Below are 288,358 nucleotides of genomic sequence, written 5' to 3' on the forward strand. Positions count from 1 at the left end.
GACTACATCGATTGTCACTCTCATTGTTAATCACTAGAAATTAATGAGTTCTGGGTAGGGGCTCAGTGCTGAGAAGAGAGCAATTAGATACACTAATATTAGAATATTCGCTAAAAGCTTTTAAGTTACTAGTATATGAAGTGTATATACATAAGGTCATTATACCATGCACATCTGTTCCAAGTATAAATACATAAGTATAAATTGTCTATAGAAATGACACCATTTCATTGTCCTTGTTGAGGCCTTGAACAGTCGAATTGAATTTGCATATTAACCTAGCCACAGCTCGACGCAACTTTTTCTCTCTGTTTCCTCCTCTTCTGCCCATTGTAATTTTTTGTAAGCCTATGAATCTGATATCATCTGCTTTATTAGACATTTGATGTTCCTCTTGCCAATGGCTGGCTAGGGGCAGTCTCTGGTCTTGGCTTCCAATTTAGTTTGTGATGAACCCAACTGTTGGTTGTTCTGGTCGTTTGATACTAGATATCAGAGTTTGTTGTTAGGTTTATCAGATCACTGATGAGTACGTTATTGTTTTGCAATATGCAATGTCATAACTAAATCACATAATTGATGACAAGGCTCTCACTAAATTGGAGTTCACCTTCCCTACGAATGTTAACATTATACTCGCCATAACATTACAGTAATTTTGCCCGTAGAAGCAACCCATTACATGTTTAAAGACAGATTGGGCATACATAACCAATGAATGTGGCTTTAAGGCTATTTGCTTCCCAAAACATGGCGTCCGACACAGCACCGAGAAGGGAAACAATAGAAGGACTGCCGTCGCCATGACGATGACGACAACAACAAGCTCTAGTACATGGACGCCATCGGCGCCTCAGAGCTTAGAACGAAGCGCGAGCAGCGCATGGAAAGAATGGAGCGGGTAAGAGACCGTTTTGAAACTACCCTTTCTTAAGCAGTTGACTTTTGTTTTAAGACTCTAATGGACCGCGCATCAGCAATGTATCAGTTAATACCTGATACACGCTCGGATGCGCATCTAAAATTTAGACGCGTAGCACGCAATAATACTGTGTTAATCAATTTACCATGAAATCGAAACAATTAGCAGTGCTAGCAGCATTACATAAAACTCCCAGAGCTTCATATGAATTATTTATGCTTGTAACTAGAAAGATGAACGGTAACACTTCAAGCATAATTCGGCTTCACGTGTTAACCGCAAAACTAACTCTGCACTGATACTTCGTGGAACTCATATTACTAAGAATCCGAAGCCTCAAACTCGGGCTTACCTTCTCTAAAATAGACATGGAAAGGCAGATTCTAGTATTCCTAGTATCTAACCTTAATTAATAGCATACCTCGGAACCTATGAGGATGTATACTTATCAGATTGGATTTATTCATAAAAATACTCAGAACCGCTTATATACATACCTTTTATATTTTTTCCTTTAAGGGATTGAACCCATCTATTTGAGAACCTGATTTGATACCAATATTCGAGACTATACATTAATAAGGTAACAATAATCACAATACTTTTAGATTTGATCGAGAAACTCAAATTGAATTCTTATCAACATGTCACTAACGAAAAACCCTTTCTTTTTCTTTATGTTTCTTTATGTTTCTTTATTTGTTCTTTGAACATGTCTTATCAGATTGACTTTTCATCCTATGAATCCTTCCCTTTACCAACCCTTGTTTTTCTATGATTACTTTTTCCCTTACCCTTGTGTTGTTTTGGATGGTTCTTATTAATTTATGTAATTTTTACAATTTCTGTATTTGGATGATAAATTGTTGTACAAATTAATCTCACCTTCCCCTTCCCCCCCTTGCTTTCCACCTCCCTCTTATCACTGTTCCACTGTTTAATATTTTGTGTTTTTTTGGTATTGATATATTAAAGCCCTAATTTGAAAAAGGCTAGTGGAAATAGCCTAAACACGTGTCATATAAGGGCATGATCAATTAAAACCTTTTTTTTCTTTGCAAAACTGAATATTGGCGCTGTCTTTCATCTGAGTCCTTTGAATCATATATTGTTTTTTGTAAGTGTTTTATTTTTTAAGCGGTCTGCAATTCTTAGATATGTGTGAGTGTCTGTTTGAAATGTTGAGCATACTTCCCAACATTCTTCAAACCTGAAATGTGGTATTTTTAGTAGGAATTACAGTGCAAAGAATGGGTACAACTGTAGTGTTAAGATACAATGTTGTTGATTGAATCTGTTTGCCCCCAATCCCTGTGGCTTCTGGGGATAAGGGAGATCATTTCAATGGAAGCGACTTAAAGACACACCACATCAAGGGCCTGATTCATGGAACGTTTTCCCATTGGATTGCACCATTATAAAACACTTCCATGAATCAAGCTCCAAATGTGTGTTTTCCGATTATTCCCACAATAAAAACAGATACATAGATTAACTGATCATCAGTGCCCATTGTTATTTCAGCTACTGAGATCAGGAAAGGACCCTGCTTGCCTTAAGCATTTTTCAGCAATGAGGCTTGATGGACAAGACACACGAGAAACCCTGGCAGCAGAAACGAATTGTGAGTCAATGGGAACATGTGCATTTCTGTTGAACACCTGAAGGAGCATCTGTTGCAAGGGAGCAGTCCAACTTTCACATTACTTGGGAACATATTGAATAAGGTTTTCAGAACCAACTGCAATGAATGTGTTGTGGCAGAGCTGGCCTGTTATAAAGGGTTGCAGTGTCTTAATCCTTTGACAAACAACAGCTCTTGAGAGCAGTGCTCACAGATGGTCTTGTTAATGTTGTCCCTGCACTCTGTCCAATTGCCTGCTTCCCACAGCCTATTCCTATATCTGCCACTGTTACTCCTTGAAGCATACAGACAATGCATCCAAACTGTCTGTACCTAGATTGTCGTATGCTGACGGAGCACTCTCTCACTCGCCCTTTAACTGTATCTCTGTCTCTCTCTCTCTACCTCTCTCTCTCTCTCTCTCTCTCTATCTCTCTCTTTCTTTCTTTCTCTCTCTCGCTCCTTTGCTTTATCTCTCTCTCTCTCTCTCTCTCTCTCTCTACATTGTCAGGTGTGCCTTTACTAGATATTCAGCAACCATTAAAGACAGTAACAGAAATAGCAGAGATATGCTAAGTGGGGGATGGTTCTATACTATTTATGGTTAACAGTCTTTTGAGAGCAGGAGTGAAAAAGGCATCCACCGAGGCAATGACTGGCGTGGTATTTAGAGACACACGTCATCGTCTCTTGTATCCTCCAGGAATGCCACCATCACAATTAGGGTAAATAGTCAAAATCAGGGAGATTAGGGGTATTCAGAAACAAATTGCAGTGGGGTATGCATAATTTGTGTTTAAGGGTTAATTGTTTTTGTGAACACTTTAAAACATTGGCCCTCATTACGGCCCTGGCGTTGGACCATGGTGCTACTAGCACCTTGGTCCATGCCGGTCTCCGCCATGGTGGATGGCGGAATTACCGCCCCCATCACAAGGTTGGCAGGGGCGGTAATTCCCCATTCACCATTTGCTCTTCCCCATTCCCATTTTGCCCCATAGGGCATAATGGGAATGGGGAAGGCGATAATTACGGCACCGCTAATAGCGGTTGCCGTAATTATCGCCAAGGTCCCTTTGCAGCACCCACTTTAACGGCTGGTCTACACCAGCCGTTAAGTACGGGTCCCGCAAAGGGGCCTTGTAATCAGGCGGTAATGGTTTAACGGCGCCGCCGCCTTTTACGGCGCCGTTAAACCATTACCGCCTGGGTCGTAATGAGGGCCATTGTGTGGTTCCAGAAGCACTTCCAACAGATCAAGCGACCAACACACAGAATGAAGCATTGCCTTAAGCATTGATTTGTGCTCACAGTAGTATAGTTTTCAATGGACTGTGAACCTTTACAGGATTGAAGGACATTTTGAGACACAACATTGTATATATTCTCTGCAAAAGAGGCGGTTGAAAGATTATATTATGTAATTGTACTAACATTGTAAACAGGTTCTCTTTAAAATTGTACAATTTGTATTTCTAATGCTCACTTCCTGTATATAATTTAGTCAGTCATAATAAGAATGTTACAGTTGTAAGTAAAGAGAGTTACATAAAGTGGTCTTCCATAGGGCCCTTGCTCATTTGTTGATGACCTCGGTGCATGTGGTTCTGCAAGAAAAGAAGGAGGGGTTGATAGTGGGACAGTGCGAGAGAGAAATGAATACCAGTGGTTTTGATGGGTGCACATCCGAGGTACTGGGGCCCTGTGTGACGGTATGATACCATGGTTTTGGGGTAGAACCATGAGGATATGTTATCTGAAATGTAGGACGCAAGGTCTGAGAGATTAACACTCCTTTTGATTTGATTTAATGTTTGCATTTACATTGTGAAAGTCCATGAAGCCAAGGAAGAAATTGTGTCTGGGTGCAAATGATGTATTAGTATTAACCAGGGAGCCAGATTTATCAAGAACAATTATTCAACAAGATACGTTTTCAAAGTATTCCTGAATTCACAAAGGGATTGCATTTTCTGAAGATCATAGGGCAGAGAGTTCCAGGCTCAGGGACCTGCACAGGAGAAACATCTGTCCCCTCAGCAAGCAGATCTTGATAGTGGAGCCTCCGTAACGTACTGTCCTGTGGACTGTAGGCAATGGTCTGGGTGATAAGGAAGAATCTTTGAGGAAAGAAACATGGGTGCTGTCCCTTGGAGACGTTTATAAATTAGATAGAGGGTCTTAAACAAGACCCTTTGCTGCATCGGTAAACAATGAAGGATTCTATGAAATGGATAAATGGACAAATATCTGGGCAATGAATAAACCAGCATAGCGGCTGAATTTTTAGCAATCTGCAGACGCTGGATTTGGCTGTTTGGAATTCCCATCAGTAGGGCGTTACAATAATCTAATCTAGAATTTACTAGTGCACCAACTACCAGTGAGCAATCTTTATCTAAGATAAGCAGTAGTAGATATTTTAACAGTTTAAGATGGTAATATACAGATTTTACAATTTCATTTATCTGCAGTTTGCAGCTTAAATTTGCCTGCAAGATACATCCGAGGTTCTTTACCTTGGATGAAAATGACGGTGAGACCACCCTCAAAGGGCGCGGGACAGGACAGAGATTGAGAGAATTTAGTCCATTTTGTTTTAGATCCAAATAGTATGAGCTCAGTTTTAGTTGGATTTAGTTGGAGCTTATTAGCCAGCATTCAACGCTTTATTTTACTGGCACAAGATAGCACTCTATCCATTGCTTCCACTGGTTCTTTTGGCCAAACATAGATCTGTGTGTTGTCGGCGTAAAATTTGGTGTGCAGATCAAATTCTGAAACGATGTCCAGCAGGGGACGAATATACATGTTAAATAACAGTGGAGACAAGGAGGAACCCTGAGGCACTCCCTAAATCTGAGATAAATAGCCCCGGTTTAATTTGCTAGGTTTGATCAGCCAAAAAGGATGTAAACCATTGCAGTGACTCATTGGATACCTGAGCCACTGTGGAAGGTCTTGAGACAAGAATCTCAAAATGAACTGTCACCCTCACCATCAGCCTTCAAAATATTGTCCCAAACTGACACAAGTGCTGTCTCAGTCCCGTGTCCTGGCCTGAATCCTGATTGGTACATATCCACTATCCCATGATCTTCCAGGAAATGTAGCAGTTGCACCGTAATAATTTTTTTCCCCAGGATTTTAGATGGTCAGGATAAGCCTGCAATGGAACACTAATTAGAAAATACCTTGTGGTCCAATGTATGTTTCGGTAGAAGAGGTGTAAGAGATGACTTTTTCAGCTCCATTGGAAATAACCCTGAGTTAATGAAGCTTTTATGAAAGATAAGAGAGGCCCACTTAGGGCCGCCTCACGCCTCATAGCTAAGTAAGCAGGGATGTGATTGTTGCTATGATCACTGGGCTGTAATTTAGACAAGAGATTGGAAACTGTTTCCAAATCCACAGGTCTAAAAGTAAACTCGGAACACATCTGATTTTCCTTAACAGTCAACATTTACTTTAGCGTAATCATATGTTCAGTAGGTAACTGGAGATTGATTTTATTCCTGACCTGATACATTTTATCTGTAAAAAAGGTATTGAATTACTTTGCCATGGTACAAAGACGGAGAAAGAGGCAGGGTTCTGCATGAAGGAAATGCAAATTGTTTTACAGTTGTGAATAGAGCTTTTGGTCTATTCTGATCAAGATCGATCTGGTTTTGAAAACACGAGACTTCAGCTAAGACAATGCTCTTCTTATAGGCTTTCAATGTAATTTTTGCCTCTAAAAGATTTACAAGAGATCTGTTTTTTAACCATAGCTTTTCTTTTCAACAATAGTCTTTCTTTAAAATTCTCAATGATTCATTATACCAGTTGTTGTTCCTACTTCTGGGTTTGTTGGTGCTCATTATAGGGGCAAGAGTGTCACAATAGTTTTGAGGACAAGACATGAAAGTCTGATATAAATCAGAGCCTTTTAAGTCAATCGGAGGGACAGTTAGTCCTTTAAGTAATTGTTAACTTGTGATAGTATCCATTTTCTATTTACTGCGTGCCAATTGAACATTAGCAAATGTAATTTTTCCATGTTGCATCTGTCCCATTGGGATAGAAAACTTTACAACATAATGGTCTGACCATGTGACAGGTGTGGTCTCCTGATGGCACACAGTTTTCCCTCTGAACATTACTTTATCTAAATAGTGGCCGCCTACATTGGATGCCAGTTTCAGTCAATAGCCTAAGGTCATGGCAATACATGATGTCCTTGAGCTGGATATATTCCAAGCTCAGGTTCATTGCACCATGTGTTATAATCACCCAGGATGATTACATTTGAATGATGTAATGCTTCTGTTCCAAGGTGCCTATCAAGACCATGTAGGAAGGGGCCGGCATGGCTAGGGGGTCTTTAGCTCAATACGAAATTATAGAAGTTGTTATGAGATGTAAGTAAAATGCAAATGAGAAGTTGCAAGTTCATATCCCATGTTGGTATTTGAAAAATATAGGTAGCTCCAAGGAGGACCTTGCAATAATAGCAACTACCCCTGTCCCTCATGAGCTATTTACCCACTTGATTTGGAAATTCTCTGGAACCAATAAATGAAAGTATGCGACAGAAGTGGTTTAAAACCAGGATTCTGTTATGAAGAGAATGTCCAAATTTGATGCCATAATAAGATTGTTAAGGGCAACAGCATTCTTTATTGCCGGTCTATCCATGATTAGAGCTACCTGCAGAGATGGTGTAGAATGCACAACTGACGCATAGTGACTGTTCAAAATGCCCAGTTGCCTGATTTTATTCAAATCCCTCAAAGTAATTGTGCCACGCTTGTTTTGCTGTAATTTATGCAGAAAACCCAATGAGTACTGTAACATTACATACTTCCTCACGGCACAGATAAGTGTGCCCAACAGTAATACATGGTTTGCACAACGATGGATTAAAATTGTGCTGCATAGCAATAAATGACACGTCTTACCACTTATGCCTATGGGGAGATAGAATAAAAATACATGCCCATAAGGACAGCATCGGGCCAACAGTGCTCCACAGTGACTGGCATACTGTCCCGAAATGGCCCAAACAGGCTTTGAGTCTTTTAAGGCTACGGCCTGGGAAAATGGCAGAGCTTCAGGCGACTATCCCGGAAAACCGGTATTTTAAGTGAAATTACTTCTAACTATTGGGCAAATAAGCAGGACACAAAGTCAGAACAGCACACACAATATCAGATTATATAAGAGATAAAACTCGTAAAAATGGGTACATTATTTTTAAAATGTAAATGCTATAATCAAATGTTACTTGATGCGTCTAGCTTCCTGATAAAAAAAATTGCAGCTCTAAACATTGTGTTACAAAAGTAGAACCTCAACTTTTGGTTGTGTTACCAGCTGATTTGACGAAATGAAAATAGAGCTTGCACCCATCCACAACACGCACTTCTCAGAGACACATTGCACAACACTTCTGCCAATAGAATGCAGCTATCCCCTGTTAAAATGGATTTCTGAACTCTGTCCAGGAGGGGCAGAGGTTCAGAACGCCAGCCTAGTTTCTTGGAACGGGGTAACCTCTGGACAAGCCAGACCAATCAGGGTAGCGATGGCGGTGGTCAAGACTAGGTCTCAAGAGGGGTGAGGGTGACTGAAAGCCCGCAATGAGCACACAAAGCAAGGACACTTACAAATTACTCCAGACAGGTGTCATATTAAAAATATAGACACATTTATTACAAGGCCTTTGTAACATCGACCATAGTAAAGAATTACGGTAAAACTCCAATAAACCAACACATCACAAGCAATACAATATATATACAAGACCAAGGGGTCTAAAGAGTTAGAAGCACGAAATATGCAGACCACCTAGATGGGGAGGAAAACAGGCAGTGCAAGTAATCGTTAGACCCAGTTCGACATCAGAGGCCACATATCTAGAAGGAAGTTCGAGCCCTACGAAGAGTGGAGCCTTGTGCTAAAAAGTACCTGCACACGCGGGTGCCAACGGGCAAAGGAGAGTCTCTTTCGGGAGATCAGACAGTTCAGATAGGTGAACAAAACGATGATGAACAGTTCCCCGCTACTCAAGCGCGGCCTCCACTTGGGGGCAGAAGCAGGGTGCGAGTGCGGAAAAGGGTTGGTGTTTACGACAGCGATGGAAAGCCACAGGCTCCTGTGGGAGGGCGACCGATTAGGGTATTGATAACTCACCGGTCCCCAATGCAGGCAGACCCCGGCTTCTCCGGTTCCTTTTCGGTACTGGCAGGTTCAGATGCAATCAGCAGGATGTCTCGACGCCGTGTAGATTCTGTGACAGCAGTAGTCAGGGTCGAGTGTGTCCCAAATGCAGCAAACACGCACAGGTTTGTTACCACAGCAGGGCAACTCGGCAACCGCAGGTATTCCGGTCCCAAAGCACACGTCCCACTTCAGACCTGGGAATGCCAAGTGTACGAATCGTGTGAGCGTGCCGAGGACACGCGATTAGCAGTAAGCAAGATGGCAGTGACAGAGCAAGGTTCCTGTAGGCTGGTCAGTCCACTGGATGGCCCAGGGACGCTTCCGAAGGCTTACGTACAGGATTTGGTGAAGATGCCGAGAATAGTTTTTCCCACTATTCTAATGGGTCGAAGTGCCAGTACAGGCCTTCTCGTTTGATCAGAGGCAGAGGAGTCTCACAGGACAACAGCAGTGCAGGGTGCCAAACCTTCAGCGGGTCACCAGCGATTCCTCGACTCAGCTTCTTAGTTGCAGGATACTTGGTTCCTTATCCTTTGTTCGTCAGGAGATCGACATGGTAGTGGTGTTTCCAGCCTCCTCTTATCCAGAGTTCCCTTTGCGCCAAAACGGTGAGGACCCAAAGGGAGATCTGCTCACAAAACACTCACACCATACGTGGACCTATCACGGACCACAGTGGTCCCAGGCATTCAAGACACACTAGCCTCTCTGGCACCCAGGATGTGTATTGGGACCAGACATCCCAGCCCACATCCTGGAGGCACACACAAGGCATGCAGAAGCCCGTGAACGCGGTGTGTTTCGCGGGAAAGTGCATGACCAAATAAGGACTGCCCTGGGTTGGCTAGACCTGGGGGAAGGTGAAGGGGCAAGACGGTCAGCGGACAGGACAAAAAAACTCATGGCATGGCCATTTTGGAGGCCAGGCCACCCATTTGGGCCAAATGCGGGAAGTGCAGTTAACATGGCAAAAGGGGGTTCAAAACACAAAGAAACGATAGCTCCCACCAGTCCCATCCGTCACACACTTGCACATTTTATGATAAGTCCAGCGAGAGTTTCTAGGGCCATTGGAATGACTAGAGACCCAAGAGTGCGGTAATGTAAGTTACGGTGCACTCTTGTTTCATGTTGCTCAAAAGCTGCAACATGAGGAAAGGACTAAGGGAAACAAAGTCTCCTGGTACTGACTGTCTTAAGGGCATGTCAGTTTCCCCGTAAGAATGGAGCGAAAGCCCAGAGGCGTGCGGCGGAAGGCTGCGCTTCTCCGGCAAAGTCTAGATCATGGTGTAAAACAACTGCAAAACGTTTCGGGGTTGTCACATGGAAGGAAAAATTACCTACAATTATTGAATCTTTCCTAACACTCGTCCCTCCCAGACTAAGGACAGGGGGAACTAATCCACCCCTGGATGAGTTTTTTGTTCAGGTCAGTTAAACATTCTGGACAACCCATCAGCATTGCGATGTGGGACACCTGGCCTATGCTCAATAGTGAAGCAAAGCCTTGCAGACTTATGGACCTCCTGAGCATCTTTGGATTCTCTCCCTTCATGTTCATAAGCCACTTTAAGAACTTATGGTCAGTTTGCACAGTGAAGTGGGTCCCATAGAGGTAGGGCCTCAGCTTCCATAGGGCCCACACAACAGAGAAACATTCTTTCTCTACTGTGGACCATCTGATCACTCTGTCCTTAAGCTGGCGACTAATGAAACCAATAGGGTGTTCCTTACCGTTCTCATCTACTTGCGATAGTACAGCTCCTATCCCAGTGTCAGAGTCATCTGTCTGCACAATAAAAGGTCTTTGGTAATCAGGGGCCCTGAGAACAAGGGCCTGGCACAAGGAGTCTTTTAAGCCGTTGAAGGCCTTCTCACACTCGTCGGTCCAAGTTAACTTCTTGGGTTTCTTCGGAGGGGTGAGAGCAGTCAGAGGGGCAGCTATGGTACCATAGTCTGCCATGAAGTTGCGGTAATACCCCGTGAGTCTTAAGACGGCTCTCACTTGGGTCTGTGTAGTGGAGGTAGGCCAGTATTGTACTGCTTGTAATTTACTGGGTAGAGGCTGTATCGTCCCTCTGCCTACTTCAAGTCCAAGGTAAACCACAGAGCCTTGTCCAATCTTGCATTTACTAGCCTTTATGGTCAAGTGTGCTTTCTGAAGAGCCTGTAGCACAATTCACATGGTCTTCCCAGGTGGCGCTGAAAACTGCTATATCATCCAGATATGCAAGACAGAATTCATCCAACCCGTTTAACACATGATTCACAAGCCTCTGAAAAGTGGCAGGTGCATTCTTCAACCCAAACGGCATTACCTTGAACTGTTAAAGCCCGTCTGGAGTTGAGAACGCTGTCTTCTCCTTGGCATGTTCTGCTAGGGCTATTTGCCAATAGCATGCAGTGAGATCAAACGTGCTGAGATACTTGGAGGCACCCAAGGTATCCACCAGCTCATCTGTTCGAGGCAAGGGGTGTGCATCTGTCTTGGTGACAGCATTCAGAGCCCAGTAATCCATGCAGAACCTCAATTCAGAAGTACCTGCCTTTGGAACCAAAACCACGGGGCTGGACCAGGGACTACTAGAGGGTTCAATCACCCCAAGATCTAACATTTTGTTGATCTCCGTCTTAATGTAAGACTGTACTTTGTCTGACATTCTGTATCCTCTACTTTTGGTAGGCACACTTTCTCCTGTGTCTATGTTATGTTTGCACCAAGGTGTCAAACCAGGGGACTGCGAAAACAGGGGGCAACATTGCCTAAGCAAACTTTTCACCTCAGCCTGCTGATCAGAAGTCAGGTGAGGGGCCACTCGGACACCCTCAAAGGAGCTATCTGAAGGACCGCTTTGGAACAGGTTGGGGAGAGGTTCAGACTCCTCTTCCTCAACATCTGAAGCCAGTAGCAGTGCTGCGATTTCAACTCTTGGGACGAAAGCCTTCAGCCTATTTACATGGAACACTTTTGGAGCCTGTCAATGCCTTCCAAGGTTCACTAAATAGTTTCAACTCTTGGGACGAAAGCCTTCAGCCTATTTACATGGAACACTTTTGGAGCCTGTCAATGCCTTCCAAGGTTCACTAAATAGTTGACCTCACTCAGGAGCTCCACCACTGTGTAAGGGCCTGACCATTTATCCTGTAAAGCTCTAGGCCTTATGGGATTCATGATCAGGACTGGCTGACCAGGTAGGAAGTTGATGAGGGAAGCTTTCTGGTCATACCAATGTTTCACCAGGGCTTTTCCTCCCTTCAACTTGTCACTAGCCAGACCCATCAGGAGTACCATCCGTTTTCTGAGCCCTAACACATAGTCTACTACGTTGGTAGTAATAGTGGGAGTGGGCATCTCCCATCCCACCTTGACTATGGCTAAGGGCCCCCGCACAGGGTGACCAAACAGAAGTTCAAAGGGGCTGAAGCCAACACCCTCCTGTGGTACCTCTCGGTAGGCAAACAGTAAGCATGGTAAAAGAAGATCCCATTTTCTTCTTTGGGGTACTTCCAGAGCCCCAAATCATACTCTTTAACGTTCTGTTGAACAGTTCCACCAGACCATTGGTCTGGGGGGTATGCGGAAGAGAAGTTTTAGGTTTCCCCACATTCTTTCCACATAACCTGCATATACTTCGACATAAAGTTGCTGCCTCGATCAGACACAACTTCTTTAGGGAAGCTGACCCTAGTAAAGATGCCAAGTAACGCTTTTGCAACTGACTTGGCAGTTACAGTTTTTAATGGGATGGCCTCAGGATACCTGGTAGTATGGTCAACCAGCACCAGGATAAACTTATTGCCTGAGGATATTTGCGGGTCAAGGGAACCAACAATGTCGATCCCTACCCTTTCAAATGGTATTCCCACAACTGGGAGTGGTACCAATGGAGCTTGGATTGTTGAGCCACTCTTACCAGATAACTGGCAGGAGGCACAACTCCTGCAGTGACTTTCTACTTGCACCCCCATTTTGGGCCAGTAGAAGTGCATGGATAACCTTTGCTTGGTCCTCTTAATACCAAGGTGACCAGCAAGGGGCACTTCATGCACCAACTACAGGAGGAAGTTTCTTACAGCAAGGGGAACCACAAACCTCCTATGGTCTCCTTCTGTAGACTCTGTGGGCTCACTATACAGGAGTCCACCTTCCCAATAAATTTGATGCTTCACAGGAGGTTCACCCTCAACTGCGAGCAGGCCTGTCTCTTTAGGACTTCCAGAGATGGGCACTCATGTTGGCCTTTACTTAATTCTTCCCTGTCAGGACCACCTTCTACTAACAAGTCTTTTTGTTTGGGATGGTCATTGGGGTCAAATACTTCAGGCATCACTGCCTCCTTGTCAGGTCCGAGCGATTGACCAACTTCCTCCACCGCAGTGGTAGATGAGTTCGGGGGAATATTTTCTTTCCCTCGTTTTGGTTTTGTTACTCCTTTAGCCTTGGGTTTCCCCTTTGGCTGGGGAAGCGCATTGGTGTTGGCCAATGCTGCCCGTGTTAGAGACCTTGTGAAGGGTCTGACAGCAGTGTCTCCAACGAGCCCTAAAGCTCTGAGATCGTTGCCCAACAAGTCCTTTCCTGGGACGTTCCTCTGAATGCTCACTGGAATCCTGACTGCTGTACCATTGAGAGTAAGATTTAGAAGTATTACTGGAAACATGCAAGGTGGGCCATCAGCCAACTTAGTGGGCATCAGAGTAGCTCTGGCAACTTCCTCTGAGTCTACCAAGGTAGAATCCACTACAGTTCGACTGCACCCACTATCCCTAAGAGCCTGAGTATCTACTCTATTGATCAGTACACTGTCTTTAAAGTATTGCTTGGTATTATCTGGAATCCTTGCATAAGCCTCTGCGACTTTAGGCTCCCAGGAACCCAGGGAAACTAAAACTACCTCAGCTTCTATCCCACTGGAGAAGGAGTCTGAGGAGAAGTATGGTCCTGTAATCGCTTCTTCCTCGTAGGAGGAGAAGGCCAGATTAGCTGAGTGGACGCCCAAAGGTTTAACCTTACACCAGGGATCCCCCTTCACGTGGTCAGTTGCTCCACAAGCAAAACAAGATCCAGTGGGTCTTTTTACATAGGGAGGCTTATTATAACCAGAGTTCTGTTTCGGAGGCTGACCTTCACTACTCTGTGAGTTCTCTTGTGTCTTACCCTTATTTTTCTTTTTGTGGCCCTTTTGAGAAGAAGATTTATCAGATTCTCCACCCTCCTTATCTTTTGAATTTTTCCCTTCCTCCTGCTTACCAAGATGAGTTTTGTCCTTATGGGACACTCGATGTGACACCCACAAATATGCTGCAATGGAAAGCTTTTTTGGATCTACCTCCTTAGAATCTGCCAAATGCTGCTTTAGCTCAGGGGAAGAAGACGCAAAAATATGTTCAAGCATTACAAGACTTATATCATACCTTCAAAGGTAGAAACCTTATAACCTTCGACCCAGCCAGTCAAGTTTTTTTAAGGATACGGTTACATAAGATACCCAAGAACCACCTTCTTTTTTTCTTATACTCTCGGAATCATTTTAAATATTGGGCAGGAGTCTTTCCAAACTTTAAAATGAGAGTTTGCTTCAACATTGCAATCTGCTCGCTCAGCCTTTGACATTTCCATAATGGCACTGCAGCCAGAATGGGGCAGTCTGCTAAGTAACCAGGCAATTTTATCAGCATTGTCAACTTGTTGAACTTCACATGCATACTCAAATGTATTCAGCCAGTCCATAATGTCATTCTTTTCCTCATACACACTGAGCAGATCTTTTGGAAACCGTGGATGAGAGGAGGCCCCAGACCCATGTCCAGGACCCTTGGATCCATTGGCAACTTGGCCAGTTCCAACTGGTGATCCCGGTCTTTCTGTTTCTCTGCCTGTTCAAATCTTAGTTTGGTCATATTGAAATCAAGCTCCTTCTGCCTAAACAGCAGTTCTTGCTTCTTGAATTCAAGTGTGGCCTCCCCATCAGCACTGGCAGAGGAAACATTGGACATTTCATCCTCCCTGTCCTCATGGTCGCGGTGGACTAGTGCTGCGGCAGAACTGTCAGTTCTACCAGTGAGAGCAGCCCCACCTCCTTCTGCACTGTCCTCGGAAGCTATAGCGTCAAGCTGAGCTTCTTGCCACGCCATGATTCTTTGGATCATTTCCATTTTTGTGCCTTGCGAGGAGACACCTCTTTCAGCACACATCTTTTTCAATGTTTCGGGTTTAGAAGCATTTAAAGTTAACAAGGTACCTGTTTCCATACTGTTTGATACGACTACGGCTTTTAAAGAGTTACACTATGACAATTCACTACGTGTCCTGTTAGGAATAACTTGAAATGCCCTCGCTTGTGCGCAACACTGGATATCTTCAGTCGTATCCCACCGCTGTACACCAATTTGTTAAGATGGATTTCTGAAACTCTGTCCTGGAGGGGCAGAGGTTCAGAAGGCCAGCCTAGTTTCTTGGAACAGGGTAACCTCTGGACAAGCCAGACCAATCAGGGTAGCGATGGCGGCGGTCAAGACTAGGTCTCAAGAGGGGTGAGGGTGACTGAAAGCATGCAGTGAGCACACAAAGCAAGGACGCTTACAAATTACTCCAGACAGGTGTTATATTAAAAATATAGACACATTTATTACAAGGCCTTTGTAACATGGACCATAGTAAAGAATCACGGTAAAACTCCAATAAACCAACACATCACAAGCAATACAATATATATACAAGACCAAGGGGTATAAAGAGTTAGAAGCACGAAATATGCAGACCACCTAGATGGGGAGGAGAACAGGCAGTGCAAGTAATCATTAGACCAGTTCGACATCAGAGGCCACCTATCTAGAAGGAAGTCCGAGCCCTATGAAGAGTGGAGCCCTGCGCTCAAAAGTACCTTCACACGCGGGTGCTAACGGGCAAAGGAGAGTCTCTTCAGGGAGATCAGGCAGTTCAGATAGGTGAACAAAACGATAATGAACAGTTCCCCGCTACTGAAGCGCTGCCTCCACTTGGGGGCAGAAGCAGGGCGCGAGTACGGAAAAAAGTTGCTGTTTACGACAGCGATGGAAAGCCACAGGCTCCTGCGGGAGGGCGACCTGTTAGGGTATTGACTACTCAACGGTCCCCGATGAAGGCAGACCCAGGCTTCTCCGGTTCCGTTTCGGTACTGGCAGGTTCAGATGCGTTCAGCAGGATGTCTCGACGCCGTGTAGATTCCGCAACAGCAGGAGTCAGGGTCGAGGATGTCCCAAATGTGGCGAACACGCACAGGTTTGTTACCACAGCAGGGCAACTCGGCAACCGCAGGTATTCCGGTCCCAAAGCACACGTCTCACTTCAGACGTGGGAATGCCAAGTTTACGAATCGTGTGAGAGTGCCGAGGACAGGGGATTAGCACTAAGCCAGACGGCTGTGACAGAGCAAAGTTCCTGTGTAGGCTGGTCAGTCCACTGGATGGCCCATGGACGCTTCCAAAGGCTTGCGTTCAGGATTTGGTGAAGATGCCGAGAATAGTTGTTCCCACTATTCTAAAGAGTCGAAGCGCCAGTACAGGCCTTCTCGTTCGATCAGAGGCAGAGGGGTCTAACAGGACGACAGCAGTGCTGGGTGCCAAACCTTCAGCGGGTCACCAGCGATTCCTCGACTCAGCTTCTTAGTTGCAGGATACTTGGCTCCTTATCCTTTGTTCGTGAGAACTCAGGAGATCGACATGGTAGTGGTGTTTCCAGCCTCCTCTTATCCAGAGTTCCCTTTGCGCCAAAATGAAGAGGACCCAATGGGAGATCTGCTCACAAACACTCACACCATACGTGGACCTATCACGGACACGGACCACAGTGGTCCCAGGTATTCAAGACACACTAGACTCTCTGGCACCCAGGTTGTGTATTGGGACCAGACATCCCAGCCCACATCCTGGAGGCACACACAAGGCATGCAGAAGCCCGCGAAAGCAGTGTGTTTTTGTGGGAAAGTGCATGACCAAATAAGGACTGCCCCAGGTTGGCTAGACCTGGGGGAAGGTGAAGGGGTAAGACGGTCAGCGGACAGGACAAAGAACCTTGTGGCATGGCCATTTTGGAGGGCAGGCCACCCATTTGGGCCAAACGCGGGAAGTGCGGTTAACATGGCAAAAAGGGGTTCAAAACACAAAGAAACGATAGCTCCCACCAGTCACATCCGTGACACACTTGCACATTTCATGATAAGTCCAGCAAGAGTTTCTAGGGCCATTTGAATGACTAGAGACCCAAGAGCGCGGTAATGTAAATTATGGTGCACTCTGGTTTCATGTTGCTCAAAAGCTGCAACATGAGGAAAGGACTAAGGGAAACAAAGTCTCCCTGTACTGACTGTGTGAAGGGCATGTCAGTTTCCCTGTAAGAATGGAGCAAAAGCCCAGAGGCGTGCGGCGAAGGCTGCGCTTCTCCGGCAAAGTCTAGATCAGGGTTTAAAACGACAGCAAAAAGATTGGGGGTTGCCACATGGAAGGAAACATTACCTACAATTATTGAATCTTTCCTAACACTAGCCCCTCCCAGACTAAGGACAGGGGGAACTAATCCACCCCTGGATGAGTTTCTTGTTCAGGTAGTTAAACATTCTGGACAACCCATCAGCATTGCGATGTGGGACACCTGGCCTATGCTCAATAGTGAAGTTAAAGCCTTGCAGACTTATGGACCACCTAAGCAACTTTGGATTCTCTCCCTTAATGTTCATTAGCCACATTACGGGCTTATGGTCAGTTTGCACAGTGAAGTGGGTCCCATAGAGGTAGGGCCTCAGCTTCTGTAGGGCCCACACAACAGAGAAACATTCTTTCTCTACTGTGGACCATCTGTGCTCTCTGTCCTTAAGCTGGCGACTAATGAAACCAATAGGGTGTTCCTTACCGTTCTCATCTACTTGCGAGAGTACAGCTCCTATCCCAGTGTCAGAGTCATCTGTCTGCACAATAAAAGGTCTTTGGTAATCAGGGGCCCTGAGAACTGGGGCCTAGCACAAGGAGTCTTTTAAGCCGCTGAAGGCCTTCTCACACTCGTCGGTCCAAGTTACCTTATTGGGTTTCTTCGGAGGGGTGAGAGCAGTCAGAGGGGCAGCTATGGTACCATAGTCTGCCATGAAGTTGCAGTAATACCCTGTGAGTCCTAAGAAGGCTCTCACTTGGGTATGTGTAGTGGGGGTAGGCCAGTCTTGTACTGCTTGTAATTTACTGGGTAGAGGCTGTATCGTCCCTCCGCCTACTTCATGTCCAAGGTAAACCACGGAGCCTTGTCCAATCTGGCATTTACTAGCCTTTATGGTCAAGTGTGCTTTCTGAAGAGCCTGTAGCACAATTCACATGGTCTTCCCAGGTGGCACTGAAAACTGCTATATCATCCAGATATGCAAGACAGAATTCATCCAACCCGTTTAACACATGATTCACAAGCCTCTGAAAAGTGGCAAGTGCATTCTTCAACCCAAACAGCATTACCCTGAACTGTTAAAGACCGTCTGGAGTTGAGAACGCTGTCTTCTCCTTGGCAGGTGTTATATTAAAAATATAGACACATTTATTGCAAGGCCTTTGTAACATCTACCATAGTAAAGAATCACGATAAAACTCCAATAAACCAACACATCACAAGCAATACAATATATACACAAGACCAAGGGGTCTAAAGAGTTAGAAGCACGAAATATGCAGACCACCTAGATGGGGAGGAAAACATGCACTGCAAGTAATTGTTAGACCCAGTTCGACATTAGAGGCCACCTATCTAGAAGGAAGTCCGAGCCCTACGAAGAGTGGAGCCTTCTGCTCAAAGGTACCTGCACATGCGGGTGCCAACGGGCAAAGGAGAGTCTCTTCAGGGAGATCAGGCAGTTCAGAGAGGTGAACAAAACGATGATGAACAGTTCCCTGCTACTTAAGCGTGTTCTCCACTTGGGGGCAGAAGCAGGGTGTGAGTGCGGGAAAGGGTTGCTGTTTATGACAGCGATGGAAAGCCACAGGCTCCTGTGGGAGGGCGATCTGTTAGGGTATTGCCTACTCACCGGTCCCCGATGCAGGCAGACCCAGGCTTCTCCGGTTCCGTTTCAGTACTGGCAGGTTCAGATGCGATCAGCAGGATGTCTCGACGCTGTGTAGATTCCGCGACAGCAGGAGTCAGGGTCGAGGATGTCCCAAATGCAGCGAACACGCACAGGTTTGTTACCACAGCAGGGCAACTTGGCAACTGCAGGTATTCTGGTCCCAAAGCATGTGTCTCACTTCAGACGTGGGAATGCCAAGTGTACGAATCGTGTGAGATTGCCGAGGACAGGGGATTAGCAGTAAGCCAGACGGCGGTGACAGAGCAAGGTTCCTGTGTAGGCTGGTCAGTCCACTGGATGGCCCAGGGACGCTTCCAAAGGCTTACGTTCAGGATTTGGTGAAGTGCCGAGAATAGTTGGTCCCACTAATCTAAAGGGTCAAAGTGCCAGTACAGGCCTTCTCGTTCGATCAGAGGCAGAGGGGTCTCACAGGACGACAGCAGTGCATCGTGCCAAACCTTCAGCGGGTCACCAGCGAGCCCTTGACTCAGCTTCTTAGTTGCAGGATACTTGGTTCCTTATCCTTTATTCGTGAGAACTCAGGAGATCGACATGGTAGTGGTGTTTCCAGCCTCCTCTTATCCAGAGTTCCCTTTGCGCCAAAACGGAGAGGACCCAATGGGAGATCAGCTCACAAACACTCACACCATACGTGGACCTATCACGGACACGGACCACAGTGGTCCCAGGCATTCAAGACACACTGGACTCTCTGGTACCCAGGATGTGTATTGGGACCAGACATCCCAGCCCACATCCTGGAGGCACACACAAGGCATGCAGAAGCCGGCGAAAGCGGTGTGTTTCATGGGAAAGTGCATGACCAAATAAGGACTGCCCCGGGTCGGCTCGACCTGGGGGAAGTTGAAGGGGCAAGACGGTCAGCGGACAGGACAAAGAACCTCATGGCATGGCCATTTTGGAGGCCAGGCCACCCATTTGGGCCAAAGTGCGGTTAACATGGCAAAAAGGGTTCAAAACACAAAGAAAAGATAGCTCCCACCAGTCCCATCTGTGACACACTTGCACATTTTATGATAAGTCCAGCAAGAGTTTCTAGGGCCATTGGAATGACTAGAGACCCAAGAGCGCGGTAATGTAAGTTACGCTGCACTCTTGTTTCATGTTGCTCGAAAGCTGCAACATGAGGAAAGGACAAAGGGAAACAAAGTCTCCCGGTATTGACTGTGTTAAGGGCATGTCAGTTTCCCCATAAGAATGGAGCGAAAGCCCAGAGGCATGCGGCGGAACTTACTAAAAAACATGGTTATTATTCAACTCATTAAGGTAAACATAACACAAGTTGTGCCTGGACCAAATATATATATATATATATATATATATATATATATATATATATATATATATATATATATATATCTCTCTCTCTCTCTCTCTCTCTCTCTCTCTCTCTCTCTCTCTCTCTCACACACACACACACACACACACACACACACACACACACACACACACACACCCCACCCCCCCATATGCACAGACACCAGTTCTTCCTGGTTCTGCACACATCAACAACTGAGCGCATTCTCTATCCTATCCCTCTCTCTCCTGCACAATCCAACCCTACCCACTTTTCTTTCAGGGCCAAGTGAGTGCCTGGTGACCATGCAAATGGTAGCGTGCAACTTATAAATCAATACAACATAACACAATGACTCAATGATCTTCATGTGGTGGTATAGGCTTAGCCTTTGGACGTCATCTGTGGGGATATGCATTTGTAATGATGTGGCAAGATAATTTAGAAGGGAATTGATTAGTTCAGGGTAATAGATACATCGAGGTATGAGAAATGTGGAAAATAAGAACAAAACAACCCCTTCTATCCCATTGAAACCATTATCGACCACCCCAACAGATACTACTTAAAAAGTCTGTCACAAAAAGAACAAATTGCCATTTGCAACTATGGGCCACTTTTTCTGTCTGTCCTAGCCCATTTGTTGCCCCAGTCCATTTGTGATGGATAGTTCTTTGAAGTTAAAGTACAAGCAGGCTGCCCAGTTCTAGACAATGGGCCTCATTATGACCCGGGCCTCCGGAACCCTACCGATATCGCCATGGTGAATGGAGCAATTACCACCCCATTCCAAGGTTGGCGGGGCGGTAATTCCACATTCACCATAGCCCTTCCTCATTCCCATGTTTGCCCCCATAGGGCAAAGTGCGGTACCATTATTACCTCTAAAGTCCCTTTGCGGGTCCCGTCCTTAACGGCTGGTTTTACCAGTTAATGGAGGACCCGCAAAGGGAACTCGTAATAGGGCGGTAATCCCTTACCGCCTGGGTAGTAATGTGGCCCAATGTACAATTAAGCTATATGCCCCGAGCGGCAGGGGCATTACTGCCTCAGGTAATGCCCGGGACCCATAGTTATAGGCCCAGTAAAGCGAGGGCCTTAATGAAGGCCCTGGGTCATTACCAGAGTTGGCAATGCCCCCTCCGCAAGGTACATATAGCTATTATTACGCCGGCCTGCAAGATCTGTGTGACCGGGGCACTAATAGCATTTTTTTTGTCGCTGCAGCGTTTCGGGTCAGAAAAGAAAAATAGCAATCAAATGGCCACCGGGAAAGGGAAAACGGAGTCCATTTTCCCTTTCCATGGCGGCCATTGAGAGCGGACGCGCTGGGAACAGAAGTGTTCCCACCGGAACAAAGCAGGCTGAAGGTAGGTGGGGTGAGAGGGAGGGAGGGAGAAAAAAATGTACCTGATTTCCCGGCTGGGGACGATGGCAGCCTCCAGCCGTGTTGCGGCTCGCAGCGGGGTTGACCCCACTCTGAGTCTCCACACGGCTGGAGGCTGCCATCGTCCCCCACCGGGGACAAAGCAGGCTAAAGGTAAATGGGGTGGGATGGTGTGGGGTCGGGGAATGTACCCACTGATATCAAAGTAAGTGACATCACAGAACCTGGTACATGGAGAGAGAGATTTGGATCATATAGCGTATATAGGGCTTTTCAGAGTGTGTCTACAATCTGCTGCCTCCGGTGGTGTGCAGCTCACTGGTGATTGGCAGGAGATTGCGAGTGGTAGCAGGCACTACCACTGTCGAATTCAGAAATACTTCTCTATGTGCTTAATTGTACAGCAACACATTCCTTTAATGCACGTATAATTCCACATGGAAATGCAGGCATGTAAAGATCTTGCATTTTTGCATTTGCAATAACCAACATTTCACTCTAAAAAGCAAAGCTTTTGAGAGTGGCATTTGCAATCTGATTTCCGTATTATTGCTGACTTTAAAAAAAAATCCCTTGCCGAAATGAAACCGGAAATACAGCTCCTTAATTATGATTTTGAAAGCTACACATTCTCAGAAGTGGCTTTTCAACATCGATGCCGTGAGTGGAGTTCAGAAAGCATTACAGATGGGAATTCAAAGAGATTCCAAAACGGTTGTAATCGATTTAGCCTCTTCTCCCAGCTCGCGGCGCGAGCCCAGGTTCTCCCAGGCAGCGCTTGCCATTAGCCACGGCTGTGGAATGCACAACAAGCAAATGCTGTTTCTGGTTAACATTAGTTATGAATCAGAGGCTCTATGCGCTCCAGAAGGCATGGCTAATTACATTATTTTAGGCTAACAAATGACTTATTCACAAATTAGATTCTTGGGAAACAGCATTAAACAAGTTATCGTGCATTGGAATACATATGTCAGAAACTGTAGCTGGCAACCCCTGGCACACGGACCATCATTGTGTGTAACCTTGAATGGTTGCATGTGTTTATAACGAATACATAAAACATGTCCAATGTTTTCTCTTTTTTATGTTGCCCCCACAGGCCCCCCGTTTCTCTAGCTTTAATACCCCCAACCCCTCACCCTTTTTAATCCCTTAACCCACCCCCATATATACTTTCAACCACAAATTTGACATTTTTTTTGTTATTTATTTTCAGCTATAAAAGCTATGCTTTCTTTATTTTTTTCGTTATAATCACTATATACCATATTGAATGTGTGTAGCAACCACAAGTGTCATCTTTCCAGCAACGCAAGTTCCTTACTCGTTCTCCTTACCAAAAGACCTTAAATAGTTGGGAACAAACTAGCCTTCAGCAGTATAAGTCAAACATTTTGTTTACATTTCACGAGTCCTATTTGATGCATCAATACATGGCTCAATGAATGTTCTCCCTTTTAACTGGTCCATGTGTTAATATCCCAGCAAAAATATTGCCATACAAAAATATCTCGATATTTTTGCTGCAATATTAAGCCAAGGTACCTGCGGGGGACACCCCCGCATTCCCCATCCTTTTTTAATGGCGCGGGGACACCCCTGCAACCCCCGGTCCAATAACCCCATAAAGGATCCCACTAATAATATGGCCGATGACCTTACCCCGCAACCATATATATGGCAATATTATTGGTGGGGATAATATTACCTGATAAACATTTAACATGTGAACAAAGTACTTCTCAGGAAATGTTCACGTTTTGTAAATTCTCCCCATTTCTGACTTAAGCTTTTTTGGAGTTGATGCATTTTCATGCCTCTTCAGGACCCTAACACATTTATTTTATTGTTTAATATATTTACGTATCTATTTATTTGTATGCATTTCATTGCAATAAACATACCGCTGCAAAGCAGAAGAACGTCGGAAGGGAGATGCCAGCTAATGTCACAATCCCTACAATGTTCTTACTATTTTTCTCCAGCGTCAAACTTCCATGTGTGAGGGAATACGTCTTAAAGTATTTTTCACTTACAATAAAAAAAAATAAAAAATAAAGAGCATCACTGACTCTACACAAGATTTCCTTCTCCAAGTCAAGGCAATGCAACAGGGACACTGAATCTGAAATGAGTTTCCTCTGCCTAAAATGTGACTGTTGTTTTTGTGTTGTTTTCTTTCTTCGGTCATGCCTGCACACGAAGGCAGCTAGTGAACCTTTGCAGAGGTGGAGCACAAACACCTATTTCAACTGGCACTGTGTGAGCAAAGTGAGTTTGCTGCACAGCCTCACAGGAGCATGACAGGTTTTTCAAGCATTACAATGATGAGAAAAAGTGCATCAAAATGTGCACGTTATGGCACAATCCTTCAACGAAATGGGATAACCAACCATTGGATTTCCAGCAAATGGGTGAGATATTCCAATAATTCAACAGCTGAGTCTGCCACAGTACACAATAGCATGTTGCTAATAGAACATGGCTGCCTAACACAGACTCTCATTGTATGGTAGTTAAATAAATATGTGTTCTACATCATGTCACTTCTCCCTTGCCACCAATGCTTATCATATAGTTAATGTCATGGGTCGCCTCCCTCCTCCTGTGTGAGTTCATGCTGTTCAGTGACTGCAAAATCTTTAAAATATTGGTTAGTATGAGGGCTGGGCACGAATGATCCGTTCGACTAACTATCGTAACATTCCACCTTCTATATTATCAGCTGGATTTCCCTATTGGTTTTCCTTTAACTAGACTTTCCCACTGCACGCTGTGTTTTTATTAAGGACCTTGAAAATCCCCAACAATGGTTAATCATCTCTATTTTATTTCGGGAAATTGCATTTTCCATACAAGCAAAACGATCATAAGTACGAACGAAAATATGGGCCAATTTATAGATTTCAGCGCAGAAGTTACGCACGCACCTGGCGCAGAGAGGGAGCGTGCACCACACGTGCACTAGGCGCTGCGGAAAACAGCATTTTGGCGCACTGTGTATTCATGGATTTCCAGAGCCATTTGAAGCTGTGGCGCAGTGAAAATCCAGCAGTGCCAGTAATGCCCCCAAGAACGCCCCTTGCACCAGCAAAAGCAATACAAATCCCCAATATGGCGCAAAGGGCCGCGCAAACCCTGGACCAGCATACAGCCCCCCTACACCATAATCGTGTAAAAAACAGCGTGTACCCCGCATGACAATCTACCCGTGCACCCCCTTGAATACGCGTACCCTGCTCGTGCCATGCAAAATGTGTGAAAAAGGCTTACTGAAACCCTGTGAATACGCATACCCCACTCGTGCCAGCCAAATTGTGTGGAAAGGGCTGTGCGTGTGGTGACAAGTGTTGGGGGGGGCCCCCTGTGGAGTGGGCTGACTGCCGGGCATGGTCACGGGTGATGGGGTGTCCCCTGTGGTGTGGGCTGCCTGCAGGGCATGGTCACTGGTGACGCGGGGTCCCCTGTGGTGTGGGCTGCCTGCGGGGCATGGTCACAGGTGATGGGGTGTCCCCTGTGGTGTGGGCTGCCTGCGGGGCATGGTCACAGGTGATGGGGGGTTTCCTGTGGTGTGTGCTGCCTGCAGGGCATGGTCACGGGTGATGGGGGTTCCCTGTGTTGTGTGCTGCCTGCGGGGCATGGTCACGGGAGATGGGGGTCCCCTGTGGTGTGGGCTGCCTGCGGGGCATGGTCACTGCTGATGGGCGGTCCCCTGTGGTGTGGGTTGCCTGCAGGGCATGGACATGGGTGATGAGTGGTCCCCTGTGGTGTGGGATGCCTGCGGGGCATGGCCATGTGTGTAGGGGTGTCCTATGTGGTGTGGGCTGCCTGCGGGGCATGATCACTGGTGATGGGGGGATTCCCTGTGGTGTGGGCTGCCTGCGGAACATGGTCACTGGTGATGGGGTCCCCTGTGGCGTGGGCTGCCTGCGGGGCATGAACACGGGTGATGGGGTCCCCTGTGGTGTGGCAGCAGATGGCTCATAGGAGGCTGCTTCAGGCTCTGTGGGGCAGGTAAATGGCCTTCTGGGCAGGAGCGTGTTCTTCCGTGTGTTGTCGCATGGCCAGCTTGATGCAGAGTGAGTCTGCATGTGAACAAACAGCATGTGAGCGTGTAATTTGAGGAAAAGCCCTTCGCGTGTAAGCACGTTAGTGATGTGATGTACGCGGGCGGTGCCTTCGGCAGCGGTTAAAGGTCTGTGTGGCACAACAGTTTCTACTACTTGTGGGTTCACACACGATATCTTCACAGCGCTTAAAGTTTGTACTTCTTGTTTTGGTGGGAGTGTTGCCTACGCGCACATGCGCGTGTGATTTTCTTTTCCACTCAAGGCAGACGGTGAATCGCGCATGCTTTTTTCCCCACTGTGGATCCCCTTGTGTGTCGCGTACCCCATTTTCGAGGTCAGAGTAGCTTGTGTGTTCCACGTGAATGCTTTTTTTGTTTCCTTGGGTGCCACAGCATACTGCGGGAGGTTTATTCCAAGCACGTGGGCTACCAGGGGTTGTGTGCATGTTTATTATAATTTTTTGGGGTGCCTGAGCATTGAGTGACCCGCCTTTTCTCACCAGGGGTCACATATAGCCTTGCAAGAGCACAGGGGTGCATCTGACATCACATACCCGTTCCCCTTCACCCCAATTGCCCAGGACAATTATTGTGTGCCCCTCCCATTGGCAATAGTACATCTTTGCCATGGTTAGGAGGCCACCAAAAGGGAAGGGCAGCAAAGCTGGGCCACATCCCAGGGCTGGGCGTGATGGGGCATGTGGCCGGGGTGGCCAGGGAGTCCAGGGATTCCAGGGAGACCAAGGGGGACTCAGAGGGGGACTTTTCCAGGCTGTCCGCAGGGGCAGGATGTTCAGCCACATGCTGGGACAGCCATGCCACTCCCCCAAGCTGCTCAGGGAGATGCAGCTGCTGCAGTCATCCCCGGCGCACATCTGACCCCACAGCCAGTGTCATCTGCTGACACGGGCCACCAGGTGGTGGAATCTGCAGGTGCAGCTGTGGCAACCACCACCCATGCTCGTGGTCAGCCAGCGCAGGCTTCCTTGGAACAGGAGGACTGCCAGGCAGATTCTTTGGTGGGGAAGGCCAAGCCACATGTGCCTAAGGTAGCTGTGACCAAGGAACATGTATCTGGGGCAGTGTTGACATCTGCTGCCCCAACCAGCCAGGTGGTGGGAACTGCAGGGGCAGTTGCAGCCAAAACCACCCCAGCAGTGAGTCTGCCAGCCTGGACTGTGCGGGTCATAGCCCTTGGCACTGAGGCAGTTGTGCTGCTGGGTCCTAGCAACAGCATCCAGCAGCCAATAACATAATTCAGGCCTTCCGTCCTCATGCCTATTACTAATCCCATTGGCCAGTCCACCATTGCCACTGCCCCTACTGACTAGAGCGACATTAGCCACTCAGGGCCCACACAACCATCCAAGAGGAGGAAGTGTGCTTCTGCACAAGAGTCTGGGACCCCAGACACGGTTCCGGCCTCTGGCATGGCAAGGAAGAAGCCTTTCAATAAACAGGAATTGGACTTCCTTGTGGACTACGTGTCGGCACATCTATCCTGGCCATCTATTAAAATCCCATTTGGAGGACAGAACATGCAATCGGGGAGTAAACAAATGGAGAAAAAGTGTTTGCTAACTCTGTTGGAAGTATTATGATATTCTACAACTGTGAAATCTTTTCCTACTATGGAGTGTCTCTCTACAAATCAGCAAGCAGTGACTGCAAGCCTGGGTGGCCTTTGATCTGCATGCTGTTCCTATCTTCTAAAGACAATGTGAATCGTGTGATCGGCGCCTGGGGTGCTAGTGTGCAATGGCCCACAATGCATTTGGGAAACGCTTATCCCTTTGCCTGTGGCCCTAAAACCTGGACAAAATCAATACCCTCAAATGGGAAATCTACACTAAGCAGCGCCACAGTAAAAAAACCTACACATGAGTAAAAAAACAAGAACAAAGGAAAAAGAAGCCACACTTGTTGTCCCGGCACTGCAAAATCATCTAGAACCAGAAAATTACAGGTTTTTTAAAATTCAAATTCTAAGATCAATTGCTGCTCGATATCCTCCATTAAAACAATAGACCAGTCTTCATCTCACACAATAGACGGTGACAACTCCTTACTGAACATGGTGATACATTTCAAGGGGGCCTCACTTGGGATAAAGACCTACCCGGCCACTTCTGTGAGGAGGACATTATTGACATTAATTTATCAAATACACCTGATTTGGCTGTCTTTGCACCATCTTCAGATTCATCTGAACTTTTTGAAACCAGTTGCAACAGTGCAACCCCAAATTCAAATGATAAAGACATTAATTGGGTCCATTTGCGACCTGTGTTAAACGGAATGAATACAATCATATCAAAGGTTGATGCCTTAACATCCTTTTGGGCCATTATAGCTCACAAAAAGCAAGAGTCTGAACCAATGCTGACAAAAGTAATGGAAAAAATATCCAGTCTGACAAGAGAAATAAAATCGATTACCATCAGGGAAAAAAGTAGAAATAAGAATTTAAAAAAACAGCACAAAAAGCCATTCCCTTGCACTGGAAACGCTCAGTAGAGCTACAAATTTGACAGTTCCATGCCTATTTGTACATTTGACAGAGGCTCCGTACAACGACTGGGACTACGAGGAGATCCTCATACCACCTACTACTGAGTTGAAACTCGCCATGTCCTCAGCAAATTCAACCAGAAAAGTGCAATTAGACAAGTGTGCATCTTCTGCTTAAACATCGGGAAGTAGATATATTATACAATCTTCGGGCTCAAAGCGTCAAACCTGAAATACTAGCTAAAATTCATTAATCTTTACAAAAAAACTCCCAGATGGAACAGTTTGGCAAGCAAATGTACATGGTCTTTACATAAATGCACGAAATGGGCGGTCTGAATCTCTAAAACCTACACTAGAGAAGGCACAAAGCAAATTGACCAACACGTGCCCTTGCTCCGATATGGCTACAGAACACAAAGATACGACTACAGGAAAAAATTACATTGATTCTATTAAAAACATACATTGGTCTGAAACTAAGCAAGGAGGTGCCATTGGCAGTGTGCCTGGTGTGCCTGACCTTCCTACTGCGCATGACACCTTTGAGAAACAAAACAGAATTACTAATTTGAAATCTAAATAGAGAAATTGGCTCTAACTTCATAAATACTCTTTGAAAAACTCAAATTGGTTAAGATTATTCTGCTGGCATAATACATACGATGCTTATAGGTTTTGGTCATGCTACAACAATTTCCATAAAGCCATATCTCCTCTTGATCTGAATCCCATAACCCAATGATTATGGTTTAGACATATTCAGGGTTTATATCTCACCATGGGCCCCTCTGATATTGATACTGGTTACTTTAAACAAACTACGGAAAAGGGCTCAGAAAAGATGAAGGGACAGCCCTCAGTTTTTGACATAAGTGAGGAAAATCTGATAGGAATTATCAAAAAAATCAAACCCTCAAGTGCTCCTGGCCCTGACGGCATTCCGTCAGGGCCAGGAATTCCGTAAAAGATAAACCTGAATTGTGGGCAAAAATTCTAAATGTACTTTATGCACATATAGTAAAAACAGGCTGCATCCCAGAAAGCTGGCGCAAGTCTGTACTTGTCCCTGTCTTCAAAAGGGGCGACAGACTGGTCCCCTCCAACCATCGCCTCATGGCGATGATGGACTCATGCCAAAAGATTTTTGCAGGCATACTATTGCTTGAATTCACATTTTGTCTGGAAAGAAATCAAATACTCAGCACCTTTTGAGTTTTAGTAAATCCTTTAACACTCTGACCAGTAGCTGTACATTGCAATTCCTAATATCAGAGTAGGAACATAAGAAGGGCACCACATTATATTGTTGCTATGTGAACTTAACAAAGGCATTCAATCTTATCTCAAGACCAAGATTATGGTAAAAACTTGAGAAGTGGAGCATTGATCCAACTCAATTAGACGACATACAATTGCTGTACACGTATGCATCCATAACTATTCACTTAAATCTGGAAGGCACACACACAAATTATTACACACAATGTACCATCGCACTAATCAGGTCCTAAAACAACGTTGTGTTCTGGGCCCAGTATTGTATATCTTTTACACTGCCGATATCGAAAGCGAATTACAACATGCCGGTAATTTTCTGCCAAGATAAACAGTACCCACATAACCTCCTTGTCTTACATAGACAATCTAATACTGTTTGATTGTATCCCAATTGGCCTGCAGCGCACAATCACCGGGCTAGAAACATATGCAAAGATGAACCACATGACAAAAAATACTGACAAAACTAGGACAATGGGGCTCATTAAAATACAGGCGGTAGCCGTGCCGGTATAACAGGCATGTCTGCCGCCGGTAACATTTTTATTCTGGTGCCCACAAATGGGCAATTACCAGTTCATTACAGCCTGCCAGACCCGGTAATTGCCCATTCACGGGTGCCAGAAAGAAATGCTCCCGGGAATCGGAAGGTTGGATGAACCGGCACCATTCAGAATAGTACTGGTGCATCCGACATGCTCTGCTTGCGGGTGCCAGTATGCCCGCCAGGTCAGACCTGGCGGGCGGGAAGACACCTCCGAGCACAACTCGTAGTTTGCCCATCTGGTAACTATGGTACCGGCAAACTTGTAATGAGGCTCAATCTGCCTAAATAAGGCAGTTTAGAAAAAGATCCTTTCGTCTGTTACCTTGACGAAACAGAACTGGAAAGGACAAGAGAGTTCATATATTTGGGATTCCCCGTAAAACTTATACCACCTCCATCTTAAAATGAAGTACTGGTCAGGGGAAAAAACATGGAAAAAATGCTTGTCCTAAACAATTATATAGAGGGCCGAGGAGGACAAAATATCAAAGGCTTCCTTGAAGTTTACCGTTTAAGCACTGTCCCAGCTATTCTCTCTTCACCCGATGCACTCCCCAGTACATACGTACAATAATTAGAAAATATCGAGGGCAAATCGCTCTGTGCTGTTATTAATCTGCCTAAATCAGTACCGGTTGAAACATTAAGATTAGAGTACGGCCTGTGCTCACTAAAATCATTCTGGTATGTACGACACACATTGCTATATGCAAACCTGGTGAGCTCAGACCGTAACTTGAACACACTACTAAAATTACTCGGCGATGGCATGGATAATGATCGTAAAATCAGCTTTATCGAGGACACAAAAACAATGGACCAAAACCCATCTTGTAGCACTGGATATTGAGCCAGACATTTTTGTATCCTCGCCAAACTTTGAGGCAATAGGAAAACCAAAGACTAAACTGTGGCACAGGGCTTTGAATATAGATACTCTGCATAAAATGAAACCATATAAGGAATTCTCTTAACAGAGCTTCCCTTACTATAGACCCTGTAGTTACTTGACTAAGATTTGCCCCATCGAGCTCAAACGATTAATTATTTATTTAAGACTGAATATTCGTCCCACTAATGAATATGTGGGAATATAGCAGGGGAAAAAAATCTTCCATTGATCACGACAACCACTGCAGACTATGCCATCGTGAAACCAAAATATCCGTCACATTTTAACCTGACATTATGTAAGCAACATGGACTGTATCCTTTAAGACCAGTTCTGGTCAACATTATATGGACCTCAGTCAATAGTTGTGACCGCCACCGATTTTGGTATATGGAAAGAAATGAAAAAGAAAATGGAGATGAGACAAATATGATTATTGTAATAGAACATCTTTTCTAATTAATTTGAAGACTACTGAAGGAATTTTTACGTCTGACATTTTATGAAAAGTTTTATATATGCACATTTTTTTTATATGGAAATGTTTATATATAAGTGACATATTGTCTTTTTACCAATTTTTCTTCACATGTGCTTAACGTTTTGTAAATGAAACTAAAAATGAACAGTACAAAAAAAAAGTTGATGTCATGAGAAAACCACACACATGCACATATTGCGACCATTTATGCGAATGTACTGCTAATAACATGATGCTCAGTATGCTCTCCTGCATGGAGGACTGTTCAAATTCATCATCATTCCAGCCAGTCAATGTCATGCCATGTCAGGTTACACAATGTCAGGCCTTTTTAAATTGCCCCAGATAAGCCCAGTGACATGATTTATACCTTAGCCATTGTTGTTGAAACATGTTAATTGCAGATTCATATTTCAGATAGATATGTATGGTGGCATTTTTACTTTGCATCCTGCAAATTACCCTGCCTCTTCTTATGTTTCCCCAAAGAAAATGACTGAGATTTTTCTCACTGCCCCCCAAAATGGAAGAACACCAGTTTACATTGTCCCCAATAGATTGTCATGCATGTTTCCCATTTCAGAAGTAGGAAACTCATTCATTTGGTTTGTCTCGCTTTTATTTAAACTATGTTTCTCACGGGTCAAGGAGTTTATCAATCGCTGAAAATATTGATACATTGTATTCACAATCCACAAAACTATATGCTCTAATGAAAACCCAGGGAATTAATTAATAATTTGTTACTCACAGAGACATATATGCCCTGCGCACTTTTGGATTCTTGGACAGTAAACTTTAAAAATACTTCTGCAAGGTTTCTCGCTCGTTTACATTGCACCAGCTAAGCGTGGTGTCATTCGGTAGCATGGCCTCAGAAGGAAGGTACCTGAGTTTCAAATTGCTTTCAAACAAACGACCCGAACAATATCCCATTAGCCTTAGGAAGCATCTACAGACTAATAATTGTTTTGCAGAAGCTGCACAAAAAAAGACACACAATTTCACGGTGCTTGCAGAATATCATCCTTTGTCAGTTTGACATTTCCACACCTAAGCAAATATTCTTGCCCTGTCCTGTCCCAAGAAAACAGCCATTCCTGTTTCAATTGCCCCAGAATAACTGAGCATGCCTGCTTCCACTTGCCCTAATGAAATGGCAATGCAGCCTTTATATGCACCAAACATAATCGTGCCAGTTTCACATCTCTACCACTTCCAATAAAATGTCCACATACATGTTTCATATTGCCCCCCTTTAGAACAATTCCATTAACCCCTGAAAGGTACGATACGCATCATTTCCCTTCCTGTTACCAACTTTACATGTGATGTAACCACCACCACCACCAGTCTGGCATCAGAGCTGCCAGAAGCACGGAGACTGCCCTCATGAACACCTCTAAAGACCAGCTCTTTAATCTTGACTGTAATCTTCCTTCTGTCCTCATTCTCCTCCATCTATCCTTTGCTTCTGATACGGTCAACCATGTCATACTGCTCAATCGCCTCCGTGACAACCTCAGTATCACTGATCAGGCCCTGGCCTCGTTGACATCCTTTCTAAGCGACTGACCCTCCCAGGTCCAACTGGGGTCTTTCCTCTATTCTATCACTCTCTCTACTTGTGGTGTTCCCCAGGGGTCTACCCTTTCTCCCTGGCATTTCAACAAATACCTGGCACCTATTGCCCTCCTCATCGCTACTTTCTGCTCCAATTTTCAGTGTTATGTAGAGGACACCCAGCTCTTGTTCAGGCTCCTCTCAGCCTCCTCTGCTCCTTCTCTCATATCAGACTGTCTGGCCACAATTTAGGAATGGTGTACCACCAATGATCTCTGCCTTAATGCCAGTAAGACTGAGATCCTCACGAGGACACCTGATCCCTGCTTTCCTCTCTCCCTCTGGCCACCAACTCTGGTCCTTCTTCCTGCTCCTTCCTGTGAGGCGAAGAACCTTGGTGTCATCTTCGACTCCACCCTCTCCTTCTCTACTCACATCTCTGATGTCTCTAAGAAGTCAAACTATCAGCTGCACCTCCTCAGAGCTATTCTTCCTTTTCCCACTTTCACTCATAAACTCACTGTCTCCAGAGCTCTGGTCCTCTCTATGCTGGACTACTGCAACAGCCCCTTTTCTAATTCTGCCTCTCTGTACTCTTTGACCTTTACAACTTATCCAACAAAGGACTGCGATACTTGTCCTTGACCTCAAGACCAGGGATCGTAGCTCTACTTTGACATCTATTCACTGTCTCCCTGCGAGGATCATGTTTGGGGCTTGAGACCGCACTACCTCCAACTTTCTCTTCCTAAAATGTTTCCTTCTGAAGCTCTCCGCTCATCCACTTCCAACTCTCTGAATATCATACGCTTCTCCAAGCAGAGAGTGAGGGCAGATTACTCTCCTCGGCTGGGGCTTCCCTCTAGATAAGCCTCCCTGCATCTCTCAAACTTGAGCAGAACAACCTCCAATTCTGGAAGCAACTGAAGACCTTACTTTTCACTTCCACTTTCTCTCTTCCTCTCCCCTGCTGATGTCCCTGATTGCTCCTCACACTGGTCACCTGCCTATCTTCTGAACTCGTGCCCGGGCTCCTACATGTCCAGTTCCCACACACTGGGCCTCATTACGAGGTTGGAGGTAACCATGGCGCTATTAGTGCCATGGCTGCCTCCAAATCCTTACCGACTACGCCCTGGTGAATGGAGCTATTACCGCCCCATTCCAAGGTTGGCAAGGGCGGGAATTCCCCATTCACCACGGTCCTTTCCCATTCCCATTTGAGCCCCCATAGGGCTCAATGGGAATGGGGAAGGTGCTAATAACGGTACCGCAAATTGCGGTACCGTTATTAGCTCCAAAGTCCCTTTGCGGATCCCGTCCTTAACGCCTGGTAAAACCAGGCGTTAAGGGACGACCCGCAAAGGGAACTCGTAGTAGGGTGGTAAGGGATTACCGGTGCCGGTAATCCCTTACCGCCCACCTCGTAATGAGGCCCCCTGCCGCTGGGCTCCCCCAGCACGCAAGGGTCTGTATCTGCAACCCTAGAGTCCCTTCTCTCTGAACTTTTAAACCACCCACTGGCTGCACTTATTGAGTTAACTGCACTTCTCCCTTGCCCACGCCTGGAAATTCTCCTCTCCCTCTTCCCCGCACTTGCATGATCTGAATGACACAAGGCCTAGTAAGATCGTTTTTTTGTCCTCCCTCGTCACCTCCCTCCCCCTTGCCTTGTCGCGCCTAGAAACACTTGTGCACAGGCACATTATAAATGTTGCGTCATATCATAGCATATGGAAGTGGTAAGTAGAAGCCAAGATGTAAGATAATTACTTATCATCGCACCATGTCTATCACTTCGTGCTGGTGTCCTTTCTGACTTGGCCGCCTAGATCAATGTATTTTGCAATTTACTGAGCATGTTTGCTAAAGCGCTGAACAGAGTAAACAGTATTAAATATGTGATACATTCAATTTATGAAAGGATTAAAATATTAGCTTCTAAAAGAAATTACAAAGTTTACCAAATTAAAATAAAAAAAAAAGTGAAAAGTGGGGGCAGATCTACTATTGGGGTGTAGGCCATTGTAATGTTTGGGGGCTAAAAGGGTAAGAGAGCATGAAGAAGAGGGTGAAGACAGGTGTTTAAGGACAGTGAGTAAGACCAGACCTTGGAAATTAAAAGAGTGAAAAGTGAGCTAAGGAGCTGGGCCATGAAGGCATTTCAATGCGCATAAAGTGGATACGTAAACAAGCTCGAAAGAAGAGTGAGAGAGAAACACAAGCGCAGTGAGAAAGACAGGATAAAGTGCAAAGAGAAAAGTTAGCAAGCATTGGCAACGCCATCAGTTTGGGCTTTTCCTATCCACCAATAAAATGGTAAAGGCTGAAAAATCGGGAGTATGTGGGCATATGTACTGTACCTCTGGCAAAATGTTTATTTAGTACCTAAAGAAAAGGCAACACATTAACTAAGAGGCTTAAGGCACAACTTAAGACACTTTTTTATTACACATATAGCAGGTTTATAGCTGCATTTAAGGCGTTCTCTTTCTGAGGGCAGCATTCCAATAACGCTGACAGGCACTTTGTATTGGTAGATAAGGCTAGCTCGAAGAGATCCCAGGGGGATCTATTACCAACAGCACACGGGAGCATCTCCTCATGAGCCCCGATTCCCCATCTGAGATGTCACTGAAACCACACGGGCATCGGGTTTTCCATGGCACAGTAAGGCACGGTAATCTAGACTGTGATCTGCCGTAGCTGACCCACCTGCCCTCTTCTCAAACTCAATGCCAACTGCTGAAACAAGTTTGCAGTGTGTCACTATACAGACCTTAGGTTCTCCTCTTTGGAGAACACACTCAAGTGTCCATCACCTAGAACCATACCAGCACCTAAGACTTGAAGCTTGCGCACAACTTCTCAAGTTTTGCAATTGCTTCTCCCTCTATCTCCCCAGCCCATCTAACCTTACAAAGCAAAAGGCTGCTAACATGACAGGCGGTGCCCCATTCAAGGCAGCTTTACATTACGACAATGTGACTGCCCTAGGGGCCTTTATGTTTCATAGCAAGAGCCCAGACTAATACTCGCATGGCAAAAATACACTTTGCATAGTTCCATGAATCAGAAGGGTTTGTGTCTGCAGTGCAAAGTCACTTTGAACCGGGCAAACATTCCATAAATCGGGCCCTAAGACACAAAGTACGAATTCCTCCATAAAAAAAAAAAAAAAAAATGCTCCCCTGCTGTGACAGTCGTGTGCCTCAACTTTTGCGTATTCCCCAGAGCGATTGTATGGAGGTCAGGCTACTAGGACGCCATTTTCCAGAGCTGGGATTGCATGTGACTAGAGTGCATTCTGGGTGGGGATGTGGATTACAGGTTTCTGCTGAAGTACCTGCCGCTTTGCGCCGCTGCCGAAGCAGTTTACAAACACGTAGGGTGAAGAGCGGAATAGTAGTGAGTGACGGCCCCTACAACTTTTTCTCCAACTTGCTCATATAATGCGTTAAGCCACAATAAAGCGATTATACAGCAGTGAAAAGTTGAGAGCAAAGCAGAACGGGGTACAGTTTAAGTTACCGTTGAGTTGGTCGGCTATTCCATGCTGCAGTGAAACTGCCAAGAGTCCCCAGGGGCAACAACGCTGTAAAATCTACTTAGTCGAAGAGGACTCACTGCAACAATGAATTTGGTGTTGTCCGGTGACTGTGACGAGACAGCTGCACGTTAAAAAATTCAGCAGAAGGGGGGTGACATATCAGTGACCAGCAGTATCAAGCACTGTGAAAGTTTTGAAGAGTAACACAACTATTGCTAGAGGAGCCATGCGGAAACAGGTAGCTGGCCAACGTTTTTGATCATTTTACTGTGGACTCTGAGCGGGCATTTGCCATGTGTTAAACATAGATCAAGAAACCACACCACTGCTGCACTACCCCTGGACCCTGTTTCATATGGGCTTCTTCCTAGCCAATATGAAACAAGGGAGTGGTCTTAGCTCAATAAGCCACAGGGCATATGTAAAAGCTCACCCTGTCCTCCTATCCCCTGCTGGGTCGAAGATTACTGGCGGGAGTCCCCTCCCACCACAGAACCCCAACGCCCACTTGCACTGCTGACCACCTTGTCCAGAACAAGAGCCGTGCCATGATTGACCGCACTTGTGTGGCGTCACTATGTCGGGAACGGTAGCAATTCCTGCAGCTTGGCCCAGGATGTCTGGCTTCAAGCCCTGCCGAATGACCTAAATTCCAGGCCATTGTCACAGCTGGGAGTTTCTTGTGCTGTTGTTACACGTTACTGCTGTGGGTCATGCTTCTGTGGACGCCAAGCTGCTGCACTAACCTCAATATTATGATGTGCTGCTTTTCAAACCAACAGGTTGTCTTTTAAATACTTTGTTCCATAAGTATAAGTAAACGGTGAACATAGGATGCACAATTAATGTAACAAAAAGGAAGATATAGAAGCATAGAGAAGCATGTCTACTTTAGCTATTTTAAACAATGTCTAATTTAATCTGGAAGATACATGGTATCTTTCCCATTCAAAGATGTCTGCTAGTTTTGGCTTGTTTCCAAAGAGCTTCCTAATAGAAAGTCATCCAAGATGGCTGCCTCCATGGACAAGCTCAGATCTCAAAGAGTTAAGAGATGGGCAATAATGGGTCATATTAGCCATTTGGATTCGCATGATATGGGAAGGGAATGAGAGGGATTCAATAACCAAACAACACAAAATACACTGTGTATATCTACTCAAATGTCATCTTCATTAAACAAAAAATAGAGACCCTTATGCAAAGTCCACATTTGAAGCTCTCATGTTAAAGCTCCTATTTTAGTGACAATAGTTTCGGCTTAAGGGTAGCACATTCAGCGCCACCCAATATCCCAGACTAAAAATAGAGTTAAGAGTGCAAGTCGATAAGCAGGCAGACCAGTGACTGAGAAACAAGGCTAGAAATAATTACCTTAGAAGCAGGACAAGAGATCAACGGGCGAGCCTGCATATATTACAGAGATGATAATGACAAGAACTAGTAGTGTTAGAAATACGTGTAGTGAATGAGAGAGAAAGTAAAACAAAATGCATAACTTACAAACTGAAGCAGCTAAATGGAGATCAGACTGGGGAAAGTGCTAGAAAGAAGTTGATCTCAGCTGCTGGGATACGACACATCTGGACAGATCTGCTTAGTTTGGACTTTTTTTGTACAAATCAAATGTATTAGCTTTTTAATCTGTCCTTGCAATATTTCCTCTGCTGTCAATTCCATCTTGATTGTGAATAAAGTTGTAGCCATGTTTGCCTCTTCACCAATTTTAAGTGAACATGGAAAATTGTTGGAACAGTTTTTTCTCTACAAAGCATGGTTATGACATGGACCTGTTGTGGGCCTGAGACTATCTGCCCGTTGATGAGATTGTGCTATGGGGGGCAGGGGGTTGATGAGTAGGTCTATGGCAGAGGGCACTTGGAGAGTGTAATGGCTTATGTCAATGATGTATATTTACGATTTGATATCTGATTCATTTTCTAGAGAAATATAACTGGTCAAAGCCCCCACCACAAAAAAAAAACACCTCAATATCCGAGACAAGAAACAGGCTGTTTCTAGGCTGAAGATTTGGTTTAAAAAAATCACAACATTAAGGGTGGCCCCATAACATACAGCAGTGGGGAAGTGACCCACAATATTACATATACATCTATAAATCTATAAAAACAGGAATTTAGTCGAAAGAAAACCATATATATATATATATATATATGTTACATGGCCCACGGTAGTGGCCATGTAGTTATGATTAAGTTAAGTTGCTAAACCCATAGGAAGAACACTTGAACACTTTTTGGGCGGCTTATAACTTATCTCCCCCTGGACGAATCCACACCAAACTTTGCAACAAATGGATATGGCCCACTCATAATTTTTGTGAGGTTTGGTCCTGTTAATGACTCCAATCAAGCATTCCCACTAAGTCAGTGCCTTGTCTGGGATTGCTCAAGGGAAGCCCTTATTTATATATTTTTATGACAAGTTATAATCTGGATGATGAAACCTTGTATCACACCCCTCTCTGAGAATCCCCCTGACCCCACTGAGCCAAGAAGTAGGTTTGTTTTGCAAATTGAAAAGGTTTATTAGAAAAATTAAACAATAGATATATATCACACTTTTATAATAAATTAATATTAGATATCACACTTAGACATATGACAGTGAGTGATCAACAATGGATTATGTTATACTAGCACACTGGTTTAATTACTTAGGAGTAGTATAGAGGATAAGGTAGCTGAGAATGCTTTATATGGTACAAGGAAATGCAAGGTGGAAAAGAAGCAACACAGGAATAAACTTGATATGATTTCAGCAAAACATAATATAATCACGTTTCCCCTTTTGGCAATTCACCCCCCCTCTATGCAATTTAAGGAGGTGGAAGTAATACACACAGTCTTCAGGAATACAATCACAGTACAATACGAATTCAGTTGCCCCCTAGCAAGCTTAGAGAAACAGGGATGATTTTAAACACAGGCAAAGTACTTTAAAGTGGTGGCAATGAAGTGAAAAATATGCTAAAAATGATTTTAATTCCCTCTAGAGGTTCAGGGTGAGTGAGAAATACTTTAAATCAGTTCAGGCCAGCCCTATCAATGATTCAGGGATGGTTACCAGGTTGAAAACGGAATTCCGTAATGGAAGCAAAAGATAAATGTTTTTACACGTGGCTGGAATGAAGCAAAATGTCAAATCGCTGCAATTTAGTCACGTGCGTCGAACGCAATTACGGAGGAAGTATAAGGAGTAGCAAGTCGGTTTAGAGCTTGTTGGAAAGCTTAGAATCTCAGCTTTAAAATAAAAGTTAAATCACAAACGGTTCAAGAGATACGGACGATTTTGTGAAGGTAGATTCTCAAAATAAAAGTAAAGCTCAGAATGACAGATGACAGTTTTGCAGCTTTGAATCAACAGGAGGAACACGATTTCTATGATGCAGTTCTCAATAGGTTAAAATGTTTTGAATCAGATTCATTTAAGCTAAGAGATTGGTTTTGCACAGTTCTAGCTGGGTACTCACTCCTAATTTTGGAAGAAATGGGTCTCGTCACAGATCTGGTCAACAGTTTGGACTGGACTTCTGGGCGGTTTCTGGTACTGGTTCTCTGGTTCTGCTCACAGCGATCTGAGTCAGCTCTCAGCGATCTGGTCTGGGTCTGGTCTCTCTGGATCTCTGGTCTCTCTGGATACAGCACTGCTTTCTGGGTCTTTCTGGCAAAGGGTTCTAGGCCAGAATCCGACAGCTTGGCCCGGCTGTTTGAATAATTTGCAAATGACTTTGAGAACTGCTGAAAAAGGATTCAGCTTGTGGATTGAGGCCTCTCTGCTACAAGTTCTGGAGTCTGGATTCAAAGTTCTGGTCTCTGGAGATTGATGGATTTGAAGTCTGTAGTCTCCCGGCAAAGCGTCCTGCAAGAAAGTGGAAAGTGAATGCCCATGTCTGGCTTCCAGTGGTTCTTTTTATGTCTTTTGAAAATGGTTGTGGATGCTAACTTTCTTTGCCCAACCCACTCACGATTTGATAGGTCAAGGATTTCTCTTTGACCTGATTTGAGAAGGGAGCAGTGAGTCAGAGTGAGTCATCTTTATGGCATACAGAAAGAACACTCCCCTTTGCTTTTACCTTAGAAAATCGTTTTCATAACTAAACACATTTCCCAGATACACAGTGGTTGACATTACATGTACAGACTGCAGATGACTTAAGTTACATTCTTGTTCAACTCTGATCTTCCTAAGAGCTTGCATTCAAAAATGACAACTTATTTTCATTTTTAGTTGGTTTACCAATATCGGACGTTTACCAAAAATGGCACAAATGTACACCGCCTTTCTACACATATTCCAGTAAATTTCCATGTCCCAGAACATCGTACGGAATTGAGTTTAGACTCAAATTGTAGGTACATATTCCATTTTAAGGATCTCCAAATTGTACATTCCTGTCATCTGGTTACAATTAGTTATCAGTGTTTTTATAAAACATATATTTGCCTTCAATTCAATTCACAAAAAGTGTCTGACCCGCCTCTAGGAACTGGCTGAGTCAGGGATCACATGTCTCTTCTTCCAGGCAGAGCTCTGTTTACAGTCCACATCCAAAATTAACATAACCCATTCAATTGAAAGGGTCTATTGTCTCTCTCCTCCAGGCTGAAGGGGAAACCCCCTCCCTCCCAATCAACAGGGCCATGTGATATCCTGCCTCCTGGTGTGGGTCTCTGGGGTGTTAAGAGTTCTCAGGAAAGGCAACCCCTTTGAACTTTTAATTGAATCAGACTGCCTCCTGGGAACAAACCTTTGAAGTCCCAGCTAGCTCAGGATGCTGTTTAGCTTCTTCAATACAGGTCCCCAGTCAGAGTTTAGACCGCTAGCGGCGGTTTGTGGAAAATGCCGGGACTGCACCTATTTTTGGGATCTGTCTTGAATTAATACATTTCCAAAAGAAAGGATTTTACTTGATAGTATATGATCCTTGCTTGACATGGCATTGATGTGGATCTGTAGTAGAGTAAAGTAAAACACTCAACCATAGTTGGTTTTTTGTTTGGTGGTTCCGGGCCCATGATCTTAGCAATTTTTGACATTAATAAAAACGGGTTTTGAACAGAACCATCTTTCTTTGCACTGGTGGGTGGCAAGTCAAGGGACCATTTTGCTGTGCGCAAAACTGCACGGTTCTCCAGGATTCTGGCGCAAATGTGGGCTTTTCCGCACTCTTGTATTTCCTAAGCCCACAGCACCAATTGTTGCAGCATAATAGTCCAAACATGGGTCAGGACACCCAACAAGCCCCCCCGCCCAACTGCGCTTTGATTTAGCGTCGAGGGGGAGTCGGGTGCAAAGGATGTTTTGATCCACGCGCTGGTATGTCCACATCATCTTCTTCCAATTCCGCAGATGGCACAGTTCAGCATCTTTTCCTCCATCCGGTTGGATCGATCGGTTCTTCTCGCCTGTCCTGATGGGAATATTGGGCGGTACCCCGGGCCCCTCGGATCTTTGCTCCCGGTCCCCGGGTCGTTCTCCTTGGTCTCTCTTCATGGTTTCATCTCTCCTAGGATGATAAAGCAAAGCGGCAATGCACATTCCTAGACATTTTTCCACCACTATTAATGGTGTGGCGAACATATACATTTTATACATCTGGATACATTTTGCATTCTTATTTTAAAAACAAGATATAACAGGAAACATTTTCATACCAGAATCATGATATTTTAGAGACTATATGCGGGATATTTTAGAGTTGGAACTGAATTACTCTGGAGCGGCCCCCTCTGGGATTCCAGAGGATTCCTCCAGTTGCTGCAGAGTGTGCCTGGGATGGCAACACTTTAACTGATTTGTATGGACCCACTTGTTTTCCCCTTCTGCCAAACCACCTTTGGGTATGCGGATCTTATAAGCTACTGGGGAGATCTTGTCTATAATTTCAAACAGTCCTTTCCATGTAGGCAAATATTTTCGCTGTTTGGCCTGGTTTCTTTGGAAATTGTATAGATAGACCCGGTCTCCCACATTATATACTTTCCTGGAAGTTTTCAAATCGTAATAGGTCTTCATGCTATCAGCTGATCTTTCTAGATTCCGCTGAGCATAGGCAAAAGCATGTTGAAGGTGTTTCCTTAAATTCTCCACATACTCATGAGTTGTGGAGGCATTTATCAATGTCTGCTCTTGGGTCCTGTAGAGCAAATACTGGGGAAGCACCATCTTGCATCCAGTCATCAGCTCAAATGGTGACATTTTGGTTGCAGATGAAGGGGTAGATCTGATGGCCATTAGGACCAGAGGTAATCGGATATCCCAACTTGGCCCAGAATCTGCCACAAACTTTTTTAAGATGCTCACAATGGTTCAGTTATAGCGTTCTACTGCCCCAGAAGAAGCTGGTCGGTAAGCAATGTGTAGCTTCCTTTTGACCCCCAGTATCTCCCACATCTTAGTCATTACTTCGCTGGTAAAATGGCTACCTCTGTCTGACTCAATCCTTTGAGGTAGACCAAAACAGGAAAAGATGTGGTTAATCATCAGGGCAGCTGCTATTTCTGCCTTGCAGTTTGGGGCCGGGAGACATTCCACCCACTTGGTAAACAAGCATGTGACCGTCAACATGTACTTGTTTCCCCTAGACGAGCGAATCACAGGGCCTACAAAGTCGATTTGCAAATCTGACCATGGCAGTGTCATCCCCCTCTTTTGGAGAGGCGCACGGTGTGTGAGGGATGAGGGCTGAAATTGAGCACACACAAGACACCCCTTCAAGTATTGGTCGAGGTCCTGCCCCATGTGTGGCCAGTAAGCAACCTCTCTTAAGATGTCCAGTGTTGTGTGAAACCCCCTGTGACCGGCGGTGGCCGCATCATGGGCGTGACTTAACATCAGGCTTTGGAATGAGGTAGGAACCACCCACTGATCATGGCCAGCTTGAGATTTCCTTACCAACGAACCGTCTTGGATTCGGAACATTTTTGGACATTTCATCAACACTCTTAGGTCCTCTTTCCCAACATAGTCGGTATTCGTCAGTGGAAAGTTCTCAGGGTCCTCAATGTGTTGGTAAAACTTACCAATAATTGGATCCCCCTTCTGAGCCGTAATTAAATCAGCATCAGGGGTCTCCTTACTCCATTGTGCAGTTGAAAGATCATTGTGAGCATTTGTCTGGGACCTAGTGATAGCAGTGACCTGGATTTCCCCCAACAGAGACTCTATTTCTATTAGATCCCCTTTGATGGCCCCGGTTTTGGCCAGCTGATCAGCTAAGTCATTTCCAGTTTTGTCTGGTCCCTCTACTTTGGAATGATCCTTGATCTTTTTCCAGTAGATGGTCATCCCATTCGATGTGACCAGATCACCAATATTTTGGATTAACTTCCCATGTTTCAGGGGTTTGTTATTAGCACATAACATGCCTCTGGTTTTCCAATTGACCAGGTGCTCCACGAACCCTTTCCGTACATAATCCGAATCTGTGATTATGACCAGTTTGTGGAGTTGATGTTGGACAGCAGTGAGGATGGCTTGATGCACAGCCATCAACTCTGCTACTTGACTACTTCGGGGCTCGATTTTGTACCCAGCGGAGGGTTCTGGAGACTCATTCACCCATGCATTCCCTACGCCGGCCACCAGTTATTTTTCCCTGTTGTTGTCAACATGGTAAGAGCATCCCTCCACATAGACAGTGGGCATTCCCTCACACTTGTCCTCTTCAAAGACTTTGTGTGGGGAATTAAGGAATGCCTCCGTGTTGTCCTTGATTTTTAGACTTTCGTCCTCGAGACAGTTTTCTCTGGCACAATCATGCAAGTCAGCTAGACCTTGCGCGAGGGGACTCTTCTTGTTTTGGCCATATCTGACCTCCACAGGAAAGCCTTGCATTGATAGAATCCAGGAAGTAATTCGGGAATTACTCACATTTCCAGCCCAGATTCTGTCACTTTGGAGGTATTGCAGAGGCTGGTGTGGAGTCTCCACTATGATGTGTTACCCCTGGATGAACTGGCGGTAATTCTTCAATGCCCACACCGTTGCCAGGAGTGCCTTCTCACAATCGTTGAATTTTTCCTCCACAGAGGATAAAGTTTTGCTCGCATAGGAGATTACTTTATTTACCTTGTCATGCTTTTGGTATAATACTGCCGTCAAGCACGTATTAGAGAACCCTGTCTCCAGGAAGAACTCCTTGTTTCTGACAGGGTAAGCTAGGCAAGGCACTTGTGAGAGGCTCCTTTTGAGTTGTCTTACTGCCTCGGATTGTTCCGGACCCCATTCACAAAAGATGAATCAGGGGTCTAGTGATCTCTGCGTAGCCCTCAATGAACTTTCTGCTGTAATTAGTCAGTCGAATTAGTTCCCGCAGAGTTGTGGGATCCTTCAGTTTCTGAAGTGCTTCCACTTTCTTTTCTTGGGGACAGAGACCCTGAGGAGCAATCTCATGCCCCAATAAATTAACACGGGTTCTACACCACTGTGCTTTCTGAAAGAAAAGGTTTGCTCCGGCGGCCCTCAACTGTGTCAGAACATAACGGATCTCCGCTATATGTTCCTCCACAGATGAACTTTTGATGAGGACATCATCTACATAAACCAGATTACCCTTCGCACCCAGGTCGGGCATGGCCTTATGTAGGAAAATGTTGAATTCATTGCCGGAGTTGAGGTATCCCAAGGGAGTCCGGGTCCATGTTTACTGCTGGCCCCCAAAGGTAAAAGCCAGTTTGTATTGGTCCTCCCTACTGACAGGCACGGTCCAGTATCCATTGGTCAGGTCTATTGCAGTGAATACCTGTGACCCCTGAATCTGGGCCAGCCCTTGGTCAATGTAGGGCAGAGGCCATCGGGAAGTATGGACCCGTTTGTTGAGCTCCCTAAGGTCGGCACAGAATCTCCACTGGCCGTTTGGCTTCAATATTCCCAGCACCGGATTATTGAAGGTGCTGTGTACTGGATGGATTATTCCCCGGGACTCAAGGTTCTTAATTATTTCAGTAAGGGACTCCATTGATTCGAGAGGCAAGCGATATTGCTTCACAAACACTGGAGTCATGCCAGGGTCCGTGGGAATTGTTGTTGTGTGGATGTCGGTGCGACCACAGTCATATGAGTCTACCGCAAAGAGATCTTGGAAATCCAAGAAAACTTGTTTCAACTTTTGCTTCTGTTCCAGAGTCACACAGGCATCAGCCAGGTTGACTCTCTCTTCCACCATCTGCCTGAAGCCTGGAAAGACTTCTGGTTTTGCTATCTCAGCGGCCTCCTCCAGCTGGGTGGAGAAGTCCCTGGTCAGAGTGCTGATTTGGACCGGAGGCTTTAGGTGGGAAAGGCAGCCCTCATGGACCTGGAATCACCTCATCCCCTCTGAAGTCACAAGTCACATCTTCCTTACTATAAGGGCACAAAGTGTACACCAGGAAGTTCCCCCCATGCCGGGTAAAGATCCTGTCTGGTGTTGTATTGTCATCACTGTCAAAAAAGTCCTTGGGGATTGGTCCTAACAGTTCATTTCCTAAATCAATGGAGAAATGTCGGTCATCAACCGCCATTCCAATAATGGTGCCTGCGGCTAGAGTAATACTCTGTAAGTCGCTGTTATCCACCTCTATTGGAATGGTGTCATGTTCTATGTTAAATAATGGTGTTGGGTTTATCCCCAACCCTTGCTGTTGGAAAGAAGCATTTAGATGAATATAAGCATCAGGGTTTTTCAATTTTTGTCCCCTTTTAACTTGCACTTCCAGGGAGAATTGTCGGGTCCTTTCTGGGATGGTGACTTCCTCTTTAATCTGAATTTCAACTGCATAAGGTAGCAATTGAGATGACCTAAATGCTTTTTCTGGATCATCAAAGCCCATGGGATTATCCGCTAATCGGGACCAACCTTTGAAGTTTATTAGGTCCAAACTAATGGCAAAGCGATTGAGAATGTCACTGCCTAAGTAAAAGGCGGCAGTGACGTCTCGCACGACCCAACAATTATGGACTATGCTTTTGTTGCCAATGGAGATTTTGAACATACACCTGCTTGGCAAGAGATGTTTGGAATTAGGTGCTTCCAGGTCCATCTCCCATTCGTCTATCAGTTTGAATGCGGGAATGGCTGGATCTTTTGGGAGTTGGCGGAACATGGCTTCACTGATGAAGCTCTTACCGTTGTTCACACACACTCGGGCGAGAACAGAGTCCTTCCCATCATTTAACTGAACAGGGATGAACAACTGCTCTCCAATTTGCTGAATATCAGCCAGGCTCTGAGCTGATTTCACATCTTTCTGGACTATCGGAGTGGGAATGTCTGATTGTGGATTAGTAAAGAATTTCAGAGTGTTTCCTTCCAGTGTGGAATACCACCTTAAACTAGAAGGAAGGTTGATTTTCAGAAATAGAGAGGACCCCCCATCACCAGTCTGTTGTCCTACTGCTATTACGGTCACGTCAGGAATTTGGTTGTTCTGGAAGTGAAATTCTACTTGGTCAGATTTTTTTTCAACCATGTGGCAGGTGCCGTTTAAACTAACATGGTTGACGCTCTGTTTAAATTTTATTGGTCGGCTAGTCTGGGTCCAGAGGACCTTGTTTACGCAATCTATTAGGGGTGACAACCTTCACAGGAGGTCATTCCCTAGTAAACAAGGGGTGCCCTATGCAGTCACTACTATGACCGGGTGTTTCACCTTGTGTTGCCCAATTTTGATGTCCAAATCTGCAGTCCCCTCAATGGGAATTTTCTTCCCGTCAAAGTTCTGGAGTTGTCCAGGAAGAGAGGTGAAGGGAATTTGGTACTTCTCCCCCCTACCTGAATTGAGTTCATCAAAGGCCCTTCTGGACAGAAGGGTAGCTTGAGATCCAGTGTCCACCAGCGCCAAAATTGTACCCTGCCCCTGTACTTGTACCGGGGCATAGTATCTTCCCTCCTTCTCCTCAAGGGGGCACAGATAATGCACATTTTTGGACAACTGGTGGGCTAACTTTCTGATTTTGGACATTGAGAGAGAAGAAATTTGGGCAGAATTCTGTGGAGAGCCTTGGGAATCTGAAAGAAAAAGTTGGCAACTGGAAATGGTTTCGGGTTCCCCTGGTTCCGGTTCTGGGCCCCCCCCCCTTTTTGGAGGCAGTCATCAGGATGGTTTTGACCCATGGGATTTTGGTATTGTTGGTTCTGGGATAGAATGATGGGCGGCGACAGCTCAATCCCCACATCTACCCAGTCTGGGTTGGAATCCCTTGGGACCCATTTTTCCTTGGGAGGAGTTCCCCCATCTCTGAAGGAGAAGATCCTTTTCCCAGGATCCTCTGAGGATCCCTCTCCCTCAAATTGGAAGACCTGTACCTCCTCCACAAAATGGGTCTGTTTGGGTCCATTGTTTCTCCTACCTCCTCTTTGCTCCTTGGGTGGCAGACTTTCAGCGGTAGGAGATTTTGTTTCCGGTTCCTGGTTTTCCAGGGGCTGTTTACAAGTTGGGAAGGAAGCTTCCTCCAAGGCTTTACACCACCCTCCCCCTTGTGCCTCCTCCCTGGGAACCGTTGGGTTATCGGGGTGCTGCCCCCGTCATTGTTCTGGAGCACCAGGCCCAGAGTTTGGGGCATTCTGCGGTGGCATGCTCATCTGAGGGTTCTGTTGACCCCGCAGTATGTGACCCAGATCCCGTGCTATATTTTGAACCTGGCGCTCAAGTTGGGAAACCCGCTCAGGCTGATACGGGGATCTGTTTTCTCCCCTGGGCTGATCCCGGGAAGGGTAGTTATCCCTTCTCTGGTAATACCCTGGGTTGGGAAGATTTGGGTACCCCTCCACCCTTGGCCTCCCCCCTCCCGGATTAGGTTGTCTGGGCTCAGGGAAGTGGGGAAAGAAGGATGCATGATTTTGGGGCTGGAAGTTGGGTGGATACCTGAGGAACAAGTTCTGCCCAGTGTTTGGGGAATTTCTGCCCTCCTGTGGGAAGTTAGGAGGGAAGTTCCCTGGGTCAGGTGCTTGGCTGGATCCCCCCTCTTGGGCTGGAGGAGTCCACACATAACCCAGGATTGGTCCGTTTCCCTTGTAGCAGGGACTTACATAGTCAGGAGAGCGAGGGACCCCATTTGTGGGATTACCTCCTTGACTCCCTGTCTGTGACTGGCCCGAGGGCCTTCTGGGCTGTGAATTGTTCCATGCAGGCAGGTTTTTAGGCCCCCCCATCTCCAAATCTAAAACGGGGGCAACCTTTACCTCTGCCACCTTGGCAGCAGCAGGGGTGCTGTTGGTTTTGGGTTTTTTGAGCTGATTCTTATTTTCCACCGGTTTCTGCACCTCATAGATGCGGGTGGCTTGCTCAATGACCCAGTCTAAAGATATTTTCTCGTGAAAATCTCTCACGAGCTGGGTCATTATGTATTTGGGGAGAGCGTGGAAAAATGTGTTGATGAATTCTCTGCTGTCCGTGCACACCCTTCTGGTGGTCTGCGCAAAGGCACGCTTCAATTCTTGCATGAATTCTTGTGGGGCCTGATCCTCTCCACATTGCAAATTGTAGGCTGCCTTGCGAGCCTCTTGGGGATTCCGGTGAACAGAAAAATGTTTCAAGATGGCCGCCCTATATGTGGACCATCTTGAATGGTTTTGGTCCTCCAGCCCCGCAAAGAAAATGGAGTATTCTGGGGAGAATGGCCATTTGACATACTGAATGCAGCTACTGCTGTCCTTCAAATGGAAAGTCTCCATCATTTGCTCATAGAGCTCCAAGTGTCCCCAAACAGAATACTTGGCGTTCTTGTGATAAGGCGTGATGACACTCCTGATTGCCTTGATTTGCTTTAAGGGGTCCTTAAGCAAGGCCCTTTTTGCCTTTTGGCCTTTTTGGTTCGGGTAACCCTGGTCCACTCATCCTCTGACTCAGAGGCACTGCTCCCAGAGGTGCCCGTCTGATCTTCTAGGTTTTCCCGGATTCTACGAGCCTGGGAATGGCTGGCAGAATGTGGGACCTGGTCTCCTGTGTCCTGGGCCGCTCAGAGGAGTCTTCAGATCCCTCCTTGCTGCCAGGATTTGATGGGTAACCCCCACTGACCTAACTGGGCGGAGGTTTTCAGGATGCCCTTAGTGGGTCTACTTTCCTTGGGTTCCCCACTAAATTGCACTGTGCTTGGGTGCCCATACCCAGATGCCCGCCCATCCATTCCTGAGAGGTACTGGCCTATGAACCCCGTACTTTTGGCTGGATAGTAATCTGCCCTCCCTGTGGCCCTGTGCTCATGTGCGCCAATGGGACATGGGGGTGGCAGAGTTCAAGGACTGGAAGAGATGAAGGCCTCTGGCACTAGGGCTCCTGAGGTTATGCTCAGGTATTTCCCTTTCCCAGCGAACTTCATCTCTATTAGCCCCTGCTCCCTGTTGCAATGCAAGAGTCTGCGCTTTCAGTTCCTCAGTTAAGGCCTTACTAGACTCTATCAGTCTCTCCTGCATGGCTACCTGTTTCTGGAGCCTATCATTGTGCTGACAGAGAGCCTCATTCTCTCTCTGTGCCTCCTGATTGGTCCTGGTATACTGGGCCAGTCTTTGCTGCAGGAGGGTTACCTCCTGAGTCCCATCCCTACTGGCCTGCTCCTTTCTTGCCAGAGCATCTTCCACCCTCCTGGTGTGCTCTAACAAGTTCTAATGCTATTTTTGGAAGTCACCCAGCCCCTGGAGGGCCAGGTGATTTCCTTCAATTTTCTCTTTTAATTGGCAAACTTCCTGGCCTAAGGTGTCCCTTTCCTGACTAAGAGCCTGCATCTGTGCCGCCAGGTTGTCCCTCTGCCTTTGAAAGGCACCAGCTTTCTGGCGTTCTTGATTAAACACTGCCTGGGTATCCAGGTCTTTCAAAATCAATGTATTGCTTTCCTCTTTCTCTCTGTCTAGTCGGATTTGCAGGGTGGCTACCTGCTCTGTGCATGCCCTGTTAAAGTCTAGTTGTTGCTCCAGCTTTTTCTGGCTCTGCAGTAGGGAGTCCAAACCTTCTTGGTACTCCTTCTGCAAGGCCAGAAATCTGGTATCCTGGTCAGCCTTTTCCTGTTGCAGGATATCCATATCCTTCTTTATTTTACTAATATACTGCCTACTATCATTTTCTGACACCTGGCTCCTCTGCAGCCTCTGCTCAGAAGAGACCAGGTCAGATTGGGCCTTCTCTAATGCCATCAGTTGCCAATTTGCCAGATCTTGGCCTGCAGCACATTTGTCCTGTATGGCTCCCATATGTAAATATAAATATGCCGCTACCCTGGCAATCTTGTTGTGCTCATCCTTGGCCTTAGGGGCCATATATAGTTCACTCAGGGCCACATGTAAGGGACACTGATCTCTCCATATATCTGACCCTGTTTGAGTGATCTGGGTTGCGATTGCCTGCAACCAGACCGCCTGGTCCTGATGAGCCCACTCACCTCTCACAAATAGCTTATGTAAGAGGTGTTCCCTGGCTATTTTGATATCTACCAACATCGTCATTCTGGAACTTGATTTCCTTCCTGATTTACAGAAGTTTGTATTTTATTTTGCAAAACAGACCGTTTCCTTATTGCGTTCCTTTGAGGGGTGTTTTTACAGTGTAACACGGCGTGGTGATCCAACAGAATTTATATATTCTGTCAGTTAGCATACTCTATTAATCTGCACAAGTGATAGGTCTAATCCAGAATCCCTGCTACGAGCCCCCAATCTGTTAATGACTCCAATCAAGCATTCCCACTAAGTCAGTGCCTTGTCTGGGATTGCTCAAGTGAATCCCTTATTTATATATTTGTATGACAAGTTATATTCTGCATGATGAACCCTTGTATCATCCCCCTCTCTCAGAATCCTCCTGACCCCACTGACCCAAGAAGTAGGTTTGTTTTGCAAATTGAAAAGGTTTATTTGAAAAATTAAACAATAGATATATATCACACTTTTCTAATGAATTAATATTTGATATCACACTTAGACATATGACAGTGAGTGATCAACAATGGATGATGTTATACTAGCACACTAGTTTAATTACTTAGGAGTAGTATAGAGGATAAGGTAGCTGAGAATGCTTTATATGGTACAAGGAAATGTATGGTGGAAAAGAAGCAACACAGGAGTAAACTTGATATGATTTCAGCAAAATATAATATAATCACTTTTCCCCTTTTGGCAATTCACCCCCCCCCTCTTTGCAATGTAAGGAGGTGGAAGTAACACACACAGTCTTCAGGAATACAATCACAGTACAATACGAATTCAGTTCCCCCCTAGCAAGCTTAGAGAAACAGGGATGATTTTAAACACAGGCAAAGTACTTTAAAGTGGTGGCAATGAAGTGAATAATATGCTAAAAATTATTTTAATTCCCTCTAGAGGTTCAGGGTGAGTGAGAGATACTTTAAATCAGTTCAGGCCAGCCCTATCAATGATTCAGGGATGGTTACCAGGGTGAAAACGGAATTCCGTAATGGAAGCAAAAGACAAATGTGTCTACACGTGGCTGGAATGAAACAAAATGTCAAATCGCGGCAATTTAGTCACGTGCGTCGAGCGCAATTACGGAGGAAGTATAAGGAGTAGCAAGTTGGTTTAGAGCTTGTTGGAAAGCTTGGCATCTCAGCTTTAAAACAAAACGGTTCAAGAGATACGGACGATTTTGTGAAGGTAGATTCTCAAAATAAGAGTAAAGCTCAGAATGACAGATGACAGTTTTGCAGCTTCGAATCAACAGGAGGGAGACAATTTCTATGATGCAGTTCTCAATAGGTTAAAATGTTTTGAATCAGATTAATTTAAGCTAAGAGATTGGTTTTGCACAGTTCTAGCTGGGTACTCACGGATCTGGTCAACAGGTTGGACTGGACTTCTGGGCGGTTTCTGGTACTGGTTCTCTGGTTCTGCTCACAGCGATCTGAGTCAGCTCTCAGCGATCTGGTCTGGGTCTGGTCTCTCTGGATCTCTGGTCTCTCTGGATACAGCACTGCTTTCTGGGTCTTTCTGGCACAGGATTCTAGGCCAGAATCCGACAGCTCAGCCCGGCTGTTTGAATAATTTGCAAATGATTTTGAGACCTGCTGAAAAAGGATTCAGCTTGTGGATTCAGGCCTCTCTGCTACAAGTTCTGGAGTCTGGATTCAAAGTTCTGGTCTCTGGAGATTGATGGAATTGAAGTCTGGAGTCTCCCGGCAAAGCGTCCCGCAAGAAAGTGGAAAGTGAATGTCCCTGTCTGGCTTCCAGTGACTCTTTTTATGTCTTTTGAAAATGGGTGTGGATGCTAACTTTCTTTGCCCAACCCACTCACGATTTGATAGGTCAAGGATTTCTCTTAGACCTGATTTAAGAAGGGAGCAGTGAGTCAGAGTGAGTCATCTTTATGGCATACAGAAAGAAAACTCCCCTTTGCTTTTACCTTAGAAAATCATTTTCATAACTAAACACATTTCCCAGATACACAAGCGGTTGACATTAAATGTACAGATTGCAGATGACTTAAGTTACATTCTTGTTCAACTCTGATCTTCCTAAGAGCTTGCATTCAAAAATGACAACTTATTTTCGTTTTTAGTTGGTTTACCAATATCGGACGTTTACCAAAAATGGCACAAATGTACACCACCTTTCTACACATATTCCAGTAAATCTCCATGTCTCTAGCTTAAACCCAGTGTCTGCAACATGAATAAATTGTGGGGTTCGGTCCCAGAACATCGTACGGAATTGAGTTTAGACTCAAATTGTAGGTACATATTCCATTTTAAGGATCTCCAAAGTGTACATTCCTGTCATCTGGTTACAATTAGTTATCAGTGTTTTTATAAAACATATATTTGCCTTCAATTCAATTCACAAAAAGTGTCTGACTCGCAACTAGGAACTGGCTGAGTCAGGGATCACATGTCTCTTCTTCCAGGCAGAGCTCTTTTTACAGTCCACACCCAAAATTAACATACCCCATTCAATTGAAAGGGTCTATTGTCTCTCTCCTCCAGGCTGAAGGGGAAACCCTCTCCCTCCCAATCAACAGGGCCATGTGATATCCTGCCTCCTGCTGTAGGTCTCTGGGGTGTTAAGAGTTCTCAGGAAAGACAACCCCTTTGAACTTTTAATTGAATCAGACTGCCTCCTGGGAACAAACCTTTGAAGTCCCAGCTAGCTCAGGATGCTGTTTAGCTTCTGCAATACAGGTCCCAGTCAGAGATTAGACCGCTACCGCCGGTTTGTGGAAAATGCCGGTACTGCACCTATTTTTGGGATCTGTCTTGAATTAATACATTTCCAAAAGAAAGGATTTTACTTGATAGTATGTGATCCTTGCTTGACATGGCATTGATATGGATCTGTAGTAGAGTAAAGTAAAACACTCAACCATAGTTGGATTTTTGTTTGGTGGTTCCGGGCCCATGATCTTAGCAATTTTTGACATTAATAAAAACGGGTTTTGAACAGAACCACCTTTCTTTGCACTGGTGGGTGGCAGGTCAGGGGACCATTTTGCTGTGCGCAAAACTGCACGGTTCTCCAGGATTCTGGCGCAAATGTGGGCTTTTCCGCCCTCTTGGATTTCCTAAGCCCACAGCACCAATTGTTGCAGCTTAATAGTCCAAACATGGGTCAGGACACCCAACAGTCCGAGGGGGCAAAGTTATAGGGGGGGTTCCAAAATGTATTTTTTTCCCAAAGACTGAATGGGGAAAAAACTTCTCACGCCTACAGCCCAAACTGCTGGATGGATTTTCACCAAATTTGTGGCAGGAGCAGTGGCTTGGTCCCGAAAGCGTGCTTTTGTAAATTTGGTGAAAATCCGTTGAGTAGTTTTTTTTAAAAAGACCAAAAAAGTAGGTCACAAAAAATGTGTGATATCTATGTCCGCTCCGCGGACACACTTCCATGTTCGCTCCGCGGACAGGACACCGATTGGTTAATCAGCTTGTGTCATGTACGCGGCCATGGGATGTGTTCGCTGATTGGATGGTGAAGAGCGTGAAGTGCGTCAGATTTTTTGGGGGAAACGCCCGCCATCTTGGATTCTGCGGACAGTGGCCGGTGTCCGCAGACATCGCAGTAAAAACATATAAAAAAGCACAACATTGCACTTGTCAAACTTATCAAATAATCTCTGGGGAGGTACGGGGTGATGAGGATGGGATGGGATATGTCTTCAATAAGCAAAAAAAAAAAACAGGTGTTTTTTGACACAAAAGTCAGTGAACAGTCCGGATATTCGCAAACAGTCCAGAAAACTCCTCAGCATTACAGGGTTGGTGAAATGCAGTTCTTGGATGGCTTATAACTTTTGTGCCACTTAATGTAACTTCATGAAAGTTTGCATGTATATTTCTAACCTGATTCTGGGTAAGTATGCAAAGTTTGGTGGGATTCTGTCACGAGGGGGCAAAATTAGAAGGGGGTTACAAAACAATGTAAAGGCTTATAAATGAGTGCCATTTGATGAATCTACATTAAATTTGGCAAACTGATAATAGATCAAGATATAAATGTTTTTGCAAAGTTTGGTGGGATTCTGTCAAAAGGGAGCAAAATTAGATGGGGGTTTTCAAAATAATGTAAAGGCTTGTAAATGAGGTGCCATTTGACGAATCTACACTTCATTTGGCAAATTGATAATAGATCAAGATATACATGTTTTTGCAAAGTTTGGTGGGATTCTGTCAAGAGGGAGCAAAATTAGAGGGGAGTTCCCAAAATATTGTAAAGGCTTATAAATGTGGTGCCATTTGACAAATCTACACAAAGGTTTGCAAGAAGATTATAGATCTAGATATATATGTTTTCGTAAAGTCTGAATGGATTTTGTCAAGTGGGGGCTAGATTATAAGACGATTGTATGTGCATACATTTGACACTTTTGAAAAAATAAAACATGGGTGGTTTTCCAGCAAACTTGCGTAAGGAGCATTGGCAAGGACATACAAGCATGATTTTGCAAATGTGCCAGTCTTTTATTATTTGACAAGTGTCATAATGTAGCTACAAAAAATAGCGGTTTTCCTTAAGTGACTGAGGGGTAGCCTGTGGCCATGGGCAGTGGCCATATAGTCCGGGTCATGGAATAAGGTAATGATCCGGACAATCGGGCTACTGGCCATGACACACAAGGGACAAAACATAGCATTAAAGTGGCCATGTCCACCTGGGACTGGCTTTGTAGTAATGTTATTTGAAATTAGGATAGACCTGAAAGGGAAGAAAATGTGTTGGTGGTAATATTGTCATACGGTTCTCTTTTTGCCTTCTACAGGCTGCCATGGAAAGCAAAGCAGGGCCCTGTATGTAACCCTCGCCTTCACCTGCCATGGTGGCCATCTTGGAAAAGGATTTCCCTTCCTAAGGCGTCCCTGTGTAGGAATAAAAATCCTCTTTTTTACCACCCCGGGTTCCCGCTTTGGCAACCTAGGTTGCTAATGGCCTTCATCCTCCATTTCAGGGGCTGCAATGGGGAGATAATGGGGAGATAATGGTCCTGAAACTTGAGGAGAACCACCTCCGGTTCCGGAAGCACCTCAAAACCTTCCTCTTTGCCTCCGCTTTCTCTCCCCCTCTCCCCTGCTAATACTACTGAAACTGCACTGAATCTGCAACTGGGCCATTCACCGTTCTCGGCCCAGCCACTCTCCCCTGCACTGCCTCCACGGCAACCGCTGCACTACGGGACTGTGTCTGTATCCATACAGCCCCCCTTCCCAGCACTTGTCTGCACTTACCTCGCACTTGCCACCAGCTGGCCCTTGTTATTTATCCTGTATGCTGTATGCTAATAACCCTGTACTGCACTTTCCCCTCTCCCTTTCCCCCATGCACTTTTCCCTTCCCCTCTACCCTTGCACTTGCGTGATCTGAATGACACCTGGCCTAGTAAGATCGTTGTCTGTCTCCCCTTGTTTCCCCCCCTGCCTCGTCGCGCCTTGAAACACTTGTGTATAGGTGCGTTACAAATGCCTTATCATATCATATCATATCAGAGACCTTGTTATCCACCCTCGCTTCACTTGGGCTGATAACTTGGGCTGCTGGGCCGGTATCCACCGTTCCAGTCCCTGGAACGGAGGATGAATGCCACAATATTCCCATTAGCATAACACAAAATGCAAATGGACATGTTGGAAAATCTTATTGAGTCTATGTACTTTACTGAGAAATATAAAGTAGATGGAGTCTATACATGTTTTTTTTTTAAGTTCTATTTTTTAACTGTGAAAGGTGGTTCCTAAAGGAATATGTCTTTTGTTGTTTTTGGATGTATTTTTTTTGGCAGGAGAGCTGAGAACGAAAGGTGGAGAGGGAAATGAGGGAAGAAGAACCAAACACTAATATGGAGGGGTAGGTGGAAAAGGGAAAATATTGTGTGTGTGTTATTTCTAAGGTAGGCAGCAGTGTTTCTGAAGCTCCTTGATTACAGCAGTGGTGGTGGCTCTTGGGGAGGAGGGATGGCATTAGCTGATGCCATTTTAAGATAAATAGCAGTTTTGCTAAAAGTATGTACTGTGTACTAGATTGTGAATGGCTGAAGAGTAGGAATAGGTGTTGGAGCTGTGCAATGGAAATTTTGAAGTTGAAAGTTCCTAGATCAGTAGAAAATGCAGTTCTGAACTGTCCATGAAGCAGAGATCTTATTGTGAAGAGCGGACGGGTTCTCGGACACGTCATCATGCTGCACACCAGCATATGGTCATGTGGCACTGTCCGGAAGGTCCGCTATGAAGTCAGATGTTCGTAGACATCTACGGATGCAAAACTAGTTGAAATAGTTGCAATAAGTGTATGGAAGTGTTAAAAAGTATTCTATAAGATGGGAAATGGCAGAGTTTTAAGGTGATACTTTGTAAATTGGACACAAACATTGCTATATTGGGTAAGTATAATATTAGTAAGTTGCAGGAAAATAGCATGCACTGGTAAAAACCTATGAAATTCAATGAAAAAACTTTGTTAAAGGGACGTTATGGTTAAGTTGCACTAATAAAAACTTATGGAATTCAATGAAAAAACATTGTTAAAGGGACATTATGGGTAAGTTGCACTAATAAAAACCTATGAAATTCAATGAAACAACTTTGTTAAGGGGACATTATAGTTAAGTTGCAGTAATAAAAATCTTTGAAATTCACTGAAAAAATGTTGTTAAAGGGATGTTATGGTTATGTTGGAATAATAAAAACCTATGAAATTCAAAGAAAAAACTTTGTTAAAGGGATGTTATGGTTTATGGTTAAGTAAAATCGAAACCCCCCAGAAATGTGCTAGTTATGGTAAGCTAAAAAACCATAACTCGCGCCACCACCGTGCAGTGCTAAGACTAACACCCAGGACATCAAAAATACCATCACAAATGTCATTGATGTCATCACTGATCTGAATTGCAGGAAGTACATGATCTACCATGGTTTGCATTTTGTACAAGTTGCTGAAATGGAACGGATTCGCAATTAGGTATGGATACATACTCGAAGCGCTCATTAGGGATTTGTTCCTCTACCACATTGTTGCAGAGAGTGCATGTATGTTTCCACATGTATGAAATCTGGAAGATTTAATTTATAGGTATGTTTTTGTTTTCCAGTACTTGTAGTAAGTACATTAGAAATTCTTGTGGATCTTCTTGTGAGTTTATAGTGAATTTCACCATTCCAGCACAGTAGTTCAATTCATGACTTATTCCATGAACACTACATGTGTTGTCAGGATTATTGGTTGCGTTTCTATGAAGGACTAACATTTGCAAACACAATTGGTCTGTACTTTGTAAGTAAATGTTGTCAACAATTGGTGGCAATTGAAATAGAATATTGATTGCTACATTTGCATAGCAATTTACACCAGTTATATTAGAAAATTTGAATGGACCAGATAGTTCTGTTTTGTACTTTGTAAAGTTTACATCGGTGATAGTGCTTTCATTTGCTTTGAAAGCGTCTTCATTGGAGTCATAGTTTTCTGGTATCTCTTCTTATTTTCTCCATGGTTTAAACAAGTTGTAGTAGGGACATCTAATATAGTTCTTTTTGTTGTGGAGTTTTTAATGATAATTTGATATGATTAACTAAGCTTTGTTTGGTAAGTTTTACTAAGCTGCCTTCACAATTTGTCACTCTATATCTACCTTTTTCTTTCAAGGTTTTATATTATTTTTTTATGTGAAGTTTTGTGCTATGTGGTATAGACACATGCTTTCCAAAGTGGTACTTCTGTTTGGGTAGTATGTGTCCAGTAAATTATTTTTTAAAATGTTTTGGCTGTTGGGATCATTTTTGGCTATTGTTTCTTTGTCGTCGTATGATTTGAGAACTCTTTTTCTAGATTTAGCAGGACCAAGACTTAGCCATACTAAATTTTCAAATTTTCCATACAAAGCAGTACCGGTTAAACGATCTAAAACTTCATAGAGCCACAATCTCTATGAGAGAGCATTTTTATGCCTAAGTTGTACAATTTCTGAGATTGTGTTTTGTCCGATGATATGTCATTCCAGAGGTCTTGCAGCTATGTTTTTTCTGCTTTTGTTAAGTTGGCTGTAACATATCGTGCAACTGCAGTGGAATTGTCTGCAATGTACTGCACATTTATGTTTGCATTCCTTTGGCACCAGGCTCATCAGTAAGGAAAGACATCTGCTTGAGGAACTACTTTATTTAGGCTTTCAGCCAACATGGAGGCATCCACATAGCTTGATTCGTAGAACCAAGCTATGCTGTCTAGTGTTTCGGGTGTGGTGGCCTAGGGACTACTTTACCTGGACAACTTTACAGTGGCTATTTAAACCACACCTGAACAAGACAACACGCTTCATGTTACTTTGCTTCTAGCAACGTGACGCTCACCGTGTCCAGCTTTCTCACAAGCCTGGTAAATTCCGGACCTGCAGAAAAACCAAGAACATAGTTAGCAGCAGAATCTTACCTGCATTCATCATCCTTCACTGGTTGCAGCTCCTGAGCAGCTCTGTTGGTTGAGTTCACCGCCCAGAATGAAGGACCTGAGAAAAGGAGGAAGACATCATTAAATGAGGTAGTGGAGACATTACAACCACAAACGCTTAAGGCTTGCCTGGTTGGTTGTTTTTCGGCTGGCATAGCTCCGGAACTCCATCTGCGCTGGGAACTCACCGCGACCTACGAAAAGAGAAAAGCACAGATCAGTGAGGACAAGACATTGCTGCGCGACTCAAATCGCCTCCTTACCGCATCATAGCGCTATAGCTCGCAATCATCTTCCGGTGAGAACCAGCATATCCAGTTCTCCAAGCGGACACTCCGCGCTCCTAGGGAGATAAAAAAGAGACATTTAGAACAGAGAAAAGGCATGCAAGAATTACGATGCCTTCAATCACAATAAGGCCTACCTGAAAGACACTACAAGGGCAGCACTCAGTGAAGTAACTGGACCGCCCGTGCCCACAAAAGACAACGTGCCCCTGCCCAGAGAGCAGAACGGAGAGCCCACCGTTTCCGACAATCAGGCGAATCCCATCGACACCAAGACCACACCAGGGAATCATTGGGAAGGGCACCAACGACCAATTGGCTGGGTGGCGTCCCTGTGGATACCAGGTGAGCGTAACACTACACTGCAGTTCAGATGACAGGAATAACTGAGCAAGTGGTGAGGAGAAGCACTACTATTAAATTTAATGGTATACAATTAAAACAGTTCTTTGTTTTGTAATACTAACATTCTAGGGGTTGAGTTATGTTATTTGTGTTCCAAAAAACAGGGATTTGTGTGCCATTCTGCCTGCTAATCCCTGTTTAATAAATGGGATTTTGTGGGCAGAATGGTTCAGAAATATCAATTCTTTTGGTGTGCAAATTACATGAATGAACTACAAAGTGTATTTGAGTAACAGTAAGAATATTAAGGTAGTATTGTACTTACTCTTTTTTTGTGGAATGAGGAGGTTTCTTCGGATATGTTGTGTGTAGTTCAGATGCTGCTGATTTTCAGGAGTGTGGTCTTCACTGCAATTGTAAAAGAAAGAAGTTAGTAATTTTGTTTGTTTATAGCACTGATGTTAATTTAGACGTTGATTTTTATGTTTATGTAGTAGTATTCTTGTTTGATGTCTGAACATAGTGTATGCATGCTTTTCATTTGACTATGTGCAGCCTTTATATTTTATTTACAATATGTTAGTTGAACATGGTTTGCAAATGAGTAGAATTTTAAGTGTATGAAATTCACTTGTTTTTTTAAAGCTGTGTTGTAGATAGCAGACAGGCTTGGAAGTGACAGTTGATTATAGTAGATGGGGAACATTGCAATAAGTTAATTTTATAGTTTATGCAGGTTTAGTGGCATTACTCTGTTTATATGCATTCATAAGAGTTGTGCATGTACTGTGAATAAAATGTGCATACCTGTATATTGTATTCATGCATGTGGATATGCATGCAGCTGTAAGTAGAAATCTTTGAGACTTGGTGCTTTCCAATGATATGAGACTTGTACTCAGAGTGATCAACAGTACATTTGAAGTGCGGAACTCTGATGATGGAGTTAGATGTAGAGCTCTTGGATGTGATTGGTGGATGGTTTTGTGACTGCTTAGCTGTATCCAATGAGGAATGGCACTGAGAGTGATGTGGAAAGGGTAGAGGGGCTGGCTAAGAGTTACGCGCTCCGCGGACAACGCGGCTGTCTGTGGGCAGGGCGTGCCACATCTGGGGTTTTCCAGCAAATCCAGCATGGAAAGGGGACTGTAGGGATCAGCCAATCAGAGGTTGAGGTTGTGGATTTGTGTTGAAAGAGACTGTGTTTAGTGAAGATGGCAGAGGTGGAGAAAGTCAGTGTGTTGGAACTTGGAGATATGTTTGTGCATGCTTTATAGCAGTGTGCTCAATGCAGGCATGTGGCAAACAATTTCTATGTTAAAGGAGTGGAGGTAGTGTGGAGCACTGTGCCTGATTGCAATGTACAGGGAATTGTACAAGTTTGTGAAGATATGGGCAGGATGAACAGTCCGCATCTGGAAGTTTTGCACTATGGTGGTTTCCATTGGGGCTACATCAGTGCCCCTATTTGTTGGCAGATTTGTAACACTTGGTTTAAGCAGTAATGAACCTCCTTCCAAATGCCAAAGTCATTTTTTCTGGATTACTACCTAGGGCAATATGGGACAATAGTTCTGTTGTTTGTCCTCAGCAAAACATTGGTAGGTGTGCAATCAACCGAGGTATGTTTGCTTTCATGCTTAGAGCTGGTATGTTTTTCTGTAAAAATGAGAATATTGATTCCAGTAATGCTGTTTATTTTAAAGAAGATGGTATTTCCTTATCTTTTTTGGGAAATGCTATGCTGTTTTGGAATATAAGGGTTGCTTTGGAGAAGGTTATGTTACAAAATAACAGGTGTCTGTGAAGCATCTGCAAAAAAAACAAAAAAAACAAAAAAAAACGGCTCTTTTCAGAGTCAACCTCAAAGGGGAAGTAGGGTACACTATTTAATTTTACATTCACCACGCTCAGGTTTTCGATATGTCCGCGGATATGGCAATAGTCCGCGGACAGCACGTATCACATAACGGGGTTTTGGGGTGGCGAGGCATGCAAATGAGAATGAGCAGAGCTAGGGATTGGTCAGTTAAGTTTACTGGCTGTGTTGTGTAAGGAGAGTGTTTGTCAGAACGTCTTTTTCCTGAGAGAAGAACATATAGCTATGGCTGTGTGTTTCCGAAAACAGATTATCTGGATTTTTGGAGACTCATGGATACATTGGTTGGAGATGCATGCAGAACGTTGTGGAGTAGCTGCAGATCTTGAATTCCCTCATGTGGAAGTGCACACTGGCATGGAGGGCGTGGAATGCAGTGGCTGGACTTGGTACCTCTCTGTGCTACTTTACAGACAGATCATCATCCAGACATAATTATAATTCATTGTGGAGGGAATAGTATAGGACATGCGTCTGGAATTTCTTTGCAATTTGCAATGAAAGAAGGACTCAGGAAGGTCATGGACATGTTTCCAAATTCCCAAGTAATTTTTTCTCGTATTGCGCAAAGACAAATGTGGCTGCGTTCTTCTTCATTTGGTCCACAAATGGAGAAAGTGAGGCACAATGTCAATAAGGCTGTTTGTGCCTTTCTAAGAGATGTTGGCATGTCCTCTTTTCATGGCCTGGTGAAACTCCCCCATCAACGGGAGATTTTCTGGATTGAGACATTGCCCTCTTTGCGCCCAAAATGGAATCAATAAGGATTTTGTTTTAAATTGTTTTATTTGAGCTGTTTTGATTAGAACCCTGTAGGATATGCCGTGTCATGACAATCTATTGACATGCTTTTATGTAGTCTGAGTTGAGTATGAATATTTATTCTGTTGTACTTAATCTGGAGGGGAGTCTTACCGGATAGGACTTGCATTGCTATATCATTTGTAATATGGTGATCGTATATCTGTTTACATAGCATTGCGATGAGCCGTTGTTACTGGACCTGTTCCCATTAACATTTGGACTTCCTGAGTATCCGGTAGAATTGTTCACTTTATAAAGTTGTCTCTAAATGCTTCTGCTGAGGTACGGATTGGACATTACCATTTTTACATTCATGGAGCTTACTAGATTTGGAACAAGCAACCAAATACAACAGGTATAACCTATTGCATGAGGTGTTTGCACTTTATTTTCTTTTTGCAGAAGGGTTCTATTATGTCTCCAACTCCAACAAACATTTCTTTTTGTTTTCAGTGTCCATTGTTGTCCTGCACTAGTCAAGTTTCGTACATATCTGACAGGAGGTGGCAGGTATCTTCTTTACCATGGCATAGTTTCAAGAGTGGTGTTTTTGTTACTAAATGGATATTTACCCCTATACATTATTTTCCTTTGGCTGAACATTTATAGGGTCATATCTCTATGATGGCACATTTCCTTAGTATTTGAACTTGCCATTATTGGGGGGATATTGGGGGAATCATGTGGGAATGGGGAGAGAGAAAACAAAAAGTAGTTTTACACCTGCAGTGATCACATCTACTAGGCAGAGAGTAATGGATCTCTTCGCTCAATGGGGCCCCAAAGAAATATATTGGTGCAACATGAACATTGTCTTCGGCCGAAGGCCATGACTAGAGAGCCCCAAAGAAACCTATTGGTGCAACATGCACAGTGACCACACCCAAAGGCCATGTCTAGTGGGCCTGAAGAAACTATAGTGTGGCAAAACCCCTGAAAGTCAGTGAAAAAACATTAGTTAGTAGAGAGTTAAGGTTATCAGATTTGGGGTGAAAAATACATAGAACAAAACAATTATAATTCAGTGAACAATACCTGGTTAGAGTTTTAAGGTTGATTGGTTGATTGATTGATTTATTGATTTATTTATAGAGCGCTTTACACCAAGGCGCTCTATTAAAGGTAATCCGATTTTACGAAACAAAACCCATGAAATTCAGCAATAACATTTAGAGCATTTAGAGCAAGTCCACCTTAACTATGTGCCCTGCCTATGTTGCACCATGTATAACCACAATGATGACATCACGGATGACATCACTGGTGACATCACGTATTACCTCATACATGACACCAATAATGAGATCAATAATTACATCAAATGTGACATTACTGATTAAAAAGTTAGAATATTTGTTTTGACCTCCTTTTTTTAAATATTGTACTTTATTACACGTAAAGTAATAAGAACATGACTTGGAATAATACACTGTATAGAAGTATGATATGGACACATGTTCGACATACATTTGTAGTACTTATCAACTTATAACATTTAAAATAAACATATGTAACATATGCAAATGGTTTGACTTGCATGTATTAGTAAACACTTACAATACTTAATTGCAGGGAATGTACCTGATTCTTGTAAATCTAGTTCATTTATTTCAAAAATAGTCAAATACTTGGGCCTTCTCCATGACAATAAGCTGCAAGGTGTAGCTCATTTGGACCAAGTCTGCAGTAGAACAGCTACCCTAATTGGCACCATCAACTCATTTGCCAACAGGGAAAGGGGGGTTTCCAATTGATACACTGCTTAAACTTTTACCAAACAAAAGTGTCTTCCATCTTTATGGAGCTGAGACATGGACATGCACAAAAACTGCTCAATTTGATCAAAAGGCTGCTCAGACTTCCACAATGAGAGTCGCTAATATGAGTCACTAAGAGTTCAACGTGATACCTATAGCTGAAAAAATCCAGTTTAGTAGTATGATCACCGCCTGGAAATTGGCCAACGTGGCAGCTGATACCATAATGCATGTATTTTATACAGTAATGACAACACGCACCACAACCATGCCACAGAGCCATTTAGCAATTATGAATACTCTAATGAACCAGTTGTCACAGCAAGGTGTCTCAGCCTCCATTATGATGTTGGCCACCTTCAAAACTCATCTTAAGCTTCTACTGTCCGTGAGCACTCAATGGCCAAACTTAAGAATAAAAACCAGGCACTGGAATTTCTCCACTATATTCAGCATCGGGCGATAGCACCACCATATGTATGGCAATTAACTGGCAAATCCCTGGTTTGGGACAATATCAAAAACAAATGTAATACTATGAAAACCCGAGAGAGCGTGGGTGCCTGGGAAGGCGTACCAAGATGAAACAGGGAATGCTGGCTATGTGGGGTGGCAACCCTAGAAATAGTTAAACCTCCTGTTTGAGTGTGAGGCTTTGGGGTCTTTAATAACATCGACAAAGTTGGCCATAAATATGTCGGACAAAGATACACCGGATGAAGGATGGGACCTGTACTTGAGTGGAATCAACAACGCATGTATCGTTAATTTCATCCTATTGTATAGGAAGATTTTTAACATATTGGACATTTGTTGTTAAATTACTTACCTAGAGTAACATTAATCATTGCAATATGCTACAGTTTTAAGCATATGACATTATGATTTCCTGTTAGCTCATTATTTTAATCTTACTGATTATTCAAAACTATACCACAGCAAAGAAATGCATTTGTTTTAAAAAACTTAGTCAGTGGTCGAAGTGTACGAAAAGTAGTATTGTAACTATGTTCCCTGCTGGCCTGCATCCACTCCCCACAAAACCCGTTGCCACGCCCTCTCCCACAAACAATACAACCCCCCAATCACTAGCAACAGCTGTTTAAGGGAACGTTCAGTGCAGTGCAATGAAAGTGAAAGCTGCAACGTCTTCCTACACTTTTATTTTAAAACAAAACCATTCCGGAACGGTTTCTTTTTAAAATAAAAGTATAGGAGCGATAAAACATAATTTTAAAAAGTAGAGGAGCACCGCTCCCGACCGCTCCCGACCGCTCCCGACCGCTCCCGCTCACTTCGACCACTGAACATAGTATATAAAAATTATATGTTGTAGTAAAAAAATAAAAATAAGAATAGATAGAAGTAACAACATGTTAATAGCAAGTGTTAGAAAAATAGTCAATGTTCACATTTACATTTATAATTATCCTTACTGTCATAACCAATGTTCCCTCCAAGCTGTACGCATGTGCGATAGCCCTGCTTCCTTCTGAGTGCTGATCAGAAGATTTATAGCAGTGCACACAGACATTTCTCACCTGTGCAATAAGATTTAATAAGGCACAAGCCACAGCAATTATCTGACATTTGCTTTCACTTAAAATAATTAACTAGTCATGATATTCTGGTCTAACTCATTTACATTACCCTACTATGCAAGTGTGGCTGAATACAGCCACGAGAGGTAAAAACTAATATGAAAATGTGGTTCCATGAACAGAACAAACTTGTTAAGATATGTCTGCACACATTAACTAAATACTGCCCCCTCCCAACCCATGACTCCTGCGCTTTAGTCTACCACGCATTTACTCAGACCTCTAAACTCTACCCCAGAACCTATTCAGATATTACCAGACAACCAGGAATCTTCCTCTCTTGGCTCTGCAAAAGGTTACCAGACTTGTACTGACATCCACTTGTTTTATGTTTGTTGTAATTTAAATAACGTTCAGGCAACAGACCTTCTATTATTCATGGTGCCTTATCAAAAGTGCCCTTTTGACTACACTGGCACCCATGTGATGCGTTCTGCATGCTGCAGCACGACTCATCAAAGGAATCTGGAAATTCGACCCTGACCCTCCTCTAACTGCACTGGCTCCTGCTGCAAGTCTCTACTAGCCTGTCACCCTGAAGTCCCCAAGCTACCTCACTGAGAAACTCTGCTTCTCCAGAAGATCGCAATCCACCAGAAGTCAGGAAATGTACAGACTTGAACTCCGATGGGGCAGGAAGAAAAGAACGAGCTGGTCATCAGACTCACTGCTGCTACCATTCCGGAAATAGCTCAAGACATTCCATTTCAAGTAAAGGCTGCTCTGTAACACATAGTTCCACACAGCCTGCACTCCCCAACGATCTGCTGCTCACTGTCTCCTACCCTGCTTGCTTGTAGATGCTTTGCTGCAAATTGCCAACCTGTTAGCTCCCATACCCTTTTTCTCTGTTTCTCTTACTGTGATTTTAAAGCGCTTCATTTCTTTCTGAAGCTAGGTCTGCTCTCAATAAATGCCCTAATAATAATAATAATAATAATAATAATAATAATAATAATAATAATAATAATAATAATAGTGTCACCCACACTATGTAACCAATTATCATCTTAAATATCGGATACTAAATAAGCATGCTACTTGAATGTCTAACCTCATCCCATGTGTTCTTTTCTTGGAACATATGTCACGCAAGCGTCCCCTTGCAAGCTGATGCATTATAAAACTCAAATATTAATTTTCTCTCCATTGGTTTTGAGTAGACAATCGTCATGCTCATTGTCTCCTACTTCCAATATTTACTTGTACTGCAAGGGATAATGGGTATGAACTGACCCCGGTATTACTAAAAGATATTCAGACAGTAGAATGCTATTCACACAATCTGTATATATATATATATTTTTTTAAATGCTTTCCAAATTAAATTAAACTGCAATGGAGTTGTATGAAGGAGAATGAATGTCTCAAGTTTGTGTATTGAGAATGAGAACTGCTTTACTTCATTTTGTTTAGTGAATATAAAGTTCAACACTGAGACACATTCATGCAGAGCCGTAGTTACATTGTATTTTTTTTTTTTTTATTGGTTGAGGTTTTCACGTGATCTGAAGAAAAATTTCTTGATTCAGTGTTCTCTTCGTTGCGGTTTTCGAAGTATGGGATTTGTATAGAAGTTATAAAGTTGATTTTAGGGTTATTTAACATTTGATTTGTTTGAAGGGTGGGAGGGGTATAAAGGAGGTAGATTAGTGTTTCCAGTTCTGGGAAAGAGGCCGTGGGCAATATTTTACATGATTTTTAGATTTGTTAGATGTAACTGATGAAGAGTATTCAATATAAAAAGATGCTTCTCAATCCTGTGTTCTGTACGCAGTTGTTCTCAAAGTCGTGATTGGTACATTGTGAGACAGCCATGGTATCAAGAGATGACACAGACAACAAATCTATCCGTTTTAAAAACCTTTAGTAAAATGTCATGATTGGTGTAACACCTAACTTGCCCTATAGCTATGGTGAGGATTGCCCTGCATAAAGAAAGTAAGGAACGTCTATGTCAAGAAGTCCAAAACAAAATTCTGTCTGTGTAAAAACGTATGCTTGCCCTCATGTCTAATACATTAATTTAGTGCAGGGATATTCTAACTCAAAATAGAGTCCAAATTAAAGTCTGGAGCAATCTCTAGCTCCCTTGCTCAAGTTCAGGATACAGTTCCAAAGAAAATGCCCTCAGGAAACTCAGGCTTCCCTTCCCCAAGTTTCAAGTACCAATTTACAACGCAATGTAAAAAAATAGCTCAGGACTCTTCACCCAAGCTGCAGGTCCTGGCTTACCGAAACAAATTACCAAAAGAACTCAGTTTTCTGTTCCCCAAGCTTTAGTCATGGATTCACAGTGCAATGTTCCAAAAAAGGCTCAGGGCTCTTCCCCGAATCCGCGGGTACTGGTACATAATGAACAAAGTTCCAAAAGATAATGCTCCTAAGAAGTCTTCCTTCCCTCAGTTTACAATCTTGCTTCACCTATAATCTCACAGTTTTCAGTAGGAGCTTTACTGCCAAGCTGGTTGCACTGATTCAAAACCAATATTCTGCTCTTTCTCGGTTGTTTGTACAGTGCCTTTTCATTTTGTTGGGGAATCCTGGTCTAGGTGCAGTTGACAGGCCATCCACAGGCCATTCAAATAGTTGCCCTTACCCAAGCACTTTATACCCGTAATTTAGGATTGTTGAGTTATTCACATTTGGAAGATTAAAATTCAGCTTAAACTTTCAATTCAGCACTTTTCTCATAATTTGCTGCTCCCCTCGGCTGCTTACATGCAGAAAATTCCTTCTCATAATTTCACTAGCTCACGTTGCTTTAGAATTGTCCTTTAATTGTTCAGAGTGTTTTGAACAAGTATACTTCCTTAAACCTGACCACTCTGAAACATTGTTATTCATTAGCCAATTGTTGGCCTTGCATTTGTCTATTTCATCATTCGGTTTTCATCGGAGGCTTTTGAGAACGTGCTGCCTGCACACGACCACTCTGATACAGTGTAGCTTCCCTAACTTTAAAATGTGCACCAGGGGTCTCATTCATTGGCACTCACTGGTCGTGAAATGGTTCTTTCCCAGTTTCTTGGCTCATATGTTTAGGATCTCACTGCCTGCCCTGCAGACACCCCTAGAGTTTTGTTTCCAGTCCTGGAATGCGCACCTGTTAGCCACAGCGTAGGAACCACCTGTTTCCAGGGCTCCCTTCTCTCACACTCCCTGGCTCCTGGAGACAAGGCTCACTCGCCATGCAGTGACACTCTGTTATACTGCTCCTTTCTCCAATGTCTCAGTGTTCCGTTCCCCTCTGGGTTCTCGCGGGCTGTGCTAGCCTTCCTGCTCCTCTCTCACTCCACAGTCTTCTGCCTTCATTTGCTCTTTGTGAACTTCGCTTTTCATACCCTTTGAGTCTCCAGCAGGCTGCAGGTGTGAAGTCCCAGGTTCAATTGTCTGACCACAATTAATCAAATTAAAGGGACATGCCTGACCTTCAGCTCTATAGCCTTCAGGCTATGTCTTCTTTGTCGCAGTTCTATAGTTGTGTCTCCTATAGGTAATCTTCATTACTCCTGGAACTAGATTCTTCTTCTTAGTACTTGGTCTGACTTCAGGGGGAAAAGTAGGATTTGAGCAGAAATATCCTACAAAGGCTGAGGGAGGGTAAGGTGAATCACTGTCAGTAAATGGGGGATACTGTGTATCACCTTCAGGTACCCTCTTTGCAATCTCCAAGGACCCTCCGCCCAGATGATCCTCCCTCGCTAGTCCACCCCCAGGGTTGGGATCTGTCAGGAACTCATCACTTGCAGTTACGGCAAGTGTGAAGTGCCAGGTTGCTCATTCCAGTAATGTTGGGTATTGGTGTGGCAAGGGTAAAGGAAGATGTAAACACCCTTATTTTATGACCCTACTTTCTATTGTATGCAGGAAGAAGGATTGGAGCCAGTTCTATGGTCCTAAAAGCCCTCAGGAGCATAGAAGAGGACAAAAAACTCCATTTCCCAGAAGGCGTGCGTGCCTGCGAGCCTCTGGGAATCCTCAGGACGACGCCCATCCTACTGCGCATGCCCGCAGAACGCACGAGGATCCCCTCTTGTGCTATGGACCATCAGAGGGAGAAGACGTGTGTCAGCGGGCTCCTGCAGGATGCCAACCGTGGGGCCACTCCTTGCCTGCGAACACTGCAGGCCCCATTAAGTGCATTACTACTCTTATCCACCGCGCATACTAATAGTGCTGGGAAACTTGCATGTTGGGTGAAACTAATGAAACTCACGGAGTACTGAGCCTCGCGCTGGCGCTGGACTCCGAAGTCTGCAGCATTACAGTCAGGGCACCAGCACCATTAACCCTTGAGCCTCATACTAATGCTGGACTCCGAATCCAGCGGCGTAGAGTCGGGGCACCGGCACCATTAACCCTTGAGCCACACGCTAATGCTGGACTCCGAACCCTGCAACATAGAGTCGGGGCCCCGGCACCACTAACCCTCTACGTCGCATGTCGTAGACATCTGGAGTAGAGCTAGTGAAACTATGTAAAGCTGTACTATGATCCTCTGACATAAGCTCATTAATGTTTTGATTTCCTTCTAACGGCGTTCCGCCGATCACACGGGCCGGCTACAACATTGAACATTGGTCGGTTCAAGGCACGATCCAACGCCGCACAATACAAAGATAAGTGCATTCATCTTGTTTGTTTTTATTGCTAATGGTAATGTATGGTTGTGACTTTAACAACAGGTAATGTTTATGTTTGCCAGCCATTGGGTAATCTCTTAAGGTTCAGGATACTTGTAAGTTCAGTTAGTATTTAGAAAGCACAGTAAGGAGAACTTTGTTGTGCAGATAGTGGCAAGAACAGTCAGCGCCTACCACGCCAGAATCCAGAGAACATATCTGGGTCAATTAAACCACCATGGCCAGAGAGAGTGCTTGTGTGTAAAGAGTGTGGGCAGCACATCAGTGAAATCTGAAACCCCAGGATGGGCCTCATACTCAACTCCTTCCTAACAACCTCCTCCCCATCCACAACCTCTTCCTATCCCTCAACCCGGTTTCCCTAACTCCCCTTACCTATCCAAACCAGCGGACCCTAACCCTCTTTCCCCGGCGGGTTGCAGAGGCCTGTGTTGTAAATACTCCAGACACCAAGACCGAAGGGGGAGGCAGGTGTACATGCTTCCTCCGCGCAAGAACACGTTCCTGACAGGATCTGACAGCCTTTCCTTTTGTTTGATTAACACCCTCAGATTTCTCACAACATTAGCTTGAAAGGTTGCTTTTAGGATTGTTTTATGTTTGATGCGTTTGAAGGGTGGGTGTAAGGGGTATAAAGCAGCAAAAAGTAGTAGTGTTAATTTTGGGAAAGTGTCATTGGGCATGGAGATACATATTCACTGTTTCACATAATTCTCGATTCGTAAGACGTAACTTAGGAAATGTATACAATGTAAAGAAGATGAAGTTTAATTTCTGAAAGTAAAAGAATGTTGAATATTGGTTCTAGAAGTGTTATTCTCGATACATTTTGGACATTTGTATATTAGGAGTGATGGTTTTGCATTCACGGTGGAGCTGTGGAAACATTGTTTTTTGTTTTGATTGGGGTTTCAACGTGATCTGAAGGAATGTTTCTCAATTCAGTTTTCTGTTTGGTGAGGTCCACAACATGAGGATTTGTTTAGAAGTTATAAAATTTGATTTTAGGTTTGTTAAATATTTGACTCTTTTGAAGGTAGGGTGTGAGTGGTATAACAGAGGTAGTTTAGTGCTGTATGTTTTGGGAAGTGTCAGTGTGCATAAAGATAAATCTGCACTATTTTGCATGATTTCACCATTTGTTAGAAGTAACTAACAAAGAGTATACAATGTAACAAAGGTGCTTCTTGATTCAGTTTTGTGCACAGAGTGGTTTCTCAAAGTTGTGAATTATACAGACATTTGAAAAGTATCTCTTAGGATTGTTTAATGTTTGATTCGATTGAAGAGGGGATGTGAGGAGTTTAAGGGGTCTAAAGGATAGAGAGTAGTTTTGTTGGTTGTGGGAAAGGGGCAGTGGACACAAAGATAAATAATAATTAATAATGATAATTAAGATACATTGGCACTGTTTGTTTTGCATGATTGCTCACTTCATAAGATGTGACTAATGAAAATTACACAATGTAAACAAGGTGAAGTTCATTTTCCCAAAATAAAAGATATATGAGTATTGGTTCAAGAAGTGTAGTTCTTGATACCGATTGTACACTTCTCTATTATGAGTTGATTGTGTGAAGTTATATTTTTTATGTTTATATTTATATGAAAAAGAGTTGTGAAGCATTGGGCAGTGTTGTGGCCACTATGTTTGGTTACGCTTGTGGAAGGATGTGCTAGCCAATAAGGATGCTTGGAATATGGGCTGAATTCTCAGCATGGTGCAAAGCATTTTGAATAAAAAAATTGCCTTGCAGTGTGGCGTTGTGCAGTGCCGTGCTTTCTGAAGTCTGTTCATCTGTTGATGAGGCCACAGTCATCAACTGAGAAAATGGTATTCAGGAATTAGAGTGTGGTGATGAGTAGTGCCGTAAGGTCACTTTTTCCTCCCCCAATTAAAAACTATGGCACCTCATGAGTGTATAGTTAAACAAAGATATATTACCCTGTGCTGTGGTGTTGGACCATGCCATACTTTCTGAATTCAATTTTCATGATGGCACAGTCATTAACACAGTGAAAGGATTTGAGGAAGAAGTGAATGGCACTGAATGTTGCCACAAGGTAATTGTGTTTGTTTTTTGTCAAATAAAAAAATTTAAAAAAACGTATTACTTGCATGGTAATATGAGTGGTTAATTTAATAAAAACATGACCTTGTGTTGTGTTGTGGTGTGGTGTTGTGCTGTGCTGTACTTTCTGAAGTCAGCTTATGTGTTGATTATGTTATGGTCATAAATAGAGAACATAGATTTCAGGGTGTGGCACTGAAATGTGGTGCAAAGGATTTTTTTTTCTTTTTTTTTTTTTCAAATTAAACACTGTAAGCACCTGCATGGTCCTATGGATGTTAATTAAAATAAATAATAATACTATATGACATTGCAGTGTGGCATTGTGCCATGCCAAATCTTCTGTGGTCTGTTTTCCTGTTAATGATGACACAGTCATCAACAGAGAAGATAGATGTGAGGAAGTAGGGTATTATGCATGGTACTCAGGGTGTGTAATTAAACAATCCTTGTCAGTGGCCTAAGACAGTCGGCAAGAGTACCACTGACTGCATAAAGGGACCCTTGTTTCATTTGGGCCTTTAACATTCGCAGCAGGTGGTTACCAGTATGGTTAGTCTAGTGCTGTGGTGCTTAATATTAAACCCACTTCCCCCCAGTCTACTTCTTTCTTTGAACTTTCACGGTGGTTTGGAAAAGAACTATTGTGAGGTGATGAGGAGATGAGAGGAAGAGGGAATCGATGTAGAAAAGAAGGGTGGAAAGTAGAAAACATTTTTTAGAAGTTATAAATAAGGGCTATACTCTCATTACCACAGAGAACATTGGCTATCTATTTAATTGAACAATCTGAGCCACCATGTGATTATATGTGAGCAAGTGTACATAGGCTATGAAACGTGTAATATAATTTCTCTTTTAAACCTGGGACATGAATTAACTGGAATTGGTCCTTTCTTGGCTAATCAAGGTTTGATTTTCGCCTATTCAATGGACTCCAATGAGTGCAACCTCCAAGTGTAATAATTTGCGCTGCCAATCTCTGTCTAATATATATATATATATATATATATATATATATATATATATATATATATATATATATATATATATATTACACAGCGTGTAGTTATGGTTAAGTTGCTAAACTCATAGGAAGAACACTTTTTCGTCGGCTTATAACTTTGCTCCCCAGGGACGAATCGGAACCAAACTTTGCAAAAAAAGTATATGGGTGGCATTTAATTTTTTCTTCAAGTTTGGTGAGGTTTGGGGGGGGCAAAGGGAAAAAACTTTGCACACGGATACAGGCCAAATGTCTGCACAGCTTTCGGCAAATTTGCGGCTGGAGCGGGGACTTGGATCAGAAAGCGTGCTGTTGGTGTAAATCAGACCACTACTTTTTTGGAAAGTACTGAAATGTACGTCCAAAAAAATTGGTGATATATGCGCCCGCTCTGCAGTCCCATTTCCCTGTTTGTATTGTGGACCGCAGTGCAATTGGCAGTACACTGTGATGTTGGCAAACGTTGAATGCGGCCGGTGGTTGGCTGGAGTGAAGGGTGCTCTGCGTGAACTTTTTGGGAAATGCTGCCACGATGTATCAGAGGACAGTGCAGTGGCGTAAGGGTGTGGAAAATGGACTGTACGGAACGGGTGGGGGAGTGAAAAGTGGGTAGTGTAAAATATGTGTGTAGGTGGAAGAAGACAGAGGAGTGCCTGTAGTGTTTGTGCATACTGTGAGTACCGGCGGGTACCTACAGAGGCAAGTACTTTTTGTGGTGATTGAGACAGGTGCCGCAGCAGCCCCATTTATTGTGCCAACACTTGTTTGTGGAAACCTGTTTCTGTCGAGAGTGGTGGCAGGTACATTTTAGAAGGGGAACATTTTGTAAATGACATAGGTTGGGTGGTAGAACAGGTGGGTGTGCTACGCAGATGGAATGCGGTAGTTGGCCTCATGGTGGTATGCATGGGTTAACAGAACCTGCATTGGGTGTGTGCAAGGATTACAATATTGGCTGCATGGAGTGAGGACGTACACTTTAGGTAATGCAGTGAAGAGCGTAGTCTTTTACCATACCCACCGCACTAATGCAAGTGGGGGTGTACATCTACTGCAGGGTGGTGCTTGCATATTGCGGTGTGTGCAAATATATTGCAGTAGTTTAGTGTTGCAAATCGAATGTGGGTACTTTGACAGTGGCACTATAGTTTGGGAATGGAAGTGGGGATGCCCATAGTATATGAATGAAAGTGCACAGGGGTGTAGGAGAGAGTGTTTTCTTTCCACATTATGGTATGTGGTACAAATTGTTACTGTATAGGTCCATGGAGGTGCGCAGGTTGGGTAGTAGTGCTGGTGGTACTGCTGTGTATGTGGATAATAATAATAATAATTTGGCACTTATATAGCGCTACGAACCCTCAGGTATCTGAACGCTGTTTATTATTACCCACGGTGTGTGGTGCTCATTTATCAACCTCGGAAGGATGAAAGGCTGAGTTTGGCCTCGCCAGGATTCGAACCTGCGTTAGCAGACTCTGCAAAGATGTCAAAGCGAGCACTCTACTCGCTGTGCCACTTGACCAGCTAGGTGAAGTTGGTGAAATGGATGATGGTATTATATAGCAGTGAAAGTCTTGAAGGCATAGACTGTTGGGTACATGGCTGAAGGTCATAGGCAATGCACTGAAGAGGCTAGGACTTTAGGACACACACGGTAGTAAGGCATTTTAGAATCTGCAGCAGACAGAGGGTTGTGACCTGTAAAGAATGGGTGTGGAGCACATTTCAGATGCAATAGAGCAGGACAAGTGAGTTGCCATGACTGCTTGTGTGGTTTTGCTGGTGAGGACACTGTTACAACATGGTAAACTTTTTGATGTGTACTTGGAGATGGTGCTGTGTAACGTGATGCAGTGTGGGCACTGGGTACTGGGTTTGCATATCGTCACTATAGAGTTGCTGTGTATGTGTTGAATGTGTAGCCTATTGGGTATAGGGCCAAAGGTGGTACTCTGTAGGCCATGGATTGAAGAACGTTGGACTTTGGGAAGCCCACGCCACTAATGCAATGTTGACTGCGCATCTGGTAGACAGTGATGACCTGCAAAGAATGGTCGTGCAGTACGTTGCAGATGACATAGAGCAGTAGCTGGCAGGTGTGTAGGTTTGGTTCTGCAGTTGAGGTGATGGTAGAATATGTTCATGTTGTGGATGTGTGATTGGAGATGAAAAGTCACATAGTGTGCCCACTTGGTGCAGTGTGTGCATACTCGCAGTATAGCACAGGGTATGGTTGAAGTGCATCTTATATGGGTTCTTTATTATGATGTGTGCAGAATTGTTGAGAGAGGGCCAATGTTGTGACAATGTTGTGGTTAGGTTGCTAGTGAAACAATACTTTGTGAATGGTAGTGGGTAGGGATGATGGAGGCTATGGTATGCTTGTGGATCGTCATAATTGCAACCTGTTTTCATCATTGGGTGCTTTATGGAGTGAGGGAGTTGGGTTGAAGTGCTGCTATGTATGTTACGTTTGTTTACTATGTTAGCTGCCTACATGGTTGCACGCATGCATTCATAGTGTTATTGTGGGTGTGCACAAGGGTGGAGTGTTGTGTGCATGGCGAAAGTTGTGCTGGGTGCGCCGGCAGATTGTTATGGATGGTGAAATAGGGCATTTTGTAGGAAATGTTTGTGATGGAGGGGCTTTCGAAGCAAAGGGAACATGTTCTCAGAGTGTAAATGGGGATATATGGAGCTGGGTACAGAAATGGTAGTGTGCAATGCAGAGTTACATTATGTGGTTGGTGTAGGCATTTTTGAAAATTTGAGAGTTGTTAATTGGCGCCAGTAAGAGATTGTTGGAGAAATTGAGTGCCAAGGGAAGAAGTATTGTGTGTGCTTTACTGGGGCGTGGCCTTACCTGTAGCTGGGAAAGCGCACGTGCAACATCATGGCTTTTTTGGAAAAATCGATTGCAAAGGGAAGAAGAAGTTTGTGTGCTTTACTGGGGTGTGGCCCTAGCTATAGCTGGGAAAGTGCGTGTGCCACACCATGGCTTTATGAGCATGGAGCCTTAGAAAATGAAATTGTGGGGATTATCCAATGAGGATTGGAGGGTGTGGTTTAACTGAAGGGGCAGTGACATATTTGCCGAAAGGTAGATGTACTGAGGTTGGCGGACATGGAGAGACGGCAAGTGTTTATAGTTGGTGATAGCTTTGTGCACGATCTGCAAAGGTATACCATTGAAAGAGGCTTTGATACTTATTTTCAGTTGGAAGGAGTGCAGGCCTTTTGGGCCACAGTTTATGCGTGGGGTTTCGGTTGCTTGGATCTTCTTTGCAAATATGTGGTATCTTTTGACACTCTGGATGTGGTGGTCGTGCATTTTGGAGGACTACATTTGGGGCAAATGTCGTGTTTATTTTTGCTCTTTTATTTAAAGAGGTTGATGACAGCTGTGATGCAGATATTTCCTACAGCAAAGGTGATTTTCTCATTGATAACACCAAGACGAAAATGGGAGCATGCCGGTGTCAGTTGTAAATAGCTACAGGTAGAGAGACATTGGATAAACAGAAGCATGTGCAACGTTATGGCCAGTTTTGGGATGCTCTGCATGGACTATGACAGCATTAATAACCAACAAGCGTTCCAGTGGGTCCAGGGAAATGGCATTTCTCTGACTTCCATTAGCAATGCTGTTGTGTTTGCCACTGCACACAAAGATTTGCAGAGAATCCTGTAGAAATTTAAGATAACGGTTCATCTTCAGTGGAGAACAATGTCAGGAGGAGAAGCAAACAGACAGTGAGCAAAAGACAGAAAAATAAGGAAAAAAATGTATGAATGCACCTATATAATAAAAACATGACAAAAGGGAAAAAAGAAATATGTGTTTTTATACACCATCCTAAATATACAGTCCCCACTCCTTTATCTAATCCCCCCAACACCCCTAACATCTTCTCTACCCCCCCACGTCCCACCTCTAGTGTCTAGCATGGTAATGCTGCGCAATGTGCAGTACTGTGAGGATTCAACAAGGCACATCCGGTTGTTTTAGGATGGCAAAACAATTGGGCAATGTGCTTACTGGTTGTGGTGTGTACACAAAGACTGTGAGAGAAGGTTTGTTTGTACAGATAAATGTAGGAGACTATGGTGAAAGTGTGCAAGATAAGGAGCATGCATCATATTTGTATGCATGAACTGCACGCACTAGCGTGACTTTGCTACTATACATTGCCTGCTGCTTTTGTGGGATCACTTTTCCGACATTTGTAGTACTTGCATTACAATGAGAAGACCATACTGTGAAGTGTATAGACTACAAGGCAGCAATGATGTTGTTATGCATGCAGTGTGCGCATCATATCATATGATGTGATATGGTACTTTCTGCTGTTTGTATTGCACCTATATACAAGTGTGTGAAGGAGCACCAACGAAAGGGATGAAGATAAGGGCATGGTGGGAAGAGGATAGTGGAAAGGGAAGAAGGACTGTTCATGAATTGTTCGGATGTGGCTCTAACGGTACTTTGCGTGGCACATGTGCTATATTCTGTGCTTTTGAACTTCCTGGACAATGGAAATGTGATTGTTGCAATTGTCCAATGAGGTGGTTACAGTGTGTGTCACAGGAAAAGGCGGCCATATTTTCTTTCATTCCTGTGTGTAGTGAGGCAGGCAGAGATGGCGAAACGCAATCTTTTCATAGTGGGTGATCGATTTGTGCTCCAGTATGCCGTGGAAAGAGGCTTTACTGGCAATTTCAATTTGGATGAAGTGGAGACTTTGTGGTCCGGTGTCCCTGTAGGTAGTTTCCACCATTTGGTTGGAGAATGTCGATGAGTGGCCACTTTAGGTACTGCACACGTAGTGATACTGCACAAATAAATATGCATGTACTCATCCACCTCTGCATCCTCACACCTGTTCACCTCTGTAGGCCCTTGGGAGGTGGTAGTGGTGGATGGGTTGGGGGTGGTGCTGAGACAGAAGTAGCACCAGCAGTAGCCATGGATGCCATCAGGGCGGCTGTCAGGAATGTTCCAAAGGGAATTAACACAGTAGCAAAAGTAGGTCCACCAAGGATCGATGTCCAGTAATGCTCTGTCTTGCTTTGAAATCCAAAAGCAGAATGAGGATCAGCTCTGGGTTGTGGCCTTTTATAGGGATGCTGGGGCGCACTTCGGGGACACCCGCGCTGTCCGTGAACACTTTGAACACAAAAAAAAGTATCAAAAATTTCCAAAAAGTATGTAGATCACTAGGGACATTGTATGGGACATGTGCAAGGGTGAACTTTCACAGGAAAATACCTTGGATTGCTCAAGAAAGCACTGTGTTCACGGACAAGGACCCATGCTTAGCGTGGTTGCAGTCACATGATGGCATCGCAGACACGGTTCGCTAATGGGACAGGTGTCCATAGGACACCAAATGTGCAGGGTCGGGTGTACGCATGCGTGTGGTTGTTCTACCGACAGTGTTCAGGTCCCTGAACAAATTAAATGTGCATCACAACTTTGGGGACATGCAGACGTGCAATGTGTTCTACAGACATATTCATTGTTGTTGCAGACAATGTGAGCAGGGGTTATGTTCTTAGGACACCTTATTTTGAATAGTTGCAGACATGCGGACGGATTTAGTGTCCTGCGGACACCTCCATTTTCATTGCGGATAGTGCAAACAGGTATAATGTCCTTAGGACACCCACATTTTGGTTAATTGCGGACATTCCGGACATCTGCGCTGTCCACGGACACCCTAACAGCCTTTTTAAATAAAACAAGAAACAGAGGAATATAGTAACAGCACACATAATATTTTATTAATGTATGAAATATAAAAATTATGAAAGAGAGTGGGAAGCAGAAATTAATACAATTACAGGGGAATTAGGGGTTTGTACATGTAGGATGATACAGGAAGAAGGGATTGAATCTCATCATAACGTTTTTCATGATGGGGATTTTTTGGGGATGGTTGGCTGGGACATGGAGAAGGGGTACAGGGACATGTGGGACAGTGATATTTAATTTTGTCCTTTACATGGAAATTGGTTATTAATTCATCCATTTTTTGCTCTAAACATTGCAGATGATTTTCCAAGGTGTCAGTATTATTCTTATTGACTGTATGTTCTGTTAATATATATATTACATGGCCACGGTAGTGGCCATGTAGTTATGGTTAAGTTGCTGTTTCTATAGGAAGAGCACTTTTTGGGTGGCTTATAACTTCGCTCTCCCTGGACGGATCCTCACCAAACTTTGCAAAAAAAGTATTTGGGTCACTCTGAATTGTTTTTGCAAAGTTTGGTGATGATTCGTCCGGGGGGGCAAAGTTATAGGGGGGTCCCAAAACTTTTTTTTTCCCATAGACATAATGGGAAAAAACTTTGCTCACGCCTACAGCCCAAACCGCTGGACGGATTTACACCAAATTAGCAGCAGGAGCGGCGGCTTGGTCCCGAAAGCGTGCTTTGCTATATTTGGTGTAAATCCGTCCAGTAGTTTTTAAAAAAATGACAAAAATGTAAGTGAAAAAAATTAGTGATATCTGTGTTCGCTTCGCGAACACACTTCCCTGTTCGCTCCGCGGACAGGACGGTGATTGGGCAAGCAGCTTGCGTGATGTCCGGGGACATCTGACGTGCTCTCTCATTGGATGCGTGAAAGCGTGCAGTGCGTCTGGCTTCAGAGACGCCCGCCATCTTTGTTCCTCGCATGAGAGGCTTTGTATCCCGCCTGCACAGTAAGTCCCCCACCCCCGCTCATGCCCGCGTCTGTCTCCTGTTCCTCCCACCCCCCGCTCATGTCCGTGTGTCTTTCCCCCTCCCGCCCACCCCCCCGCTCATGTCCGTGTGTCTTTCTCCCTCCCGCCCACCCCCCGCTCATGTCCGTGTGTCTTACTCAATCCCACCCACCCCCCGCTCATGCCCCGCTCGTCTCTCCCAACCGCCCACCCCCTGCTCTTGCCCCATGTGTCTCTCCCACCCCCGTGTGTCTCTACCACCCGCTGCTCATGTCTGTGTGTTTCTCCCCACCCACCGCCCACCCCCCGCTCATGTCCGTATCTCTCTCACCACCTGACCCCAGCCCCAGCTCATGTCCGTGTGTCTCTCCCCATCCGCCGCCCACCCCCGCTCATGTCCGTATGTCTCTCACCACCTGCCGCCCACCCCCCGCTCATGTCCGTGTGTCTCTCCCCACCCCCGCTCATGTCCGGTGTCTCTCCCCACCCGCCGCCCACCCCCCGCTCATGCCCTGTGTGTCTCTCCCCACCCGCCGCCCACCCCCCACTCATGTCCCGTGTATCTCTCTCCCTCCCCCCACCCCCGCTCATGCCCCGTGTGTATCTCCCCCTCCCGCCCACCCATGCCCCGTGTGTCTCTCCCCCTCCCGCCCACCCCCCGCTCATGCCCCGTGTGTCTCTCCCCCTCCTGCCGCCCACCCCCCGCTCATGCCCCGCGTGTCTCTCCCCTTCCCCCACCCCCCGCTCATGCCTCGTGTGTCTGTCTCCCTACCCCCCACCCCCACTTTTGCCCCGTGTGTCTGTCTCCCTCCCCCCCACCCCCGCTCTTGCCCCGTGTGTCTTTCCCCCTCCTGCCCACCCCTGCTCTTGCCCCGTGTGTCTTTCCCCCTCCCGCCCACCCCCGCTCTTGCCCCGTGTGTCTTTCCCCCTCCCGCCCACCCCCGCTCTTGGCCTGTGTCTCTTTCCCCCTCCTGCGCACCCCCGCTCTTGCCCCGTGTCTCTTTCCCCCTCCCGCCCACCCCCGCTCTTGCCCCCTCCCGCCTACCCCCACTCTTGCCCGGTGTCTCTTTCCCCCTCCCGCCCACCCCCGCTCTTGCCCTGTGCCTCTTTCCCCCTCCCGCCCACCCCCGCTCTTGCCCCGTGTCTCTTTCCCCCTCCCGCCCACCCCCGCTCTTGCCCGTGTCTCTTTCCCCCTCCCGCCCACCCCCGCTCTTGCCCCGTGTCTTTCCCCCTCCCGCCCACCCCCACTCTTGCCCCCTCCCGCCCACCCCCACTCTTGCCCCGTGTCTTTCCCCCTCCCTCCCACCCCTGCTCTTGCCCCGTGTCTTTCCCCCTCCCTCCCATCCCCGCTCTTGCCCCGTGTCTTTCCCCCTGCCGCCCACCCACGCTCTTGCCCTGTGTCTTTCTCCCTCCCGCCCACCCCCGCTCTTGCCCCGTGTCTTTCTCCCTCCCGCCCCCGCTCTTGCCCTGTGTCTTTCTCCCTCTCATCCACCCCCGCTCTTGCCCCGTGTCTTTCATCCTCCCGCCCACCCCCGCTCTTGCCCTGTGTCTTTCACCCTCCCGCCCACCCCCGCTCTTGCCCCGTGTCTTTCTCCCTCCCGCCCATGCCCCGCTCATGCCCCGCTCGTGCCCCGCTCGTCTCTCCCAACCGCCCACCCCCCACACTTGCCCCGTGTGTCTCTCCGACCCCCGTGTGTCTCTACCACCCGCTGCTCATGTCTGTGTGTTTCTCCCCACCCGCTCATGTCTGTGTGTCTCTCCCCACCCGCCGCCCACCCCCCGCTCATACCCCGTGTGTCTCTCCCCCTCCCGCCCACCCCCGCTCATGTCCGTGTGTCTCTCCCCACCTGCCGCCCACTCCCCACTCATGTCCCGTGTGTCTCTCTCCCTCACCCCCGCTCATGCCCCGTGTGTCTCTCCCCCTCCCGCCCACCCCCCGCTCATGCCCCATGTGTCACTCTCTCCTTCCCCCCACCCCCCACTCATGCCCCGTGTGTCTCTCACCCTCTCCCCCACCCATGCCCCGTGTCTCTCTCCCCCTCCCGACCACCCCTCTCATGCCCCGTGTGTCTCTCCCCCTCCAGCCCACCCCCCGCTCATGCCCCGCATGTCTCTCCCCTTTCCCCACCCCCGCTCTTGCCCTGTGTGTCTGTCTCCCTCCCCCCCACCCCCGCTCTTGCCCCATGTGTCTGTCTCCTTACCCCCCACCCCCGCTCTTGCCCCGTGTCTCTTTCCCCCTCCCGCCCACCCCCGCTCTTGCCCCGTGTCTCTTTCCCCCTCCCGCCCACCCCCGCTCTTGCCCCGTGTCTCTTTCCCCCTCCCGCCCACCCCCGCTCTTGGCCCGTGTCTCTTTCCCCCTCCCGCCCCCCCCGCTCTTGCCCCGTGTCTCTTTCCCCCTCCCGCCCACCCCCGCTCTTGCCCCGTGTCTCTTTCCCCCTCCCACCCACCCCCGCTCTTGCCCCGTGTCTCTTTCCCCCTCCCGCCCACCCCCGCTCTTGCCCCGTGTCTCTTTCCCCCTCCCACCCACCCCCGCTCTTGCCCCGTGTCTCTTTCCCCCTCCCGCCCACCCTGCTCTTGCCCCGTGTCTTTTCCCCTCCCTCCCACCCCCCGCTCATGCCCCGTGTCTGTCTCCTGTTGCCCCCACCCATGCCCCGTGTCTGTCTCCTGCATTCCCCCACTCCACGCTCATGCCCCGTGTCTCTCTCCTGTTGCCCCCCACCGGCCCGGCTCATGCCCCGTGTCTGTCTCCTGTTGCCCCCCACCCCCCGCTCATTCCCTGTGTCTGTCTCCTGTTCTCCCCACCCCCGCTCATGCCCCTTATCTGTCTCCTGTTCCCTCCCATCCCCTGCTCATGCCCCGTATCTGTCTCCTGTTCTCCCCACCCCCCCGCTCATGCCCCGTGTCTGTCTCCTGTTCTCCCCACCCCCTCTCATGCCCCGTGTCTCTCTCCTGTTGACCCCACCCCCTGCTCATGCCCCGTGTCTGTCTCCTGTTGCCCCCACCCCCTGCTCATGCCCTGTGTCTCCCTCGTGTTCCCCCACCCCCCGTCATGCCCCGTGTTTCCCTCGTGTTACCCCCCGCCCCCGCTCATGCTCCGTGTCTCCCTCGTGTTCCCCCCACCCCCCGCTCATACCCCTTGTCTCTCTCCTTTCCTCCCCACCCCCGCTCATGTCCCGTATGTGCCCTGTACCCCCCGCTCATGCCCTGTGTCTCCCTCGTGTTCCTCCCCACCCCCTGCTCATACCCCGTGTCTCCCTCATGTTCCTCCCCACCCGCTGCTCATGCCCCGTGTCTCTCTCGTGTTCCCCCCACCACCGCTCATGCCCTGTGTTTCCTTCCTTTTCCCCCCCCACCCCCTGCTCATGCCCCGTTTGTACCCTGTTCCCTCTCACCCCCCGCTCATGCCCATGTGTCTCCCCTGTGCCCCCCCAACCCCGCTCATGTGCCGTTGTGTTCTTTATACACCCCGCCTTCCCTTTCCATGGTGGCCATCTTGGTAAAAGATTTTCCTTCCTACACCGAGACGCTGCAGGCGTCCCGGCGTAGGAAGGAACATCTTTTTGGTTTTTTTACCACCCGGCCTTCCCACTTTGAGGACATAAGATGTTAGTGGTCTTCATCTATTGAAAAGGATGTTATGGTCACGTTGTACTAATAAAAACCTTTAAAATTTAGTAAAAAAAAATGTTACAGGGACGTTATGGTTAAGTTGCACTAATAAAAATCTATGAAATTCAATGAAAAAAGTTTGTTAAAGGGACGTTATGGTTAAGTTGCGCTACTAAAAACCTATGAAATTCAGTGAAAAAACTTTGTTAAAGGGACGTTATGGTAAAGTTGCGCTACTAAAAACCTATGAAATTCAGTGAAAAAACTTTGGCAAAGGAACGTTATGGTTCCAAGTAAAACCGAAAAACCCTTGAAATTCGCCAGTTATGGTAAGCTAAGCAACCATAACTCGCGCCACCACTGTGCACTGCTAAGACTAACACCCAGGACATCAAAGATGACATCACAAATGTCATTGATGACATCACATGTCTGGCTCACTCTTGTTTCTTTTGCTGACATATCTAGGCCACATGGTTTTCTTCAGTAACAGTCAGAAACTAAACATTTTATTTGTAGACGTATCCTTCAAGTAGGTTCTTACAGTAATTCTGTTAGAGTCCAGTCACATCATATGAAACATATACATACGGGAAGACACAAGCTTGAAAGACAGCAATCCTTTTTGTGCATAAAGATAATCAATAGACTTATGAGCACTTTCTGATAGTTCTGTTGTTTTTTTTTTATGGCTGTACTTTCCCTGTGGTTCCAATCACATCAAGTGATACATATACATAGGGTGAATAGCAGCTTTGAAACAGAGCAATCATTTATTTGCATGAAAATAATCAGTTAAGTTATGAATTGTTTCTGCTACTACTTGTGCTTTTTTGCTAACTTCACTTTCCCTGTATATACCCATATTGGTATGTGTTCTTGTGTCTTTGGCCCTCATTACGACCCTGGCGGAAATCGAAATACGATGGCGGAAATGTAATACCGCCATCGAATACCGCTCGGTGCGATTATGACCCGTCACCGCAAAGTACGATGCCATTAGCGACACCGTAGTGAACGCCAACGCTAACAGCACCAAGTACGCTCACGCGCGCCATGCAAAACCGTAATTACCACCATGGCGCAACGGTACGCGAATTCTGACCCTAGCGGACATTTACTTAACGCCATCAAGCATGGCGGAAAGTACCATTCCGCCATGGTGAGAATTACGGCATCGTGAACCAACCGTAAATGGCCCTACTGAGTGCCTGTACACCACTCCCTGCCCACATTGCACAACTCCTCGTAGGTGCAATGAAGTCACACAATGCAACCAGTGAAATGTACAAGTCACCCATGCATGCCAACGAACAAATGAATGTAGGGGCTCCAAGTGCCTTGTGAGTGGCCATCCATATTTGGCATGTCACCATTGCCGTACCGATGCAGCACAGGCATGTGAAGGTTCAAGTACAGCAATATGAACTGAAATATGAGACAAAACAACAACAGGCCCCCATCGCTTGACACCAGTGTAAGGCAACATTCAAAGCAGTATCCTGAGGGAGACTGCACCAGCCCTGTACTCTTGCCAGTAAACAAACCAACCATCAGCATAAGCATGTACCACACAAGTTGGCAGAGTGACTGAGCAGCCAGGCTCATCCCAAGAGGGGCCAATGGGAGCTGCAGGGCACAGATGGCACGAATACAGAAGCTATTCCAATGGACATGACCTCAGTCTCCCTCCAAGAAATGCACGCAAACACAGGCACCTGTGACCAGCCATATTCTGATAATCACATCAATCCACCAATCCACCTGGCTGACCGGCATCTGTTACACAAAAGCTAATCCCCCGCCCCTGAGCATGACATCATTAAAACAGTCAAAATGGCTGCCCCTATCCCTGACCTTACTGGGCTTCGTAGGCAAACGCGGCCAGTACAGTACCACGCAACTATACTCAGAAGCCGGAACCCAATGCAGATCTTCTCACAATACATTGCTCCACAAATAGGAATATGCTACATTACTTGCAAAGAATAACGCTACACGGTTAATATCTGAATAAAATATTAATGCACATCAAATTCACCAAGCCCATACAGCTATTAGGTCATAAACTCCAAAATATTTTTCATTACTGTGGGCTGCATCCGCAATAAATGACCAGCTTCTTCTTGTGTGACGCCCTGTTCCTTCATGGTATACAGGGGCTACATCCACGTTCAAAAAGGCAACATGGAAGCGCCTAGAACCGCAGGGCCGTCCCATTAGGTAGGCACTAGTCCAGCTGAAAGGTTGATATGTTGCTCCTAGCCACTAGTACTGCGTAAGGGCATGTGGCCCATTGGCGATCGTCCCATAAGATCGTAATGGTGCTCCACTGATTAACTCGAAGCAGCAGGTGTCGGGAGTAAAAGCCATCTGCAGGAGTGGCATACAGATGGCAGCGGCAAAAGGGGAGGAGATACCTGTCACCCAAATGAAATGAAAAAGAATAGTATGGGCATCAGAACTTCATTTGTATTACTCACTTCAATGATCACACTAAATCTACAGGCATATGCATGCTACCCCACTCAAAAGGATTATTTCCACCCAAAAATCACTTGCGAATCATAACCATATAAATCGAGGTGAAAACATTATTACAAACGAGTGTTTGTGTGCATGCGTCTGTTAAAACAGAATCCATTAGATGGGATTAGTAACGTGCATAGACACAAGTGTTTGAAGGCGCGTTGAGACAGGGAGGGTTCAACAAGGGCAGATAGACGATGGTCCCACTATGGCAGCTCTGCATCACATAGCGCAGGGGAAGGGGATAGATTCCAAAAAGCCATGTACATGGCAAACTCTCAATTAAATCATCTGTCCATGCATCCATACATCATTCCCTCATCCCGGTATAAAAATGCCTGATTATTTACTCACATAACATTTGAAACTTCCATTGAGTCTGTGCGTAATGCAGTCTGCGAAATCCACTGTGCTCCAGCCCGGAATTCTAGTGATGTGAAGTAACATGTATTTGGGAACGTCCTGCCTTATCGTCCACTACGCTATTGCGCATCCCATACTATTCATATCAATCATTGCATTCTCGCCATGGCCCCTCTCCCAAGGACATTAAACAATAGAACGTTATATTTGCAGTCAGACCTGTGGGCGTCTCCTCGCCGCTAGCTGAAAACCGAAAGCGCTGTCCTTCGAATTCCTCATTTGCAACATCACGTCGAAAAGGCATCTGTGACCGCTCGAAATCACAAATTCATCCATGTAGTGGGGCAGTGTGTGAAAATGGCAACTGGCTTCACTCACAAATGGGACGCCCCGCCCGTCGGTGAACCTCGGTACAGTGCTGCATGAGGGTCCACCGTTAATCGAGTACTACATTCCACTGACCCTTCACAAGTTTGTTCGCGACTGCAAAGATTGTATGTGAAACAATGGGATCATAGCAGAATGAACATATAAACCAATATTATACTGCCATCGGGATTAAATACATGATTGTAATAGCAAGATGCCATGCGTCACATTGCAGCGTTGTGTGCGGGACGTGCTCGCCCAAAGGGGATTGCAGCTGGCACAGGTGGAATGAATCACCACAGGTGGAGGCTATACAGCCTGAAAACACATAAATTGCACACCCAACCCCCTCCCACAACCACACCCACTCCAAAATGCTACCGGCAGGACTAGCGATGTTGGCCCTGGGGGACCTGATAGCACTGCAAGTACTCCAACTCCAAGAAGAAGACGAACACCAACTACTACAACAACCGGCCGCACAGAGGAGACGCAGGAGGAGGAGGAGGGCAAGGCAGGGCCAGCAAGGCCCACCAGCACAGCCACTACCACCACGCAGGCAGCCCGCAATCCCACGCCTCCGAGCTCATCCGTTCAACTTCACTGCTGAGCAGATCCACACCCTCTACCGTTTGGACCGGGACACCATAATCGCCATTGTGAACATGACACACGCTGACCTTGTCAGCATGATAGATAGCCCAACCGCCATCCCACCCCTACTGAAGGTGGTGTCTGTACTCCACTTCCTGGCCACAGGCACCTACCAGCACACAGTCGGACAGTTGCATGGCATTTCACAGCCACTGTTGTTACGGACACTATTGCAAGTGCTCGATGCCCTCCTGAAGCACGCAGACGACTACATCTCTTTACCACGCTCGGAGCAGGAGATCACAAACACAAAAGTGGGATTCCATGCACTTGCCGGCATACCGGGTTGCATTGGTGCCATCGACTGCACCCATGTGGAATTGGTTGTCCCACATGCCATGGAGGTCCAGTACCGCAACCGGAAACAATATCATTCTCTTAATGTACAAATGGTGTGTGACTCCAACAGGATCTTTACACATTGTTGTGCCCGATTTCCTGGATCAACCCATGATTCTATGGTCTTGAGGAACTCTATAATACCACGCTACATGGAGCGACACGCAGGGAACAGATCCTGGCTACTCGGTGAGTCTCATTTCATGCATGATAATGTGGGGTATGTGATGTGGCAATGACCTGGCAGGAAGGGGGGGGGGATGCGTACGTAGCAATGTCATTCCACAAACATCCTTTATTGTCCACATACAGGTGATGCCGGGTATCCACTGAAGAGATGGCTCCTTACACCACTCCGGAACCCACAGAACCAGCATGAGGAGGACTACAACCATGCCCACTCACGTACCTGTGTAGTCATAGAACAGGCATTCGGCCTACTGAAGGCTCGTTTCCGCTGCCTCAGCAGGTCTGGCGGGGCACTCCTGTACCGCCATGAGAAGGTTGCAAAGATGGTCATGGCATGTGTCATGCTACACAACATGTGCGTACGTAGAAATGTGCCCATGCCCCCTGACGCAGAACTGCAAGCACCTGAAGATGGTCATGATGAGGGTGGGGATGTGGCAGCACCTCAAGGAGTCCGCGAGGCACAGGAGGCCCGTGAAATTCGTCAGGATATCATAGATTCATGCTTCTAGCACTCACGCCTGGTGGCTGATACATGGACACGGGACTTGTGGCACTGTGTGTGTCTGGAACATGCACAATGTGGACTGTACGCCTATAAAGGCCTCGTACACTAAGATCAATGTCCACACATCTCATTGGATGATTATGAAATGTTCATTGCATATGTGAAATTATATTACACACCCCATCGACCCACCACCCAAGAAGGCCCAACACCCCCCCTCCACCCTTCTACCTCCCCCCCGAACACCAGTGTCCAAAGATGCTCATTGTCAGTGGGCAGACGCTATTTTAAGCCCCCTCTCCGGGTATCAGGGGCACCCCTGCCTGTGGAGCGCAGGTTCCTCCCAGATCTACGTTGGGGGCTGCCCTGGACGGAATTTGCAACGGATGATGTCTCTGCCTGCTCACGTCTATGCATGTCCCTAAGGGTTTGTGAGAGCTCAGTGAGCACACGGCGCACAGCGGCAAGTTCACCACATACGTCTTTGGACATCGCATGCAGTTCCCCCCTCAGGCTCTCGGTGCTTCTCTCCATTTGTACCCTTAGTGTCTCTGTACTTCGCTCCATTTGTACCCTTAGTGTCTCTGTACTTCGCTCCATTTGTGCCCTAAGTGTCTCAGTAGATGTTTCTATGGCTGCCTTAGAACCCCCACATTCATCAGCATGCTCCTTGAGGAGCGTGGCCAGTTGCTGCTGTTGCACGATCACCTGGTCGAGGGACTGTTGCCTCTGCTGGGCCATGCCCATTTGCGGTGGTGTCACAGAGGGGCTGATCACCTCATGTTGCCTTGCCACAGGGCTTGTGGGGGATGGCCAGTCGTCGTCTTGTGGGTGCCCCTGCGTGGTATCCTCATGGTGTACGGGATGAAACAAACAGGGGGATTGAGACAGGTCATGGATGGGTCCTACATCGACAGCACCGTTTTCTGTGTCGGAGCATGCTGCCATTAATGCAGTGTCACCTATGGTGCTGCTGCCACCAGAAGCAGTGCCTTCTGTGGCATCCATTGGGGGGACCTGTGGTGCTGCTGTTGTGGGCATGCTGGATGCTGGGGTGCCTGTTGAAGTCCCCTCCTGTGTGCTGCCACTTGATTTGTGCTGCTGCCGTGTCTTGGTCCGTGCAGCTGAGGTGGAGGGTCTTTGGCCGTTGGTCTTGGCCCTCTTTGCAGGTGTGCTGGTATGGGTGTCCTGAAGCTCATCGTTTGAATCGGACCCTGTGGTGGAGTAAAGGAGGGCGAGCGTTATTTATGGGTCTGTGGAAATTGGAATGGCAATGTATCACATGCATTGGGGTGGTACCTGAGGGTGATTTGGGTCAGGGCCTTGGAGGTGGTTTCATTTTTGTGTGGATTGAGGATGCAGTTGTTTTGCAGCCTGCAGTTAGGGTGTGCATGCTGCACGTGTAGAGGGTGTTTTTAGGATTTTTAATTATTTATGTATTTTATGTGACTTTTAGAGTGCGCTATCAGGCCAATGTATGTGGACGTTCTCCTGGACATGTGTTTCTGTTGCACTATGTGGACACATGGTACTTCACATGATTGGACATTGTGGATTTAGCATTGATTTATTTGGCCCACCTACCTGATTCTTCGGTTGTCTGCACTCCTTTCTCCATCCCTCCGACTCCCTCTATACTCTCCATTCCAATGGTGGAGGCACAGATTTCTTCCCAGCGGGTCAACTTGATGGGTGATTCCGATCCTCCCCCGGTTGCTGTGGCAATGTTACGGTTGGCTGATAGTATGCTCCGTACGCGTATCCGCAAGTCGTCCCATTGCTTTTTGCATTGCTGTGGGTTGCGGGGTGCGGTCCCCACCGCACTTACCCGCTGTGCCACCAGGGCCCATATGGCCTTCTTGTTCGCAAGTGCCGTCCTGGTCATTTGCGTCGAGAAGACGACGGCAGCATTCTCCTGGAGGGTCTCTGTGAGCATGGTGAGTTCCTCATGGGAGAAGTGGACCTGCCGCTTGCGGTCGCACGCTTTTTTAGCAACTTTTCCCATTTTGTTTGTTTAACTAGGGTGGCTAACGGGTTGGGATGTGTCTCAGGTCGGATTTTTGATGGTTGTGTTGGGATTCTGATTTTATAGGTGTACGGCGTGCTGTTTCCCGTTCCGGCCCCATGTTTTTTCTTCCGTTTCCGTATATTTACGGTCACCGTATTTTGCGATTACCGCTCATTACGGTGACCGCTATGATGGGTGGCGGAATTGCACCTAGGGCGCCGTACGACGGCGGTGAGGGGCGTTTTGGGGACATTTCCGCCATCGCGGACTTTGCACTTCCACCATGGCGTAATGCTCGTGCCCGATGGGTCAGAATTAGCCGCACTTTACTCCATCGTGCAATGGCGGAAACGCTATTTACGCTATGGCGGTCAGGTCAGTTACTTTCCGCCAAGGTCGTAATGAGGGCCTTTGTGTTTTGTCTATAGTAATGTTTTATTAGCTACGTATTACATATTTCACAGTACACAAAAATCTATTAAGAAAACAATTATCATTTCATTATTCAACATATTAACATTACGATTATTATACCTTCATCTTGTACACTGCACACCATGTTATGTTTCTGTATCAGTAGCTTAGTATACTAGATAGAACCCCATAATAGAATGCTATTTATATCAATGCATCGTTCAATGCACTAATTAGGGTATGATATTTATTGCAATGATCCTTGACACTTGTTTCGCAACATTATAATAAGAATCCCTTGTACACATATTTCATGAAAAGTATATATATATATATATATTTATGTTAATTACACATAAAATAATGGTTGTTAATTGCTTTATTTAGAGAAGTGTAGTGTCTACCATTAGTATCACTGTTTTCACTCATTTCGTCCTAAGGAAAATTTTCTTCTAGCCATTTCTGTGTAAAAGAATAAAAAAATATTTTTCAGTGTACCCTACTACAGAACGTTTATAAATATAGGAATTAATGTAGTAAGTACTAATTATGTATTAATGTACTTAACAGTTTGTTTTTTAGTTTTGGCTGTTACTGCTTCGTAGGTGTGCTGTTGATTTTTTGCTGTGCAGTTTCTTTTAGGTAATTCTGCTGGAGGCATGTGTTATTTTTTTTTTGTATGTTCCATTATGTTCCATATCCTATTTAATTGGACTGTTGGTGTCTTACATATACAGTTTGCACTTCTTATTTATTTTTTAATGTAATTTATGTATATGCTGCTCTTTGAACATGTTCAGTGTTTTTATTGCATGATACAACAATGTAAGATACCCCGTGAGTTTTTGGATAGTGTTGATGTTGGCTGAGTCCATCCACGGACATGTGCACGGTCCGCGGACATCAGAACCACTAGCGTGGGACAGGGAGTTCAGTATGTTCTATGGTACATGTATATAAACTATGGGAATCCTACTAAAAACCTATCAAATTCATGCCATCTATATCTATATTCAGTGAAAAAATCTTTTTTAAGAGGATGTTATGGTTAATTTGTGCTCCAATAATCCTATGAAATTCAGTGAAAAAACTGTGTTAAAGGGATGCTATGTTTAAGTTGTGCTCCTGAAAACCTATGAAATTTAGTGAAATTTAGTGAAACACCTTGTTAATGGGACGTTATGGTTAAGTTGCGCTACTAAAAACCTATGGAATTCAGTGAAAAAACATTGTTAAAGGAACGTTATGGTTACAAGTAAAACCGAAAAACCCCTGAAATTTGCCAGGTATGGTAAACTAAGCAACTATAACTCGCGCCACCAGCGTGCACTGCTAAGACTAACACCCTGGACATCAAAGATGATATCACAAATGTAATTGAAAAACGCATATAAAACAAACAAACAGAAAACAATATAATGCAAAGGGAAAAGGTTTGGAATAGAAATAAGTGCCAATGAGCACATTTGGTATACAAAGTGTTGATTGTGTCTACCTGATTTTGGATCCAAACCAATTAGGAAATTTAAGGATTTCTGCTGTACATTTTGCAGTATATATCTGTATCTCTATGAAGCAATCATCTCACTAATTTTGTACCATGCACGTGCCAATCCATTTGTAGAATTTCTGTACCCCGTAATCACGAACCGGAGGGAAAATATTATGTATTTTTCTCTGTTTTTATTGAGGTCTTTTCAAAATGAAAGTTCAACCATCAATGTTTCTGTAGTGTTTGCATGCTCTGTTAACATTAAGTAAAGTAATTGGAAGATTAAGATGCAGTTTTTATTTTATTGGGTGTATATGTGGTTCTGCATAGTTCAATGTACTGTTCCGTACTGTTCCTCTAAGTATCGATTGAATAATTCATAGCATTAGGACTTCTCGATTCACATAGTGTCTTTATGAATTCCCTTTTGTTCTTGATCACAATATTCATCGTCCCAGTACTTTAGCAGTTATTTACCTGAGTATTGTTTTTGAAAAAAAAGGTACTTATTTATAGGCAGTCGTTCTAAGGAATTCTGCATTTTTGTAAGGTGTAAGGTATATGTGTCTACCAACTCAGTCTTCCTCGTGACCGCACACCTCAATCATGCCTTGATATTTCTCATTACAGGTCTCAACAACCCCACCTCGTCATTCCTTGTCAGTGTAACTAACTACCCAACTCATTCTTCTTTGTCACAGTACCCAACTAAAGTAGTCTTCATCACAGTACACCACTAACCCCAAATCGCTATCCTTTGTCACAGTACAACAATACTAATCCCATCTTATCTAGTAGACACAAAAAAGAATGAATAATTGATAAACCTGATATTGTGTGGCTCAAGAACAGATATTCATTACAAATGATATGACATGAGGTAATTTATCAGAGAAAAAGACAGAATTACTAGTGGTGGGAGGTATAGCATAGCGATACACTTGAAATTCATTTAAAATATTTTAGTTAAGGCACAGTTAAGGTGAATAGGTGGACTGCAACAAAAGCCTTAAAATTCTGTGAAAAACCGTATGCTGAGGCGATGTGTGGGATGTTTGAACACACGCATCGAAGCCCTGCAACATCATTGTGCATTACTGGCAGCGGAAACATCATAATGGCCGCCGGAAAGCATGCTGCGGGCCAGAAATCACCAGAAGGTGCACAGTGAAAACCTGACTGAGAGGCCACCATCCACTTTTGCCTCTGTCAGTGTTAATACAGGAGACCATTGTCAGACCCCATCCTTTCGCTCCACACAGAGCAAAATCAGTGCAAAGGCATACAGATCTGGTCAAAAATCCACTTTTATTTTGTGTCAAAAATGGCAAAAATCACGGCTCACAAAACCACTAAAAAGATCCCACCTCCTTGTTGAGGGGTCAACATCATTCTCCCACAAGAATCTACATGAATCTGAGGTCCACAGAAGTGCATCTATATAAGGTAAGGCAGCTGTCAAAAATGGGTGCAATACCAGTGCTTGACACTGACCGGCGCTAGCGATCTAATTTCTGACAGGAGACCTGTATTTCTGAAGCTAAACTGTACCCTGAGTTAGCTGAGACTTCAAAGGGCGGGCTGTCCCCGGGAAGTCTTCACACCTAGTCTTCTCAGCAAGAAGGCAGGAAATCACATGGTTCTGTTAATCAGATGGAGAGTGGCACCCTGGACTGATGCCCTGCTAGCAGGAAAAATAGGACAAAGGATTCCTACAGCTGAATAGGGTATGCTGATTTTGGGTGTGAACTGTCAACACTGCTCTGGGGGAAGGCAAGACATTTGACCTCTGAGTCAAGCAAAGTTTCTAGGGGTGGGGACACACCAATGGGTGTACTGCAGTGGAGGCAAATGTATGTTTTATTAAATTGCTTATAAAATATTGTATCAAGCTGACAAAAATGTACAATTTGGGGATTCTTAATATGAAAAATGTACCCACAATTTGAGACTAAGCTGGACGCTGTGGGATGTTCTGAGGCCAAACCCCAAAATTATTAATATTGTCACTGCTGTGTTTATGCTAGAAACCTAAGAACTTCCAGTAATATGCGCACAGAGGGTGTGTACCTCCGTGTAAGATTTGATGCAAAATTAATATGGCAAAACCCACTAAAAGCGCAAAATGTTGTCATTTCTGAACCCAAGCTCGTAGAAACATGTGACTTGAACCAAACTGTACCTTAAGCAATCTGTCATGTAATTTAGGTAATATTAGCAATTGGTGTATATTGTAAATATGTGTTTTATGAAAAAGAAGATATGCTGTATGGACAAAAAGGGGAGTGTCCTTTCCTTGAGCCATAAAGATGATACCTGATGGCTCATTCTGACTCACAACTCCGTTCTCCAGTCAGCCTTCCCACCCACTTTCAAAAGACATAAAAAGAGTCACTGAGACCCAGATAGGGACATTCATTTTCCACTCTTCAATCAATTTCTGTGCCGCACTTTGCCGGACGACTTCAATCCCAGATAGATCCAGAGACCAGACTCTAGAACCCAGCTCTAGAACCTTAAGCAGGGGCCTAACACAAAAGCTGAACTCTTCTCAGCAGGCCTCAGAATCCAGCAACCTAACCAAACTATTCAACAGCCGGGCAAGCTGTTTGATTCTGGCTAGAACCCAGTGCCAGAACCATATCCAGATCCAGAAAGCAGAGCTGTATCCAGACCAGACCGCCGTGCAGTGCCGATAGCAGACCAGAGGCCCCGTTGTGAGCAGAACCAGTGCCAGAGACCTTCCCATGGCGAGAGAACCACAGCCCAAACCTGACCAAATCTGTGACGAGGTCCATTCCCTGCAATAGTGTCATCTGTCATTCTGAAATCTTGACTTAATTTCTGAAAATCTACCTCCACAAAAACGTCTGCATCTCTTGAACCGTATGTCGTAGAAGCGAGATTTAACTGTCATTTTAAAGCTATGAACCTATGCTTATAAACAAAAAGACATTCCCACTCCTTATAGTTTTTCCGTAACCGCACTTTACGCACTCGGAAAAGTGCAGTGAATTGCAAGTTGGCTCAATTTCACCACTTGTAAAAATAGCTGCTTCCTGCTTTCCACTGCTGAAATTCGTTTTCACTCCGATAATCATTCATGAATCATTGCTAGTGTTGACCGGAACTAATTCAAAGTAGCTATCACCTACCCTGAATCTCCTATAGCGAATTAAAATCATTTTTAGCATATTTTTCACTTCATTGCAAATCACAATTAAAATTATTTTTGCCTGTTTAAATCATCCCTGTTTTCTCTAAGCTTGCTGGGGGGAACGGGAACTGAAATGCTTCTGATTGTGTTCCTGAAAACCTGTGTGCCCTCATTTCCATCTCTTCATATTGCATAGGGGGGAGTGAGTTGTCACAAGGGAAACAGTGATCATATTATCTCTTGTTGAATCCATATCGAGTTTTATTTCTGTGCCTGCATTCTTTCCATCTTGCATTTCCTTGACCCGTAAAAGTATTCTCTGCTACTTTATCCTTCCTATTCCTACTTCTTTCTGATTAAAGAGTTGTCGCTATTGTAATATTACCCAATACTGATCACTGTTCATATTCATAAGTGTGCTATCAAATATTAATTTATTCATAAAAGTGTGATATATATATATATATACATATATATATATACATATATATATATATATATATATATATATATATATATATAGCTTAATTTTTCTAATAAACCTTTTAATTTGCAAAACAAACCTACTTATTGGCTCAGTGTGGTCAGGGGGATTGAAAGAGAACATTTATAGAAAAATCATTCATCGAAGTGACATTAAAGTGCTGATTTAATGCCACAAACGCTCATGATGTACAGCAGAATATGCATGCAAGAAAGAGAGATGGACCATTTAAACAAAAAAAAAAACATGTTTCTGCATATAAGGCTGGATTCAGCTTTTTTGGAGATTGTACTTAAAAATAAAATCCTGTTGCTGTGACATGGTGAAGTATCTGGGCAAGCTTCCCACACATGTACATTTCCCAGTATGTTGAACATGTGCATTGACATTGCACTGTGCCTGTCATCATGTGACTTTCACTGATAGGCCACATTTTCATGCACACTTACCCAGACATGTGCATTTACGTTAAGTCCAACCAAGCACAGAATGTAGGCAAAGGTGTGTCCACACTCGATAAATACTTGAACCATGTACAACCCTTCAGTTTAACCATACTCCCTAGTCAGTCAGGACATTTCAGATGCCACCAGTGAAGACATCTTGTGTACATTTAGGCAGGACATCACCTGCAACCTTCTCAATGACCTCACTGATAAGTACCAGCCATGGGGAGACATTTTTGACTATATCTGAATATATAGCTCAGATGCAATATGCCCTGTCTTTTATGAATGTCTGAAAACATGTATCAAGAATTGTAAATAGCTGTTGGGGAATGGCAGAGAGTTGTTTTGCACATAGTGATTGACAATTTAGATGTAATATGGGAGAAGTCTGCACTCTTTGGATCTCCAGAGGTTTTACATTACAAATTCCTCGACTGGCCCTAATAGTCCCAGAAAATGCTGCAGAATGATGGCTTTAAACCCTTGAACTAAAACAATGACAACATTTGTTCTTCCAATTTATTAGCTATTCTAGTCCTGATTACTATGTGTCCTACCAACTTGAACATGTTTTTAACATTGTTGACTCATGCTTGCCAGCTGCACAATGCAGGTCCCATAGTCAAGATGTTGTAGCTTCCATCACCTGCTCAATTTCCGGGGTTTGTGACATTAAATCTGCACCTAACGTCACTTCAAATAATGGGTTTTTACTGAATTTAAAAAGTTTTGCTGCATCATATTGTTTCAAGTTAACATGCATCTAGGAAACTTTTTTCACTGACTTTCAAGGGATTTGTTGCAGTGAACATATGCACCTTAATTGTCCATTAACTAACGCAATGGTTTGTCTATACTATACCCCTAAACACCTTCAAGTCTGTCTTTTATTTCTTCATCATAGCTGATGTCATATCATTTGAGTTTATTATCTGTTATAGAGCTAGACAGCATCAGGTTTATCTAGTATTTCATCTGTTTTTTGTCCTCTAGATAAGACATTATTAGCAATGCATAACTGTACAGTGCTGCATAGATGAAGTGACTCACTTGGCGTTCACAACAGAGCTCCTTTAACAATCCTCACTTGTCCCATCCAAATGCACCGAACTACCTCACTGTGCATCTGAGCCATGAACACATATCTTTATTCGACCTTCCTGTGAGTATCAACCACTGATTGTATCACAATGGCCAGAAGAGAGCAGCTACTGTAATGTATGTCATATATGCCATACGCCACATCATGTACACAGCTCTCAACTATTGTGCTCATATGCTAGCTTACTAATGGCGAGAGACATGACAAATTGCTAGATAGCTACCGCTATAACTTACACCGACTTTAGTGCTGTTGGCCCTCCTAGGTAATTGTTAGATTCATTGCTGTATTAGCCTAGCACTATACCCTACCTTATCTAACCTGCACTGTTTACTCTCCAGTTCTATTTATGTGGACCAGCCCATGTCGTCCATACCGTCATTGTGCATCCTGCTGTAGCTGTGCCCTTATATGTCAAATTAAACCTATATACCTTGAAGTGTTGACCATCTTTACGGCATACTTGTGTATCTAGGTTACTGGTTTGATGAAATAGCCCACTTTACCTGGTGCCTCTGCTGATGGTACAACTATATGTGTGTCCCACCCCTGTTGCGTACACCATTGTTTATGCGCTGTGTTGAAATTGTATTTCTACTTTAACTACTGATGACGAAACAGCCCACTTCACCTGGTGCCTCTGCTGGTCGTACTACTATATGTGTATCCCACCCCTGTTGCTTGCATTGTTTATGCGCTGTGTTGAAATTACACTTCTACTTTAACTACTGATGTGTCCTAAAATGTACCTGCAAACAAAGGTTCAGCTCCCTCTTATATTACTCATAGCCCAAGGCACAACTCTATCCTATAGTCATAGTATCATTGCCTCAACCTCTATTATGGCACAATACTCACCTCAATCAATCAACTTGAATTAATGTTCAATGCTAGATATCCTAGATAACCTCAATAACCTTGGGCATCAATTGCCCACATATAATTACCAACCCTGCAATACTCTCATAAGAAATTAAAGGCTCCGTTCCAGACTTGATAAGCTTTTTGAACCCCCAGAAAACACTCTTACCACTCCTAATAAAAGGAGTATTAACCGACCTACGGAAAACTTTAACAAAAAAGGAACTGCCTCCATGCCCCCCTCCCCCTTTGCACCCAAGTGAAACATTACCATGTCACCTCTAAAACCCAAAGTATGGAAGGACTCACTACTACACCCACTAATACAGTTCTCAAGGGTGCATTGTTAAATGCTAGATCTCTAGTTGCACATGTAAACAGGATCTCTGAGATCATACAATCATAAAACCTTGACTTCCTAGCAGTGTCCGAATCATGGCTACATGCTGCTGTAGGCCCAGCACTTTCGCTAGCCATTCCCAAAGGCTATACTAGCCTTAGAACAGATAGAAATGAAGCGCGAGAAGGAGGTTTGGCACTCATTGCTAAATCAACGTTATCCATCAGACTTGCTCCTGCCCATGATATTAAATCATGCGAAAACCTCACAGCTAAACTCACCATCAATAATATCCAGACGCTTACTATCCACCTCATATATAGACCTCCAGGAGACATCAGAACCTTTGAAGAAGACATCTCCAATATACTCTCCAACAATCTAAAAAAATCCTCTCAAATCCTCCTATTAGGGGACATGAACTTAGGTTTCAATGACGTAAAAGATACACATGCAATAAGAGTTTCCAATATACTCACCGAATTAGGCCAACTCACAACAAAGGGAAAATACTGGACTGGGTAGCAGATCACAACTGCAATGCCACTATTCTATTCATAGATCATCCGATTTGGGCAGATCAACACCTTGTAACCTTTTCTTTAGCCACTGAAAATCTAAATTCCTTGCCGACAGTGTTAGCACCACTTGTACCCACAAGGAGTAAAAATGATATCACCTGTGAGAACTTACTCCCCCTCATCCTCCCTACGCTCAATGCACTCCCTGATAATATAGGGCCTGACGCATTGGTTAAAGAGTCTAATAAAATGATGTCCTCATCTCTTGACTTAATAGTGCCTCTTAAAATGAGAAAAAGCAAGCCGAAAGCCCATCTCAACACAAGGTATACTCCTCACCTGAAAACACTAAGAATAAAAAAAGACAATGTGAGGTCTCTTGGAGACTGTCACCATGGGATGAAAACAAGAATAACCTCAGGACCATAACGGCCCTTTACAAAAATGAGATAATTCTGGCCAAACGTGAAACCTACAATGCCAGAAAATCACAGGCCAAATCTAACACAAAAGAGCTTTTTGTTATCTTGAAATAGTTAGAAGTTCCCATCCCAGTGCTGGACAACTGCCTAAAAGACGAAGTTTGGTGCTCTAACATACAGCAAGCACTTGCCAATAAAGTAACTGCACTCCAGTCTAAAATTGCCATGAAAAAAGCCTCTTTAACTGGCACGTCACCACCCATTGCTATGCCTGAGCCCCTCAATAACACAGCCGACCCATTACATTTCAAGTTCTCTAAGGTGACCATACTTGAAACAGAAAAAACTATACTATCACTCAAACCTTCCAATTGCCAGGGCGATCAATGCCCTGCCCAATTTATAAAGGATGCAGCCAGAGACCTGGCCCCTTTCATTTCTAAACTTATCAATGCCTCCTTCCCTTCCGGCATGATGCCAACTAAACTCAAAGAATCGTGGGTTATACCACTACTAAAAAAACAGACCCTTGATCCAGCCATACCCACTAATTACCGACCGATTACGACAGTGCTTTTTCTTTTGAAAATCATTGACAAGATGGCCTACTCACAAATACAAAAGAAACCTTGAATCCAACTTACCACTAGGAGCACAACAGTCAGGTTTCCGGCCCCAACATGGGACAGAAACAGCCTTAATAGATTTGAAAGCTCAGATAGACGAGCTCAGGGACAATGGAAAATCGGCCCTCCTTCTCCTCTTGGACCTCTTGGCTGCATTCAACCTTGTGGATCACAAGGTCTTATGCAGCCATTTGGACTCTGCCGCTCTCTTCTCGGCAGAAGCTATAGCATCGATACAATCTTTTCTAAGTAATTGGACTATGAGAGTCTTCTCTCCAACAATAGCTGCAGATCCCATCCCCATCACCTGCAGAGTGCCCTAGGGCTCTTGTGTCTCACCCACCCTATACAACATTTTCACTAAGCCCCTATTTGATGATCTGGATCATCTTGGTATCACCTACACTAACTATGCAGATGATACTCAGACCCTCGTACCACTTACTGGGGATTATGACAAGGATTGGGCCTTAGTGAATAGGGTGTATCTCATCATCCAGGCATGGATGGCTACCCATGGACTATGCCTGAATGATGACAAGACTGAGATCATCATCTTGGGCATGACCTCCTCCCTCAAAAAACTGGGCACGGACTACATGGCCTTCAACATCGATAATAACATCATTACTGTCACTAAGGAGGTAAAAACCTTGGGGTTTTACCTTGACTCCACTATGTCCTTCAGCAAGCAAGTAAACGTCATGGCCTCGGCCATGGCTTATACTTGAACATTGATCAGAGCAGGTAAACCCTTCTTATCCAATAACAGTTGTCTAACCTTGGCTAAAGCGTTATACTATCCAGCTTGACTACTGTAATGCGTTGTTCATAGGAGCCAACAAACAAACCATAAAGAAAATCCAATTCCTCCAGAATAATGGCTCGAGAGCAGCACTAGGAATTGCCAGGAGAGAACATATCTCCCAGATTAGAAGGGCTAATAACTAGCTCTCCACCCAGGACACAATCAATTTAAAAATAGCCTCAGTCACACACAAATGTCTGAATAATGCTGCACCTTGCTAACTGACTGAAAGACTCATTAGAAAATCCTCCATAAGAACCACCAGGCTATCTAATACCAACTGCCTTCAAGTCGCAAGATACAAGTTATCCAGAGTCGGAGGCAATAGCTGAACAGTTAAGGCAGCCCAATTTTGGAACGCCCTACCACCACCATTAAGAGCAGACCAACCTTACCTGATCTTCCGCCATAACCTAATAACATGGTTCAAAGACCGTGATAGATAAAGCCTGCGTATGACATAATTTAATTCATCTTCTCTCTGCTACCTTGTATATAACTGTATAAAATTAGGTAATAGTTATTGAATGGTTACCTTTGACTAGCCCTTGTATATAATCATTCCTCTATGTATGGCATATTGTTCTGCGGCCTGTTTGTAAACCACATGCACTGCCTGATATTTACTGTATTGCCTCCTTGAGTAACTAAGCTGTAAGTTATTTTATGCTCTGCGCCCTGATACCCACGGGTCTGGCGCGCAATACAAATAATAAAACAAACAACAAACAAACAAACTAACAAACTCTGATGAGGAATAAAGATGTTGGGTTAGTAGGGGCTGTAATGAGGAAACGGCAGTTCTGTTATTGGGGGCTGTGATGAGGAAGAGTGAGGTGTGGTAGTTGCAGACTGTGATGAGGAAGTATGAGGCAGAGGTAGTGTGGTATTGTCATGAGGAAGAGTGAGTTAGTGGTAGAAGTGTACTGCAATGAGAAAGAATGGTGTGGTGCCAGTGGGGGACTGTGATGAGAAAGAGTGAGATTGTCGTGGTGGGGGACTGTGATGAGGAAGAGTGATGTGGTGGTAGTGGAGGGCTGTGAAGAGGAAGAGCGAGGCGGGGTAGTTGGGAACTGTGAGGAGGAAGAGAGAAGTGGTGGTAGTTGAGTACTATGAAGAGGAAGAGTGAGTTTGGGTAATTGGGGGCTGTGAGGAGGAGGAGGAGTGTGATGAGGTAGCTGGGACTGTGACGAGGAAGAGTGAAGTGGGATAGTTGGAGACTTTAATAAGGAAGAGTTCGGTGAGGTAGATGGGGACTGTGATAAGGACGAGTAAGTTGGTGGTATTGGAGTACTGTGATGAGAAACACTGATGTGGAATTAGGGACTGTGGTGAAGAAGTGTGAGGTGGTGGTAGGGGGGTGCTGCGAGGAAGACAAATGAAGTGGAGCTAGTGGGGTCTGTGAGGATGAAGACTGAGGTGGGGTTAGTGGGGAACTGTGTTGAAGAAGAGCGAGTTGGGGTTAGTAAGGGTCTGTGGGAAGGAAGAGTGAGATTGGGTAGTTGGGGGTCTGTGACAAAGAAGAATGAGGTGGCGTAGTGGGTGGTGGCTGTGAAAAAGAAGAGTGAGGTGGAGTTAGTGAGGTACTGTGATGAGGAAGAGTGAGGTGTGGTATGGGGTACTGAGATGAGCCAGAGTGAGATGGGGCAGTTGTGTTCTTTAAAGAGGAAGATTTAGGTGGAGTTGGTGACGGACTGTATTGAGGAAGACTGAGGTGGAGTTAGTGGGGTACTCAATGAGGAAGAGTGAGGTGGAATTAGTGGGGGTACTATGATGAAGAAGAGTGAGGTAGAGTTATTGGTGTACTGCAATGAGAAAGCGTGACAAGGAATAGTCGGGTACTATGATGAGGAAGAGAGAGGAGGGGTAGTGAGTGACTGTGATGCGGAACAGTGAGATGGAGTTAGTGGTGAACTGTTATGAGGAAGAGTGAGGTGAGGTCGTGGTGGGTTTTGGTGAGGGAAAGTGAGGCAGAGTTAGTGGATTACTTTGGCAAGGAAGATTTAGGTGGGGTACTGGGGACTGTGACGAGTAAGAGTGATGTGGAGTTAGTGGGGCATTGCAACAAATAAGAGCAGTTGGAGCTAGTGTGGTACTGTGAAGATGAAGACTGAGGTTGAGTTAGTGTGGTACTGTGAAGATGAAGACTGAGATGGAGTTAGAGGGGTACTTTGACAAGGAAGAGAGAGGTACAATCATGTATGTGTCTTTCTGCCTGACTTCAGGCATGTTTTGAGATCTTCAGCACTTGAAATGCATGACAAATCACAACAGAGTATATTGTAAATAAGCATAGGCATCCTCTGGTGTTTCATTGCACACTTTTTATTCCGCTAATTAAACAAATGTCAGCTTAATTATAAGTTAAGAACCCCAAAACACTTCCACTCATTATATCCCACTCTCACACATGTTCATTTCATTCAGGAACAATTCTGATATTAAAAAAATGCTTCTGAAATTAACTTAAAATATTCATCTTCCCTAACTAGCAATCACAGTGATTGCCACATCTCAATATGTTACAATTTTGAAGTAATGACACTTTTTTTGCCCTTAGTGAGTGATGATTCTCGATCTCTGAAGCGGATCATAAAAAGAAAAATGAAATTACAGCTTCCCCAAGCCTCAAATATTCACAAACCATCCTTTCTTGACCTGACTACATGCTCCCTGGCCTCAAACCGGACTTACGTACACCCCTTATACCATTTTAGGGCACTGTCCAAAATTGATTAGATAACTTGATAATCTAATCGTGTAATGGTGTATTTCAGAAATGGAAAAAACTTTGCACCAGCAATGCATTATGGGGGAATAGGCTAACTATTGTTTACAGGGGCACCCTACTCAAAGCCAAACAAAAATAAATAAACTGCTGGTCGAATGTGCGCCAAATCAGCTAAGGAATTACTTTCAGCGCTTTGTGCCCGACTTGTTTCTTATTTGCTGGAAATGTATCAATGGCTTTGGGCTGTGTGCGTGAGCCAACTTTGGAAGTGTTTCCCTACGGGAAAACGAATGGAAAAGTGAAAAACAAATCCCTTATTTGACCCTTTATATCTTTTGAACCTTAACACAGATGTGTATGACATTTTCCTATTCTGGAGGGTCCAGGCCCTAAAATAGGAATCTCAAACGCTGGGCTGATATGTCCTAAGTATCAGAAGTTGTTAACTATAGAATGTTTGCGTTTCCTATGGATGATCGGTTTCAATAATGATACAACAGGCAACCTAGTACAGTTGACAAAGCATATATATTGCTCAGGGTCTGCTTGGATATTGATGACTTCTCAGATGACAATAAAAAGCAATGGGCAATTTCCCCATGCATTCGACATGCTTATTTTCTCTCTGTGTAGAGTTGTTGTTTGTCCTGAAGTCATGTTTGATGTGTGAACAAGTTTCCAGCTGAGTACATGGCATCCGCACAATCAGCTCAGCTGTGGGCCATACCAGGTGTATAATGTCCCAAACACTCATTAACGCCCCACGCTTTGGCTGTCTGGACATTGAACAGCTGTAATTGCAATAGGTTGTTTATAAGTCACTTAATACCAGAGGCTTCTAAGCGCGGATCCGGGGATCAAAACTGTGTTGCTCGGCGTCATTTTGCTTCCAAGACGAGTGCGTTTCTCCTGAACTGTACTCCTGAGACAAAACGCAGTGCATTAGATCACTCTGCGTCTATACTGGCAGCTCATCTTCATATGATTGAACCAAATACCTTGTTGTGAAATAAACTAAATGGTCCATTGTCAAATAAATAACCACAAGATAGACCATTATTTTTTCAGCAAAATTAATTGATATGACTTGCTCACTCACTCACTCACTCACTCACTCACTCACTCACTCACTCACTCACTCATTCTCGAGCTCTTTGCTCATCTGCCTCCAGTTCTCTCAGGGTCAGTCACTTCTCCAAGCAACGAGTTGGTGGTAGATCTCTTTCTTCGGCTGGGGCCTCCCTCTGGAACAGCCTCCCTACCTCTCTGAAACTTGAGGAGAATCATCTTCGGTTCCGTAAGCACCTCAAAACCTTTCTCTTTGCTTCTGCTTTTTCGCCTCCTCTCCCCTGCTGATTTCCTGGCTGACACTGAAACTGCACTAGTTACCTGGTCACCCTCTGCTCTAGGGCTCAGGTCCACTCCCTCACCAGTCGCACTCCTACACTGCCCTCCTGGTAACCCCCGCACTTGGTGACTGTGTTCTGTATCCCTACGGTCCCACTTCCAACACTTGACACCGGACGTCTGCACTTACCCTCTCACTTGCCACCTGCTGGCCGTACTTTTACTTATTGTTTATTTATTGTATTATCCCATGTACTGCACTGTCCTCTCCCCCATGCCCCCTGCACTTCTCCTCCTTCCCCTTCCCATGCACTTGCGTGATCTCAATGACACCTGGCCTAGTAAGATCGTTGTCTCTGACTTCCCTCTGTTCCCCCTCCCTTGCCTCGTCGTGCCTTGAAGCACTTGTGTATAGGCACGTTATAAATGCCATATCATATAATATCATTCACTAATTCACTCACTCACAATAAATAGACTTGTTATGGTTCACTCAGTCACAATTCCTTGCTTAAAAGCATCAGGCATACTAAGACCTCAACTAGAAGCAAAACATGGAAAACCGCTGCCACATCCCTGATCTAAGGACATACGTTGTACGATATCCAATCATATGCAAAATCAGAATTAGTAAGGCATTAAAGTTTTGATAGATCATGAGCCTGGTTACAAGTCGGGTGGTAGGATATAACACCTGATATATAAAGATAGTGGATGTTTTAGCTCTCCGTCAAATCCGAATTACACAACTGAATCCTTTTTTGCTTGTTTTTGGGTAGATATTACTGCATGCAGTATTGCCCACACAGTATGTCGTGATGCGGCAATACCGCATGCAACCAATTGATTCTAATGGACTGGACAATGGGGAAAGACAACGGGCCTGATTCATGGGACTTTTATCACGGTGCAAAGTGACTTTGCACTGCAAACACCCTCATTCACAGATTTGTGCAAAGTCTATTTTTGCAGATAAAGTGACTTTGCACTGGTACAAAAGTGGTGTAAAGTCACTTTGCACTGCAAAAATACACTTTGCACTGCTCTGTGTATCAGGTGCAAAGCACTTTACACTGCAACAATATACTTTGCACCGATCTTTGAATTAGGCCTGGTGGTAGATCACTGCCCCCACTGGCAAACACGTTCTTCCAGGGTCTTGAAAGAATGCCAGTGCCGGAATGACCAGCATATTTTCCGGTAATTATTCTGGACTGGATTTCAGTATTTCACCATGCAAAGCCTTCTAACATTTTCTCCTTCATTAAGAAGAAGGTGATTTCCCTCAGTGCAAATCATTTTTGAATCCTAAGGGCTTAATTCTGAAATGCATGCGTCCGACTCACAAGACATACATTGGAGCAAATTCCCAGGTGCCTAAGGCATCTTTGAGATGCTCCCTCCAAATATGATTTGCATCGTTTGGCGCCATGTATCTCGAGATTTGCTCGTTTTAGGCCTTGTAATCCAGGTATGAAGATTTAGTTTCACATCTAAGAGGTTCAAAGGAATCACCATGCTTGCTGCAGTGAAATCCTTACAGAAACTGCTTTTTGTGGTTTAATGAGAGGTTGGTAGTCGGGAGGATAATGGAGGGGCAACCCGCTCACCTTGCAAGCAAGATGACGCAGAGCAACACAGGTTCGATCCCCGGTCTGCTTACAAATTACCACTATGGCCCAGCATTGTGCAAGTGATCACAATTGTATAGAAGTGTCAGAAAGTGAGGTAGTCTACACACAAGCACAGTGCTGCATCCAAGTGCAGAGAGAGAACTTACACACCCCTGAATACAAACGAAAGACTCTATTCGCAAGGGCAAGAAAGTGGCTTCCAAAGTCCTATCACGTCTGGCGTGACCCACTAAAATAAGAGCCAATCCTGCTCGCAAACAATAAACCATTCTGCAAAACAAAGACATTACTTCACTAAAGAAAACTTCTGGCCACAGCTCCCTTCAACAAAGCGTCTTTGTCATTGGGATAAACAATTAGTGCTCGCATTGAGCAATGCAATGTTTCTGGAGCATAATGGGGCGGTGCGCCTGCCCATGCCAGCTCGCATTCTGATGCCGTCGCAGGAACATGGATGTTTAATTTATTTCGTCTCATTATTTTTCCTTGTTGGGATAAGCTCTTGGGTCCCTCCCAATCTGTCAGTCACTCTCCAACCCTTGTAAATTCCCTGCTCTATATATAACTCGATGGCCTGGCGTTGTCTGAGTGCTGGAACTGGTTGTTCTGTTCGGGAAACCTATGCACTCGCGACATCATGAACTAGGTTTTGGGAACGGGGGTCCGATTGTTTAATAAGGTTTGACTCAGCAGTTTCGTGATAAATTCAGGGTATACCAAAAAAAGAAAAAATGATGGCATTTAAATTACACTTGAGAATAGACCTTCTGTGGTCTCCGACTTTCCTTCCACCCCTCTTCTGCTGAGTACCCTATTTTACATGTCAATTGTACCTTCTTTGTTCATGCTTATGCTGACAGGTTGGTGCCTTGGACAAGCAGAAGAACAGAGACTGTTGCTTTTGGTTCACGCTTTTGATCCACAGTGTCAGTGATCATTTGGGTTTGGATGTCTGATTTTCAGGGGTGATAGCGTGTGTCTGTGATTGAAAGTGCCACAAAGCCTCTTTGGCCGGGTTAGGGATTTTGGACAACACTTAGACGAGTTTCTAGATTTGTTTGGGATTTTGAATTGGTTGACTTAGCTGTAGATGGTAATTTGATGGTTTCATCAAAGTAAGTCACCGGCCGCCTTTCAAGTGTTAGCGTGTGCATTACTGTGAAAAGCATTGTGCTATCATTTGATCTTATGGTGTGACTTTGTGACTTTCTTAGAGTATACGTGCATGTGGGGGCGAAGCAGATGCTTCTCTACACCATGATGCCTTTGATGGCAGAGCACTGATTTCAGGGTCAATAGGATATGGTCACATGCCTTATTTTAAGGGACCAGACTTGTTGCAGCATTGTGAATTCGGAAACGTACCATAACTGCGACTACAAAATGCTGACTGTGCATTTACTGTGCAATCAGCATTTTCCCAGAATTCTGACTTCCAATACTGCAACCAAGCAGAGCAGGCATTGCGGGGTTGTCTCCCGTTCACCTTGGTTGCTATAATAGGAATTCTTGTACCCAACGTCCCCTCTGTCTGTATGGGATATTGTCAACAAGTCCCATCCTGCCTTGACCTTTTCCCATATCAAAAAGAAGGCAAAAACATCAGGTAAAACCAAGATCATCCCTAAATTCCAAAATTAGTTTTATCCCTCCTTCCTCGAAACCCACTTTTCACCAATATTACATTCAAATCCACTGTGCTGAAAAAAATCGACAACCTCTTTATCTCGTCTACACCTGCAGCGCATTAGCTTCTCACAGTTGTTCAAAAGGAGCTTGCCAAGTAAGAGAAGTCGTTTGCTCTTGGGAATCAAGAAGGGAGGCTGCAGGGCTGAGTCTGGCAAAGGTTCCTTCCGTAAGGCCTAAGCACTCAGTGAGCGAGGCAAAGCACATGAGGTAATAGCAGGTTCGAGATGGCAGCTGAACGAGAGAAGAAAGACACCAGAACAACAGGGGATCGCAAGGAGGGAAATTCCATTGGCCCTTTCGACAAGGAACTGTTACTTTCCAGAACCCTCAAGAATAGAAAGTGTAAGACCAGGAAACCAGGCTGAAGAATTCTGCATTGTGTGTCTGAGATACCCGGGCTATCCCGCGTCAATAATGAAGGTGGGGAGAAGCAGCAGCTGCCGTGGTACCATCCTTGGCTCCAAGAACAAAGCAGTGTCACTGAAATTAACACAGCCAGTGAGTTGGGGAGTGCGATCCAAGACCGGTCTGTTTTGAACCAAGGTTCCAAGCAGCAACGTTGACCGACGAGCATTGAAACGAGCATTGTTAAAACACATGTGATAAGAGATGCAAGTAAAGTTTAACTGCTGAGTGATTGAACTTTAAAAGTAAGACACAATACCTTTGACAGAGTGGTCCAGCTCCAGGTGGGTGCTCAATCAAAGGTCTGTGAAAGGTAGCCAGTGGCAAAAGTGAAAGTGAGAAAAGGGTTATATCAAGAAGAGAATTAGCAATTGCGAAATCGAAGTGGTCCTGCAACACGGTCGAAAGTCTTCAATTTTTATGAAGTAGAGAACGTTTGGAAAAGTAGATACATTTTTTCCAAGCCCAGCGGAGGGAAGCCAAATGAAGGTTTTGTGTAAAAGTGGGTCTGAACCCGGCAGAGGGGGACCTGGGGTGAACAGAAAATCACCCGAGAAGTTTTGTATGTGAAATCCTAAGAAGAAAGGAACTTTAATCTTTGTCGTGTTGCATCAGGCCCTCTGAAATAAGAGACTTTGAATGGTTACGCAATTTTGGCAGAGAAGGCCCTAATGTTGAGGTTTTAAACTGCATCCTTGAGGTAGAGAAGTCAGAGAGTGTGCTAAGCCTGAGTGTGCAACTTTGTTCTGTGCTGAAAAAGTGGGGTAGGGAAGCCAACGGCTTGAATATCCTGACATATAATTTCTTGAACACTTTTCTTCTGCATAACATTATTTACCACACTACTTGTATTTAGAAGTAAGGATTGGCATTAGGTTTATTAGTGTAGGCCATTTCATTTTGTCAAGGCTCTACTCGGGCTGAATTATTATTATTTGATGGTCGTAGCCAGCTATCATCTTTAGATTTAGGATTAGATCAGTGTTTTACAAACTCAATTGAAGTTCAATAAACACACTTGAACTGTGATCACTTGTGTCTGTCTTACTGTTTGATACCATGCCTTCCTTACATACCACAGTACTGTTGTTGTTTGCACTGTTTCTATGCTAGCTCACATCCCCACTGATGTGTATAGCTTTCTCTCGGCACAGGTTACCAAAAGAAGTGCCAGAGGTATACCTGGCGGGCTATTCTTGCTTCACGTTTATGATTGAGAATACTGTTGGTCAAGTAGTAGTGTGGGGTATCCACTACTCATCAACATCCTCTTGCACAGCAGTAGTAATTTCCTCACCGTCCTGTCCGCGGGTGGGATGGCAGAATATTGCATGGAGCTCATTATCCATGCTATCGGGAGGGGACCATGGAGATGGGATAGCATCCTGTCTGTAGTCGTCTCACTGCACCTCCCCCAGCCCTGACAACCTTGTTCACGAACATCCGTCCGATGAAATGAGTGTCAGCTGCTGCCTTCATTTCTACCTTCATCCCCCTCATCCCATACTGCAGATTTTACTTCTGACTCCGATCTCAGCAACCTCTATCTTGCCATCACTAATACTCTTGACATTCCTGACCCAGTCATGAGGATCCACCAAACATGCCTCCAAGCATAACACCTGGTACGACTCTGAGCTTGCAGCCATGAAACGCAAGTACAGAGCTGCGGAATGGAAGTGGCAGAGCTCAAGCTCACCCTCTGACAAACTGGCCTGCCATGTGCTGCAAATGCAATACCAACTTTCCAATCGCTCCAAGAAAAGGGCCCACATCCAGGCTTGCATCCCTGGTGCATCCAACAACACAGCTGAATTCTTTAAAAAGTACAAAGAACTAGCCAACCCTTCCGCAGTTCCACGTCACCTCTTCCCTTCCTTGCCCTCTGCAATGCACTGGCCACACACCTCACTACAAAAACCAGGACATCCTGAGCACCCTCACTTCTCTCCACCTACCTTCCCCCATACCCCTGCCAAATGTGGCATCCCATTCCCCAAATGCCTTACTCTCCTCCTTCCCTCCTATCACATTTGATGTGAACACTAGAGTTGTACGCTCTATGATGGTCTCCTACAAACAGGTCTCCCACTGTTCTTCCAGAACTATGTAGGACACTATTGGCTCTCTTGCCCCTGGGCTTGCTGATTTCTGCAATCACTCTTTTGCTACTCTGCCTTTCCCCTTTTCCCTCAAGCAGTCTCTTGTGTGCTCGCTCCTGAAAAAACCTCCTATCTACCGCTCTTGTCTGGCTAACTACCGCCCCATATCCATCACCCCCTTTCTTGGGAAACTCTTGGAGAAGCTGGTCTTCCCCCAACTGATCCAGCATACTGAGCTTGTTGGTTGCCTACACCACAATCAATCTAGATTCCGAGCATCGGGAGGCATGGAAACTGCTCTTCTGAACACCAGTGAAGAACTGCTCACATTTCTTGATTCTAACTCCCCTGCCGTCTCATTCTACTTGATCTCTCCTCTGCATTTGCCACATTCAACCACTCCATCCTCTATAAAATGGCTCCATAATACCCTATGTATCCCGGAGCAGGAACTGAACTGGCTGACTTCCTTCCTCAATGACCATCCCACCCAGGTTAAAGTGGGCTGCTTTTCCTCTCCCACCTCTGTCTAGACCTGTGGTATCCCCCAAGGCTCCAACATCTCTCCCTGGCACTTTAAAATGTATCTTGCCCCACTTGCATACCATTTTTTCACTTTCTCCCCTTACTTCCAGTGTTATGCTGATGACAGACAACTCTCCTTCAAACTTCCCTCTGATCCTCTCCTTACTTCCTCCATCATTCATGACTACCTATCTGCCATCCACTCCTGGTGTACCTCCAATGATCTCTGCCTCAATGCCAGCAAGACTGACATCCTTTCCATTGGTACTCCTGCTCCCTCTTTCTTCCCTCACTCTAGCCACCATCAATGGGTTCTCCTCCTGCTCTTTCATCTGAAGTCAAAAACCTTGGTGTCATCTGACCTCATACACCCCACACCATCGTCTGCACTCCAATCCACACTCAACCACCGTAGCAATACGATCGGACATCACCCACTCCACCTCAGGCTCTGTAGACTAAGAACACACACCAAACCCCTCCTATCTCTCTGCAGCACTCCACCCTCCACACTCCTCAGGAACACCAGACTCAGCTCTTGCACCCATACATCAGTCGCCCAGCTTCACCTCTCTGACCATGGTCATTACCCTAGCACCCATCACGCTGCATCTTTCATGTCCCAGCCCCAGCCTCCCACACCCAAACATGCACCTTCCACCTCCAGTACCCCCAAAACCAACACACACACTCCACTACCAGATTTCAGATGTGCACTCATCAATGCGCACTCTGTCCATGCCCATGCCATAGAAATCAATGACCTTATCACCACCCTCAATCTTGACCTACTTGCCATATCCGAAACCTGGCTCCATGAATCCTCCAGTCCATCCATCCACCTCGCCCTTCCACAAAACTATACCATCCTCAGACAGAACCGTAAAAACTCTAAAGATGGTGGTGGCGTCGCCCTCATCTTTAAAGACACCCTTGCCATGAGAATGTGTAATCAACAGTGGGACAATAACGCTGATCTCCTTACTGATAAATTAGCCCTCACCCCTAACTGCACCATAAACTTCTTTATCACCTACAGACCACCAGGTTCTCCCCCCTGACTACCAAAAGCAACTTCTCCAAAACATAGGCAACAACCTCAAAAGCACCACCAAAAGCATCCTTCTAGGGGATATTAACCTTGGCTTATCTGACCCGAAGGACAAAGCAGAAGCAAATTTAGCCAAAGAACTATCCCACATGGGTTTCAAACACAAAATTACTGCACCCACTCATAACAAAGGCAGATCCATTGACTGGCTAGCTGATCATAACTGCTCATCTGCAATCACCTCCATTTCGGCCCTCCCATGGACGGACCACTACCTCATTCACTTTTCCATTCCTACCACGTCCACCCATAAAACATTAACTCATGCCCCCCAGCTAAAGTAAGAAGCTCCAAAAAGTTCACTGCTTCCAACCTCGCCCCTCTCCTTGATATCCCTGAACTCAAGCCTCCATTTACATATGATCCTACCTCTCTCGCCAACATCTACTCCAGTGCACTCACTCAAGCCATCAAACTCATTGCCCCTCTAGAAGATAACAAAGGGAAAAAAATCAATGCACTGCAACTCTTGGTTCACTGAAGAACTATCTGACCTTCGCACCAAGAAACTCAAAGCTCTATCCAGATGGCAATCAGCGCCTAACAAATCTTCTCTTCACGATTTTAAAGAGATCTTATGGACCTACAAAAAATACATATTTCACGCCAAATCCGAATCCTATAACCACAGACTCACTAATGCCAGCGCCAAATAAAGAGATGGCCCTCATTACGACCCAGGCGGTAAGTTACCGCCTGGGCCGTACCCTTACCACCATGGCGTGAACTATGTTTACGCCATGGTGGTTGGCGGATTTACCGCCCCATTCCAAGGTGGGTGGGGCGGTAAATCCCCATTTCCCATTTTACCCTTCCCCATTCCCATTTTTGCCCCATAGGGCATAATGGGAATGGGGAAAGGCGCTAATTACGCCACCGTAAATTACGGTGGCGTAATTAGCACCAAGTTCCCTTTGCGGCATGGCTTTTAACGCCTGCAAAAAGCAGACGTTAAAATCACCATCCCGCAAAGGGACCTTGGAATCAGGCGTTAAGGGTCGGCGCCGTTTACGGCGCCATAAACCCCTTAACGCCTGGGTCCTAATGAGGGCCATATTCTCCATATTCAAAGAACTCACCACACCTGCCTCCAACCCAGACGAAATCATCAAGGATGAAACATGGTGTACAGACATTCAGTCTGCCCTCCTCAATAAAGTCAACACACTCCAAAACAAAATAGCCTCCCAATGCAAAGCTCTCAACACCCCCACCTGCTCGCCCACACCTCCCACTAACAACTCTCTCTCAGAAACACCCCTTTTCGCTTTCAGAGAAGTCTCAGAGACGGAAGTCAAGGACCTCCTCAAAAAATTCAAACCTTCCACCTGCAAAGGGGATATCTGCCCACCCTCCTTAATCAAAGAGTGCTCAGAATCCCTCACCCCCATCATCACGGCTTTCATCAATGCTTCATTTGCATCTGGAACCGTAAGACAATGCCTAAAAGAAGCCTGGGTTTGCTTGCTCCTGAAAAAACCCTCTCTCGATCCTTCCTCCCCTAATAACTATCGCCCCATCACCACCGTCCCCTTCCTCCTCAAAATCCTAGACAAAGCTGCACACAACCAAATCCAACACTACCTGGAAACCAACACCATCCTAGGCAAAAGACAATTAGGTTTCTGCAAAGGCCATGGGACTGAAACTGCCCTTCTAGATCTAAAGAATCAAATTACCAAGATAATGAACACAGGCAAACCTGCTCTCCTCCTACTGCTCGACCTCTCTGCAGAATTGGACCTGGTCGACCACAGCATTCTCACATCTCACCTCTTCAATGCTGCACACTTCTCTCACAAAGCAACCACTTGGATCACATCCTTCCTTGAAGGTAGGGCCATGAAAGTGTACTCAGACCAGGCCAGTGCTCCCCCACCACTATAAATTGTGGCGTCCTACAAGGATCTTGCACTGACCCGACCCTCTACAACCTATTCACCAAACCCCTCTTTGACTTACTGGACTCGCAAGTTATCCTCCCCCTCTCTGGATACTATGACCTTGACTCAGAAGCCCTCCTCAAAATCTACTCCACTATCCAAACCTGGATGGCCATCAATGGTCTCTGCTTAAACAGAGATAAAACCGGATTCATCATCCTAGCCCCCAACGATACACTATCTAAACTCAGCCCCGATTACTCTCACATGATTATCAACAGTATCTGCTCTGACCACCAAACTGATTTATGCCATAAAACCCTACCTTACCATGCCCAACTGCCTCTCCATAGCCAGAGGTACTATAGGAGTCAGATTGGACTACTGCAACGCCCTCCTTGCAGGCACATCGACTAAAAACCTAAGCAGGCTCCAAATAGTTCAAAATAATGCCTTCCGCACTGCACTACACATCTCCAAAACTGACCATATTTCACAGGCCAGAAGACTTGTCCATTGGCTCCCAGTCAAGGAAAGAATCAACTTTAAAATTCTCACTCTCACACACAAGTGCATAAATCACACAGCACCCCCTACTTATCAGAAACTATAACAAAGAACTCCTCCATCCGTCCTAGAAAAAGCCATCATGCGAACCAACTCCGAGTACCCACTGTAAGAAGAGCCAAAGCTGGCAGCATTGGCTTCCCACATATAGCACCTAAGCTCTGGAATGCCCTACCAACTCACTCAGAGCAGAACCTTCACTGTAGTCATTTCACAAATCCCTCAAAACTAAACTATTCAACTAACATCCTCCCCCTTCACCAACACTTGCTCGCATACGTATGCTACGAAATGTGTCCTGTAATAAAAATTGCTTTGTAACCATCTTCCTTCCATTGTAACCAGATTATGTCTTCATGTAACAGTGCCACGATGCCCCCGGGCTGACATGCGCTTTAAATAAATTTGAATAAATAAATACATAAATAAATAAATAAATACATCTTCGACTCCTCTCTTTCCTTACTCCCTCTCTCACATCCAGGACCTTATCAAGAAGGCCCACTTTCAACTCCACCTCCTCAAAGGAATCCTTCCTTTCCTCACTTTCCCCCAGAAGCTCAATGTCTCTAGAGCTCTGGTACTCTCTAGGCTTGTATGTTGCAAGAGCATCTTCCTTAATCTACCCTCTTCCTCTTTATGCCCCCTCCAGCTGACCCAGAATGGAGCTACAAGACTTATCCTTCTCCTCAAGCCCAGTGACCACATTGTTTTATCCCTAAAAACTCTCCACTGGTGCCTGGTTTTTGCAAGGATCCAATACAAATCCCTCTGCATCATCAATAAGGTTGTCTGGGGCCACGGGCATGCTATCTACAACTGGCTCTCAATAAATACTCTCCCTCCAGATCTTTACAATCCTCCAGCACCAACTTTCTGTGTGTCAAGTGATACACTAAACAGCAAGCAGGTGGCCGATTTCTTTCCTAGCTGGCTCCCTCCTTTGGAACAGCCTCACTCTTCCTCTTCATCCTGAGTCGGATCTCCTCAAATTCGGGAAACTCCTCAAGACTTTCCTTTTCACCCCCTCCTTCCCCTTCAGTCCTTTGATAAACCCAACAGTTGCTGAGATTGGTGACCAGCATCCTTATGTGTCCACCTGGGTCCTGGCCTCCCACTTCCATGGGCGTAATTGTAGGGGGGGACAAGGGTGTTTGTCCTTCCCAACTTTCATGGCACACCATTGTGTCCCCATTCATTTGGCTTGGGCACCTTTTCTTATGATGTCATGTCCCCCCCCAACTTTTTCAGCAAAGTTACTCCACTGCCACTTCCAATCACCCTCAACCTCTGCTGACTTCCAGCACTTGCCTGGGGATCCTATTAGACTGTGCTATCACTGGTCTGCACGTATTTAGTGGCAATTGACCACTCTTACCTAGTGATCACTGCCAGTCACTTAACGGCTGCTTGCAACATACTCCCTAGCACGTCCCTCCATGTTACTCCTAGCATTTCCCCCCTCCCTCATCCCTTTTCTCCCCGCCACACACTTCCTGGTCGGTTCACCTGCATAATCTGAATGTATCATGCCCATTAAGATCATTGGCCCTCATTAGGACCCTGGCGCTAAGGGGTTTGCGCCAGCGTTAGCTGCGCTGACCCCTTACCGCCAACTACGAGTTCCCATAGCGCCATGATCATTTTTCCGCCCGCTTTTTGCGGGCGTAAAAATCCATGGCGCTATGGGACCTCGGTGTTAATTACGCCACCATAGTGTACGGTGGCGTAATTAACACCTTCCCCACTCCCATTGAGCCCTATGGGGCCGAAATGGGAATGGGGAAGGGTAAATGGGTCAATGGGGACTTACCGCCCCGCCGACCTCGGAATGGGGCGGTAAGTCCGCCATCCGCCATGGCGTAAAGGGACTTTGCGCCATGGCGGAAAAGTCCGCCGATGGCGGAAAAAATCCGCCAGGGTCGTAATGAGGGCCATTGTCTATTTTCCCTATGTCTTCCCCTCCCATGCATGGCTGCACTTTGAAACAATTGTCTATAACTGCATAATAAATAAACAATCAATCAATCAATACATCTCTGCACTTGCATTCTCTGAATGCTCACATGGCCTAATAGGGCTGCCATTCTCTTTCATTGTTATATTTTCCTTTGATTCTCATGTTCCCGGCCTGTTGCCCTGTGGTTGCATTGAAACACTATTTACTTGATGACTAAGCGCCTTACAAATGCAAAATAAATAAATAAATACATAAATAAATAAATAGATAGATACATCGTTTTGATGTAGTTGCACTCTACCTGGCCCTTCTGACAGCCGCCAGGAGGCACAAGTCCATTATTTCTACCCTGATCGCTTCTCCGAAACTCTCCTCACCAACTGCACATTCTCTAAGTCAAGGCTATCACTTATAAGCTTGTCTACTCACTAAACTGCCACCTAGTGTAGCCAGGTGCTCGTCACAGACCTATCATAAAAAGGATGTCGAGCACACAACACTTTCAGACACAATTGGTTCAATTCAGCCTACAAAATGTTCTCTTAAGACACAAGCATTCCAATGACCCTCCTTCTAAGGCTTTATACTAAAACACAGTAATGTCATGGGAAACTGAACACCATCCCTTAGATGATTACATATTTGTGTTAGAAATAATGTTATTATTATTCTTGTCAAAGATGAGGCTTTGCATCAATGCCAGTGCGGCCAGACGCTCATGACGTGATCTCTTCTGCCCCGAATTGCAAATCGTTGGATACTTCAGTACTTAGAAGTTGAATGTTTTCTCCTTCCTTGCACCCCTGAGCTTGCAGATCTTTGTATCCTCTACTCTCTGCTAGACAATTATTCTTCCTCAGCTCTCCCTCTGACATATCTAGTAAACTATGTCATTTCAGTGATAGCCTACACTTGGTGTACCTCATCTGTGGTCCTACATTTGTTCTTCAGTTCTCTTCCCATCTTCCTTTTCCTGTGTTCATCAGAACTGATAGTTATATTTTGTGGGCATGGCATGAATGAAGGTGTTTACTAAATGAAACATGAGAGAAACAGCAGCAATGCACATAGGACTGTGGGTGTCTTTGTAACATAGTGGTGATTGCGGACTCTGAAATTGAAGCATTGAGCACTGAAATTGAATATTACTTTGGGAATACAAGTATATTGGGTAGAGTCTTTAGTCGATAGAGCATGCAGCAACATTAGAGACAGTTCAAGTGTTACGATAATAAGACATCAGTAAACTTGTCAGTGCTCAGTACTTTGATTACTTTGCTGGACGGGTATGACGTGATCACGTTAGCAACCAACAGTGCAATAATGCAAAGGTTAAATAAATGAATGCCCAGTCGAGGTTTTGTAAAGATACATAGCATTCAATGAAACAATCAAATATGCAAATAATTAACGAGAAAGCACAAGCAGAACTGATACCCGTGGAGAGAAAACAGAAATGCGGAACGGGTATGGAATATCATTCTGGGTACTTGAGCAGACATGCAAACAATTAAAGAAATGCCACTAATCACAAGGATATGTTTTGTTGTTGTTGATGAAACCATGGAGCAGGGAGCTTAAAAGTCACTATGGTACCATAAAGTGGACTATGGGCATAGGGCCAGTTACCAGGTGGCCTTTGATGGTTTTACTGTGTTGAACTTGGATTCTTGGTATTTTCCTAATGCAGGGGCAGACACCTAATTATCTCAGCCCAAAGCGGGGTCCACTACCTGCGGAACGAGTGCAAGTTTTGTGCATAATGCAAGATTTATTGTACAACAATCTGTGGAGCAGCTGGTTAGTGCCATAGGAACAAATCAACTCAAGTTCAAATAACTACATAAATTGTTATATTTGTATACATTTTAGCAACAGTTAAAACAATTTCAGAAATGGTATTACCACCCACATCTCAAACATGATGGGACAATACATTTACAAAGAACTTCTATCTTTTATATATTAATTCTTTCTCATTGGTCATCGATCATTTTTACAACCATATTCAGATCATATTCGAATTCTAGCTTTGCTGGGGATTTGGTCTGTGGTAGGTTGTGACATCATGGTACAATGAAACATTCACATACAACATAATTCATTACTTAGTAACAACTGGCCTAGATCCTTTAACCTTAAGCGTAATGTGCACATGGTCCACTTAGATATTGTAAGAAAATACGAGGAAGGTCTGAGCAAAGAGGTATTCTTTGAAATATAGATTGTGATCTCATCCACCCCAGACTCTTGACTTCTCTTGAGGCATACTAATTTATTTGACCATACCTGCAGCACGTACAGACAATTGTTTCAACCTGTGAAAACAATTCAGCGCCGGACAACCTGGCCTCAGGAACCATCTTTATTGCTGACCCAAGCAAATGGTGAACCTCCCCACACGGCTTCAATGCAATGAGCAATGTTGCATTTGTTCCCTGAAGAACTGTTAAATCATAAACCTTCAGCCTGCTTGACAGGAAACACGGGTGGAAATTATGGAACCGATGGAGGTACTAGCAGCGTTGGGCTACGCTCTAGTCCTCATTCAATATGGCTAACTCCTCTATAAATGCTGACTCTGTTCCCAAATTCTCTGCATTGTATCTGTGTGCTTTACACTAACGCTCCGTTACTCTTTGTGTGTTTCGTTCCAGCTTCTGGCTTTTAGCCACCTTCTTAACCGCCTGGGTTATCGCCTTCTACGTCCGTTTTGGACTGCCGCTACCACTCCTTGTCTTTCCTCGTTATCTGCCATTCCATTCCTTCCACCAGCAGCCTTCTTTGGTGCGTGGTTCAAACTACTCGCCTCATCTGCTGTCCGCGTTCCGGGTTGCCTTTCGGCTCCGCCGGCGGTCAGAATGCGGCACCTTTGTTCTTTCACTCTAAGGCTATTATCTCTGCAACACAGTATCTGGCATTTCCCTATTCCACCTGGTTGCAACTAGCTAATTTCTTTCTTCGGTTATCAATCTAGTTATTCCTATTTTCCTTGCAGTTTCTCTTCCTTTTCTTTCTTTCTGAGAGTCCTTTCTATAATTTCCTGTTAGTGTCCGCTGAGAGACTGTCTGTACTTACAGATCCCTATTTTTATCAGGGTGTTTCCTTCGGATTTCCAATACCAACACCCTTCTACAACATCAACCACTTTCAGTGCCAACTTCGAGCTGTTGAACTATTGAGAAGTGTTTCCTACTACGTGCCTGGGTTCCCAAGACTGTCCACCTCGTCTCCTCAATTAAGATCTACAGGGTTTTTTCTGCCTTTGGCTTTTTCCCTGGTTGTGAGGCTGGCCCCCCTGGAGGCATCCAAGACAGGTTCCATCAGCTGTCACGGTGGCCTCCGGAGGGGATAGACCTTATCTACACGAGAAGAAGGTCCGGATCTCCAAGGACAAGACATCCAGTAAGAAAAAGAAGCTACCAAGGAACAAGTTTCCACTCCAACGGCCCTCCTCAGAAGAATCAGGTGAGGAGCAAGGGGAGGTGGAACCGGTGTCTGACACTGCTTGCTAGCTGACCTTTTACTGGATGATTCATTCTTCCCCATTCAATGGCTGAGGCCTGAAAACCAGAATGTCACAGCTGTCTAAAAATGCATTGTGTAATTGCTAAGTCCGAGTAAACCCACAATACCCCACTACATGCAGATGTATATAAACTCCTTATTAAACTTCTTCTATGTATTTCTCTAATCAAAAAACTCTCTATATACATGGATATGTATTCAATAAAGAAACTTTGTTAAAGGGACGTTATGGTTAAGTTACAGTGATAAAAACCTATAAAATTCAGTGACAAAACTGTGTTAAAGGGAAATTACGGTTAAGTTGCACTAATAAAAATCTATCACATTTGTGAAAAACCATTGTTAAAGGGACGTTATGGCAGTGGTCGAAGTGTAAGAAAAGAAGTAGTGGAACTATGTTCCCTGCTAGCCTGCCCCACCCCTCACAAACCCCATCGCCCTGCCCCCTCCCACACACAATACAAACCCTCAACCACATTTGCCTGCAGTTTAAGGGAATGTTCAGTGCAGTGCACTGAAAGTGCAAGTTTCAACCTCTTCCTGCACTGTTATTTTAAAACAAAACCGTTCCAGAACGGTTTCTTTTTTAAATATGAGTATAGGAGCTGTAAAACTTAATTAAAAAAAGTATAGGAGCACCGCTCCCGTCCGCTCCCGCTCACTTCGACCACTGCGTTATGGATACAAGAAAAACTGAAAAACCATTGAAATTCACCAGTTATCGTAAGCTAAGCAACCATAACTCGTGCTACCACCGTGCACAGCTAAAAATAAGACCCAGAATTTTAAAGATGACATAACAAATGTCATTGATGACATCACTGATGACATCACATATGTAGTCCACTTGTATTTGTTCACTGACAAATCTAGGCCTGGCGATTTTCTTTACTGGCAATAAGAATTTTAGAATTGAAAAGATGCTTCATATCTAGACGTTAACCTTGTCCTATGTTGTTAAATTACTTTCCGTAGGGTTTGGCCTCAGCTCATGTTGCACATACATGGGGAAATAAGCACACCTCAAACACACAATACATTTTTATACATAACAATAAAATATAATTGTATTCCAATTTCCTAGTGGTACTCTTTCTCTCCTTATTACTGAAGTGTCACTGTATGTGACTCAAATTCTAATGCATTGTGTCTCTTTATCAGTATTCTTTGTACTAACACAAGTGTGTAATAAGTCTTGTATTGTTCGCTATTAATTTCAAGTTTAACAGTAGACACAATTCTGATAGCCTTGCATTCATTATTTTACTGACAAATATGACCAGATTCAAAATACTGTACTTCTTTGGTGCATGCTGCACCCATTTCCTATGTGTATGTATTATTAGGCTATTTTGTCAACAAGAATACTCCAATATAACATTTTCTTTAAATGAGTAAAGTTCATAGGAGATCCCGTAATCATCCGTAATATGTTGTTATCAACATTGTACAAGCAACCCCTTCTACTGACTTTTCATCAGAATTAATTTGATATGTGATGGCATCAGTGATGTCATCAATGACATTTGTCATGCTATCTTTCATGTCCTGGGGGTTGGTTTTAGCAGAGCACAGTGGTGGTGCGAGTTATGGTTGCTTAGCTTAACATAACTGGTGAATTTCAATGATTCTTTAGTTTTATTTGTAACCATAACGTCGGTTTAACAATGATTTTTCACTGAATTTGCTAGGTTTTTATTGATGCAACTTAACCTTAACGTCCCTTTAACAAAGTGTTTTCATTGAATTTCATAGGTTTTTACTAGTGCATCCTTAATCTGTTACAAGTTCCTTATCCTCTCGGGAGGATAGCTCAGGGGCAACATGCTCGTCTTGGAAGCAAGACAACGCTGAGAAACACAGAGAATGATCCCTGTGTCCGCGCTTTGAAACCTATGGGTATTAAGCATGTTATAAATAACCAATTACAATTACAATATTATACTTACCTCCAATGTAGCAGCTGTACAGTCTGCGGACAATACGCATGTCCGCGGACAGGAGGTATCACTCACAAAACTTAGAAGCACATGGGGGAACAGAATATGTACTACCCATCATCCAACAAACACAAATATATAAAGCAATATTACTTATATTTACTGCACCCAACTGGCCTTCACCAACCTCAGTAAAGGGGGTACAAAGTTTCCTAGGCTTTGCAAACTTTTATCGTCGCTTCATTCCCGATTTCTCCTTGATTGTGCATCCCATCACAACCCTGAGAACCAGCGCTTTGTTTGGACCAGTGAAGCTGAAAAGGTCTTCCAGGACCTCAAGCTATTGTTTACGTTAGCACCAGTTCTACAACATCCCAGGCCTGACCTTCCCTACATAGTAGAAACAGATGCTTCTAATGTTTCTATGGGGGCTGTTCTCTCGCAAAGGAACCCTGAAACCGGGCATTTATATCCCGTAGCCTTCTGGTCTAAGAAATTATCTCCAGCCGAAAGAAACTATGCCATCACAGACAAGGAGCTTTTGGCAATAAAGGCAGCGTTCAAAGAATTGAGATACTACCTCCTAGGGGCCAGACACACAGTTACAGTAATCACAGACTATCTTAACTTACAATACCTTTGTTTGGCCAAGGCCCAGTCATCACGTCAATTACGGTGGGCCTTGTTTTTCGCCAAATATGATTATGTAATTACCTTCAGACCAGGGGTCCGGAATGGCAAAGCAGATACACTGTCTCGCCTGGGAGAAGGAGACAATGCATACATCGCTCCAGAACCAATCCCCATTATAGCCACCGATAAGATCCTGGGTGTGGTGACCACATCTCCGTCAAACGAATTTAGGAATCGTATAAGAGACCAGTTAGGCCCTAAAGATTGACAGGAGTGGGTCTCGACCAGTGCCCGTCATACAGTGGTGGATGGGTTACCGTTCTATATGGGTCATCTTTACTTGCCACAGAAGGTCCAACAGGAACTAATCATTGTTAATGACCATGATTCTACTCTGGAAGGGCATCCAGGGTTAACCAAGACAATGGCTAAGATGAAACAGGGTTATTGGTGGACAATTTAGCGGAAGAACGTCATCCAATACGTAATGACTTGTGGGGTCTGCGCGCAAAATAAAAGCACTAAGCAGAAACCTGCAGGACTTCTACGTCCCTTATCGATACCTCCAAGTCCCTGGCATACACTGAGTTTGGATTTTTTCACTGACTTGCCTCCTTGTTGTTGGTATAATACCATTCTTGTGGTGGTCGACATGTTCTCAAAGATGGCGCATTTCATCGCCCTGAAGGGACTGCCTACGGCAAACACCTTGGCAAAAGTTCTTCTGGAACAGATCGTGAAATTACATGGGTTGCCACCGGTACTGGTATCAGATCGTGGAAGTCAATTTATTTCTAATTTTTGGAGACATTGTTGTTCCGCTCTACAAATAGATGCACGATTATCCACTAGCCACCACCCCCAAACAGATGGCCAGACCGAGCGGACCAACCAGACGCTTGAACAGTACTTAAGATGTCTGCTCCACCAATCAGAAGACACATGGAAGGATCTGTTGTGGGTTGCAGAATATGCATACAACAACTCACATCACACATCAATCGGGCAAACCCCATTTTACATTCTCTCTGGCCAACACCCACGAACTTCCGACTTTGATGTTTCAAAGGAATTAGGAATGCCCGCTGTCAAGGCCCTGCATACCAGAATCTATACAGCATTTAAGGAAGCATGCAAACCTCTTCTCCTTGCAAAGGAAAGGTAGAAGAAATTTGCGAACCAGGACCGTCAGGAGGCCCCTACGGTCACGGGTCTGGATTCCGGGGGACTGGTCTCTTCCCCCAGTCTTAGTGCCCCAAAACACCATCTGAAGCACTGTGAGTGGTCTCGGGTCAGGTTGCAGGCAGGGGCAAGGTGGGTTAAGGCATGGCGGGTTTGGGGGCATACCAGAAACACTTGAGTACATTGCGTAAATGGGGTATTTCACTGACTGGCATTTCTGGGCATGCATGGACTAATACTGGAATCTGAAACACCTCCTGGGATTAAGCAATCACGGATCTTGTGTATGCTGTTCCTGTTTGCCCCTCTAAGATAGGCACTACTTTGCTGTAGCAGTCCAGTCTCCTGGGCGTGGCTGCTGACTTACTATAAAAGCCATGCCCAAACCACGATCCCTGCTTCGCGTCGGTCTGCTTCTGCAGCGTGACTCTCCCGGCACCGTTCCCTGCAAAAGAAAGAAGAAAAGCATTACAGTCTGCTCACGCGCGGCCTCTGGTTCTTGTCAGCTGCTACCTGCACTCTGTCTTTGCCGCGACACCTTTCCGGACCTTCGTTTTCAATATCCAGGAATCCTTCTGGCTCTTCACGCATCGCTCGCTCATCAGCTGTTTTCTCCCGCGGGCCCCGTTCCGCTTCGTGAATGGCTTCTGCACGACGAATAACAGCAGACAGCGCTGAACCTGTCATAAGGGAAAAAACACAAGAAGGTTAGTTAAAGACTCAGATCTCTTGTGCTCACACCATAAGCGCAAAGGAAGCACAATAAGGCGCCTACTTGTGTGATTGTTTTTAATAGAGGCGCTATACCAGGAAAGGGTATATTTGGACATGCATAAAGCAAGACTCCAACATTGGAACTGAATCAAGACTCCAACATTGGGATTGGAACTCAATAGACTCCGAAAACATACTGCATCATCATAGCAGTGCAAGACTGAACAAAGACACTAGTCTCATAACTACAAGGACCAGTCGCAAGAGGAACAGTTACGTGAGCATTTGTACCAAACCACCGGGGAAAATCCCATTTAAAGAACTTTACGCCACAGCAGGTCTGGGCGGAACCCAGCAGCCAGTGAAGTAACTGATCAAGTCTACAAGCACCCCTGTTGAGATATAACAGGACGGAGAGCTTCCTGAAACATTTAAACAGGTGAGAGAGGAGCCCAGAGGTTGGGCATAGGGTGGTACCGGGTGGTGGTTATTTCCTGAACAAAGCATTAGCTGACATTTGTGCACATTCCTTTCCAGATACACGCTTCACTATCCAGTGCCCCAGTGCATACCAGAGTTGTAGCGGAGGTTTCCAGGTGCCCCTGCAGAGCCAAGGTGAGCGTTACAAGGACTACCTCTCTAATGTCAATGATGTTCAATCTCACTCTCAACAAAAGATCTCTAAATTGGTGAGGGATTTTTTTTTTCAGGTATAAAGGCAGCTCATTTAGGCCTTTTGTATCCTTTTCTTGAGCAGGTCTTCTCATATTGAGATTTCTCATATGCAATGTTTCAACCCAATCTTGCTCTACTAGCTTCTTTTTTATTTTCATGGGGTTAGTGTGGGGAGGTGTCGGATGTGCATGAATGTGTGTTTTTGAATGTTCGTTTTGTGTATGTTGAGATGCATGTATGGGTGCATGCTTCAGAGTTTGTGTGCTGAGTTGGGGGGTTTGGGGCTGTATGGGTGCATGCTTGAGAGTGTGTGTGCTGAGTTGGGGGGTGGGGGGTTCGGGTCTGTATGGGTTCATGGTGTATGCTTGAGTGTGTGTGTGCTGAGTTGGGGGGGTGGTGAGTCATCGGGTCTGTATGGGTGCATGTTTGAGAGTGTGTGTGTTGAGTTGGGGGGTGGGGGGTGCGGGTCTGTATGGGTGCATGTTTGAGAGTGTGCTGATTTGGGGGTGGGGGGTTCGGGTCTGAATGGGTGCATGTTTGAGAGTGTGTGTGCTGAGTTGGGGGGTGGGGGGTTCGGGTCTGTATGGGTGCATGGTGTATGCTTGAGAGTGTGTGCTGAGTTGGGCGGTGGGGGCTTCGGGTCTGTATGGGTGCATGTTTGAGAGTGTGCTGATTTGGGGGGTGGGGAGTTTGTGTCTGTATGGGTGCATATTTGAGAGTGTGCTGATTTGGGGGGTGGGGGGTTCGGGTCTGTATGGGTGCATGTTTGAGAGTGTGCTGACTTGGGGGGTGGGGGGTTCGGGTCTGTATGGGTGCATGTTTGAGAGTGTGTGTGCTGACTTGGGGGGTGGGGGATTCAGGTTTGTATGGGTGCATGGTGTATGCTTGAGAGTGTGTATGCTGAGTTGGGGTTGTGGGGGGTTCGGGTGTGCATGAATGTTTGTTTTTGTATGTTTGTGTTGTGTATGTTGAGATGCATGTATGGGTGCATGTTTGAGAGTGTGTGTGCTGAGTTGGGGGTTCGGGTCTGCATGGGTGCATGTCTGAGAGTGTGCTGATTTGGGGGGTTCAGGCCTGTATGGGTGCATTCTTGAGTGTGTTTGGGGCATAGTGTTTGGCTGGGGGTGAGGGGGCCATGGGGCATAGTGTTTGGTTGGGGGGTGAGGGGCAGGGGGCATAGTGTTTGTTTGGGGGGTGAGGGACAGGGGGAATAGTGTTTGGTTGGGGGTGGGAGCCATGGGGCATAGTGTTTGGTTGGGGTTGAGGGAGCCATGGGGCATAGTGTTTGGTTGGGGGTGAGGGGGCCATGGGGCATAGTGTTTGGTTGGGGGTGGGGGCCATGGGGCATAGTGTTTGGTTGGTGGTGAGGGTCAGGGGGCATAGTGTTTGCTTGAGGCGTGGGGCCATGGGGCATAGTGTTTGGTTGGGGGTGGGAGCCATGGGGCACAGTGTTTGGTTGGGGGTGAGGGGGGCATGGGGCATAGTGTTTGCTTGGGGGGTGAGGGACAGGGGGCATAGTGTTTGGTTGGGGGTGGGAGCCATGGGGCATAGTGTTTGGTTGGGGGGTGAGGGGCAGGGGGCATAGTGTTTGGTTGGGGGTGGGAGCCATGGGGCATAGTGTTTGGTTGGGGGTGAGGGAGCCATGGGTCATAGTGTTTGGTTGGGGGTGAGGGGACCATGGGGCATAGTGTTTGGTTGGAGGTGGGAGCCATGGGGCATAGTGTTTGGTTGGGCGTGAGGGGGACATGGGGCATAGTGTTTGGTTGGGGGTGACGGGGCCATGGGGCATAGTGTTTGGTTGGGGGTGAGAGGGCCATGGGGCATAGTGTTTGGTTGGGGGTGGGAGCCATTTGGGCATAGTGTTTGGTTGGGGGTGAGGGGGCCATGGAGCATATTGTTTGGTTGTGGGTGAGGGACAGGGGGCATAGTGTTTGCTTGGGGGTGAGGGACAGGGGGCATAGTGTTTGGTTGGGGGTTGAGGGAGCCATGGGGCATAGTGTTTGGTTGGGGGTGAGGGGGCCATGGGGCATAGTGTTTGGTTGAGGGTGGCAGCCATGGGGCTAAGTGTTTGGTTGGGGGTGAGGGGGCCATGGGGCATAGTGTTTGGTTGGGGTGACGGGGCCATGGGGCATAGTGTTTGGTTGGGGGTGAGAGGGCCATGGGGCATAGTGTTTGGTTGGGGGTGGGAGCCATTTGGGCATAGTGTTTGGTTGGGGGTGAGGGGGCCATGGAGCATATTGTTTGGTTGGGGGTGAGGGACAGGGGGCATAGTGTTTGCTTGGGGGTGAGGGACAGGGGGCATAGTGTTTGGTTGGGGGTTGAGGGAGCCATGGGGCATAGTGTTTGGTTGGGGTGAGGGGGCCATGGGGCATAGTGTTTGGTTGGGGGTGGCAGCCATGGGGCTAAGTGTTTGGTTGGGGGTGAGGGGGCCATGGGGCATATTGGTTGGTTGGGGTTTGAGGGAGCCATGGGGCATAGTGTTTGGTTGGGCATGAGGGGGCCATGGGGCATAGTGTTTGGTTGGGCGTGAGGGGGCCATGGGGCATAGTGTTTGGTTGGGGGTGCAAGCCATGGGGCATAGTGTTTGGTTGGGATGAGGGACATGGGGCATAGTGTTTGCTTGAGGGGTAGGGGCCATGGGGCATAGTGTTTGGTTGGGGGTTGAGGGAGCCATGGGGTATAGTGTTTGGTTGGGCGTGAGGGGGCCATGGGGCATAGTGTTTGGTTGGGAGTGGGAGCCATGGGGCATAGTGTTTGGTTGGGAAGAGGGACATGGGGCATAGTGTTTGGTTGAGGAGTAGGGGCCATGGGGCATAGTGTTTGGTTGGGGGTGGGAGACATGGGGCATAGTGTTTGGTTGGGATGAGGGACATGGGGCATAGTGTTTGCTTGAGGGGTAGGGGCCATGGGGCATAGTGTTTGGTTGGGGGTGGGAGCCATGGGGCATAGTGTTGCACTCCAAGAGTGAACTCAATAATAAAGCTAAAACAGGCACAGTTAGGGGATGTACATCCTTTGCTTTTTTGAGGAAACATGACTCAACAAAGGCCATACTCCTCTTGGGCAACCCAAACAGCAAACTATAGCAGTCCAAAATAACGGAATGTCCAATCAAGGGTCAATAAAATATATATAATTTAATTAAACAGACGATATACAATAACTACTTTGAAATAAATAATAACAATGGAAAATGTGTAGTACAAAATGTACGTTTGAAATGCAATAAACATCCTTCCCCCTCAAAAACATATTCTTTTTCCATGTGTTTAATACAAATTGGGGGTTGAAAAAGCCTCCTGACATGTCCCGCCTACCGCCCCGCCCACTTTTACTTTTCGGCCCACTATAGTCCTCATGTAAGGTACTTTCGGTCCTCTGTCAAAATCAGTTGTGCACCCCTGGGTGTGTTCTTTTTCACATAGGTCGCAATCTTTCATTATTTTTGATATCTTTGCCCACCATTTCTGCAGCGTTAGATCTTCGTTTTCTTCTTGACAATTGAAGATTTCCAAAGGAGATTCCAATTCTGCTAGTTCGGTTTTTCTATAGAGTTTGATAGACTTGCACAGCACAATGCTCTCCATTGATTGTAGTCTAAGTTCCTGGCGAATTACCGCCATTCGGAGGGCATTAGGTAAACACAAACATTTCTGCCTGAATAGACCTTCTAAAAGGGCCCAGATTTTCCAGGTTAGACATAACATTCCCTCTGAGCCGTATGTCAAGATGGGTGCATGGTGTATGCTTGAGAGTGTGTGTGCTGAGTTGCGGGCGTAGGGGGTTCGGGTGTGCATGAATGTGTGTTTTTGTATGTTTGTGTTGTGTATGTTGAGATGCATGTATGGGTGCATGCTTCAGATTTTGTGTGCTGAGTTGGGAGTTTGGGTCTGTATGGGTGCATGTTTGAGAGTGTGTGTGCTGAGTTGGGGGGTTCGGGTCTGTATGGGTGCATGTTTGAGAGTCTGCTGATTTGGGGGGTTCAGGCCTGTATGGGTGCATTCTTGAGTGTGTTTGGGGCATAGTGTTTGGCTGGGGGTGAGGGGGCCATGGGGCATAGTGTTTGGTTGGGGGGTGAGGGGCATGGGGCATGGTGTTTGTTTGGGGGGTGAGGGACAGGGGGCATAGTGTTTGGTTGGGGGTGGGAGCCATGGGGCATAGTGTTTGGTTGGGGGTGAGGGAGCCATGGGGCATAGTGTTTGGTTGGGGGTGAGGGGGCCATGGGGCATAGTGTTTGGTTGGGGGGGGAGCCATGGGGCATAGTGTTTGGTTGGTGGTGAGGGAGCCATGGGGCATAGTGTTTGGTTGGGGGTGAGGAGACCATGGGGCATAGTGTTTGGTTGGAGGTGGGAGCCATGGGGCATAGTGTTTGGTTGGGGGTGAGGAGACCATGGGGCATAGTGTTTGGTTGGAGGTGGGAGCCATGGGGCATAGTGTTTGGTTGGGGGTGAGGGGGCCATGGAGCATATTGTTTGGTTGGGGGTGAGGGACAGGGGGCATAGTGTTTGCTTGGGGGTGAGGGACAGGGGGCAGAGTGTTTGGTTGGGGGTTGAGGGAGCCATGGGGCATAGTGTTTGGTTGGGGGTGAGGGGGCCATGGGGCATAGTGTTTGGTTGGGGGTGAGGCGAATTACCGCCATTCGGAGGGCATTAGGTAAACGCAAACATTTCTGCCTGAATAGACCTTCTAAAAGGGCCCAGATTTTCCAGGTTAGACATAACATTCCCTCTGAGCCATATGTCAAGATGGCTGCAACCTTCTGGCGATAGATTGTAGCAAGAGGTATAAGGGAATACCTTCCATATTTTTGCAGTATTCTTGTACCTTGGGCTGCTAAGTGTTTGGTTTTGGAGCATAATAGTGAGCACTTTCGTCGCAGTTCTTGTTTATCAATACTCCCAAATACATCATTGTATTTACAAAGTCAATCTTCACATAATTTTTGCACCAGATTTGGTCCTTTCGCTTCAGCCTTTGAGATTTTGGATTCATGAACGTTAATTTTCATGTAATTTATTCTGAGATATTGTTGGAAACAATTAAGTCTCCTTTGTAGGCCTACTGGGGTTAAGTCCATAAAGACAATGGGCCTCATTAGGACCCTGGCGGAGTGGGTTTACGCCAGCGTTATTCGCGGCGGACCCGTCCGCCCTACTACGAGTTCCGGTAGCGCCATGGAGCGTTTTCCGCCTGGTTTTTCCGGGCGGAGAAATCCATGGCGCTACGGGACCTTGTTGTTAATTACGCCACCGTATTTTACGGTGGCGTAATTAACGCCTTCCCCACTCCCATTATACCCTATGGGGCAAAAATGGGAATGGGGAAGGGTAAAATGGGGAATGGGGATTTACCGCCCCGCCAAGGTCGGAATGGGGCGGAAAATCCGCCATCCCCCATGGCGCTATCGGCAGCTTTCCGCCGTGCTCCATGGTGCATTTTGCACCGCGATTTCCGCCAGGGTCGTAATGAGGCCCAATGTCATCTGCATAAAGTATCCATGGTGTTAATTTTCCATGTATTTAAGGAGGGAGAGCTCTTACTTCTTCCTGTGATACTCCTAAATCTGTGATACATAGGCTGAATAGGAACGCAGCAAGCGCAAAGCCTTGTTGCAGACCTATATATGTTGGAATTTTCGCTGAAAGCACACCTGAGCCTGATAGCCTGATTTGTAGTGAAGTATTGGTGTAGAGTGCACAAATTGCTGCTATCAGGTCTCGGGGGCAGTTCCATTTCTTTAATTGTGGCCATAGTTTTGCTCGATTTACACAATCAAAAGCTTTTTCCAGATTCAGGAAAGCCATATAGATTCCCGATATGGACTCCAATGCCCTTGATTTTAATATCCCAATTATGAAGATTTTTATTGATGTACCAACAGCTTTCATGAAGCCTGTTTGATGCAAGTCATGAATTCAAGATTTTAAGCTCCATTTAGTCAAGTCTCTTAATTGTATTGTGGCAAAACCTTTTCCCATTCAATCTAACAGGGCTATAGGTCGATAGTTGTGTGGATCTGTTCTGTCCCTTTTTTTGTATATCGGGACTACTATAGCTTCACACCACCACAATGTCGGCACTTGTCTTATGCTCATGACTTGTTTAAAGATTTTGCACCAGGACTCTACTCTATTCTTTTGGTTTTCTTTTAGTAGATAATTCAATATCCCATCTGGGCCTGCTGCTCTTAATGAGCTAAATTTCTTGATTCTTACCTCAACATCTTCTCTATGTCGATAGCCCACTCTAATTGTGAGTTGGATGTTTCTTCTGGTGAGTTATTACCAGGATCAGAGAACAGATTTGCATAGTGATCACGCAATCTTACTTCACCGACTTGCGCAATAATGTTATCCGCTCTGAATGATCCTCCATTGTTTAAGAGTTCTAAGAGATCTCTGGTATTTTTTTTGACAAATCACCTTTAGCATATGTTCTGCCTCAAATTGTACTCACTGAAATTTGGTAGCAATCAGCCAGTTTTTAAACTTTTGATTCCGTTGCCGGATAACTTCTTTCCATTCTGGAGGTTTTTGTTTTTTTATTCTTCTTATGTCAGCGCAAAGTTGTGTTTTTGCGCTGTGCACTTGTGGTTCATAGGGATTCTTTGGAGTTGCACCATTAAGTTTACATGGTTTAGAAAAATCTCTCGGGATCTACGTCGTGTACAGCCAATCTTCACAATATCTTTCTTTCCAATTCTCAATCTATTTTTGTCCACATTAGCTCTATTGGTTCCATAAACTAACAGGTCTTCTGTACTTTATTTACTTCTAGGTCCATTGCTATTAGATCACAGTCACTTGTAGTCTGGATGTTTACTTCCAAGTTCTTAATTCTTCTTTTTCGGTTCCCTGACACAAAATAGTAGTCTAAGCAAAATCTCTTGTTTCAGTACCCCATGTGCTTCTCCCTGGTATATCGCCAAGTGTTTGTCCATTAAGCATAGGAGGTCTCTTAGATTCAGTTCTTGGTACCAATGTAGTGCCTTGCCTAGAAGCTCTTTTTCATTTTTTGGAATTCCTTTTTCATCTAATAGATGTATGTTGAAGAAGTCACTGCAGATTATCACGGGGGCTTCTTTCCATCCGGCTGTGGCTAGGTCTATTTCTTTACATAGTTATTGGATAAAATTCATTTCTGGGGCTGAGTTTACTCGCCAGTATACGTTTACTAATATCACAGTTTCCTGTTTGTTCTTATTTTTCCTTTGTAGCTGTAGAGTCTGCATATATGGATTGGGACTATTGTGCGTGTCTATTTGATATTCTGAGTCAGTTTTCACCAACGTCTGTAGCCCCGAGTAGGGTCTTCCCATGAGGCCCTTGCATGCTTGATTTAAATATGCCTCATAGCCATCACATGATGTAACATTCCTCAACCAGGTTTCTTGCATGCATATAACATCGTATTTTGTTATGGCCTTCACTTACTCCATAAGTAGTGGTTTAAATCCTCTAGTGTTCCAGGTGGCAAACCTGGTCAACGAGGCAACTTCCTTGTCATTATTCTATTTCTTCTTTCTGGTTGCTAATGCCTCAGCCACCCATTTCAAAGAGTCCTGCTCCCCCACTGCACTTCTCTCTTCCTGCTGATTGTTTCTCACTGTGAAACGCACTTTGTGTAGATCATGCATGCTTACCATGGCAGAACGCTCAAGGTATTTGATTGAGGAGCGGTTCTTAGACAGACAAGTTTCTTTCCCTAGTATCCAGGAGCTGATTTTTATCCTTTTCGCTATGTCCTTTTCGCTTTATCTCTCATTTTCTTGGTCACGTGGGGGGGGGGGTCTTTATATGATTATTATGATGTTGCTTATTTGAAATGAAATTAAGATCCTTGGAAGGTTTCCATCTTTGCAAATCTTTAAGCTCATCTTTTTTTTTTCGTTAACAAATCGAGATCTTTGTTCAGGTCAACTGCTGGTCATCTGGTAGTCTTATAGATCCTAATCTAATCATAATGGAGTCACATTTTGGTCTAAGAAGATTGCGGTCTTAATTTTCCATGATGTCAGTTGTAAGACTACCTGGTCAATGAACTTCTCAGAAACAAACTCTACTATCTTGATGTCATGTGTAGATATGAATCTCAAACTGGGTATATGCTAAAGTAATTTCATTACAGTCAATCTGTTTAGAATTGGAGCTTAACACCCTTTATCAATCTGTTCTAGGTATATTTACGGGGTTACCTTCATCTGCCTACTGCTGTTCACATATGGGCTTTTCACTCTTGCTCTCCGAACTTGAATGGGTTGTTGCTTTTTCTGTAGATTCAATTTTGTTCTCTTCTGTTCCATAGTGAGCAATTCACTCATCTCTTCTTGCTTCTTTGAGGGCAGGGCAGCTCTATTTTTTTTTTTTGTCCACCTTTTTACTTGGTTCATCCGATAACTTAGCAGCTAGGCGTTCTATTTCTACCCATTCTGCTTCTGAGAGGTTATTCCAATGGGCAAGTTCTTCATCTCACTCAATGATTTCCACCAGAATGCAGAGGCATGTTCCATCTTCTATTTCACAGTGGTCCTCTTTAGTGGGAGTCTGATCTTCAGGAAACATAGTTAATTTGTTTTCCACTGTAGCTTTTTCAAGTTCCATTATAGCTAGTTCTTTTCTAGCTCTTTTAGGAGTTTGATCGACTTCAAACTTTGGTGGAGTTCTTAGGTTTCTAAGAAAGGAACTCGAGCCATTGGATTTGTTTTTCTTTTTCGAGACTAGTTGGTTTTTTGTTTTTCTTTTTTCCTTTGTCAGTGATTTTTTGGGTAATGTTTCCCAATCTCCTTTCAGTTTCACTAGATCTTTTTCTGTGAAAATCGAAAAGATATTTCCTGCAGATTCGTTTCCTTGATCTAGTTGAGTTAGATCTACTGATGTTGCAGGGATCTCAGGGTTCTTTATAACAGGGGCTGGCATATTTACTTGGGCAGACTGTCATGGTCATGAAGTCACGGCACAGGCATGCAGGGGTCGCATGCACAGGAGACCTGGGTGGACACTGTCCTGGCACCTTTGGTGCCAGGCTCATGAACAAAAGTAACAAGAACATCCATTTAACACCAAAAAGCTTTTATTATGGACATAGCACTTCAGATGTATTAACCTTGAACATTCCATCCATTAAGCAGCCCCAAGTGTATTCTTGGGTGTGGTTGCTAATGGATTGCCTTTGCACGTGCTCACTCTCTAGGAGTGGCAGGGTGTGGCTGGTAAGCTGGCCCTAATGGGCGTGCCCACGATCTCAGCTATATAAACTGCCCCCATCCTCAAGACAGACGCTTTGCATTATTCTGCACTTGCAAGCAGCATGACGCTCACCGTCGCCTGAGGTCAGACTTACCTTTGAAGATCCTGCTTCCTGGACATCCTGCTTCTTGCCAGCATACTTAAAAACTGGGGGAAGCTGTTCTTACCTGTACATCTCTTTGGCGAACCAAGTATTCATCTTTACACTATCCAGAACACCGAAATCTTCTTCTTGGCACCGCAGCATGACATGCTCCATCGTCGACAGCAGCACCTGCATGAAAAACAGAAGACAAGAGCCCTCATTACAACTCAGGCGGTGGACCATGGTGCTATTAGCATCATGGTCCATGCCGGATTCCGCCATGATGGATGGCGGAATTACCGCCCCATTCCAAGGTGAGTGGGGCGGTAATTCCCCATTCACCATTTGCCCTTCCCCATTCCCATTTTTGCCCCATAGGGCATAATGGGGATGGGCAAGTCGCTAATTATGGCACCGTAAATTACGGTGCCGTAATTAGCACCAAGGTCGCTTAGCGCCTTGGACTTTAACGCCTGCAAAAAGCAGGCGTTAAAGTGTGAATCAGGTGTTAAGGGTTAACGGCGTTGACTGCGCCGTTAAACCCTTAACGCCTGACTTGTAATGAGGGCCAAGGTGTTATGCTAGAGCTTAAACATGGCGCTGGATCGCAGTCCATTCTGGGGGCACTCAGAGCCATAATGGAAATTTATTCCATGCCTCAGTGAAAAGCTGTACTTACTTTGCTGAGAGCTGAATTTGCTTTGCTGAAAAAACATGCTTTCCAAACCTGGTATGCAGCCAGTCAAGGACATTCTGCTGGGAAAGCTGGTTTTGTTATGTCTTGCTATGAGTTATGGAACTGTTTTCTGTGGTGTTTGTTCTTAGGAGAGGAGGGAAGCACTTTTCTCCTTGAGGTTACTGTCGGTTGACCCAGCGGGCAACCAATGGTCACTTATGAATGCGCAAGCGCATTGCTAGAAGGTTCGAGAAATTGCCACCCCTGTTTGAGGAGTGCATATATGCGGAACCCCTCAGCGATCAGACGAGATAAGCACAAAGACCTCACTCGGAAGGGGGACGCCTTTGTCCGACATACCTGTGGGCTGTTGTGCTCTCGGCCTGGATGTTACCGGGGTCTTCCAGCCGCTTCTGGCGAGATGAGGGATTCAGTTACGCCCACAGTGATGTATTTTCTTTTGAATTATCTGTCTTTTCTGTGATTTATTTATGTGTTATCACTTGCTGCCTATGAATAAATAGATGTATAAGTGCTCATTATTTCACTAACTGCGTATTTGGCTATGAGTTATTGCTTTGTCTACCTGCGTTCAAATTATTTTTCTTTGCTCTACACATGTACTGGTGATGAAGTGTCCATGCACATTTGGAGAGCAAAACACAAGGTTAGACATTGAAAAAACAGTCAGTTCAAGGTTGCGCTTCGCCATACTTTGTGCTTTTCCTTAAACCATCACTTACCTGCTGTCTAACATTGTGGTAGCATCCATCTTCCATCCGGCCGTGTCTCGCATCTCACAGCTGCATTGAGGCTGCATTTCCATCTAAGGGAAGAAAACAGAAGAGATATATTATTGCGGACATAAATAGGAGCAACATATAAAGACATTAAACAGAACGAACAGCATCACAAGAGCTCAAGAAAGACTTACCAATCATAAGGAGAAGCATAGTCGCAGCTGGACTGGACTAATCCTTATCAGGGATCACTGAAGTAACTAGATCCCATTCGACGAGCCCCTGCCCGAAATAGCAGGACGGAGAGCTTATCTTCCATAATTCACAGGTCAGCTTTATGAACCGGTGTATGCTCACAGAAACCGTACATTGGGGTGAAGGGTTTGAGAGGTACAACGATCACAGATTGGCGCACTCACACAATCTTATCTCCACGCAGGAGCAGTATCACCACGTACCACCGCTCGCAGCTTTTCTACTGAGGGAGAGACCTGAAGGAGGTGATTCAAGTTCAGGAGGGCTGCAACAGTGCCCCAACGCCACCGCAGAGACCAGGTGAGCGTAACACAGACAGTTCTTTATATTCCAGGCCTTTCCACATTGATCGCATCCATCTGCAGTCTTCCAATATTGCTTCCATGAGAGTGGATTTGTCATTGGATTCTCTGTGTGATAGATCACTAAGCTGATTTTGCCAGAGTACCAATTTTTCTGATTCTTTTTCTAAACGAGATTCTACTTTCATCGCTAAGTTCTCCACTGTTATTAGTTTGGTCTGAAACATGGCGATCAGGGTGCTTTGATCTCTCATAGCATCAATAATTGTTTTGTATAGTTTTAGGAATGGTGATAGCGAGAGTGCGATGGAGGCCAGGATAGTTCTCTCTAGTTCTGACGCGTCTTTGTTTGTTATTGAGGAATTAAGATTCTCATGCTGTGATTCCCAATCCCTCTCTTCTTGGCTTGTGTCTGAGGTACTGCTTAATTCATTTAATTTAGGATTCTTTCGATGGTATGTCCTCAAATTATTATAGACTCATATTAGGTGATTTACTTGGTGGTGGGGTCGAGTTGTTGTTCTCTTGTAGTCCCATTTCCTCTTTTTGTTTATTATGATCAACTTTTGACTCATTTGTTTTAGTTTCTCTGGGAGAGTTTCTAGCTGATTCCTCTGCTGACATATTAAATTCAATCTCTGACAGCCTATTTTGAACTGAGGCTCTTTCTCTTTTGTGTTGAGATTCTTTCTGCTATAATTGAGAGATCGTTAGCCAGTTGCACGGCTAGATCAGAGTTCTTATATGAAATCGGGAGATCTGAAGATTCACTTCTGTTTTCGCATATCAAAGCCCCATGCTTTATCTGGTGTTGTGACAAGAGAGGGCGGTCTCAAATATCTTCTGTTAAATCACCTTCTCTATATGGCACAGTATCGGCCAACTTTGCAGGAGTACTAGAGAGACCGGGAAACTCTGCCTCAGTAAATACCTCATCTAAAATAGATCCTTTTGTTTCTATGTTAGTTTCTATCAACGTCAGAGTTCCTTTTAGTCCTTTGTCTGATGTTAGTTGGCTTCGGTCTTTCTCTATGTGCTGAGTGGGCTCGAATTGCACAAAAAAGCACACAAAGAAAAAGCACAAAAAAGATATCCTTGGTGCAAATCCTGGACTTCCCATTGCATACACTTATGTCAGTGCATCCTCCAGAGAAATCTTCACTGATATCCTCTTCTCTGTCCCCTCACCAGACCAATGGACTCCTCATCTCATCTCTACTCTCTACCCTTTCTCATCCTCTCTCATTAATGGTGGCACCAAGTGGGATGTCCTCTTGGCGGGCTTCTTCTAATTAGGCTGCATCATTAATGTCTACTACACTGGTACTATCTTGCTTCACTTTGACGTCCTTCTCTTTGACCAGATCCTGCCCTCCCTCATTAACATTCTTCCTTCTCCTGCCTCTCCGCCCATTTCCCCCTCTACCCCCCACCCCTGACTGACGTAGCTGTCATGGCCACAGGACAAGGGCCACTATCTTTGCCATCTAAAGGGTCCAAATGGACCCAGTCCTGGCGCCTGGCACCAGGCTCATGAGAAAGTGTGCTTTGCACACTTTGTGTCCCGGGCACGTGTATCCAGGCCGGACGTGGCCCTTAGAGAACATTGGGGAGCACGTGCAGGAGTCTCTGGGAGTGGTAAGGTGGAGTCACAAGGCAGGGCCAAAGGGAGGGGCCGGGACCAGCGTAACGCTTACCGCCGCCTGCAGAGTCCTTACCTGTTTTCCAGCTCATCATCCCGACGCACATCTCTCCTGGTTCCAGTGCATCTTCTTTGGCACGCACCTTACCTACTTCCAGCAATATCACTGCTCGACGCGCAGCTTACCTGGATTCAGCAACATCATCGCTGAGTGTGCATCTTACCTGTCTCCTGCAATTCCATTGCCAGCAGCGCATCGCATCTTACCTGATTCCCATTGCCATTGGAGTCAGAGCGCATCTTCACCTGTTCCGGACGTCTAGATACGCAAAGTTCTTCTTCTAGTCCATCATCTTCACGGAGTCATCCATCCATCCAGTGATCGATGACAGGTCTTCGGATAGCTGCTTCCCGTTTGACATCGCCAGGCCATCCCTGCAAGAGAAAAGAACATACAAGGTTAGAAACTGCATAAGTAACTCACACTTGGCCACTCATCACCTGAGCCTTGCGTTCAACCCTGAAAGCCAACTTACCTTCTAAATTGAGAGCCTCACTATCCCTTTTGGCACCATTTGGGCTTGCTCTCAACATCGCTACTCTGTGTGGCCATCTTCACACCTATTGGGGAGAGAAAAGACATTGCAAGAATTACAGACAATAATCACAGTGAAAGGACATTGCAAGAATTACGGACAATAATCATGGTGAAAAGACATTGCACAAGGATACGGACAATAATCCTTGTTAAGAACACTTACCTTCAAAGTGGTACGTTCGCAGCCGACCCAGGCCGCCACACCCATGGACCAGTGAAGCAACTAGGTCCACCACAGGTGCCCCTGCTGATGAGAAGCAGGACGGAGAGCTCATCCTCACAAGAAATCAGGTGAGCCTATATGGGTAAACGCTTGCTCATCTCATTCCGGAACAAAGGGTTTGAGGGAAATCACAATCCAACCACACCATTCTCATTGCCTCTCGTATTCTTTCAGGGGCAGTACCAGCAACCAGAGTAGCCCACATTACCGCAGCTGGGGGAGAGAACCGATCCAGAGGAGCCAAGTCCAGGGAGGGCCCCAACTGTGCCCTAATGTCCCCGCAGAGACCAGCTGAACGTAACAGTACCATGCCCCTGTATTCCACCTCAGAAAACCTTCAAAGGCAGAGATCGTCTCCACCTGGCGACTTTCAATGCCCGTTCAGCCAACAAACACTCTACTGACATCTGACTTCTTCTTGAAGACACTGACCTTGACATTCTCGCTCGTACTGAGGCATGGTTCAATGCCAGCTCAGTCATCGCTTTTGACTCCCTTCTACCTGATGGCTTTAAGACCATTTCCAAGTCTCAACCTCACTGTGCTGACGGTGGGGTAGCCTTAATCTTCCATGAGTGGGTTCCTGCTTCCATCTTATCCACTCAGCTCTGCTCTTCCTTTGAGAGCTTGATGTGCAAATCGGTCATCTCTCCCTCCTTCGCACTGACCATTGCTACCATTTACCGGCCTCACGGCGCTACCTCCCTTTTCCTCTTTGAATGGCCTGATTTCTGTTCATCCTTACTCTTAACCTTCTCCAACCTGCTGCTCCTGGGTGAATGTAACATCCAATTGGACTCCCCTAGCACAACATCCACTCTTTTCATTGACCTCTGCACCTCTCTAGCCCTCTCCATTCTCCCTCCTGGTCCAACCCACTCTGGTGGACACACAATGGACACCATCATCCACTCCACGCACAACTTCCATTTCTCATCTCCCCTGGTCACCCCTCACTCTTGGTCTGACCACTCTCTTCTCTCCTCCCACTGGGGTCCCTATGGCCTTGTGACCACTCCTGCCAACCTCATTCACAAACATCAGTCAATTGAAATGAGTGTCAACTTCTGCCTTCACTTCCACCTTTATCCCACATTGCCTTCCCAAATCAGACCCTACCACTGACATTGCTCTCAGCAACTTCCATCTGTCCATCACCAACACCCTTGACATTCTTGCCCCAGTCATGTGGATCCGCTTGAAACCCACCTCTAAGCGCAACACTTGATATGACTCCAAACTTGCAGACCTGAAATGAAAATGCAGAGCTGCAGAACAGAAGTGATAAACCTCAGGCTCATCCTCTTACAAACTGGCCTGTCGTCTGCTCCAGCCTCTGTCCGTGCCTAGATAAAGGCCCACATTCAGGCACAGGTATCTGGTGCAGCCAACATCACGGTTGAACTTTTCACAATCTGCAGGGAACTTGCCAACGCTATCCCAGTATCCTCCTCCCCCTATTACTTCTCAGGCCCTCTCCAACGCATTTGCCACTCACTTCACTACCAAAACTAAGGACATCCTGAACAGTCTTGTTAGTCACTCTCCCAACCCATCCCTCAACCCCTTGCCTCCTCTAGAGGAGCAGCTGAATGCCTCTGCAGGAAGTCCCGCCCATATTCTGCCTATATGTTGGAAACCACAAATTGCGACATGTGGTAATGGTACCTATCCCACAAAGAGCCTTTGAGACAAAGTATCCACTGAGAAAACATTATATGATGTATCCCAGAAGAGATGACAGTCTCCTGAAGGAGATTCCAGAAGAAGTGTAAAGATGTGAAAGGGAAGGCTGGCAACATCACACAAAATGAGGGTGACGCACTGAGAAGGTTGACCAAAGATGAAAATGCATAGACCTTATAGAATCTGATGGTGAAGTGAAGATTCGAGTAGACTTTCATATGCGGAATGAAGACTGCAAGTGTGAAGAAGCAATGCAGAAAATGCAAGCCATTTTATAACTGTACAGATGCTATAATGCAAGTAGACTAAGTAATCTTAAAGGCTGGCTATATGTAGTGAAAAAACTGCAGGGGGTGCCACCACTATATTTACAAATTCTAGATATTTGATGTCACAATTTTAGTAAGCTCAACCCATGGAGAAAGGAGGATTAATAGCTATATGTGTGTCACAACAGAAAAATAAGACAAAGCTCGAAGATGGACCAAAGAAAGGCTGTTTGACCTGGTGTCAAAGGCTAAGGCAGCCATAGCTGGTTATCAGTCCTTGAAGAACCGTGAATGTGAGATGCCAAGGCATTCTATGTTAAGTTGCAAAGAGAGAACACCATGAGTGCCAAGTTTCTTTATTCAAGACAATTAAATGCTATAATATGGGGCGATTGACGGTCTCCTGTCACGTGAGTCCAGGATGGAAATAGAAGTGAGCATGCAGACCTGAACCCCGATAAGAACATGCTCACAATCCCTTATATTCACAGAATCCCTTATATTCACAGAGAAGTAACGCCACTACAAGTCCAAGTTCAAAGACAATCGGAATGGCAGAAGGCATGAGCAATGAGAGATGTTGGGATAATTGGGTGGGGCGGTACCGTCAAGTCCACCCACCAGCACCTGGGGTACCACTTTACATGCTGCTAGAGAATCAAATGTTGCAGAAGGATACACGCATGCCAAACAATTTAGAGGGCCACATAACGAAGGGCCTTATAGTTTGAGAGCTAATGATGTATTGTGTTTCTAATAACTGTTCAAGATGACTTGCACTAGGGGAGGGCATAAGTTGTCCATCTGACTGTAGAGACCCAATCACAATCCAATTCTTTATAGAAAGTATACTTATTCCCCTTAAACCAACCACATTCACAGGTAGGTTTTCTTAGTTTGCCATGTAGATTGATGACACGTATGACAATTATTTGTTATATAAGAATCCTTTTTCATGAAATACTTTGAGACTACACTGTGCGATGTCCGTTGATGTCCACTGTAATTGAGAATAAAACAGACACATTTTGCCAGCTTCCTGAGTCGGTCTAATTATTTGGAGAAAGAGTTATGCTCCATCCCACCCATCATACAATGTGCTGCCTCGATTAAAAGGACCATAAGGGTTCAGTCCGTTGGCCACTTACCCTCCTTCTTCCACCTTCTCCCCTTTGCCCTTGTCCCAACGGAAGAAGTCACCAGAGTTGTCTGCTCCATGAAGGTCTCTTCCAAACAGGTTTCCCCTTGCTCATCCAGAACTATCACGGACAACATTAGCGCTCTCGTCCTGCACTCTCTGATCTCAGTAACCATTCAGTAACCATTCCTTTACTTTGGGTTCTTTCCCCCTCTCCCTCAAGCACCCCGTTGTATGCCCCGTCCTTAATAAAACATCAGCAGACCCTTCCTGTCTAGCCAACTACTGCCCCATCTCCATCACCCCCTTCCTGGTGAAACTGCTGGAGAAGTTTGCCCTGTCCCAACTCAACTCTTCCACTGAACTTGTTGGCGGTCTCCATGGCCATCAATCTGGATCCTGAGCATCCAGAGATATGGAAACTGCTCCGATAAACACCTGTGAAGAACTGCTCACATCCCTGAATTACAACTCCCCTGCTGTCCTCATCCTTCTTGACCTCTTCTCTGCATTTGACACGGTCAACCATTCCATTCTCATACAAATGCTCCATGACACTGTTGGTATCTTGAAGCATGCACTGGACTGGTTGAACTCCTTCCTGACTGGCTGGGCACCTTCTCCTCTCCTACTTCCTTCTCCACCTGTGGTGTCCCCCAGTGCGCTATCCTCTTGCATTGGCTCTTTAACATCTACCTTACTAAGCTGGCCTTCCTCATCTCCTCCTTCTCCCCCAACTTCCAGTTTTATGCTGACATCACACAAGTCTTCTTCAAAATTCCTGCTGACCCTCTCGCACCTTCCATCATCCCTGACTGCCTTTCCGCCATCCAGGCCCAGTGTACTTCCAATGATCTCTGCCTCAAAAGCAGCAAAAAGTAGATATTTCTGATTGGGACCCATGCACTCTACTTTTCCCCTTCACTCTGGCCTTCTTCCATGGGCACTCCCCCTGCTCTCTCTTCTGAAGCCAGCAACCCCAGAGTCATCTTCGACTTCTCTACCTCCTTCATCCCTCACACTCATTGCCAAGAAGTCCGACTTTCAGCTCTTTCTTCTCAAAGGAATTCTACATTTTCTCACCTTCCCCCAGAAGCTCAATGTAACCCGAGCCCTGGTTCTCTCATACTTGACTATTCCAATAGCCTCCTCCGGAATCCAGCTTCTTCCACTTTGCGACCCCTCCAACTAATCCAGAATAGGGAAGCAATATTTATCCTTGGCCTCAAGCCCAGGGACCTCATTTTTCCTGCCATGAAAAGTCATCACTGGCTGCCGGTTGTATCATCCACAAGGCTGTCAGGGACCAGGGACCACACTATCTCCAACTCTTTCTTACTAAATATGCCCCCTCTAGACCTCCGAGCTCCTCTGGCACCAACTCCTTGTGTGTGAAGTGTGTCGCTAAACAGAGTGCAGGAGGTTGATTGCTTTCCTCAGCTGGCTCCCTTCTTTGGATCAGCCTCACCTTCGCCCTTCCTCTTGAGCAGGACTTTCTTAAATTCTGGAAGATCCTCAAGACCTTCCTCTTTACTTCCTCCTTCCCCCCCTCTCTCTTCTGTTAATCTCACAGTTGCTTGTTTGCTGTTCAGGACCCTCGTGTATCCTCAGCTCCCTGACCTGCTACACCAAACTTCCTCGGCTTCTGTCTATCCTCAGCACTTGCCTTGGCTCACCCTCTACCCTTGGAGACTCACCCTTACCCTACATTGCACTTCACCTGTTGCCCACCCATGAGCACCCCAGCACCCATCCCATTCCCTCTCCCTACTGCACTTAAACGTTCTGAACACTCGTAAGGCATAGTAGGTTTGCGCCCCCCCCACTGCATTTAATATGTTTGTATCTATTATAATTGTTTCTCATCTCTTGTTAGCTCCCTGTTGCACTGTGGACGCTTTGGAACAGTATTTACTTCCTGTATAAGCGCCTAACAAGTGAACAATAACAAAACTAAATACATAAATAAACCTATCTCCCTGTTTCCCCAGATGCTGAAATTATTGAATTTCCAACCCATCCCATTTATGTTTTTTATTCCAATAAACTATCCCTTCCATAAATATATGTATTTTTCTACTATAAATATCTTGTATATTATTGTGCAATACATTCTTATTTGTTTTCTTTAAAACACCAATTAAGACTCTGCAGACATCATGAGTGTTCAGACTCCATTTACACAATGACAGACATCTTGCCCTTTCCGGACAGTTCGGGTCTCGCATGACACCCTTTTAATTACTCCGGGGACAGTCCCATTTGCAGACATCTGCTTAATGGAATCTGCGGACTCCACCACCGCCACGGAAAACCCTGCAAGTCAGAATGTCACTGCACCCGTGCAGTAAGTCAGCCTGTTTGGGGACAGTGCCTGTCACTGTGTACAGTTTGAAACTGTATTTTATAGCTAATATATGATGTTTCAAGATGAAAGTTTACCCTTCCAGAGTTCCTACACCCATTCTTGCTTGATCTGTCAACTTTTTGTTTTTACAAGGCCTATTTTCAGCACAGTAGCATGCAGAGAGTCACCCAGTCTGCGGACGGTTCCTCTGAAGGGTCCCACTCATTATTTTTTGTCATTCTCAAGCTGGCACAACAGGAGAGAGCACCTTTTGATAGCTACTTCCTGGAGACTTCCAGGAGTTTAGGAATTTCATCTCTCAGGGCCATCCCATCTTCCAAGGGGCCACCACCTACATCACCATGTGGAGGTCCTGAACAGGGCAACAGGCATGATCATGTGGAGGAGGACGACAAGAAACTGGTAGATGAGATAGAGGACATCCTACCAGAGAGAGTCATGGGTGTGGTGGTTCTTTAAGACCGAAAGTGGTGTACCAAAAGCTCGGGCTGGCAAGGTTCAATGCATGGAGTGCAGGGTAGTACTCAGTCGCTGACAACCTGGGAAATACTCTTTTGGGACCACCTCCGTGCGACGCCACACTCACTTCAACCACCCGGGTGCTCTGAGAAAGGATGCTCCTTTCTAGACAGACCACTCTGAAGGGGGGAGCAGTTTAAGAGTGCTTTCCAGGCCGCAGTCAAGGAGCACAAGAAACACTGCCTTTCCCTGTCCTCCTGCCCGGGAGTATCTATGGCTGGTGCTCCTTCCCTCACTCCCTCCCCTCTTGCCTCCTCACCTCTCCTACAAAGAAAGAAAAATCCCCCAAACATGTAAAAGCCAGAAACACAAATCCTGAGTCCTGAGGAACGAGTGCACGTTTTGTATCTAAAGCAAGGGTTATTATATAAAAATCTGGGGAGCAGTCGGGCGGTCCTGTGGAACCAAACCAACTCAAGTCGCAAAGTACAACATCAGTTGCTTCATTTGTACACATTTTAGCAATGGTTTAAACACTCCAAAATATTTTATTACCACCCACCCATCAAAATGATTGGACAAAGCATTTTCAAAGTACTTCTATCATTTACAAATGTATTCTTTCTCATTGGTGATTGCCAATCTGTATGACCATCTTCTGATCATATTCAAAGTCCACCTTTGTTGGGGATTGGTCAGTGGTTGGTCGTGACATCATAGGACAATGAATCATTCACGTACAACATAATTCATTACTTTAAAATTATTAGTCCTTGAGGAACCTTTCACAGGGGTACTAATGAGTGGACCTCAGCGCCCTCTTTGTTATTGAGAAAGTTTATTGGAGTCGCCTGAAAATGGTAACAACAGAGAAAACTGGTTCCTCAACTCCGCTCATATAGGATACTGTAACTGTGGTTACTCTTAATTATATTCATGTTCCAAAAAGAAAGAGAAACAACTCAATTCTTGGTGATCATGGATTTTATATCAGTTTTGCATTTGCCCTATATGATGACACGTGTTTCGACGTTTACCCCCGTCTTTTTGAAATCAGGGCTTCAATAATTACATCCAAAAAACCAAAAAATGATATAAAGAAACCAAAAGTTGAAATAATCCACCACATGAATTACACCACAAACAGTCACCCACATTGTTTGAAACGATGGTAATGTGTATTTCCAAAATACAATTAAAAAACATGCATTCAGTCACATTTCAAAATAATAAATGTTAATTTCTCAAAGTTGTGTTGAATTGGATGGAAGCCACATTGATTTGTAAATTTCGATCAGTAGAAAGGGGTCTGAATTCCGATAACGAGATGTCCTATTTTCTATGAACATGTTTTGAATGCATCATGCAATATTCAGAATAGTGTAGCATGTAGGATGAGCAAAGATTAAGATACCAACCAAGAATTCTGACAATTCTTATCTACAACCGTCCTTGTTAATATCATTGATAAACAAGTAAGACATAATGCTTTAATCAAGTGTGTGTACAGATATAAATTAAGGGTTTGTAACCTTTGTCATTACCCGATTTGTGCCATATTTTAAGTAGTTACCAATACGACTAAGGAAACTTGAGAAAACTGATAATTTAAGTATTATTGCTAAAGTCAGCAAACTAGTATTCAACATGTACACTCAAAAATGAAGGTTCAACCAATTAGAAAGTTTGTAAGTATCACGTGATAACTTCTTAGGCAACCTTACATTTAACAGACTTAATATTCACATTTTTTATCACCAAGCATTGTGTGTCATCAATCATATTTGTGATGTCATCTTTGATGTCATGGGTGTTATTCTTAGTAGTGCACGTTGGTGGTGCGATTTATGGTTGCTTAGACTGGCGAATTTCAGGGGTTTTACGGTTTTACTTGTAACCATAACGTTTTTTCACTGAATTTGATAGGTTTTTAGTACCGCAACTTAACCATAACGTCCCTTTAACAAAGTTTTTTCATTGAATTTCATAGTTTTTATTAGTGCATCTTAACCATAACATCCCCTTAAAAAAGTTTTTTTCATTGAATTTCATAGGTTTTTATTTGTGCAACTTAACCATAGCATCCCCTTAACAAAGTTTTTTCATTGAATTTCATAGGTTTTTATGAGTCCAACTTAACCATAACGTCCCCATTACAAGTTTTTTCATTGAATTTCATAGGTTTTTATTAGTGCAACCATAACGTCTACGAACATCTGACTTCATTGCGGACCTTCTGGACAGTGCCACATGACCATATGCTGACGCGTGGCATGATGACATGTCTGAGAACCCGCCCGCACTTCACGATAAGGTCCGTGCTTCGCGGACAGTTCGGAACTGCATTTTCTACTGATCTAGGAACTTCCAACTTCAAAATTTCCCTTGCACAGCTCTAACACCTATTACTACTGATTAATTAACAATCTAGTACACAGTACGTGCTTTTAGCAAAACTGCTATTCATCTTAAAATGGAATCAGCTAATGCCATTCCTCCTCGTCAAGAGACACCACCACAGCTGTAATCAAGGAGCATGATAAACACTGCCCCCTACCTTAGAAATAACACACACGCAACATTTTCCCCTGTCCACCTGCCCCTCCATATTAGTGTTTGGTGCCTCTTCCCTCATTTCCCTCCCCAACTTTCGTTCTAAGCTCTCCTGCCAAAAACAAAAAATGCATCCAAAAACAATAAAATAAATGTTCCTTTATATTTCACAGTAAAGTACATAGACTCAATAAGATTTTCCAACATTTCAATTTGCATTTTGTGTTATGCTGATGGCGATTTGTGGTGTTTATACCCCGTTCCAGGGATGGAACGGCGGATACCGACCTGGCAGCCCAAGTTATCAGCCCAAGCGAAGCGAGGGTGGATAACAAGGTCTCCGGACCATTATCCCCCCATCCCTGCCCCTGTAATGGGGGATGAAGGCCATTAGCACCCCGGGTTCCCAAAATGGGAACCCGGGGTGCTAAAAAAAGGATTTTTCTTAGTACACCGGGACGGAAAATCCTTTTCCAAGATAGCCACCATGGAAAGGGAAGGCGGGGTACCCTACGGGGCCCCTCTTCGCTTTCCATGGCAGCCTGCAGAAGGCAAAAAGAGAACCCTATGACCATATTAACATGAGCACATTTTTCTTCCCTTTCAAACCTATGCCAATTTTGAATAACTTTACCACAAAGCCAGTCCCAGGTGGACATGGCCAGTTTAACCCCATGTGTTGTGCCTCGTGGTCATGGCCAGTAGCCTGATTGTCCGGATCATAACCTTATTCCATGACTCGGACAATCTGACCACTGCCCATGGCCACAGGTTACACCTCAGTCACCAAAGGTAAATCACTATTTTTGTGCCTACATTATGACACTTGTCAAAAAACAAAATCCATTCAGACTTTACAAAAACATTCATATCTAGATTTATAATCTTTTTTGCAAACCTTTGTGTAGATATGTCAAATGGCACCACATTTATAAGCCTTTACAATATTTTGGGACCCCCCTCTAATTTTGCCCCCCCTTGACAAAATCCCACCAAACTTCGCAAAAACATTAATATCTAGTTCTATTATCAGTTTGCCAAATTAAGTGTACATTCGTCAAATGGCACCTCATTTATAATCCTTTACATTATTTTGAGACCCCCCTCTAATTTTGCCCCCTCTTGACAGAATCCCACCAAATTTTGCAAACTCATTTGGAATCAGAACGGGAATATAAATTCAAAATTTCATGCGGTTTCATTGAGTGGTGCCAAAGTTATATGCCATCCAAAAACTGCCCCCAAACATTTGAAGTGTCCCCGAACTTCCCAGGACTTCTCGCGAACATCTGAACTGTTTGCAGACTTTCGCGGTAAAAAACACCCGTATTTTGCTTCTGGCAGCCATATTCCATCTCATCCTCATCACCCCTGACCTCCCCAGAGATTATTTGATAAGTTTGGAAAGTGCAATGTTGTGTTTTTTAATCTGTTTTTACTGCGATGTCCGCGGACACCGGCCGAGGTCCCCGAATCCAAGATGGCGGGTGTTTCCAAAAATCTGACGCACCTCACGCTTCATGCCAACCAATCAGCGAACAAGTTGCGTGTCCACGGACATGACGCAAGTCTATTAACCAATCAGTGTCCTGTCCGGGGAGCGAACAGGGAAATGTGTCCGCGGAGCAAACATAGATATCACTAATTGGTTTGCCTTACGTTTTGGTCATTTATAAAAAAAACACTGGACAGATTTATACCAAATAAACAAAAGCACACTTTCGGGACCAATCCTCCGCTCCTGCCACAAATTTGGTGAAAATACGTTCAGCGGTTTGGGCTGTAGGCGTGAGCAAAGTTTTTTCCCATTGTGACTATGAGAAGAAAATACATTTTGGGACCCCCCCTATAACTTTGCCCGCTCTTGACCAAACCTCACCAAACTTTGCAAAAAAATTCAGAGTGGGCCATGTACTTTTTTTTTACAAAGTTTGGTGAGGATTCGTCCAGGGAGAGCAAAGTTATAAGCCGCCCAAAAAGTGCTCTTCCTATGAGATGTGCAACTTAACCATAACTACATGGCTGCTACCGCAGGCCCTGTAATATACGAGAAAAACAAAACACTTTAGTAGCAGGGACGTTAATGTCAGAACTTAATGCAACCGAAACCTTTGAAAATTTTGCTAAAACCACCTTAACTTTGCACCCCCTGTTGCACAGCCTATGACCACAATGATGACATCACAGATGACATGACTGGTGACAACACTAATAACATTGTAATTAACTAATTACATCAATAATGGCTTTAGGCATAACGTATGAATACATTTGCTCATAAAACGTTCATTATCTTAATAACAATTTAGGCTGTGGACTTGGTCATGACAAATGCTGTTTTCACTGGCCATCATGAAAGACCATAGCTAGTGGTCAGTTATTGTTGCAAAATACCAATGTGCATGGTTAAAAGCCATGCCTAGTAGCTCATCACTGCTTTAAAATATACAGTGAGCAACGTTGAAATCTGTAGTCAGGGGACATGACTAAAGACCACAGCTAGTGCCCATTAATATGTTATAATATACCGTCGGTACGGCCAAAGTCTTTGGACAGTGGGTAGTATTGTGTTGAGAACCATGGCTAGTGGATGGTTAGTGTATATAGTATTACCCAAATTGTTCGAACACAATTGTTCGAATGATCTAATTGACTGAAAGTCAAGGGTCCGAATTGACCTTTGCACAATTGACCGTATATATATATATATATATATATATATATATATATATATATATATATATATATCCACTACAAAAACAACTTTGTTGAGGGGACGTTATGGTTAAGTTGCCCTAACAAAAACCAGTACACTTCACTAAAAAAAGAAAAAGTTCCTCCTCCCCTTTATGCTTCAAATTAAAACCGAAAAACCCCTGAAATTCACCAGTTATGGTAACCTCAGCCCCCAACCCTGCCACTGCCCCGACGGACACAGTAGGACGAGGGACATTACAGCAAAAGAGTGCAGGTTATTTTTTTGTATGGGTGATGTTTTTTGTGTGGTATGTGGTGCAGAAATAATAATTTCTTTCTGTTGTTTTGACTCAGGAATGGCTAGTACTTTGGAGTGGTTGGAGGAGCATTTTCCGCATGGGGAAATGTCAGAAGACAGCGACAATAATGGCACACATTGCTGTGCATAGACTAAATGAGAAATGCATAGACAAAATGGTAACCAGATAGGCTAAAAAAGATAGAGCAGAAAATGGACGTATTAAACGACAATTTAACATTGATCAGAAAAATTAAGAAAACACTGAAAGGAAAAAAATAAGTACTTAGTACCATAAGAACTGAAGTTTTTTTTTTTTTTAATCCGACAAGAATTATTTTCCCCAGACCCAAGGAGTAGAAAAGCAAACACAGAAACTGAGCGCAATGCACAATACACTGGTTTGTAAACTAAGTATGAGGGTCCAAAAAAAAAGTTAACTGTCTATTATGCAATGTGGTAAATGTGGAAAAACTGCAAACACTAACACACCTTTTTCTTTCATCACAGAAATGGAAAAAGTGATACTTCTGGCAAGTACGATAAAAAATTTATAAAAAGTTTATGGATTGTGAACAAAGTAAGGAGTAAGTATATTACCAGGCATTTTCTACACATGGGAATCTATTCGTCTAATCTATGGGACTAATATGCTGCAGTGCCTGTAGGCTTCCCTTTCATCTTCGGTGAGTAACCTACCACCTACGCCTTACAACCAAGTTTCAAAGAGTACAGTTCCTATCCACAACCATCACAGCATATGTAAAACATGGTCCTTGTAAATTAGCTGCTTATACATTTACTTTTCAGACCATCGTCTGCAGCCATGAAGTTAAGACACTAGGGCATCAGCACAATGACCACAATCCACCACACCCAAATTGACTTGTAACTCCACTGCTTATGACTTCAGTCTTGCGTGCATGGGCTTTAGCCATGCACCCAAGAGTGCAAGGTCTTCCCACAAACACCTCGGTGATGTGTGGTAGTGGGGGTTATTCTATAAGTGTGTTATCCTTCAGTACCTCTGCCCAGAGGCTTCCCTCCTAGGTTTATGCCTGTAGATCTTAAATGGAATGGGTGTGCAGTGTTACAAACTTGCCAATGAAAATGCAACACAATGGGTGTATGCATGGTTGGCACATGCGGCGGTGGTTGTGGCCAGGGCCTACAGTCTTGGAAGTAAGACTTTCGGCCTTCGGCCGACTGCCATGCATCCAAGACTCTAGGCCCTGGCCACAACCACTGTAGCATGTGCCAACCATGGCAGCGTACTAATGAATATAATAATAGTCATTGGAAAAAATAAGGCATTCACGGCATGGTGTCAATTTCAATGTTCCCTGTCTACTCAGAGTGGCCCATATACTTTTTTTGCAAAGTTTGGTGATGATTCATCCAGGGGGAGCGGAGTTATAAGCCGCCCAAAAAATGTTCTTCCTATGGAAACAGCAACTTAAACATAACTTCATGGCCATTATATATGTGTGTGTGGGTGTGTGCGAAGTCAGACTTTGTAATGCTCTCTTTCTATTTGATTGTTGCAGCATATTAAGCTTTAGTGATGAAAGAACTGCTTTTCACGCTCTCGCTCTGTATTCAGGGGTGCAAAGTGTGCCATCAATCAACAAGGAAGACCCTGCTTTGTCAAGATATCTAATGTGTCACGTAATATTTGCTTTGTTATATTGCTTTTGTGAGGCAAAAAAATATTGTTTCTTTGGAAACTGGAAAATGCTTTTGGAAAGCAATATGTTCAATACTGTAGCATAGAATTGTTTTACTCTATGGTTAAAAAAGGTAATTGTAAGAATACATCATTTATGAACCTAACCAAGTTGGACTTTTGTCAATTCTTTTTTCATAAAGCATGTTTTTCCCCTCAGAATTTGCCGCCTTTTGACGGCTGTTCTTTGCTGCGTGCTCCCGGTAGGAGGGAGGCTTCTTCTGTTTGCCTTAATATTTGGATTGGTCAGGTAGAGTGCTGATTAACACATATATTGCTGAAGCTGGTTCACAGCAGCTCTTTGCAATGGTCTGGCCATCAATGTGCATAATGGCCGGATAACTGGGTGGGAAACTAATAGAATAGCATGTTTTAAGGAACAATAGTAAATATATTGATTCGAGACGGCCGGAAAGGACAGCTGTTGTGTTAAGTTCTTGCTTGCCTCTGAAATGAGGCATGGTTCCCTGTCACAAGTTTGAATCCCCCACAATGCTAACTCAGCCCTTTCATCCTCTCATGGTCCTTATATTGAGTACCATTAAGTTGGGTACAATTCTACCGTTGTGTACCGTGTTCTGGGGCGTGCCTGCGTGTTAATAGCATACAGGCCCAAGCAACGCAAGTGTCTTATCGAGGGATTTGGACCATCAAGCGCTCCCCATACCATGAACATGGTGATTAATACTATTACCACCCGACTCATTTTGCTAAAAGTGTTTCCGAAAGGGGAACGGAAGATGTTTCTTACAGTGGATGGGCGTCGGGACATCATTTAGGGGTCGCCAGGGGATCTAACTGTCTCCCTTACTACCCCTAAAAGATATATATTTTTTTTTTTTTAAATTGAGGCTGCTGGGCTTTGGTCAGCCGTATGTGGCTCTTTGTTTCTGGAACGGCTGGTTTTCTGATAGCTACAGCCATCAAGATAGCTCAATGGGTTGAGCGCTCGCTGCTGCAATGTGCGTGTGATCTGCAGGTTGCCGGTTCTGCTCCCGGCAAGGTCAACTCAGCCTTTCTCCCTGCTGAGGTTGATAAATGAGTACCAACACAGGTTGGGTGATATTGTCTGTATATTTGTTCTATATGAAGCGCTTAAGCAAAAGTACTATATAATAACACATCATTACCATTTGGCCTTGGACGTCTGCTTGCATTCACAGTTATTTGGAAAATGGGCCTATACGCGCTGATATTAACGATACATATGGTGATCTATTTTTGTATGAAATGTGTAGCACTTTACAGTGATAAACGCATCATCTGAGACAAGGGTTGAAGTATAGGGTGAGCAGGAGGGAGCAGGGAGACATGTGCAGCAGATGGGCAACAACCTCAGTGCTCACTGCGGACAGTAACCCTGGAGCGGGGGGGGGGGGTGGGGGGACAGGGATCCGCTATTCTGGTTTACATTGGAGGATTCAGTCCAGTGCTCCCGGACACTGATTGGCTGACAACCCCACGCCAGGTGCTTATGACAGCTATGATAACAACGCTTATTAGCAGGAGGAATCCCAATCACCTTCGCGCGTCTGAATAACTGCATATCTGTGTTCATATCGCGTCTCATAAAGGGCGCGGTGATGTGCGTCCTTGGCACTGGCACTTGTGAATGCCATGAGTGCCAGATGCCTCTGCATGGTGAGGGAATGTGTTTATTTCAGCCCAGCACCCTTTCACTCTACACACTCTGCCACTGGGTCGTGATTTCACAATGGGCCTGTCCGCAAAGGAGGAAAAAATGGTGCCTTTCCTCCCGATAGATCTTGCTCTCGCACCGAGCTGCAGCAGGCTGCCGGCCCGTATGTCACGCTGCCATCCGCCAGAGCTAGATATTTGCGTATACATTATTTATTCACTCGAGCCGTGTCTGCGAGCCGGAGCTGAAACACCTGGCAGCTTATCTCCTGGAATGATAGAAGCGCACACTCTGGAGTTACCCACCACAGCAGCGACTGTGCACCAGGGTGAAATGTACGCCTTCCTTTTTAGCCGAACACCTGCAAATCGAGCCACCCGCTTAGCTGGGGAAGGAGAGAGAGAGAGGGAGAGAAGGCCTAAGGGGGCTGGGGGCTCACCCACTCACCTGCAAGGCCCGGATGCTAAGCAGAAATGGTGTCTGTGTGTGGTGCTATGAACCTCATAGCCTAAATCCAAGATGGCAGGAGTTACAGGGAAAACAACGCATTTTGTGTTTCCCCACCATCCAATCAGCGGCCAATCATAGGCCAGACAGCGGACCGAACAGGGAAGGGAGTCTGCAAACCGAACATAGATATCACTATTTTTTTTGCCTTACGTTTCGGTCATTTTAAAAAAACTACTGGATGGATTTACACCAAATAAAAAAATAAAATAAAAAAAACACTCTTTCGGGACCAACCCTCCCTGCCACAAATTTGGTGAAAATCCGTCCAGCGGTTTGGGCTGTAGGCGTGAGCAAAGTTTTTTCCCATTATGTTTATGGGAAAAAAAGACATTTTGGGACCTCCCCTATAACTTTGCCCCCCCTGGACCAAACATCACCAGACTTTGCAAAAAAATTCAGAGTGGGTCATATACTTATTTTGCGAAGGTGAAGATTCGTCCAGGGGGAGCGGAGTTATAAGCCGCCCAAAAAGTGCTCTTCCTATGGAAACAGCAACTTAACCATAACTACATAGCCACTACCGTGGCCATGTAATGTGTATATATATATATATATATATATATATATGTATTACATGGCCACGGTAGTGGCCATGTAGTTATGGTTAAGTTGCTGTTTCCATAGGAAGAGCACTTTTTGGGCGGCTTATAACTTCGCTCTCCCTGGACGGATCCTCACCAAACTTTGCAAAAAAAGTAGTTGGGTCACTCTGAATTCTTTTGCAAAGTTTGGTGAGGATTCGTCCAGGGGGGAAAAGTTATAGGGGGGGGTCCCTAAACTTTTTTTTCCCATAGACTGAATGGGAAAAAACTTTGCGCACGGCTACAGCCCGAACCGCTGGACGGATTTACACCAAATTTGCGGCAGGAGCGGTGGCCTGGTCCCAAAAGTATGCTTTTGTACATTTGGTGTAAATCTGTCCAGTAGTTTTTTTAAAAATGACAAAAATGTAAGGCAAAAAAATTAGTGATATCTGTGTTCGCTTCGCGGACGGACTTCCCTGTTCGCTCCGCGGACAGCACCCCGATTGGCCCATGGCCTTGCGTCATGTCTGCGGACATGCGACATGTTCGCTGATTGGACGGCGAGGGGCGTGGAACGCGTCAGATTTTCTGTGGTGCCCGCCATCTTGTATTCGCAGTCGACCGCGTACAGCGCAGTGAAACGTGGATAAAAAATTGTATTTAGTGCCGTGTGTTGGTGTGTAAGAGTGTTTGGGGGGGGGGAGTATGAGATAGGTTCAATGTTTTGTTTTTTTATGTGCTAGACATTTTTGTTGCGTTCGATTTGTCTGCGGAGAACACGGCTGTTCTGACATTTTGTAAATAAACTAAATGGTGGGGTGTTTAGAGGATGGAGTATGTGTCATTTTTGTTCGCAAGGAAGGTAAAAATGAGCTATGAACACTCGCGTTGTACTTAATCGTTCGTAAATACACAAACTGGGAGTGTCCTCAGGACGCTGTCCGTATTGTAATCTGTCTAGTTGAATGTGTTCTAAGAACACTCGCAGTGTCCCGAAATGGTTGCAATTACACAAAATGGGGGTGTTCTGAGAACGTTGTTTGTATTGTTCGTTGTCAGGGTGAAAGTGTTTTAAGACCACTCCTTTTGTCCGCTAATAGTACAATTTCCTAGGGGCGTCAACCGACTTTTTGTCCACTAAAGAAACGATAAATCCGGCTGGTGTGCGCCGACATTATGTGATAATCCTATGACTGGCGCTATTGACCTGGCTGACTTGCTTTTGCGACACTCAATCATATTTCCCACCCCTAAGCCTGATATTATCAAAGCATTCATATTCCCCGCCTCTCTCCGTGACGTTACAGGGTGCGTAATGAAACGCGCCCAGTCGTCTCCAGTCCTACGCGACTTTACACAGAACCCGGAACACAACACACATTATGTCACAACACAGCGCGCCACAATTCGGAATATGAAACTGTGATTTAAAAGCAAACAGCAAGATTGTAAATGTTGTAAAGTACATTTATTTGACATCAAATGTTTAGAGAATATTCAGCAATTTGCATTTGTCTTTGTTGCCGATCCGCAAAACTTCATGTTGAGGCACGCGATGTTCCTTTGCGGTACAGAGGGTGTTAGATCAGCTTACAACTCAGTGCGCCAAAATTCGGAATATGAAACTGTGGTTCAAAAGTAAACAGCAGGATTGTACATTTGGCAAAGTACATTTATTTCACATGAAATGTTTAGTGAATATTCAGCGATTTGCTATTGTCTCTGCTGTCGATCAGCAAAAGTTTATTTGGAGCCACGCGTTGTTCCTTTGCGGTAGATAGGCTGTTGGTTTATGATAAAAGCAGTAAATGGTCGCTCTGATAATCGGAAGGTTGCTCCAACAACGAGCCATTAGACCACCCTATTGGTTGGTATGTTGTTTGTAGCCGCTAGTACTGCGTAAGGGCATATTGGTCCTTGGCGATTGTCCCATAAAATGGTGAGGGTCATGAAGTTGCATATTTGGACCTGCACCTGGCAGTTGAAGACCCCATCCGCTGGAGTCTGTAAATCATGACATAGGCAAAATGGAGCCACATACCTGTTTTAAAAAACATAAATTATTCTCACCAGCCGATCTTCATTAAAAATCATCATTTTATTTATTAGGGCGTGAAACTATTTGCTATCGAAGATAGTGCAACAGAGTATGTTAATAATAAAATAATAATATTTTCCCATTCATATAGCGCTAAGAACCGTGAGGTATCTAAGCGGTGCTTATTATTAACCACGGTGTGTGGTGCTCATTTATCGACCACGGAATGATGAAAGGCTGAGTTTGGCCTTGCCGGGATTCAAATTTGCGTTAGCAAGCTGTGCATGGATGTCAAAGCAAGCACTGTACTCGCTGTGCCACTTGACAGGCTACAGTGAAGTGGCACAGCGAGTAGAGTGCTTGACCGCCTATAGACCGGTTAAATTATTTCTATTAACCCACCCTGTGACGTCTCCCTTTTTCAGAGCCCTCTAAATGACAGGGGATCAATTTGGCGGTGATAGTGCACGGTAGAAAACATTATGCCACTTTCAACAAACAAGTTCAACTTGAGCGGTCTTTAATGCTACGCTATTGTAATTATATTTGGTAGAAAATAATCTAAAGGGTTACTTACAGTACAATTGCAATTCCCATTGTCTACGAGTGGTGCAGTCCCAAAATACGACTCCGCGTGTGCCAATGATATTTCACATAGTGATATAATATATAAAAGTGGTTTAGTTTCAGAAATTTCATCTTTATGTTCTCTAACGTTTTAGCAACACTCCTTCAAGAGAAGTCTTTCATCACAATCTCTGTCTGTCAAGGTCAAAACACAATACAACCTTATAGTCCGCTTTGTGAGCCTCTTCGGGGCCCGAGAAAAAAATGGAAGCAGCTGACCTTCACTGTGAACGAGCATAAATTCTTACTTTGCAACATTCTGTGTAAAGCCATCTGTAGAAGTTGTGGAAGCAGCTGACCTTCACTGTGAACGAGCATACATTCTTACGTTGCAACATTCTGTGTAAAGCCATCTGTCGAAGTTGGTTTTTTCATGCCATGTTTGTATATTGTTTGCGTGATATTAAAAAAAGTTTGTTTAAAGGACGTTATGATTCTAAGTACAGCCGAAAGACCCCAGAAAATCGCAAGTTATGGTAAGCTTTGAAAAATAACTGGCGCCACCACCGTGCACTGCTAAGACTAACACCCAGGACATCAAAGATGACATCGCAAATGTCATTGATGAAATCACTGATGACATCACCTGTGTATGTACTTTTCATGAAATTTGTGTACTAGGGATTTTTATTATAATGTTGCGAAAAAAGTGTCAAGGATATTGCAATATATATCATACCGTTATTAGTGCTTTGAACGATGCATTGATATAAATAGCATTGTATTATGGGATTCTATCTAGTATACTGAGCTACTAATGGAGAAACATAGCATTGTGTGCAGAGTACAAGATGAAAGTATAATATTTGTAATGTTAATATGTTGAATAATGAAATAATAATTGTCCTGAAATGTTTGAAAATTCACAAAATGGGGTTGTTCTGAGGACGTTATTCGTATTGTGTGATTGCTTAGCTGTATGCAATGAGGGAATGGCACAGAGAGTAAAGTGGATGCCGTCCGCGGACACCGCGGCTGTTCGTGGACAGGGCGTGCTACATCTGGGTTTTTCCAGGAAATCCAACATGGAAAGAAGACTGTACGGATTAGCCAATCAGATGTCGAGGTTGTGGATTTGTGTTGAAAGAGACTGTGTGTGGTGAAGATGGCAGAAGTGGAGAAAGTCAGGGTGTTGGTGCTCGGAGATATGTTTGTGCATGGTTTACAGCAGTACGCTGAATGCAGGCATGTTGCAAAGAACTTTGATGTGAAAGGAGTGGAGGTGGTGTGGAGCAGTGTGCCTGATTGCAATGTACAGGGAATTGTACAAGTTTGTGAGGATATGGCCACGATGAACAGTCCGCATGTGGTAGTTTTGCACTATGGTGCTTTCCATTTGGGCAACGTCAGTGCCCCTACTTTGTTGGCTGATTTGGAACGTTTGGTTCAAGCAGTAATGAAGATCCTTCCAAATGCAAAAGTATTTTTTTCTGGATTACTACCTAGGGCAATATGGGACAATAGTTTAGTTTTTTGTCCTCAGCAAAATATTGCTAGGTGTGTCATCAACCGAGGCATGTGTGCCTTCATGCTTAGAGCTGGTATGTTCTAATATTGATGCCAGTAATGCTGTTAATTTTAAAGAAGATGGCATTTCTTTATCTTTTACGGGAAATGCCTTTCTATTTTGGAATGTAAGGGTTGCTTTGGAGAAGGTTATGTGAAGATTTTAGGAGTAAAGTAAGAAAAAAAACAAGAAAAAAATACAAAATAACAGGTGTCTGTCAAGCATCTGTAAAAAAAAAAAAGAAATTGGCTCTTTTCAGAGCCAACTTCAAAGGGGAAATGGGGCACACTATTTAAATTTACATTCACCACGCTCAGATTTTCGATGTGTCCGCGGCCATGGCGGTAGTCCGCGGCCATGAAAATCACTACGAGGGGGTTAGTATGTTCTATGTTACATGTATATGAAGTCAGGGATATTATGGTTAAGTTGTGCTACTAAACACCTATGAAATTCTGTGAAAAAACATTGTTAAAGGGACGTTATGGTTAAGTTGCGCTACTAAAAACCTATGAAATTCAGTAAAAAAAACTTTGTTAAAGGGACGTTATGGTTAAGTTGCGCTACTAAAAACCTATGAAATTCAGTGAAAAAACTTTGTTAAAGGGACGTTATGGCTCAAAGTAAAACCGAAAACCCCCTGAAATTCGGCAATTATGGTAACATAAGCAACCATAACTCGCGCCAACGTGCACTGCTAACACTAACACCCAGGACATCAAAGATGACATCACAAATGTCATTTATGACATCACTGATGACATCACATGGCTGGCTCTCCCTTTTTATCCTTTACTGACATATCGAAGCCACATAGTTTTCTTCAGTAACAGTCAGGAAGTAAAAATTGAAAAGGTACTATATTTGTAGACTTAGGGTCCAGTCACATCATATGAAACATATACATAGCGGAAGATACAGGCTTGAAAGAGAGCAATCCTTTCTGTGCATGAAGATAATCATTATGGTTATCAGCACTTTCTCATAGTTTTATTTTTATTACTCTACCTTTCCTCTATATGCTCATATTTGTATACATTATACTCACTCTCCATAGAGTGAATGGGAAAAAAATTTTGCTTGCGCCTACAGCCCAAACCGCTGGACGGATTTCCACCAAATTTGGACCAGGAGCAGCGGCTTGGTCCCGAAAGCGTGCTTTTGCAAATTTGGTGAAAATCCATCCAGTAGTTTTTTTTTAAATGACCAAAAAGTAGGTAAAAAAAAATTAGTGATATCTGTGTTCGGTTTGCGGACACACTTCCCTGTTCGCTCCGCGGAAAGTGTCCTGATTGGCCAATCGTCTTGCGTGATGTTCACGGACATGCAAAGTGTTCGCTGATTCGACGGCGTGGAGCGTCAAGCGCGTCAGATTTTTCGGTAGCGCCCGCCATCTTGGATTCGCAGACGTCCCCGGACAGCGTGGTGAAACTTTGTTCAAAATGTGTATATTGGTGTGTAGGAGTGTTTTGGGAGGGTGGGAGGGTATGAGATAGGATGAAAGTTGTGTTTTTTATGTGTTAGACGTTCTTTTTGTGTTCGATTTGTTTGCGGACATCACGGGTGTTCTGAAATGTTCTAAATAAACTGACTGGGGGGTGTTCTAAGGACTCAATATGTGTCCGTTTTCGTTTGCAAGCAAAGTGAAACTGTTCTAAGAACACTCGCGGTGTCCGGGGAGTGTTCGTTAGGGGTGTCCTGAGGACGCTGTCCGTATTGTTCTCTGTCAAGTTGAATGTGTCCTAAGAACACTCGCGGTGTCCTGAAATGTTCGCAAATAAACAAGATGGTGGTGTTCTGAAGACGCTTCTAAGAACACTCCCGGTGTCCTGGAATGTTCGTAGGGGGTGTCCTTAGGACGCTGTCCGTATTGTTCGTTGTTAAGTTGAAAGTGTTCTAAGAACTATCGCGTTGTTCTGAAATGTTCGTAGGGGGTGTCCTGAAAACGGTGTCCGTATTGTTCGCTGGCAAGTTCAAAGTGTTCTAAGAACACTCACATTGTTCGCGGACATTAAAAGTTTCCCATAGATCATAGTTGAAATGTTTGACTCTATGGATGTGATATGCTGCGGTGGTTGTTGCCAGGGCATAGAGTCTTGGGTGCATGGCCATGCACCCAAGACTCTATGCCCTGGCAACAACCACCGCAGCATATCACATCCATAGAGTCAAACATTTCAACTATGATCTATGGGAAACTTTTAATGGCCATACACCCAAGACTCTATGCCCTGGCAACAACCACTGCAGCATATCACATTCATATTTGCTTATAACTTTGGGTGAAAAACAAATGTATAAAAAAACAAATGTATAAGGAACAAAGGTATTAGATACTATGGATGTGATATGCTGCTATGGTTGTCCTTATTATTGTATACTTACTGTTTGGTCTAGTAATGGGAGTCCATGTTTTTCTTCTTCATTTCTGTGATAAAAGAAAATAGCATGTTAGTATTAGGATTTTTTAATGACTTATTACATTATATAAGCAATATACTTTTATTTTTTTTCGACCCTCATATTAAGTAGAGTACAAATCAGAGTACTGTGCAATTTGCTCAGTTTCTGTATTTGTTGCTAAAATTATTGGGTCTGTGGAAGAAAAAAAAATCCATGTTGGATTAAAAAAAAAACTTTTTCTGTTATGCTTCAGTTTATTTGTTTGTTTGTTTTCAGTGTTCACTTGTTGTTTCTGGCTAATGCTTTATACTTTGCTTTGTTGTATTTTTTTTGGAGCAGTAACAGATTCTTCATTTGTTTTGATATTATAAAATTTTGGAGCAGTTAGATACCAATTGGCGTATTCTAACTGTCTATTTTTTTAATATATTTTAGTGGTTTTGATTTATCTATTTGGATATTGTTAAATTTTGGGACAGTTAGATACCAATTGGCGTATTCTAACTGTGTATTTTTTGGCCTAATTTAGTGGTATTCATTCATCTGATTAGTTGTTGTAGAATCTTTGAGCAGTTAGATAGCTTTTGGAGTATTCTAACAGTTTATATTTTTTAACACAAATTTATTTAAAGGTTTAAATACAGTTTATTTATCAAATTTTGGTTTTAAGAACATCAAATAAGCATTTGTAAGATTTGCTGGTAATCTCTGCTTTAGAGTAATGGTACTATCATTACATTCAAACCATCCACATTTCTTTTTTATATATGCAGAGTAGTGCCCTGAATTGGTTGTGGCTCCTGCGTGGTAGATTATACCTATTGTTGTGAAGGTTTTCTTACCAAGTGATATTTGACCATGTGTGAATCCAGTCAGCTTGCAGTTGTTTTTGGTACCACCTGCATTGTAACGTAGAAGCATTAGTATTACGTATTCATTATGTGTTTGTATTACTAACGTGGAGTGATTATCTGAATTGCAGGTAGAGCATAATCTACCATGGTTTGCATTTTGTACAAGTTGCTGAAATGGAATGGATTCACAATTTGGTATTGATATATATATGAAGCGTTCATTGGGGATTTCTTCTTGTGTCACATTGTTGCAGAGAGTGCATGTATGTTTCCACATGTATGAAATCTGAAAGATTTCATTTATAGGTATGTTTTTGTTTTCCAGTACCTGTAGTAAGTCCATTAGAAATTCTTGTGGATCTTCCTGTGAGTTTATAGTGAATTTCACCATTCCAGCACAGTAGTCCAATTGTCGTCTTATTCCAAAAACACTATATGTGTTGTCAGGATTGTTTGCTGCATTTCTGTGAAGTACTAACATTTGCAAACACAATGGGTCTGTACTGTGTAAGTAAATGTTGTCAACAATTGGTGGTAATTGAAATAGAATATTCATTGCTACATTTGCATACCAACTTACACCAACTATATTTGAGAATTTAAATGGTCCAGGTAGTTCTGTATCTAACTGCTTTTTTTGGAGTTTGTCTTCCTTCTTTAAAGAAGTACCTGGTTTAATTTCTCTAATTGATTCTTTTTTGTTTGTGGTACTTGATGAAGTATTAGTTTCTTTTACTCTCTTTGGAGGATTTGCAGTGACGTCCTGTTGCATTTCTGTTTGATTTAGTTTTCTTTTACAACGTTTTAGTTTTTGTGGAACAGAATATGTGTTTAGATGGGGAGTGTATAGTGAGCGAAGTTTATTATATTCTAAAATGCAAGGAATATCAGCGTTTACTTTACTTGCATCAAAGTTGATTAGAAATAGACCGTCAACTGTACGTAAGCATGATAGTGCTACATAGCTCATGCCTTCTTTAAAGACTGTGTTACCAATATCTATCATTGCTTTGTCTAGGGTAAGACCTTGTGATTTATGAATCGTGACTGCGTATGCAAGAGTTAGAGAAAATTGTTCTCTGCGTACATACATATCTTTGAAGAGAAGGAATCTAGCTGTTGAGAGTCCTATCCGTTTTACTTCTGAAAGTTTGTCAAAGAGTATATTGACAAACTGAATTTTGTTGTCACGTGGGTATGTTTGAAAGCCAACAACTGTACCCAGTGCTCCATTAACTAGTCCTTGGTCCACGTCAAGGTTACGTTTAAGCATTACTCTGCAATTTAAGGATAATTTTAACATCTTTTCTAAGCCTGCTGTGTTTGAGATTGATTTTTCTAAATGATTTAGTCTTGTTGTGGCTTGGTCACACATGGGTAGCGTCATATCATGTACATCTAGTTTGTCTGTGGCGCTAATTTCCATTATTGGTTGCATTTCTTTACTTAACATTATTTCATTGAATTTGAGACAGCTTGCAAGAGTTGGCATTAAGGCCATACAATTGACATTTTTGTGGGCTAATTGTTCCATAACATCTGTAGCACATGCATTATCGCCATAAAGTGCATTAATGTGCCGGGTTTTCAATGTTGCTTCTGCTTCTTTAGAAAGTATACCAACTCTCAAACTTTTTAAAATGTTGGCATAAGTGAGATCTGCAGATTGGCACATGTTTTCTGTTAATTCTCTGTATTGGAAATGTTGCCAAAGGATGACATTTCCAATGCTGCCAATAGTTTTACGGCAGAGTTTGTGCCCTAATGTTTTAAAAATAGGTTCACCTTTTACTGGTGTTAATTGAAGCAGATCTCCAAAAACAATAATGTGTTTTCCTGCAAAGAGCTCTTCATAGTCTGTTTTGAGTACTTCTTGTAATCTGAGGTGAATCAAAGCTAACATCAGGTTGGAGACCATGCTCACTTCATGTATTAGTAGCATTTTCATTTGTTTCAATACTCTGCGTAATTCCATTGCAGCTTCTGCAGAAAGTTTGTAATAGTCTAATTTGTTCTGGTGTTCTACTGGTAATAGTAGTAATCGGTGTAATGTAACACCACCTATGTTGTAGGCAGCTAAACCGGTGGGGGCAGTGACAACAGCTGACAGTTTGTTGTCAATTGTTCAAGGAACTTACTAATGATTTTGATTAGGAATGTTTTGCCAGAACCAGCTTCACCACTGACGTACAGTAGTACAGGTTTATAATTATGGTAGGAACATTCTTTATTTTCATGTTTTACACCATGTGCAATTTGTTTTGTTACTTCTTGAAAAATGCTACTTTGCTCATTGTTTAGTTTTGATTGTAGTATAGTTAAGTCTTCCTTATCTTCATACTGACACATGGTGTTTTCTACTTCTATCATAGCTAATTCTGCCTCATTTGTTATTAGTGGTTCTCCCAGTGGTTCTTGGCTTCCTGTTACAGAAGGTTGACTACTGTCAGGAGTATCCTTATCTAGTTGGGCTTGGAGTTCTTCTTCATGTTGCTGTTCATTGTGCAACATTGTTTTGTACTGTGTAAAGTTTACATCAGTTATAGTGCTTTCATTTGCTTTGAAAGCATCCTCATATGAGTCATATTCATCTAGTAATTGTTCTTCTTTTCTCTATGGTTTGAAGAGTTGTAGCAGGGACATGTAATATACTTCTTTGTATTGAGGAGTCTTCAATGACAATTTGATATGATTAATTAAATTTGGTTTTGTGAGTTTAACTAATCTGCCTTCACAGTCTGTCACTCTATATTTACCTTTTTTTTCATCAGGTTTCATATTATTTTTGTATGTGTAGTTTTGGGCTATTTGGTATAGACACATGTTTTCCAAAGTATTACTTCTGTTTGGGTAGTATGTGTCCAATAAATTGTTTTTTAAAATGTCTTGGCTGTTGGGATCATGTTTGGCTATTGTTTCTATATCTTCATATGATTTTAGAACTCTTTTTCTAGATTTAGCTGGACCAAGACTTAGCCATACTATATTTTCAGATTTACCATACAATGAAGTACCAGTTAAACAATCAGCGCTTCATAAGATCCACATTCTCTATGGGTGAGCATTTTTATGCCCAAGATGTATAATTTCTGAGATACTGTTGTATCTGATGACAGGTCATTGCAGAGGTCTTGGAGCTCTGTCTTTTCTGCTTTAGTTAAGTATGCTGTGACATATCGTGCAACTGCAGTAGAATTGTTTGCAATGTACTGCACATCTATGTTTGCATTCCATAAGTGGGCAATGATTGCATTATAATCATTGATATATTTTTCTTCTTCTTTTTTTCTTTTTATGTAATATGTATTTTTAGGTGATTTACCTTTAACACTATGTCTAACTGAAGACATGAGGTTGTTTACTTGACCTGTATTTGTAACTGGTCTAGGGAAACCAAATCGGCATTTGGTGTAGTATTTGCCTTTGTTTTTGTATTTGCGACGACAATATTTTCCACATTTGTGTCTTTGAAATTGTAAAATTTGTGCACGAAGATCACTATTTCTGGCTTCTGATGGAATTTCACAAGTGACATATTTTTCAATAAACTGTAAAACAGTGGCATCACTGTCTTGACCAAATTTCGGAGCATCTTTAATCCATAAAAGCATGTGGATATGTGGTGCTCCTCTGGCTTGGTATTCTTTTCTCCAAAAGAAGTGTTGCACTTCTCCAAGGGGAGGAACAGTTTTATTACAAATAAAATGTAGCATAGCAATGAAGCGATGGTGAAAATATCTTGAAACATTAACAGGATCCAAAGAACAAAGTTCTCCAGGTGTTAGAATATCTATGTTTGTTTTGTTTTTATTTGATATGCGTAGGAAATCATGTAAATCTTCCCATGCATATTCTGCACAACTTAATGTAACAAACCATGTGGGTGGGCCAAGGTTTCTGATCATACAACGTACATCTCCATGACGTCGAAACCAGTACTCTTTAGTACCATGCATATTTGCTAATAGATTTGTAATATTTGATTGTAAAACCTCATCCTTTTGTTGCACTTTCTCTAATAATTGTGTAGCTGTCATATTTTGAAAGTGTGATCCTGATTTTAATATGTGTGCAACTCCGTAACATAAAGTTGCTAGTTCACTTTCAAAGAGTAGGTGGAATATGTATTCCACATTTTGTCTAAATCTGGGATCTTCAGAATACATCCGTAATGAGCGGTATTCTGAAGCTGATATTTGAATAGGTCTATCATTATACCTTCCTCCTTTGCCAGTAGGAAAGAGTAGAGGAAAAGCACGTGCTTCTATACTTTTTTCCCATATACTGATTGGCGATCCTTTTGTTTGACGCATTTGGTAAGTTTCTAGTACATCTTGTACGGTGTCATTACAGTGCAAAGGATGAATTGTATAATGGTCTAAAGTATTTGATATTGTAGCAGGATCTAGTAGCTCAAATTGACCAGCTTTGTGTGTTTCTTGAATTATTTCAGTTGTATCTTTCAAGTTTTCTTCAATATTAATTTCTTTGTAATATTCATTATTCTCTTTAAGATATTGGAAGGCTTGTCTAACTTTATATAAATCTACCAGCTGTTGCCATATTTTTTGGTCTTTTGTAGGTACTCCATTTACTAATATAATTAAAGATTGCTGCATTGGACGTTGCACTCCTAGAGTATGCACATTTTCTTTTAGATTTAATGATAAATAAACTACTTTTCCACGAATGCCTTTTACCAATTCAGAGGGAGGTAATTTTGCTGTTTTTGGTTGAAGGCGTATTATTGCTTGAAATGGGTGTACTGTTTGAATTATGATGCTCTCATATAAATTAAGTTGTTGTAGAGGTTTTGGTACTGGGTATAATTCCAAATTATTTGTGATAGAACGTGAAGGAGTTTGGTTGTTGTCAAGTTTTGTAGTGCAATAACTGCAAAGTATTAAGGGCTCAGTTATTTCATATTTGTTTTCTGCTAGAAGGTAGAGAGCTAATTCAAACCATTTAGAATCTTCATTGTCTTCTATTTTGTATGATAGGTCCACAGTTTTTGTGTTACTTTTATAAAAAATTCTACAGCAACATACACATACATGGTTTGGTACTTCAGCTGATGTACTTTTAAATTTTAGTATTTCTTTTTTGTATGTGTTTAGTAAAAGGTTGCCATGTGTAGAATTGTAGCTTAATTGGTTTAAAGCTATTTCATTCTGTAAATGGCTTTCACTTCCAAAATATTTTTTCTGGATATAGTGAATTTCTTCAAGTAGGTCTTTTGCTGTACCATGTAGAAGGGTGTTATTTAACTTTGCTAGTGCTAAAGCAGGACTTCTAGCATAATACAGTTTATAGACTAGATTTATTATAGTTGAATGATGTGTTGATATCCTTTTGATATCATGGAAAGTGGTTTTACAAGTAGGTCCTGTAATGCAGGCCAATGAATGTCCTTGTAGTCCTGTGTACTTGCGCACTGGACAGGTATCTATATTTTGCAGTAATTTAATTTTGATTTTGTCTTTGCTTTTTACATATTTATTGAGGAATTGGTGTAAAGATTTGAAACATTGTTTGGGAATGTTACACATTGACGTGCATGGCCAGTTGTACACTAGACATTCTGATTCAGTTGAATGGAGGGGTAATTCTAAGTTTTCAGGGCATATTTTTGTAAGGAGTACTTCTTCTTCCATTATGGTATTATTCACTTTTCCATAACCTCGACCACTGCTATTTATGGCAATTGTATTTGTTTGCTTTTGTTTGTACGCTTCTTCATTAAAATATGGTTCTGTGCTTGTAGTGTGATTCCATTCACCTCCGCAGATACTTAAGTTCTTTCTGTTGACATTTCGCTTATTGAGAAGTCTTTTTTGTAATTTAGTTATTAGTTTTGTTAGTGGTTTCATTTTATTTAACAGTAAAATAAATAAATTTCTTTTGAGAAGAATTGCACTGTCCATCAATGCTTCTAAGATTAATTTCCTACGATAGGTTTTAAGCTTTGAACCTGATTTCTCTCCTGTTTTTATAAGATTTTGAAGGACTTTGTGACGGTATATTTTGGCTAAAATACTTTTCTTGGTATGCTTACTTTGCACTATATTAAAATTTGAAGAAGTAGTTTTATCTGTGCTGAAAGTTGATTTTCTGTTAATTGTTTTTTGGTTTGTTTTACATTTTGATAGAGGAAGCGAAAATGTTGTTCTTGAAACTTCTTGTGTTTCACTAAATGATTGTATTAGCTGTTTTGTTTCAACTTTTTTTACAAATTCTGCTAGCGATGGATGCTTATGTTGGACACCTTTATTTTCATTTGCTCTACTTTTGCGTTGCTTTCAACGGAGTTGTCTTTTGGTAGGCATTCTTTAGGGTCTGTTGAAAAAAATAAAGAAGATATGGGTTGGGGTGTTCTGGAATGTATGTGTGCTGTGTGCATGAGTGTTTTGAGTAAGATGATAAAGATGTATGTAATGGTGTGTGATTGTGCATTGGGAACTAAAACTAGTAGGGATAGGAATTCTTGAATTTATGTGTTACTAAACTGGGGTTCAGATGACAAAAAAAAGTAAGCTAGTGGTGTGGAAAAGTACAAATAGTAATTCTAATGTATACAATTAAAACAGTTGTTTGTTCTATAATATGAAAATTGTAGTGGTTCAGTTGGCTAATTTGTGTGTCCAAAAATAGAAATTTGTGGGCCATTCTGGCTGTAAATCGCTGTTTAAGACATGGACATTTTTGGACAAAATGGTACAAAATCTCTATTTTAAGAAACCCAAATAGCTCGTATTAATGTTATAGTATATTTCATTAATAATACAAATATTATGGTGATATTTTACTTACTTTTTTTTAAATTAACAGGTAACTTCTTAGTTTTTCTTTCTTCTTCAAATTCGGCTGCTTCTTTTCAGGAAACTGGTCTTCACTGCAATTGTAAAAGCTTCAAATGAGTAACTTTGTTTGTATATAGCATTGTTTTTAATTTAGATATTGATTTTTTTAATTTAAATCCTCAGTGCCTTCTGTAAAACCATTAAACTAATTTATTTACATAAGATACATTGCATCAGTTCAGTACATATGATATGTTCTTAATGAACAAATTGTATTGAAAGACTAACTGTAGCAAAAAAAAAATATCTTTACTATGTCTTGTGAAATTTATAATATATTAGTGAATACCACTATTTCTGTAAGTAAACTGTTCTAGGTAATAGTGCCTCAATGTCATGTCTAATTTAAAGTAATTAAGTAAATAAATAAATAAAAACAAAAAATATGAAATTGTATAAGTGTTTTTATAAACGTTTAAACATAGATGTGTGTGTATAAAGAAAGTAAAAAGTATAAAGGTTTATAAGTGATAGTTGATTTTAGGAAACTGAAAAAAGTACAGTAAATTCATTTTACAGATTTTACAAGGTAAAAGTCTGTTTGAAAATGTGTTCATCTACCATAGCTCTCAACTCACACGCTTTTGGCGGGTGTCACACGCCTTGTAAAGGGCAGACTCACCCGCCAAGCCTCCTGCACGCCCATTCATTCCAATGGGCGTCTCATCCGCCAAAAACAAAATCGGGTGATTTCACCCGCCTGTAAAACAAAAATGGTTGAGAGCTATGTCATCTACTATACAGAAAATATGCATACCTGAAGTTTGTGTTCATGCATATGGATATGCATGGAACTGCAAGTAGAAATCTTGAAGACTTGTACAGTATTTCTGGTAGATGCTGCTTGCCAATGATATGACACTTGTACTCAGAGAGATTCAGAGTACATTTGCAGTGCTGATTTATGATGATGCAGTTAGATGTAGAGGTCTTGAATGTGATTGGTGCATGGTGATTTTTGAGGTACATCCAATGAGGGAATGGCAGAGAGAGTGTAGTGGAAATGGTAGAAGGGCTGTTCATGTTACGATATGTCCGCGGACATGGCGGTAGTTCGCGGACATCAGGAGTTACATCTGGGGATTTTTGGGTTCAGAAGTCATGCAAATGAGAATAAGCACTGAAAGGGATTGGTCAGGAAAGTTTGGTGGGTGTGTTGTGCCAGGAGAGATTTTCTGAGATACTCTTTTTGCTGAGAGAACAAAAGATAGCTATGGCTGTGTGTTTCAGAAAACAGATTGTTTGGATTTTAGGAGATTCGTGGATACATTGGTTGAAGGTGCATGCAGAAAGCTGTGGAGTAGCTGTAGATCTTGGATTCCCACATGTGGAAGTACACTGGCATGGAGTACGTGGAATGAAGTGGTTGGACTTGCTACCTCTCTGTGCTACTTTGGAGACAGAGCAACATCCAAATATAATTGTAATTCATTGTGGAGGGAACAGTTTAGGACATGTGACTGGATTTTTTTTGCAATTTGCTATGAAAGAAGGACTTAGGAAGGTTATGGACATGTTTCCTAATTCTCAAGTGATATTTTCACGGATTGCGCAGAGACAAATGTGGCTTCGTTCTTCTTCATTTGGTCCACAAATGGAAAAAGCAAGGCGCAATGTTAATAAGGCTGTTTGTGGCTTTCTAAGAGATTTTGGCATGTCCTCTTTTCACAATGAAAATATTATGTTTTGTAGTACATACATTTTTAACAGAGATGGAGTCCATCTTACTTATGCTGGCAATCAGATTTTTCTGAGAAATGTACAAAATTCATTGCGACCTTTTTTGGAATTACAACAACGATTTTGAAGTAGATGTTAAGCATTTACAATTTTTGGCTTACAAACACCACCCAAAGGCTCTTTTCAGAGCCACCACTTCTTTCCAGAGATAATTACAATGTTTGTGATGGAGTAGCAACCCAATTTTTTTAATGTTCGCGAACTGTCCGCGGCCTTCTAAAAAATACAAAGAGCCCTGCTTCATTTATTTTCACTTCTATTTTTTAACTGGGAAAGGCGGCTCTGAAAAGAGCCTTATTTTTTTTTTGATTTTTGTAATTTTGTATTTTTTTTTGGTTTTTCAGACACGACACACTAGGAGAGGAGGGTAAAGGAGGGTAAAGGGGGGACACCAACCACAGGGATAAGAAAGGGCGAGCTGAGAGAGGAAGATGTAGAGTGGGTTTTATTTGGGGAGTGAGCAGGTCTTCTCGTGCTCTGAGACGATAGTCTCAAAAGCACTCCGAAGTCGCTCCCCCCTGCAGAGTACTGTGTCACAGTACATACATACAACTGTGACCCTCGAAAGGTAAGGGTCATCAGCATTCTGTATGGCCTGTGAGGCAGCTTGAGAAAGACACTGTCCCACAGAGGTTGTCCTTGTGGTGACAGGATCAGAAACAGAGGATGAAGTAGAGGAAATCAACCTGCTACGTTCTTCGCAAGGTACAACCCTGCGAATAGCCCCAGAGTGAAATTACCTCAGTTGTCGCTTCATAATAGTGGTCCCAAAGCTGTAGTTACCGTGCTTCCCGCGACTGAGTATCATTTTGCACTCATTGCAGGTAACATGGTTCGCACGAGCCTTAGGACCATTCCCATGAATGGTAAATAACCGCCACACCCAAGACTCACGCCTAGTGCGGGTAGTAGGGATTTCCTCTACCTCATTCTCATCATCCTCTTCTTCCTCCTCCGCATCCTCAGTCCTGTTCCCCTCTTCAGGCCCTTGGGGAGGTGGTGGTGGTGGAGGGGGTGGTGGTGGTGCTGAAGCAGGTGCAGCACCAAGTGGCAGTTCAGCAGCCAAGGATGCCATCTCGATGATGGTGTAGTCTGCAGGTGGCAGCAAAAATCACTGTGTTCTGAAGAATAGCCAGAAACACAATGGGAATAAGCTCTTGGGCGTGGTCTTTTATAGGGGTGCATGTGCGCGGTCCGCGGACATGCGCACTGTGCGCGGACAGATCGAACACAAAAAAAGGATCGGAAAGTTTCAAAAGGTATATAGAAACTCAAGATTGCTATGTGGGACTTGTGGCATGGTGAGATTTTATTGAAAAATATTATCGATTAACTGAAAATGTACTTTTAAATTGTTCGGGGACACGAACAGTGTCCGCATTTCAGGACACGCGATGAGCGTGGGCGCGGGCATATGATCTGTTTGCGAACTAGTCTGCGAAGGAAGCGCCTGTCCGCAGGACACCAAGTGCACGGAGATTGGTTAGCGCATGCGCATTGATGTCCTACGGCACTGTTCGGGTTCTGAAGTAATTAAAAGTGCGTCACACGTGAAACGAACATTTCAGGACACCGCATGTGTTCTTAGAACAGTTTAAACTTGGTAGCGAACAGTAAGGACAGATATAGTGTTCTTCAGGACACGTGTAATTTAGTTTATGTACGAACATTTCAGGACACCAATTGTGTTCTTAGAACAGTTTCAATTGGGTAGCGAACACTAAACACAGGTATAGTGTTCTTCAGGACACCTCCATTTTCGTTTATGTACGAACATTTCAGGACACCAATAGCGTTCTTAGAACAGTTTGAACTTGCTAGCGAACAGTATCGGACAGGTATAGTGTTCTTTAGGACACTTTAATTTTTGTTTGTTTACGAACAATTCAGGACACCGCGTGTGTTCTTAGTACAGTTTCATGATGCTAGCGAACACTACGAACAGTTGTACTGTTGTTCAGGACACATCATTTTCGTTTATTTACAAACATTTCAGGACAGCAATTGTGTTCTTAGGACAGTTTTAAGTTCATAGCGAACATTACGGACAGATACAGTGTTCTTTAGAACACTTTAATTTTTGTTTCTTTACGAACATTTCAGGACACCACGTGTGTTCTTAGAACAGTTTCAACTTGCTAGCGAACAGTACGAACAGGTGTGGTGTTCTTCAGGACACCTCCATTTTCGTTTATGTACGAACATTTCAGAACACTCGCACTGTCCACGGACACATTTATTGTTTTTTTTTTAAAAAAACGGAAACTATTCACAATACAATATAAAAATTAAACTTTATTCAACATATATTAATAAGTTATGACAGAGAAGGTGAGGCAGAAACAGAAACAAAAACAGGAGAATTTGGGGTTTCAACATGATTGGTATTAGGTGAAGAAGGGATGGAAATCTCATCAAAACGTTTTGGATTATGGAGAGGGTTTGGGGATAATTGACTGGGATATGGTGAGGAGGGACAAGTACATGTGGGGCAATGGTATGCCGTTTTTGTTTTAAAATGATCTTCAACAAAAGTTTTCAAATTATTAAAATTGGTCAACAGTAAATCAATTTTTTCTTTTATGTTGTCAAGCGTGTTTTCCATAACAGCTTCTTCAGAGGTAGTTTCGATTTTGTTATGCTCTGTACAAAAAAATATATATATGTTAAATGTATACAAAATAATAATATTTAAATGGTTTATATTATAAAGTGTTTACCATTAGTTTCACTATCTTGTGACATTTCTTCATGTCATCATGTCAGTGATGTCAACAATGACATTTGTGATGTCATCTTTGATGTCCTGGGTGTTAGTCTTAGCAGTGCACGGTGGTGGCGCGAGTTATGGTTGCTTAGCTTACCATAACTGGCGAATTTCAAGGGTTTTTCGGTTTTACTTGGAACCATAACATCCCTTTAACAAAGTTTTTTCACTGAATTTCATAGGTTTTTAGTAGCGCAACTTAACCATAACGTCCCTTTAACAACGTTTTTTTCACTGAATATATATATATATATATATATATATATATATATATATATATATATATATATATATTGGTTTGGTATATATATTTATATATATAAAGGGGGTTTGCGGGGGGTTTCCTTTCACTCAATTGTGCAAAGGTCAATTGTGATTCGAACAATTGTAGTTCAAACAATTCCTATAAAACCGTGTATATAACATACAGTGGGCAAGACCGAAGACCATAGCTAGAAGTTGGTTAGTGTTCTATAAATATAGTATAATACACAGTGCGCATGGCCGAAGTCTATTGCTTATGGCATGTTATTATTTTAAAATATACAGTGGCCAAAAGATGTACAAACTACTCACAATTAAAGGCCATGGTGGGTGACCAATTTATATGTTAGAAAAATAGTAGGCACATCCAAAAATAGTGGCCACTGGCGAGTATTGTTGTGTACCCCATGGCTAGTGACTGATCTATTTATTTATTAATTATTTAATGTATTTGAAATTGTATAGCGCACTGCAGCCTGCAGGCATCGAGGCGCTGTGTAGAGTTTAAGAAGGCTTGATTAAGGGTTACAAAGAAGCCACCCTGTGAAAATGAATTGTTACAAGGCAGGATAAGTGGGTAAATGGTTGCAGAGGTACATGTGCAATGGTTACATAAGGCAGGGATACGGCATGCAAGATTGTAGTCAGACAAAGAAGTTAGTTTTGATGGCCTTGCGAAAGGCAGAATGGGATTCAATTAGTCTGATGTGTGGTGGTAGGGACAGGAATGGTCTTACTGAGTTGATGAGTTTGGAGTGGTAGGCTGAAGAGGTGGCTATGGCAATAACCTGTCTGTCCATGGTCAGGTCAGGTTCCAGGTAGATGCCTAGGGTTTTGATCGAAGGTGAAACGGTGATATAATATACACGGGACTGTGTTATGATATGGTATTTATAACGCGCCTATACACAAGTGTTTCAAGGCGCGACGAGGCAAGGGAGGGGGAACAGAGGGAAGACAGACAACAATCTTACTAGGCCAAGTGTCATTCAGATCGCGCAAGTGTATGGGAAGGGTGAAAGGAAAAAGTGCGAGGGGGAAGGGAGAGGGTAAAGTGCAGTACATGGGAGAGGGGAAAGTGCAGTACATGGGATAGTAGAATAAATAAGATAAATAAACGACATGATGGTGGCAAGTGCATGGTAAGAGAAGACATAAGTGCTGGTGGGGGACTGTAGGGATACAGAATACAGTCCCCAGGTGTGGGGTTGCCAGGGAGGCAGTGCAGGTTTGCAAATGGCGGGGCCTGGGCCCAAGGTCACAAAGGGTGGCCATGTAGCCAGTGCAGTTTTAGCCCGGAATTCAGCAGGGGAGAGGGGGAGAGAAAGCAGAAGCAAAGAGGAAGGTTTTGCGGTGCTTCCGGAACCGGAAATGTTTCTCCTCAAGTTTCAGGGAGGCAGGAAGGCTGTTCCAGAGGGAGGCCCCAGCCTAGGCGAGATATCTACCACCAACTCGTTGCTTGGAGAAGTGACTGACCCAGAGGGAGTTGAAGTGGATGAGCGAAGAGATCGAGAAGGAAGATATTTGGGAAGAGAGAGTTGAAGGTATTGCAGCCCTAGCCCCCAGAAGGCCTTGTGGACAATGCAGAGGGTTTTGAACTTAATCCTTGCCACTGGGAGCCAGTGCAGAGATTTCAGTCCTGGAGAGATACGATCCCTGGGTTTGAGGCCAAGGACAAGCCTCGCATTCCTGTTCTGGAAAAGTTGCAAAGGGCGGAGAGAAGAGGCAGGCAGATTTAGATAGAGGCTGTTGCAACAGTCCAGCCTAGAGAGAACCAGGGATCTGGAGATGGTGAGCTTCTGGGGGAAGGAGAGGAAAGGAAGAATACCTCTGAGGAGGTGCAGATAGTAGTGTGACTTCTTAGAGACATCGGAGATGTGAGGCGAGAAGGAGAGTGTGGAGTCGAAGATGGCCCCAAGATTTTTAGCCTTGCAGGTGGGTGCAGGAAGAGGGCCAAGAGAGGCCGGCCAGAGAGCTGCAGGGAAGGAGGGAGTGGGTGTGCCAAATAGTAAAATCTCAGTCTTACTGGTATTAAGGCAGAAGTTGTTTGCGCCACACCTCTCCTGGATAGCAGACAGACAGTCAGATATGAGGAAAGGAGAGGAGGAGGCAGAGGGTAGCCTGAAAATGAACTGGGTATCATCCGCATAACATTGAACGTTGGGACCGAGAGCGGCGATGCGGTGGGCAAGGAGTGCCAGGTTGAACATCCAGGGAGAGAGGTTAGATCCCTGGGGGACACCACAGGAAGAGAAAAAGATATCGGAGAGGAAGGACCCAAGTTGGACCTGGGAGGGTCGGTTGGAGAGGAAAGAGGTCAGCCGCGCCAGAGCCTGACCAGTGATACCCAGGTTATCACGGAGACGGTTGAGCAGGATGGCGTGGTTGACAGTGTCAAAGGCAGAAGTGTTACACTCACCTGGTATCCACAGGGACGCCACCCAGCCGGGTTATTCGCTGGTATGCGTCTCAGCTTTGCCCTGATGTGGTCTGCAGGGAAGGTTCTGGCTCGTGGTAGAATTAGGCGTGCTCTCCGTCCTGCCTTCTTTGCAGGGGCGCGTTGTCTTTCATGGGTGAGTGCGGTCCAGTTACTTCACTGACACCGGCCCATTTGATATTGTTCAGGTAGGTCTTATTGCTGTTCTTTATTTTTGTTTCTATCCTGCATGCCTTTCTTTGTTTCAAATGTCTCTTTTTTCTCCCTTAGGTATGCAGAGCTTCAGCGCGGCGAACTGGCTTGTTTGAGCCCTGCTGGTAAATGATGGTGCATTGAGAGCGCTATGGTGCGCAGCTTCAGAACGCCAGATCTATAACACACAGGGTTGCCCCCGCAAATTCAAAAAAATATGGGGCAAATGGCTTGATGCTCACTGAAATCGGACAGTGGAAGTATGCCAGTACCACTGTTAACATTATTTACATGCCTTGTCTCACAACTGTCTTACGGTCCTTGGCCCCGCGGGGCCCCTTTCACTCTTGATACTGCCTTGTTGTCTTCATCTGCTGTATGCCTATGATTCATGTTTGTTTTTATTTTTATGTTGTGCTGTTTAAACTCAATAAACAGACTTATAAAAAAAAAAAAAGAGCGCTATGATGCGGTAAGTAAGCGCTATGCGCAGCGCTGCGAAGTCTTGCCTTTGCTAACCTGTGTTTTCCTTCCTTGTAGGTCGCAGTGTTCTTCAGCGCGAGTGGAATGTCAGGAGTGGTGCCAGCCGAGAGGCGACCCACCAGGTAAGCCTTTTGAGCAGTTCGTAATTTGTAAATGTCTCTACTGCTTTCTTTAATGTTGCCTCTATCTTCCTCTTTCAGGTCGTTATGTCCGGGAGGCGTGCAGATTCGAGGAAGCTGTTCTCAGTAGCTGTGAGTGTTTAAAGATGAAGACTGCAGGTAAGATGCTGCTGCTAATGATGTTCCTTTTGTCTCCTTGCAGGTTCTGCTTCTCCGAGGTTCGAGGGAATAGCTGGACACGGTGAGCGTCACGTTGCAAGCTGCAAAGTAACGCAAAGCTTGTTGTCTTGTTCGGGTGTGGTTTAAATAACCCCAACAAAATAGTCCAGGTAAAGTAGTACCTAGGTTGCCACACCCAAAACACTAGACCGCATAGCTTGGTTCTTAGGAACCAAGCTATGTGGATGCCTCCATGTTAGCTGACAATACAATAAAGTAGTTCCCAAGCACATTGTTTTTCATGGTGTATGAGCCTGGAGCCATAAGCGCCAGGAATGACCCCAAGAGGGCTTTTGAAGAGGATGCCAGGCTCTAGAGGCCCGAGTCCTGACTCCACCTGGCCAATGGGTTTGCCAGAGGGGGTTTTGGGCGAGGGTCGTGACAAGAAGAGAGATCAAGCAAGATGAGGACACATGGGGTGTTGAAATCGAGATTCGAGAGCAGGTCTTCACAGATGTTCAGGAGAGCAGTTTCCATGCTTCTGGCAGCTCTGAAGCCAGACTGATGGTCATGAAGACAACCAACAGATTCGGTGTGGAGATTAAGCTGGGTGATGGCCAGTTTCTCCAGGAGCTTGCCCAGGAAGAGGGTGATGGAGATTGGGCGATAGTTACCTGGGCAGGAGAGGTCGGCAGCGGGTTTCTTAAGAAGAAGGTGCACAAGGGAGTGCTTGAAAGCTGTAACCACTAGTGAAGGCCACAATCTATGTTTGGTAGCCTGTTAGTGTTTTAAAATATGCAGTGCACATGGGTGAAGGTTGTGACCACTGTCTATAACCGAATGTCATGATTAGTACCCATTCATGTATTAAAATATATTTGGCCATGCACACTGACCATGGCTGAAGGCCATGTTTAATGACAGTTACTGTTGTAATGTATTTAGTGATGCCATCTGTGATATCATCATTATGGTCATATGATATGCTACACAACAGGGGACGCGAAGGGAAGGTGGCTTTAGCTGAATTTTCAGGATTTTGTTGCATTACGTTCTCACCTTAACGTTCCTGCAACTAATGTTTTTTCCTTGAATTTTAAGTTTTTTCATAGAATGTATTACTCACCCTAACATCCCTGCAATTAGGTTATTCCTTGAATTTCAAGGTTTTTTACATTCTATTAATCACCCTAACCTCCCTGCAACTAGTTTTTTTCATTGAATTTCAAGTGTTTCGTTGTACAATATGTTATTAACATTAATAATACACACAATTGGGCTAATGAAAATGACATATCATGTGTAGAAAGCAAAACAAAAAGAAATTGTGCAAAGATCATCCCCCAAATAAACCTGTTCTTAAAACTTTGATTGCATATTTACTTAACTTATTAAAGTTTGTACATGTATTTGTACTGTTGATGAATAGAAATTATTAAAAAGTCTAACAGTAACTGTGTACAAAGACTACTCTCAATATATCCTAAAATAAATCTTTACCAGACTACTGCCGACATACATATGTAGATATGGTTTTATAGCCAGGGCTACCACATTGCATGGGTGGCTAAATGTGACAACAACTGGGAGGCTTCACAGGGGATAACCACAGCTGTAATGAAATACAACGAGAGGCCAGCTATAGCCATGGGTACACATGCATTTTTTCCAAACATTGAAAAAGCACATATTGCAATGGTTTCATATTTAAATCACACATGCCTTGAAGTGACAACATCAACAGAAAGACATGCAAACAACGGCAGTGATAAATCTGTAAAATAATATGATCACTGCACCAAAATGTGAACAGCTGTAAGCGCAGATATAGCTGGAAGGTTTATACCCGTGGCTGTGTCAGATTGATCCTGCAAAGTCTGGTGAGATTTCGTGCAGGGGGTGAAAAGTGGACATCCCAAAATGTGTGGTTGTTCCCATATATGCAATTGAAAATAAATGTTGCTGACGTCTACAGCACAAACTGCTTTACAGACTTTCAGCAAATTTGTGGTAGGAATGGAGGCTTGGTCCCGAAAGTGTACCTTTGTAAATTTGGTGTAAATGCGTCCAGTAGTTTTTTTAAATAAAAAAGACTAAAAATGAGGTAAAAATAAATGCGTGATATCTGGGCTCGGTCCGCAAACCCACTTCCATGATCAGGGCGTGGATGGGCCTCCGATTGGTCCAGAGGGTGAGGTGATGTCTGTGGACTTCAGACGTGCAAGCTGATTAGTCATTAAAAAACGTGAAGTGCGTCAGATTTTTGGAAATGCCCACCCTGTTGTATTCGCGGACAGAGTCATTTGTCTGTAAAATGAGTCAAACAAGTCTGGTTAGGTGAGGGGTGATGAGAATGGGATGAAATATGGCCTTAAAAAACCCAAATAATTGGTGCTTCTTTAACTCCAATGTCTGCGAACATGCCCAGGGCAGTGCTGTGAAGTTTGCATATATCTGAGATGTTCGGATACATCTATGGCTATTTCTGCATTACAGGGTTGGTGAAAGCAGTTTTGGGATGGCTTATAACTTTGGTGCCAATCAATAAACCTGAAAGACATTTTGGAATTTCATTCTAGTCCTGACTTTGAATGGTTCTCTAAAGTGTAGTGCTGATTTGTCTAGAGGGAACAAAATTAGAGGAGAGGTCCCAAAATATTTTGAAGGCTTATAAATGTGGTACAAATGACAAATTTGCATACAAGTTTGCAAAATGATTTTAGACCTAAATATGAATGTTTTTACAAAGTCTAGTGGGATTTTGTGAAGAGGGGGCAAAATAAAAGGGGGGGTCTCAACATTGAAATGGCTTATTACTTTGTTGCTGTTTGAGGAATGTGGCCACAAGTTTTCAGAAAGATTACAGTCCCAACCTTGATTGTTTGTGCAAAGTCTGAATAGATTTTGTCAAGTGGGGGCTAAGTTATATGACTATTTCATGTACATACATTTTGACACTTTTCAAAAAATAAAACCTGGGCGGATTTGCAGCAAACTCGTGCAAGGAGCATTGGCAAGGAAGTGAAAACATGGTTTTGCAAGAGTGTCTCTGGTTTTAATTTTTTGAAAAGTGTCACAAAGTGTAGGTACAAAATAAAGTGATGCACCTTTGGTGAATGAGATATAGTCTGTGGCCATGGGCAGTGGCCAGATTGTCTGGGCCATGGCCATGACCCGGATAATCTGACTGCTGGCCATGATCACGAGGGACTAGCAATGGGGTTAAAGTGGGCAGGCCACCATGGACAGGCTATGTGGTAAAGTGCTATGAAATTGTGATAGGTTTGAATGGGAAAAATCATTCTGCTTGTGTGTAAAGGTTGAAATGCTGGATGGGATTGCAGCAAATATGCATTAGAACGGTCAGCAAGAATTTCAAAGCATGGTTTTTCAAATATGTCCTGTATTTAAATTTTGGGAAAGTGTGAAAATATAAGTATACACAAGAGTGACATAACATTGGTGTCTGGGCAATGGGCCGGGCCATCAACAAGGAGAAATGTTTACTGTAATGTTCTTATTTGTGCATGCTGCATGGGCAACCCAGTAGGTTTGAATGGGGAAAAATATTCTGCTTGCGGGTACAGTATGAATTGCTGGACTGGATTAAAATAAACCTGTGTGACGAGCATTAGCAATGACCTGAAAGCATGTTTTTGGAAATATGTGCTTTGTTTTATTTTTCCAAATTGTAAGAATGCAAGTAGAAAAACTAGTGATATACATTTGGTGTCAGGGTAGTGGGCCTGGCCCTCGGCAAACACAAATGTGTACTCTGATGTGTTTATTGGGGAATGTGTCATGGGCGAAGCCCATGCCCCATGGATTTGGAGACTTCCAATGGCTGAAAGCCATGAGCAGTGGCCATTGGTTACATTATTAGGGTATAGTGGAAATAGAGCTAGGATGCAGGGTAGGTGCAGTGAATAATAGTGGTGGTTTGGTTGGGCTGGGGTTGTGGTTGAACCTTATGCCGTAGGCAATTGAACCATGATTTGCATCCCCAGCATGCGTTGCTGAATGGACCGGACAGACCACCACCTTATTCACTTCTCTATCCCAACCTCCAGCACTATACCCACACCCTTCACGCCTGCCAAACCAGCATTAGCTAGATGCTCACGCAACCTAACCCAAGACAGAATCCATCAATTTTTAGAGGTTCCAGCACTTAAGCCCCCATTTTCCCATGACCCCTCAGTGCTGGATGCATTATACAGCACCACGATCAAAACTGCGGTAGACTGCATTGCTCTGCTAGAGAGCAGGAAAGCCAAAGGGAAGAAACATGCAAACTCCTGGTTCCCCACAAAGTCCAAAAAACAACACACCCTCAAGCGCAAGGCACTCACCAAATGGCAAGTGTCCCACAGGAATCCACATTAATTGCCTACAAAACACTGGCTGCACAATGCAAAAAAGCTATCATTCTAGCTAAATCGACAGTTTATAAAGCCAGGATTGTTAATGCCAAATCGAAATCAAAAGAACTGTTTGCCATTTTCAAAGAATTGACCAAACCAGACACAAGCACCCAGGATTTTGTGAAAGATGAATCCTGGTACACTAGTGTTCAAACAGCCATGATAAATAAAATTGAGCTCCTGAAGGAAAAGATCAACGTCCACTACATGGCTTTGCCCAAAACCAACCTGCCCTGGTCAACTATGACCAGTAAAGATACCAAAGAGAAAATACTCTTCTAATTCAGAGAAGTAACAGAGAAAGATGTTCTAACCATCATTCTGCAAATGAAACCTTCCAACTGCAAGGGCAATGTCTGCACGGCCAATCTTATTAAAGATTGCGCTGATTCTCTAGCCCCTTTTTTGACAGCATTCATCAATGCCTCGTTGGAACTCCAACACCTTCCCATCAAGACTAATAGAGGTTGGGTGTGCCCCCTATTAAAAAAAACATCCTTAGGCCTAAAAACCCCTAGCAACTATAGACCCATCACTAAGGTATTGTTCCTTTTAAGAATTCTAGACAAAGGTGTTCAAATTCAACAGTTCCTGGAGGCTAACTGCATCTTGGGAAAGAGGCAATCAGGCTTCCGCCCAGGCCATGGAACAGGGTCTGCCTTACTTGATGTAAAGATCCACTCAGTGATATAATTGACAAAAGCAAGCCAGCACTCCTTTTCCTCGATTTGTCGACATCATTTGATCTTGTTGATCACAAGACCCTATGTAGACAACTCAAGAATGCAGCCCACTTCTCCCCTGAAGCCACATCCTGGATCTCCTCCTTCTTGAAAGGGAGACTTATGAGAGTGTTTCTCGGACCAAGCCTGCGCTGCGCCTACCAGCATCCACTGTGGTGTCCCTCAGGGCTCATGCACTGCACCCACACTCTACAATATGTTTACTGTACCTCTCTTCAATTACCTGGATGAACGTGGCATAGCTTTCACAAACTATGCTGATGACACTCAAGTCCTACTCCCTCTCACAGGCTCCTATGAACAAGATGCAGCCACACTGTCTAATACATACGCAGGCATTCAGACCTGGATGGCGGCTAATGGACTGTGTCTCAGTGGAGATAAAACAGAGATCCTTCTGGTAGGCACCAAAGACACTCAATACAAGCTTGACTCCCAATGCAGGACCTTTAAGATAGATAACACCCTTATCACCGTATCACTAGCAGTCAAAACTCTATGGGTCTACATTTACTCCTCTCTCACCATGGCGCATCAAGTTAGCACCATTGCCTCCTCGGCAGCACTCACTACCAAAATCATCAATGTGGTCAAACTCTACTTGTCGACCAAAAACGACCTCACTATATCCAGGGCTACCATTGGGGCCAAAATGGACTATGGTAATGTTTTGTTCAAGGGCACATCGGCCAAAAACCTCAACAGGTTACAAGTCACTCAGAACAATGGCTTCAGAGCTGTGCTACCCCAAAAGGGTGCATGTCACCCAGGCTGGAAGGGATGCTCAATGGCTCCCAGTTAAAGAGCACATTTTATTTAAAACCTTGGCCATTACACATAAGTGCCTCTCTCTCAAATTCCCTCCTTACTTATCAGAGAAAATAATATGAATCTCCTCCTCCCGGCCTAAACTAACCCACCACTCCAACCAGATCCACGTCCCACCTTTCTTTCAAAAGAGCTAAAGCTGGAGGGTCCAGCTTCCATTATCTAGCACCAACAAATTGGAATGCTTTGCCCACATCACACCGAAATGAAACCTCATATGCTGTCTTCCGCAAATCACTTAAGACCAAACTCTTCAACTAAGGCACTCAAGGTTTATTGTTCTTTAATATATATGAAAATAGGAATTATTTATAACTCATATACAGTGATGTAACAACATGAAAAATCTTCTCTTATAAAAACCTATTAAATTGACAGAAAATATTTTGTTAAAGGGATGTTAGGATTAAGATACATCCCGTCCTTGGGACTCCTCTGCTCCAATAGTTAGCCTGTTGCATCCCACTTTGGCATCCCTTGGCATTTAACTCCTCGGTTCTCATGAGCACTTGCCCATCCATACTGCCCCTGCTATTTATGCACTTCTCTCACTGCACAATGCATATGCACATTTATAGGAACTCTGTGTACAAATGTTTTGTATAAGTAAGGGAATTGCAGATGCAAAGGATTTGCAGAAGATAGTTAAGTGGCAGATGGTGTGTGGAAGCTTAATATGCTCATAGGTTTTTATGGAGAGTTTTTGGAGGTGATTGGTGGATGGATGTGTGACTATTTAAAATCAGGTGCTGAGGGAGTGTTACAGACATCAAATTAAAAAAGGTGGAAGGGGCTGCCATGTGTCATGGTGTTCACATGCCATCCTGGTATTTTAATGATCCACGGCCTGGCATGTGGATAGTTATAAAGGTCAATTTATTATGGTCCTTATTTTATGCTAGAGAAATGTATTTTGGATAGAACATTATTTCTGTCCTTTTATATTTTTCTCTACTATACAACTGTCTATTATTCCCATTAGCATAACACAACATGCTAATAGAAATGCTGGAAAAGCTTATTTATTTTATTTATTTGGTTTTGTATAGCGCACAGCTGCCCAGGGGCATCATGGCGCTGGTCAGGTAGGCTCACTTAGAAATGTCATTTCAAGATGCATACTTTACAACAGGTAGGTGGTTTGAGCGGGTTACATACAATAGTTACAAGTCTAGTTGATACATACTGTTGTCACAAAAACCAATATGAACTTTGTTATACAAAGATGTCACATACAATCAATATGGAGAGTACAGATCGGAGTTAGTTGAAGAGGGTGGTTTTTAGCAGTTTGCGGAAAGCTTGGTATGATTTTTCGTTCCTGAGTGCCGTAGGAAGGGCGTTCCAGTTTTTTGGAGCTAGGTGCTGGAAGCTGGTCTCCCCAGCTTTGCATCATGTTTTTTGTCGAGGTGCCCAGGAAGAGGGCATTGCAATAGTCCAACTTGGCTACTGTGGCTCTGGCTATTGACAGGCAGTTTTTTGTTGAGATGAAAGGTTTCACAGCATTAATTACCTTGGTGGTAAGTGCAGCGGAAGACGCTATGGCATTTACCTGTCGTGACATGGATAGTTTTGAATCAAGGTATACTTCTAGGGTTTATACAGCCGATGAGACTGTGATGGTGGAGTAATTGATTTTGAAGGTTTTGTATTGTGGTGGGAGTTTGTTTAAGGTTTCTTTGGTGCCAAATATACGGATCTCTGTTTTATCTCCATTTAGGCATAGGCCATTGGCTGCCATCCAGGTTTGGATGGCTGTATAGATCTTGGTTAGTGCCGCGGCATCTTGTTCATAGATGCCTGTGAGGGGGAGTAGAACTTCAGTATCATTGGCATAGCTGGTATAGGCTATGTCTCAACGATCTAAGTCATTGAAAAGTGGGAGGGTGAAGATATTGTAGAGTGCGGGGGCAGTGCAGGAGCCTTGTGGGACACCACAGTGGATGGTGGTGGGGGTGGCACAAGCGGAGTCTGAGAAGACTTTCATTAGTCGACCCTCAAGGAAGGATATGACACATGAGATGGCTTGCAGAAAAAAGTGGGCTTCGTTTTTGAGTTGAGTGCCTAAGATGTCATGGTTGACCAGGTCAAAGGCAACTGACAGGTCCATCAGGAGCAGAAGTGGCTGTTTACCTTTGTCCATGATGTCATTGAGTTGTATTTTAAGATCGAGTAGGGCCGACTCGGTCCTGGGTCCTGGGTGGAAGCCCGATTGTCTTTTCCCTAGAATATGATTTTCTTCGAGGTATTGTTGGATTTGCGTGTAGGTCACCCTGTCCAAGATCTTGAGCAAGAAGGGGACGGTGGTGATGGGTCTATAATTGTTAGCGTTTTCGCGATCTAGGGTTGGTTTTTTGAGAAGTGGGCGCACCCACACTTTTTTTAAGCTGTCTGGAACTGAGTTAGCGTTGAAGGAGGCATTTATGAACGATTTAAGAAACGGTGCCAGTGTTTCTACGCAGTCTTTGACTAGTTTGTCGGGGCAGGCATCACCTTTGCAGTTAGAAGGCTTGAATTGTTCACAATTTCTATTATCTCTAGTTCGGAAACTTCTCTAAATTTGAATGGCGTGATGTTTTTTTTTTCTTTAACCTCAGACACTATTTCCATGTGGGCAGTTGATAGGAAGTGCTGAGTGAGGTTTTTGTGGTCGACTAGAATTTTATTCTGGAGGAGCTCAATCTTGTTAAGGAGGGCGGACTGTATGGTTTTGCACCAGGCTTCATCTTTAACAATCTCCTGAGACTTGGTGGCAGGTGTGGATAGTTTCTTGAATATGGCGAAGAGCTCTTTAGATTCCGAGCTAGCATTGGAGATTCTGCCGTTATAGGAAGTGGACTTAGCTGTAATGATGGCTTTTTTATATTGGGTGGCCAGTGAATAATAAGAGGATAGTGAGGACGCGCTAGGAGAGCTTTGCCCAGAGTTCAGCGCTTTGCATTTTTTGGTGTGTTGTTCTTTTAGTTCTGATGAGAACCAAGTGTTGGAGTGTTTGATATTTTTGGATTTTTTCTTTTGGAGAGGGGCGATGATGTCTATAGCCATACTGATAGTGTATTTGTAGATTGTCACCAGTACTGCTGGGTCTAGGGTGGCTGAGAGGTTGTTACTAAGAGTGTCTAGATATGGTAGGATCCTTTTTTTAGTAAGGTTCCTGGCGCTTCTTGCCATGGCTGGTGGCGCGGGGCTGAGTTTTATCTTTGTGCTTGCGAGAATGGGGATGAAGAAGTGAATAAGCGAGTGGTCCAATCAAGGGGTAGGTGTGATGGAGCTGAAATCGATGCTACAGTTGTGGTCCGCTACCCAGTCCAGTGTGCGTCCTTTGCAGTGCGTAGGAGAAAAGATTTTTTATTTGAAACCTAGTTCTTTTAGTGCTAGAGCTAAGGCTGTGGACGGTCTGTCCTTCTTGTCATTGAATCCCAGTTTGAGATCACCTAGGAGGATAGTTTTGGTGGTTGTTTTTAGGTATTCAGCTAGGAGGTGGGTAAGGTTTTCATGGAAGTCAGATATGGGGCCTGGAGGGCGGTAGACTAGATTGATTGTGAGGGTGGAGTTTGCTGACAGTGAGATCTTAGCAGTGAGGGAGTCAATATTGTCTCTGAGTTCCGATGAAGATTACCTTATTTCTAAGAGTTCTTTGACTATGAGGGCTACTACCCTGCCTGTAGTTAACGGTCTGTCCTGTCGGAGGATGGTGTACCCTGGTTGGATACCTAATGAGAGGACAGGGCCATCAGCACTATGAACCAGGTTTCAGTGATGGCTAAGATGTCGAGGACGAAGTTGGTTATGAGGTCACAGATTTCTGTGCCATGGGCGGGAAGGGAGCGGGCATTGATCAGAGCACATTGCATGTTGGAGGGTGTCATGGAGGTTGACTTTCCATTTTTGCTTGTGGATGTCTCCGTTGTCGTGGCTGGAGGCGACCGCTTGTGCGTACTATGTACGTTAGAGTTGGTGTCATTTTTAGGGAGGTCTGTGGCCTGATGTTTGCCAAGGTTGGCAGGTGGGGTTTTCGGTGGGTATCTGGAGCGGAGACCTAGTGTTTAATTTCGAGAGCTGGTGTTTCTTGGGCGTGTTGTGTAGGTTGGGTTAGGTTTCACCTGGTTAACTTGTGGGTTGGGCTTGGTGAAGAAAGATCTGAGGAAGGGGGTTGGAGGTATGACTGCTGAAGGGGCTGCAATGTGTGCCATGTTACGAAGTTGGGTGTGCATGGATCAACAGTGGTTTGTACGGGTTTGGAGACGGAAGCAACCTAGTTGTGGTAAAAAATGCAGAGGCAGCACATCTAGCAACAATCAATTTGGATGTATAGGCAGCAATCAATGCAGCAGCAATCAAATTGGGTGTAAGGCAGCAATCAATGCAGTAACAATCAGTTTGGGCGTATAAGGACCAATCAATTTGGGCGTATAGGCAGCAATCAATGAAATAACAATCAATTTGGGTGTATATGCAGCAATCAATTTGGGCCTATAGGCAGCAATCAAAGCATTAACAATCAATTTGGCCGTAAGGCAGCAGTCAATTTGGGCGTACAGACAGCAATCAATGCAGTAACAATCAATGTGGGCGTATATGCAACAATCAATTTGGCCGTACAGGCTGCAATCAATGCAGAAACAATCAATTTGGGGGTATATGCAACAATCAATTTGGGCGTATACATTGGCAGCAATCAATGCAGTAACAATCAATTTGGGCGTATATGTTATTAGCAGGACACAGTAATGAAAGTAGATATGTAGTAACAAGTGATTCTGGTATAAGTAACTGTGCTTATAAATATCATATTAGCAGCAATGATGACGAAAAGCAAGGCATCGTATATTTAGTTGACAATAACAGTGAGCACATAAAATGCAATAACTTTGGCTGGCAGTAACACTAACAATAAACCACAAGGTGTACAGGCTACCTGGGATGCACTAATGAGTTGAATACTGTGGCAGCGTGAGTTAGGGCTAGCGGTATCAGTTGACCCCCTAAAGTGTGGTCAGGTTGTGGTGCTTTAATAACAGCAGCGCAGTGGTAGCAGTTCAAAGACTATTGCATATGGTACAGTCAATCAGCGTTACAGGCGCTGCGGGCCTCGGATATGACGATGAGTAAAGGGTGCAGCGAATAGTCATTATGCTATTAGGTAGATTCATACATACAACATCAGTATGCACCGTTTTTTGTGCGGTGAGTGAAATACGTGAAAAAGTAGTAGAAAGTCATATTAGAATACAAATAGTATGCCATTAGGTGTTAGCATTAGAGGCAACTTTAGTGTCAGTGGTGAATCTCAGACGTAGTACAGCCACGCCACTTTCACTGTGAGGAGTGATAAATGCTCAGTCAACTGAGTGCATGACCAAAATGCGCTGGGGAGCGTATAAAGTATTCAAGTAGCTTGAGTGGGCGGCAAAGAATCTGGCCGATGGCAGGACTGCAATGAACAGGCACAGACAGGCCAAGTGGCTTAAGTAGGGTGCCTTGCGTGGGGGAGGCCGGCTCACGCCTTCCGGCGGAGGTGGGCACTGTAAATAGGGATTGTGGCCAATACGCTTTGCTCGTGGTTGCTAGGCAACCGGTATCAACAAAGATGCGGCAGCCATTTTAGAGGGAGGCCACGCAGTTTCGGACACAAAATCATAAATAAATGGTACCATCAAAGGTGAATGTGTCACTACGATGGACTCCTCATGCAGCAGGGCTCCTTATTGATTCTAACCACTTTACTGAGAAATGTAAAGTAGATGGAGTCTATAGATTCTTTTTTAATTATATTTTTTAAGTGTGAAAGCTGGTTCCTAAATTAACCTTTTTTTGGTGTTTTTCTTTTTAATTTTATTTTTTTCAGGAAAGGTCTGGAAGTAAGTTTGGGAGGGAAATGAGCGAAAAGACACCAACCACAAGCGTCGAGGGGCATGTGGACAGGCGAAGATGTTGTGTTACATCTTAGGTAGAGGGCAGTGTTTCTCATGCTCCATGATTACAGCTTCAAAAGCACTTCGAAATTACTCCCACCTGCAGAGTGGTGTGTTGCAGTACTGTTGTTTTCAAAAGATATGGATCAACATCATCTTTTATCGCTTGCAAGGTAGCTGGTGGGATTTTGTGAGATGAGGTGGAGGAAGACAACATAATACTTCCTAATAAAGGAACAACCGTTCTGGGAGTATTGCAGTGGTTGGATTTGGTGTGGCAGCACATAGAGATGGTCCTGTAGGAGTACTGTCCAGATAATCCATGACTGGGTACAACATTGCACTCAATACATTTCCCTTTGGTAGCGTTTGCCCTTGGTACATTCCCAACAGTGGTAAAAAACTGCCATGCCCATCATTCTCTCTGGGTGCTAGAGGTAGGCACTTCCTCTACCTCAACTTCTTGGTCCTCTTCATTGTTTTCTGAACTACTGTGCATCTTTTGACATGTAGGTCCTCCAGCTGGTGGTGGCTCTTGGTGAAGAGGGATGGCAATAGCTGATGCCATTTTAAAGATAAAAAACATATTCTTCCAAGTATGTGCTTTGTGCTAGATTATTAACGGATAATGAATAAGAATAGGTGTAGGAGCTCTGCATGGGTACATTTTGAACTTAAAATTTCCTAGATAAGCTGAAAATGTGGTTCTGAACTGTTTGCAAAGCACAGATGCTTCACAAACATGTCATCATGCAGAGCAGGAGCATGGGGTCACATGCCACTGTCTGGAAAAAAGTCTGCGATTAAGTCATATATTCGCGAACATCGACAAACACAAAAGCATCTACAAACACAAAAGCACACAAAAGCAGTACAAAAAGTTGCAAAAGTGTATAAAAGTGTAAGTGTAAATTGTAGGAAATTAGCATGCACTGGTAAAAACCCTAGGAATTCACAGAAAATACTTTGTTTAAGGTACGTTACGGTTATGTTGCACTAATAAAAACCTATGAAATTCACAGAATTCATTTTTGTTAAAAGGAAGTTATGGTTACAAATTTCACTGAAAAAACCCAGAAATTTGCCAGTTATGGTAAGCTAAGCAACTATAACTCGCGCCACCATCACGCACTGCTAAGTAGCACCATGTGTAAATCGTGTTGTGTTGCTGTTTAATATTATATCTTTCTACGGATATGCAACACTAATATGAATAATTTCTAAACAAATAGTAACACTAAAAAGTAACTTATCTCATCCATAATTAACTACACTTGATATATGCATTTGCCACTTTGTGACCAGTTCACCGCCACCCCCGTCATTAATACAGCACACGAAACATGAACCACTCGTAATGTTAATGTTAAAGGACTTTTGTACTGTGCATTATTACCAACAGAGTGGGGCCCTGGTGCTCTGGTGAAATGGAAAGGGAAAGGGGCTGGGGTTAGTTGGTAGGACTGAGTGAGAAAACTGCAGGAGAGCAGTTGATGTGCTATTGGCAGCTTCAGTACGGTTAACACCATGTGCTGAGCTTAGATGTTCTTTTCAGTTGATAGCCGTCATATTCTGTTGTGCAAGGCTATTTGTGATGTGTTTTGTTGTTGTGGTGTAGTGAAGTATGTGCAGGTCGGTGTGCTTTAGAGGTGTGGTTGTGTTTGGTTAGAGTATGAGAGGTGTATGCAGGAGGGTGATATTTTTACTTGGGTTTGTTAGTAGCATCGCTATCTAGATGTGCTGCATGCTCATTTCCAAATTCTTTCTAGATGTGGTGCGTGAATATCTCTACATTTCTGTCTAGATGTGACACAAGCTAATATTCACAATTCTATCTTAATGTAGCACGGGCTAATATTCACAAACCTGTCTAGATGTGGCAGAGGCTAATATACACAGTTCTATCTAAATGTGGCACAGGTTGATATTAACAATCATGTCTAGATCGGATGCAGGCTAATAATTACAATCCTTTCTAGTTGTGATGTAGGCTAATGTTCACAATCCTGTCTAGATGTGACACAAGCCAATATTCACAATTCTATCTTAATGTAGCACGGGCTAATATTCACAATTTTGTCTAAATATGGCACAGTCAAATATTCACAATCCTGTCTGAGATGTGACGCAGGCTTATATTCATGAGGTACATCATTAATGTCTATGACAATAGCACTATCATGGCTCAGGGTCCTCAACCCAATCTCCTACACTTTGACCGGCACCTGCTTTCTCTCCTTAATTTCCTTCAAGGGTGGTAACCCAATTCACTAAGCCACACTTAAAGCTTGTTCAGCTATCAAACGTTCTTCTGACATCTGCCTCCTCATTGAAGATTTTGATCTTAATTTGTTTCAATTCCAGCTCAGTCATTGCTTTTGACTCCCTTGTCCCTGACGGCTACAAGATCATCTCAAAACCATGTCCCAACCGTGCTGGTGTGGAGTAGCCTTGATCATCCCTGAGTCGGTCCCTTCTTCCCTCATACCCACGCATCCCTAACACTCCTTTGAAAGCCTTGTCTGCAAGCTTGCCATCTCTCCTATGTCATCTCTGACCATTGCCACTATCTAAGGCCCCCAGGCCCTATCAATTTCTTCTCCTGTCTTCTGACATCCACCTCTAAACTCCTCATTCTCATTGACTTCAACACCCACCTGTCCTCCACTCTCTTCCGTGACCACAGCACCTCTCTTGCCCTCTCTTTTGAAACCTCTGGTTCTATCAACTCTGCTGGACACGCTCTCAATGCCTTCATCCATACTGATCTGTTGCTCTCTACCCCTCTCTCCACCCCACTCTCCTGCTTTGACCATTCCCTCCTCTCCTCCCACCTGGGACCGCTCGGCCCTCTGCCCGAACCTCCCCCAGCTCTGCCTACCTCATTAGAGGACATCTCTCTGATGAAACAAGTGTCAGTTTCTACATTCACTTCCACCTTCATCACCCCTTCGCCCCCCACTACTGACTCAACTATTGACTCTGCTTTCAACAATCTCCATCTTGCAATCACTAACACTCAATATTCCTACCCCTGTCATGTGGATCCATCTGAAACTTCCCACTAAGCATAGCACATGGTATGATTATAATCCAGCAGCCCTGAAATGCAAGGGCTCATCTGGAAGACCTCTAGTTCATCCTCTGATAAACTGCCCTGTCACCTTCTCCAAAGGCAATATCGTCTCTCCATTTGCTCCAAGAAGAGGGCTCACATCCAGGCCTGCACCTCTGGAGCTTCTAACAACATGGCTGAAATCATTAAAAGCTGCAAGGAACTAGCAAATCCTTCTGTAGTCTCTATCTTGCCTCTTTCCTCTGAGGACCTCTGCTCTGCACTGACAACCCACTTCACTGCTCAAACTCAGGACCTCCTGAGGTCTCTTCCCCCCTCCTCCCATCCCCCTGCCACCCTCGGGCCCTCCTACCCCATCCACTGTTTCCTCCTTCTCTCCAATCACATTGGATGATGTCACTAAAGTTGTCCGCTCTATGAAGGTCCCTCCCCCTGTTCTTCCAGAACTATTAAGGACAACATTGGCTCCCTTGCTTCTGCACTCACTGATTTCTGTAATCATCAGGCCCCTTCCTAACCACCCCAACATTTGTGGTCTAACCTGGTTTTAGGTGCGTTGCGTCATGTTGATCGATGCAGTGAGTTGCCGAGGAGAAGGGTCTTCAGCGGTTTGAGTTGATGTTTGATACAGTGTGGTTTAAAGGGTCTAACAGTGCCAGTTATGCATTGGAGTCGGTTTATGTGGCTATTACCACTAAGTAAAGTTGATGCAAAGTTGAACAAAAACGTTAGACAACACAATTGTTCATCTGTAATCTAGGATATTAGACATGGATCACAAAGATGTGTTTAGCAAAGGTCTATCATTTGTATCCAGTGCTACATTAAAAACCATAGATCTATAAAATGAGTTGTACATGTTTTGCAGAAACCTAAAACTGAAATAAGTAAGTTTTCAGCAAAAACCATTGTGATGGAAGAAGGAAGAGGACAAATGATTACAAAATATTTCCAAACATACATTGCAGGATTTAGAAAATGTTAAACTCCTTATGACTTTGGGCAATGATGACATTCCAAGGAATGCATGTCTAATTGATTAATTAGATACAAAACAACGTTCCAGCAGGGAACATTTTGAGAAATAAATCACCCTTTATGTTTGTACTGCCAAATGAGAATATAATGTGTGTGTCTATTAACCTTGTATCTAAGGACATTATGAAATTAGATGATACATTTAAAAAGAAGAAAAATACACTTTTTTAAGTCTTATTTATCTAAAAAAGAGAAAAATGCTTTATATAAGCTACAGAATGAGACCAATTTAATTATCAAGCCAGGAGAAAGTGGAGGCAATATTGTGATGTTTAACAGGGAGGACTATCTACAAATGTGAATTGGACATCTACGAAATCAGCAAGAAAGCACAATATTCAAAAAATGCCCCTGGAACAAATCAATTGAAACATCAACAAATATAGTGAAATACTAGTTCAGATGAGGATTAATAAACACAAAGGACTATCATGAACTACTTGTTAAACATCCTACACAACTTTGTATCTATTGCTTTCCCAAAATACATACAGCCTATGATTGAAAACCCATGGTAATTGGGATTGGATCATACACAGGACCTATTTCAGAATGTATTGACCCTTGTTTGAGTCCCATGGTATTAAAATTGGATTTGAGACAGCATGCATATGCTACAGCAATTGAATAATACACATTGGTAAGAAATGGATCATAGTTAGAGTCTTTAGATGTAGTGTCTTGATATACGTCCATAGATCATACAGCAATATTATAGACAGGTAAATTGTTACTATAATAGGAAATCATCAAACTTCTATAATGAAAGGAAAATGTTTTTAGATCTGATTGAAGCAGTGCTGAATAATATGATTATGAGCAGTTGAGAGGTAAAGCCATGGGATCCAAATGTTTGCAAGTTTAGCAAACATGTGTATGGGATATCTAGAATAAACATACATACAGCCTTCTAAAAAATAAGTACATGTTAAAATGTGAACAATGAATAGATAACATCTATGTGATCTGGACTGATACAAAAGAACCCCTTTGTGACTTTGCCCCGATTTCTGTCGACGTGGATTATATTCAACAAAGGATTTTCTTTTAAGACCTACAAACTCACATAATTGATGACAACACATAGACACAGACTTACCAGAAAGCGACAGAAGAGAAACCAACACTGATGGCAATTAGTTGCCACAGGAAAAGTGTGATTCACAATATTTCAACAGATGAATTTGTAAAAGCTAGAAGAACTCACAGCAACAATACTTTCTTTGATGAACAGTGTGTGATAAAAGAAAGGTTTTAACAGAAAGGATAAATAGGACAGCACATTTTGCAAGCTAAAAATAATGTGTCACCATATGATAGACAAGAATTGTTAGTGCCAAAGCAAAACACAATCACCAAGATGAAAAATGCATGTTTATTAAACAATATAACATGCAAAGTAGTCTGGTTTACAAAATCATCTCCAAACATTGGGATGTATAATTATCTGATAAAGAGTTGTATTTATGTATTGATTCAAACCCCTTAATTGCATTCATTTGGTGTCCCTAAGTTTTTATTTAACAAGGAAAAACACTAAGAAGACATGGTTAAATATACAATTTGAAGGTTTCTATAAGTGTGGCAAGAGTAGTATGTGTTGTTATGCAGAAACGTCGAGAACGTCACTGTGCGAGCCTGCATGTAGAATAAAAAAAGGCGGGCCCCGTATATTCTTGGAATTGTCTGTGCAAAGTAACCGTATATAAGTGTTACACCAGGAATGTCCCCATGCAAAGCAAAAACAGCCAGAAAAGTTACCTTTGCGTGGACCCCATGGTGCGAAAACATGCACCATGCAAAAAGAGTGTGGAGTCCCCTGCAAATGGGCCTGCATTTCAGGGACCCTGTGCGGGGTCCCCCGTAACTGTAATTGGCAACCCAAAGGTATGCATCCAGTTCCGCAGAATGTATGTGTATACCCTTTCATAATGCATGCAAACCTTCGTAAAAAGTCCCTGCACTCCGACTGTGCTGCATACACGCACCCCTATGATTGTAACCTCCTCTGAGTGCACGCATCCTTAAATCTGACATCCAAACTCACCTCCAGAGTTGCTATTCCTTGGCGCAACTCCATACTCCTGCTTCTGGGTGGCAGAGATTTCGAGGACACTGTGTGGGAATTTCGCAGTTACATCCATGCATACACTTTGTTGAGCGCATTTTTGGGTGTGCAATGCACTGCTTGCAGTCTATTCCTCATAATGTCTACTTATGGGCTTGATCTTCCCCATTTTGCGTGTTTCACCCCCTATTCTCGCCCCTACACAGGCCATGTCCACCCCCCGCATGAAGTCTTGTGCAAGGTGCTCGGCCACCTGCAGAGCCGTGCTGATCCTCCGTGTAGTCCCCGTGAGACCAGGAGAAGTCCTGTGTAGTCAGTTCTATGTTATGTTATATACATTTGTAAAGCGCACGGTCGCCCAAAGGCATCATGGCGCTAGTTCTATGAATCAACAAGCAGTGTTTTGCACGCAGTTTGGCGCACAAGTTCCCGATTTTACGTGCAAATAATTCCATGAATCGGGCCCTATGTGCATTTTCCCAAAAATCAATCAAGACAGCACAAAAGGCGACTGAGGGCAAAAATCTATGAGGACATTAGAGCGATTGTGTTCAAGGATGAAAGGTATCACAAGCAACACATATCTGAATGGAAACATTGATGAAATTCGATTTTGCAGTTTAACAATTGTTCATAAAAGAATGAGGGGAGGAGATAGAGCAAAAATGATTCATCAAGAAGAGGCTAGATTCATTTTTCACTTCAGATGTATGGATAATGACGGTGATCATGAACCAAATGATTTAGTATAAATGGCATTGGTTTTGCACAATGTTCCGTGTTCATGATATGATATTTATCTGAAATCAATCTGGTGTCTTCCACGTATCAAACGGTGTATCCATAACAAGTACAGAGAATATAGGTATGGCAGGAGAATATCATCATGGCAGCATGTAGAAAAGTAAAATAACATCTATATAAGGTATTGATGAGTTATGAAATCATAAAGAAAGACCCATAACTGAATAGTAAAGTAACTCCTACCATAATATGGTAATGGATTAAAGAAACGAAAATGATATATCTCATGAAATATGGTTGCCCTCTATCAAGTTTAATAAAGCAGATTTAAATATTATTGTAATGTAAATAACACATATGCTAAATTAGTCCATACTAACCTGGGTGGGAAGATATTTGAAATAGGAGTAGAGTTGTATTATTTGAATTCTATGTTTACCTTATACACAGAGCTTCATAAAGGTTGTATTCTGGCCTCATTACGAGGTTGGAGGTAGCCATGGTGCTATTAGCACCATGGCTACACCCTTTCCGCATTCTGGGTCCGGGTTCTTGAAATAGGTCCCCATAGGGCTCAATGGGAATGGGGATGGAGCTAATAACGGGCCCGTTATTAGCTCCCTGGTCCCTTAGCGGCTCCCGCTAAGGGACCTCGGAATATGGAGGTAAGGGATTACCGGCACCAGCACCCTTATCGGTGCCAGTAATCCCTTACCTCCAACCTCGTAATGAGGGTGTCTAATAACATGAGAAGTGAAACTGGAAGAATACCTCATCTACGCTTACTGGGAACAACATATATAGTACAGATACATGCATTGTTAGATTTAAAGGCTCACATTCTGTGCATTATCATCTGTTGAATTTTTTTTTTTTTTAATTACTTTTATTAGGTAACAGCCTTTAGGTTTGCATACTCCACACTCATCGAGGTATTTATTGCATGCATGCCAAAATGGAACTCAGATAACTCGTAGTGGAGGGAGGAATAAGTCCCCTTTCTATGTTCAGAAAAGGTTCTAAAAAAAGTGTGGGCTAAATGGCATCTGCACCGAACGCAAAACACAGCGATAGACAATGGTATCATGGTTCTGCTTCAATGAGGTAAGAACAAACACATATTTCATGAATTGATGAAAAAAAAAAACAACAACATTATATTAGTATTTAGTTGCGGACTTCATGAGGAAAAAAGATATTCCAAAACCAATTATACATTTAAAGAGATGCACATCTGAAACAATACAATACTGGTAATGCCTACCATAATAACATAATAATTACAGAATAAATAGATACAAAATGAAGTAGAAATAGAAGCAACATTTCAAAGTACGTAAACAAATTAGAGGAATCTTATCTTTAAAGATGGGTTGTAACAATACCAATGCCTTCAAATACCTCAAAATGTTCTTTTTTTAAAAAAAATGTTTTAAACAAAAGCAAATTACAAGAAAATGTTGCTTACTAAAATTGATTGTAATGTGATGTTTTGAATGTTACAAGATACATAACTAGTTGTGTAATTGATTTTTGTCTTAGTTGCGTATTTATAACTATATGCTAAACAACATATTGGGCCTCATTACGACCCAGGCGGAAGACCATGGTGCTGTTAGCACCATGGTCCATGCCGTTAAGTTACCGACCCCGCCATGGAGAAAGGGGAAATTACCACCCCATTACAAGGTTGGCGTTCCCCCTTCCTCCATGGCCCTTCCCCATTCCCATTTTTGCCCCATAGGGCTCAATGGGAATGGTGAAGGCGCTAAGTACGGTGCCGCAAATTGCAGCACCGTAATTAGCACCAAAGTTCCTTTGCGGGTCCCTACTTTAATGGTTGGTAAAACCAGCCGTTAAGGTCGGGTCCTGCAAAGGGACCTCGTAATTAGGCGCTAATAGGTTAACGGCACTGCAGCCTTTTACGGCGCCGTTAACCCATTAGCGCCTGGGTTGTAATCAGGCCCATTGTTGCATCAGTTTGATACGTATTTTTGTTTTAAAAGTAAGCACGTTTTATGAATGTGTGCATTTATTCTACAATACCCTTATTACTAGATGCTATGTTGTATGGCTCCGGCAAATGAGTATGGTGCTACATGACACAGAAAAAAGAAATAAAAAACTGTATTCGGAAATTGATAAGCGCAACAGAAAGACTCTAAATATACACAATGGCCTCCATCCTTTCCAGTAGATGTTTGAGACTGTTTTAGGGAAATGTGGCTAGTTCAAAGAGGTGCTTGCAGTTGCAGGGAGTTGAAGTCTTCCACAGCTGTGAGATAGTGTTTGAGACGAAGCAGTGAAGAGCGCGACTGTTGAGTTCAAGTTTCAGTTGAGCAGTGTGATCATAAAAAGAGTGCCAAAAGCAGCACCAATGATCCTTTCAGCTTGCATGGTGTTGAATGGGGTCACATGTCATTCAATGGTGGTAAGAAGTTGTGCAAACAGTATTCCAGCTAATGCTGGTCTTTCTGGTTGCTGGGAGTCCTAATCTATGTGTGCCAGGACTGGTAAACACTTCTGTTCTGCATTCCAAATCCAGGGAGGATGGCAGGTACCTACAGGTGATCCCTCACATCCGGTGTGGCACCTGCTTCCAATGCAGCAGAGAGACAGACTTGTGTCTGTTCCCTGGGGATAGTTAGGGGAAACAACTCTCCTCTGCCTTGGATGAATTTTTGCTCAACTCAATATTGGAGTATTTTGGAATGGGGTGCACTCCTAAAATTGTTGCAATTCATGCTTCTTGCTATTTTCTTGAAAGTACAAAATGAATCAAAGCAAGAGTGGGAGATTGCTTCCGTATATAGGCACATTTTCACTGGGCATTGGACGAAAGAAAGCGTGCTGTAACGGGTATAATCCCTGTCACTGGAACAAGTGACCCTTGACTTACTTGCTTCATACCCAGTGTGCCATATTCCTAATAAAACGCACGGAAGAGGAAGGAAAGAGAGCCCTAATTAAAAGCAAGATGGATGAACCATTCTCAGATCCACTTTTCCCTCTTTAGCCATTCAATCTGAGTCCCCTTCCCAATCCTGTAGACTTCCAAGGCTCTTTGGTGTTGAACATCCTGTTGTGAAGATGGCCTTTGTTATGTTGACTTTGTAAACTGAGATCCTGATTTTGGGTTCCGACTCCAACCTCAAAAAACTTAGCCCCAGCTACTCTGCCTTCAATATAGATGGCAATATAATTAAAGTAGTTAATGCGGTCAAAACACTTGGATTCTACCTTGATTCTACTCTATGCCTCAAAAAACAAGTCAGCTCCATGGCTTCCTCTACAGCCTACAGCTGTAAGCTGATCAGGGCCTGCAGACCGTACCTTTCCAATACCAACTGCACCACACTAGCCACTGCTCTAATAATGTCTAAGCTTGACTATTGTAATGCCCTCTATGCAGGCGCTAACTAAAAACATCATAAACAAAATGCAAATATTGCAAAATAACGCTCTCCGAGCTGACCTGAACATCCCCCACAGAGAGCATATATCTAATATCAGGAGAGCCCACCACTGGCTAAAAATCAGCCATAGAATTCTCCACAAATTGGTATCCCTTACGCACAAAGCACTCAACAATACCACCCCCCCATATATCTCTGCCAGACTGACCAGAAGAACCACTAGTCACCACACCATCTCATACTAGAAACCCCCAGATTTAGATTATCTACAGCTGGTGGTGCCCGTTTCCCAGTCAGAGCGGCACGCGCTTGGAACGCCCTACCTACTGCCTTAAGAGAGGAGCCGCCCTACGCTAGATTCAGAGGTAACGTGATAACTTGGCTCCGCAGTAAAGACTGAGAGTAACTGCATCCCCACTATGAATCTCAGACTTCTGTAAGAAACTGTAGTTTAGATGACCTCCCCTCTCTTTTATGTATCCTTTGCACCCACACACATATGTTGTGTACATCACTTACATCCTCTCTACCTGCACCCATGTACACATCTGTGTGTATCAGAAATGTTTCACTGCCATTTGTATCCTCTGTAATAATCATGTACTGCAACTAAGCTTAAATAGTCTTGTACCGCTGCGCCCGTCTACCTGTGGGTTTGGTGCGCATTATCAAATAAAACAAACAAACATGTGAGTCTCTGTATGTAGCAGGGTTCCCAGGAGACTTTTCTGTGGCCTGACATGTGACCTTTGTACCTGTCCTGTGCAGTGGTCGAAGTGTACAAAAAGAAGTAGTGGAGCTATGGTCCCTACTGGTCTGCACCGCTCCCCGCAAACTGCATTGCCACACCCCCTCCCATGCACAATATAAACCCCCAAATGCATGCGCCTGCAGTTTAAGGGACCGTTCAGTCCACTGCACTGAAGGTGCTAGCTTCAACTGCTTCCTACACTTTTATTTTAAAACAAAACCATTCCGGAACAATTTCTTTTTAAAATAAAAGTATAGGAACGGTAAAACCTAATCAAAAGAAGTAGAGGAGCAGCGCTCCCGACCGCTCCTGCCTACTTCGACCCCTGGTCCTGTGCCCCTGAGGAGCAGGTGCTGCAGTTGTCAGGAGATTAGGGCATCGCACGCAGATGTATGCACACTGCGTTTTGGATGGAGCGTTATAGAAGAGTGGTTTGATTAGCAAACGTCCCTTCCAGAAACAGAATTACCTGCATCATATTATTATTTATAAAAGTACAAGACAGGGCTTTTACACCCCACCAGGTGCTGTTCTGTCTAGTGGCTCAGACATGTTTTACTTGGTGAGTGTATATTGCTCCTACTAATGTGTGAGCGACAGACAGTAGTGAGGGAAAGTCAAGCAAATAAGAAGGGATTGGATAAGCTCTGCCCTTGAGAATTGCTTTCAAATGTGTTAACATCATTTTACAGCACACAATTTGTGAAATGATGTCAAAATATCATACCATATACAATCATGTATATATATCTGGTCACCAACTGTACATTGGAGCATTTCTAACTCATTTTCATGATGCCTTTGCCCGCAATGTATGCTAACACTATGACTATAAAACACATGTATGCTTTCACGCTGGCTGTGCAAATACATGCAACATTTCTACTGTTAAAACACACTCATTTTGGCTATGGCCGATAATGTCAGTATTACCAGTGTAAGAAGAACATGTCTTTCTGGCTGTTCCAGTATATGCAAATATTGTCACTTTAAGGGCACACTCATTATATCTTTGCACCATTATGCCTATATTGCCAGTGTTAGCAAGCAGTTTGTGCTGGCCTTGCCAATGTAATCATATTTATGCATTTACATAGCGCTACGAACCCTCAGGCATCTGAGCGCTGCTTATTATTACCGACAGTGCCTTTATAGACCTCACATGGATGAAAGGCTGAGTTTGGCCCTGCCAGTATTCAAACCTGCGGTGGCAGGCTCTGCATGAATATCAGGCTGTCAAAGAGAGCGCTGTACTCGCTGTGCTATCTAACCAGCTAATTTAACCCAGAATTGTGTGATATCTTCAAATAGCAGCTGACAGTGCAGGAAGCAACACAGCAGAATGACCACAGGCTTTTCAATCAGTACACATTTCACGGGTTACTTTGAACAACTTACACACTGAAAGAAGCGAGGTATAGAGTTGTAGGGGTGTCTCAGTTGTGACATAATAGTGCATCTCCAGGGCTAGAGCAAAGTGCATTGTGTGGGTTCAACTTTGAGCCTTAAAATGACATGGTGCACTGCTGGACAAGCTTGCGGTTGATTGGCACGGCCTTTTCTAATTTAAATCAAACATTTGGGGAGGGGCTAAATGTCAAGGCTGGCCTGGTTTGGGCAAACCACATGTGGGTCAGATCCTGGAGTCTCATGGAGGATACACATCAAGGGTTGGATGAATCACAGTAGTTGTGTGGGTGGCTCCAAGTGGTCGAACAGCGGGTGGTAACGAAGAACTTTAGTGAAGTCCATTGGCAGAGATTGGTGTGGAATCAAGTAACAGAATTGCAGAGTTGAGATAGGGTACAGTGCTCTAATAGTTTACTGGTGGACTCAGCTCTACCATCCTTCCTACTAAATTTCCTCTCCATTGTCCTACAGAAAATGACGCTCCCACCTTCAGAGAGGGCAGGAACAACAGGGTGAAGTGCATGTGTCAATATGTTGCTCATATCCGAACAGACCTTTTCCAACAAGACAACAAATCCTGATAATTTAGCCCAAACAATCTTGACACATTAACTCTCCTAGGCCATAGGGCGGAGTCAGCGCTTTTAGCAGCTTGGCATCCATTCTCTTAAGCAGCAGCTGCTTTTTTATTGAATAGAGATATTTAGGTTATTTTCCAAATGTAAACTAAGTTGGGCTCCTGCTTTTTCCAAGCACATGGGCTTTGGTGTTCTGGAGAGTAGGTGGTGGAAGTGTGGAGGAGAAGCAAACGGGAATTCCTGGGACACCATCATAAGCAAATAGGTAGCGAAAGATCCATATAGGTCTACCGCCCCTATACTGCCTAGCAAAACATGCTGGAACACACCCTATTGCAAGCAGATATTTCTTCAAGGAGAGGGGTCTGCCTTAACACTGAGACACCTAAACAATTGGAACAAGCCATGAGGATATCCTTTCGGGAAGATAGTTCGGGGCAACCTGCTCGCCTTGGAAGCAAGACGACACAGATCCCCACAGGTTCGAGCCCCGCGTCCGTGCTTAGAAACCTCTTGGTATTAAGCCATTGTCAATAACCTATCATATCGTATCATGAGAAACTGGAGGCGGCCATATCGACATACATCCGGGACTCTGGAGTCCTGTTCATGTTTTCCTGGTTGCCCCACCCACAGGTGCTGGTTGTCACTGAGCAAGGCGACCTCAAAGGAACCCACCCAGTTCTCTGCAATAACCCAGCTCCAAAAGAAAGTAGAGACGCTTTTCACTCAGTTCCTAGTCAGGAGCCCTGTCCTGTCTACAACCTCATTTCCTATAACGACTACTGGAATGAGTTAGCGGCGGGCGCGGGGTCCATGGAGTTTTTCTAAAGCGCCTTGGAATTGATCCGTCTTGCTCGGCCCGCGTATCCTTTTCTCTTGTCATGAATGGATCTTGGCGCCCGCTAGGTTCTTGTTTGGGTTGGTTCTGCAGCCTCCTCTCCCTGCTTGACTGCCACTGAATGGTGGCTGTTTGGCTCCCCTCCGACACTTGGTACTTTCCGAAGGCCTAAAAAAAGCAGCTGCGATGCAACGCTAATGCGAGAGAGTGTGATTTCCATCCAAGCAGATCAACCAAGGAACCTCCAATCACAAAATGATTCTAATTTGCAGCTTTTATGCACTTTTCATTGTTGTTACGGATTCCAGAGACAGTTCCATAAACAAGCGCCATGTTTTTCTCATTATTCAATTAGAAATTGTACTCTTGCACATGCTTGGGGAATGCGACCGGGTTATGGAATTCGGGGAGGAAACCTTTGAAAGAGGTTGCTGCTAACTGACCGACACCAAAAGACCGCGCTAACAGCAAATGCAGAGCGCACAGACCAAACGCAGGGCCTGGTCTCTGGGAGAATGGGAACAATTGACACGTTGTGCTTGGAAACCATTATAAAACTCTTCATTCAAAATGTGATTTCTAACTTCTGCTAACAGACCATTTATAAAGAATTTAAAAACATATGTGCTAAGGATCTCAATGCCATCTGGGCATGAATCACACACTTTTTTTTATGCAAGGGAAAGACGTGTTTGCACATCTTGTGAGAGGGAGCCTTACATGTGTGACTTTTGCAAATAGATGCTTTAAAATGTTTAAGATCCCAAAAGGCAAAATATGCCCAAATAGGGCTCGGACGAGATTGAAACTATGAAAAACAGGCACATTGGTTATGCATACATCGTTAATAAGAACTCGAACAATTAAACAAAAAAAACTTGAAAGAATATTCTGAACAATATGGGCCCGATTCGTGGAATTATTTGCATTGCACGCCACCCTGCATGCAAACTCCATTTTGTCGATTCATGGTATTGACTGTGCTGCATTTTTTTGGTACCTTGCAGGGACTACATGCAGGCTCGGCACATCTCTGCGAGCGGCCGAGTGCCTTGCGCGAAAAACAACGCAGAGCATGGGCGTGGGTTGCACACAGGGCAGGGATGGGGGGCGAAGTTCGAGAAATGAGGAAGAACAAGGGAAAATGTGGACATTATGATGGCCTATAAGCAGTCCATTGCACGCCCACTATTGCACGGAACAATACGTATTCATGGATTTGACCGTGCAACCTCTCGGTAGGGAAATGGCCATGCAAAGTCCTCCACCCGAAGGCAGGCGTACAGACACTTGCGCGTGGGAATCACAGTGAAGAGATAAGATCCGGTGTCAGGTTTAGGGGTGTGTGTTCTCAGCTGGGGTTCTGAAATAATTCAGGGGAGCGCATTTACAGTGTAGTGAGGTGCAGGAATGGTTTATGGGGATCACAAGCGGATTTACAGAGTTTTACCCGAGTTACGATACATCGTACATATGTTGTCTGGGTGCCGGTAACAGATATGAGTGACCCAGTGCAGGGACCCCGAGATTCAGGACTGCTTGCGGGGGAACCCAAAACACTGTTTTAAGGGTGCATGTATCCACGCCCAGGGACCATGCAAAGGTGTCTGTTTCTGGCTCTTTTTGCTTTGCGTGGGGACATGACGGGGCGTTCCTGCTGCAACTTGCATATAGGGTTACTGTGAGGAATTCAGCCATCCACACAGGGAGAGTGCGCTAGCCTGGACTTTTTGATTTTTTAATATTGAGAATGAATAATGGGAGATCAACCTCCGAGGACTGTGTGAGGCCATACCACACACAGTCCATCTGCTTCCCGTACAAAACACATAGTCAAATGATCTCCGGGAAGACACAGCCTACAAGCGCCATCTTCCCTGTCATATTCCGCTGGAATGTTACAGCCTGGTGTACATCAAAGCATCTCAGAAGGGGAATGCACACCTTCCTCCAGCCATGAGCAGCCTCATTTAAATATCAAAGGCTTCGGATCTGCATTCCTTTTGGCTACTCCGACTGGTGGCAGTTTATACAATCAAGATAATTGAAGCAAGACTAGAAGAGAGCTTGGTTGCTGGAAGAGTCAACAGGAAGGTGGGACTAACAACCCTTTGGTATGTAATGTGTCAACTTGAAGCTAGTTCCCACCTCTCTGTATGAAAGGCAGTGAATAGGCTGTCTGGGTCCAGCAGTTACTGCAGGTGTCCCTGCAGAGCGGACCCCTTTCAGAGGGAGGAAGGATGTAATTTGGGAGATACAGGAAGTTGCTCCCAGCACATACTTCAAGGGAAGCCTGCACTTTAATGAAGAGTCACAGAGGGCTCAGTTAACCAGAGAGATACTTTGATCTACAACAGACAGGAAGATGGGTGGCACTTACCTTTTTCTGTTGCAGAGCACCTTAGTCCTGACCTCATGCATAATGGAAGATTGTTGGCGGGGACCCAGGATTGGTTCATTAAGGTAGGCTTAGAATGCACCAATCACTGGGGCCCATTTAGCTTAAAGAGGGCTGAACCCCTCACTTAGCAGATCATCTGAAGTCTTCAAAAAGAGTAAGAAGAAGGACTCATGTTATTGATTGTTTAGAAACTGATATTCATCCCTGGGTCACTGGTGCCCCAGACGTTGATTAATCACAGTTACTGTGAGCAAGAAATCCCATGAATGCATGGAGCACAGGTACAGTCTACCTTGCATCTTCTACCTGTGAAGGAAGGCCAGGTGTTCCAAGAGGGAAGCCAGATCCCTCCCCTAGACATCTCCCAGGGAACAGAGGGAGATACCGGACTCAGAGGACCCGTCCAGCAGCTCCAGGACTGACACCCAGCCAGCACAGAGCGTGCCCTGCTAGATTCTGCCAGAAAGCTGCCTAGTTGGGAAGTGCCAGAGAGTCTCTAGACAAAGGGCAAGGCCGTTCCCTGCAATCACTTGTCTGAACTGTGATTCATCCACCTCCAAGGGGCATGAGCCCTGTGAAGAAGCTAGGACCAGTACCACACAAGCAGCATCTAGCAGCCCTCTTTTAAGGCCATTTTCGAGACAGTCAAATCCTCGATCCGCATGCGGCTGCACTGCTGACTGTTGTCATGCCGCAGTCACAAGAGTCGTTCGACTCGCCTCAACAAGCATTCCACATCCGCCAATCAGCACAGGGACAATGATTCTTTGCTCCAAGCGGCTAAACCGGACAGCCAGCAGACGTCCGTCCAGCCTCCCTTGCTGAACTGCCTGCCGCCTGGTACCCGCAGCTTTCTCCCACCACTAACTCTGTCTCAAGGTCTGCAAAGTGCCCTGGAACTGCCTCGACGCAGTTGAGCACCAAGAACTTCTTCAGAACAAGGTACATTGTGGTTCGGGCCCACTGGTCCTTCTCCAAAGGTCCCTATAGACATTTACAACCCTTTCTCCCCTTGGTGCTGTAATTGAATAACCTTGAACAGCACAAATGATTACTTTACCAACTACCCTCATGTCATTATCCAGAGTGCATCCCTTTCCTTCGTGAAACTGTCTGTCCTCTGTTGTCCTTTACAGGGTGGGTTGTATTTTGTAGTGTGCTAGAACTGTCTGTTGTAGTAATAATATAGATATCTTTATACAACCTTGATTGGACAGTCCCTTTTATCATTGGGTAATAAATGTATTTTTGCTGTGTTGCAACTATCCACCGATCCACGAACTTGCAGAGATAAGCCTGCTGTTCCGTCCACATTACCAAAATTGGACAAGGAGGTTTTATAATTCACTTGTATTCCAATCTGTTCATATCCCTCCTGTTGTAATAGTGGTGTGGGGTTGATTGATGGTTCAGAAACCGATATTCATTGCTGGACCACTTATGCCATGGAAGTTATTTGTCACAGTTAATGTGCACAAACAATTACATGAATGCAAGGAGCGTGCTGAAAAACCTCCCTGTGCAGGCTCACGCAGTCAGTATCGGTGCACAGGCTTTGCAGTATCTCAGAGTACCATTCCATGAATCGGGACCTATATCTATGCATATATATGTATATATATATATATATATATATATATATATTCAGTGAAAAAACTTTGTTAAAGGGACGTTATGGTTAAGTTGCGCTACTAAAAACCTATGAAATTTAGTGAAAAAACTTTGTTAAAGGGACGTTATGGTTCCAAGTAAAACCGAAAAACCCTTGAAATTCGCCAGTTATGGTAAGCTAAGCAACCATAACTCGCGCCACCACCGTGCACTGCTAAGACTAACACCCAAGACATCAAAGATGACATCACAAATTACAACTCTTCAAACCATGGAGAAAAGAAGATCAATTACTAGATAACTATGACTCATATGAGGATGCTTTCAAAGCAAATGAAAGCACTATAACTGATGTAAACTTTACACAGTACAAAACAATGTTGCACAATGAACAGCAGCATGAAGAACTCCAACCCCACTAGATAAGGATACTCCTGACAGTAGTCAACCTTCTGTAACAGGAAGCCAAGAACCACTGGGAGAACCACTAATAACAAATGAGGCAGAATTAGCTATGATAGAAGTAGAAAACACCATGTGTCAGTAGGAAGATAAGGAAGACTTAACTATACTACAATCAAAACTAAACAATGAGCAAAGTAGCATTTTTCAAGAAGTAACAAAACAAATTGCACATGGTGTAAAACATGAAAATAAAGAATGTTCCTGCCATAATTATAAAGCTATACTACTGTACGTCAGTGGTGAAGCTGGTTCTGGCAAAACATTCCCAATCAAAATCATTAGTAAGTTCCTTCAACAATTGACAAACAACAAACTGTCAGCTGTTGTCACTGCCCCCACAGGTTTAGCTGCCTACAACATAGGTGGTGTTACATTACACCGATTACCACTATTACCAGTAGAACACCAGAACAAATTAGACTATTGCAAACTTTCTGCAGAAGCTGCAATGGAATTACGCAGAATATTGAAATAAATGAAAATGCTACTAATAGATGAAGTGAGCATGGTCTTCAACCTGATGTTAGCTTTGATTCAGCTCAGATTACAAGAAGTACTCAAAACACACTATGAAGAGCTCTTTGCAGGAAAACATATTATTGTTTTTGGAGATCTGCTTGAATTAACACCAGTAAAAGGTGAACCTTTTTTTTAAAACATTAGGGCACAAACTCTGCCGTAAAACTGTTGGCAGCATTGGAAATGTCAACCTTTGGCAACATTTCCAATACAGAGAATTAACAGAAAACATGCGCCAATCTGCAGATCTAACTTATGCCAACATTTTAAAAGGTTTGAGAGTTGGTATACTTTCTAAAGAAGCAGAAGCAACATTGAAAACCCGGCACATTAATGCACTTTATGGCGATAATGCATGTGCTACAGATGTTATGGAACAATTAGCCCACAAAAATGTCAATTGTATGGCCTTAATGCCAACTCTTGCAAGCTGTCTCAAATTCAATGAAATAATGTTAAGTAAAGAAATGCAACCAATAATGGAAATTAGCGCCACAGACAAACTAGATGTACATGGTATGACACTACCCATGTGTGACCAAGCCATGACAAGACTAAATAATTTAGAAAAATCAATCTCAAACACAGCAGGCTTAGAAAAGATGTTAAAATTATCCTTAAATTGCAGAGTAATGCTTAAACGTAACCTTGACGTGGATCAAGGACTAGTTAATGGAGCACTGGGTACAGTTGTTGGCTTTCAAACATACCCACGTGATAACAAAATTCAGTTTATCAATATACTCTTTGACAAACTTTCAGAAGTACAACGGATAGGACGCTCAACAGCTAGATTCCTTCTCTTCAAAGATATGTATGTACGCAGAGAACAATTTTCTCTAACTCTTGCATACGCAGTCACGATTCATAAATCACAAGGTCTTACCCTAGACAAAGCAATGATAGATATTGGTAACACAGTCTTTAAAGAAGGCATGAGCTACGTAGCACTATCACGCTTACGTACACTTGACGGTCTATTTCTAATCAACTTTGATGCAAGTAAAGTAAACGCTGATATTCCTTGCATTTAGAATATAATAGACTTCGCTCACTATACACTCCCCATCTAAACACATATTCTGTTCCACAAAAACTAAAACGTTGTAAAAGAAAACTAAATCAAACAGAAATGCAACAGGACGTCACTGCAAATCCTCCAAAGAGAGTAAAAGAAACTAATACTTCATCAAGTACCACAAACAAAAAAGAATCAATTAGAGAAAGTAAACCAGGTACTTCTTTAAAGAAGGAAGACAAACTCCAAAAAAAACAGTTAGATACAGAACTACCTGGACCATTTAAATTCTCAAATATAGTTGGTGTAAGTTGCTATGCAAATGTAGCAATGAATATTCTATTTCAATTACCACCAATTGTTGACTACATTTACTTACACAGTACAGACCCTTTGTGTTTGCAAATGTTAGTACTTCACAGAACTTCAGCAAACAATCCTGACAACACATATATTGTTTTTAGAATAAGACAACAATTGGACTACTGTGCTGGAATGGTGAAATTCACTATAAACTCACAGGAAGATCCACAAGAATTTCTAATGTACTTACTATTAGTACTGGAAAATAAAAACATACCTGTAAATGAAATCTTCCAGATTTCATACATGTGGAAACATACATGCACTCTGTGCAACAATGTGACACAAGAAGAAATTCCCAATGAACGCTTCATATATATATATCAATACCAAATTGTGAATCCATTTCGTTTCAGCAACTTGTACAAAATGCAAACCATGGTAGATTATGCTCTACCTGCAATTCAGATAATCTCTCCACATTAGTAATTCAAACACATAGTAAATACGTAATACTAATGCTTCTACGTTACAATGCAGATGGTACCAAAAACAACTGCAAGCTGACTGGATTCACACATAGTCAAATACCACTTGGTAAGAAAACCTTCACAACAATAGGTATAATCTACCACGCAGGAGCCACAACCAATTCAGGGCACTACACGGCATATATAAAAAAGAAATGTGGATGGTTTGAATGTAATGATAGTACCATTACTCTAAAGCAGAGATTACCAGCAAATCTTACAAATGCTTATTTGATGTTCTTAAAACCAAAATTTGATAAATAAACTGTATTTAAACCTTTAAATAAATTTGTGTTAAAAAAATATAAACTGTTAGAATACTCCAAAAGCTATCAAACTGCTCAAAGATTCTACAACAACTAATCAGATAAATGAATACCACTAAATTAGACCAAAAAATACACAGTTAGAATACGCCAATTGGTATCTAACTGTCCCAAAATTATAAAGTTGTGTTAAAATAATATAAACTGTTAGAATACTCCAAAAGCTATCTAACAGTTCACAGATTCTACAACAACTAATCAGATAAATGAATACCACTAAATTAGGCCAAAAAATACACAGTTAGAATATGCCAATTGGTATCTAACTGTCCCAAAATTTAACAATATCCAAATAGATATATCAAAACCACTAAAATATATTAAAAAAATAGACAGTTAGAATACGACAATTGGTATCTAACTGCTCCAACATTTTATAATATCAAAACAAATGAAGAATCTGTTACTGCTCAAAATAAAATACAACAAAGCAAATTATAAAGCATTAGCCAGAAACAAAAAGTGAACATTGAAAACAAACAAACAAACTGTAGCATAACAGAAAAGGTTTTTTTTTTTAATCCAACATGGATTTTTTTTTCTCCCACAGACCCAATGATTTTATCAACAAATACAGAAACTGAGCAAATTGCACAGTACTCTGATTTGTACTCTACTAAATATGAGGGTCGAAAAAAAATAAAAGTATATTGCTTATACAATGTAATAAGTCTTTACAAAATACTAATACTAACATGCTATTTTCTTTTATCACAGAAATGAAGAAGAAAAACATGGACTCCCATTACTAGACCAAACAGTAAGTATACAATAATAAGGACAACCATAGCAGCATATCACATCCATAGTATGTAATAACTTTGTTCCTTATACATTTGTTTTTCACCCAAAGTTATAAGCAAATATGAATGTGATATGCTGCGGTGGTTGTTGCCAGGGCATAGAGTCTTGGGTGCATGGCCAAGTGGGTGCATGGCCAAGTGGCCATGCACCCAAGACTCTATGCCCTGGCAACAACCACCGCAGCATATCACATCCATAGAGTCAAACATTTCAACTATGATCTATGGGAAACTTTTAATGTCCGCGAACAATGTGAGTAATCTTAGAACACTTTGAACTTGCCAGCAAACAATACGGACACCGTTTTCAGGACACCCCCTACAAACATTTCAGAACAACGCGATAGTTCTTAGAACACTTTCAACTTAACAACGAACAATACAGACAGCGTCCTAAGGACACCCCCTACGAACACTCCCCGGACACTGCAAGTGTTCTTAGAAGCGTCTTCAGAACAACACCATCTTGTTTATTTGCGAACATTTCAGGACACCGCAAGTGTTCTTAGGACACATTCAACTTGACAGAGAACAATACGGACAGCGTCCTCAGGACACCCCCTACGAACACTCCCCGGACACCGCAAGTGTTCTTTGAAGCGTCTTCAGAACACCACCATCTTGCTTATTTGCGAACATTTCAGGACACCGCGAGTGTTCTTAGGACACATTCAACTTGACAGAGAACAATACGGACAGCGTCCTCAGTACACCCCCTACGAACACTCCCCGGACACCGCGAGTGTTCTTAGAAGCGTCTTCAGAACACCCCCATTTTGTTTATTTGCGAACATTTCAGGACACCGCGAGTGTTCTTAGAACACATTCAACTTGACAGAGAACAATATGGACAGCGTCCTCAGGACACCCCCTACGAACATTCCAGGACACCGGGAGTGTTCTTTGAAGCGTCTTCAGAAAACCACCATCTTGTTTATTTGCGAATATTTCAGGACACCGCAAGTGTTCTTAGGTCACATTCAACTTGACAGAGAACAATACGGACAGCGTCCTCAGGACACCCCCTACGAACACTCCCCGGACACCGCGAGTGTTCTTAGAAGCATCTTCAGAACACACCCATTTTGTTTATTTGCGAACATTTCAGGACACCGCGGGTGTTCTTAGAACACATTCAACTTGACAGAGAACAATACGGACAGCGTCCTCAGGACACCCCCTACGAACATTCCAGGACACCGGGAGTGTTCTTAGAAGCGTCTTCAGAACACCACCATCTTGTTTATTTGCGAACATTTCAGGACACCGCGAGTGTTCTTAGGACACATTCAACTTGACAGAGAACAATACGGACAGCGTCCTCAGTACACCCCCTACGAACACTCCCCGGACACCGCGAGTGTTCTTAGAAGCGTCTTCAGAACACCCCCATTTTGTTTATTTGCGAACATTTCAGGACACCGCGAGTGTTCTTAGAACACATTCAACTTGACAGAGAACAATATGGACAGCGTCCTCAGGACACCCCCTACGAACATTCCAGGACACCGGGAGTGTTCTTTGAAGCGTCTTCAGAAAACCACCATCTTGTTTATTTGCGAATATTTCAGGACACCGCAAGTGTTCTTAGGTCACATTCAACTTGACAGAGAACAATACGGACAGCGTCCTCAGGACACCCCCTACGAACACTCCCCGGACACCGCGAGTGTTCTTAGAAGCATCTTCAGAACACACCCATTTTGTTTATTTGCGAACATTTCAGGACACCGCGGGTGTTCTTAGAACACATTCAACTTGACAGAGAACAATACGGACAGCGTCCTCAGGACACCCCCTACGAACATTCCAGGACACCGGGAGTGTTCTTAGAAGCATCTTCAGAACACCACCATCTTGTTTATTTGCGAACATTTCAGGACACCGCGAGTGTTCTTAGGACACATTCAACTTGACAGAGAACAATACGGACAGCGTCCTCAGGACACCCCCTACGAACACTCCCCGGACACCGCGAGTGTTCTTAGATGCGTCTTCAGAACACCCCATTTTGTTTATTTGCGAACATTTCAGTACACCGCGAGTGTTGTTAGGACACATTCAACTTGACAGAGAACAATACGGACAGCGTCCTCAGGACACCCCCTACGAACACTCCCCGGACACCGCGAGTGTTCTTAGAAGCATCTTCAGAACACCCCCATTTTGTTTATTTGCGAACATTTCAGGACACCGCGGGTGTTCTTAGAACACATTCAACTTGACAGAGCACAATACGGATAGCGTCCTCAGGACACCCCCTACGAACATTCCAGGACACCGGGAGTGTTCTTAGAAGCGTCTTCAGAACACCACCATCTTGTTTATTTGCGAACATTTCAGGACACCGCAAATGTTCCTAGGACACATTCAACTTGACAGAGAACAATACGGACAGCGTCCTCAGGACACCCCCTACGAACACTCCCCGGACACCGCGAGTGTTCTTAGAAGCGTCTTCAGAACACCCCCATTTTGTTTATTTGCGAACATTTCAGGACACTGCGAGTGTTCTTAGGACACGTTCAACTTGACAGAGAACAATACGGACAGCGTCCTCAGGACACCCCCTACGAACACTCCCCGGACACCGCAAGTGTACCTAGAAGCGTCTTCAGAACACCCCCATTTTGTTTATTTGCGAACATTTCAGGACACCGCGGGTGTTCTTAGAAAACATTCAATTTGACAGAGAACAATACGGACAGCGTCCTCAGGACACCCCCTACAAACATTTCAGGACACCGGGAGTGTTCTCAAAAACGTCTTCAGAACACCCCCATTTTGTTTATTTGCGAACATTTCAGGACACCGTGGGTGTTCTTAGTACACATTCAACTGGACAGAGAACAATACGGACAGCGTCCTCAGGACACCCCCTACAAACACTCCCCGGAGACCGCGAGTGTCTTTTTTAGAACAGTTTCACTTTGCTTGCGAACAAAACGGACACACATTGAGTCCTTAGAACACCCCCAGTCAGTTTATTTAGAACATTTCAGAACACCCGTGATGTCCGCAAACAAATCGAACACAAAAAGAACATCTAACACACAAAAAACACAACTTTCATCCTATCTCATACACTCCCACCCTCCCCAAACACTCCTACACACCAACACACTCTACAAAATACAGATTTTGAACAAAGTTTCACCGCGCTGTCCGCGGACGTCCGCGAATCCAAGATGGCGGGCGCTACCGGAAAATCTGACGCGCTTCACGCCGTCCAAACAGTAAACATGTTGCATGTCCCCGAACATCACGCAAGACGATTGGCCAATCAGGACACTGTCCGCGGAGCAAACAGGGAAGTGTGTCCGCAAACCGAACACAGATATCACTAATTTTTTTGACCTACTTTTTGGTAATTTTAAAGAAAAATACTGGGCGGATTTTCACCAAATTTGCAAAAAGCACGCTTTCGGGACCAAGCCGCTGCTCCTGGTCCAAATTTGGTGGAAATCCGTCCAGCGGTTTGGTCTGTAGTCGCGAGCAAAATTTGTTTCCCATTCAGTTCATGGGAAAAAAAAAGTTTTGGGACCCCCCTATAACTTTGCCCCCCCTGGACGAATCCTCACCAAACTTTGCAGAAATATTCAGAGTGACCAAAATACTATTTTTGCAAAGTTTGGTGAGGATCCGTCCAGGGAGAGCGAAGTTATAAGCCACCCAAAAAGTGCTCTTCCTATGGAAACAGCAACTTAACCATAACTACTATATTCACTAAAAAAAACTTTTTTAAGGGGACATTATGGTTAAGTTGCACTACTAAAAACCTGTGAAATTCACTTAGAAAAACTTTATAAACGTGACATTATGGTTCGCAGTAAAACCGAAAAACTCCTGAAATTCGCCAGTTATGGTAGCCTAAGCAACCATAACTGCCAGCACCACTCTTCACTGCTAACATTAACACACAGAACATCAAAGATGACACCACAATGGTGAATTTCAGGGGTTTTTCGGTTTTACTGCGAACCATAATGTCACGTTTATGATGTTTTTTTTTTGTGAATTTCACAGGTTTTTAGTAGTGCAACTTAACCATAACGTATCTGTAACAAAGTTTTTTTTTAACTGAATTTCACAGGTTTTTTGAAGGGGAACCTAATCATATCATCATGTGATCTTGGGCGATATGTAGTATAATTTGCTTACTAAACAGTCAGGGGGTAACTGAAATTGTACTATTGTGTTACACAAAAAATGCTCAACTTTGAAAAAGGATACAAAAAGACGTCATAAGTACTAGTAAATAAATAGGGAAACCTAAACGTTTGAAACAAAAACCATGCATTTAATGACCATGTAGAATGAAATGGATTATGCCATAACAAAAAAGTATGCCTCCAACGTAATTACCTCACAGACACTCTGCAGCCAGGACCGACAGTAGACGCACGCACTGCAACGAAGATAAATTACAACAAAATAGTAAGTGAACTTCATTTTTCTTATTATGTGTGTGTACCTTTTTTGATAAGAGGGGCAGAAAAATCATTTCTTTCTTTTGTTTTGACACAGAAATGTGCAGTACTTTGGAGTGGTGGAGGAGAATTTCCCGCCTGGGGAAATGTCCGAAGATAGCGATAATAATGGTACACAGTGCTCTGCATAAGCAAAATAATGGTCAGTATTTTATAGGCATTTAACATATATATATTTATTTTCAACAGACCAGGAAAAAAAAGAAGAAAGGCCAATAAACGACACAGAGGAAGACAGGCTGAAAAGGATAGAAATGAAAATGGACACACTATATGACAATTTTAACAGTTTAAGGCAATTTGTGGAAGAATTTGTGAGAGGAAAAATATGTTATCGCTGTCCCACCTGTACCTGCTCCCCTTCTCCATTTCCTAGTGAACCATCTCCAAACCTTCAAGAAGAAAATAGAGGTTTTGATAAAAGATCCATCCCTTCTTCCCCTCACAAATCATCTCCTGACAATCAGCCCGTGTTGAACCTTAATTCCCCTATATCCATGTGAGTATCTGCTTCCCCCTGTCTTTCTGTTGATTGCAGAATGTGTGTGTGTTTAGAACTTTTTTGTGTACTTGTTGTAGTCAAAGGGTTTGAGTTAAACATTTTTTTAAAAAGACTTAAAATGTTCACTAACAGCGCCCCTGTTCGAGCTAGCCATAAGCAATAGAATATGGATGTTCTAACGGCAATACTCCTACCCGTACCAATGCCAACCAAGTTGGAACTGATCTTAGAATGTACCATCTGTAGAAGTTGTGTGTAAATGAACAGAATGGGGCATCCTAAGGACATTCTAAATCTCTGTACTGCTCACAAACAAGATAAAACATGTTCCTAGAACACACCAGGTGTCCGGGATGTCAGTAAATGAGCAAAATGGGAGTGTCCTAAGGACAATATGCCTGTCCGTATCATCCGCAGCCAAGATGGAATCGTCCATAGAACAGGTGCGGTGGCCGGCATGTTCGTGGTCAAACAAAATGGAGGTGTCCTAAGGACACTGGACCTTTCCGTACAGGCATCAGATCATGTACGCACATGCGCAATACACCCATAAGTACTGCGAACAGCGTGCCTGTCCCTAACTGTCCGTCTCACTTGTGTTGCACTTTTAATTTGTTTCAGGACCCGAACACTGTCCGTAGAATACTTGCACGCATGTGCACGTTTGTTAGTCTGCATTTGCTGTCCAGCGTGCACGCATTTCCCTTCATCATGTGACCGCACCCACAATGAGCGTGTGGACTAATTTGAGCAGTTTGTCTGCCTCCGCTACATTACAAAACAACTTATACATACATGGGAAATTATTTTACAGTATAAAATCACCATTTCACATGTCCCATACAATAGCTCTACCTGTGAACGTGCTATTAGGAAATTTTGCAGCGCTTTTGAGTGATCAATATGGTCAGGAGGCGCACTCCTCCACCCCTATAAATGGCCCCACCCCCAAGCTCATCTTCATTGTGCTTCTGGCTATAGCAGATTGAGTTGTGCTGCCTTTTCTGCTGTAGCGACCATTAGGCAACTAATCCTTATGTCATCCATGGCTACTGTTGCTTCATTAGCCTCAGCACCACCCCCAAACCATCCACCGCCACCACCTCCCAAGGGACTGCAGAGGGATATACGGGTGAGGATGTAGAGATCGAGGAAGAAGAGGAAGAAGAGCATGAGGTGGAGGAACTCCACACTACAAACACTCGCCAGAGTCGTGGGTGTGGCGGTTGTTTTCCGTTTTTGGGTATGTACCGAAAGCACGTGCAAACCTGGTCAAGTGTAACCAATGCCAGTTGGTGCTGAGTCGCAGGAGACCTGGTGCCTACAGCTTTGGTACGACAACCATGAAGCGACACTTAACTTCATTCCACAGTGTGGACATTTGCAAGGTGGTGCCATGCGAAGAACGTAGTAGATTGAATTCCTCCACAGCATCCTCCGTGTCCGATCCTCTCACCACAAGAGACACTCCTGTGGGGGAGCACATGCCTCCAGCTGCCTCACAAGCCATTCGCGATGCTAGTGACCCTTATCTTTTGAGGGTCACAATATTGTGTGTGTACTGTGATGCAGTACTCTGCAGGGGGGAGAGTCTTCGAAGTGCTTTTGAGGCTACGGTCACGGAGCACCATAAGAACTGCTCCCTACCTAAGTGAAGCCCACCCTATATCTTTCTCTCTCCACATGCCCCTTCTTATCCCGGTGGTTGGTGTCCCTCCTTTACCCTCCTTTTCCCTCCTCTCCTAGTGCGTCATGTCCTCAAAAGCAGTAAAGTGGAAAATAACAAAAATTACAAAAATAGCTCTTTTCAAAGCCGCCTTTCTCAGTTTAACAATAGAAATATCAAGTGACCGTTGTAGGCCCCCATGCATTTTTGGAAAATCTGCGGACAGTCGTAGGGCATACAAAAATGGAGGGTGCAAGCGTAGCAAAACCAATGGGCTTTTCGCTGGGAGTAAGTGGTGGCTCTGAAAAGAGCCTTTCGGTGGGGTTGTGTGTACTTCAAAAACTGTAGGTTGGAAAAAATGGATTGCCAAATACGTGACTATGATTCCAAAAAAAGTCGCAATGCATTTTGTACATTGCGAAGAAAAATCTGTTTGCCAGCATATGTCAGATGGACTCCATCTCTGCGAAAAATGAAAGAGCTGCAAAACAAAATGTTTTCATTGTGGAATGAGGACATGCCAACATCTCTTAGAAAGGCACAAACAGCCTTATTCACATTGTGCCTCGCTTTCTCCATGTGTGGACCAAATGCAGAAGAATGCAGCCATATTTGTCTTTGTGCAATACTGAAAAAACTATTTTGCAATTTGGAAACATGTCCATGACCTTCACAAGTCCTTCCTTCATTGCAAATTGCAAAGAAATTCCAGAGACATGGCCTAAACTGTTTCCTCTGCAATGAATGATAAGTATATCAGAATGACGCTCTGTCTGTAAGGTTTCACAGAGAGGTACCAAGTCCAGCCACCTCATTCCATGCACACCATGCCAGTGCACTTCCACATGAGAAAATCCAAGATCTGCACATAGACCACAACTTTCTGCATGCACCTTCAACCAATGGATCCATGAGTCTCCCAAAATCCAGATAATCTGTTTTCGAGCACACAGAGCCATGGCTGTCTGGTCTCCTGTCAGGGAAAAGACATCATCACTACATTTCTCTGTACAGAACACACCCACTGAACTTTACTGACCAATCCCTACCTTCTTACATTCTCATCTGCATGCGTCTCCACCCCAGAATCCCCGTTGGTAATACACTCCGCCTGCAAACTATCACCATTTTCGCGAACACGTACAGAATCAGAGCGTGACGACTGTACATTTAAATATTATCCCCTTTTCCCCTTTAAGGTGGGCTCTGAAAAGAGCTGTTTTTTTTTTTTGGCAGATGCCTTACAGACACCTGTTATTATTATTTTTTAATATTTTTTGTTCTTACTTTACTCCTACAACCATTACAGAACCTTCTCCAAAGCAAGTCTTACATTCCAAAAGAACATGGCATTTCCCAAAGAAGATAACGCAACACCATCTGTTTCAAAATAAGCAGCATTACTGGGAAAAATGTTCTCGTGGCTGCAGAAAAACATACCAGCTCGTAACATAAAAGCACGCATGCTGCGATTGAGGTTACACCTCCCAATACTTTGATCTGGACAGAAAACAGAACTGTTGTTCCATTTTCCTCTAGGGAGTAGCCCAGAAAAAATTAATGTTGCAGTTGAAAATGTGTTCATGATTGCTTGATCCAACTGTTCCAAATCTTCCAGCAAAGTATGTGAACTCACGTAGCCCAAATGTCAAGCACCGTAGTGCAAAAGTACCACATGATGAGTGGTCATCGTAAGCATCTCAGTGCAAACTTGGAGAATTGCCGCAACATTGCGATTAGTCTCAGCGCTCCACACCACCTCCACTCCTCTCACATCGAAATGGAGTGCCACATGCCTACTTTCGGCATTGTGCTGTAATCCTTGGACAAAAATATCACCAAGGACCAAAACCCTGACCCTCTGCACCTCTGCCATCTTCAGTATATGCACAGTCTTTCAACACAAATTAGCAATGTGAACATCTGACTGGTTGATGCCTACAGTCCCCTTTCCATGCTGGATTTGCTGTCGAAACCTGTATGTGACACACCCTACCCACGGACAAGCGTTGTCTATGTGCGGCACGTAACTCTTAGCTAGTCCTTCTACCCTTTCCACATCACTCGCAAATCCATTCCCTCATTGGACACAGCTAAGCACTCACACAACCATCCACCAATCACATTCAACATCCCTTCATCTAACTCCGTCATCAAAATTTCGCACTTCAAATGTAATATTGATCATTCTGAATGCAAGTCGCATATAATTGCAAAGCACCTACTTCAAAAACTACGGTGCAAGTATCGCGGATTTCTACATACAGCTCCATGCATGTGCACATGCATGCGTATAAAGTACAGGTATGCATATTTTAATCAGAGAACATGTGCAACCCTTATGATTTCATTTAAACAAATTAATGCCACTAAATCTGCATAGCCAATACATACCAATGCTCCCCCTTTAAGTGTAAGATGTCCCATTTTTCATTGACAAACCGCACTACTTCTTATTGTCTCCCGCATAACCTATACATATGTTACAACCTGTAACACTCACCTGGTTCCCACGGGAGCGCTGGTCTAGTCTGGATTGCTGTGGCCTCTTCTAGCGTGATGCGCGGACCCGGAACACCGATTGGACAGGACCACCAAATCATGCTTGCCTGGCCCGTAGGAATATCCTTCTGCAGATGAGAAAGGGGACTAACAGTCTGCAGAATAGTGTGCTAGCTCCCCCCTTTCCCCCTTCCCCCTTCGTTCCTCTCCAACTTCCTCCAAACCCCGGTTTAAGCTCACCTTATGGTTTGGAAAGATGAACTCTCCATCCTGCTTCTGGTGCAGGCGCTCGTGTTCGCCCAGTTACTTCACTGGTTTTCAGAATGGCGCTGGCAAAATCCACTTGACTTTCCTGAGCGATGCGCCGTAAGTATGAAAGTTCAAAGCTCAAGTGAGGCCCCCTTTATGTTGTCTTTCTAACCTGTGATCTGTCCTTTATTTCAGGTGCAGAATGAAGGCGATGCGTCGAGGGGTTAAACTGCCGAGGTGAGTAGTGATGAGGACGATCCCTCTAAATGTCCTTATCATTCCCCAGAAATGTCTCTTGTCCTTTCTCCATAGGGGCCGGGGTACGGTACCTGCCAACGGGGCGGCGCCGACCAGAAATGTGGAAGAAAAGCCGGTAAGTGTTATGGCTGTTAATCAGGCTTTCCTTCTGTGTTCCTTCTGCTCACCTTTTGTTTCTTCCTCTCTCCCCTAGGTGCAGAGATGTGGCGTCCGATGCTGACAGCCGCGATGGAGCCGGGAGATGTCCCGAGGACAGGTGAGTGAAGCGTGGCGCTGCAGCGAGCAACGCAATGCTTTTAAATGGAAGTCTTTTTTCAGGGATGCTGGCGAGAAGATTCCGGATGCAGGTAAGAAGTTTGAAATAGTCCTTGGTTTTCACCTTTCTCTTCTCTTCCTTCCTTGCAGTTCTTCCAGGTTCGAGGCGGGCATGGCTGGAGTCCAGGAGCAGGAGCAGACACGGTGAGCGTTAAGCTGCAGGAAGCAGAACAACGCGAAGCATGAGCTGCTGTCTGGGCGTGGCTTAAATAGCCTCCAAAGAAGTCCCAGGTATGTATCCTTCCCCAACCAGGTATGCATCCTTCCCTGGCCACGCCCGAGTGAAAAAATAGTCCCTATGAAAAAATAGTCCCTTTCAGGTCTCAGGGAGGCCTGAAACGTGCAGCATGGTCTGCATCAGGTAAGTGCACAAAACACCTCCCTTTATGAGCCTGGCGTCTATGGCGCCAGGACTGATGTCCAACATGAGCATGGCGCCAAAGGCGCCAGGACTAAGTCCAAAGAGCCCCGATAAGGGGCCGCTGGGCTTTTACCCGAGGGCATGATGCCTGCTTCTGGGGGTGCTGGGCCTGGCCTGGTGCTCCGGGGGTAGGCATCATGACAGCATTCCCCCCCAATACCCCTCCCAAGGTCGTTCCTTCTGGAGGTTTCGGTTTGTTTGGGAAATTCCGATGGAACCTTTTTACCAGCCGAGGTGCATGTACGTGATCACTGGGTTCCCAAGACCTTTCCTGAGGCCCGTACCCTTTCCAATCAATTAGATAGAATAGTTTTGATTTTGAGATCTTAGAATCCAAAATGTTCTTCACCTCGAATTTAGGCTCCCCATCTATCTGAATTGGTTCTGGTGGCTTTGTTAATCTGGTTCCTGGGTGCACTGGTTTCAAAAGTGACACATGAAAACGGGGTGAATCCGCATGTTAGCTGGTAGATCAAGCTTGACTTCCACTGGGTTGATTATAGCTTTGATCGAGTAAGGGCCTAAATACCTTGGATTATAAGTTCGAGGCCCCTTGAGTGATAGGTCTTTGGTAGCCAACCATACTTGATCCCCTATTTGGTATGGAGGCGCCTCTCTTCGATGCAGATCTGCATTCTTTTTGTATTTCCCTTTCGCATGTTGCAAATGTGCAGTTGCATCCTTGAAGGCTTGAGTAATCGTAGAATGCAAATGGTCCACTGCGGGCATTTCAAAGCTCAGAGGTGAGTCCAAGTCTGAAGTACGAGGGTGATGTCCATATAGGGTATAAAAGGGGCTCTGACCAGTTCCAGAGTGTATCGAGTTATTGTATGCATATTCTGCCACCCATAAAATGTCCTTCCAATTACCCTCTGATTGGTGCAACATACATCGTAGATATTGTTCAAGGGTCTGGTTCGTTCTCTCCGTCTGACCATCGGTCTGTGGGTGGTGGCTGGTCGAGAGTCTTACGTCGATTTGTGCCAGTTGACAACACTTTTTCCAAAAATGAGAAATAAAATGGCTTCCCCGATCGGAGACTAGTATGGACGGGAATCCATGCAAACGGATGATATTTTCAAGGAATTCTTTGGCAAGAACAAAGGCTGAAGGTGATCCTTTCAACGGAATAAAGTGGGCCATTTTGGAAAATGAATCCACCACAACCAGAATAGTATTGTAACCATTACAAGAGGGCCGGTCCGTGATACAATCTAGTGACAGGGTGTGCCAAGGTTCTGGTGGAATGTCTAAGGGCTGAAGAAGACCGGCGGGTCTCGTCTTTTGACCTTTGTTTTGGGCACAAACTCCACAGGACATCACGAAAGATTTAATATCCTTTCGCCAGGAAGGCCACCAGAATCGTCGTTTAACCTTTTCCTCTGTTTTGGCAATGCCAGGATGTCCTTCCATCAGGGTATCATGATGACGGGAAATAACCAGTTCTTGCAATTCCTTTTCTGGCAAAAATAAGCGTCCTTGGAAGTAAGGTAAGCCATCCTTGACTGAAAAGTTAGACCCCCTTTTGATCCAATCCTGCAAGGCTGAAGAGTCCAGGAATTGTTTCACTCATGCTTGAATGTCTTCAAGGGTTTGTAAAGTGGTTATCTCCAAAATTCTTTGTTCGGGAATTATCGGCACAGGTTCTGAGTTTGTGTCTATTTCTTCCATTCCAATTTCGGGATAAAGCGTCCGCCTTACCATTCTTATAGCCGGGGCGGTAGGTGATTACAAAATCGAACTCAGCAAAGAACAAAGCCCATCGGAGCTGTCGAGACGATTGAGCCTTGGCAGTTTTTAAATATTGTAAATTTCGGTGATCAGTGATCACGGTGATGGTATGCCGGGCGCCGAGGAGATAATGCCGCCAAACCTTGAAGGCGGACTTAATGGCTAATAGTTCCTTATCGGTGATCGCATAATGTATCTCCGGCGGCGAGAACTTTCTGGACCAAAATGCTACGGGGTGCAGTTGGTTGGTTTCAGGGTCTCTCTGAGACAGGACAGCTCCCATGGCTAAGCTGGACGCGTCGGTTTTGACTATATATGGGAGATCGGGACGCGGGTGCTTCAAAATAGGTGCGGACGTGAACTTAGCTTTCAACTCCTGAAAGGCCTGTTCAGCTTCCTCGGTCCATTCAAAACGTTTATTTTTTCGCAAGAGTGCAGTGATGGGTTGCACCACACATGAAAACTCCGGGATATACCTGCGATAAAAGTTGGCAAAACCAAACATGCTTTGGACACCTTTCACGAACTAGGTGATGGCCATTTGAGGATGGCATCCACTTTCCGTGAATCCATTCGGACCCCTTTAGGTGTCAGGATGAATCCGAGAAACTCAACCTCAGTGGTATGGAAAACACATTTTTCCAGCTTGGCAAACAGTTTGTGCTGGCGCAGTTTCTCTAGGACGGCCCCGACATGCCTTCTGTGATCAGATTCCGAAGAGGAGTACACAAGAATGTCATCGATATACACGACAACAAAGACATCAATGAGTTCCCGAAGGACATCGTTCATGAAGAATTGGAAGGCTGCAGGCGCGTTGCACACGCTGAAAGGCATCACCTGGTATTCGAATAGTCCATATTTTGTACGGAAGGCCGTTTTCCATTCGTCACCTTCTTTTACTCGTACCAGATGATAAGCCCCCCGGAGATCTAACCTGGTGTATACGCAAGCGTCCTTCACCTGGTCAAGGAGTTCAGGGATCAGAGGCAGAGGGTAACGATTTTTAACAGTTATCTGGTTCAATGCGCGGTAATCGATACAAGTTCTAAGGTCGCCTTCTTTTTTAGGCACGAAGAACAAAGCTGAGGATGCCGGGGACTTTGACGGGCGAATGAAACCATTGGCGAGGTATTGATGTAAATAATGTCTCAAATGCAGATTCTCTGGTTCAGTAAGGGCGTAAATCCTGCTAAAAGGGGGTTGTGAGATCGATTTGGCAATCGTACGATCTGTGGGGAGGTAACGTGTTGGCCTGTTCCTTTTGGAAGACGTCCTGAAAGTCTTGGTACTCTGGAGGTAGTTGCACAGGGACAGAGGTTACTGATGCTAGATTAATTTTTGGATTTTCTGGGTAGCAGGTTTGTGCACAATCCGGGAAGGTTATTCTCTTCGCTCGTCAATCAATTCGAGGATTATGTGTCTCTAACCAAGGGATTCCGAGAATAAGCTGAAACTGTGGAGCCTTCATTACATCAAACACAACTGCCTCCCGATGGCCATCTGGACCTACAAGTGTCACCTCAGCTGTGGAATGTGTTACCGGTCCAGAGGCAATTTCGGTTCCATCTACTGTGATGATGACATCTTTGTTGGTTTTAGGTCGTAGAGGGAGGTTTATCCTAGAGACCAATTCTCGATCCACATAGTTTCCTATAGCCCCGCTATCAATGTATGATTTTATAGCATGCAACCGTTTAGGCTGTTCCGGATCTACAAGGACCATTGGCACAATGAAATGCGAGGTCTGAGAGTTAGTTTTCAAGCTCGGCAAGCGGACCCCTACGCTTGCCGGGCGTGGTCGTTTCCCGATAGAGTTTCCATGGATTTTATCAGCGGCTCCTACCACCTTCTTGGGCGGCTTAACCGGGAAATCTCGTAGAAAGTGTCCAGAGGACAAACAATAAAGGCATAATTGCATCTGTCGTCTTCTTTCCCGTTCTTTTTGAGTAATGGGTCCTTTAACACCTCCGATTTGCATAGGCTCCGAGGCATCAGCCCCCTTGGGGTTAGCGTGGGTCTTGGCCAACACCCGGGTTTCAAACTTGGACCGATCTGCTTTTCTGTTTTGCAGCCTGTGATCCAATTGGACCACTAAGTCTATATATTCAGTGCATTCTTGGGGCGGATTTACAACTTGTGCCAGGACATCTTTAAGTTCTCCGCGTAGACCTCGATAGAATAACGTGATTCTTTTGTCCTCTGGCCAACCAGTTTCCACAATTAGTCTATTGAAGGATGCAATGTAGGATAGAAGGTCTTGATTGCCCTGTCGCAGAGATAGAAGTTCGTCATCCAGAGCCTGTCCCTGGGAGTGTTGAGCAAATAACCTTTCCATGCTTGTTTGAAATCCTTGAAAATCACAAAGAATCGGGTCATCTTGAGTTACCAGTGGGACTGACCAATCGGCAGCACAGCCGCTGAGATATGACAACACAAAGGCTACCTTGGTCTGATCATTAGGGAAGGCCCCTGGTCTGCATAGGAAGTGCAAACGACACTGATTCATGAATACGGCGAATCATTTGGGGTCCCCAGCAAAGCGTTCAGGTGGGGCCAGCGGCATGTTTCCAGGTAGATTAATCTGCACCGGGTTACTGGAAACCACAGGAGTGGGGTTCCCCCCGGAACCGGGTAAAGGAGTTTTTCCAGATTGACCTTGCAAAAGCTGTCTAGCCAGGTCATCAGCTCTATCCTTTATTACAATCACTTCCCTCCTGAGGGCACTAGTCTCTTGATGAGCGGCGTGTACTTCGGCCCGTAATTCCCCCAGTAATTGGGCCAACTGGTCAGTTTCGGAAGTTTCCATAGCGCCTATGTGGGAATTTGTATGAAGGCTTCGCGTTCTGTAATGCTCACCTGGTTCCCACGGGGATGCGCAGGACCCGGAACACCGATTGGACAGGACCACCAAATCGTGCTTGCCTGGTCCATAGGAATATCCTTCTGCAGATGAGAAAGGGGATTTACAGTCTGCAGAATAGTGTGCTAGCTCCCCCCTTTCCCCCTTCCCCCTTCGTTCCTCTCTAACTTCCTCCAAACCCCTGTTTAAGCTCACCTTATGGTTTGGAAAGATGAACTCTCCATCCTGCTTCTGGTGCAGGGGCGCGTGTTCTTCCAGTTACTTCACTGGTTTTCAGAATGGCGCTGGCAAAATCCACTTGACTTTCTTGAGCGATGCGCCGTAAGTATGAAAGTTCAAAGTTCAAGTGAGGCCCCCTTTATGTTGTCTTTCTAACCTGTGATCTGTCCTTTATTTCAGGTGCAGAATGAAGGCAATGCGTCGAGGGGTTAAACTGCCGAGGTGAGTAGTGATGAGGGCGATCCCTCTAAATGTCCTTATCATTCCCCAGAAATGTCTCTTATCCTTTCCCCATAGGGGCCGGGGTACGGTACCTGCCAATGGGGTGGCGCCGACCCGAAATGTGGAAGAAAAGCCGGTAAGTATTATGGCTGTTAATCAGGCTTTCCTTCTGTGTTCCTTCTGCTCACCTTTTGTTTCTTCCTCTCTCCCCTAGGTGCAGAGATGTGGCGTCCGATGCTGACCGGGAGATGTCTCGACGACAGGTGAGTGAAGCGTGGCGCTGCAGCGAGCAACGCAATGCTTTTAAATGGAAGTCTTTCTTCAGGGATGCTGGCGAGAAGATTCCGGATGCAGGTAAGAAGTTTGAAATAGTCCTTGGTTTTCACCTTTCTCTTCTCTTCCTTCCTTGCAGGTCTTCCAGGTTCGAGGCGGGCGTGGCTGGAGTCCAGGAGCAGGAGCAGACACGGTGAGCGTTAAGCTGCAGGAAGCAGAACAACGCGAAGCATGAGCTGCTGTCTGGGCATGGCTTAAATAGCCTCCAAAGAAGTCCCAGGTATGTATCCTTCCCCAACTAGGTATGTATCCTTCCCTGGCCACGCCCGAGTGAAAAAATAGTCCCTATGAAAAAATAGTCCCTTTCAGGTCTCAGGGAGGCCTGAAGCGTGCAGCATGGTCTGCATCAGGTAAGTGCACAAAACACCTCCCCTTATGAGCCTGGCGCCTATGGCGCCAGGACCTATGTCCAACATGAGCCTGGCGCCAAAGGTGCCGGGACTGAGTCCAAAGAGCCCCTATAAGGGGCCGCTGGGCTTTTACCCGAGGGCATGATGCCTGCTTCCGGGGGTGCTGGGCCTGGCCTGGTGCTCCAGGGGTAGGCATTATGACACAACCCTCCCTATTTAGCGCGAAACTCTATTTTCCATTAGAAAATGGCACACTATTTTACTGCGTACCGCCTACATAACTGCTACTTACAATGTGAACGTATGAGAAAAACAAAACGCTCCCTATTGCTGTGGTGACATCTCTCTCTGAGGGTCTCCCGATTTTTCGGAATCGTACTTATAATATGAAAGTACAGAAATGTTTTCCATCTACTATAATGACCTATCGCTTACAAACCTCTCTGCTATAGATAAGACAGCTTAAAAGAAACAAGGCATTTTCATAACCTAAAAATGTTACTCATTTCTGAAGCACGTGCGACTAACATACTGCAAGTAACATACAAAGGCAGCACATAGTGAAGTGAAATGCACACATGCACTGTGTTGAAATACGAAAGGAGCATACTCTGGCGAAAGATGCTAAATTAACGTGTACAGTAACATCACTGCTTTAAACACACAAAGTTACTAACTTCTTCTTTTTCCAATCGCAGTGAAGACTACTCTCCTAAAAATCAACAGCATCTACACTGCAAACGACATATCCGAAGAAACCTGGTCATTCTGCAAAAAAAGTAAGTACAGTACTACCTTTATATTCTAACTATTCCTCAAACAGACTGTGCGGGTTATGTATTTAATTTGCGCACCAAAAGAAACTGTGATTTCTAAACCATTCTACCTACAAATCCCCATTTATTAAACAAAGAATAAAATGCAGAATGGGTCACAAATCTCTGTGTGTTTGGAACTCAAATAACATACAGAAGCCTTAGAATGTTAGTACTAGAAAACAAATAGCTTTTTCAATTTTATGCTATAACGTTTACTATTCATGTTTCTCCTCATCATTAGCCCACTTTGTACTCTCATCTGAAGCACATTGTAGTAGTATACAAACAGAAAAATAGCCTTCCCAAATCATTGTAAAAGGCCAATGCACATTCACACACCACCACAAAGGGCCTCATAAGGACCCAGGCGGTAAGGGGTTTACGGCAGCGTAAACAGTGCCGACCCTTACCGCCTGATTCCGAGGTCCCTTAGCGCCATGGAGGATTTAACACCTGCTTTTAGCAGGTGTTAAAATCCATGGCGCTAAGGGACCTTGTTGTTAATTACGCCACCGTAATTTACGGTGGCGTAATTAACGCCTTCCCCACTCCCATTATGCCCTATGGGGCAAAAATGGGAATGGGGAAGGGTAAATGGGGATTGGGGACTTACCGCCCCGCCAACCTCAGAATGGGGCGGTAAGTCCGCCAACCACCATGGCGTAAACGTAGTTTACACCATGGTGGTAAAGGTACGACCCAGGTGGTAACTTACCGCCTGGGTCGTAATGAGGCCCAAAGAGCTTCCCCATCAAAGTCATGCACGCATGACCATAGCATACCAACATTGTACATCAGACCAAATCATGCCTCCTTTTTTTCAACAGACCCCAAAGAATTCCTACCAAAAAGCAAGTCTGTAGAGCAAATAAAAATAAAAGTGTCCAACCTAAGCATCCATCTGTAGCAGAGTTTGTAATGAATGTTGGAAGAAAACAGCTAATACAGTTGTTTAGCGAAACAAAGGAAGCTTCAACTACCGAAACTTTACCTCCTCCAACAAAATGTGGCCCGAAACACAAAACTTGGCTACCAGTACTGCTAACAATGCTCCTATTAATCCTGATATAGTAACAAGAACCTACAGTAAAAAAAAGTATTTTAGCAAAAATGTTTCGCCACAGAGTCCTTTAGAATCTAATAAGAAGAGGACCGAAATCATCCTCAACCCTTAAAACCTACCGTAGAAAATTAAGCCTACAAGCTCTCATTGACAGTGAAATTCTTCTCAAAAGGAAGTTGTTTATATTAGTGTTAAATAGGATGAAACCACTAACAAAACTAAGTACCAAACTACAAAAGAAACTTATCAATAAACGGAAAATAATGCCAATTAAAAATGCCTACCTGCAAGGGGTTGCGTGTATTATGTTGGTAGCAAGATGTGAGGGGTGTTCATTTAATGGTAAACATGCAATAACTAGCTAACAATGCAAGACTGCATATACACTTGTGGTAGAAGAAACAATACATATGAACCCCACAATGCATACAAATTAGAGGCACACACAGGGAAACTAAATGAAGGAAGAAAGAAACAGCATCATCAGAAAATGTTAATAGCATTAAAGTTCATCTTCCTGTATGCAAATGAATTCTGTGTTGGCTGCCTCCTATTGGCCCATGCATGTGTACCATGATCTGAGAGCAAACCCTAAAGCATGTACTTTAAGAACATATTAGGAGGTTAACGTTTTCATGTACAGCACCTTTTGAACATTTATATTGTGATTGTCATCGAAGAAAACCATCTGGCCTAGATTTTTCAATGACACAATATAGTCTTAGCAGTGTACGGTGGTGGCGTGAGTTATGGTTGCTTAGCTGACATAAAAGAAAGGGGCTAAAGATGTGATGGGTCAGTGATGGCATCAATGACATGTGTGGTGGCATCTTTTATGTTCAGGGTGGTAGTGGTAGCAGTGGAGAGTGCTGATGGGAAAAATGGGTGATTAGCCTACCATAACTCCCGAATTTCAGGGTTTTTTAGATTTTCCTTGTAATCATAACGTCCTTTTTACAAAGTTTTTGTACAGAATGGCATAGGTTTTTAATAGGGCAACTTAACCATGACATCCCCTTAACAAAGTTTTTTTTTGTAGTGAATTTTGGATGTTTTTAGTAGGGCAACGTAACCATAATGTCCCTTTGACAAATGTTTTTTGAATGATTTGCATAGATTGGCAGTACTGTGAGTGATTCATAACATACGTTGACCAAAATTTTTGTTGAGCATTTAGAAGGATTCCAATAGTATCACATAAGCATACTGTAAAGCAACATTTGACTTCACTGCCCATCTTTTATGAATTGCGCAGTAGCACATGCTGTTGCACAGCATGGCCACATAGTGCAGAACTCATACACACTTCACAATAATATGGGTGAGTCGTTGATAGTGCGGAAGGACATTGTATATTGTTGTATGAATTTGCGAACTTCCCGTTCACAACTCAACAGGGCAAATTTGCACCACAATAGCAACAAGAGTGCATACCGAGGTCTTTGAATCAGTAAACCCCATTCCACCCTAAAAAAAATGGAGGATGAATGCCATTACCAATACAGATGTTACGGCACTAACCCATTGCACCATAAAATAGGATTTTTTATCTTCAAACGGAACGCCTCCGGCATTCCCGTTTGAAGAAAACAAATCCTTTTCCAAGATGGCCACCATTGAAAGGGAAGGCGGGCGTTGTATAGAAAGTCTTTTTGCGCTTTCCATTACAGCCGCCAGAAAGTAAAAAAGGAAAACATGTGACCGTAGTGGGCGAAGAAGATTTGTATTTGTTCTAAAATGTGTGGTTATCAGCAACACCTTTAACAGAAAGGCAGTGCCTGGTGGACATGGCGACTGCAATACAATGTTTTGTCCCAACCAGTAAAAGGCAGTATTTACCTCCCCGACATTGTGGTCAGTAAGCATACCTACAGCGTACCCTTCAGAGATGAAAGGCGTACCGTTGATTTGTTATGTACATGATGACACTTGTGAAGTATGAAAACACTACCAGATGTAAAACACAAAGGTGTTTGTTCGTGCGCAATGACCTTTACATAAATGTGTGGAACATACAGTGAATATGTTTGGCAAAAATGTGCATACAGAAGGCAAAAAAGTAGTCTTCTAATGCGTGGACAAAAGCACAACAAACCCTGTGAAGTGAAGTGCACTAATGGCAGAAATATTGCAAGCAACACCATTACCACTGACCTGTGCACACATGTTTGTGTAAGTGCCAACAGGTGAAAAGGGTGAATAAATGTGTAGTGAGAAGGTATAAGGAAGCATTGCTTTTGAAACGTTTCTGTACAGCAAAAACTTTCACTGCACTTCTTTCCACTTTTAGAAAAATATCAAATCTGACAATATAGCGTCTTCATGCAGAACTAATCTTGTTAATTGGGGCATCTGGGTAACAGAAAGTACCCTAACGGCACAAAAGCATAATAGATGGGCCTGAGCCTTACGTTGCCAAAGCAAGTGGTGTGCAATAGCATTCTGCATAACGTACCTTGGCAGCGTAAACAAATGATTCCATAGCTTCACGTTGCCAAAGCACGTGGTGTGGAATAGAGTTCTGGATAACGTACCTTGGCAGCGTAAACAAAGAACATACTGCAACCTGCAACGTAGCATGGCAGATTGTGAAGGGGAACATGAAATGATTAAAAAACACACTAACATGTAAAAAGTAGTAAGGTACTTTTATTTCACGATGCACATCGCTAAATCATCACCCTTTTCTCAGTTGCAAAGAAATTGGAAGTTTGTGTCTCTGCTGCACAATGAAAATGTTAATTTTGATGGTCACGTTGATGTTTTCCCACACAGTCACCATGCGTTGGCGCCACAGTTTTTATCACACACACAGTATGCAGTGGCGACACAATAGTCGGTTTCCTCTCACATTCATTGCCAAGACGGCGTCAATCGCTGTGATGTAGCCCATCAGAAAGTATGGTATGTTACATATAATGTTAGTGGCAATAGTGACGTTGTTGTTTAACTACACAGAAATTATGCGTTGTTGACACAGTAGTCGTATTCCTGTCACAGTGATTTACAAGGCGACGTGAATGGCTGCGAACTATGACACCAGAAAAGATGGTATGTTGCTTCTTACTGCTACAACTGCTTATGGACATAGAGGTCCGATGCGGTCATCCCATTCAATGATAACGCACATACAAACGGTGACGAATAGCTGCACTTGACGATTAAAGAAACCATCAGTCGGACGCTGCAATCCATGACATTCGCAATAGGGAAGCAAGTAGCTGAGGGGAAAATGACAAAAAAATATCTATGAATACAAAGCCTTTGCGGAAATGTAAGGTGTAACACATAACAAAGTAAATAATGGCAGTTTGGTGTACAGGCCTGAAAAACAAGCTTACATGATATGCACCGTCTCCATTTCGGCCTTGCAGTCACACAGCAGTTGTTTGCAAGAAGACGTCCTTGGGGACTGATATTTCATGTGCTTCACAAACCTTTTTGAAGCATAACTTATCAAAGGGAATGTTTCGCAAACTGTGACTATCTACATTCTTTCTGTCTCTTCCCTGTACGTCAATGTCAAAAAACAATTGACCCTTATGAGGTTTGGTACATGTGCGACCATACTGAGTGCCTAGTGAAAAAATGAAATGAAATGAAGTGATCTTCACTCAGAACGCAAATACATTCTCATTTTGCACCAACATATCAGCAGTCAATCATGAGAACCGTTACTCCCGACCACGTGCAGACGCACTGTGTTTACGAAACCGTGCAGGTGGCTGCCTCAGATTCCAAACTATAGGACGCCAGTCTAACCGCAGTACTTTTGGTGGTGGCTTCTTACATACATGCAGTAAGGACTTGTCGTACATTGCCTACCAAGTTTCACTGTACGGTATGATAGTGGTAACAAGAATAAAGGACTGTTTCACTTTCTACTGTCACATATAATTAATGCTTACCTTTTGACACAGTGTTCCATAAGGGTTTGTTTGCGGGGATTTAGGCGTCCAACACAAAAACGAATTGTCCATGGCGGCCGTATTAAAAGAATGCTACGCACTTGACACTGCGGCAGAACCAATTGGTGAAAGCGCAACATCTTGACATACAGCATGCCATATATTAGCCGATAGAAATCTTCTCCACTGAGCGAACAGGGAAGTGAGACTGCAGAGCAGACATAGATATCACTAATTCTTAGACTGCTACTTTTTGATTGTTTTAAAGGAAACTACTGGACGATTTCTCACAAATTTAACAAAAGCACGCTATGGGGAACAAGCCCCTGCCCTGCCGCAAAATTTGTGACAATCCATCCAGCGGTTTGGCCTGTAGCCATGCGCAAAGTTTTTGCCCCATTAAGTCTATGGGAAAAAAAGACATTTTGGGACCCCCCCCCCTATAACTTTATCCCCTCTGGACGAATCCTTACCAAACTTTGTAAAACAATTAAGTGTGGCCCATATACTTTTTTTTTGCAAACTTTGGTAAGGATTCGTCCAGGGGGAGCCGAGTTATAAGCCGCCCAAAAAGTGTTCTTCCTATGGAAACAGCAACTTAACCATAACTACCGTGGCTGTGTAATATTCCACGAAAAACTTTGCTAAAGGGATGTTATGGTTACAAGTAAAACCACAAAACCCCAGAAATTCGGCAGTTATGGTAAGCTAAGCAACCATAATTCGCACCACCACTGTGCACTACTAAGACTAACATCCAGGACTTGAAAGATGACATCACAGTTAAAAAGAAATTATATTATAGACTCCATCCACTTTACATTTCTACTCAATAAGATTCTCCAACATTTCCGTTAGCAATTTGTGTAATGCTAATGGGAATAATAAGGCAATAGGCCCTGAGACGGCAGGCTATTACCGCATAAGGTAATACCCCCAGGGCCCATAGTAACAAAGGCCCTGGAGCCTTACCTTATGCAGTAATGGCCTGCAGTCGAGTTTGTTGCCATTTTTCCGCCTGACCCTCTAGACAGGTGTACTAATGGTGTTTTTTTTTCGGCTGCGATTCGAAGCCGGAAAACAAAAAAGTACAAAAATGGCCGCTGCAGATAGGAAGACATAGTCTGTTTTCTCTTTCAGTGGGGACCATAGTAAACAAAGAAAATGGCTGCCATGTAACAGAATAAGGGACTACAAGTAGTCCCTTCTCCCTTTCCATGTCGGTCATTATAAGTAAAAGGGAAAAAGCGAAATGGTAAATAAAAAAATGACCGCCATGAAACAAGGAGTCCCTTCTCCATTTCATTGGGAGACCAAGCACATTCGTGGTGGAGGCGAAAGAATGAAGATGACTGGCTCAAGTTTGCAACCGCGACATGAGCAGGAAATACCATACAGTAAGGCAGGACCAATCAGTCAATAGAACACACGATCTTTACGGTGCGCCAGGTACTAATGGACATTTGTATACTAGAGAAAAATCTAGAAGGACAGAAAAAATATTCTGTGTCAAATATCTTTCTATCACATACAATAAGCACCATTACCGATGGACCGCTATAACTATCCGTGTTCTGTTCATTCCCCTTTACAGGCCCTGGATGATTAAAAGACCCGAATAGCATGTGCACATCATCACACACGGTAGCCCTTCTAAACTTTTTTAATTTTATATTTTCAACACTCCTTCAATGCCAGCTTTCAAACAATCACACATCCATCCACCAATCACTTCCAAAAACGGTACATATAACCTTATGGTGATTTTTAATAGGTCCAAAGAAATTCCCCGAGTCAAGAAATCTCCTATATCTACCATCGGGGTAATGCATTTATGTCAAATACAAAAGAGATAGGTAAAAAATGTTTGAACAGATCCTGGCATTCTCTTAGAACAAATAAACCTCTCTAAGTGATGGTCTGGTACTAATATCTTGAAATAATGGATATAGTACAATATAACACAACATATATCAAAACATATATAATTTATTAATTCTCATACATATCTAAAAATATATAAAACATTTTCAAGACCCTAAACTCACACATAAGTTGGTTATGTCTAATACATATAGATCACTGTTCTTTCATAAAACCTCCAACATTAAATCAATAGACAGACACGAAATGACAATACATGACAACATCAAAAATTGAACGTGTCATAGGGAATATGTGTTTTTATGACACGTTCAATTTTTGATGTTGTAATGTATTGTCGTTTCGAGTTTGTGTATTGATTTAATGTTGGAGCTTTAATGAAAGAACAGCGATCTATATGTATTAGACATAACCAACTTATGTGTGAGTTCAGGGTCTTGAAATAAATTTATATATTTTTAGATATGTATGAGAATTAATAAATATGTTTTTGATTTATATTGTGTTATATCCATTATTTCAAGATATTAGTACCTGACCATCACTTAGAGAGGTTTATTTGTTCTAAGAGAATGCCAGGATCTGTTCAAACATTTTATCATCTATCACTTTTATATTTGACATATAATCGTATGACCATATTACGCTTCCACACACCAACTGCTACTTAGCAATATTCTACAAATACTTTTAATCTGCATTTCCCTTAGTTATACAAAGAAATTGTAGAAAGTGATCCTATAAATGCACATATGCATGGTGCAGCGAGAGACGTCCATAAATAGAAGAGACAGTATGGATGGACAAGTGCTCATAAGAACCCAGGAGGGAAATGCCAATGGATGCCAAGGTGCAACGCCACTGGCTAATTTATGGAGAAAACGTGTCCTAAGGGTGGGATGCATCTTAATCGTAACATCCCTTTAACAATGTTTTTTCTGTCAATTTAATAGGTTTTCATAAGTGAAAATGGCCAGTACTCAGGGCTTGCAGCCAATGCCAGTCTACAAATCCATGGGGCATGGGCATAGGCCATGCCGCATTCTCCAATAAGCAAATCAGAGAGCACATTTGGGTTTGCTGAGGCCAGGCCCACTACCCAGACAATAAATGTAAAACACCAGTTTTCTGCTTACATTCTTACACTTTAGAGAAATAAAATAGATTACATGTTTCCAAAAACATGCTTTCCGGTCTGCGCATGTTTGTTGTAATCTAGTCCACCACTTCAGGCTGTATCCACAAACAAAATGTTTTTTCCCATTCAAACCTAGCGCTTCGGCCATGCCGCATGCCCTAATGAAATAACAGTGCACATTTCTCCTTGCTTACTGTCAGGCCCATTGCCCCGATACCAATGTTATATCACTGTGTTGTTTACTTACATTTTCACACTTTCCAAAAAATAAAACACAGGACATATTTGCTAACCCATGCTTTGAAGTTCTTCCTGACCCTCTTTGTGCATATGTTCTGCAATCCCATCCAGTACATCTACTTCTAGACTTTTTCTCTCCAATTCAAGCCTATCCCAATTTCAAAAAACGTTTACCACATAGCCAGTCCCTGGTTGCCATGCCCAAATTAACCCCATTCCTGGTCTCTCATGATCATGGCCAGTAGCCATATTGTCCGGGGCATGGACACAGGCTATACCTTAGTCACCAAAGGTATATCACTATTTTGTGTGCTTAGATTATGACACTTTAAATAAAATAAAACACGCACACATTTGCAAAACCATGCTTTCAGTTCCTTCCAACTCTACCTGATGCCATTTCATCCATTTTTCTCCTCCAAATGAAATGATTTCCTCCTTTCGTTTTCTGCTAACCCCGGATATTCCAATTATATTCATGGTTATCTTTGGTATCTTAATAATATTTAAATGTTTTGATGAATTACCACACACATTTCCAATTTGGGGGCCCTAGGCACGCATTTGGTTTAGAAAGGTTCATCCAAATCCATCCAGCAAGTGAAACGTAATTAACCTCTCAATTTCTTCTTCAAAGCTCCAAGACCGATATAAAGGTTTTAAAGTGCAGAGGGCACCCAGTTCTCTGTTGAATATTTGAAAAGTTACGATATGGAATTTCCCCAAACCAGTCAAGTACCTTAAGTCAGTGCTTTGCGCCCAAGTTGTTTCTTATTTGGTCCAAATCGGCCCGCGGTTCTCACGCTGCTGCTGATCAAAAATTGCATTTTTTCTCCAAGTGAAAGTGAATGAGCGATAAGTGTGAAACTGCAGTGTTTTGTTTTCTTACTAACGTTTTCATTTTATAACATATTGTTCACAAAATGTGCAGTTTAGTGGGCTGTTCACAAGCTTTCTGTTTTGAAAATGTAATCCATCCATCCAGCAAGTCAAACGTTATTAGCAATTGAAATCTTTGGAAACAACTGATGCTTTTTCATTTCTGAAAAGCCTGTCAATCTCTCTGCCACAATGCACCATGGGAGATATACCCATTCTCTGTCAAATATCTTAAAAAATGTCTTACCGCAGTAACCACAGACTCCCCTAGGAAATGGAATCAACGCTTTTTGCCTGAGTTGTTTCGAACCTGGTACAATCGGTCCAGTTATTTTTTGAGTGCGCTGGAGCAAAATGTTGAATTTTTCTCTGTGGAAAAATGAATGGGGTTGAGGCGGAAATAGCCTTTTTTAACTTTCTTAATATCTTTATTTTTATTTTTTAATGGACCGTTCCAAAATGTCCAGTCTTGGGGGGGCCTGTGACAGCCAATTCCCCCATGCTAGTCAAATGTTACTTGCAATTCATTTTTTGGGTTTGTCATTTATCTTGATACTCAACTGGTGACTGCTGCATGCCCAATCCTTAATATTTGGGATGCAAAAAGAGCATGTCATAAAAAGGGTGCTTTAATGGGAAATACACTCGGGATTCTTCCATTAGACCAGTATCTTAGGTTTCAAAATCCAAGCCCTTGATGTATGTTTCTCGCCTAGCGCTCATCACATCTTTTTGTGTCACGATGCCTGTGTAAGGTCAAGAATCTGGTGAGCATTTTACATCAAAGCCTCGTACCCACAGTAAGGGAAACAATAAATTGCACCCATGCTGTCCTCTGACCACATCTGGGTATAGAACAGAGCTGGTATTGCTCGGCCTATGAAGCATGTACAGAATTGCCTGACTAATCCCCACTGCTCCTCGAAACATAGCTGACGTGGCACCTCAATTGCCTACAGTTGGAAATGGATCTGCATCATGAGTGAACCCACTGGTGGCAGTCCTGGTTTCACAGCTTAAGCCATGTGGGATGTTCTGACCCACTAGGCTTTGCCCTGCCACATCACTGTGTGCTGCTTTCATCAGAAACAACAGAATGGCTGCCAAAAGCCCTATGTGTGCTAACAATCTTTGAGAAGTGCCCAGGGAAACCGGAAAAATAGACTGCCAAATCTGTTTTGCCTGTGTCAGTGGTAAAACAGGAGACCACACTGCCAAAACCTGCATTGGGCTGCTCACAGAGTGACATGGAACTACCTGAAAAGGCAGTGGTTCATTGCCATGAAAACCCAGAAGTGCTTTAAAATCCATTTTTCCTTGGCTGTTGAAATTGCAAAATAATGGTTCCCCAAACAGCAGAAAAGATCCAACATCCTTGTTGGATGTTAACCATCACCTTATCTAAGGAATCCCCATAAGCACAATGTCAGGAGAAGCTGATTTAATCGCAAAAATATCCACATTCGAAAAGGAACTTGCCTGGGAAAATATGTCAGAATATGGGCGAAGTACCACCGCTCGCCTGTGTCAAAGCTGTCATTTACTTATACTGTTAGTTTAAACTTGTACATTAAAATCAAATTGTGGAAAAGAAGAGACTTGCCATCAAAAGCAATATAGATTGTTACTATTCAATTTCTATGTTTTAAAAAGACTGGAATTAAGAGATCTGTGTGTATATTTGTTGAAAATGTAAAGTTTATTTAGAAAAGACAATTTTAAACAACGTGTTTTAAAGTGAACTGATGCCGGCCACAGGACTTCATAAGCACATTCCACAGTTTGCCCCAAACAAAGTTGCCTTCCCTTTTGCTCTCTGCCTAGGAACTCTCAGTTAGATGATAATGAAAGGATGAGGGGATTTTGCCCTGCATCTCTGAACAGAGACAATAGACTTCCTGGACTGAAAGGGAATGCAAATTAAGGTGTCAACAGAAACAACTGGCAGCAGGAAGAGATCCCTGAACTGCTCTGGGCCCAGCAAACCATGGGGGCGGGACCAGACAGATATGTGTATCTTAAACCACAAGGAAATGTCTTTTTGAAAAAGACTCATAGAGAACTATGCAGCATTTGTACAAATCTGTTAATTATAGGTTGTTAACAGGAACATTCTGCTCATAGTTTGAAGCTACTCTGAACTCTGTGTGATGTTCAGAGACAGGACTACTGACATTTTTATGTTGTAGCAATTGTGATAATGCTAGAAATATGAAACTTCACAGGATTATGCCCAGATGTCATGCACATGTATGTAGAAAAATGTAGACAGATCTAACACTGGGTACCCAACCAAAGGTGCAAAAAACTGTCAAGTTTGAACCAAAGCTCTCACTGAGGTGGGACTCGGATGGATACTTGCTCTACTAAATCTGTGATGTAATTATGTATTGTTAGCAAGTTGGTTGTATTGCAAATATGATTTATGTGAAAAAAGAGATTTACTGTACAGAAACAAAGGGGAGGTACTCCCTGGATTGTAAAATACTGCATCATCATGAAACCATGTGTTCCTTCTCAAATCAGGAGAGAGGGCAGACTTTAACCAATAGGATTCCTAGAGGGTGTGCTTAGTATAATTCAGCCAACCCACCGTTTAGGGAAATACATAAATAGGGACAGTTTAGGACCTAGAGGACAGACAGATTCATCCATCAACTGATTTACTGGCGAAATGCTCTGCAGGAGAAACCCATATCCAAGACTCCAGAACTTTGAAAGCAGAGAGGCCCAATTCCAAAGCTGAACCCTTCTCAGCTGGCCTTTTAAAATCTTGAAACCTGATTTTACCCCAGACTTCCAAGGGGAACACCACAAATAGAACATCCAGGCTGAGCTGTTTCTGCTTCTTGCCAAGACCTCTTGCTAGAACCCAGAGATTCAAACCAGTAGAGCAGAGCTGTAACCTGATAGCTGCAACCCAGAACCAACCCGTCAGATCCAGTCCAGAGGCCGTGCAGTGTCCAGGGTGCCATGCTGAGTGCAGAACCGGGTGCCTGAATCTAGTCCGGTGGGCTAGCAGAATTCCAGTCCAAAACCTTTGACCAGATATTTGACGGGCCTATTCCGAACCATAGTTGTGAGTATCTATAGCATAGAATTGTCCATAGCCAGTATCCTATCCTTAAGTAATCCTATCCAAACTCTTCTATCATATCCAGAACTGCATTCTAGAATCTCTTGTTTCTCCTTAATCTTTCCCTCATCCATATAGTCCTTTGGTAATAATAGTGTTAAAATCATCTTTGCGCTAATATATTTGCTGAAGAAAGACAAGTGTCTCGGTGGGCAAAAGTCAGAACAGAGGCGCCGCTGATCTGGTGGCTGTACCGTTGCATATTTTGTATCTTCATAGTCTCCCTAGTGTAAAGAAAATCCTTGTGTGTAATTCAAAAGTGCATCTTTCATTTGAAAATGTTGACTCTTTCTGAGAAAAATCAACCTCTACTAAATCCTTCATAAATTCCATACCGTATATGCTAGAAATGAAATTGTCAAATTGAAGCTAACTTCCTCAGATTTCCAAGAAACCCAAAACCGCCTTTCAAATCCTTATAGTTTTCCCGCAATCGTGTTTCTCGCGCACAGAAAAGTTTGCCTCAAATGTTTGCGTTTGGCTCCATTTCATCACTTGTCAAACAGGTATTCTTTGTATCCCACCCTCGAATTAAGTTTTCAATCTGCTAGTTATTCAATCATCATCGCTAGTGTTTACCTGAAACTATACAAAGCGGCTCCCACTAGTTTTGAATCCAATTTAGAGAATTAAATCCATTTTTCAGTGTTTTTCCCATTCATTCAAGCCACATTCAAAAGCATTTGACCTGTTTTGAAACCATTCCTGTTTCTCTATGCTTGCTGGGGGGAATTAGGATTGAACTGTATGTGTTGAGTGTATTTCCTTAAACCTGTGTTCTCTCCTTCCATCTTATATCTTGCATATTGGGGGAATTGAGTAGTGTGCATGGGGAAAGAGTGACATTGCATTTGATTGAACCCATATCAAGTATTATTCTATGCTGCATTATTTTTCTTATCCATACTCCTTCTGATTAAAGAGATTGTTGATTGTAACATCACTGCAATGGTGATCATTGTATATATGACGCAGTGGGGCCGATTCATGGAACAAACGTGCGCCGAAAATATTTGCGCAAGCAGGCGCAAGCAGGCGCAAGCGGAAAAAAACAGGCACACGCACACGCGTGCGATTCATGGAAGTCCCTGCGCATGTTCACCTCGGGATGTGCGCCAAACCCGTGCATGGCGCACAAGTCACTGCAACATCCCGAAAGGCGTGCGCGACGCGCACAGTGAAAGCGCACAACCTCGGCGCATACACCAGAAAGTGGGCGAGACACGGGGCGTAACGCGCGGAATGGGGAACAACGCGCGAAAATAAGGGCGTAACTGGGGATGTACTGCAGGGAAGCAGACGGAACGCCCACACGCACTCGAACCAGACGTATTCATGGAATCGAATAGGGCAAAGCCACGCACAGCCAAAGACACGCACAAGCTGAAACACGTCCGCCACACAAAGGCAGGCGGTAGAGTCCCAGAGCATCGCAAAAGTGGCAACATACAGCAATTGGGCCTGTGCGAGCGGGGCACATGTATTGCGGGGGTGCGCGGGAAGCAACACACGCGATCGAGCGGGGTACGTGTATTTCGGGGGCGCGCGGGAAGTCACACACGCGATTGAGCGGGGTACGTGTATTTCGGGGGTGCGCGGGAAGTTACACACGCGATTGAGCGGGGTACGTGTATATCGGGGGTGCGCGGGAAGCCAAATACGCGATTGAGCGGGGTATGTGTATTTCGGAGGTGCGCGGGAAGTTACACACGCGATTGAGCGGGGTACGTGTATTTCGGGGGGGCGCGGGAAGTTACACACGCGATTGAGCGGGGTACGTGTATTTCGGGGGTGCGCGGGAAGTTACACACGCGATTAAGCGGGGTACGTGTATTTCGGGGGTGCGTGGGAAGTTACACACGCGATTGAGCGGGGTACGTGTATTTCGGGGGTGCGCGGGAAGTTACACACGCGATTGAGCGGGGTACGTGTATTTCTGGGGTGCGCGGGAAGTCACACACGCGATCACATCAGGGTACGTGTATTTCAGGGTGTGGGGGAAGTATCCCACGCAACATCAGCGGGGTACGTGTATTCGAGGGGTGCGCGTGAAGTTCCACATGCAATTCCATCAGGGTACGTGTATTCCAGGGGTGCGCAGGAAGTTCCACACGCAATTCCATCAGGGTACGTGTATTACAGGGGTGCGCGGGAAGTTCCAAACGCAATATCATCAGGGTACGTGTATTACAGGGGTGCGCGGGGAGCAGCACACGTGAATTGCACGTGTGGGTCCTCCCAGGTGTTCCCTCTACACCCTCCACGGCCCCTGCAGGTGGCTCACACCACATTGGCCTACCCAGCACATGTCATGCAGGCACCCCATCCACCATGGCCATGCCCACCAGCCAACCCACATGTCAACTTGCACTACTGCCCACCAACGCATGTCCCCCTGCACCCCCAGCCACCAGGGGCAGCCTCCACCAGGCCCCCACCCATGTCTCCCACCACCCCCACCCCCCAGCAGTGCAGGGTCACCTGCCAGCAGGCCCCCACCCATGTCCAACTCATGTTCCCCACCACCCCCACCCCCCAGCACTGTGAGGCACCTGCCAGCAGGCCCCCACCAATGTCTCCCACCACCCCCACCCCCCAGCCACCAGGGGCAGCCTCCACCAGGCCCCCACCCATGTCTCCCACCACCCCCACACCCCAGCAGTGCAGGGGCACCCACCACCAGGCCCCCACCCATGTCTCCCAGCACCCCCACCCCCCAGCAGTGCAGGGGCAGCCTCCACCAGGCCCCCACCCATGTCTCCCACCACCCCCACCCCCCAGCCACCAGGGGCAGCCTCCACCAGGCCCCCACCCATGTCTCACACCACCCCCACCCCCCAGCACTGTGGGGCACCTGCCAGCAGGGCCCCACCCATGTCCAACTCATGTTCCCCACCACCCCCACCCCCCAGCACTGTGAGGCACCTGCCAGCAGGCCCCCACCAATGTCTCCCACCACCCCCACCCCCCAGCCACCAGGGGCAGCCTCCACCAGGCCCCCACCCATGTCTCCCACCACCCCCACACCCCAGCAGTGCAGGGGGACCCACCACCAGGCCCCCACCCATGTCTCCCAGCACCCCCACCCCCCAGCAGTGCAGGGGCAGCCTCCACCAGGCCCCCACCCATGTCTCCCACCACCCCCACCCCCCAGCCACCAGGGGCAGCCTCCACCAGGCCCCCACCCATGTCTACCACCACCCCCACCCCCCAGCCACCAGGGGCACCCACCACCAGGCCCCCACCCATGTTTCCCACCACTCCCACCCCCCAGCAGTGCAGGGGCAGCCACCACCAGGCCCCCACCCATGTCTCCCACCATCCCCACCCCCCAGCCACCAGGGGCACCCACCACCAGGCCCCCACCCATGTCTCACACCACCCCCACCCCCCAGCACTGTGGGGCACCTGCCAGCAGGCCCCCACCCATGTCCAACTCATGTTCCCCACCACCCCCACCCCCCAGCACTGTGGGGCACCTGCCAGCAGGCCCCCACCCATGTCTCCCACCACCCCCACCCCCCAGCCACCAGGGGCAGCCTCCACCAGGCCCCCACCCATGTCTCCCACCACCCCCACCCCCAGCAGTGCAGGGGCACCTACCACCAGCCCCCCACCCATGTCTCCCAGCACCCCAACCCCCAGCAGTGCAGGGGCCCCCACCACCAGGCCCCCACCCATGTCTCCCAGCACCCCCACCCCCCAGCAGTGCAGGGGCAGCCTCCACCAGGCCCCCACCCATGTCTCCCACCACCCCCACCCCCCAGCCACCAGGGGCAGCCTCCACCAGGCCCTCACCCATGTCTCCCACCACCCCCACCCCCCAGCAGTGCAGGGTCACCTGCCAGCAGGCCCCCACCCATGTCCAACTCATGTTCCCCACCACCCCCACCCCCCAGCAGTGCAGGGGCAGCCTCCACCAGGCCCCCACCCATGTCTCCCACCACCCCCACCCCCCAGCCACCAGGTGCAGCCTCCATCAGGCCCCCACCCATGTCTCACACCACCCCCACCCCCCAGCACTGTGGGGCACCTGCGAGCAGGGCCCCACCCATGTCCAACTCATGTTCCCCACCACCCCCACCCCCCAGCACTGTGAGGCACCTGCCAGCAGGCCCCCACCAATGTCTCCCACCACCCCCACCCCCAGCCACCAGGGGCAGCCTCCACCAGGCCCCCACCCATGTCTCCCACCACCCCCACACCCCAGCAGTGCAGGGGCACCCATCACCAGGCCCCCACCCATGTCTCCCAGCACCCCCACCCCCCAGCAGTGCAGGGGCAGCCTCCACCAGGCCCCCACCCATTTCTCCCACCACCCCCACCCCCCAGCCAACAGGGGCAGCCTCCACCAGACCCCCACCCATGTCTACCACCACTCCCACCACCCCCCCAGTCACCAGGGGCAGCCTCCACCAGGCCCCCACCCATGTTTCCCACCACCCCCACCCCCCAGCAGTGCAGGGGCAGCCACCACCAGGCCCCCACCCATGTCTCCCACCACCCCCACCCCCCAGCCACCAGGGGCACCCACCACCAGGCCCCCACCCATGTCTCACACCACCCCCACCCCCCAGCACTGTGGGGCACCTGCCAGCAGGCCCCCACCAATGTCCAACTCATGTTCCCCACCACCCCCATCCCCCAGCACTGTGGGGCACCTGCCAGCAGGCCCCCACCCATGTCTCCCACCACCCCCGACCCCCAGCCACCAGGGGCAGCCTCCACCAGGCCCCCACCCATGTCTCCCACCACCCCCACCCCCAGCAGTGCAGGGGCACCTACCACCAGCCCCCCACCCATGTCTCCCAGCACCCCCACCCCCAGCAGTGCAGGGGCACCCACCACCAGGCCCCCACCCATGTCTCCCAGCACCCCCACCCCCCGGCAGTGCAGGGGCAGCCTCCACCAGGCCCCCACCCATGTCTCCCACCACCCCCACCCCCCTGCCACCAGGGGCAGCCTCCACCAGGCCCCCACCCATGTCTCCCACCACCCCCACCCCCCAGCAGTGCAGGGGCACCCACCACCAGGCCCCCACCCATGTCTCCCTGCACCCCCACACCCCAGCAGTGCAGGGGCAGCCACCACCAGGACCCACCCATGTCTCCCACCACCCCAACCCCCCAGCCACCAGGGGCAGCCTCCACCAGGCCCCCACCCATGTCTCCCACCACCCCCACCCCCCCAGTCACCATGGGCAGCCTCCACCATGCCCCCACCAATGTCTCCCACCTCCCCCACCCCCCAGCAGTGCAGGAGCAGCCTCCACCAGGCTCCCTCCCATGTCTCACACCACCCCCACCCCCGAGCCACCAGGGGCACCCACCACCAGGCCCCCACCCATGTCTCCCACCACCCCCACCCCCAGCCACCAGGGGCAGCCTCCACCAGGCCCCCACCCATGTCTCCCACCACCCCCACCCCCCAGCCACCAGGGGCAGCCTCCACCAGACCCCCACCCATGTCTCCCACCACCCCCACCCCCCTAGTCACCAGGGGCAGCCTCCACCAGGCCTCCACCCATGTCTCCCACCCCCCCCACCCCCCAGCAGTGCAGGGGCAGCCTCCACCAGGCCCCCACCCATGTCTCCCACCACCCCCACCCCCCAGCCACCAGGTGCAGCCTCCACCAGGCCCCCACCCATGTCTCCCACCACCCCCACCACCCAGCCACCAGGGGCAGCCTCCACCAGGCCCCAACCCATGTCTCCCACCACCCCCACCCCCCAGCCACCAGGGGCACCCACCACCAGGCCCCCACCCATGTCTCACACCACCCCCACCCCCAGCACTGTGGGGCACTTGCCAGCAGGCCCCCACCCATGTCCAACTCATGTTCCCCACCACCCCCACCCCCCAGCACTGTGGGGCACCTGCCAGCAGGCCCCCACCCATCTCTCTCACCACCCCCACCCCCCAGGGGCAGCCTCCACCTGGCCCCCACCCATGTCTCCCACCACCCACACCCCCCAGCAGTGCAGGGGCACCCACCACCAGGCCCCCACCCATGTCTCCCTGCACCCCCACCCCCCAGCAGTGCAGGGGCAGCCTCCACCAGGCCACCACCCATGTCTCCCACCACCACCACCCCCCAGCCACCAGGGGCAGTCTCCACCAGGCCCACACCCATGTCTGCCACCACCCCCACCCCCCAGCAGTGCAGGGGCACCTGCCAGCAGGCCCCCACCCATGTCCAACCCATGTTCCCCACCGCCCCCACCCCCCAGCACTGTGGGGCACCTGCCAGCAGCCCCCCACCCATGTCCAACTCATGTTCCCCACCACCCCCACCCCCAGCACTGTGGGGCACCTGCCAGCAGGCCCCCACCCATTTCCAACTCATGTTCCCCACCACTCCCACCCCCCAGCACTGTGGGGCACCTGCCAGCAGGCCTCCACCCATGTGCAACTCCTGTTCCCCAGCCAACATGTCATCACAATCTAGATCCCTGGTCCCTATGGTCAGCCTCCAAATGCAAAACACCCACCCGAGTATTGCATCCACCCACTCATAATTTGCAATTACATCACAGAACACCAATTGCAAGTTCCGAAACAAACACATTTCCCTCACATACACCCAATGGGTGTCAGGGAATCTCAAAACACATATCATGAAATGCATGAAACCAATGAGATACCACACATTGAAGTTCACCCAAAAAATATGTATTAAAGGAAACATAAATAGAATAAAAAATGAAGCAACAGAAACGTGAATGTACAAAAATGAAAAGAAGCATGTCCGTTAAAAAAAGCAAAACCAAAAATAAAATTCCAAAGTAATGTTGTCCAAAGTCAATGTTCACAAAACAAAATCCAATGGGAAATAAAAAAGAAAGCCATTGCTCCATGGTTAAAAAGTGAAAAAAATACAATCCAACGGCAAACTATCTACATGGGAACAAGCCAGGGTCCATTATCCCAACAAAATAAAGGAAACCTAACTAACTACACTAACTAATAAAATAAACTATATACAAAAATGTGGCCAATGTCCGAAAGGTCCAAATAAAATAAAAACAAAAATGAAACCTAACACTACCTACATAACTATGTACAAGGGCAGCGGGCTAGTTGCACGGCTCACTTGTGGATGTCCCGGGCCAGGGCATCATCGAACTCCTCCTCAATGTCCCGGAGGCGGTCCTCCTCCATGGCCCCGAGGGTCCGCAGGGCCGTCGACGTCTCCACCTCCAAATCCCTGCGGATTGCCTCGAAGCACTCGGCCCGCCTCAGGGCCATCCGCATGGAGTTCTCCGCCCTGACCATTGAGAGCCGTGCCTCTTCCGCCCGCTGCCGCTCCGCATCTATGGCGTGGCCCAATTGCTGCCACACGGAAGACACTCTCTGTCCTGGGTCCTCCTGCCCTCCGGCCGATGCCTGCCCCTCCGATGTTGAAGGCCCCGAGCCTTCATGGCTCCCACCACGTTGCTGCTGCTGCTGTGCCTCTGCCCGCACACTGCCTCCTGCTGCCTGCACATCCTCCGCCGGGTGTGGTGCAGTCGTAGATGTAGCGAGCCCTGCGGGACGTCGGACTCCAGACTGTGGCAGGGATGTCTCCTCCACCAGCCTGGCCGCACCGTCAGAAGCAGCTCCACAGGGCACCCAGGTGACTGATGGGTGGGAAGATGGCACAGAGGACGACTGGCGCGTAGGGGGTCCAGTTGAGGAGGGGGTCGGAGCAAGCCCCATCAGACGGAGGAATCCGGCCTGGGTGACCTGTCCCAGCAGGCTGACGTGGTCAACGAGCCATTCGAGATGACTTGCAGTCTCTTCATGAAAAAACTGCAGGTCAGCTTGCATGGCCCGTTGACGCAACGCCACACCAGCCAGGACAGGCTCAACCCGGACCTGGATAGCCACGTCCGCAGGCAGAGGAAGGCCAGTTGACGTGAGCTCATCCCCTGCCTGAAAATGGGTCTGGACGTAGGCATCCCTGCTGGTGCAAGATGATGCAGGGACAGGATCGGGGACAGGATTGCACACAGGCACCTCCGCGGCGGCCTGTGCTGCCTCCTGTCCCTGGTCCTGAACTGCACCACTAGCACCAGTGGTATCCCCACCTCCAGACCCCGTCTGTGGTGCTTGCACTGCCTCCTCCTCCACCAAACCCCCCCACCAACCTGGATGACTCCATGCTATCTTCCCCTGTTGGGCCCTGTGGGGTCCCAGCTGCCCCTTCTGCTGCCGAGGAGTCCAACTCCAACCTCCGCCTCTTTGACCTCCCCCCGGCAGCTGCGGCCTGGGACGCGGCACCGGACTCCTCACTCCCCGACGAGATGACAACCTGGGAGGGGAGCCGGGCCTTGCGTCTCCGGCTGGTGGTGGGATCCCCGCCGCTGTGTTCCACAGCACCTTCTCCTCCCTCTTCATCAGTTGACACTGCAGACAGGGAGAAACAAAACACAGGCATCAGGGCACTGTACAATGGACACATACACACATGACAGTTGTACATGAGTGGCATTGGCAAACCTCAGACATGTCATCACAATCCCCAACACACATGTCATTACAACTCGCACACATGAGCCATACCACAGCCATATCGCAACTGCCACCACCATCCATACACATACAAAAGCATGAGCAGCCAAAGGTGAGCCAGACATCACATGCAACACAGGAAGTGCACCACACATGTACACACACTACCACACTTGCATGCATGTGTACACCTCTGCCAAGTGTCGCACTGTTCAGACGGGCATCCATGTCACATCTGCCAATCAGGCTTCCACATACCGCTGTCACATGCATCCATGTTGCATCACTGTTGCACCCTTGTCAAATACACACACATGCACATGTACACAGTGCTGATACATGCAGCCGAAAACAACATACATGCGTTACATCACGGACATGTCTACTTACATACACATTCATCCAAACATGTGTGCCCACACAACTGCATTTGGCATGCAAGCCTACACACACAAGCACCATCCATTACTCACACATTACAGCCCTCGAAGGTGTCAGCCCCACAGCCCTGTACACCCCCACCCATACTCGACCCCATACAAACAGATGTGCAACCTGCACACTACTGAATAATCACCACACGCACTGCTCACAATCAGGATGCATGTACACTCACCGCTCGACTCCAGACGGGTCTGCTTCTCTAGGACCTGGACGTGGAGCGCTGGGGATATGCGTTCCAGGATCCTCATCTGTTCTTCCGACAAGTGGCCCCGGCGCCCCTTGGCATCCGCTGCCTTCAAGAGGCGCCGGGCCTTGTTCAGGGTCCTGGACCTGAAGTCCTCCCAGCGCTTCTTGACATGTTGTAAGTCGCGGACTGCCACCCCCTCCGCAGTTGATGGCAGTCACGATGTCAGTCCAGATCTGAGTCCGTCCTTCCTTGTCGGCGCGGGAACTTCCGAAGAGGGCATCATACTGCCCCAGGACTTGCTCCACCAGGACACCAACTTCGGTGGCACTGAAGCTGGTGCCCCTCTGCCTCTCTGGCCGGGGGTTGTCAGTAGTCTCAGATGGTGTTTGCCCCGACATGACAGAGGCAGGAGTGGGTGGGCAACTGGGTCCTGGGGCTGGGCTGTGGAGCGATGGAATACCAGTCGGGAGTCTTCGGTTCCAGCAGGGGTGGTCACAGCAACAGCACCCCTGGCTGATGTGCAGGCAGCAAATGGCAGGGCACGTGGGCAGCAGGCAGTCAGGCAGCAGCAGATGGCAGGTGGGAGCGTGCTCGGGGCTCTGGGGGGCAGTAGTTCGGCCTTCTGGGCAGGAGCATGGTCTTCCGTGTGCTTACGCGTGGCCAGCTTGATACGGAGTGATTTGGCACGTGAAAATTCTGCACGTCAGCGTGTAATTCGAGGAAAGGCCCTTAGCGCGTAAGCGCGTCTGCACGCATACGCATTTTCATTGGACAGAAGGCCCCTCAAGCGCAAGCGCCCCTGTGACGTGACGCGTACAGACGTGCATGGGCCCTTTCCTCGTATTACACTCGGACGTGCAGTTTCCACGCGCGCTTACGCGCATGGCCCTTTCCTCGTATTACACGCGGACGTGCAGTTTTTCACGCGCGCTTACGCGCATGGCCCTTTCCTCGTATTACACGCGGACGAGCAGTTTTTCACGTGAGCTGAAATGCCCATGCACGTCTGTACGCGTCACGTCACAGGGGCGCTTGCGCTTGAGGGGCCTTCTGTCCAATGAAAATGCGTATGCGTGCAGACGCGCTTACGCGCTAAGGGCCTTTCCTCGAATTACACGCTGACGTGCAGATTTTTCACGTGCCAAATCATTCCGTATCAAGCTGGCCACGCGTAAGCACACCGAAGACCACGCTCCTGCCCAGAAGGCCGAACTACTGCCCCCCAGAGCCCCGAGCACGCTCCCACCTGCCATCTGCTGCTGCCTGACTGCCTGCTGCCCACGTGCACTGCCATTTGCTGCCTGCACATCAGCCAGGGGTGCTGTTGCTGTGACCACCCCTGCTGGAACCGAAGACTCCCGACTGGGATTCCATCGCTCCACAGCCCAGCCCCAGGACCCAGTTGCCCACCCACTCCTGCCTCTGGGGTTGTCATGTTGGGGCAAACACCATCTGTGACCACTGACAACCCCCGGCCAGAGAGGCAGAGGGGCACCAGCTTCAGTGCCACCGAAGTTGGTGTCCTGGTGGAGCAAGTCCTGGGGCAGTATGATGCCCTCTTCGGAAGTTCCCGCGCCGACAAGGAAGGATGGACTCGGATCTGGACTGACATCGTGACTGCCATCAACGCGGAGGGGGTGGCAGTCCGCGACTTACAACATGTCAGGAAGCGCTGGGAGGACTTCAGGTCCAGGACCCTGAACAAGGCCCGGCGCCTCTTGAAGGCAGCGGATGCCAAGGGGTGCCGGGGCCACTTGTCGGAAGAACAGATGAGGGTCCTGGAACGCATATCCCCAGCGCTCCACGTCCAGGTCCTAGAGAAGCAGACCCGTCTGGAGTCGAGCGGTGAGTGTACATGCATCCTGATTGTGAGCAGTGCGTGTGGTGATTATTCAGTAGTGTGCAGGTTGCACATCTGTTTGTATGGGGTCGAGTATGGGTGGGGCTGTACAGGGCCATGGGGCTGACACATGCGAGGGCTGTAATGTGTGAGACATGGATGGTGCTTGTGTGTGTAGGCTTGCATGCCAAATGCAGTTGTGTGGGCACACATGTTTAGATGAATGTGTATGTAAGTAGACATGTCCGTGATGTCACGCATATATGTTGTTTTCGGCTGCATGTATCAGCACTGTGTACATGTGCATGTGTGTGTATTTGACAAGGGTGCAACAGTGATGCAACATGGATGCATGTGACAGCGGTATGTGGAAACCTGATTGGCACCGCCAGCCGGAGACGCAAGGCCCGGCTCCCCTCCCGTGTTGTCATCTCGTCGGGGAGTGAGGAGTCCGGTGCCGCGTCCCTGGCCGCAGCTGCCGGGGGGAGGTCCAAGAGGCGGAGGTTGGAGTTGGACTCCTCGGCAGCAGAAGGGGCAGCTGGGACCCCACAGGGCCCAACAGGGGAAGATGGCACGGAGTCATCCAGGTTGGTGGGGGGTTTGGTGGAGGAGGAGGCCGTGCAAGCACCACAGACGGGGTTTGGAGGTGGGGATCCCACTGGTGCTAGCGGTGCAGTGCAGGACCAGGGACAGGAGGCAGCACAGGCCGCCGCGGAGGTGCCTGTGTGCAATCCTGCCCCCGATCCTGTCCCTGCATCATCTTGCACCAGCAGGGATGCCTACGTCCAGACCCGTTTTCAGGCAGGGGATGAGCTCACGTCAACTGGCCTTCCTCTGCCTGCGGACGTGGCTATCCAGGTCCGGGTTGAGCCTGTCCTGGCTGGTGTGGCGTTGCGTCAACGGGCCATGCGAGGTGACCTGCAGTCTTTTCATGGAGAGACTGCACGTCATCTCGAATGGCTCGTTGACCACGTCAGCCTGCTGGGACAGGTCACCCAGGCTGGATTCCTCCGTCTGAGGGGGGTTGCTCCGACCCCCTCCTCAACTGGACCCCCTACGCGCCAGTCGTCCTCTGTGCCATCTTCCCACCCATCAGTCACCTGGGTGCCCTGTGGAGCTGCCTCTGACGGTGCGGCCAGGCTGGTGGAGGAGGCATTCCTGCCACAGTCGGGTGTCGGACGTCCAGGAGGGGTGGCCACATCAACAACTGCACCCCAGCCGGCGGAGGATGTGCAGGCAGCAGGAGGCAGTGCACGGGCAGAGGCACAGCAGCAGCAGCAACGTGGTGGGAGCCATGAAGGCTCGGGGCCTTCAACATCGGAGGGGCAGGCATCGGCCGGAGGGCAGGTTGACCCAGGACGGTGTGTGTCTTCTGTGTGGCAGCGGTTGGGCCAGCAGATAGGTGCGGAGCGGCTGCGGGCGGAAGAGGCGCGGCTCACAATGGTCAGGGCGGAGAACTCCATGCGGAGGGCCCTGAGGCGGGCAGAGTGCCTCGAGGCAATCCGCAGGAGGTTGGAGGAGGAGACGGTGTCGTCCCTGCGGACCCTCGGGGCCATGGAACAGGACTGCCTCCGGGACACCGAACAGGAGTTCGATGATGCCCTGGCCCGGAACACCACGGAGTGAGCCGCTGGACTTGCTCGGCACCTTTGTATATAGTTCTTTAGTTTTAGGTTTCCTTTGTTTCTTCTTATGATTTGGAGTCGACCTACACTGCTCCACTTTTTGTATATAGTTGCATTTTAGTTAGGGTTTTTTGTAGGTTTCCTTTGTTCAGTTGGGCTCATGGACCCTTGGATGTTTTGTACATAGTTCTTCATTGGATTGATTTTATTTTTAATGTGACTTTGGACAACATTTTTTTGGATTAGGATTTGGTGTTTTTATTTTTTTAGACGGACATGCAGCTTTTCTTTTTTTCATTGCCATTGTTGTTTGTTTAATTCCATTTGCATTCTTTTTTTTAATACAATTTTGTTTTCATACTTCACTGTGTGGTATCATCTCATTGGTTTCATGCATGTCATGTTGGGTGTTTTCCCATTCAATTGCAACCATTGTGTGTGACGGACATGGGTTCATTTGTTTTATGAACATTGGGGGTGTAACATGTAATTTCTATTTCCATGTGGGTGAATGGGTTACTTGGTAGGGCTTTTTGGCTGTGGAGGCTGACCATAACGCACATTATTGGGGATTGTGAGGACCTGGTGGAGGCTGCCCATGGTGGCTGGGGGGTGGGGGTGATATGGGACATGAGTGGGGGCCTGGTGGAGGCTGCCCCTGCACTGCTGGGGGGTGGGGGTGGTGGGAGACATGGGTGGGGGCCTGGTGGAGGCTGCCCCTGCACTGCTGGGGGGTGGGGTGGTAGGAGACATGGGTGTGGGCCTGGTGGGGGCTGGCCATGGTGGCTGGGTGGTGGGGGTGGTGGGAGACATGGGTGGGGGCCTGCCGGAGGGTGCCCCACACTGCTGGGGGGGTGGGGGTGGTGGGAGACATGGGTGGGGGCCTGGTGGAGGCTGCCCCTGGTGGCTGGGGGGTGGGGGTGCTGGGAGACATGGGTGGGGACCTGGTGGTGGGTGCCCCACAGTGCTGGGGGATGGGGGTGGTGGGGAACATGAGTTGGGCATGGGTGGGGGCCTGCTGGCAGGTGCCCCACAGTGCTGGGGAGTGGGGGTAGTGGGGAACATGAGTTGGACATGGGTGGGGGCCTGGTGGAGGCTGCCCCTGCACTGCTGGGGGATGGGGGTGGTGGGAGACATGGGTGGGGCCTGCTGGCAGGTGCCCCACAGTGCTGGGGGGTGGGGGTGGTGGGGAACATGAGCTGGACATGGGTGGGGGCCTGCTGGCAGGTGCCCCACAGTGCTGGGGGGTGGGGGTGGTGGGGAACATGAGTTGGACATGGGTGGGGGCCTGCTGGCAGGTGCCCCACAGTTCTGGGGGGTGGGGGTGCTGGGAGACATGGGTGGGGGCCTGGTGGAGGCTGCCCCTGCACTGCTGGGGGGTGGGGGTGGTGGTGACATGGGTGGGGCCTGCTGGCAGGTGCCCACAGTGCTGGGGGGTGGGGGTGGTGGGGAACATGAGTTGGACATGGGTGGGGGCCTGGTGGAGGCTGCCCCTGCACTGCTGGGGGGTGGGGGTGGTGGGAGACATGGGTGGGGCCTGCTGGCAGGTGCCCCACAGTGCTGGGGGGTGGGGGTGGTGGGGAACATGAGTTGGACATGGGTGGGGGCCTGGTGGAGGCTGCCCCTGGTGGCTGGGGGGTGGGGGTGCTGGGAGACATGGTGGAGGCTGCCCCTGCACTGCTGGGGGGCAGGGGGGGTGGGAGACATGGGTGGGGGCCTGGTGGAGGCTGCCCCTGGTGACTGGGGGGGTGGGGGTGGTGGGAGACATGGGTGGGGGCCTGGTGGAGGGTGCCCCTGGTGACTGGGGGTGCAGGGGGACATGCGTTGGTGGGCAGTAGTGCAAGTTGACATGTGGGTTGGCTGGGGGTCATGGCCATGGTGGATGGTGTGCTTGCAGGACATGTGCAGGGTAGGCCCCTGTGGTGTGAGCCACCTGCAGTGGCCGTGGAGGGTGTAGAGGGGACACCTGGGAGGACCCACACGTGCAATTCACGTGTGCTGCGCCTGGCGCACCCCTGTAATACACGTACCCTGATGAGATCGCGTGTGGAACTTCCCGCGCACCCCTGGAATACACGTACCCCGCTCAATCACGTGTGTAACTTCCCGCAACCCCTGTAATACATGTACCCTGATGGAATTGCGTGTGGAACTTTCCGCGCACCCCTGGAATACACGTACCCTGATGGAATTGCGTGTGGAACTTTCTGTGCACCCCTGGAATACACGTGCCCTGCTGATGTTGCGTGGGATACTTCCCCCGCACCCTGAAATACACGTACCCTGATGAGATCGCGTGTGTGACTTCCCGCGCACCCCCGAAATACACGTACCCCGCTCAATCGCGTGTGTAACTTCCCGCGCACCCCCGAAATACACGTACCCCACTCAATCGCGTATCTAACTTCCCGCGCACCCCCGGAATACACGTACCCCGCTCAATCGCGTATCTGACTTCCTGCGCACCCCCGAAATACACGTACCCCGCTCTATCGCGTGTGTAATTTCCCGCGTACCCCCGAAATACACGTACCTCGCTCAATCGCGTGAGAAAGTTAAAACATACACGTACCTCGCTCAATCGCGTGAGAAAGTTAAAACATTTAAAAAGAAAATGTTGACTTTTACAAAGCCCCAAATGCATGCTCATTTTAGTCCCTCTTCACTTAAACCAGGCTTGCAATTTAAATTCTTAATTTATGAAGACAATCTTGTTATTTAAATTCTACAAAAGCAAACCACTTTTAAGTTAGGGAGTTAGTCAAATCGCAGTCTTATGTTTAAAGTAATGTTTTTTTTTATTTTTATATTTCACCATCAAAACATGATTTGCTGGTACAACCACGTGCTAACATGCCTAAAGACCATGGGAGGGATCAATATTGCTTGCAATAATGGCCTTTCCCCAATGTATTGCCGGTGGCAAAGCCGCGGGCCTCAACTTGTAAGCAGGCCTTTATACCGCAATAATTACCCCTTCCTCTGTCTATAAGTCTATATTAACACATGAAAATCATTATTGACCTCCTATCAGCCAATCAGAATCTTCATAGTGCAGTCAATAACTACTGGTATTGACTGCATTCTGAACATGCTGACTTCAAAATCATACAGGGAAACAATGATGAAACTTCCAGGAAATATGTCTTTCTACAAGACAATTCCTCTCTGAGGGAACCAATATTTTCCCTGCAACATCCTATTTAGAAGACAAACGAGAAAGCTAAATCAGGGCAAAATGCGTTCACTTTCGTATTGAGAAACAGTTTACTTTTACATGACGCCTATTGCAAGCTCATGCCAAACCCACCCCAGTTTACCCACGTTAATGTATGAAGACAAGTTTGTTAACAAAAGGGGGTACCACACCAACATAGAGCAGCCCATTACTGAGAAAGACAAAATACTGAATTTTAAGAGCCACTTTTCACTGTATATATATGTGGGGGAGGGTTAAGTTAATAAAAAAAGGTGGATGGCTATGGGAGGAGTTGCAGGGGGTCTCCCTCTGCATATATATGGAGTGAAATGGGGTAATTGAAATTGTTTATTTATACAGCGTTTATACACAAGTGGAGTGCTTCAAAGCGCATCAAGACAGGAAGGGGGCAAGGGAATACAGTTATTATTCTTAGGCCACAGCGGTGAAGTAGGTGAATTAGGTGACTCACAATGGTGGGTAATTATGTATTTACACACTGAACAATGACAAATTTGTTGCCATTAGAACCATACAGTTCTAACCAATTAACTGTCTACGTTTTTCTCACGTTATGCATGCTGCCCAGCTGGGCAGACCCAATCACCTTCCTTGCAAGGGTATAAAAACATGAGGAAACTAAGACTTGGATTTATAACAAGCCTGAGGAAGCTCGCGAGACGAGCGGAACGCGTGGCGTTTTCCACCCGCTGTGAGTGAGTGCTGCATGACACCTGGTCTGCCTATGTATTGCTATGTATGCTTTTTATGCTATGTTCACTCTTTTTGGATAAATAAATGAAATTTTAGAACACACTTTGAAGTCTTGTGTGCTTGTGTGCTTGGGCATTTTTTGGTAGGTGTTTGTGGTGGAGCTCCCTTTCTCTTCAGCACCTTCACCCTTCAATTGTTTATTGAGATCTTTGTGGCCCGCGGGGAGTGCGGTTCACCTTTCCTCCTTCTTCTTGGATATATATATATATATATATATATATATATGGTTTCAATACAAAACCAATATTATTTGTTCCAAAAAGCGATTTGATTCGTACCAAGCTAACCAATCTGTGTGCCTATAAAATTCATTAGACTGCACTTGTGTAGTTTACAAACATGAGTTCCAAAGTTGAATAAAAATGTGTTTAAACCGAACCGCCACCCAGTCAGCATTCATGGGTTAACCAACACCCAGGCAGCATTCATGGGGTAACCGCCACCCAGTCAGCATTCATGGGTTAACCAACACCCAGGCAGCATTCATGGGGTAACCGCCACCCAGTCAACATTCATGGGGTAACCGACGACCAGGCAGCATTCATGGGGTAACCGCCACCCAGTCAGCATTCATGGGGAAACCGCCACCCAGTCAGCAATCATGGGATAACCGCCACCCAGTCAGCATTCATGGGATAACCGCCACCCAGTCAGCATTCATGGGGAAACCGCCACCCAGTCAGCATTCATGGGATAACCGCCACCCAGTCAGCATTCATGGGGAAACCGCCTCCCAATCAGCATTCATGGCATAACCACCACCCAGTCAGCATTCAAGGGGTAACCGACGGCCAGGGAGCATTCATGGGGTAACCGCCACCCAGTCAGCATTCATGGGGAAACCGCCACCCAGTCAGCATTCAGGGGATAACCGCCACCCAGTCAGCAGTCATGGGGAAACCGCCACCCAGTCAGCATTCATGGGATAGCCGCCACCCAGTCAGCATTCATGGGGAAAACGCCTCCCAGTCAGCATTCATGGGATAACCGCCACCCAGTCAGCATTCATGGGGAAACCGCCACCCAGTCAGCATTCATGGGATAACCGCCACCCAGTCAGCATTCATGGGGAAACCGCCTCCCAATCAGCATTCATGGCATAACCACCACCCAGTCAGCATTCAAGGGGTAACCGACGGCCAGGGAGCATTCATGGGGTAACCGCCACCCAGTCAGCATTCATGGGTAAACCGCCACCCAGTCAGCATTCAGGGGATAACCGCCACCCAGTCAGCATTCATGGGGAAACCGCCACCCAGTCAGCATTCATGGGATAGCCGCCACCCAGTCAGCATTCATGGGGAAACCGCCTCCCAGTCAGCATTCATGGGTTAACCGCCACCCAGTCAGCATTCATGGGGTAACCGACGGCCAGGCAGCATTCATGGGGTAACCGCCACCCAGTCAGCATTCATGGGGAAACCGCCACCCAGTCAGCATTCATGAGATAACCGCCACCCAGTCAGCATTCATGGGGAAACCGCCTCCCAGTCAGCATTCATGGAATAACCGCCACCCAGTCAGCATTCATGGGGAAACCGCCTCCCAGTCAGCATTCATGGGTAACCGCCACCCAGTCAGCATTCATGGGGTAACCAACGCCCAGGCAGCATTCATGGGGTAACCGCCACCCAGTCAGCATTCATGGGGAAACCGCCTCCCAGTCTGCATTCATGGAATAACCGCCACCCAGTCAGCATTCATGGGGAAACCACCTCCCAGTCAGCATTCATGGGTAACCGCCACCCAGTCAGCATTCATGGGGAAACCGCCACCCAGTCAGCATTCATGGGGTAACCGCCACCCAGGCAGCATTCATGGGGTAACCGCCACCCAGTCAGCATTCATGGGGAAACCGCCTCCCAGTCAGCATTCATGGTATAACCGCCACCCAGTCAGCATTCATGGGGAAACCGCCTCCCAGTCAGCATTCATGGGGTAACCGCCACCCAGTCAGCATTCATGGGGTTCCGGTTGGGGAAGGACTCCTGACTCTTGCGAACGAGGTTGCATGCACCAGGCATCTCAATGTTCAGGTGCGATCTGAGCATTGAGATCATGGAAGCCAGGTGTTAATGGAAACCAGGTGGCCTTCACATCGACAAAGTCAGAGCAAAGGCGGGGCGCCACTGCTCTGATGGAGGCGATCGGGCACGGAGCAGCATTGCATGCCACGTCGAGATGCCACCTGCTAATGCAGGTTTTAGTTTTCAGCCATGTCGGCATACATAGCATCTACTGTAGCGCCCTCAGCGGCAGAATAACAGAGAGTATGGACCTGAAAAGAACACTAGGTCATCAAAACATGGGGCAGCACCTGTTAATGCCTTAAAGCTGGGGCCTCCAACCTGTCGCTCTCCAGATGTTTTGGACTACAAATCCCATCTGCCCTAGCCAGCATAGTGAATAGAGAGGGGTCATGGGTGTTGTAGTCTAAAACATCTGGAGAGCCAAAGGTTGCAGACTCCTGCCTTAAAGTGTCACACAAGTACCTCGATGCAGATACCCGATGTCCAGTGCAGCTGGGAACATGCTCAGCGCTCAGTGCACTTATGTTCCTGTGCACTTCGCACGCATGTTTATTTTGAGGATTGATACCTTTTGTTGAGCCTTAGGGTGCCCTTGCCTTTTCTTTCCGAGTCAGTGTGCATTTGACACTGTTGAATAGGATGAGCAGGAACGTTCTACTTACACGTGCAGACAGAAACTGCCCATAAAATAGCAATAGCATTCCAGGTCTCAACATCCATGCACGATGTGCAATGTGTTTGGGCACGCGTCACATGCATGACCCCTTTGAAGTGGAATGTCATCTCTGATTCCCAGGGGTGCATCTCTCGGTCCATCAGCAGCAGCATATGTGGGCCCAGATCATGACACACATTAATGTGAAGGCAACACCTGGGCATAATGTTGTGTAACCGACTACAAACAGCAATGGCCTTAAACACTGTCACAGGGTGTCACAGGGTTTTGCATGCCATCTCTCACAGACTGGCCAACGCACCTGGACCATCACTCGAGGATCTGAAACGCCATGGACTAATGTGTGTGCACGTGAACTGCATTGTGGGGCTGCTGCCCTCCTCCCACTGGGCTCTGCAAAGGCATGCATGTCTGCCCCCCGAGAGAGTATGCACTGCCCCCTGTTGTGGAAACAGGTTTTGCATTAACTGTCTCATAGACATTACTGGATGGGGTAAGTCGTTGGCGTGCACTATTCACTAACCAAGCAATCAGATGTCACCACGCAGACCCCAGTGGTCACTGCCATGCCTGGATTCGTGGCAGTTGATAATTACAGTAAGGACGATGCATAGTTGCCAACATGATCCATGCCAATTCCTAGGTAATTATCCAGTCCTGTTTTTTTCGTTGCATTTTGGGACTTGAATGTCGAGTTTTATAACGGGAAAAGTTGAACTACACGTCCCAGAATGCAAAGAGAAAAAAAAACAAGACTGTATAAGCATCTTCAGAATGGAATGGATCATGTTGGCAACTATGGCAATCCTACTGCCATAACACCCCAACTGGATGTTTGCTGATGGCAGCATCTCCTACTCATCTCATCATGTGCACGATCAGAGTTTCACGCTCTCATCCTGTAGATGAAGCCCCTGCTCTTCCGGCTCCTACATCTCATGAGCTGCACTGTAGTGCATTTTCCTCCAGGGTAAGCTGGTCTTTTTGTATTCTTCTAGTGTAAGAGCCTGCATACAGGACCGCTACATATCCTAAGGCAACAGCTCCCTCAGGCGGTGACAACAGGCAAAGCTATGCGAATTGGCATTGTCTCTATGTATCCTCAGGAAACCCCTCCCTCCAGTGGTGACAACAGGCACAACTACTGCTTCAGCAAAACATACCGGGACACCCTTACATCTGGCCTTTCATTATATTGCTAGATTAGATTAGATATTTGATCCTGATTGAGGCAGTTGGTGACAGACATTCGTTGAGCAAATCACTTGCTAACTTTTCCAGCCCACTTGCTGGGTGTGCAGTGATTTTGGCGAATGGAAAATAATGAGCAACATTTTTAATGAAACCTTTTTAAGAGAAAAAATATCAAATGTTTTAAATATATGGGGTTGGGGTAAGAGGTTGAAGCGGGTGGGAGGGGGGGGGCGGTTGGCGTGAGATTATAAATGCATAGGGTGACCAGACGTCCTGGTTTTCCACGGACAGTATGGGGAAATTGCCCTCAGTCCTGGGATTTTTTTTTATTTTTAAAAACCCTGTTCAGGGTTTGCAAGGTGGATGCATACAGTCCCTGTTTTTGCTGGGACCCGATTTCGAAATCCCGAAATCGGGTCCTGGCGCAACTCTTCCTGTGCGAATGGGGGGGGGGGTGTGAAAATAATTTCACGCACCCATTTCCTCCCCTTTCCCCTCCCCGGCGCTCGCCTCCAATTAAAGGCTTGTGCCTGTGAGCACACCCCTCCCCGTCCCCTGCATAAGGCTAGTGACATAGAAGTAGGACTACAGTTTTCATTGTATTTACGGTAGTCCTACTTCTATGTCTACGGCCTGTCCGTTTTATTTTAATCTGGTTACCCTATAAATGCAGGGAAAGAGGAGGTTTGCCCCCCCCCCAATGAAAATTGCTTTAATTTGTTTTACTTTTGTTAAAAAGTTTTAGTTAAAAACGTTTTCGTTATTTTTCCATTCAGTGACCCACTTGCTCCTGTTCGGGATTGGAGCAATTAGTGACAATACATGAGCGGATCATTAGTTCACATTTTTGTGAATACACTTTTTTTTGTAGTAACACACACAGTAAGTAGGCTGGCTGCTTCACAGGCGTATGGACATTTTCTATAGCCGTTCCCAGCGTGCAGGCCTCATTTGGCCACTTTGCATCTAAGTGCATGTTTTCCTATCCAGGCAGGAGTGCTTTTGTGCCTCCAGGTCTTCCGAATACAGGCATTTGAGAATCATATATAACCTTGTCTAGTGTTGTTGCGGTGCCCACGTTTTTTCAGCATGTTTTGCTTGTACTGTAAACTCTTTTCAGAATCGGCGAGTCAATGCATTCCTTCCATGAATTATCCCTTGTTGTCTAAGTAAGATATCTGATCTGGATATAATGGAATTACAACATTCCCCATCACTTTTCTGTGGGTGTGAACAGAATGTTTGATAATAAAACCTTGTTAACAGTTGCACATTTTATGTTTTATGTCAACAGCCAAAAATTCATTTCAGCCTTAATCAAAAATAATGTTGTTGACCAAAAACGTAAATTGAGGTATGTTAAAAAAAACTTTTGCACCAGGTCCATCTTTACTTGGGGGGCCTTAGAGTGCTGAGGCATGTCCAGAGAGTGGTGCATTGTGCCCTGAATTCTTCAAAAATGTGATAAGGATTAGAGGATGAAAAGAGGGGGTGTACGATAGGAGCTTGAAGGAGATGGTCTATTCTTGTGATATTAGGGGGTGCATAACACTTTGTTTGGGGTGAATGTCCCTATACAACATAGATGACTTTTAAAATCAATGAAATGACACTATAGTAGTGCAAACCTACTATATTTGAAATGAGTATACATAGTGCGATGCATTTTTTCTCTTTTTACAGGACCAAATTACAACAGACAAAACCTATGTTACCTTATTTTCTTTCTTTTACTTAACAAGGAGATTTTTGTTTACAAGAATTCTTGAAGGCCATTGTAGTGCTGAGTCTGATTTTCTCGAGACTGGAAAAACACCTTGCTTAATGTGTGTGTATTGTATCAACGGATATCTCAAGAGCAGACTTTTCTTTTTTTTTGTATTGTACAATTGGTGCATTGTCTCACATTTGCGGACTGTGACCGTGGACTTTGCACGGTCTCTGTGATGTTAGCTTGACAGCATATATGCCATATCCCACAACACCTAATCAGCTTCTAGAAGGCTGCCTCATTATAACCACAGCCCTCCCGAGAGTTTACATAGTCTCCTGAAGGAGGAAATGATCAACTTGTCTTCCGGCTACTCATGCCTTTCATGTTAAAGGGAACTCTATAAGTGGCTCGCACAGTTTACGACTCAGAGGAGAGCCAATAGATTTTGACTAGGGGAACCCAGAGTATTACAAACCATTCTAGTGCATAGTCTCTCTCTCTCTCTCTGTCTCCCTCTCTCTCACTCTCTCCTGCTCTCTCTCCCTCTTTCTCTCTCCTGCTCTATCTCCGTCTCTCTCTCTCCTGCTCTCTCTATTTCACCCTCTGTCTCCCCGTCTATATCCCCCTCTCTCTCTACCTCTCTCTCTTGCTCTACCTCTCTCTCTATACACCCCTTCTCTCTCTCCTTCTCTCTCTTGCTCTCTCTCGCTCGTCTTCTCTCTCTTGTTCTCTCTCTGCTGCTCCCTTTCTGTCTCTCCCTCTTTCACTCGTTGGCTCGCTTTCGCTTTCTCTCTCTTTCTCTCCCTGCATATCTCTATGGACCTTATTACGAGTTTGGAGGTAGCCATGGAGCTATTAGCTTCATGGCTGCCTCCATTCCGGGCTCCATTACCGGGTTCCTGCAATGGGGACTTATGCCGTTTACTCCGACATAGGAGGACCCGGTAATTCCTCCTCGCAGGAACCCTTCCCCATTCCCATTCCCAGGCTCAATGGGAATGGGGAGGGAGGTAATAACGGGCAGATTACATCTGGCCCGTTATTGCCTCCCTCTTCCACTCGAGGGACCCGGAAAGCACGCCTGGTTTTACCAGACGTGCGATCCAGGTCCCGCGATGGGAAGCTCGTATTCGGCCTCCCGGAATGAAGGGGGCCGGTCCCGTACCAGCCCCCTTCATTACGGGAGCGACAGCCTTATAATGAGGCCCTATGTCTCTCTCCCTTTCTCTCTCTCTCTCTCTCTCTCTCTCTCTCTCTCTCTCTCTTTCTCTTTCTCTCTCTTTCTCTACCTGTATATCTCTGTCTCTCTCCCTTTCTCTCTCTCTCTCCCTCTCCCCCCACCCACTCCCTCTGTCTGTCGCTCTCTTACTGTCTCACTATATCTCGTTGTGAATCCCCCTCTCTAAAGGCACAGGAAAAAACACAAGCGGTGGTGATCTGTTTTATTTATGGTTAATATTAGTTCTTGATATGCAACTAGCATCCACGAGACTTCAAACGATAACGCATTGTCCATCTCAGCACAGTCGTTGCATTTCATCCTAATTAAAGGTAACGCCACCTGTATTTTGTATGATGGATAAAAATGGAACGAGAACAGCGTTGACAGAGACATCAACTTGGTGGCAACCGTCCTTATTGTAATTGTATGTGCAGTGCAGGCGTTTTGCCATCACAGTGAGGATGCATTGACAGTACAGGTTACAACTGCGGGTGTCCAGGGGAAGCTAATAGGCTCTTCGTGGGGAGCATTGTCACTGACGGGCATTCGATGGCACCTGAGGACAGGGCGGTAGGGGCAACGACTGTCTTTGTTCATGTTTTGTCAGTTCTTGGTGGTTGTGAATACAGTTGCACTTCTGCAGTCTCCGCAGCTTTACTGAGGTGCTCCAACAAGAAAGAGGTCATTGGTTTTAACCTGAGGTTGGCCCTTCTCGAAAAAGAAAGACATTGTAAACCGCAAAATGGTGCATGTTCTCAGCAAAACAAGAAAATCAATATTGATACACAAATTAATTGCATTAACATTCAAAAATAGCGCTTTTTGAAATCGTAAAATGCTCCTTTCCAATTATCAATTTTGGTGAATATTGAAATCACAGTATGAATGTTTAACACATTTTACTGGGCAAATCACATTATCAGGTATTTTGGCACTCTGTTTATTTGCTGACCACCATAATACTCACACATCTGGATCACCCCTACTGAGACTTTCTTTGAGAAGGACATTTCTGGTCTTGGTTTGTCCAGCCTTCTTTACTACTCTGAAAGATTTAACAGGGTTAGCCCAGGAAAGGCCTTGCCTGGTTCCTGCCGTAAAGTTAGGGCTCTTCCAGTCAACCAGTCGATCCACTGATTAATGCCTTCCAGCAAATAATCTCCACTGAAATCCATTGTGTATATCTTCACTGTGGTCACCCACAGAAGCAGAGCTTTACCATGATGCTATAGGGAGGACCATAGAGATAGATTACCTCTATGCTCTGTGATTTCCTGTTAAGGACCAGGGTGTTCTATTCAGTAGTCTAGGAACAGAGTCATTCTACATGGCTGGGCCAAAATGTGGTTTGTACTACAGCTTCAGGCTTTCATGAATTATGGACAACTGATGCAATGTACAGGAAGGTTGAGACAGACCTGGTGTCAAGAGTTTACACAGACAAATAGTGTGTGTGTGGGATTTGGCCAATGTAATAGTGTTCAAACCAAAGTCAGTGTGAACATGCAATTCTTCCATGGCTCCCTTCCCCAAGTTCAAGACTCTCAGGATAAGGAAGTCCCACAAGTTCTCAGGATTCACTTGGCAAAATTCAGAGTACCTTTCTTTATCTAGATTCACTTCTTCACAGACTCTCTCTCTCCCCTTGTCTTGAGTTTAGACCCTCCTGGTTATCCTTGAATGTACTAATGTTCAAAGATACCTCTTTTCCAAACACAAATGTATAACTCAGAACAGTTCCATCAGAAAATATCACTCTTCACTTGTTGCTTGCAGGACTCCCTTCCCCTTACAAAGCCAAGTCCTTCTGACTTTCAACTTCAGTGTCTCAAGCAATTCCTTCTCGCACCTAGGCCCACTCCTGTGGTCGTGGCGTAGTTTGCAGAACGCAAGCTCCACCCATTACAGGTTGTGCAACCATGTTCCTAGCTTTGCTTATGTCTCTTGTTTGATTCCTAGTGTGGTGTCTCTTTGGCCTTCCTGCAACAGCCTCTTGATGGGAGCCACCCAAATGCTTCTCAGCACTCTTATTTCACTCACAGTCTCTCACTATACATTTTTGCCACTTTGCTCTTACTTCAGTTTCCATGTAGTTCACCTACTGCCAGGGTGGTTTCCAAAAGGATTTGTATTTCGCTCACACTTCACTCACGCAAAGCGCCCCTGCTGTCGCAATGCTTATTTTCCTTCACAAAGGCTTTTGAATGTGTATAATTTCATAAGGGACCACTCTGATACTTTATGTCCTTTCATACTTTCTTTATCATTGTCCATATCTGAGGAGTGTAACAACGACTTTCGGCAACGAGTGATCTTTCACTCGCGGTCACACTGTTACAAAGTATACAGTCTTTTCTCAATTGGTGCCGGGTTTCTTTCTCATTCAGAAACTCACCAGTCATGGACTTCTTCCTTCAGCGGATTTCCTGCCTGAGGTCAGGGTCTTTGTACCTGTCCCTCAGACTCTCCTGGGCTTTCTGCTTTACCCAAGGGAACAAATACCTCTCTGGCCACATGGAGTACAGGAATGGCACGCCCTACGGTTTCCGTCTGGCAATTCCTCTGGCTCTCTGGAGACACAACCTTCTCACCGCACTCTTTCTTGCCACAACTTACAGTCTTACAGCATCTCTGTATTTCACTCTCTGTTGCCTTGATTTGGACAGATCTGGCTCTGCTACCTCACCGTCCAGCTTGTTCTTATTGCCCAGCATGTGTGTTCCTTTTATATTCACCTGAGAACTTAACAGGCTGCAGCGGGGCATAGTTGAAATTAATTGTCTAACCCTGCCTGGCCTCATTAGTGTGACAGGTCCATTGGGGAAGTTGTTGTACCTTGATCTGGATCGTCCTCATCCCAGTACAATAGTGCTGTTTTTCATAGGAAGTCTGCACTCGTCTTGACCTCTTCTTCTTCGACTCAATTTTGTTAGGGGAGTTACTTGGGGTTAAGGGTATAGGACTGACAATAGCCAATATATGCTATGGGAGGGGAGGGTAGGTCATTGTCAGGAACCACTTCTGCCCTCAGGTACCCTCTTTCCAATCCCCAAGGACCTTCCACTCATGTGGTTCTCCCTCTCTTGTCTGCCCCTAGGAATGAGATACAAAAGCGATAACCCTTCACTGGCCAGCTGAACAGAGCATCCCAGGGGCGTAGATGTGAGCGTAAGCTCAGGTTTCTCATACGGAGCAAATGTGGTTGAATAGGGTTTTTATTGTGAATGATGTCAGGGAAGTGGGTGGACCAAATGCATAAATGAACTAGAGAATGTTCTACACATTAAAAATGAGTTCCTACAAGATGGACAACAATGGGTCCACTCAATATGAAATTTCCCTCCATTGCCCAAACCCTTCAGTATCATTATGACAACTCATAAAGTTTAAAACTAACATTGCAAAAGTTGTCCCTCAAGGAACCCCTACAGTACCATACAATGAGAAACACATTTGGTTAAGAGAAAATGTTTACTTAATAAATTCTTAGCCTCCTGGCCAATCATCTAACACACCAATGTCACAGTTCTCGACCAATTACAAAATGTACATGTGCTGGTGTACAAAGTACACCACTACTCTTAAACACAAAAAAAGGTTTATCCTGGAATGGCTTCAACATTGGTTGCCCACAGTCCAGACCCTCTATTGGCTGTACTGCTTTTAATTTCCTCCGCTGGGCCTTTCCCAGAACTCTGGCATCTTAAGCTCATTTTCATCCACCATCACTGCTTTTTCTTTCAGATTGAACTGTCTTTCTCATCAATGCACATCGCTTCCCTGTTGCGCTTTTCTCAAAACTCAAAATTCCATCCTGTGACCAGATAGATCTCCCCTAGCCCTTAATATTCAAGACAGGCCTTCCTCAGCCATTCGCTATTGGTATTCACAGGTGTGGGCTTGTCTACATCCTTGGATATCAGCAAACACTTTGACAGGTCTCTACACAATTTTATTTCTTATCATTCTCTTAGTGTGGGCTCTGACATCTCAGGATTCACTTGGTCATGTCTCTCCCCAACTGCTTTTTCAGGATTCCTTTTGTCAGATCTCTATGCAACCTGGCTTCTCAGAATGTGCTTGGTGAGGTCTCTCCATGAACTGTTTCTCAGAGTATACTACTTTACATAGATGTATTATGATTTGCTTTGTAGGGTATCTCCTCTCCCTGCATCTCATGGTTTGCTTGGCCAGGTCTGGTCAGGATGTTTCTTCTGAGGATTCACTTTGGTCCAGTCTCTCCTCAACCTACATCTTAGGGTTTGGTTGATCAGGTATCTTCTTAAACTTGCATCTCACGATTTGCATGGTCAGGTCTTGCCATTACCTGTTTCTTAATAGTCAGCAGTTACACTCTTCCTGGAATGTTGGCAGTCTCCTTCCTTGTATCAGGGTTTGGGGTAATGGGATGTTCCTCTAGCAAAGATCCATCTTACGCCAAGTGCAGCCTCACTGGTTGGCAGGAAGTGGCAGGGAACCTGTCCTTCTTCACGGCTAATTTCTCATGTTACTCCACTGGTGTTGGTTCTCCTATTCTCTTTAATAATCCATCCAATGTTTCTTATTTGTATCAGCCCCTGGGATTGGAAAGAACTGCTAAGGTCTTGGCTTGCCTTTTCAAATTAGTCCCAGTATTGTACTACCTAGAGAGCAGTTATATAGAGTCATGGATAGAAGTTGGGGTAAAATCATAGGTTAAATTGTATATTAGTACTCAGATCACCTCTTCCCCACCATAAGGGCATGAAGAGTACACCAAGAAATTCCCCCCTTGCCGGGTGAAAATCGTTTCCGGTGGGATATCGTCATTAAATTTGTGGAAGTCATTTGTAATTGGTCCAATGATCTCATTATATAAATCAATAGAATAATGTTGGACATCAACTGCCATTCCAATAAAGGTGTCTGCACCCAAGTGATACCTCTAGGGTTGCTGTATTTGGTCCACCAATATTCAAATGGTGTTATGTTCTAGGTCAACTTGGGGGGTTGCATGTACATTCAAACCTTGCTGTTGGAGGTGATAATTCATATATACATAAGCACCCTTTTTTTTGAGGTTCTGTCGTTACTTAATTTTTAGGGAAATTGTAAATTGTCACACCTGTCCTGGGATGGTGACCTCTTCTCCCACTTGAACCTCAACCGCATATGGTAGCAATTGTGCAGTTGGGACCAGGCTTTGTTATTAATTAAGTCCAAAATAATTGCAAATTGGTTGAGAATGTGAATGCCTAAGTAAAAGTGAGAGGGGGCATCTCTCACAACCTAACAATAATGTTCTATGCTTTTGTCACAAATGGATATTTTTAGCATACACCTGCTAGGCAGGAGATGTTTGGAATTTGGAGTTTCCAGGCCAATTTCCCACTTATCAATCAACTTAAACGTGGGAATAGTCTGATCATTTGGGAGATTCCTGAAAAATGCTTCACTGATGAAGCTTTTTCCGTTATTCAAGCATACACTGGCGAGAACAGGCTCCTCCCCCTCATGTACCTCAATGGGGGAAAACAGCTGTTCACCCTTTATCTGGATGTCGGTCAAACTTTGAGCTGGTTTTTCATCATCTTTTATTATGGGAGTTGGGTTTTCTCCTGATTGTGGATTGGTACACCATTTCAGAGTATTTCCTTCCAGTGTGGAATGCACCTTAAAACTGGGGGAGGGAGGTTCATTTTCAAAAATGGAGAAGGGATCCCATCACCAGTTTGTTCTCCTACAGAGATGACTGTGATATCTGGGACTTGATTGTTCCTAAAGTGGACTTTAAATCTGTAAAGAAGATTTTGCACCCAACCACAAGTGGGATGGGTAAGTCCCCCTTATCCCCTGATTCTTTGCTGACCCCCTTTTCCTGTATCATACCCAAACCTGTTTGGGGGGATGATACCTCAGTGCTTCCAGAATGCTCTGGGTGACATTGTTGGGGTTTAAGAATGTGTTCCTCTGAGTCAGTCTCCATTCTCGTATAGTCCTAATATACCTTGCACTCTAATGAGTTTATGTTTTTAATGGATTCACATTTGAACTGTGTTATCAAATTTGAGGAACATATGATTTTAGATATTCCAGGTGCGGAGGAGAGAACTACAACCATGGCATATGGGATGTATATTGAAAACTATAGAAGATAAGTTCCCTATTTTGGGAACTTGCGTCCCCTGCACACTATTTGTTGCCCGAAAATAAAGCCTCACTTTTTTTGAAAAAGCTAACCCTTTCCATGGGTAGATGTTAACCAATTTCATATACCAACGTTTATAAACAATATCACAGTTTTCATATTTTAATATTTAGAGACACGCACTCTAAAGATGTTCTTCTTCAATGGAGTCTTTAATTACCCAATGTGTTTCGAGACTATCTATCTCTTCTTCAAGGGCTTTTTTTAGATCATTTCTACAAAAAATATAGACAAGAAATATTTGCAAAAGTGTATACAATTAAATCAATATTGATTTTTCAAATTCATAATTTCACAATCGGTTTATTACTTAATTCTGCAAAGTAACCATCCTTGTAAACTCCAAAGATGACATATATGTCTAGGTCAACATTGTGCTAGGAAAGAAATATATTTTAATATATTTTCTCTTGGTCTCATTTGTCTTATTGACATACCTGAATTTCCAATCATTAGTCAAACAAATTTAATTGAATGAATGGTGTTTTGAGTAAGTGCCTTTCTGTCCTCTATGGTTTGTTAGTCACGCTAGTCTTAACCACATGATGGCTCTGCAAACATTTATAATCATAACCCATAATGTGCATTCAATGTACAGTCCATTCATTCATCTGTCAATAAGCAAAGCTAAGACTCAATGTTATTAGCTGTTCGCTAACCTGTTTTTTAAAACAAAATTATTTTGAAGATGGAGAACAGGGCATTGTCCTATTCTTGTATCGGGAAACACATCCCTCTATGAATTGCACTGGTTTCCTTCCTTTTGTCTTCCACAATTCGTAGCAATACCTAAAAGAATTGAAATTCAGTGAACTATGGATCATTCCACTTTAAGTAATTTCATATGATAGTCACACATTTTAGTGGCATCACAGTTACTCTATGGGTCTTTTGTCCTAAATTCACTCGATTATTTGGGGAAGAATGATTCTTGCTAGGATTTTTCAGTTTCATCCATTTAAAGTCAAATCCCACTCTACAAATCCGTTTAGACAAATCATGTTTTTTTATATTAAGAATGGGGATTGATCCAGTTCAATAGTTATATGATCTGGTAACTCTGATCAGTTACCTGTCTCTGGTAAGTAGAAGAGTGAAAAACAGCTATTTATTGATATCTCAATCTTGTGATGTCAAGATAAGTTCTCCTACTTGGATCTGTTGGAACGAAACACAAAAATAGTGTTTTTGTTTAGAAGATTAATATATTCATGCATCTAGATAGAGATTGCTCTTATAGTTAAGAATTACCTGTGTCTAGTTGTAGCGTTTGTATGCAGTTTTCACAGTTGCTCCCAAAGTAAGTTGACTTTTTGGGAATCTGTTAAAACAAATCATAATAGCAGTGCTTTGTTTATATAGGTGATATTTCTATAGCTTAGTGTCAAAATTCCTCCTATAGAGAGATATGGATTACCTGGTTGGGATGATAGCCTTCATTTGAGATTTTCACTGTTGTTCTCAAGAAAGTTATCATTCAAAATGGCTGCTTTAATTAGCAGCGTCATAACGTAACAGTGACATCATCAGGCAGAGCATCAATGAAGTCACAAATGTAAACAAAACATTGTAAGGCACTGGTTACAATTAAAATCAAGAACTAGTTCAGATGGTACACTCTGTATGAATATATGTATTTACAGGGCTCAGTTCTAGTAATTTAGATATAATTTGAGGAGTTAACTTTTATACCATGTAGATGATTTCTAATCTATTTTAATGATCCTCATAAATCACAGAAGTCCTTACGTGCATGTCCTTTAGATGATTTCTACTATATCATTTTAATTATGTAGGTTGAAAATCCTATCCTCATTGGATTTAATTTTTAGTCTGCTCTATTTCCATCATTATAATAATGTTCTCAATGTCAATCTATCATTTGATAGATGAAGGAAAGTAAATTAAGTTGTCTAAGAGAGAGACACGTGAATCATTCCCAGTATTTTTATACGTGATCAAACAGGGCCTAAAGAACTCAAGCCCAGTTGACTATTATGGTGATCCTGTAGAGTCGCAGGACTTCATTATTGAGTTATGGTTGCCGGATATCTTCCGAACTCCAATTAGTCTGTTGTCCAATTCTCATATTTGTATATTAATACATCTTCATTGATCACATACAATGTTCATAATGCTTCATTCGTCATTTCAGTCTCATATGAGAGACCGATCTAAATAAAATATAGTTATAACTTGTCATATGATGTTATAATGACCTTTGGTCTTACATGTTGATCTATGTGCCTTTTGGCAGCTTATCACATTATTTATGTTAACACAAACCAAAGTTGTAACCTCCTGTTGCTAGTCTGCTCTCATTTGAGTTTGACATCTGTCCATAATTACATGTTAATCTCTATCTCATTATTAATGTATAAGTATACAGTTTTACCACATAGTTTCATTTACACAGTCCATGATTTCAACTTCTTGTTGCAAGTATGTCTAATTTTTGAGTTCACAATCTGTCCATCCCTTAAGATTGTCTCTATTTCATTTATACATAGGGTCCTAAGTAGTATTCTTCATTAAGAAACAAGGGGGACATTGAGTGTAATGTAAGAATCCAGAGAAAGATAATTTGCATTTTGTACCAGCTTGGCAGTTAATTTCTTTATATTGAACTCCGACACTGTGCAATCTTGGACAGTTTTCTGTGCCAGTGTCCGGGAATCTGTAAAGAAGATTTTGCTCCTGATAAGAAATGAGATGGGTAAGTCCTCCTTTTCCCCTGATTCTTTGCGGTCCCCCTTTTCCTGGAGACAGTTACCCGAACCTGTTTGAGGGGAGGATACCTTAGTGCTTTCAGATTCATCTGGGAGACATTGTTGGGGTTTAAGAATGTGTTGCTCTGGGTCAGTCTCCATACTTACCCAGTCTAAATCAGTATCTTGTGGGACCCATTTCTCCTTGGGAGTGATCCCTCTGTCCATGAAAGAGAAGATTTTCATCCCTGAATCCTCCAGGGATTCTTCCCATTCGAGCAGGATGATGCAGACCTCCTCCACAAAGTGTGTTCTCTTTTGCTCTTGACTTCTCCTACTTACCCTCTGTTACCTAGGTTCCAGCTTTTCCGGGGTAGAAGATTTGTGTTCAGGTTCAGAGGTTTCCAGGGGTATTGTTCTGGTGAGAAAGGAAGCTTCCTCTAGGGCTTTGCATCTCCCTTCCCCCGGGTCACCCTCCTCTGGAACCTGTTGGCTGTCGTGGGTTTCTACCTGTCATTGCTCTGGGGCACCAGATCCGGGTGCCGAGTTGTTCTGGGCTGCAATTTCCAGTTGAGGGCTCTGCCGAGCCCTCAACATGCAACCCAGGTCTTGTGTTAAGTATTGGACCTGTCGCTCCAGTTGAGACATCCTTTCTGGTTGGTGGGGGGGTCTGGATTCATAACTTTGCTGCTCCCAAAAAGGGTAGCTGTCCCTTCTCCCAGAGTAGCTCAGGAATTGGGAGTCTCCCTGATAACCCTCCATCCTAGGTCTCCCTTCTACCTGATTTGGGAATCTATTTTCCTGAAAGCAGGGAGAGACAGGAGGATTGTTCTGGAAATTGGGGTTTGAAGGGTATCTGCGAAAGAAACTTAGGTTGGGGGTGGAGTATTTCTTCCCTCCTGAGGGAAGTTCTGAGGGAAGTTTGGAGGGAGTTTTCTTGGGGCAGTACATACCTGATTGCTCCCCCCTTGTGCCAGGGGAGTGCATACATACCCCATAATGGGTCTGTTATCCTTGTATTTTGGGCTGACATTTGTGGCAGAGTCAGATTGAGCGTTTGTCTGATATCCTGCCTGGCTACCATCCAATTGGGTTGGATCAGAAGGTCTCCTATGCCTCTCATTCTGCTTGTCAGTGTTAGCAGGGGAGTATTCTTAGGCCCCTCTGTTTCCAAGTCCAATATGGGGGTATTTTTCACCTGTGCCACCTTGTCAACAGTGGGTGTTTTTGACAATTTGTTTTCTTTAGGGTTCTTTTTGTTTTCAGAGGGCGTTTTTTACTTCATAAATAAGGGTGGCCTGTTCTATCACCCAATTCAGGGTCCTACGCTCATGCAAGTCCAATAACAGTTGGGTCATAATGTATTTTGAAGGCTTCACACTAGTGATTTAAAATGAAGGGGAATCAATGGGGAATGTTGTTTGCACCATGAACACTCACTTGGAAACAGGGCTTTGGGGATGAATTCCTTTGGATTCAGGTCCACCCCTTTCTGTACTGAGGTAGTGGTTTTCTTACAAATAGTCAATCGAGTCTTTATGTCTATGCCGGCTCGAACACATTGGGAGGAGCTTGTTAGTTTCGAATGCTAACAAAACTCAACCCATGATTTCTATATGGGAATTGATTTACTTTAATTAAATATGCTAAGGATCTACACAGACATACATAATACTTTTCTATGGGGAAATAACTAGAACAATACTTGAGAAATGCAGGGGCAGCACAGCCTATGGTTTTGGGATAGCCTTACTTACAGGAAACACCTTGTAGTGGGCATCAGGGAACAGCAGGGCACCTCTGGGGCAGCAAGGGTGTCAGTCAAGGATAGTCCCATCTGGCTTCTCCAAGGGATCCCAGTTAGCTTCTATGTCTCATTGTCCCTGTCTCCAATGCAAGATTTGGGGCCTTTCTGCTTGGGTGTTTCTCGTAAGAGTTCAGCATCAGGGTACCTCCCATAATAAAGTGGAAAAAGCCCAGTTCTGATGCACACTGGTCTTCTTATAGGGCAAATGACATCACAAACTGTTCATGATTCCCGCAGAAGGGATTGATTGGTTCTCTCCACCCACCTCCCACCTTTGTGCTAATAGGACAAGGAATTGAGGGGTGTCGGTTAGTAAAACTAAGGGAGGAGAAAGCGTCATCCAAAACAGACATGTGGGTTTTGTGTGTTTAAACGCTGAATATCTCTCAACATGGCAAGTATCCTGATTTTTCAAATCTTTACATGTATGGATATATTTTTAAGAACTACATTTTAAGGCAAATCAGATGATACCAATCTGTAGTTGGCATGCCCTTCCTATGCAGAGATACAGTTTTTCTTTGTTTACTCAGGTGTCTCATCAGGGAAAAATATGACACTCGTCATACCAATGTTAATTTTGTCCTTCACCCTCACACCAACTTTTAAATCTCTCAAATTCATGGGAAGGCTCAAATAAAATTGTTCTTAATAACTTCTGTTATGTTTATCACACAAAAATCGTTTTGGCATGGTTCAAAGGAGATGTATGTGACCTTTAATAAAAGTCAGAATTAGCATTTTGGCATATACGATGCCCCAATCAAAATGATTTTTTTCTATTAATTAAACCCCTGCCTCACAGGCCTCACTGACTCTCCTAGCCTACACCTTTTTTTAAGTTTCATTTACCCATAAACCTGTCACCAGCCATTGGCCTCCCAAGGGTCCTGGCTATAGCTTAATGCACATTTTATGGGTGTTGTGACCTCCAGGTCACTTCTGCTGAATAAAAAAAAAAAAACAGGCAGGGCTTTATCTATGACCACCATGGTTTACATCTCGGGCAATGTATTTATTTGTATTTTTAAGAAATGTACCTGGTTGATTGTTGACAACCAGACCTTCCTCTCCGTGACAAGCAGAGGAAAGGTTTTTTAGGTTGAAGTTTCAGTTCAGTAGAAAAGCATATCTGCATGTATAATTCTGCAAGAAATGCCTTTTTACTCACACACATTACATTTTACATGAAGCATTATATAAGACTTCCAGGCCTTCTGTCCATATGTAATGTATTTCTTTAATCTCACAGTTGCAAAATACATGAGTATCACTTCTGGATTGTCCATACACAGTTATAGGAGAAAAACGTGTTCACCTGGAAACCAAGTGGGCACTTCTCTTTGCATACTGTCATTTGGGATGAGGAAAAGGAAGTTATTTTATTTCTCATAAATGCAATAAGCTTGGTTACACTTAATATTTCTGGATCACAAACTGGTATTACATTGAAGATCATCTACACACTGCTATCTGTTTCTTTAAGTAGAAAGTGTAGATATCCATGAATACATTGTGCATATCTTTGCACTTTTGAACTTCCAAGCACACTTTCCTTCATTTGGAATTCAGGCCTGTTCAATAGGCCTTATGTCTGAATTCACCATTATTATGCAGAATTTAGACTTCAATGGGACTCCGCCTTAGCCAGTTTCTTTCAAATCACTTCGGCTTCTTTATTTCTGGCATTCGGGGCTATATTTTACCCAACAACACATTGTTGGTTGTATATTTATTTGTTGTACAGTCTATGTGATTAGTTGTTAGCCCGGTAGATGGAGACTGATCCGAAAATTGTCAGGAATCAGGGGTTGTGGTGCAGGAAAAGATGTGTAATGTATAGATAGCAGGGAAAAACTACATTTCCTAGCAGGCACAGGAAAAGTGTGTAGTTCCCTGTAAACGCGCTTGTCCACAGCTGCAGGCAATTGTGAATGAAGATGGCGTGCTCTTAACGGCTGTCCGCCCGTGCTCCGGTGCTGATGATTGATGTTGGAGAGCACGGGTGGTGGCAGCAGCAGCAGCGGAGCAGCGATGCAGCAGGAGGCTGGCAAACGCTAAGCAGCATAGGAGGTAAACGCTGGGCCATGACCGCTGGCAGGCTCATACCTCGGGTCCCGGCGGTGAGCACTGGCTGATCTCTGCTTGCATTTTTTCTATAGGTCCGGGGCAGCCGCAGGAGGTGCCCAGACACTCAGTTAAGTGCTCTGTGTGTGTGTTCTACTATAGTGCTGAAGACCGTGTACTTCCTGGGTCGCAGCGGTGATTGATATTGTTAGATGCTTCATCCTTTGGTGTCTAGACGTTCTGAGGAGACATCCGGACAATCAGTTAAGTGTATTCTTATACGCATTTGTGTGCTATTATGGACATTGGTATGTTAAGATACGTTCTTGCTGAAAGGAGGGGCATGGATAAGGTTGGTTAACCAGGGGAGACCCGAAATCATCTAGGCCGGCAATCACAAGTCACAATGACACTCTCAATATGTGGAGGGAATTGTTCCATGTAATTCTGCTTGTGCTTACCCAAATTGGGGCATTTTTTGTCTTAGTGTCATTGCCCGCTCAATGTATGTTCTATATACTGCACCACAGAGTGTTACATGTCCAAAGACTTGCCTTATGATGTTTGTGTTGCCATTAAGTCATGCTTTTGTGCTCAGTATGTTTCGCGAGAATTATGTTATGTTTCTCTAGTTTATGTGATTAGTGGTAGGTTCCAAAATATTCAAGTATCAGGTCAGGAATTACCAGGGTAGAAATACAGGTGTGTAGTTTTGAGTTTTGCTCTATATGCATTGTTGTTTTCCCTTTCCTTCCCTTTATTGGTCCATCCCCTTTCCCAAACTCCTTCTTCCCCCATTGGCTGCCACGTGGGTTCCTGTACTTCAAATATCCAGGCGCCCGTGCCAACCATGGTGGGAGGGTCGATCTATTCGGCTTCTGTGGTTCGGAAGAGGGGATTGATATCCTCCTCCTTAAGTTGTTTGTGACAGAAATCCATAGGCTTCTGCACTGCGTACTGCGTTCTGAAAAGATGGAATACATATTTACTGAATTTACCCATTGTACTTTTCAGAGAATTGTGTTGTTATATCAAAGAATGTATTACAACAGCTCAAATAAGATGAACGTTTTAAGTATTTATTAACTGTGAACATCAGGTTCGGACCAGGTGAATCCCTGATCCTTTTTGTTGATGTGGGGAAGGTATCCCACAGATCAGGATTTCAGTGTTTCACAAAGAAAGAGGTGGTTTCTTACCAGTAATCAGTCTATCTTTTTTACACATATGTTGAAGTTAGTGCAATACAAAAGGTTTTCATAGGGGCCAATATGCCAAGTGATAACAACAATTCCCACGTTCTATAAGGCTACAAGCAGATGGCGGTAATAGCAATAAAGGTTTTGGATGTGTGGTGCTGAAGTAAAATATGTTGATTTAATGATGAGTAAAGGACAGACAAATGGGTTATTAAATGTACCAAGGTTTTATTTGGTAATTTTTAAATACCTAAATTGTCTTTGTAAGATAAGCATTTTAATTGCAAACTTCAGTTTCAGAAGTAGCTTGCGTTATGTTCAATATTAAAGTGAACAGGTGTTCTTTAAAGAAGGGAATGCCTTGAATCATGCCATCAAGTTTTAGTTTTCACTTAGGTTTGTTGAGTTAGGTTGGAATGTCCTATTGAAAGAACTCTTGCTCGGAAATTGCATTGCATTTTTTGAATGCACACATATGCGTTCTGTTGATTCCCCTGCTGCTTCTGAAGTCAGAATGCTAGGAATGTAGTCAATACCAGTGTTTATTGATTGCATTTCAAAGATTCTGATTGGTTGAGAGGAGGTCAATAACAATGTAAGTGTGCTAATAGCAGTTGATGTTTAAGGATATTGTAAGTTCTGGATTGGGGGGAGGCCAAACCATTCCTTTGATTCATAAAGGCATGGAAAATAAGGTTTTGACTTTTACATATTTCAACCCTTTGACAATCATTTCAACACTGAACCCCAATACTTATGTTGAATGTTCTTCAGGATTTGATCATTTATGGTATCAACGATCACTGAAAATTATCGGAGGGTGAGGGTTGCTGACCCACCTTTTCCCCACATTTCCGCTCATTCTGACACCTGAAGTCAGCCATGTAACCTAGCAGCGCTTCGGCTAAACCTGCTGTGTGAGGGCTGTACAGGGCAAACATGCAGCAGTAAGCCCATTACCTGTGCTTGGTTAAAGGGCTTCAACAGCGTATTAGCTCTTTACTCAGAAACAAAAGGAGGGGCTGTCCAACCAAGCCCTCCCCCTGTTTCAGAATAAGAAAACATCATGCAGCAGGCAGCCCATTGCATTCAATGAGCCGTGTGGTTAAAGGGTTGCTTGTGCGACCCCTGCAGGCAGTTCATAACCATGGCTCTTTGAATGCAAGGGCTGGGGGGGCTCTTGCTGGGGGGCATGGTGTATGCACTCATACTTAGGACACACTCCCTAATGAGATTCCCCCCTCAATTAAGCACCCCTGTTAAAGCCCTGCAAGAGGCACAGACTGCATTTTAGAGAATTCTTGCAATGTTGATAAAACATTGACTTAATTTGCCTCATTAACATACACGGTATGCTGCGTCAACACGTGATTATCTTTGGTAAAACATTCTGTATATAGTTCTTTGCTTCTGTTGTTATGGCTACCATTTCACAGAACAATAATAGTCCTTATTTTATATGTAGGACAGCAACAACTATTAATAAGTGTGTGCATAATTCGGAAAGGCAAGTCACCAAATCACTTGCCAGTGGTGACATTACACATCCTTTGTCTCATATGTCACATGACCCTTCACCCATCAACACAGAAGGTGACTTCAATTGATCTTAAATCTGAAGAGACGGTAGAAGTACAATTAAGATGCATACAATAACTTTAAAACAAAGTGCTTCACATAAAACAATGTGAATGCAATAGAAGCCATACGTACAAGCCGTGAGTCAAATAATCAAGAACAGTAAGCAGAACAATTTGCAGACATCATTAGATTAAGAACCTGGGTAGGGGAAAAGCATGGGAGGAAGTAGTAAAGAACTGTCAGGAGGGAGGATGGAATAGGTGGGATTTTAAGGAGGAGCAGAAAGAAGAGTATGAAGAGATAGAGCGGATAGGGAGAGAGAAAGAGTTCCAATGTAGAGGGGCAAGGAACTCGAAACATAGGAAGTGGGAAGGGGCACAAGGAGGGGGTGGGACAATGAGTAGGAAGTGGTCAGCAGAACGGAGGGGGCATGAGGGACAGTAGAAAGAGAGGAGGGAGGAATGGTAGGGAGGGGCAAGATCATCAAGAGATTTAAAGACAAGACAGAAGAAGTTGAATTTGAGTTGAGAGTGAAATTAAAGAATCCAACCAAGAGAGGAAAGGGAAGAGGAGATGGAGTCATGAGGAGAAAGGGAGCAAAGAGTGCGGATTGCAAAATGATAGAGGGATTTGAGGGGGCTAGATGAGAGGCGGGGAGGCCAAAGAGGAGAGCTGAACCGTAGAAGAGATGAGAAAAGATAAGGGAAGAAATTATGAGTTTGGTGGCATGGAAGGTGAGGGAGAATCAGATTTTGTGAACATTGTAGAGATGGTAGCAACAAGCATGGGAGGTAAGAGAGATATGGTGAGTAATGGAGAGGCTGAAGTCGAAGTGGAAGCCAAAATTCCGGGCAGAGGCAGAGAAGGGGAGATGAGCAGGAGGAAAAAGGCTTTCAGGGGGGGGAAAAGGGCGAGGAAGGGTGTTGGCGGAAAGGAATAAAACGGAAAGGAGGTGTAAAGTGAGAAAAGGAAAGGGCCAAGCACAGAGCCTTGGGGAACACCAAAGTCAAGGGAGTGAGTAGGGGAGGAGCGGCTGGCCCAAGAGACGGCAAAGGAGCAGTTGGAAAGGTAGGAGGAATACCAGTTGAGGACAGAGCCTTTCAGACCAAAGGAAGAAAGAAAGTTGGAATCCAGAAGGGGGTTAGCTGAGGTTTTTTTTTAGGATGGAGATGATAGTAGCATGTTTGAAAGCTGATGGAAAGGTAGCAGTTGTAAGACAAATACTGAAGAAAAAGGTGACATAAGATATGAGGAGAGGGTATATTTTGGGAATGAGAGGGGTGAGAAGTGGATCAGAGGGGGCAGCAGTAGGGTGAGTTTTAGATAGGATCAGGGAAACGTCAGTGTGAGTGACATGGGTGAAATTAGACATGCAGGAGGATGGGGTGGAGAGAGATGGGTAAGGAGGAGAGTAAGAGGGGGAGTATAGAATGTTTTGTCATAAGGTGAGTATCTTAGAGGAGAAGAAGTCAGCAAACTCAGAGGGTTTAAAAGGAGAGGCGGTAGAGTGGTCAGGAGTGGGAGGGGAGAGAAGACGAGTTAGGGTTTGGAAGATATGTCGAGAGTGAGGTAATTGAGAGTGGAGAAGGTTAGAAAAGTAGGATTGTTTGGCTGAGCTTAGGCAGGAGTCATAAAGGGAGTGGTAAGAGAAGTAGGATGCTTGGTTAGCTGGAGAGCAGTGTTTAAACTGTCGGGGGGAAATTCTGCCGGGGTCGGCCGGGCCGTCCGCAGACCTCCAGGCAGGGAGGCCCCAACTCCTCCCGTGTATCCCAGATGAGATAGAGTATGAGACACACACAAGGAGCAAGGTGAGTCTGCTGTTTATTAGACAAAACGGCAGGGATGGGTCAAGGAGCGTACGCGTCCGTCCTGACACACACACAATCGTGGGGCTCGCAGGCCCTTTTTACTGTATTATGACACGCTACTTGCATCACTTCAGAAAGTTAACAAAAAACCTATCGCCACTCTTAATTGGTTGCTCAAGTGGTAGGGTTAGTATAGCACACATATAGAGAACAATGTTAGTGGACAAAGGGTAGTCAGGTGATATATCTGGGTTGTCCCTACAATTAGATACATGAGAATTGTTACATGAAGACTCCTGAGGATTGGTTAATATTACTGGCGTCAGTGATAAGAGCCCCATGTTCTGATTGGTGCGCCCGTGAGCTTCCCAGCCTGGGACCACCGCTGTTCCCAGCTCTCGGTGTACCTGCAATTTGCAACAATGTTTCACTATGGGTACGTGCAGACAATGTGAGGATTTATTCATAGCTGGAAGGCTGACCGCTCCCACTGTCGCAGATGTCCATTGAGCCTTTCAAGTGTATCTGCCTGTGTCTCGTAGCGAGGGATCCAGACGCCTCTTTTCTCCTGGGTTTGGCATCTCGTCAGGTTCGGCTTGGTCACGTGGGGAGGGACCGTGTTTGAGGCAGAATTCTGCACAATTAATATTGCTTTTCCACTGTGTGTCTGGTTTAATTTGCAGGTGTGACCTTAACGTTGGTGCGCGGAGTGCGAGGTTGCAACATCGTGCCTTTGATGATTTGTTCTTGGAATGTGGGTTTGCAACATTGCGACCTTGGCTGGTTGCTTCACCGGGCTCATTCTGCAGGATCAGCAACCTGACTCTTGCTTTGTTAATGTCCACGGGAGCTCTTGTTTGAGGCCTACTTGGGCCTGGTGCATAAGTGGTCCGTTTGGTGCATAGGTGCTTTAGGTTATAGTAGCATATAGTTCCATGACCAGTATCGTGTCTTCATTATACTTCTCATGGTGGTAACTGGTTTCAAGAGAAGCGTGAGCAAGCTTTGTAGATGAGTTCATGACGCGTCTTGCGTTTCTGCATTCTGAAAGCCTATGTAAAAATAATAAAGATGCACGTCCGTGAATATGCCTGTCGCCTACATCATAGCACTGAGTATATTCTTCGTGTAGATCGGTGTGGGAATGTCCAGTGTGTATATTTGTACAGATGTGCTTCCCGTTGTCTAGGTCTTCATGGCATCTCTAACGACGTGTAGATTTTAGTCTAGTTGGTCCGTGCCGCAGGTGTCGGCATGGCCAGTGCGGGCTGCTGGGCAGGCAGATGGACACATCCGTATGTTCCTGTACCAGGGTATCTGGTCGTCTGGTAAATGGACAAACTCTTCTCGTGGCGGGTGTCTGGGTCGTGACCCTTTAGGCCAAGCGCGAGAGGTGAAGGACGGGAGCCTGGTCTTCCATTCTCCCACTTCAGTCCCCCCTCTGGTCGACTTGTCGACCACAAACATATCCTTCTCGTTATCTCCTCTTACTCGCCATATCTTAGTTATTCCTCCTAGATGTCCATAATGGTTTACATGATCTTCAAATGACCAATACATATATTCACAGGTTCCTCCAGGAGTACAGCATACCCATTTCCCTATGTAGCTCCTGGGGTTTCTTGGGTTCTTGATCTTCACTGATGGTGGGTCTAGATGGTTGGTGATGATTTGGGTGCGCAACTTCTCCCTCTCCTGTATTATCACACCTGTATGTTGGCCGTCATCTGCTGACATCAAGGGGTGCATTCCCACCATTTCGAGCAACTCGTCAGTGGTACGTGCCTTCCGGGCCTTCCAAAATCTAATTATGATCAGGGTAGCTCCAGCCAAAATAGTACAACCCACTATTATTTTCAGTCCATCTGACAGCCAGGATGGCATCCATGACCATAATAGTGAAAACCAGCTCTTATCCTTGTTTACACCGTTACTTTCATCCATCATTTTGGAGTGCATCTGGGCCAATTGTGAAACTGCTTCTGTCAGTGTACCATTGTCAGCATCGTTGGCAGGTATGAACGTGCAGCATGATTGTCCTATCTTTGCACAAACTCCTCCTTCCATTGCTGTGAGAAGGTCCAATACATATCTGTTCTGGAGTGCTACCATCCTTATGCAGCTCCTCTTTTATTGCGTTAAACCCATTTACTGTAGAATTGATGGTCATCATTAGTTCCCATCTAGTTATTTGGAGCCATTTTGCGTTTGTGTAAGCCTGCAGTCCCGGGTGTATTATTGAGGAGAAGAACATTGCTGCTCTGCTGAATAGTCTGTGTTCTGGCGGTATTGAGGTTAGTGCCGTTTCCGACCTTCCCCACAGGTAATTTCCTGTCACTGGCTCTCCTTGTCCTTTTCTTCTATTTAGGACAGTATCATTGCTGTTGGTCCTGTTCCCTTGCTCCTCCTGAAGTGGTGCAGATCTCTTTTTTCTCTTGTCCCCTTCATCCATTTTGGGAAAGTTCGCCACATTGACATGCTTCTTAGGTACCACTAGTGATGGTACATTGACGTGCACCATTGTGCACACACCATTCCACAGGGGAGGCAGTGTATGGTATGCCTTTTCTCCACAGGCCCAATAATGGTCCATTATTACTGCTGTTCCTGCTCCCCCCTCAGGTAACTCCATCACACTTGCACAATTGGTGTTATATCCTACGTCCACCTCTCCTTTATGCTGGTAGCATACCTTGGGCGCAGTCAGCGGTAGTATTGTTATTGGGTCTTCATCTGTTTCTACCCACGTGAGCATTGGTACATATTTGATCCACGTCGTCCAACATCGGTGATTGTGTGCCTCGATAGTTGAGATAGTTTCTTTTGTTACCATGTTGCTGCCAATCACTCCTATCTCCCAGCTGTTGTCCAGATACACCTTCCCTGTTATCGTCACCAGCGGCCTCTCCCAACATCCTTGTTTACCCGGAACTTCAGTGGTGTACCAATCACATGGTAGATACTGCAGTGTTACTTTCTTTGTTTCTCCTTTTGCAGGGCCACTTGTTATGTATCTGAATGCTTCAGCATGTAAACTGCTCTTGTGGTAACTCAAATAGGTCTTGAGGAAGTTGTTTTCATATGGGTATGAGTCTCGTGTTTTCCATGTCATGTGTACTACTGTCCCTTGAAATCTTCCTTTCGTTTGGAACAGTGCCAAGTATATTATGCACTGTGCTGTCTTTTCCTCTATTTCTGTGGCAACAAATGTTCGTGAAGCACTCATGGCGTATGGTATTAATGAGCAAACGTAGCAGCTGTCCTCAGTTGTCTGCTTACCAATGCGGGTCATGTGTTGGTACCATATGTTGTTTGTAACGTGTGCTGAATCTTGTATATAATTATCAATACCTTTATTGTCTGAGTATGTGCTGCGTTTAACTCTATTTTGCTTGGGTGCAATGTTACTACTATCACCTGACGTAACACCTGTTGCAGCAGGGGACGGGGGTATATTAGGTTTGGGTGCAGCAATAAAATTAATAGCATAGCTGTACTGCCATACAGAGGCAGCCAAGAACCCGGTGATCATAAAAATCCCTATTACTTTTATTACATATGCTAATCTCACCGGCATTTTGCTCTTACCTTGCTGCAGTCCTGGCAGCGTATTCTTGCGACGTTAATGTTGCCCGCCTAAAAATTCTCAAAATGCTTGTTATTAAATGTTAGTTGTTTGTTTCCTTTAAGCTCTCCCTATCAAATAGTCATTCAGTGCCCAGGCGAAGAGCTGTTCCCAGGCTACTCTAAGTGATCTGTCTCTTAGGACCGGCAAGTATGGGCGGAGGTGGGGCATGGAATATTCTATGGCCAAGAGGAATGCTGTGTAGTAGACATGTACCCTTCTCCTTTTTAGGTACGTTGGCCTTTTTATTTCGTATACAAATTGGTGTGACAATTCTTCTGGGTAGTTATCGTCTGGAAGTACCATCTACGCCTGGGCAGTGAACTTGTTAGTTAGCTATTTTCTTAACAATACAATAATACGCAGTTCCTGTATGTGCAAGAGAAAAAAGAGAACATTCACGTGTTTACATGTGTATTTGTGCAGGCAATGTCTTTCAGTTCAGTTATAACTATACTTGGGGGTCATTGGGCGGGGGGTTTGGGCTCAGATGGCGGAAGTATTTTTACTCTTTGAGCGTGTGACCATGGGGTGGGCAGTATGGGGATCACCCCTTTCTTCGTCAGTTATTGTCTCCGGGGAAGCTGGGTAGTGACACGGTAAGGGAACATTTGGGTCGTTGTCTGTGGTAGAACTTCCTTCCGCTGTCGGGGATGTTGTTGATGTTCTTCCAATGGACCTGTTGTTGGCGCTGGGGCGGGTCTGCAGTTTGTAGATCTTTACATCATGTAGGTGGTTCCAGGCACGCTTGTCCTTTAGTTTTACTGCTCTTGTTGATACGTCCTCTACCAGATGGGGGCCAGTGAACCGCTTATCGTTCCACTTCCTATTGAAATTGCGAAGTAGCACGTGGTCACCTTTGGTAAGTTTGCACAAGTTCTCCTTTTCCAATTCTGTACTGGCGCCTTCTTCTTGATTGCTGGTAGACCCGCCCCGTGTGCGCTCGAGCTGTTGAGACACAAACACAACACTAGTAATCAAAGAAGACACATATTGATACATTGCATCACCTAACACACTCGCTGAACATTCGTGGTCAGTGAATGCCCTTGACGTTGGCGTTAGGGGAAGGCGCATTTGACGTCCAGTAACCACCTCGTGAGGGGTGAGGTGGTGGTCGGACCCTGGCCTATTCCTCAATTCAAATAGGGCTAATGGAAGGCAATACAACCAGCTTTTCTTTGTTGTTTGTTGTATTTTTGCAATTGCCTCCTTCAATAGGCCATTCAGGCGTTCACATACACCGTTAGCCTGTGGGTGGTATGCACATGCAAATTTGTGTTTTATGCTCAGCAAGGATGTGATATGCTGGAACATTTCGTTTGCGAAATGCGGGCCATTGTCTGACCTTAACACCTCGCACACTCCCCACCTGGGGAAGACCTCCCTTACTAGGAATTTGGCTGCTCTAAATGCATCTGGGTGTGAACAGGGCCCTGCTTCAATCCACCTAGAGAATGGACATACTACTACAATCATATACCTATTACCTTGACATATGTTGATCATATCAACATAGTCAATGTGAAGGTGCCGAAAAGGTCCCTCTGGCCGAGGTATGGTACCTCTTATCACTTTTAGGGTATGACCGGCCGTAAACTGTTGACATGTGAGACAATTGCTGATAAAATTCGACACATGAGAATTTAACTCGGGACAGAACCAATCTTCTCTAATTCGTGCTGCAATTATTTCCTTGCCTGTATGGGCTGGGTGATGTAATTGGCTCAGGGCGGTGTTTAAAAGTGCCAACGGTATTACAACTTTTCCAGTGCCACCCTGGCGCCATAGTGCGTCGGTTGGTGACATTGTACATCCTCATTGGTGCAGCCGCTTGTAGCTCCATAATCTGTGTGGCTGGGAGATGGGTGTACCCTTCTCTTATCAACATCTCCCTAGCCATTCCCCTCCCTCTCCCTCTCTGTGAGTCTGTGGGGTTCCATATCTCACCAAAGTATGCAGCATATTTCGCATGTGCGTCTGCTGCTGCATTCCCTTTTGAGACGTGGTCTTCACCATTGGTGCGTGCGGTGCATTTTACTAGGGCTAGTTCTTGGGGGTCGTTTATTACTTCAATTAGTTCAGCCAATAAGAGGGCATGTTGCACTGGAGTGCCATCAGCTCTCCTAAACCCTCTTCTTCTCCATTTTGATAGCCCTGAGTGGACAGTGGATGTAACATATGCACTGTCGGAATATATGGTTACTCGTTTGTCAAAACTTTCCTTTAATGCCAATATTAGTGCAACCAGTTCCGCGGCTTGAGCAGAGTAATGCTGTGGTAATTGTACACATTTCATAGCCACACACACCGGCGCCTCCATCATTTTTACCACTGCTGCCCCAGTCCTCCGTATCCCATCTCCTTGATCAATAGTTGATGACCCATCAATAAACAAAAGCTCACCTCCCTCGAGTGCGTTTTCTTCAACTTTTCTAGTACATGAGTACATTTCAGTTATTTGGGTGCAGTCATGGGCGTAATCTCCCTCCTCAATTACTTCCGCTAAGAACCTTGCAGGGTTAACCGTGCTACATCTAACAATTGCTAGTTCAGCTCTAGACAAAATGATCTCATAACCTGATGCCCTCTGCGTTGTTAGTGTGGACTTAGGTTTATTCA

Source organism: Ambystoma mexicanum, chromosome 5p, assembly GCF_040938575.1.
Source record: "Ambystoma mexicanum isolate Mex_15411 chromosome 5p, UKY_AmexF1_1, whole genome shotgun sequence".
Classification (NCBI taxonomy): Eukaryota; Metazoa; Chordata; class Amphibia; order Caudata; family Ambystomatidae; genus Ambystoma; species Ambystoma mexicanum.